General features: G+C 43.9%; 2 protein-coding genes across 7 annotated transcripts; one reads left to right on the plus strand and one right to left on the minus strand.

The window, feature by feature from the left end:
• The first annotated feature begins 119,351 nt into the window (after window positions 1–119,351).
• On the plus strand, window positions 119,352–227,708 carry LOC102463687 (putative tRNA methyltransferase 9B). Of its 6 annotated transcripts, none has more exons than XM_075919189.1 (5): window positions 119,699–119,967; window positions 174,396–174,592; window positions 179,251–179,424; window positions 220,864–221,028; window positions 227,373–227,708. In XM_075919189.1, the coding sequence occupies exons 2-4, from the start codon at window positions 174,439–174,441 to the stop codon at window positions 221,004–221,006; spliced, it is 471 nt and encodes a 156-aa protein (XP_075775304.1). In that variant the 5' UTR covers window positions 119,699–119,967; window positions 174,396–174,438; the 3' UTR covers window positions 221,007–221,028; window positions 227,373–227,708. The 6 variants fall into 6 exon arrangements, with proteins under 6 accessions (XP_025045992.2, XP_075775304.1, XP_075775303.1 ...); XM_014579092.3 differs by lacking the exons at window positions 220,864–221,028; window positions 227,373–227,708 and adding exons at window positions 168,657–168,736; window positions 199,868–201,280 and having other exon boundaries at window positions 119,706–119,967; XM_025190207.2 differs by lacking the exons at window positions 119,699–119,967; window positions 220,864–221,028; window positions 227,373–227,708 and adding exons at window positions 119,352–119,539; window positions 199,868–201,280.
• RFC3 (replication factor C subunit 3) lies at window positions 219,396–238,601 on the minus strand. The gene is made up of 9 exons (XM_075919187.1): window positions 238,330–238,601; window positions 234,741–234,878; window positions 231,321–231,388; window positions 227,702–227,799; window positions 226,103–226,284; window positions 225,556–225,692; window positions 225,370–225,468; window positions 222,719–222,788; window positions 219,396–219,714 (listed from the first exon to the last, which is right to left on the minus strand). Exons 1-9 carry the CDS (start codon window positions 238,414–238,416, stop codon window positions 219,523–219,525), a joined length of 1,071 nt encoding a protein of 356 aa, XP_075775302.1. The 5' UTR covers window positions 238,417–238,601; the 3' UTR covers window positions 219,396–219,522.
• Window positions 238,602–256,357: the final 17,756 nt, after the last annotated feature.

The following is a 256,357-nucleotide window of genomic DNA, read 5'->3' on the forward strand; positions in this document are numbered from 1 at the left end:
CTTCTTCAGCCCTTTGTTGCTGTATTCTCAGGCTGGCACCTCTCAGAACCATTCATTCATCGTCCAAGCACTCTCTCTCTTACACACATTCCCTAATTAATGTTTCCCATACAGTATTTCGTATAATAACAACTTTACATATTCAAGAGTTGTATTTACAAAAGTTTCTGGGTGGTATTGCTTAAAAGATTCTCTGAGTGCTGAGTAAAGTTACAATGTTTTAAAGAGAACAGGCGTCAATTATGTAACAATGCCCTTAGTCAATTACAGGGCTTGGCTCCCATAGCAGAGTTAGTGGCTTGACAATGCATTGTTACAATGTATCTCTGCAATGTCAATTTCAAGCAGCCCCTTGCACAAGCTTGAGCGTGCCCTGGGACACAGAGGGGGGGCTGTTTCTGGCTACATAGGATTATATTCTTAACAGTTCTAAGTTACATGACCTAATACATTATATTCTAAAGGGGCAATAATAATAATAAATCTAAACATTTAACAATCTTAACAAATAATAATAGTAATAATAAGAATTAATAATAAATCTAAACACTTTAAGTTGTGGGGAACAAATTATGGGGAGTCACTTCCATTTGGGGGAATCATTTTCAATACATTAATATGTTATCCCTACACCAGGATATCAGGAGAGGGAACCAGAACAGATGTGTCATCACTGCAGTCTCTAAAAAAAGAAGAATGAAAGCTATTAATCGGGAAAATAATTCCATTACTACTAAGAAGAAGAATGAAGATTGCAGGGGAAAAGCAATTGAAAGCAAACGTATTACTGTGCATTTTGAAATATTCATTTCAAGGAACTAAAGCTGCTGTTCATTTATATCGACTAAAGGTGCTTTCATTTAATAGTGGAAACATCTCTATGAAATTGTTTTAATTGTTTCTTGCCTTGCCTCATATATGAATGTTGTGATTACCCTTGAAAGGATATTACCATGGGTGAGTTATGCAAAACTTAGTCAGCTTTATGACTCTATCAGTTTCAGTTAAAACAAGCAATGCAGGAAGTATGCTGCTATCATGTAAGCTGTAGATCATCATTATTTTCAATAGTTAGTACGGTCAGTTTACTTAACACATTACTTTTAGTCAGTGTTCTGGAACGTTCCTTTCATGGAGCAACAAATCACTGAGGGAGAAAAAAATTAGAAATTTGGCACCATGGCCTTAGATTTAGGACTATAATAATGCCATAGAGTAATGTGTTTCATCTGCTCTGCTTTGTTTAGCTTCAGCATATTTTGGCCCATGCTTTTATAGTTTGACTGTTAATGGCTGAGCTGGCCAAGAAAGTGTATTTAGTAGATACAATTTTCTGATTGTGTTAAGCTCTGTATGGTCCATCTCCTGGAACTGAGGGCATTTGGATTTAATCATAAAGCATTTGTACTCAATGAAACCGAGTTAGTGAAGATCCTCAATAGGCTCATTTATCTCAATGACTTAAGATATCTGGAGGTCAGAGGTTTTTGTGGTGAATCCCAAGTATCCTGTTTCTCTAATTACTAATTTGGCTATGGTCATTTTAAATCTCATCTAGAGTTGGCAGCTCTTTCCTAAATCTAATCCAAAGCCTGTCAGAGTTTGCTTTCCTGGTCTGTGAGGAGCTGTTCTGTGATTTCCTGTACAATGAAAGGACAGGCATTAAAACCTGCTTTTATTGGCAGCTTCATTTTAACCCCTATTTAGAAAATTCTCAACTACAACATTCCCTTGCTACTTTGATGTCTTAAACCAGGGCCATCCAATCTTAGCTCAACCTTGATTAACCCGCTAGGAGTCGGTGGGTACCATTTAATCTGTGCAATGATGCAGAATACAGGAATCTTCTTTTATATGGTGGTGGAGGCAGCAGAGGCAACTGATCCTAGGAAATGACGCCTTATTTGGATGTCAAAGAATATCCACAACATGCTGGCCTCCACATTCCTAATGGTGGCTGGATGCTTTGTAGAACGCAATAGAAACAGTGCTGCATTGAGCCAACTGCAAGTGTTAGGATTATGCCTGGCTGTCAGAACTAGAGTTGAGGAAGAGGACGTGATGCGTTTTGGATGACATTTTATACCCTTTCATGTCGCTGATGTTTTTCTTAACTGTATCTCCCCTGCTGAATTTGGGCAAACAAGGTTGATCCAGAGGGTCAAACACAGTGGAACTATCCCGCATGCAGAGTCTAGTCCTTTCAAACTGCCCTCCATGGAGGAGTAGACAAAGGCCAGCACGAGTCCAGCTGATTGCTGTTGATAACTGTAAAGGGTCCACGTCAGCAGGAGGCCACGCTGACTCCCTCTACTGCCCCGTTAAAGGGCAATAGCAATGTTACAGTCTATAAACAATTTGTCTGGCACGTCTTGGGCCTAGCCACAGGCCGAACAACAAGCAGTTTATAAGGCCCAGCCTTGGCTCAGGGCAGAGCGGAAAGAGAACAGTTTACCAAAAGTGGTTTGATAATAGCTTAAAGCACCGGCCGGGTCCCAGCCAGGCGGAGGTCAGCTCTCCTCGCTGGTGGAGATCCAACAAGCGCAGGGGTTTTGCCCCCATAGGAGGAAGCCTGCCATCTGAGGAAAGGGGAGAAGGGGGGAAATCAAGCCCACCCTCCTCACTGCATCCCAGCTCAGGGCCCTGACAGTGGCAACGTGGCAGCCACTGGGTCAGAGGGGATCTATACCACAATGCACCGACCAGGTCTGTGGGTCAGCGGGGATCCAAGCCACAACATTTCCTCATCCACCCCAGGGTCAGCTGTCCCTGGGCCGCTTCCCAGTTACCCCTGGGGGCCTACCTGGCTCGGGTGCTGCTCCTCAGGGTCAGCTGCGGGCGGAGGTGCTGGCAGTGTGTCCATCAGTTCTGGCTTGGGCAGGGGTGCGGGTGGACCAGTCCAGTCATTGGGGTCCAGCAGGGAGCCTGGAGGCCTCTGTGAGTCTTCGGGCCATGGCAGTGGTCTCAGCAGCCCGGGCCAGTTGTCGGGGTCCAGCAGGGGTCCTGGCAGCCCAACCCAGTCCTCCATCAGGCACAGTGTTGTTGGGCCCTTCACTTCTGGGGCCAGGCATCTGGCCTGTTTGGCCATCCAGCTCCAACTGAGCTCTGAGCTCTTATACCCCTGGTTCTGCCTTCCTGCTTCCAGTGGGTCTTAGAGGGCCCATCCTCTTCCAGGTCAGAGGGAGGCCATGTTGCTGTCCTAGACTCCTTACAATAACCCTATACCCAGCAGTGGATCTCCCTCAAAATCTCTCCTTCTTTGGTTCCTCCTGGCAGCCATACTGAGTGTTGGCCTTTTATATTAGGTATTATAGGTACAGCTAACATGAGAGAGACTGCTCAAGCAGCTGTAAGGGCTAAGATAGGCATTGGGCAGGTAAGCATTTGGACCTTACTAAAAATAGAGAGATTGGAAGGGACACAATTTGGTGGTGCAGAAAGGAAGGAACCTGACTGAGAAATTAAGAGACAAGATCTGACCACAATAGGCTGCTTGAATTTAGCTGGAAGTCTGAGTAGGATGAGAGTCTGAGCATTTGCACACACATACTTCTCCCTCCCTCCATCCCTTTCTCTCTCTCTCTCTCTCTATTTCACCTGGAAGATAATGTTGGGCTGGGAGGACAGGTCTGTTTGTAGTGGAGACTGAGCTCCTGACATTTTGAGGGACCCAGTTTAGACCCTATTTTATCTTAAACTGCCTCTGCTTAAACAATATTCTTTAGAGAGATGCAATTTTTGGTTATGCTACTAGTGTGACTCAGTAAAAGATGGCTACTGACATATTTGTATTTTACATCTGTCTGTAATGTGTATTTCTGTGTAGCTGGTATTAGTGGCACAGAGCGAATCACTTTGCAGAAACATTTTCTTTCAATATGCCATGCAAAGTGAGGGGCATGTTGCGGTTGAGTCATGTAAATGGGATTGGAGTGGGGGGGTATCTTTGGCCAGGTACGAGAGATATGGGCAGGAAAGACAAAATGGAAATGTGCCCACTCTCCATTAATTTTCAGAGTGTCATCTTGAGTTAGAGACAGATCACTGGCCCTGTCATCCTTTTGACAATGTGTTCAAGGAGGCTGGAAGGGAGGAGGACTGCATGGGGCAAAGGAGAGAAGGAGGGGAAGACTCACTCCAAGCTCACATCCACCAAAAATGGCTACTGCCATTGGGCACCCATGATAGAAATGAGAACAGTTGTGCAGCATAACAATAAAGTGTCGACATAGATACTTATATTCCAAGTCCCCCTCAACAGAATCTACATCCTATGTCGTAGGCTGGGATTGAGGGTCAATTTCCTATATGGTTGCCCTCAGGATCTTGAGCAGAGACCACAACCTGACCATTTGGAACCATCTCCTCTTCAGTGATGTTCTTGTCCCCCAAGTCCTAATTGTCCTTGGGATGCACAGTTGTTGTTGGCAGTGGTGAGACCATTACCCAGAAGGGCTTTGGGGTTGGTAGAAGCAGAAAATGTTTTCCAACTCCTAAAAAAAATGGACAGGTTGCAGAGTTGTTTTTATCATCTTGGTGACCCTGTACATTTTTCTGACCCTGGTGCTTTTCACATGGCACTGAATAGCATCCCAGCTGTGCCACTTTAGGGCCATCTCTTAAGCAATGCTCTTGAATATAGTCTCATTGTGGAGGTTGCTGGTAAAAGCTTGCTGCAACATCATTTCTCCCTAGATGGCAAGGATAGCAAGGATCTCTGCCTGGCTCCAAATGGATGCACAAGGCATGGTGTAATGGTGCTGGAATTATTTTGCTGTGATGCTAATAGTCAAATTCAGGCACAAATAGGCTGAACCTGGCTCCAGACCTGATTCTGAAAGGGGGCATGAATATCGGGTCAATTTGACCCCAGATCATTAGTGTTTAACAGGCAGATAGGTCAGTCCTGGCTGTCCACAAAATAGTGTGAGAGAGCAGCTAGAGGATTACCAAAGCTGTATGAAGAAGAGCTGAGTGCATATAAACACTAGTTCACACTAAGGTTGTGGCAAACTTATTACGCTTTGAAACCGTGTACAGACTACACAGCCAGGAAGGAGTTAATGTGCTTTAAGAGTTTGCACTGTGTGTACACAGGCGTTTCCACTGTATGCTAGCCCAGGTCAGTATAGCCTAGCCCTCAGGCAGGAGGCGCCACTAAGCATTCACCATTGCTCTCCACCTTCCACTCATTTACAGTTGGATCCCAGTTTGATACCATTCCATTCTTGGTGAAGTTAAGTTCTGTTCCAGAACATTTCATCAGCACACAGAGACCCAAGTTACAGAGAGAACTGTTCAGAAATGCAGCGGTTGTTGCTAATAAAGCACCCATATTATACAAAAATAGAGACATTTAAGTGATCAAGATGAATAACAATTAAAATCAAGTTGGTCTGCTTCTTATTGGTCATAATTATGGGTTGATGAACCAGTTTGAGCAAATAAAAATAAAGTCGAGTTTTTATCAGTCCCTCTGCAAGGGACCTCTTGTTCCACTCAGTAAGTATTCTCATCCTTTCACTTACTTCTACTTCTATATCGGCATTAGCAACAGCTAGTAGCTTCTTTCCCACTTACAGCTCCCTTTTCATTGGTGGCAGGTACCCTCGAAGAGGTGTCTGAAAGAGTCTTATCTCATTCAGCATCAGGACAGCCACTGCCTCAGTATCCCCACATTGGTCAACTCTTCTGGTTCTTAGTGATTTAGCCAAATCACAGGTTCTATATCCTCTCAGGAAAGAGTATTAAAGAATCCCAGTAAAACAAAGAGAGACATGTAGAAATCTCACATAGGGTCTTCCCCTGTTCAGTCACCCAAAGGTCACATGAGGTTTTTACTCTCCGACTGTGTCTAGACTACAAAGAAAAGTTGGAAAAAGATACACAAATTGCGACTCACAATTTGCATATCTTTTTCAGCTTTTCTTCCGAAAGAGGCTTTTCCAACATTTGGCCTGCCTACACTGTCCCAAATGTCAGAGGAAAAAAGCCTCTTTCGGAAATCCCTTCTTCCTCGTAGAATGAGGTTTACAGGGATGCTGACATTTTTTTCGAAAAAGCAAACGCATTCCTTGGATGCAGCAGAACTTTTCTGGGATACTTCCTTTATTCCAGAAAAGCTCTGTATTCTAGATGTACCCTCACTAGACTATATAACTCTTCTCCTAATTTCCTTAATTCATTTGCCCTCTTGGGATAGAACACTAGAAGGACTTATCTCCCTCACTATAAGTCCTAGCTGGGACCTTTGAGCAAATGTGTCAACTCCCTCCAGCACTACACTGCATTATCTAGAAATACCTTTTTGTGGGATCTCTTCCCTATCAAGGCTACAAGTTCCTGGCTCTCTAGTTCCCTCTGAAAAAGAAAACTAAAGCTAGACACACACCAAATTCCAGGTCTCGCTGGAAATACATCCAAGGTTTTTTCCTACCCCAACATCTCCCATAAGAACCTACCTGCAGGATCCTCTTCAACTAAGCAGGCTCCCTGCTACAGAAGCACCATGTCATGCAATAATTATGATCACTACCCACCCACCAGCCTTGTAATGGACAGGAGTGCTGACTAATTGAGATAGAGGGTTGAAATTTGAATTGGATATAGATTTCTTGCCTGCTTTCTTTGACTACGTCTATGCTGCAGCCTTCTTCCACAAAAGCTTATGCAAATGAAGCACAGAGAAGAATATCGCTGCTCTTAATTTGCATAATTAATTAGCAGCCATTTTTGCGCAAGAGTCTTTTTCACAAAAAGGAGTTTTGTAGATGGCTCCTTTTTGCACAAAAACTGCCTCTTGTGCAAGAGCCGTTTGTCCTCATTTTTTAAGGAAGAATGGCTCTTGTGCAAGAGGAGGTTTTTTGCACAAAAAGGAGCCATCTACACAGCTCCTTTTTGCGCTAAAGCCTCTTGCACAAAAACGGCTGCTAATTAATCATGCAAATGAAGCGTGGCAATATTCTACTCCATGCTTCATTTGCATAAGCTTTTGCAGAAGAAGGCTGCAGTATAGACATAGCCTTTGTGTGGGAGAGAAAAGACCAGGAGTTGAGAGAAACAGGATGTTTTAAACCCAATCAGGACTACCATGCCTCCACGAAACTTAGGGCATGGGAGTGGTCTGGACAAAGAGAAAATTAGAAGTAAGTAAAAGGAAAAGTGAATCCAGTCATGTTCAGGGTATTTTTCTTTATTTTGTAGTTGCGTTTAAACTGCTCTATGTGATTCTGTGCCTCTCCTCCCCCATTACCATCTAAGTATTGTTCCTAGAGATTTTCTCTGTTTTTTAAATTTGTTTTCCTTAGTGCTCTGTACCATCTAGCAACCAAGTATGCTTTATCAAGTTTAGCTTTTGTTTTGTAATAAAAAATACTTTTTTAAAGGTGAGGATTTGATTCTTATGTCCTGGAAAGTCTGTCCGTGTGCATCTGCATGAGTCTGACTGAGGGGTCAGCTACCAGAGACTGCATCTTGTTTTTCTTTTTTCAAGCTCTTCTGCAGCAAAAAAACTGCATACCCTTGAGGATGATTTCAAGTGTTCACCCCCTGGTTTTTAGGGATAAAAAGCACTTGATGGTGGCAGCAATTCCCCAAAATCTGTGGATTATGATTCTGGGGGGAAGTTTTTGTAACCAGTGCCTGTAGAGGCAAGGTTTTGAAACTCTCTTGTGGGCCCTCATCTTCTGCACTTGGAGTGCCAGAATGGGGAGCACTCCTGACAAGCCTAAACACATCACTTGGGTGACAGATAACTAAGCACAGATAGGCTGGGCCCAACTCCTCTTAAAAGGTCAGCCCATCCTGAGATAAAGAGGAAGACCTCCAAAGGACTAGTATCTCCAACTGGGGTGCAGAATCCAATAGTTTTTCCACTGAGCCCTCATATTTTTCAAAGCTAGTGCTACTTCGAGTTTTTCAGAACTTGAAACTCAAAGGTCACTGCTCCAGTATGAGTAAAACATTTCCTCCTCCCTGCTCCAGAAAATGAGCAGGTCATGCAGAAAAGTATCTTCAAGTGTTTGGTGCACTTTCCAATGGCATGATAAGATTTTCCTCACAATTTATCAGAAAACCAAAATCCCCTTCCCAAACTGAGACTGCTCTTGGCAAATGTTAGCCAGAGTGATTTTTTTTTACAGCCAAGTACATAGACACCTCTGAAAACAAAGAGTGTATAGTGCCAGAGCCAGACAGACTTTGATAACAGCACTTAACAGTCTATTAATAACTGAGGCTGTGTCCAGACTCAGGGGTTTTTTCGAAAAAAGTAGCCTTTTTTCGAAAAAACTTCCCCTGCGTCCAGACTCAAGCCGCGTTCTTTCGAAATTAATTCAAAAGAACGCGGCTTTTCTTTCGATGGCGGTAAACCTCATTTCACGAGGAAGAACGCCTTCTTTCGAAAGTTCCTCTTTCGAAAGAAGGCGTTCTTCAATGTAAATAGGGCTTCTTCAAAAGAGAGCAACCAGACTCACTGGATGCTTTCTTTCGAAAAAGCAAGCTGCTTTTTCAAAATTTCTCCGTGCAGTCTAGACGCTCTCTTTCGAAAGAGGTTCTTTCGAAAGATGCTTTCGAAAGAGCCTCTTTCGAAAGAAGCCTGCAGTCTAGACATAGCCTAACTTAATGAAACCAATAGTAACATAGCAAGTCTCAGAGGGGCAGTTGTGTTACTCTGTATCTTCAAAAACAACAAGGAGTCTGTGTCACCTTAAAAACTGACATTTACTTGGGCATAAACTTTTGTGGTAAAAAACACTTCATCAGATGCAACATATAATATATAGCATAATGTATAATAATATAGAAGTAATGTTAAACATATGCAACCCACAGACACTGAGTTTACACAGTCCTACTAATTGAGCATATTTGTCTTTCACTTGGGCTTTGGTATCTTGCTTGCTAAGAGAATCCAGTTCATAGATTATATAATTCATTTCTGACCACTTCACTTGAAAACCTTTCCCCACATCTTTCTGAGGATGTATGCTGCCTTCCATGACCAAGCTGTCCATGTCTATAAATACATAAAAACCAACATTCAAGTGGTTGAACAGCAAACACTGTGGTTTTTTGAGGATGAGAGTCAGGCTGACACATTATATTCTGTAAAGCAAACAAAAGAATTAATTGAAGAGCTGGCAGCTATCAAAAGAGCTATTTAACAAATAAAACACAAGACTGAATGAGAACAGTACCATCAAGATTCTTAAAGGCAAATGCACCTCCACACAGCTTCACCACCCACACAGTTAGAAACCTTCTTTATACCAACAGCATGCCCAGTGGAAGCACATACTAATTCGCCAAGGCCCTAGAAAGAAGAGAGAGGCTACATTCATAAAAGGACTTAATGAGGCACCCAACTGTTTAGGAACCAAGATGTAAGTGCCATTGATATTAGAGATGTGAATGACTAGTCGAGAGTCTAGTCAACTAGTTGCTCCCCCACTCCCCCACCCCCTGCTCTCTTGCTGCCTCTATCAGAAAGAGACAGCAAGTGGGGAAGAAGTAGAGGTGCTTCAAAGCAGCAGCACTGAATGGAGCCTGGGGCCAGACCCTGGGCTCCACATGGCGCTGGTGCTTTAAAATGCTGCATGCAGCCTGGCAACGGCTGGGAGTCCCCTGCTGGCCTGGGTTGCACTCGGTGTTACAAAGCTGCAGTGCCACATGGAGCCTGGGGTCAGCGGGGGACTCCCCCGCTGACCCCAGGCTCCATACAGCCCATTTTGAAATGCTACAGGGAGCATGGGGCCAGCAGGGAACTGCTTAAGTCCCCCTCTGGCCCTGTACTCCCCGCAGTGCTTTTGCCTTTGAAGTATAGCAGCAGCCCTGGGACTGTCGCTACACTTCAAAGGCGGAAGCACCCTTTTCGACTAATCAAATAGTCGATGCAAATTCCATTGACTATTCGATTAGCCAAATAATAGAAATTTTACATCCCTAATTGATATTTACAAAGCCATCCTCTCTGCAAGTTTCTACAAGTGAGCATGTGCAAAGCCACTTAAGTTCTGACCCTGCTGTGTTGCTCAGCAGCCTCGCTCATGCCTAAGCCCCAGTGAGGTTCACAAAGTAGGCAATCCCCATGTATCTTCCTTGCAGGGCCTCATCTAGTAGGTGGCTCAGTGCACCAGCTCACTGCATAGAAGACAGCCAAGGCCAAGCAGTTTAGGAATTTTAGGGGGCACACAAGGTATGTATGTATTCAATAGTCCAGTGCTTAGGGCACTGACAATAATCCCCCCTTCTCTCAACGCCTGAGTTTTGGTAGTGAAAGTTTCACCTATGGGCCTGCCTTTGGCATGCAGCCTGCAGCCTCCTTTCAGGGGTCCAGATGTTTATCATTCTCCTAGCCCCCCACACAATATAAGGGAAAGACAGACAGCACTGCAACATTTTGGCTTCAAAGTGAATTCAAAGTCTTAGCTTTTGGGCCCATGGTTAGAGAGTTCATTGGGGATGGGGAGTTTCAATTTGCCCTTCCTCCTACTAGGCAGGGAGGAAGGATTTGAATGTGTCTTTTAGCTTATAGCAGGGCTACTCAACTTTGGAAGCCCTGGGGGCCACAATGATACTCACAGCACATACCGAGAGCCACAACTTATGGGTGGCTGCATATACATGCAAATATATATGCAAATATATGCAAATAGCTTCGTTCACACCGACGGGCATGAATACAAAGATTATGGCAAGACTACACAATACGCAGGCCCCATTTAAGTCAGTTCTGCTAATATTAATAAAATGCAGTATTTACCCGATTTCTACCCATGTGACAGCACTTTTAATGAGCAATGACAGTCCAGGAATTTAACTATTAAAACACATTTCAACAGAAGACCATTTATATTGACTACTTTTTTGTTTCAGCTCCCATCCTCAGGCCGTGTGTTGAGCTCTGCATAAACCCAAACCGCACCATGGGGCACAAACAAACGGGCGATGGGCCACATACAGACCGCGGGCTGCATGTTGAGTAGCTCTGGCTTATAGGCACCTCCCTGGCAGTACGTCTACACAGCAGGGATAAACTCAAAATTAGCTACGCAACTTGAGCTACATCAATTGCGTAGTTTAAGTCGAAATAGCTTATTTCGAATTTGGGCACATCTACATAGCACTTATTACAAAATAGAGCACTCTTCATCAACTTCCCTTACTCCTTGTACAATGAGGTTTACAGAAGTCAGAGTAAGAAGCTTGTTATTTTGCTTCTTTGATGCATAATGCTTTACTTAGGAATAACACCAGTGATTTCAAAAGAACACTGTTGTGTAAACGTACCCTCAGCCAGTAAGGTAGGGCTAGTCTGCCGGAGAATTGCCCCTCAGTCTCTCCTGTTGCATTTCTCTAATTTTGGATAAAGAGTGTCATTGAGCAGAGCACTGAATGCTGGGTCTCCCAAATAGATGCCCTAACCAGGCTAGAAAGTCTCTCGCTTGCTCTGGCCCAATGATTCAGTCGTTGTACACAGTAGAACAGCTTTGCCAAAGTGAAAGAGAACCACATGGTGACAACCTTTTGCTCGGTGGTTCAAATACTTACCCCAGAGATGTAGCTGAGCCCTGTTCCAAGTCTGTCTCCCCTCTTGGCGAAGGAGGAATTGAACATGGGTCTCTCTGGGAGTGCTCTCCCTGCAAGGCTAAAATTAATGCATTGGACACCACCTCCTTCTCCAGCCCTTTTTAGGTGGTGTGAGGCAGGCTCCTAACCCATTCTCCCAAGAAAAGACGTATGTGCATAAGATTTCTGACTCCTAGAAAACAGGCTGGCTTTTGTGGATTGCATTGTTAGGTGCCTGTTTCTCAGTTCACTGTACTGGAGCCCATGTACCCAACTCAGGCTCTGTAGATGGCCATGTTATTCCTCTGATTTTCTAGGTAGCTAACAGTAAAGTATTGCAAGGATGAGTGTCACAATGCCCAAATTCCTTTGTGGGTCCAAATCTAAATCTCTTTGGGGGGCAGGATTTAGACTACACCCTTCTCCTTGCCATTTCTCACTGGGAAGTTTTGGCAGCTCCCTGCTCAGCGTGCTGACTTTTCTGAATTCCATGGTTAGGGGCTTGAGTCTCCTTGCAGTGCATAGGGATCCTCATTTAGGTCTCTGGATTCCACTAGGCCCTAGAGCCCCTAAATGTCGAGCACTGCAATGCTGAGCCCAGTTCCCCTTTGTGGACCTAGCACTGGTGCATTGTCCCTTCCTAAGCAGCTAACTGGCCCTCCATGTGTAATAGATGCCAGTCTCTGTGTAAGCCCAGGACAAGCATCCTTGGGCATACACGAGGGCTCTCTGAGGGTGCATCTACACCGCACCTAGAGCTCGAAATAAGCTACACAATTTGAAGTACACAAATTGCGTAGCTTATTTTGAGTTAATTTCAAAATAGCTTATTTTTAAATCTGGCGCTGTCTGCACAGCACTTATTTCAAAATGAATTGCAACGTCCCTTACTCCTCATGGAATGAAGTTTATAGGGACATCAGAATAGCAAGCCTGTTATATTTTGAAATAATGGGCGTGCTCAAAAGACGCGAAATAGCTATTTTGGGATACCTTTGGTATCCAGAAATAGTGCTGCAGTGTAGACATAGCGTGAATGAATTGTGCCTGCCTCTAGAACTCACTCCCCTCCCCATGGATCTGAGCCAGGCAGCACTGCTTTGAGTTGGGCTCTTTTGTTGGGACGTGCATTTGGTGGATCGATTTTTGTTTTGTCTTGTCTTGTCTGTTTTATCTTCGAGAATGTATTTAATCAGTTACCATGGTTTAGTAGACACATTGTGGAAAATGTTATAAGGGTTGGGTCAAGATCATCCTTGGCACAATGTGGCTGAAATCCAGATACTTACAACAGGGATGAACTCAGCCAGGTGTGATTTTAATGTGTGTAAATGCCACTTGTCACGTTTAGTGCTTTAGCAACTCAAAATAAACATAGTGACAAAGTGGGGGAGGTAATATCTTTTACCAAACCAACTTCTCTTGATGAGAAAGACAAGGTGCTGGTCTTTCTCACCAATGGAAGTTGGTCTGGTAAAAAATATTACCTCATCCACCTTGTCTCTAATATCCTGAGAGGAACAAGGCTACACCTACACTGCAAATAAAAATCGGGATTCAGGGCCAGATCCTCGTGTGTTATGAATCAGCATAGCTCCACTGGCATGACATTGATTTACCCCAGTTGAGGATCTGGCCCACAATAGCTGGGTAGGATGGCAAGACACTAATTTTTGTCCGTTTGCCCAGTGTGCCCCCTTTAGTACTATCCACATCCTGGATTGTTCCTTCCTATGCCTTAAGGAAATTTTAAAATTGCTAGCAGCTCCCACTCTTGTCTTTCAGTACAAATGGGTACTTAACAGTTTGCAGGATCACACAGTATTAGAAAAGTGACATTTTCATTTTGCCTCAAGTTCCATAAAATGCTTATAAAATATGCCAATCATTGTTCTCTGGGTTGCTGATTGACAGATAATTTATACTAACTGAAAGGAAATGGTGCAGGTTAGATAACTATTTCTATAAAACCTTCTTTTTCCCCTGTAGCATTTTGTAGCAGAAGCTTGTCTTTTATTTATCATATCATTGGAAAGTTTGGGACCTTCACTCTTCTTTCACCCTTTGCATCACTAAAGGAGGAATGGCATCTAGATGGCAAACATACTTCTCTCTCTATATATAAAAAAATGTTTCCTGCAGGATGACAGAGTGACGTCATCACTCCATCTGTGCCCTCATGCCACCATCCACCTCTGCCTCCGTCCTCAGCCGTTTGCTGTGGCCAGCCTCAGTGCCATTCCCTCCAGGCATGGGCTGCTCCAGTTCTGGCTCCTGCTTCATGCCCCAGGGGGCTGTGCCGCCAGGAAGGAGCTGCTGCTGCTGGGTCTGGGTCCCCTCCACCATCTGAGCCTGACACCCCAGGCACCCTGTGTCCCTTGGGGGAGCCACACATGGGCAAGAGCCAAACACGGGTGCTCCAGGGAGGCAAGAGCTACACAGGCTCCTCCCTCTCTCCTCCCCATGCTCCAGGGGCCAGGAAGTGGGAGTTGCACAGCCTTCTATCTCCCCCCTCCCATGCAACCCCCTCCCATCTCTGCCAGTGAGTGGGATAGAGATGGGGGTGCAGGATCTGGGTGGGAGGTGGGGTGCAGGAAGGGGTAAGGGTGCAGGAGCAAGGTGGGAGTAGGATGTCTGGCCAAGGGAGAGGGTGCAGGAGCAGGCTGGTGGTAGGGCATAGCAGCCAGAGTGGGGGATTGGCACACGTAGCAGCCAGGAGGGTGTTGGTGCAAGTAGTGGCCAAGGGAGCGGGTTTGGTGTGAGTAGATACCGGGGGAGGAGAGAGGGTTGGTGCATGTAATTGCCAGAGGTGGGGTTGGCCCATATAGCGGCTAGGAGGTGGGGGTTAGCGAGCATAGCAAGCATGGGGCGCAGCCCCCTAGTAATTTTATAAAACAATAAACTTTCATGAGATTTGGCATAATAATTCTCATTTAACACCCGTGTCGCAATCCTGGCCTTTTGTGACTGTTCATCAGGCAGCTGTAATTGGACCAACACACTAGATTGGAGTGCTCCTGGACTCTCCAGATGTGGGCACTGTCTCCGGCCTTTAGGGCACACTTCCTGGGCACAGGTGGCCTGGTTTTTAGGAAATGGGGCCCTACTGTCCTGCTAACCTTTGTTCCAGGACCAGTGCTGAATGATGCTCTTCCCTGAGTCCCGCCAGTAGCTTAAGCACATCCTCCACAAAGATCTGCTTCCTGGGTATTCCAGTTTATAGTTTAACCCTTCAGGAACATGTGGTTGTTGAAGCAACTAAAAGATTTTTCAGAGGGAATTGCAAACTAAACAAACTATACTCAGACAAGTCACACGATAAGTCACCAATTTAATAAACAACCATGCAAAAAACCTGCCTCAGTTTCCTCATCGTTCTTGAGCATTCTTTGGGATTTGGTCTATGTCTTTTCAGGGTCCCAGGACCCTCCTCATTCCTGCCCAGTCTTGCATTTTTGTTCTGCATGGTGAAGGTGTGTGACTGAAATCAGATCTTGTCCTTATATAACCTCCAATTCCCTCAGTCATGTGCCCCCTCCTGGTCAGCCTCCAAGCCCCCATCAGGCAACCAAAGTCCCCTGACAGATGGTCAGTTGCTTGTTACTTGGTAAGGTAAGGTAAAGTAAGGGTAAGAAATGGTGTCCCTAGTCTCTGTTTGTCAGAGGCTGGAGATGGATGGCAGGAGAGAGATCGCTTGATCATTTCCTGTTAGGTTCACTCCCTCTGGGGCATCTGGGATTGGCCACCGTCGGCAGACAGGATACTGGGCTGGATGGACCTTTGGTCTGACCCAGTACAGCCATTCTTATGTTCTTATGTTACTGCTTACCAGAAGTCTTGACTGGAAAAACTGGTTTCTTGCCACACTGGCAACACTCTTTAGCATCTGGCAACATTCTTTAGCATTTGGCAACACTCTTCAGCATACCCATTATACTTCCAGGCTAACAACATTCAGTGATAATAAGCCTTCAGTGTTTCACTGCTCAGCATTGTTCATTCTGTATTAACACCCTTGGAATTTCGAGTCTAAGCTGTTGGCAAAAAGACAACAAGGAAGGTACAGTTTTGCAATCAGAAGTCTTGCGAAATAAAATGGAATTTGTCATTCAATATAGGTCCAGATAGACAAACTGAATTGTTGTAACTAGGGGTGTGTCTAAACTACATGGCTCCATCGATGGAGCCATGTGGATTTGTTTGTTTGGCAAAGAGAAATGAAGCCGCGATTTAAATAATCGCGGCTTCATTTAAATTTACATGGCTGCCGTGCTGAGCCGACAAACAGCTGATCAGCTGTTTGTCAGCTCAGCAAGCTAGTCTGGACGCTCCCACGCCGATCTGAAAGCCCTTTATCAACCTCTCCATTATGTCTCATAGGATGAGGTTTACCGGGGAGGTCAATAAAGGGCTTTCATGTTGGCAGGAGAGCATTCAGACTAGCGTGCTGAGCCGACAAACAGCTGATTAGCTGTTTGTCGGCTCAGCATGGCAGCCATGTAAATTTAAATGAAGCCGCGATTATTTAAATCGCGGCTTCATTTCCCTTTGCCGAACAAACAAATCTACATGGCTCCATCGACGGAGCCATGTAGTTTAGACGTACCCTAGTTTACTAGTTCAGCAGAATGAAAATAGCACCATCAACTTATCCACCTTATTTCTTCCTCCAAGCCCCAAGCCTCCAAAGTGTTGTGCAGCTCCCATCGGAGACGGAATATCTACATCTTCTAAGGCCACAACTCCATGTGGATCCCAGCAATATTTTCATAGAAGCCCCAATCCTTCCAAGAGGCACTCAGCACCACAGCACTGAGACAATGAATACTTTCTTTGTCAGAACCACAAATCACTTATCATCTACTATAAAGTAATCTTTTGGCTCGTTCTTCTCTCAACACCACCACCTCAGCTCTTTGTCTTCATCTAGGAAGATCCATTGGCCTCAAGATATTTTTTCTTGAGTGCACTGTGTTTTCCTGGCTTCCCTGGGATGTGGAAGTGCTTACCGTGTGGGAAGAAAAAAATACATTAAAATAAGGAGTAATAGGACAGGAATGTGTTTTGGAGAAGAATTAGGGGTAAGATTTTGCTGTGAGCTGTGGCATGCTATGATCTGAGCACTGCACCAATCACTGGAGTAAAAGAAGCAGTCAACCAAGTAAAAGAAGCAGTGACAGATAAAAAGACATCTTTTAAAAAGTGGAAGTCAAATCCTAGTGTGGAAAATAGAAAGGAACACAAAATTTGTCAAATTAAGTGTAAAAATATAATAAGAAAAGCCAAAAAGGAGTTTGAAGAACAGTTAGCTAAAAACTCAAAAAGTAATAGTAACATGTTTTTAAGTACATCAGTAGCAGGAAGCTGGCTAAACAATTAGTGGGGCCCTTGGACAATTGAGATGCTAAAGGAGCACTCAAAGATGATAAAGTCATTGTGGAGAAGCTAAATGAATTATTTGCTTCAGTCTTCATGGCTGAGGATATTGGGGAGATTCCCAAACCTGAGCCACTCTTTTTAGGTGACAAATCTGAGGAATTGTCCCAGATTGAGGTGTCATTAGAGGAGATTTTGGAACAAATTGATGAACTTAACAGTAACAAGTCACCGGGACCAAATGGTATTCACCCAAGGGTCCAGAAAGAACTCAAATGGGAAACTGCAGAACTATTAACTGTGGTTTGTAAACTATCCTTTAAATCAGCTTTCGTTCGTAATGATTAGAAGATAGCTAACATAACGCCAATATTTAAAAAGGGCTCTAGAGGTGATCCTGGCAATTACAGACTGGTAAATATAATGTCAGTACTGGGCAAATTAGTTGAAATTATATTGAAGGATAAAATTGTTGGACAAATAGATTAACATAATTTGTTGGGGGAAAGTCAGCATGGTCTCTGTAAAGGGAAATCATGGCTTACTAATCTACTAGAGTTCTTTATGGGGTCAACAAACACGTGGACAAGGGAGATCCAGTAGATATAGTATACTTAGATTTCCAGAAAGCCTTTGACAAGGTCCCTCACCAAAGACTGTTCAGTTAAGTAAGTTGTCATGGGATAAGAGGGAAGGTTCTTTCATGGATTGCCAACTGGTTAAAAGACAGGAAACAGAGAGTAGGAATAAATGGTCAGTTTTCTGAATGGAGAGAGGTAACTAGTAGGGTCTCCCAAGGGTCTGTCCTGGGACCAAGCCTATTCAACCTATTTGTAAATAATCTAGAGAAAGGGGTAAACAGTGAGGTGACAAAATTTAAAGATGATACCAAACTGTTCAAGATAGTTAAGACTAAAGCAGACTATGAAGAGCTTCAAAAAGATCTCACCAAACTAAGAGATTGGGCAACAAAATGGCAAATGAAATTTAATGTTGATAAATGCAAAGTAATGAGCATTGGAAAAAATAAACCCAACTATACGTACAATATGATGGGAATAATTTAGCTACAACTACTCGAGAGAGATCTTGGAGTCATATTGGATAGTTCTTTTAAAACAGCCACTCAATGTGCAGTGGTAGTGAAAAAGGCAAATAGAATGTTAGGAATCATTTAAAAAGGGATAGAGAATAAGACAGAAAATATCTTATTGCCACTATATAAAACCATGGTAGGCCTACATCTTGAATACTGCATACAGATGTGGTCACCTCATCTCAAAAAAGATATATTGGCATTAGATAAGGTTCAGAAAAGGGCAACAAAAATTATTAGGGTTTTGGAATGGGTCCCATATGAAGAGAGATTTAAAAGACTTGGACTTTTCAGCTTAGAAAAGAGGAGACTGAGGGGAGCTATGGTAAAGATCTATAAAATCATGACTGGTGTGGAAAAAGTGAATAAGGAAAAGTTATTTACTTGTTCCCATAACATAAGAACTAGGGGTCACCAAATGAAATTAAGAGGCAGCAGGTTTAAAACAAACAAAAGTAAGTTTTTCTTCAATCGATGCACAGTCAACCTGTGGAACTCCTTGCCAGAGGATATGGTGAAGGCTAGGACTTTAACAGGGTTCAAAAAAGAGCTAGGTAGATTCATGGAGGTGAGGGCCATCATTGGCTATTAGCCAGGATGGGTAGGAATGGTGTCCCTAGCCTCTGTTTCTCTGGAGGTGGGTGACAGGGGAAGGATCACATGAGGATTACCTGTTGTATTCCCTCCCTCAGGGGCATCTGGTATTGGCCACTGTCTGCAGACAGGATACTGGGCTGGATGGACCATTGGTCTGACCCAGTATGGCTGTTCTTTTGTTCTTATGAGTACATCCTTTGGAGCACCTATTTTTAGAACAGTAAGACACTGAAGCACAGAGGGATGAAAGTTTCTTTCTTAATGTAAGTCTTATTACTACCCAAAATATAATCTTACAAAATGTGGTTTATAATCACTCGTGTTTGTAAAATTTTCTTGAAATGTTAGCACACCAGTGATACAGTGCCTTAGTTACCTTACTTTTCAAAGAACGCACTTCAGGGAGAAATGCTCTTACTTCAGGAATTGGATCACAGTCCTTTTAGTTACTACAAACAGAATGTCCTAAATCACAAACTGAATGGTATTCTTTGTTCAGCTACAGCAGGCTGGTTGGTGAAACACCCACTCCAGAAGTTCTAGCAATAAGAACAGAGGGTGTGATACTGGATGGGCTACATATAGCCTTGTGATATTTTCAGAAAACTGTTTTTCTATGGCTAATTAAAAAATACACCCAGTTCTCCTTTCAAGAGTGACTCAAGATGTTACTTTATTCTTGTTAATTTTAATTTGCTCTCTGTTTTTATTTGTATTACAGTCACACGCAAAAGAAGAGGAAAATGTAACATTAGACAATGGCAACTTATGTTCCAGGAGTACTAATCTCTTTTAATCCTCACATATATTAAAAGATTTGGGTAAGAAACAACAATCACTCTCTTAGTAACCCTCTGCGTGTTGCTCATTTATTACAAATTATATTGTATTATTTCTCAAGAAGCTGCTGACATATTTATTAAATGAAGACTTTTTGCGTGTTAAAGGAAACCTGAGTTTTCTATTATGACCTTTTTCTATTTTAGGTCCAATTTTTTAACACAGGAAATGTTTTTCAATAAGATATCGTACTTTTGTTAGAACACTCAATAATAACTTTAATTATTGCCATTAAAATTAGCTGTTTGAAACACAAATGTTGCTTCCTCTTTGCAATAGAGGTTGTTAGTTAACTTTAAAAAATGCTTCAGTATAGTTTGATTTGTAGGAGTCATGCTTTATTAATTAAAGAGGAATAACAAGTTGATAAAATACCAGTTGGAGAAGAAGAAAAGTGTTTTTCATTAATGAAAGCAATTAGTGATTTATCCAGCTGTGTGACCAGTCTGATTCTTCTAGGAGAACCCCTGGCATGTAAATATAGCCTGCTAATTGAGATACTCAGCGCAGGAGACTAAACTCTATATTCTTTTAAATTGTTTTCTGTTCATAATTACATATCAATTTAAGGTACACTTTGAAAGAAAATAAAAGCTTGATTTATCCCGTGTCTGGATTTAAACATTTCTAAAAGACGATGTTAGGGAAAGCCTGGGAATGAAAACAGAGTGATGGGACAAAACTCTTCCTAGAATTTGTGTTTCTTTAGTTTCCAGTGTGAGCTCCCACCCCCTCTCAGCTTCAGCTTTTGTGAAGAGACAGACCGATGCTATCCTGTACATTAGCAGACTTCAGCAACTATTATAGCCACATGACCAGACTGTCAGGGTCAGATATTCAGTTCTGGTGTGTCCCTTTACAGCCAGATAAGCTACAGAATGAACTCCCACTCAGCTCTTATTCAGGAATTCTATTCCCATTGGTCCAAAAAGCCCAGCTAGAATTTGGTTCCGGCTTCACTATGAAACATTCAAATTCCCTGCTGCAAGCAGTTGTTGTTCCTTGGGTCACTATACATGGCCTATGTACCGTCTATTTTTAAGTATGGGTTGAAGCTCTCTTAACTGGGATTCTCTGGTCCGGCAACATTCATGGTCCAGCATACATGTTGCAGGACCAGAGAGTCCCAGTAGAGGGCCAGCAATAAGGATCCCTGAAGGGCCGGCAGGGCAGTGGGCTGCCCACAGGGAGCTGACGGTGGGGCCGCCCAGCACATGGCAAAGGGACTGTCCAGTGGGGATGGGAGACTCAGCATGTGGCTGCCCAGTAGGGCTTAGAGCACCAGCGCGCAGCACACAGGGCTGCCCAATGAGTCCTGGTGCACACGGCTGCATAGAGCCCCAGCACCATGCTGCCCGGTACAGCCACAGCAGTGATGGCTGCCCAGCGGGTTGGCAGAGCAGCGGGGTCAGAAGGAGGTGGGGAATTGGCTGGCAGGCCAGCAGCTGGGTGAGGGGGGCCGGGGCAGGGGTCCAAAAAAATGACTTACCCTGATCTAGCAAAGTCCCACATCCAAGACCAGTCAGGTCCTGAGAGTACTGGACCAGGGAGGTTCAACCTGTACAATATGGTTTGTCCTAGGCTAAAAATCGAGACCAGATAAAACAGTGAAACCTCTTGTGCTATAATGATGTGTTGATCCCCACAAGAATTTCTATCACATCATTCATTTGCACACTCATTTTGTTTTATGGAGTATTGCTGTCACTAAGTTGATCCCACTATATTAGACAGATAACATAGGTCCATTAAAATGTGTGTTAGATAATTGTTCTAAACAATCTGTTCCACTTTGTATTAGCTGTCATACTCTGATTAAGATTCCCAGACCTGAAAAGGAACTCTGTTTAAGCTCAAAAGCTTGTCTCTCAGTAAGGGCTAGTTGCAGGGCTAGAATAGCATGAAACCTCCACTTAGGAAGGAATAATCAGTTTCACACATACAAAATGGGAAATGACTGTCTAGGAAGAAGTACTGAAGAAAGGCATGTAGGGGTCACAGTGGACCATAAGCTAAATATGAGTCGATAGTGTGATACTTTTATTTTAAAAAAACATGTCATTCTGGCATGCATTAACAGGAGTATTGTAAGAGAGATACGAGAAGTAATTCTTCCCCTCTGCTCTGCACTGGGTTGAGTACTCCAGGCTCAACTGGAGTACTGTGTCCAGTTCTGGGCACCACATTTCAAGAAAGACGTGGACAAGTTGGAGAAAGTCCAGAGAAAAGCAATGGAAGTATAAAAAACATGACCTATGAAGAAAAAATGAAAGAATTGGGTTTGTTTGGTCTGGAAAAGAGAAGACTGAGAGGGGACATCATAACAGCTTTCAAATACCTAAAAGGTTGTACAAGGAGGAGGAGAAAAAATGTCCTCCTTACCTTCTGAGGATAGGACAAAAAGCAATGGGCTTAAATTGCAATGAAGGAGGTCTAGGTTGGACAATAGGAAAAAATTCTTGTCAGGGTAAACACTAGAATAAATTGCTTGCAGGGAGAGGGGGAGGTTGTGGAATCTCTATCACTGGAAAAAACAACAAGGAGTTTGGTGGCAGTGCCACCGGACTCCCTGTTGTTTATGCTGAAACAGACTGCCACGGCTACCCCTCTGACATCTATCATTGGAGATTTTTAAGAGCAGGTTAGACAAATGCCTGTTAAGGATGGTTTGAATGATGCTTGGTCCTGCCATGAGTGCAGGGGACTGAACTTGATTACTCTTGAGGATCCTTACAGTTCTATGATTCTATGTACTAGAAGAACTATGCTGGCACCACTGCACCATGTCTGGTGTAGACTTCAAAAGCAGGGGTGGCTGGGATGTTTTAGTTGGGATTGGTCCTGCTTTGGACTGGGGACTGGACTCCTGAGGTCTCTTTCAGCCCTATGATTCTAAGAGGCAGACCTTGGGTCTATTTGGACCACCAGATGCTTTTCGACAGACTCTGAATTTTTTTTATTTACTTATTACCATCATCATTATTGTTAACTCTGGAGTCTGGATCTTGACTATACCTTGACCAAGAAATTTGTACCTTGACAAAAAATAATTGACTACCCCTACTCTAAGCCAATTGGAGAGAGCTTTTCTGTGGACTTAATTCCTCCATTTCCTCAAGAGCTTGTATAGTGATGGAAGAAGCATTCTCACCAAAATAGAGGTGTCTACACTTGCCAGGTTGGCCACAGACTTTTCTGAGCCCTGGACAAGTGGGGAGGGCTTGGCTCTGGGCTCCCCTGTAAGGGGTGGGGCCTCTGGCAGAAGGGGCGGGGCTGGGGCAATCAGACCTTAGTGCTGGTCAGATTGTACCACACCTTCCCCAGCCAGTCCTCAGTGCCACCTGGACTGCACCTCCTGGGGTTCCAGCAGCAATTAAAATTGTTTGGGCCCCTGGACTCTTTTAAAATCACCAGAATCAGGGGCAGCTGCCCTCTTCCTCCTCACCCCGCTCCCATGTCAGCAGCCCAGGCACTGGTGTTTAGATTGGTGTAACATACATTGCTTGGGGTTAGTTTATTCACACTCCAAGCAACTTACATTTTACCAAAGTAAGCAGTAGTGTAGGTAAGCCCTGTGTTTCATAGTGGAATGCATGTAAACTAAAGAAGAGTGGCAGCATTTATTAGTACAGAACCCACAGTATATTTATGTTTTAATGCCCCTTCTTCAAGGAGCATTTGCAAATTACAGGCCACATTCTATGCTGATTTGTGGTAGGTGCATCCCCATCATAGTCTACTGCATGGGGTGCAAGTCATCACAGAATCTGGCTCTATACCTTTGACTCAGGCAGACTTCTCCTGAAAGTCACAACCTGTACTTCTGAATACCGGTCCTTCCTACCTGTATTATACTTAAAGCAGAGATATCTTCCAGCTCTAGGCCAGACAGCATTAATTTAATTAACATCTTCAGACAGTAGCTATACCAAATACTATACAAAGTTAGGCTCTATCACTATATATCTGTTAAATGTTCTTTTATATACAAATATCTTAGAAGAACAAGGTTAAAATGGAGGGCAGGAAATAAATTGATAAGAGCTATGTGTATATATATGAGAGAGAGAAAGAGAGACTAAATATTTTATAATACTTTTTACTGGTTTTTCTACTGGAGGAACTAAAAGAGCTTCTCAATAAATTCTCCCATTCATCCTTAACAAATGAAAGCTCAAAGGGCTAGATTTTAGTAGTAATTAAGCTCCTGGAGATGAAGGTATGTGCTTCTATTTGCAGGGGTAATTTTCTCATAGTCAATGGAGTTACAGTGGAGTTAGTGAGATGACAAACTAGTCCATAACATCAGCATTAATACCAATTTGTCAGTTCTCCTGATCTCATTTGGAAATTCTCTCTCTTACAGTGCTTCCCTCTTCACATTAGCCATCCCTTTCACTGGCAAAGAGGAATCAGCTTGAGGCAAACAGAGAAAACTCCCTATTTGATTAAATAATATTTTCTGAACCACACACCTGAGTAAACAGCAATGAGGAAAGTTATTTGTCATTACTAAACATATCGCAATCTAAACATTAGATATTGAATATAAAGATCCTTTGAATGCACCCTTGTAAATAACATTCTAACAAACGTAAAATATGTTTGTTTGCATATTACTTGTATGTGGAAATCATAATCAATGTGAAAATCATAATCAATCCATGCAGGTCATATATAGGCAAACATCAAAGCCATAAATCAAGTCTCAGACTGTAAATAGAGGGGAAATTGCCTTTCAAATTATATACTGTACAGCATCAAAATTGACTCTGGACAAGCAAGGAGGACTTCAAGACTGATCATTCATTAAGGATGTCCACATTACTTGTAGGATTTTTAAAGATTATATTTGGCATATTTTTCACCATGGTTAGGCCTCTATTTCAGGTCCCAAACTCTCTCCCTATGGTATTTTCCCTTAGCATGCATAACCTTGCATAACCTGCTTCTGCAACTCCTTCCTTAAACTAGTGAATATCTTTTATGCCATACTTCTCACTGTTCTGGAGTGTCTCTTTATTTTACTATAAAATCTATTATTCTCCAGCTGGTGAAATACATAGATTAATCTGAAATCACTAAAGGATTAGCTCTGACCTTCATAGATACAGGTCAAAACTACCCATGAAAGCAAACAACTTAAATGTCTGACGAAAAAAGCATAAACCCATTAAAGAATAAATTGAATGTGCCCAGACTGAGTATTTTAGAGCTCTCTTGCATCAAATTGGATTACAATCAGAGCAAAACATTTTAAAGCACTGCAGCTGCTGGGGAAAGAACAGTTGTGCTTTGGTTGTAGCGTGGGGCAGAAATGCTTATTATACTATTCCACAGTAAGACTATTTACTCACTTTCACCTACTGAACCACAACCTGGACAAAGATAACATTTGCCTATTGCGATGGTTTGGGTGACCTATGTACAACATATGAATCCCAGGATGATGTTAAGCCCTTTTACGTGTACGCCTTTATATTGGCATTACACTGCTTATGCTAAAAAGAGGGGGATTGGGGCCCATGTGTCTGCTTCTTAAAGGAAGACTTCTTAAGGACCATCAGTAAGGCAATGTCAACACAGCCCTATTATTTAGGAATAACTGATGTTATTTCAAAATAACGAAGTGTGCGTCTACACTGCAAGCCATTATTTTGAAATAATATCAAGATGGAAGCCTTTTTACTCTGTCTCCTGTAACCCTCATTTCACAAGGAGCAAGGGAAGTCGAAAGAAGACTGTTCTTCCTTCGACTTCTGGCTGTGTAGACAGCGCCAAAAGTCAGATTAAGCTATTTCGACTTCAGCTATGCAATTGACGTAGCTGAAGTTGCGTAGCTTAATTCGACTTTTGCCCTGCTGTGTAGACGTGTCCTAAATGAATATACCCTTGCTCAAGCAGAAAGCCACTTCTCGTGAGAAGAGTGGAAAATCCCTAAAACGGGAACAAAGAGCCAGAAGTGTCAGTGCAAGACTTTAAAATCAGAGAATGAAGTTCAAGAAAAGGAATACAAAGATGCCCACTTGCTGAAGGACAGGAAACTTTTGATTTCTGGGCCACCCAAAGTAGAAGGAAATTAGCTGTACGGGAGCATGTTCCGGAGGAGAATTCATAATGTGGAGGAGTGAAGTCCAGCAGACTTAACTGGAAACTCTGAAAGAACAATGACTCATATCTCATAGAACAGTCAAGCCTAAGGAGGAAACAGTCAGGAAATGGCATACAAATCTGTAGAAAAGAATATACATATGTATCTGTCGGGTGCTGTCTAAAGTAAATAGTGATTGTTTTACAAATCCTTCTGCAATGTCTGTGTGTCTATTTGCTTCTGCTGTCATGTGTCCAACAGGGTAGATCTCTGGCAAGAGTATGCTTAAGACACTGGGGAGTCTTGGGTAGGGAGGCCACACCCAAAAATAAACTAGACTCTCCTCTTTTTTAGAAGTGTGTCCCCCGATCTGATCCTGGGACCAGACAGGATATGGTTTTGTCTGGTATCAGATGGCGTATGCCACTCTGCCTCTTAAAAATGTCAAACACACTGCTGTGAGGCATGCTCTGGTATGCATCATGCATATGAGGTCATGCCACCAGGAGTGGCTCATGACATTTCCAAAATGTCAGTATTCCAGCAACATATTAGTGGCCACTTAAGTCTGGGGAGGGGACAAAATTATGGGAAGCTGGACTGTTGGGATGCAAATTCTAAAAGGGAGTCTAGAAAGAGAAACTATGGCCTGAGTGAACCTAAAGACCAAAGGAAGACAACCCAGACAAAAGGAGAATTTTTAAGCTAATGGATCCAGCATTGCGAACCAATCACAGCAGAGAGTATCCAGTGGGGTGAACTAAGCCAAGGGTTAATAGCTTATAAGATATCTCAGGCTATGTCTACACTACCAGGTTATTTTCAAACAAATTATTTTGAAATAACTCACAAAACAGTTATTTTGAAATAAGCTTATTCCTCTCACAAGCGGGAGTTGTTATTTCAAAATTACAAGCCCATTATTCTGAAATAACAGGCTTGGTAGTCTGGACACTCACCTTGTTATTTCAAAATAAGTTATTTTGAAATAATTTCCCAGTATAGACATGACCTTAGGGATCTACTATAGGCCAAAAAATATTGACGTTTGGCCCATAATATTTAGTGTGTATTTTCAGTCTGGCCTATGCTAGAAGATGAAGTGAACTCCTCTGGAAGCATAATCCTGCCTAAAATCTCTGATACTCAGTGAAATGAACTTACTGTACTAGTCTTTAGGGTGCCTTCTTGTGTACTCACAGCCAGTCAACTCTGAGGACTAGTGTGATAGAGAAATCTGAGACCATGCTGTCTCCTTCCCCAAAAACATCCTCTCTGTCTTTTAGAGACAATTTATGCTTCCCCGTAAATACAGAGGGCTCAGAATCTTTGATTTTCATAGTGCAGGTCCTGCAGTTGACACTTGCCTTTGTGCAAGCTGCATAGTCAGGCTCCTTGTGCTTCTTCTCTGATATGCAAGGGCTCATCTAGACTATGCGGAAGATTCAAAAGAGGATATGCAAATTCTACAAGAATTTGCATATCTTCTTCCGATCTCACTTTCGAGAGCGGATGATTCAGTTCTGTGGAGATGTGGAAGCCTATTTTTGCCACCTCCACCTACAGAAATATTTCCAACACATTGATGTACAGCATACTGACCTTGCTGCTTCCCCCTGCCAATCCCACAAGAGGAAGGCTTCTATGTGGACCCCCACTAATGGTCGTAACAAGAGTCTTGACTGCTACATTGACTGCTTCTGCAAACGTGCTCGAGCTGACATTGTCAACAAACAACATCATATAACATATAACCTCAGTCATGCAGAACGCAATGCTATACACAGCCTCAAAAACAATTCTAACACCATAATCAAAGAGGTTGACAAAGGGGCGCTGTAGTCATTGTGACTAGAACAGATTATGAACAGGAGGCAACCAGACAACTCACCAATACTAGATTCTACAAGCCTCTCTCCTGTGATTCCACTAAAGAATACAAAAAAAAAAAACCCCTTGAAACAACTGCTGAAGCTCCCTGATGCTACTCAGGACCAAATTTACACTAGCACCACCCTTAATCCCCAACCAGAAGTTTTCTATCTTCTACCCAAGATATCTTCTACCCAAGATACACAAAGCTGGAAATCTCAGATGACCCATCATCTCAAGCATTGGCACACTTACAACAAGATTTGGCTATATTGACTCTCTCCTCAGACCCTATGCTACCAGCACTCCTAGCTATTTTTGAGACACCACCGACTTCCTGATGAAACTACAAAACATCAGTCATCTTCCTGAAAACACCATCCTGGCCACTATGGACATAGAAGTTCTTTACATCAACATTCCACATGAAGATGGATTACAAGCTATCAGGAAAACCATCCCCAATGACAGCACTGCACATATGGTTACAGAGCTCTATGACTTTGTCCTCACCTACAACTACTTCCGATTCGGAGATAATTTGTTTCTTCAAATTAGCAGCACAGCTATGTGCACCTGCATGGCACCACAATATGACAATGTCTTTATGGTTGATCTTGAACAACACTTCCTCAGCTCTTGCCCCCTAGCACTGTTACTCTACTTTATGATACATTGATGACATCTTCATCATATGGACCCAGGGGAAAGAGACCCTTGAAGATTTTCATAGGGATTTCGACAACTTCCATCCCACCATCAACCTCAGCCTGGATCAGTCCACACAAGAGATCCACTTGATATATAGTACAATTAAATGATGGACAAATTTCCACCACCCTATACCGGAAACCTAATGACCACTACACTTACCTTCATGCCTCTAGCTTCCATCCCAGACACATTTCTCAATCTGGTGTATACAGCCAATCCCTAAGATACAACTCGATTTGCTCCAATCCCACAGAGACAAACAACTACAGGATCTATGTAGAGCATTTATAAAACTGAAATACCCATCCAGAGAAGTGAAAAAGCAGATTGACAAAGCAAAAAGGGTATCCAGACATGAAATGCTTCAAGATAGGCCCAAAAGAGAAAACAACAGAATTCTACCTGTCATCACCTACTAAGGTGTGTCTAAACTACATCCCTCTGCCGACAGAGGGATGTAGATTAGGCACATTGCTATTGCAAATGAAACAGGGATTTAAATATCCAGCACTTCATTTGAATAAAAATGGCCGCCGCTTTTTGCCGCTGCAGCAATTTGCTGGCAAAAAGCGGCAGTCTAGATGGGGATCGGTCGACAAGGAAAGCCTTTTCCGACCAATCCTGTAAACCTCGTTGCATGAGGCATAAGGGATCCAGCAGAAAAGGTTTTCCTTGTCTACCGATCCTCATCTAGATTGCCACGTTTTGCCAGCAAAGTGCCGCAGCGGCAAAAAGTGGTGGCCATTTTTATTCAAATGAACTGCGGGATATTTAAACCCCTGCTTCATTTGCAATAGCAATGTGCCTAATCTACATCCCTCTGTCAGCAGAGAGATGTAGTTTAGACACACCCTTACAGTCCATAACTTAAACCCCTTCAATGCATTATCCACAATCTAAAACCTATCCTAGAAAATTACCTCTCACTCTCAGAGGCCTTGGGGGAAAAGGCCTATTCTTGCTTACAGACAACCTCCTAACTTCAAACAAATTCTTTCCAATAACCACGCAACACGCCTCCATCATAAACATCCAGGAACCTAGCCCTGCAATCAGCCCCAGTGCCAACTCTGCCCACACATCTACACCAGTGATTTCATCACTGGACACAACCACATCAGCCACCAAATCAGAGGCGAATATAACTGCACATCCACTAATAAGATCCAGGCCATCAAATATCAACAATGCCCCACTGCCATGTATATTGGCCAAACTGGACAGTCTCTATGGGAAGGAATTAATGGACACAAATCAGATATCCGAAAAGGCATTATGCTAATGACTTAACCAACCAACCCAACAATGGAAGTGCTAATTGTTCTTATCAGCCTCTAGTAACTATTTGAACCATCTACTCGCTGTCTCGCTTTTTTCTTTCCCCCTCCTTTTTTCTCTTTTTCTCTTTTTTTCCTCTTCTCTCCTCACATCCCTTATTTATTCTTGGATCTGGACTTCTAACACTTCAGTCATCTGAAGAAGTGGATTGTGCCCACAAAAGCTACATGTTTTGTTAGCCTTTAAGGTGCTACTAGTCTATTTGTTGTTTAAGTTTTTCCTGTTACAGAGTAACTTGGCTACCCCTCTGAGTCTTTTTCTTATCGATTTAATAATGCATTCTATGTCATATTTATATCATTTCAATACTAAAGGGGAAAATGACGAATCAGCAGTTATTTTACAGCTGATAGACATCGATCATATATAATTAAAAACGTTTTCTCCAAATGAAATGGACCTGAAAGAAGTGCAAGAGGATGTTGGCATCTTTTCACATGAGGCAGTGTTATCATAATTTTGTTAAATTGCAATGCAAGTTACAGAATTAAATGTTAAAGTTACACAGACCAGTGGATAAAGCATTTACCACAAATATATCTGGCAAAGTGGACATGATTCATTTAAAACATTGTTTGAACAGACAGGATAAACAAAAAAGATTTATCTTCAACTTAACTTCAGTAATTTTTTCTCTCTTCTTAACTTTTCCTTTAGTGAAATTTAGTGCACAAAAAGAAATGGATTAGCAATCCTGTAGAATGAAATACTGTATATACTATGGCACACAGTACATTAAACACAGCAACACTTCAATTTTTGCTATGCTGTTACTCTAACATGATTCCAACCTTTCCCCCCTACCCCCCGACACACAGGGCCAGATTCTGAGTTTCTCATTTGGCAGGAATGAGGGGATCAAGGGGAATATGAATGGGACAGGCAAATATGACTTTAAGTTCCACTAATTCTAAGGCTGTTCTAGATGTTTTCTGATGTAAATAAGAGCCATATGAGGCTGGCCCTAAGTTCTGCTCATCTTCTGATAACCTAACATAGCCCAAGCAAGTAGAGAATAGCCTTAGTTTAGGGTCTGCTGGCCACACAGCTTTCCTGCCCTTAATCACCAACAGAGGTGATGTATTAAAGCAGGACTGGTGTAGAGCTCTTACCACAGCTGTAAGGAGCTCCCTCCCGCTCCATGTTCCCCCACCCCACCCCCATCCCCTCCTGGTGCAGTGGTTATTCTAAGGGGACTGGTTTTGGTCCCTTTAAGGCCTCTTATGTTGGCCAGAGTGGCATAAGCAGGTCTTATTATAAGAGAATCAAGCCCATAGACTAGAAAGGGAAAAGCTCTATTAGCTCTACTGTTCCCTAATGTCTGTAGTCCTTCTGCCAGCTCTTGTAGGCAGCAACAAAGATGAGTTTGGTATCTAAGAGCTCCTCTTTAACAACACAGGTCAGTTTAATTTCAGTACCCAGAAAGATAATGCAACTAATTTCAGTTTGCAAACACTTCGAAGATACAAAGTGATAAGCAACAGTGTAGATTTGTCAAGGACAGTGAAGCTGGAAGGTATATCAAGTGGGGCCCCACAGGGCAGTGTTCTCTTTAATTCTTCCCACACTTGAATGAAATGAATTTTGTTATATGCAGCATGTTACTTTCATATGGGCGTGCATAACAAAGTTCATATGGGGGGCCAAGAGGTTCTGAAGGCGAGTGGGGGGAGGTGTGTGAGGAGTCTGGCGGGGGTGGCGGTGCGAGCTGTGTGGTGGGGTCAGAGATGAGGGGCTCAGGGCTAGGACAGAAGGTTGAGGTACAAGGGTATGAGGACTCTACCCAGGGGTGCAGGTGGATGCTCTAGGTCTAGGCCTCCCCCCTTCTCTCTCTCCTCACTGCAGCACCTAGGCTGGGGGTGAGTGGGGGAAAATGCACCTCTCTCTGCAGTTCCAGAGCTAGGGCTCAAGGACAGGTGATCTTCCCCCCGGCCAGTTCCAACCAGGATTGGGCTGGAGCTGGGTGAGGGCTGCCCCAGCCACAGCAGATGCTGGCACTGTGGCAGGGGCCCTCCAGGCTGCAGCAGGTCTAAACCACCCTGGCCATGGCCGGGTTCAATCCAGGAAAGAGGAACCAGGCTTAGGGTATCCCTTACCCAACCACAGAAGGACCCCACCTTGGGCGGGCTCCTTGAGTGCCTACATGGTGCTAAATAAGAAGCTGTGTGGCCATGTGGATTACAGGGAACTTAGCTACAGGGATTCGTTTTGCACCCTATTCTGTCCAATCTTTTCATCGGTGATTTAGAGATTGGCATAGATATTACACTTTAAAGTTTAAAGACCATGTAAAGTTAGAGGAATACAAGTGCTTTAGCAGATAGGATTACAATTCAAAATGATCTGGAGAAATGACCTGAAGTAAACAGGATGGAATTCAATAAGGAGAAATGCAAAGTATGCTACTTCAAAAGGAACAATCAGTTGTATACATACGGAATGGGAAATGAGTGCCGCTGCTGAAACTGATGAGCAGCAGACTTGGGGAAGCAGCACGGAGCAGAGCAGCTGGGGTGCTGCCCGATTGGTCCTGCAGCCCTGCCCCTCACCCCCTTGCTCGGCACCCAGCAGCACCCCAGCTGCTCTGCTCCGCAGCTTCGCCAAGTCCGCCACAGGTCAGTTTCAGTAGCGGCAGCGACGGACTTGGGGAAGCGGCGCAGAGCAGCTCCAATTGTCCAGCTGGCCGGAGCACTTCTGGGTTCTAGTTGGTGCTGGATTATCGGGAGTGCCAGACCACTGGATGCTAGACAATTGGGCTATGTCTACACTGGCGTGATTTTCTGGAAATGCTTTTAACAGAAAAGTTTTCCGTTAAAAGCATTTTCGGAAAAGCGTGTCTGGATTGGCAGGATGCTTTTCCGCAAAAGCACTTTTGCGGAAAAGCATCTGTGGCCAATCTAGACGCGCTTTTCTGCAAAAAAGCCCCAATCGCCATTTTTGCGATCGGGGCTTTTTTGCGGAAAACAAATCTCTGCTGTCTACACTGGCCCTTTTGCGCAAAAGTTTTTCGGAAAAATACTTTTGCCCGAACGGGAGCAGCATAATATTTCCGCAAAAGCACTGACAATCTTACATGAGATCGTCAGTGCTTTTGCAGAAATTCAAGCAGCCAGTGTAGACAGCTGGCACATTTTTCCGGAAAAGCACCTGCTTTTCCGGAAAAAGTGGCCAGTCCAGACACAGCCTTGGTGTTTTACTGTATTATGTCCAGTTCTGGGTGCCATATTTCAGGAAATATGAGGACAAATTGGAGAGAGTCTAGAGGTAAGCAACCAAAATTAATAAAGGTTCATAAAACTCGACCTACAAGAGAACACTGAAAAAAATGAGTTTGTTTAATCTGGAGAAGAGAAAACTGAGAGGAGACATGTTAAGTTTTTAAGCACATAAAAGACTGTTACAAGCAGGAGGAAGAAAAATTGTTCTAGTTAACCTCTCAGGATAGGACAAGAACTAATGGGCATAAATTGTAACAAGGAATGTTTCGGTAGGACATTGAGAAAACCTTTCAATCTCACAGGATAGTTAAAGACTGGAATAAATTGCCTAAAAAGTTAGTGGAATCTCCATTACTGGAGATTTTTAAGACCCAAGTAGACAAACCTGTCAGGAATAGCCTAGATAATACTTAATCCTTCCTTGAATGCAGGGAACTGGATTAGATGGCCTCTTCAGATCCTTTCCAGTACAACACTTCTGTGAAAACAGAGCTGTCAACAGTCACTTCACACAACTCACAGAACAGCTTGTGATAGAAACAATTTGTAGTCACTACTGGCCTGAGTTGGATTTAAACAGATAATTGAGAATTAGAAGCCCCCATTTTCCATTGCAAAATTCTTCAGCCATCTAGTCCCCCAGTATATGCAAGTTCAGGTTAAATTATACAACTCAATAGGAACATTTCTGGTATCAAGTACAGACAGCAATCTGTTGATCATATGTACCCACCATGAAACTTAACTCTGAAATAGTGATAGACCCAATGCAACACCATTCACCAAATTCCTTCCCAAACTTCACAAGTTTGATTTATACCTATTCCAACCTTTTTGGTGTTGAGTTTTTCAGCTTTTAACAGAACACTTACCTGTGAGAGCACCTCTGAGCAGCAGGGTTGTCACAATCATTTTCTCACCTCTAGTGCCCACTGCAGGCCAGTCCTCTTGGGTCTTCGGTGGGTTGACCCTCTGGCCAAAGTCACAAAGTACAAATGAAGCCCTTCTGGGGGTATTAAATTAATACCCTAACTGCCTACTCACTAGGGTTTTCAGCTCCTGCTCTGGGCACTTTAAATTCAGCCCTCGGTTCAGGTTCCCAAACACACCCTGTTCCTTCTTGGGGTTTATGCATTTTCACCTGTGGCACTGTGAGAATTCAGACCCACCTACTTCTCTGGGTTCCAAACCCATGCACTGCTGTCTGGGCCATTAAAAGTCTGGTTGGTAGAGGTGGTAGGCTTCTTACCTGGCTCCACCTGGCTCCCAGAAACCATATCATGTCCCTCTGGCTCTTAGGTGCAGGGATATCTGTGTGTGTGGGAGGAGTGCACTCTGCTCTGCCCCTGCTCTGTGCGCCAGCTCTGCCAATCTCATTGGCTGGGAAGTACAGTGAATGGGAACTGTGGGCAGGGCATCTCCACACCAAGGCAGCACACACTGTGCAGTCGCCTGGCTGTGCCTCCACCTAAGAGCCAAGGGACATGTTGCTGCTTCCGGGGAGCCCCCTGAGGTAAGTGCTCTCCAGAGCATGCATCACACACCCTTCCCACACTCCACACCCTTCCCCAACCTGGAGCACCACCCCACACCCAAACTGCTTTCCAGATCCTGTACCCCACATACCCTACCATATTTCTGACCTAGCCCTGAGACCTCTCCCATGCCCAGCTCCCTCCTGGAGCCTGAACCCTACACCTCCTTCACACCTGAATGCCTGTTTTCTGGTTCCCCACCAGAGCCTGCATCCCCAGAGAAGCACCTCTCCTGCACCCTAACTCCCTGCCCCCAGCCCAGTAAAAATGATCAAGTGAGTAAGTGTGTGGGAGAGTGAGAGACAGAGAGAAGGAGGATGGAGTGATCATTATTCTACCCCTTTCCAAAATCAAAATGTTATCATGAAAATAATTTTTTTCTAGGCACCCACTGCTATATCACCACACTTCAGTGCATATCAGTACACAAATCTTATTAATGAAGAAAAATTTAGAACGGATTGGGTGTGTGGCCTACAATGCATAGCTATGAACTACAATTGCCTATATCTCTAAAAAGCCCAAACAATATATTTTCTCTGCCACATATACTTGATGAAGAGATCCCTAGAGAATAGTGTAAGATTTTTCTCTGCATCTCATTCTTATTATAAACAATTTCCCCTGGTGTTGATGGATGTTTGTAGTATACTACATTCCATGTCTCCATAACCAATAGATCTCTAGCAAATTTCTGGGTCAGTATTTTCCCTTCTCTTGTCTTTTCTTAAAGGAGCTAAAGCAAAATTAATCTTGCACGTTGTGGTGAAATGTACAGAAACATAAATATTCAAGACTCATTTGTTTTGAGGAAAAGGTCTCTCATACTCACAGTAAGATTCTGTTTTGAGGCAAAATATGAGAAGCACAAAACTGCTTGCAGATAAATATATATATTTGATCACACGCTTCATACAAAATTAGGGATTAAGCGTACATTCGCTGTAACTGTTAATTAAGAATGAAACACAGATGTCTTTCCAGGCATGAATTTCTATGTGAAAGGAATGTGTGAATCTAATATGCAAGCTATGGTCTTGTGCCTAACAAAAGCTAGTACAGACTTAATTAGCCTTGTTAAAAAACAGTTATATAAGATCCATTATTATTACTCATGATTATTCTGCTACTTATCAGGCCTATACTTAGATACAGAACTGTGTAATGGCATACAAATTTGTTTTCCTGCTCTATTTTGTGTGTATTCTGTGTACAGAATTCTGCAAAGTTACTGTGCAAGAGAATCATTGCCTAGAGTCAGACAAAGAGACAGACAGACAGACAGACAGAGAGGAATGGCAGAGTTGTTTATACCTTCTTCACAAGGTCAATCCCAAAGTCTTGTCTCCCCGTTGGGGATAGAGATAAGTTAAATGGAAGAAAAAAGTCAACAAGGAATAGAGAACTCTTTCACTGACAGCTAAAGCAATGTCACTGATCAACAATTCGGAACAATGATCTATGTTAACCATCAATTGATGTAATATAACTGAACAAATTGAGAGAGATTTCCAAAGGCACAGAGAGGAGCTAGCCAGCATGCAGGTCCCATGGGCTTTCACAAGAGGATCCCAAATTTCCTTTTGTACCTTTGAAAATTTCCCATTAAGTTCAGGGGGCAGTTTTCACTGCAGAATTTTAGGAAAAAAATTGCAAGAATTAAAGTTACGATTCAGACTCCTAAGATCTAGAAAGTGTATAATGTGCTATTAAAAAACAGGAAAGCAAAAAACCCTTCCACAACATATAAAATAATTTATCACCACATCTTAAGTTCCTCATTCTCCAGTCATTTAGAATGGAAGTACAGGTTGGACCTCCCTTGGGACCTGACAGGTCCTGAACAAGAGTATTTGCTGGACATGGGAAGGTTCCCTGTCACTGACCTCCAGCCCCCACCCTCCCACCCTCTTTACTGCCAGCTGCGTCCAGCCTATGCCTGGCCCCGCTCCCCAGGCTCAGGCTCCAGTCCTAGACCAACTGCCAATGGGTTCTAGCACCAGCCCCTTGCTGCTAGCCTGGCTGGGGCTCCCTGGAGCTGGAGCTCCCCACAGCTAGCCAGGGCTGGAGCTCCCCACTGTGTGGTTGGAGCCAGAGCTTCCTGGCAGCTGGAGCCGAAGCTCCCCACTGCACCGCCAGCTGCCTCTGGGGGCACAGCTCTCCAGAACCAGAGCCGGAGCTCCCCACTGTGCTGCCAGCCCCCCGGCCATGCTTCCAGCCTTTTCACCAGACCTCCCTAGCACAGGACTCTGTGGCCCATCAACACCCATGTTCCTGTCGGATCACAGATGTTGCTGGACCACAGAATTCCAGTTTAGGGAGGTACAACTTGTACCTAACAAAACCGACCAGCTGTTGTCTGATCCATTTGTGAAAGATGCATCTGAATGCCAGATAGTAGTGAACTGAAAACACAAGGCTTCACAACCGAAGGGAGAGGTAAGCCTCCTAAACAAAATGGAGTCCTCCATCAGTACAGTCATAAGGATGTCAGAGAACCAGATTCAGAACCCAGTGAAAATAAGACAGAGGCTCCCATTAATTTTAGGGGGGGTTGGATCAGGCCCTATTACTTAGAATCATAAATCCAGGTCATGATTGTGAAGACCAGGTGAAAAAATTCATAACTGACAGGGCTCAGTCAGAGAAACAATAGTGAAAAATTCATTGTCACTCATAACATTCTGAGCAGTCCCAGAAACAATTGTACTTGTTTCCAAACAAGCAACTGTTCCCACCCATTCACAGTTTACTTTCTTATCTCTATGTGACTGATAACTTTGTCAGTGTATAATATTCCTCGTTTACCTAATACTATTACTGTGTCCATTTAAGGGCTAAAGAATCCTTAAGTAATCAAATTATCTGTCTAGGCTGATGGTAACATACTATAGGTTGATTAATACATTCTCAAATTAATTTGGAAGTCTCTTAAACAGCCTAAAAATGTAAGCTTTTTGCAACCACTTAGTACCTTTTTGAGGCCCAGAGCTGTCAGAGGATTGAGTGTAATTGATACCTCATAAAGTTAATTGTTCCCATATGATTGGTGATCAACCACAACTTGAGTGCATAAGAGCATAGTAATGGATGTTTTGATGGATTTTTGTGCAAAGTGCAATTTGCGTTGAACAAGCCAACTCCTCTCTTTTGTCCGATAGTAAATACAGACTTCATCTCTCTCCTAAAGTTTCACCTAGAAAGGGAGAGAATGTTTTATATTCCATGTTTAGATAAAAACCTAGCTTTAACAAAATTCATATTGAAGTGCACAAATTATAACTAAATAATAGTACTTCTTCAAACTTAGATAACATTCTCCATATCAAAGAGCCGTACAAACCTTTCAGCCTTGGAACACTGCTTTGAGATAAGTAATTGCTACAGGATGAACCTCTGAAATCCAGGACTCTCTAGTCTGGCAACACCTGTGGTCCAGCAGGGAGTGTCTGGGAGTGGGAGTCGTCTAGAAGTTCAGCAGCAGGGTGGGGCTGGCCAGAGTCAGTAGTGCAGCCGGGCAGGTGACAGGGGCTGGCGGGTGGAAGCCCTTGATGAGCCAGGAGTCTAGCCACTTGGTCTAGCAGACTGGCTAAAGCCAGGAGTGTAGATGGGCCAGCTGCAGTGGGAACAATGGCTGGGAACCCTGGCTAGGACTGAAAGCACAGCTGGGCCAGTGGTGGGTGGCTGGCAGCTGGGAGTGGGGCCAGTGACTGGAAAAGACGTCCTGGAGTGGGGGTTGGCAGCCTGCAGTGGAGCATTGATCTTTCTTGGTCTAGCAAACTGCCTGGTTTGGACCCATTCAGGTCTCAAGGGTGTCAGACCAGTGGGAGGGGTCCAACCTGTATATACAATTGTACCATACCCAGGTGCTCAAAAATCAAGAGATTCACTTAGAAATATAGAGATATTTTGAAAAGACCTCAGCATTTAATATTTATTTGCCTTTTATTTAATCATCCTTTCTGATGAATTTGGGGCACATTTTCAAGCTTTACTTCACAACCATTAGAGCAAGAAACACACAAAGCACAATAATGCTCCCTTAGAAGTACAGTTCCAGGAACTGGGGCTTTAAGAAAAAACAAATATAATAAGACTCATAATAAAATTGTGAGGTTTGACAAAAGGAAGCCCGGAGAGGTTTAGGTCAAGATTTATATATTTATTTAGGCACCTAACTTCCATTGATTTCAACTATAGATAGGCACTAAGGCTGTGTCTAGACTGGCCAGTTTTTCCGGAAAATCAGCCGCTTTTCCGGAAAAACTTGCCAGCTATCTACACTGGCCACTTGAATTTCCGCAAAAGCACTGACTTCCTACTGTAAGAAGTCAGTGCTTCTTGTGGAAATACTATTTGCTCCCGTTCAGGCAAAAGTCCCTTTTGCGCAAAGCTTTTGCGCAAAAGGGCCAGTGTAGACAGCTCTGATTTGTTTTCTGCAAAAAAGCCCCAATCATGAAAATGGCCATCGGCGCTTTTTTGAGGAAAAGCGCGTCTAGATTGGCACGGACGCTTTTCCACAAAAAGCGCTTTTGCAGAAAAGCATCCATGCCAGTCTAGACGCTCTGTTCCGAAAATGCTTTTAACGGAAAACTTTTCCGTTAAAAGCATTTCCGGAAAATCATGCCAATCTAGACGCAGCCTAACAGTTTTAGAAATCTGGACCGACAAGACTTGCCTAAGTCATTCAGTCTATCTATAGGAAAGTGCAGAAGTTAGACCTCCCAGCTTCCAGATACAAGACCATCCTTCAGATAGCTTTTTGAAGATAGATTAGAACATAGATTGCTATCTACATCAGCCTCACAGTGCTTAATTTCTGAGGTTAAAAAACACTAACTTTTCAAATGTAAAATTCATCAAGCACATGTGATTACCTATTACAAAGTTATCAAATCTATGTCCTTTCTATGGGTACGTCTAGACTACCGGGTTTTGTCGACAGAAGTTTTGCCGACAGTATCTGTCGACAAAACTTCTGTCAACAAAGAGCGTCCAGACACACTGAGTTCTGTCGACAAAGCAAGCTGCTTTGTCGACAGAACCCTGTAGTCTAGACGCAACCCTAAAGGCAATAACACCTTCTGTCGACAGAACTCTGTCGACAGAAGGTGTTATGCCTCGTAAAATGAGGTATACCAGCGTTGACAAAACTGCTGAGTTCTGTCGACGTTATGTCGACAGAACTCAGCGGTAGTGTAGACGCTGGTATAGTTTTGTCGACAAAAGTCCACTTTTGTCGACAAAACTCAGTAGTCTAGACACACCCTGGCTACATCTACACTGGCCCCTTTTCCGGAAGGGGCATGTAAATTTCACCAGTCGTCGTAGGGAAATCCGCGGGGGATATTTAAATATCCCCCGCGGCATTTAAATAAAAATGTCTGCCGCTTTTTTCCGGCTTTTAAAAAAGCCGGAAAAGAGCGTCTACACTGGCCCCGATCCTCCGGAAAAAGTGCCCTTTTCCGGAGGGTCTTATTCCTACTTCAAAGGGCACTTTTTCCGGAGGATCGGGGCCAGTGTAGACGCTCTTTTCCGGCTTTTTTAAAAGCCGGAAAAAAGCGGCGGACATTTTTATTTAAATGCCGCGGGGGATATTTAAATCCCCCGCGGATTTCCCTACGACGACTGGTGAAATTTACATGCCCCTTCCGGAAAAGGGGCCAGTGTAGACGAGCCCCCTATGTCTTTACATAGGTCCTACTTCCAGCTCTAATTCTTTGTATTTAGACACTCATTAGTTTTACTGGGTCACATTGCTTTCAGGAGCTTTTTCAGGAGCTTCTTTGATGCCTGAGCTGTTGCTAGCAATTCTCAGAGGGTATATCTACACTTGCACTCTCTTTCGATAGAGGGATGCAAATGAAGATATTCGAAATTGCAAATGAAGCCAGGATTTAAATATCCCATGCTTTATTTGCATAATCGCATTATGGTGCTATTTTGAAATAGCGCTATTTCGAAATACAAAAGGCGGTGTAGATGCGGTTATTTTGGGAGAACACCCTTGTTCCGAAATAACTGTTAAATCTCATTTTATGAGGAATAAGGGTTATTTTGGAAAAAGGGTGTTCTCCCGAAATAACCGCTTCTACACCGCGTTTTGTATTTTGAAATAGTGCTATTTCGAAATAGCACCATAATGCGATTATGCAAATAAAGCATGGGATATTTAAATCCCGGCTTCATTTGCAATTTCAAATGTCTTCATTTGCATCCCTCTCTCGAAAGAGGGTGCAAGTGTAGACATACCCTATCCTATAGTGAATCTATCAGAGCTATTCAGGAATCAGAAGGCCACATAAGAAGGTGGCATTTGAATCAGGAATTGAACTCAGGTCTCTAACATGAAAAATACTGTCCATTAAGCCACCCTTCCCACATGCTTCCCCATTCCACTTGTAACCATTAGAGCTTTACTCTGAGCCTCCTCCCAAGTCTAGATAGCTTGGAAAAGGAATGGGGTACTTCAGAATGCAGAATTTTTCTGTCAATCCCTAAAATAGGAGGACAATAATCTTACTGCATAATAAAAGATAGAAATATTTGAAGGGCACTTCCTTATCTCTACCAGTATGCACTATGGGGCTGATTTCCACAGGCAGGGAACACTCACAACTCCGCTGATTCAGTAGGAGCTGCTAATATTGAGCACATCTGGATATCAGGCCCTAGTGTGTCCCTACTCCTTGATAAAGAATCTGCAGATTGTCAGTGCGGAGCAGGTCATTATATCACTTGTGGATTAGAATGCAGATATTCCTCAAAAAGCACTTAATCAAATCTATTGTCACAAATTAACCTTTAGAAAAGGAGTCGTTTTATTGTACAGAACAAAACCCTTCATGAAAGTGCGGAAGAAAGTCTGAACCATGACGTTCTAAATCTCAGGCTAAGATTGTGACCTTTAGGTTCTAATTACATGAGAACTTAATATGACGTATGGCATTTTTTAACCTTTGGGGTTTTATAAAAATAAAATTCCTGCAATATGTTACAGATACAGGATTTTACAGGTTAAAAAGCTTTACTGGGAAATTGTATATCCTGCATATAACTGTCTGCAAGCACCAAAGTATGGAATAGGGAATTACTTTAGAATCAGTCAGCCACATAACTATTACCTCTGGGTTATGCAATTTGAGATTGGAGTTTATTATTACCATAAAATTGTTCGGACATTTTTAGTTAAGACTGTACCTATCTTTTATAAAGCCTGTTTTTAAAGTCTGAATTATTTCATTTCATTGTAGCATGTTGGTTAAGGAGGGGAAATGGGCAGGTAAGGTCTTAACCTGAAAGATAATTTTTGTTTCAATATGTAACCCAGAAGATGACTGATTTATGACTGAATGTTGTATATGCAAACTTCAAAGACCTGGCTGAGGACTTCCTTTGGAGCCTGTCCACACAGTTCATCAATAAGACAGTTATCCTAGGAAATGAATTCTCCCACAGGTCATCATCAAACTGAGACAACCCGGGTTTTTAATGAACTACTTCTTGTAATATATTTAGAAATTCTGTGGAATTTAAAGATGTGGTTTTATGCCAAAATTAAGAGAATTCTATAGTATGTTTAAGTGTTCTGCAGAAATGAAAAGGTTCCATATTTTAGCAGAGCTCACTGTTAGCGGCAGAATGCTAGGATCCCTGGCTTTTCAAAGTTTCACGGCTCTTAAAAGATCCTATTAAATTTTTAACACCACAGCTGAAAGAGCTTCTTCCTTTCTGCCAAAAACATACTGATTAAAATAAACGGTGAGGGACTGTTCTTGAAAAAAAGTGTCTAAATTACGTAGCCAATACATTTTTGTACACTGTCATTTCATAGCTCTTTTCTGAAGGGCAGTTCCTTCCAGTACTCTCATGGCAGACACCTTTGAGGAATGAAGTCTGATCTTTAGAGAACTTTCAATTGTGTTATTAATAAATATGGCCATAAGACACAATGTGTATGTTAGTGATCCTTCAAATATGCTCCTTGGGAGAATTGCCAGGCTTCGGGACTAACTTTATCAAGAATGTCCTAGAGCATAAGAGGAATATGAATAAGGAGCCTTGTTCTCTATGAGATCAGTGCCTGGCACAATGGCACTCTTGTCTATTTTTCATCCTATAATTTGCGGAACACAGAGTATTTGTTCAGTTTCATCACTGCTTTCCTCCTGCTCCTGGGGCGGCCCTAAAACCACCTGGCAAAGATGCTAAATGAGCCTAACTCCACTGATGATGCTGATGTCTGGGAAAACAACCTAAAGCATACATAATAAAGCAGCCTCAACAGCACACTGCAAGCATGGGAAAAGTTGAAGTCAAGTAATTACCTCCAAACTAAACATTGCTTGCATCTGAAGTTCTATCCTATAGACAACTTCGTTTAATTAGAGAAATATTCCGATAGTCACCAATAGCTATGATGAGCGCTAGGATATTCTGCACAGACAGAAGTTTAAAAGTGAAAAGGCTGCAAGCAATTAGTAAAACTCATTATGATCCAGTCAGTCAAATTTCATTTAAACTGTCAAAGAACAAAGGAGAGGAGAAGAACAAATGGATCAGCAGCTCACAGGTAAGTATAAAAAATGGTTTCCTCAGCAAAGGGTTAGATGTTGGAGGTGAGGGGGACATGTAAATTACTATAGGGATCAAAGGAGCCACAAGAAGGAAGTTAGTGGGAGGGATCAGATCAACATTTTACAAGCCTGCCCACATTCACAAGGAGTGTGGGAAATAAATAGTAAGAACTAGAAGTATTTGAACATACACTAAAAAATATTATTTAACTGGCATCATAGAGACTTGCTGAGATAAATCTGAAGACTGGAATATTGGTATAGAGTGGTACAACTTGTTCAGAAAGGGTAGGCAAGATTAAAAAGGGAAGAGGAGTTACATTATACATAAAGGAAATACACACTTGTTTTCAGGTGCAGAAAAAAGTGGCAGACAGACTATTTGAGAGTCTCTGGATAAAGATAAAAGGGATAAAAATAGGGATAATGTCATGGTGGAGTCTACAATAGACCACCAAATCAGGAAAGGGGGCTAGATGAGGTATTTCTTTTTTTTAAAAAGTAACAGAAATATTCAAAATAGAGAACCTGGTAGTAAAAGGGGACTCTAACCAGACAGCTGTGGAAAATAATATAGCAAAATACAAAACTGACAGTGCCTTCTTGGAATCTATTGGGGACAACTTTTTGTTCCACAAAGCGAAAGACATCACCAGCGGGACAGCCATTTTAGACTTCATTCTGACTAACAGAAAAAATGTAATAGCAAATCTGAAAGTGAAAGGCAATTTGAGTGACAATGATCATAAAATGCTCTTACTCCTTCCTTTTTTAGGATCATGAAATGAAGGAAAGGAAGGAATGAGAGCAACAGAACAAGGAAAACAGACTTTTAAAAAAGCAAATTTTAACAATTTCAGAGAAGTGGAAGGTAAGGCCCCAGGAAAGAAAATCTAAGAAAAAGGGGAGTACAGAAGAGCTGGCAGTTCCTCTATAACACAATGTTAAAGGTACAACTGCAAACTCATAAATGATCTGGAGAAAGTGGTAAATAGTGAGGTGGCAAAATTCGTAGATGATACTAAACTGCTCGAGGTAGATAAGTCCAAAGCAGAGTGTGAAGAACTTCAAAAAGATCTCACAAAAATGGGTGACTGGGCAATAAAATGGCAAATAAATATTAATGATGATAAATGCAAAGTAATGCACATTGGAAAACATTATCCCACCTATACACACAAAACAACAGGGACTACATTACCTGCTACCACTCAAGAGTGAGATCTTGGAGTCATTGTGGATAGTTCTCTGAAAACATCCACTCAATATTATCAGAATGTTAGGAATCATTAACAAGCAGATAGAGAATAAGAATATCTTCTTGCATCTATATAAACTGATGGCATGCCCACATCTTGAATATTATATGAAGTTGTGGTTGCCTCATCTCAAAAAAAGATAACTTGGCATTTGAAAAAGTACAGAAAAAGGCAGCAAAAATTATTAGGGGCATGGAAAAATTGCCATATGAGGAGAGATTAATAATGTCGAAGCAAACGCCTCACTCAGTTTACGCGGCTAAACAGACAGTTTTATTGGCCAATAAAAGCAAAGTGAGCCAAACGTGGTCCCAGCAAAGCTGGGTCCAGTAAGGCTCACTTTGCTTTTATTGGCCAATAAAACTGTCTGTTTAGCCGCGTAAACTGAGTGAGGCGTTTGCTTCGACAATAAGACTGGGACTTTTCAGTTTAAAAAAGAGAAGACTAAGAAGGGATATGACAGAGGTCTATAAAATCATTGCTGGTGTGGAGAAAGTAAATAAAGAAAATTTTTTTACCTGCTCCCATAACACGAAAACTAGGAGTCATCAAATGAAATTAATAGGTAGCAGGTTTAAAAGAAACAAAAGGAAGTATTTCTTCATACAACACACAGTCAAATTGTGGAACTCCTTGCCAGAGGATGTTGTGAAGGTCAGGTCTTTAATGGGGTTAAAAAATAGAGCTAGATAAATTCATGGAAGATAGCCATTGATGGACCTATTAGCCAGGCTAGGAAGGAACGGTGTCCCTAGCCTCTGTCTGTCAGAAGCTGGAAATGGGCAACAGGGGATGAATTATTTGATGATTATTTGCTCTGTTCATTCCCTCTGGAGCACCTGGAAATGGCCATTGTTGGAAGGCAGGATACTGGACTAGGTTAAATAATGTTTAGATAAATTAGCAGTACTCAAGGAAACAGGACTTGATGAAATTAATCCTAGGATATTTAAGGAACTAGCTGAAACAATCTCATCACTGAAGATGGAAGAGGTTGCAGAAAACTGGAAAAGGGAAACACAGTACCTATCATTAAAAAGGGGAACAAGGAAGATGTGGCAAATTATAGACAAGTCAGTTTTGCTTCAATTCTTGGAAAGATACTGGAGCAAATGATTAAATGATAAATTTGTAAACACCTGGAGGATAATAAGGTTATAAGGAATAGGTAGCATGGATGTCAAGAACAAATTATGCAAAGCCAATTTAATTTCCCTTTTTGATAGGATTACTGACAGTGGGCTGGGAGGAAGCAATGGATGTGATATATCTTGATTTTAGTAACAGTTTTGACTCTAAGAGTTCAGTGGCACCTTAAAGACTAACCATTTTATTATGGCATAACTTTTCATGAGTTGCAACTCACTTAATCAGATGCATGAAGTGAAAGAAAAGAAACAGATAGGAGAGATACAGAGATGGGAGCGTTACATCAGACTAATTCAATCAGGGTAGATGTAGATAAGAAGACGAAAATTACCTAGAGTGAAAAATTACTTGTAATGAGAGAACCATTCCCAGTCCCTATTCAGACCCATTCTGATGGTGTCTAATTTGCATATGAATTCTAGCGCAGCAGTTTCACCTCACAGCCTGTTTTAATTTTTTTTTTCTTCAGGATGGCAACTTTTAAGTCTGTAAGGGTGTGCCTAGACTACACTTTAAAAAAAAAAAAAAAGGCCTTTTTTCGAAAAAACTTCCTGTGTCTAGACTGCCGCCGCGTTCTTTCTAAATTAATTCGAAAGAACGCAGCGGTTTTTTCGACTGTGGTAAACCTCATTTTACGAGGAAGAATGCCTTTTTTCAAAGTGCTCTTTGAAAAAAGGCATTCTTGAATGCAAACAGGGCTTTTTCGAAAGAGAGCATCCAGACTGCCTGGGTGCTTTCTTTCAAATAAGCATCTCGCTTTTTTGAAAGAAGTGGTTGCAATTTAGATGCTCTTTGAAAGAGGCTTGTAGTCTAGATGTAGCCTAACTGTGTCCAGGGAGGTTCTCCCACTGTTTTAATGTTGCCATTCTTGATGTATTATTTGCGTCCATTTATTCTGTTGCGTAGACACAATCTGGTTTGTACAATGTACATGGCAGAAGGGCATTGCTGAGCAAATGCTGAAAATTTCTATTGTAAATATGGCAAATATTGCAAAAAGGGAAACAAATGAAAGTGAGCAAGTTATATTCTATATATGGTGAAAATAACAAAGGATCAAATAAACACCACATGCTTATAGGTTTAAAAATAAAACTTGTGAATGTGCATTGCAACTTCATATCTGTTCCGTGAGCTCCTTAAAGTCAGATATTTAAAGTGATTAAAACAAACACCCTAGGTTAAATATGGCTCCACTGAAGTCAATGGCAAAATTTCCACTGATTTCAGTGTGAACAGGATTTCACCCAAGTGCTCCAAAAAACAAGCAGAGTTTGCACATTACGTTGGAAGTATATTATCTAGAAGCTCTACTGAATCAATCTATTATGACATTTATTCAGGTGCTGACTTCTTATTTGTGATATGTTCATATAACCAGCATCACATACTGCTTTGTGCTTAAATTGTGGACCACCCAGGACTCCTACAGTTGTCTTATCAACAGCCTGATGCCTAAACATCATTTTGTACTTGGTCCTGCATGATATACTGACAATGATTTACAGCAATAAATACTAATAATGAATAAGGCTACGTCTTAGTGACAGGTATTTTTAATAAAAATCATGGACAGGTCTGTTCACTGGTAGTAAACAAAAATTCACAGCCTGTGACCTGGCCCAGGACCCCTACTGATACCAGGGGGACTGGGTGGTGCATGGCCCAGGACCACTGCTGGTGCCTAAGGGGGCTGATGATGGCGCATAGACTGGTATTCCCAGAGGTGCTGTAGCAGGGAGGACTGGTAGAACTGGCTGGCTCCCTACTTGGCTCTGTGCAGCTCCATTAAAGTGACCAGAATGTCTCGATAGCTCCTAGGGGGAGAGATAGGAGGGGCTGGGGTGCTCCACTGCATGCTGCCCCTGCCACAAGCTCTGGCTCTGCAGCTCCCATTGGCGGGGATCTGCAGCCAATGGGAGCTGCAAGGGCCAAACTCATGGTGGGGTCAGCACAGCCTCCCTGGCCTTTCCTCCCCCTGTAAGCTGCAGGGACATGCCATTTGCTTCCAGGGAGTGCCCCCAAGATAAGTGATACCCTGCACCCCAGCTTTCTGACCCAGCCCTGATTCCCCTCCCACTTCCCAGCAGCAGCCAATGAAGCTCTCCCAGAGGCTGGCTGATCTTCTTGGGCAGCCCCAGAGTCAGCCACACCAGCTACTATAGAAGTCACAGGGGTCACAGAAAGTCACAGACTCTATGACCTCCATGACAGATATGCAGCCTTAATAGTAGTAGTTAATGAGATGTTATTATTATTATTATTTTATTAAAACACTGGGGGTCTCTGTGCTATGTAGATATGTTTCAGATCATTGACACTAGTAGCCTGGTAACAAGCATAAGGTCTCATCCTGGCTCTTGCTAGCTTACTTGCACTTTGTAGAGTGACAGACTTTCCAGTTCTGGCTCTCTCCAAATATGTCTTCCCTAAGTTCCTAATTAGCAGGTACTCAGACTGTTCACTGTTCACACTGTACCCCCCAAAGGTATGAAACGAATCCCCCAGCTATCAGATCACTTTGGCATGCACAACAGAGACCAGCTTGGGATAAAATTAAACAAAAAGTGCATTTAACAGAAAAATCTCAGATTCACATATGCAATAGTAAGAGAAAACAAATACATTCAAATTGCACAGAAAACAAACTTAAAGATGCAACCGCAAACTTTACATGTTCATATTAGATCAAATCTCTTTTCTCATAATAGTTTGCTATTATAATTATATTCCAGTTTACTCCTTATCTTTAGGAGGGATCCTGCATTCTCAGACAGCCTCCTGCCTGGAGATCATCCCCTCGAGTTCTTGATGCTTTTCAGTTCAAACACCTTTTATTTTAAAAGGGCTTGCTTTTTTCCCCCTCACTTACCATAATATTCAAAGTGGAGAAAGCTTCTTTCTTTGCTTAGTTTTAGAAGTCATAGTTCTTTTCAGTTTCAAGTTGTTCCCATTTTCTTTGATGGTTCCTCATTCTGTTTTCTTGGACTGTATAATAACTAGAAGCCAGTTTTGTCTGGTTGAAGAAATAGCTCCTATGGCCAGATTTAGGGGCAGATGACCTATGTTGCTGCCTGAGGAGCTGGGCATGGGGTGTACTGGGCTTGAGGTGCAGTTTTAAATTAGAGACAAAAGGGAAAATAGAATGTTTGAAGTAAAATGATTGAGTTATTTCATATATGTATTCATTTTCACTAAGCTCCTAGAATGTTCTGGACCTTTGTAGAATCGTGTGGAACATTCTAGACGGTCTGAGAACCACATTTTCCTCAAACCTTCTAGAATGTTGTCCGTCATGCCTTTGTATATAAGAGGCACTTACATATAAAGTCCAGTCTGCCGGAGGAGAGCAAGGCAGGGGCAGAGACCCAGCAGTCTCTTCAATCTTCCTGAGGTGGGCAGGGGGAAGTAAAGGGGCTCACTATATGGGGTAGGTGGGAGAAAAGGGGAATGATTGAGTGCTAGCATCTGTGCATTGAGGTAGAGTCGGAGGCAATTTGTTTGCGGGGGTCTTACTCACTGCAGTCCTCTGTTAGGCTATGTCTATACTATAGGGTTTTGTCGAAAAAACGGCCAGTTTTCTAATAAAACTCGTGAAGCGGCCAGATCCTGCACCCCCATCCCTATCACGATCACTGGCAACCCTGTTTCACACACTGAACCCCTCATTTTGTCCCCACCCCAGAGCCTAAGGGGGGCCAATAAAATCCACTAACTCTGGAACTCCAGAAAAGTAAATCTGGCTTATGGGAAGCTCTGAACCTCAGCCCTCCCTGTCCTTTTCCTTCCCCTCACTCTGTGGGGCCACATCAGTAAGGGTTGGGGGGTTTTGGAGGAGTTCTTTTACTTCTCACTTGTGTGGTTCCCAACTGATTTTTCTGTGTCAGTGACCCTCACACGAAAAAGTTTCCCCATACCTGCCATAAATAAAGAAAATATTGAAACCTTTTGTGTTGGACATAAATTAATATTTCATTTTATTTAAAATGAAGTTTGATTAACTAACACGAGAAAGTTAAAATGCTTAGTTTTAGTCTGTTTAATAATTTAAATTAAACCAGTCTCCCTAGCTCCAGTACATTTGCAAAATGGCTCCGGCATAATTATGTAATTAATGGTGAGTTTCCATTAGCAACTGGTGGTCCACGGAAAGTTTTCCATTGAGCCAGGTGGTCCACGGACCAAAAAGTTTGAGAATCACTGAATTAATCTCATAGAACTGCAAAATGGAGCTCATCTAGTTAAGTCTAAGCCTAAGGCCAAATAGGAGAAACTCAGTTGTTGAGGTCAAAAAAATTACTTGCAAGCCATATCTGAATTTTCAAGAGCCACCTGGACAACATACAGGCTGCTGGACCTGGTTTAAAATTATTGTCAATTTATTGAGCACCTCAGATTTGGTGTTACACAAAATGTAAAGGAAAACTATCCCTTCCCCAATGATCTTAGGACCTGCATTTTACTCCCACTTTTAGGCTCTTTACACTGGCTGCGTCTAGATTGGCATGATTTTCTGGAAATGCTTTTAATGGAAAAGTTTTCCGTTAAAAGCATTTTCGGAACAGTGTCTAGATTGGCACTGACGCTTTTCCGCAAAAAAGCCCCAATCGCCATTTTCATGATCGGGGCTTTTTGGAGGAAAACAAATCAGAACTGTCTACACTGGCCCTTTTGCGCAAAAGCTTTGCGCAAAAGGGACTTTTGCCTGAACGGGAGCATAATAGTATTTCCACAAGAAGCACTGATTTCTTACAGTAGGAAGTCAGTGCTTTTGCGGAAATTCAAGTGGCCAGTGTAGACAGCTGGCAAGTTTTTCCGGAAAAGCGGCTGATTTTCCAGAAAAACTGGCCAGTCTAGACACAGTCATGGATTGATGTAAAAAAGGCCTTAGTGTAAGTGAGAATCTGGCTGTAACATTTTAAATGAGACATAATATTTCAGCCAGGCAATAAAATGGATGACCATGGTGCTATAAGTGATGAGTATATTCAATATATTTGGGCACTATTCACTACAATGGAATTACACCATCATAAGTTTCCCATTGCAATCAGGCCCCTTATATTTGCATTTACTTGTTACTTATACTGGTACTACTGTAGAGTAACTCCACCAAAGTCAGTGAAATTATACCAGGATAAAACTGGAATGAGTGTAGCAGCATGGGACCAATAATTCTTCAGCAAATGTATAAATGAAACACTTTATTGCATAATACTTATTTTTACTATTCTGGTCAAGGAATTTTTAACCAAACATTTACTTAGAAATCTAACTTTAATATTGGGTTTATATTATAAGATTACAAAATGACATTAAGTGGAATCCTATCAAATAAATGGAGATAATGTACTCAAATTTCACACATTTAGGATTAAATACAGTACTAAATTTTCCAATATATAAATGCATATTGTGAGTCTCTCGTAAAAATTCTACAGTACAGTTATACAAAAGGAGAATTCTTTTGTGAGTTTATTCATAGCCTAAGAAACTAGTGCTACGTATAGACAACCTCCCTTTTTCATAAAAGAGATGTAAATTAGACGTATCACAATTGCTAATGAAGCAGGGATTTAAATCTCCCTTCATTAGCATAAAAATGGCTGCCGCTTTTTTTCAGCATGGAGCTTTGCCGGAAAAAAGCGCCAGTCTAGACGCTGATCTTGCGGAAAATAAAGTCTTTTCCGAAAGATCCCTTATCCCTTATTTCATAGAGGGATAAGGGATCTTTCGGAAAAGGCTTTATTTTCCTTATTTCATAGAGGGATAAGGGATCTTTCAGAAAAGGCTTTATCTTCCGCAAGATCAGCGTCTAGACTGGCGCTTTTTTCCGTCAAAGCTTTGTGCCGAAAAAAAGCAGCAGCCATTTTTATGCTAATGAAGCGGGGGAGATTTAAATCCCCGCTTCATTAGCAATTGCGATACGTCTAATTTATATCCCTTTTACGAAAAGGGGATGTAGTCTAGATGTAGCCTAGGAGTTTATATAAAACAGAATTAATGCAACCTTGTTACTTGGCTTTCCTATTCAAACTATGCAAATACTTTGGAGAAGTTAGGGTATCACTGTGATATTGATGAGCCTAGATGTGAGATGGGAACATATCCAAATGGAGTCAGAAGAGAAATAGAAAAAGATTGGTGAATTTCAACACGAGATAGGTGAAATTCATAATTTCCATCCCACAGGAAATTCTAATTTTGTAACATATGTTTTCAGTCAAAATCAGTACAAAAATCATAATGAAATTTTTCACAGAATGAAATATTGCCAAAAAATGTATTTAGAGTGAAATATTTCACAAAATGTTTCAATAGCCCCCAAATCAAAATATTTTGTTGTGTTCAGTTGACATAAAACACTGGTTTGAGTCCATTCAGCGTTAAATTATATTTGCCCATTAAGGTGCTTGGCCTCATGGAAGTTGTAGTTCAGGATCCTGAACTCCCCATTTTCTCCTATGGTTCCCTGGCCAATCTTCATCTCACACGAGTCATCCAGAGTTATGCAATGCTCCTAGTGCATCACACAGCCTAATCAGAGGGGAGTTGACATCACATTATGGGAAATGTTGTCTTCCAGGCATCCTAGCCTATAGCAGAGAACATAACTTATTGTTGAACTGATCGATGCTGCTCAATCCAACCTAAAACACTTCAGAAGATTGAAGCTCTCCAGTCTGTCACTCTTTGCTCCAGCAATATCTGTGGTCTGGCATGATTTTAGTTAGCACAATGTCCACTTATCATGGGTGCGGCCAAGTTTCCTGTCATGCCATGTAGTTTGTTAACAGCCACCAGTTCTTGCTCTCAGTTATGTGCTATTATTTAGCTCTAATCTACCCCTAAAAGTCTTCTAAGAGAACAGGAAGCAGTGGAAGTGTTGGTAATGCTGCTAGACAATATTGACCTCCTGTGATTCACCAAATTCTCTGGTTCAGTAGCAGTCAGGTCCTGAGGGAGCCAAACTAGAGGTTCAACCTGAATTTTATGTTAGAAGACCATAAGAATGGTAAATTTCCATCCAACTAATCAGAACTTGATTTGTTCCAGATAGGTGGTTCCCCCAATAAACAATCTCCTGACAAAGTTCATAAGTCATATGCAGCCATAAGTTTCTAATACTTTGAGCCAGATATATAGGGTACTGAGAGAAAGGGTGAAGCTTAGCCATTAATGCAAAAAAAAAAGGGAGAAATTCTGCAAGGATGCTATCAAAGTATTTGCCTTCCCTAATATTTTTTCTATGGACTTTTCTTGCAGGAGGACTTGATTTGGACCATGAAGGTAGAGTTTAATTGCACGTTTATGCAGCATACATCTTCTCTTTAAATAGAATAGTTTGCAGCCAATGCACTTATCCTTGTCTTGACATATCTTTTAAATATATTTTATGTAAGTGTTTAACTGTTATGTACAACCACTTTCAGAGTAGTTCACCCGAGTCAATATACAGGGCATACTTATAGGATAGGGTTCTCTATCCTGGGAAGCAATGACTCTGAAAAAGAGTTGAGTCATGGTTTATACTCAGAGCCATGCTGTGACTACATGGGCTAATATTAATTCCCAGGAGTATAAACAGGAGAATCTCAAGTATGAATAGAGAAGTTGCTGTGTGAGCAATTCAGCGAGGTTGTTGATAAATGGGAGAGGGTTTAGAGAAAGATGAAAGGATTAGAATCAGAAAACTCAATCTATTTAGTTTAACAAAGAAGGTTAAGGGGTGAGCTTGATCATATTCTATATGTATTTACAAGGGGAACAGAAATTTGATAATCAGCTCTTCTGACAGACAACGATCTAACAAGATCCACTGATGGGAAGCTGAAGCTAGACAAATTCTGATAAAAAATGAGGCATAACATTTTTAACTGCAAGAAGTGATTAACCACTGGAACAATCTACCAAGTATCATGGTGGATTGTCCATCATTAGCAATTTTTAAATCAAGATTGGATGTTTTTCTAAAAGATCTGTTCTAGTTCAAACATGAATCAATTTGGGAAAGTCCTATGGATTATGTTATACAGGATGTCAGACTACATGAACAGAGTAGTCCCTTTTGACCTTAGAATATCTGAATCTATAGCCTTTCACTCAGGAGATACAGGTTTGATTTCTTATTTTGCTACCAACTTCCTGTTTGACCAGGCTCAAGTTGTTTAGTCTTCTTATGCCTCAGTTCCCAGTTCGGACAATGGGAATGTCTGAAGATTAATGCATTATAGTTTGTGAAACTAAAGATATTCATATCTAAACAGGATTGGCTGCATGATTCCTGGGCTCAGGGACTGAACTCTATCCTATGCTAAATACCATTGTCTTCTCTAACGCACAACCCATTTATCGAAGTTGAGTGCTGGAGCTAGGATTTAGCTCATTGTAAACTGAAAGAAGATGGTATGAACTTCAGTAGTATCTCAGCTATGTGAGAAGAAGAAATCTTGTTATACAGCACTTCAAATATTTCAATCCATTGATGATAATCTAATTCATATTTTATTAAATGAGACAGCATTCTGAAAATGACAGCGTTTCAGCCAAAGATATAAACACACTTTCTCAAGACATAGTCCAGGAGCAACCCAGTGGTTTAAATCATGCTTCCTGTTTTTTTCAGAATTGTCATTCCCAGTTCCTAATAATCTATAATAGGGGGATTTACTGTTATACATTTACAATGATCTCCAAGTCACTTCCAGGTGTAAATTAGTTTCTTCAAATAACAAAGCTTTCATTTTCACTATCAATACTGATTTAGTATTTTAACCATGTAAACATAATACAAAGGTGAGATATTAAGTTAGACTTTTCAACTATCACATTCGGTCCTGAAGATGAAAGATCACAAACTAAAGCACCAAATTAATATAAAATGCTTTTTAATATTTACATTTCAAGTGTAAGTTATACTGGTAATAAAGATTTAAATAAATTGGTTTTCCTAATTCTTTAAGTGATTATTTAAGTTAATAGTTGAAGGAAGTAAATGTGTACTAGCCTGGCTCTAGGTTAGTTTGGGATACTAATTAAAAGGACTTGAGGAACCAGCCTATAGTAAAGTTTTCTTTGTATATAAAATGTGGGAATGAACACAAACTTTCTTTCAAAACAGGAAAGAAACTAAAGGGGGACATATTAATAGACTGAGTACTGAGAAAGGGGAGAAATAAATGTGTTTTAATCTCATCTAAGAAGTAGCAAACATACCAATTTTAAAAGAAACACATTAGCTTACATTTGAAACTAACAATATTGCAAGGACACCAAACATACATAACATCTATAGATACATGTTGAACCAGATATAAACATTTTTTAGAGTTACCCATGTTTATCTATATAAGCTCTGATCCTTCAATTAAGTATGCATGTGTAGCGATTCCTCACTCTCATCTGGGCAGGGAGGCCACTGTGCAGGTTGGAGCATCCAGCTCAGGCCCTACTGCTGTGGACAAGCAATAAGCAGTCTCTAGCTCTGTAGCCTCATAGCAGAGGTAAAAAATGATAAAAAGTCTGGTGCCCTAGCCCCCTTGGATAGGGCAGAGTAGTAAACAGTCTCTAGAGCAAAGTCTCCCACGTGGGCTGCTGCCAATCAAGAAGGTAGGGCTTTGGCCCTCTAAGGCTCTGTCTATAGTACAAAGAAAAGTCGGAAAAAGATAGTCAAATTGCAAACTGCAATTAGTATATCTCTTTCCGCTTTTCTTTCGAAAGAGGCTTTTCCAACATTTGGCCCGTTTACACAGGACCAAATGTCAGAAAAAAACCTCTTTAGGAACATCCCTTCTTCCTTGTAAAATGAGGTTTACAGGGCTGCTGAAAAAGAACATCTGCTTTTCTTAATTTTTTTTCAGAAAAGCAGACGCGTTCCTTGGATGCGGTAGAACTTTTCTGGGATACCTCCAGTGTTCCGGAAAAGCTCTGTAGTCTAGACATACTTGGGGGGAGTGGGAGGGAGAGGGGCAGAACATAAACTGTGTTTAGCCCACAGCCTCCTGGATGGGGCTGACAGCAATTAACAGTCCAAAACTCTGGCAGAACAGAGCAGAGAGTCGGCTTTAGCCTAAGGCTCCTAGCTAAAGCAGCCAGCAAATACACAATCTAAGGGTCACTGTCTTCTAATGAGGCAAGCCACACAGCAAGCACAGGCTCTCTGGCCTAGGGATGAATAGGCCACCATGCCATGGGTTGGCAGCAAGCAGGTAGGTGGACCCAAGCCTATCCAAGTTCACAGGGTCCCAGCCCAGGGCCCTAAGAGTGCCGAGAATATTCTGCCACTGGGTCAGTGGAGAATCCAGCCACAAGATGCTGACCCCTGCTCCGGCAATACAACTGGACTAAAGTCTGGTTTCCATACTATGGTCTGGAGAAAGGGTTCTGTAGTCCAAGGGTCCTTTCCCTCCTTAGGGTATATTGCGGACAGCAGTCCCTGGAAATCCTCCCCAGAGCCAGTCTCCTCTGGAGGCAGGGTTCTGTGCGGTGCTGCACAGTGTACGCTTGGCTGCAGCAATCTGGAATGGTCTCTCACCTTCCAGACTCCCACTCAGCTGAGTTCCAGGGAGCTCCCTTTATACTTCCTGTTCTGCCCCAGAACTTCTGGTGAAGTGAGCGGAGTGAATCTGGCTCCAACTACCAGGGGAAGCACAGTGGTCCCATGTTCCCAAGCCTGGAGGGAGGCCATTCTGGCTCACTGTGAGTAAAGTTACCCAAGTCTCCCTGCTTAGTCCTCATGTGAGAAAAGTTATGCTTAAATGTTTTCAGGATCAGAGCCATAGGCCCACACCCAGCAGAGCATATAAGCAGGATGATTAACTTAATCCTGTATGTTCACTTAAGCCTGAATTAAGTGCTTTGCTGAATGAGGAAGAACATAAGCATGCACTTGCAGAGTCAGATTCATAGGCTCTGACTCAGTGATACTCTGGGTCTAGAGAACCCACAGGGAAAAACAGTGGTTGCTTAGTACCCACCAGTGGCCCCACCAATCAGCTTCTTCCCCACCAGGCCTCCTGCCTACTGGCGATCAGCTGTTCAGCAGCATACAGGAGGCACTGGGGACTGGCAGAGGAGCAGGGGCAGGAAGAAGTGGAGCAAGGGCAAGTTGTGCTCAGGGGAGGGGGCAGAACATGGCAGGAAGAGGTCAAAGGCAAAGATAGTGGTCTCACGCTGTGGGCAGACTCCCCGCCTCCCCGCAGGCAGTCTCAGAGCCCCATTGCGGGGTCAGGGCGGGGTGAACAAACAAACAGTCACAGTTTATAGGCCCGGGCCCTGGTTCAGGGCAAGGCTGCAGGCAAGCAGTTTATGAGCCAGGCCCTAGGGTCAGGGCAAGGCGAGCAAACAAACAGTAAGTAATCCCAAAGGGTCCAAGGGCGCAGGCCTGTCTGCAGGCTGAACCAGGGGTCAGGTCTCTTTGCTGACAGGTGCAGGTGGTTTCTTCCTTCAGGGGGATACCTGTCACCCAAGGGAAAAGGATGGGGGAGGGGCACAAGCCCACGCACTCCACTGTGTCCTAGACCAGGGTCCTATCAGCGGCAGCGCTAGTTGTCTCTGATCCGCGAGGCTCTTGGCCGCAACACGCTGGTCCGGTGACTGGGCTAGCGGGGATCCGGGCTGCAACCCGCAGCCCAGCTGACCTCCATGTTCTCAGCCAGCGCTAGGTCGGGTCCCCCTGAGCTACTTTCCAATCCTCCCCTGGGGTCCTAGCTTGCTCCAGCTCTGGTCAGCAAGCTCTGCAGGGGTCAAAGGAGCTGGCAGGGTGTCCATAGGTTCCTCCTGAGTTGGCTCAAGCAGAGGTCCAGGGTAGGTTTGCCAGGTGTCTGGTATTGTATCGGACAGTCTGGTATTTTCGCTCTCTGTCCAGTAAAAAAAAATCAGAAAATACAGGACATGTGCAATGTCTGGTTGTGACGGACCCGGCGGGGTCCGCACTAGAGGAGGGAGCGGGACTCCCCCTCCCTCGGGAGAAACCGCACGCCGCAAGCGGCGCACCGACCGGCATTGCAGCCCCGGAGTTGGGGCAGCGGCAAGCCCAACCCGGGGCACCCCGCCGGGAGCGGGGGAGGGCGCGGACCGCGCGGAAGCAGCCAGCCCGCCCGCCCCGGCTTGCGGCTCTGAACGGGGCACGGGCCCACGCTGGGGCAAGGGCGGGGGCGGCGGCGGCGCACGGGCGTGGCGGAACGCCCAGACGTCACTCCCCGGCGCCCATAAAGGTGGCGACCGGGCAGACGGAAGAGGGGGCAGGAGCGAGGAGGTGGCGACCCTGGCTTCCAGGGGCACCAAGGGCTCGGCCCCCGGGGCGACCAGGAAGGACGGAGTCGGCAGCTGGCGGCTCGCACTGGGACGCACCCGGAGACTTCGACGTGGTGAGTGCACCCCGATCAGCCCCACCGCCGGGGCGGACAAGCAGGGAGTGGAAGGAGCCCGAGGCAGGGCCCTTTTGGCGCCCGTGGGCGGAGGAGTTGAGGGCTGCCGCCCCATCCGCCGTGGAGGGCGACGTTTAGACGCCAACTCCACTTAGGGCCTCGGGCTGGGACCCAGTGGTGAGGGAGGGCCCGGGTCCCCCACTCCCCACCCTCCCTGCAACCCTCAAGAACTGGGAGCTGGGTGAACTGCACCAGCCGCAGAACCTTCTAAGGGCCAGGACCCCAACCCCTTTTCCCCGGACACGCCACGACCAAACCCCCCCCTCTCCGGCCGGAGGAGGGGGCCTGAACTCGGGGTTCGCCGAGCCCTCTCGGCCACCCCTGGTCGGGAGGTGATCGCACCCCCCCCCCCCGCAATAGACCCTGCCAACAAACCCTGGGGTTAGGGACAAGGAGAGTAACGAAGGTGGTGGGTCCGCGGGGCCCCGCCCTGGCTCTGTTCGAAGCCAAGAAGAGGGGGCGCGAGGCGCTCGCACCCGTAAACCCGCCACACTGGTATTTTCTGATTTTTCTGGCTGTGGACTGGACGGAAGCCTGGCATGGGCAGGGAGAGCAGCTGGGAGTCCCAGCTGGGAGGTGGGGCCACGATTGCTGCCAGGAGCCCTCAATTGGTTGAGTGTGAGGAGGAGGGGAAACCTCCTCGCTCGTGCGTCGCCAGGAACCTGCATGGGACAGGCAGCAAGTGCCCAGGTCAGTCCCACTCCCCGCCGGCCAATTTGCTCTCCCCACCTTCCCGGCTGTCCGGTTCTCCCCCACTTCCCCTCCTGATTTTCCCCGGCCAGCCCCCTTGCACCACCCCCCAGCTCTGCTTCCTGCCGGCCCATTCCTCTTCCTGATCTCCCCGACCAGCGCCACTGCACCCCCCTGCCAGCTGTGCTTCCCACCCTCCCTTCCTACTGGACAGCGCCGCGGCCCCCGCTCCTCCCAACCAGTTCTGCTTCCTGCCCCCCCTTCCTCCCGGCCACCCTCCCAGCCCTCGATCCCCCCCAGCTGTTCTTCCCGCCCTCCCTTACTCCCGGCCAGCCCCACCCCCTCCCAGCCAGCCCCTCTTCCCCCGATATCCCACTGCCAGCCCCGTTCCACCCAACACCCTCCCCCCCACAACCAGCCCTGCTTCCTGTTGGCCCCCCCATCTCCCCCGGCCAGCCCGGTTGTCCCCCCCTCCCCCCGGTTAGCTGGGCAACTTTTTTTTGCTCAACAACTTTGGTCCCCCCCTCTTTTTTCCTTCAACAAAATTTTTTCCCGGTGTTTTTTTTTTTTTGGTGGTGGGGGGGGAGTGTTCGGTATTTTTGTTTCAGCCATCTGGCAACCCTAGTGCAGGGGGCCCAGCTCATTCTTTGGAGCCTGGTCTGGGGGTCCAGGGTAAGCCTCAGGCCTTAGCAGGGGTCTCTGCAGCCTTTTGTAGTTATGGTGCTCCCACAGGGGTTGCAGCGGCCTGGAACAGTCCCCGGGGCATGGCAGTGGTCCCTGCAGCCCAACCCAGTCATCCCGCTGGGGTTGGCGGAGTAAGGTCTCTGTTGCCTCTGGAGCTTCAGCCTAGCCTGCTCAGCTACTGGGCTCCAACTGAGCAGGGAGCTCCCTCTCTTATACTTCAGGCCTCCCGCTTCTGCTTCCTGGGGGTGGGGCTAGGGTGTTCTGGCACCGCCCACCAAGGGGTCTTGAGGTGAATTTCCTCCTCTGGGTCATCAGGAGGCTATGCTGCCTCCTTACACAAGGCATAGGGGCACAACTTGGGTGGAACAAGGGAAACCAGAAAGTAAGCACCTCTACTCAGATCTTAAGTACTTTGGGGCAAGGGCTTATATTTATGTATCTTCTGAGAAATGGATCTTAAAATGCCCATAAACTAACAGCATATTTTAATGTCTTAAAAGTAATTGTAGAATGTTTGGGGCACTTTTATTTCAAACAAACACCTTTGTCCTGGGAACAGGCATGGAAAATTTTAGTCCAAAAGGAATTTGTTAGAGGAAATTGGGAGCAATTAAACCAGGGAGGTTAGACTGGAAGCTGGAACTCAGCCTGCGCCTACAGCATGTGTTCAGCAAAGCGTGTTATAATCACCATTAAAATACTGAAGTCAGCATTGCCTCAACACCACCATAACACCCCATGTAAACTATCAATGCACAGTGATGCCAGAAGTCACTGAGTGAAGCAAAATACCTCAGCATGGGGTTGTTTTAATTAAACTTGTAAGCAGAAAAGATCATACTCAAGAGGCTCATTAAATGACAAGGAAGGTTCTAGACAGACAGATTTTTATGTCAAGATACTTTCATGTTTTGCTTGGCATTTTACATATCAAAACATTTTTCCCTTTCTAGGCTTTAAGCACTAATTCTGCCTATATTTCTATGAAGCTTGCAAAAAAGACAGGCCATTGTAGTTAAGGTGCAGTTTCAGGACTCTAATGTGCTGTGATGGGTAACACATTTCTGCTGTTTTACTGCAGGAGACATTTATTAATGGATGGGCTGATAGTGCTTATTATGTGCCTCAGATAATCTCAGAAGACCCAGAGAATACAACTCTAGTTGAACAACGTCTGTTCTTGTGAGGGTTTCTAGCTATAAATTGGATTTTTCAATGCAAAATATCTCATTTTATGGAGAAAAAGCAATCAACCCTTTGAGAGTCTACTAGCAGTAGGAAGAATTAGGAAAATAAGCAAAGACAGACAGCATGTTTTCAAAGTCAGAATCTCACTGAGCCACAGCCTTTTGTATCTTTCAGTTCTGCTTCATCTGAGGAGAGCTATGCTAGTTTTCTAGTATTAAGTGCTATGGTAACTGGGACTGAAAAAAATATATAGTAAAATCGTAGGTTAGGTACAGATGACATATTGCACTTTTATTTACCTCCGTACTAAGACATGTATTCCATTAAATACACTTAAGAATATTCTAGAATCTTGAGAATGAAAGTACCAGCTACCGTCTATGTTAAAACTCGTTAAGCTATATCTAAATGGATGCATGTAAAGAAAATTATACTTCAGGGCTTAGTTCTCAGATAACTACTATTTCTCCTGTATGAAAACTACTCCCTAAGGAGATGCAAATTATTTGGCGGTACTTGATGGCCTTCTGATAATCACTCTGCCATTTGAGTTCTCGAAATTACAATATCTAGTATATAGCTGTGGCATCAAAATTCCATATGGTTGCATCTGAAATAAGACGCTTAGACAGGGAGGTTGTAAAATGGCATAATTTGCTATATATAATTATAGCATGAATTCAGCTACAGGCCTTAGGCCACCATCAGTTCAATGAGGGATCAGACACAGGTCAGTTAGATGCTCTGAAAATTGTATTAGTAGAGAGCTACAAGTCTTCAGTTCAGTTTAGAGGAGTACTGATGCTCACTGTTATAAATAATGTACCAGTAATAAAGTGAAAATAATTTCTTAGCTCAGATAAAGACAAAAGGAAACAATTTAAACAAGGTAAAATCAGATGCTCTAAATCCTACTTATGCTGATAATATTTTATTTACAGGTAGTCCTGTAAGTAGAACCCTGCATGGATACAAAATTTGTATCGCTGTCCACATCCCAATCCACAAAAAATGAACCGTGGATATTAAGTGGGTAGCTGCAAATTTGCAGGGTTCTAGATACAAAATTTGTATCTGCAACTGCAGCTGCAAAAATGAGTTGTGGGTATCCACTGCTATGAATCAGATATCCACGGCTTTGAAGGGCTCTACCTATAAGGTCACTTATATGAGTAAATATCATTTGGTATGATTAAGTGATGTAGATTCTGGCCTTAAATAAAGAGGAAATAGAGATCAAACCAGTATACAGTAAAACTCCATTGGTCCGGCATCCAATGCTCCGGCACTCCTGATGGTTGGTCCTGCACCATTGGGAACCCGGAAGTGCTCCAGGCAGCCGGACAATTGGAGCTGCTTTGCGCCTGGCTTCCCCGATTCAGCTGCTGCTGAAACTGACCAGCAGCTGAATTAGGGAAGCCGGGGGCAAAGCAGCTGGGGTGCTGTCAGGTTGATCCTGTAGCGCTGCCCCTTGGGGCTGCAGGACCAACCTGGCAGCACCCCAGCTGCTCTTGGGGACGCCTGGGGCAGAGCAGCTGGAGTGCTGCCAGCAGCACCCCAGGTGCTCTGCCCCAGGCGTCCCCGATTCAGCCACTGCTGAAACTGACTAGTGGCTGATTGCCTGGGGCAGAGCCTAAAGGTGCCGGATTATCGGAAGTTTACTGTATATTACAGAGTTATTTTGACCAGTCCTTCATTCTGGCATGGATAAGGAGCAATCCAAAGACCTGATTCAACAAAACACATACTGAACTCTAAGCACTTGCTAAAGTCCTATTGACTTAAAATTTAAGCACAAGCCAAAGTGCTTTGCTGAATGAGGACCCAAATAGTCCAACTGTGTTTCTCGTTGCTGAATATAAAGTCCTGTTCCATCTCCCACTGAAGTCATTTAAGAGTTTTGCCATTGACCCCTGTGGGAGCAAGATTTGGCTCCTAATTCTTAACACTATATGTAAGTTTACCTGTATTTTACTACATCTGTAAGAATAAAAAAAATAGGGTTTACTCCTTGGATTATTCCAATGATATCTTAAAGGTGGTGGTGGGATATTAAGTTTCTTAAACTCCTCACACCAGCACTTTTAAGATAGCACTGGAAGGGGCCCAGCAAATATATTGATCCTCCTCAGCCATCTCTTCTCTAAACTAAATATAGCCAGTTCTTTCAGCTTTTCCTCATACGTCAGGTTTTCTAACTCTCTTATCAGGTTTTGCAATTGTGGCGGGGGCCATGCTCGGGCACTCCCATCAGTCTAAAGTAGAGCTAGTCTCAAGTAATGCAGGGACTCTGCAGGTCAAACAATCCTACAGTCTATGGATTCACATCCTCCTCGCTGTGGCAACAAAACAATCCAACAGTCCTGTGACCCTGTAGCCTACCCATGGGCCAGTCAATTGGACTGCGGAATTAGCCCTCTAGGTGGGGCAGTTTATCATCATTAGGCCTGTGGGTGGGGCAAACCTTCTGTGGCTCTGCAGCCTCCAGGCTGGGGCAAAGCAAACCAGTCTACTGACCCTACAGCCACCAAACTGGGGCTGATAATTGAACTGGGGAAATTAGCCCTCTGGGTAGGGCAAAATGTTAGTAAATCTTACTTCCTTACTGTCTTACTTCCCTCTGGGTGGGGCTGTGAAATATTCAGCAGCTTCCTCAGTGGTTGGTGGATTGGCTCCTCCAGCCTGCCATTCTGCCAGTCTGCCATTTGCACGTCACCTGAAGCATAATCCAGGCCCTCAGGCTCCACCGCCAGAAGTGTTCCAGAGATCAACAGGGTACATCCTTCCCCCTCTGGCACCTCTCTTAACTGAGCTGGGCTGCCTCCTTTTATCTATGTTCTGCACCTGGAGCATGAGCCTCAGGGAAAAGGGGACATGGCCTGCTGGGCCCACAATGATTGGTCTGCCACAAGTGACTCAGTGCAGGGTTGATACATCTCATCACAGTGCTCTCCTCCAGACTCTCTCCATTTCCCCCCACATTTATCTTAAAATATGGTGCTCAGAACTGGAAACCGTAGTGTAGCTGGGGCCCCACTAGTGCAGAGCTGTGCAGAACAGTTACCTGCTGTATCTTACATATGGCATTCCTATTAATGTATTCCACTATGATATTTACATTTTTTGCAACAGCACCACAGTGGTCTCGTATTCAATTTGTCCCCATTTTTTAATTGTACACTTGATCTTTTTTCCTTCCTGAGTGTAGCACTTTGCTTTTGTCTTTATTAAATTTCATCTTGTTGATTTCAGACCACTTTTCCAACGTATCAAGACCATTTTAAATTCTAAACCTGTCCTTCAAATTGTTTGCAACCCCACCCTGCTTGGTGTCATCAACAAATGTTATGGAATAGTACCAGAACTACAACAGACCCCTGCAGGACTCCACTTATGTGCTCACAATTTGACAACAAGCCATTAATAACTAGTGTTTGAAAATGGTCTTTCAACCAGTTATGCACCCTTCTTAAAATATAATCCATCTGCACTACATTTCCCTAGTTTGCATATAAGAATGTCATGTGGAACAGTCTCAAAAGCCTTACTAAAGTCCAGGTATATCATCTTCTACTGTTCCCTCTTATCCACTAAGCTAGTAGTTCTAGCAAGGAAAATTATGCAGCATTCGTGTTTTCCTTCCATCCCGTCTTTTCTTTTCTCCCATTTTTAGTGCTTTAAAAAGGAAATTCAATGAAAAGCCATAAAAAACCCACATTTCAGAACAAAATTAATGCAAATTGAGAATTAAAATTCACAAAAGCCAAGTTTATTATTTTTGAAAGCTCTTGAATGTGATAGGTGTCTCACAAAAGCAATTATGGACCTAGACCCTGAAGAATATACCGTCAAAATTATGGTTCCCCCCAGCAACAGTGGCTTAGCCACTCAGTCATTGTAGTCTTGCACACATAATATACAGTTCTTAGTATAAATAAGTCAGTTTTATCACCAACCACATTTCAGAGCTGAAAACCAGAAGTTTGGCTTTGCAGGAATAAAAAGAGTCTGATATCTCATCACTTGAAGTCTTATAATAGATTTTTATTTCTGCTCTTCGAAGGCGCAATGCTTTGCAGCTAGTGTTACTTCCCACTGTTGTAGAAGAGATAGAGGAAGGATTACTAAAATAAAATAAAACCAGCATTTTTGAAAGAGGACAAACTCAATTCATTCGTTAAGAAGATTTAAGGAAAGGAAGTCCTGAAAATAGGTCATGAGTTTTCTCAATTTGATCAGAGATATAGCATAGTCCAACACAGCACTACTGAAGCTTCTACATATACATGACTACTGGCTCCTGCCCTCAGGATTTTGAGCCATTTCATCCTGAAGATGTGAAGGAAGAGAACGTAAAAGGTCATCATGGCTGCAATCATCTCGCTGAATAAACAGGATCTGATGCACAAATTACAAAACAAACTATATATTAATAGGCCAAATTTTCAAATCTGATGCAATAGAGTGCTACCTCAGCTCCCTCGTGGTTCTTGCAATTATTTACTCACAGGCCAGAATACTTAAGTAAGGATCCCTTTTGTGGGACCATATTTACTAAGTATTTTTCAGAACAAGCACTTTGGTCCTTCAATCTCAAACCTTTCTTCTCTTTGGTTCAGGAGTCCCACAGCCTTCTTCCCTGAGACCCTCACTGGCAGCGTATTCTCTACAAACTATCCACTCTTGCTCCTGCTCTAAGGCTCTCAGCTGTCTCTCATATCTCCACCTCTTACCTTGATTTAGCCACATGACTTGCCTGCCAGGTGCCTGTGATATTTTTCTGCACATGAGGGAGAGAGATGTGTGAGTCACTGGTTGGGCTGGACCTACTACCTCTTAAAGGGGTCAGTCATCCTGTGATACCTGTGTGCTCAAAGTTAGGTTCTTAGAGTCTATATATTTATAGAGAATTAACAAATTATAAACATTTAGGGCTGGAAGGGACCTCCAAAGGTCATAAAGTCCAGTTGTCTGTAATGAGGCAGGACCAAATAAACCTAGACCATCCCATCAGTGGACATGTATAATAATCAGTCACCATCCTCTTTATCACACTTGAAGACATTTAGCAATTCCATGCTCAGTCATCTTTTCTCAAGACTAAACATTCCCAATTTTTAATCTTTCCTGATGGAAATTTTTTTTTAAATGTTAATTAAATCTGACCTTTCTCTCCTCTGGACTCTCTGCCCATTGCCAAATATTTCCCGGCAGTACGGCACCCCGAATTGAACACAGTATTCATAAGAACGGACATACTGAGTCAGACCAAAGTTTCATCTAGCCCAGTATCCTGACTTCCGACAGTGGCCAATGCCAGATGCCCCAGAGTGAGTGAACAGAACAGGTAATCATCATGTGATCCCCCTCCTGTCATCCATTTCCACCTTCTGACATACAGAGGTTAGGGATGCCATGTCTACCCATCCTGGCTAATAGCCATTGATGGACCAAACCTCCACAAATTTATCTAGTTATAGTCCTGGTCTTCACAACCTCCTCTGGCAAGGAGTTCCATAGGTTGACTGTGCACTGTGTGAAGAAAATCTTTATTTTGTTTGTTTTAAACCTGCTACCTATTAATTTCATTCGGTGACCCCTAATACTTATGTTACAAGAACAAGTAAATCACTTTTCCTTATTCACTTTTTCCACACCAGTCATGATTTCATAAACTTCTATCATATCCCCCCTTTAGTCTCCTCTTTTCTAAACTGAAAGGTCCCAATCTTTTTAATCTCTTTTCACACGGGACCTGTTTGTTGCCCTTTTCTGAACCTTTTCCAATGCTGATATATCTTTTTTGAGATGAAGTGACCACATCTGTACATATGGTTTTATATATAGGTGTCAGGCCCCCCTCCCCATTGAGGCAATAGGGGAAATACGGCCTCCTGGCCTAGTCCACAGCTCGCAGGCCCAGAGGCCTAATCCAAAGTTCTTTATCCCAGCCCCCACTCGCCGGGGTCTTGGGCAGCAGGGGTAGGGGGGCCCGGGCCCTCCCTCTCCACCGGGCCCCGACCCAGGGCCCTAGTAGTGGCGGGTGGTTCCCACCACTGGCTCGCCGGGGGCTCCTCCCCGCAACGCCCCGAGCCCTCTGGTGCTTCTACAGCTCCCTGCCCTGGGTCGCTTCCTACTCCCTGCCCCCGGCCCGTCGCGGTCCCACCTGTCAGCGTTGGTCGGGTGGCTGTACCGGTACTTCCCCAGTCACCGTCGGAGTTGGCAGGGTCCGATCCGGTGCTCGGGTGCCGGGGGGGTCGGTCGGCTGGGTAGAGAACTACCCACAATGACTCCAAGATCCCTCTCTTGAGTAGTTGTAGCTAAATTAGTTCCCATCAGATTGTATGTAATAGTTGGGATTATTTTTTCCAACGTGCATTACTTTACATTTATCAACATTAAATTTCATTTGCCATTTTGTTGCCCAATCACTTAGTTTGGTGAGATCTTTTTGAAGCTCTTCACAGTCTGCTTTGGTCTTAACTCTCTTGAACAGTTTGGTATCATTCCAGCTGAGGCCTCGTCAGTGTCAAGAAGAGCAGGATAATTACCTCTCATGTCTCACACACAACACTTCTGTTAATACATCCCAGAATGATATTAGCTTTTTTAGTTACTGCATCACATGTTGTCTCAGATTCAGACTATGATCAACTATGATCCCCAGATCCTGTCCTTCAGTACAAAGATCACGTATCTGGAACCTGATCCTGTATGGTACTGAGCACTTCCAGAGAGGATTTGAATGTCCTCAACTGCCATTAATTTGAGTGGGAGTTGACGGTACTCAGCATCTCAGGATGAAGCCCTAACACACTAGCTCTTAGTCAATCAAAGATTTCCGGTTGAATCTGTAACCTTATATACACTCAGGAATGTGGCATGCCAACCGCAAAAGGTATGTATACACAACAGAGTTTTTTTGGAAAAATGGCCATTTTTCCAAAAAAAACTTCAATTACGTCCACACAGCAATTGTGTTCTTCCAAAAAAAATCGAAAGAACAGAGGGGTTTTTCTGACATTGGTAAACCTCCTTCTATAAAGAAGAAGCCTGTTTCCAAAAGAGCTCTTTCAGAAAAAGGTGCATGTGGACAGGGAAGAGGGAGTTCTTTCGAAAGAAAAGGAAAGAGGAAAAAGCACAGGTGCCCTGGTGGCCACTCCATCCATAGTAATCATAGCTGAAATGCGAAATAGCATCCATTCAGTGTGGATGCTATCTTTCGAAAAAGCACATCGCTTTTTCAATGTGCTTTTGCAGTGTGAACACTGTCTTTTGGAAGACATTTTTCTGAAAGATCTCTTCCAGAAAAGCTTCTTCAGAAAGAAGTCTGCAGTCTAGACATAGCCAAACTTATTACACACCTCATATCCACATACAAAAATGTTTCCAGTGGAGCACTGGAATCACTACTAGACCTGTACAAGTCATTGCTTTTTGGTTTGCTGTCCAAATAGCCAGTAAAATAAAAAAAGAAATTAAAACAGAGAACAATAAGGGTTTAAGAACAATAAGGCTGAAAAAGAAAGAAAAAGAGAAAGCCATCAGTTGTAAGAAATGAAAGGCTGAATAAGGATGGAGTGGGAGACAATTAGAACAATCACAGAGAATTAATAATAAACCCCACCAACTTTTCATGTCAAAAGCCCATAACTAACAAGCTGATTAATATCTAACAGCTTTTCCAGAGTATTATAAAAAGAGCATTTGATGTTACCATCATGTATTATGCATTCAGTAATCACATTTTTAATTGGAAGTTGCATAATTTAATATGTACTAAGGTCTACTACTTTACCACTAGAGCCTAATTAGTAAATCTTGGAAAGGAAGGAATGCAAGTTGATGCTTTGCTCAACAAGCTTGTAACAGTTCTGGAAGAATATCCCTAGGATTAAATGCCAACTAAAACTAAAGCTTTATTAATTTTCAGTTAACTCTGCCACAACATATTAACCATGCAATTATTTTAAAAGCTGAATGGCATTAAACTCCCCATTAAACTCCCTCCATCACCACCTTTTTCCCTCTCCCCCACTTCTCCTCTCACTCAAAGTAATAGAGGGAACCTCATCCCATTAATCAACAACATCCTCTGTTCACAAATTCCTTGAGAAGGAGCTCTGCTTAAACTTAACAAAATAAATGAGATAAGTCTGAAATTAATAAAATAGGCCATACTAATTGTTTAGTGTTACAACCTGAATTCATCCCATCAAGGGAAGAATAAGAAATTCCCTTCTAGTTAAATTGACTGAAATGCTGTTCAACGCTGGAAAATAATAAAGCACAATTAAAAGTGAAAGTGACCTGGGGCTTTAAGTACCCATGTACTGTTTTAATGGAACATGAAGACCATTTAAAGGTCAACGCCTTGGGAACAATCTCTTCAGCACAATTTCTAAAAGGAAAATCTCTGATAGCTTTAAATAGACCTACTTTGTAGAGTATAGAAGACAAGCATTCACTTTTCTGAAGGAAATAAAGCAAATAAATGCAGTGCTGAATAGCCCAGTTTTCATAGGACACCCTCAGGAATTTGAGTTACAAGTCTTTAGTTCAAGAAGAGTAGCTAACTATTCTACATGCCATGACAGACAAGAGAGATCTAAGTGTACTGTGCCTGCCAGCTAACATAGTTTCCTTTTTCCTTTGTGGCAAATTGATGACTGGCCCAGTACAGATGGGCTACAGGGCACAAGGACCCTGTACTTCTCAGTACCCCTACACACAAGGCAGTAATTAGTTGGCTGGTTCCCCTCCCTATCTGTGAGGGGGAAGAAAACTATTGATGCTGGCAATATTCAGGGGGTATTTCTAGGTGAGACTAAGAAGTAGCCACTACCTGTTCCTTTTGTCCTCTCTGCCTCTGACAATACAAAGGAGCACTCATAGCCCTGGTCTTGATATAATAAATAAATAAATATAATAAATATTTCACTTATTATTTGAAATAATAAGTGAAGTGTCCACAGTATCAAGCTCCTGATTTCGAAATAACAGACTGGTTATTTTGAAATCTGTACTCTCTCTTTCCTCGGGGAATAGCACTTATTTTGAAATAGCGTTAGTGTGGACGTTCGGCTACTGCTATTTTGAAATAACTACTCCCCAGAGTAATTTGAGGTAATTACTCCCCAGTGTTTCCTAGAGTCTAAGTCAAAATAGGACATCCACAATAACAGAGCCTGCCTTGGATTAATTTCAAGGTTCCCCTGTTGTGGGAACACGTTATTTTCAATTTGTTAATTCGGGAGTTATTATTTCAAATGTAGTTATTTTGAAATCATTTCCTAGTAGAGGCATGCCCAGAGAGTGCAAGCTGCAGCTTTTCCAAGGAGTTGCAAAGGCTTCTGTGAGTGCACAATGCACAACGCATCTCAGGGTGTGATACCTGGTCCTGCCATCTCTAGGTAATAATGTCTCCAGCCATTGACCTCTTTTCCCCAGCAATGTGCACAGCACCAAGGCTAGAACTTTAATTTCATCCCTTCTCCAAAGAGACCAGTTGTCTTGAATATATTTGGGTTGGAACTTGTAAGACTAGGACTTTGGTGGTCAGAAGCACTGACACACAGCTATGAAAACGGAGTATTTCACTTGTATTTGCACTGCATGACTCTCCTGGAAATAATCCTTCTGCAGAAGAAACATTCTTATAGTCTCCAATCCAATCCAGTCCAATCCGATGCATCTCTGGACTGCTGTTCTGTGTTCTACATGCAGTTATCTCTGAAAATCACTTAGACATAACCATTGGTGGAGAATGTGGCTGCTCTCTGATTTTGTGTTCTTAACCAAGGGAGATATAATACACCAGCTGTTCTCTTTTCCAGTTTTGGCTCCCAAAGTAAACAACAGTTACTGGGAAAATAGCTAACATAGTGGACTGTGAAAGATGCAGGCTTCTCAAGCTAGAATCCAATCCTACAATGTTATGTTCACATGATTAGACCTGTCAAGAGCTATTTCTATGATGTATATATGGTTGCATTATTTTTTTCTTCATCACTTAGCTAGCACTCTGCAAACACATAGGGAGATGCAGCCTCTGCCCTCAAAGTTTATAATCTAGTTGACTACTAAGGAGAAGAAGGCCTGCTCTCTGGAATATCTATTCCCTATTTACTACATTCTTGATCTTCACAAACCTTGGTCCTGACCATTCAAATATGTGTGTCAAAAAAAGTCCTTTACCATACAAATATGCCTATTGACTATCTTATCATGAGCCTGCAGCCATGAGTAAGGAGCAGTGTTCCCTCTAGTTTTTCCCCACCCTGAGGGTATGTCTACACTACCCTCCTAGTTCGAACTACCTAGTTCGAGCCCCGTGTAGCCGCGCTACACGGGGTTCGAAGCAGCGGGGATTTAAAAATGGCGGCTCCCCGCTTATGCTAATGAAGCCCGGGAAATTCAAATCCCGGGCTTCATTAGCAAGTGCGGTATGCATACATTACCCCGCTAGTTCGAACTAGCGGGGTAGTGTAGACATACCCTGAGTGGAATGAATTTTCTTAGGTGAACCAGTGTGATGGTGACGTGTGACACATCATCTTCATATTGGTGCACATAACAAAATCCATGTGGCAGAAGTGGAGCCAAGGGCTACTGAGTATTGGAGGGGGCTCTGAGCTAGGGCAGAAGGTTGGGGTGCAGGAATGTTAGGACTCCGGCTGGGGGTGCAGGCTTTAGGGTGGAGCTGGGATTGAGGGGTTTGGGGCTGGGACAAAGGGTTGGGGTGCAGATGCATGAGGACTCTGGCTGGGGGTGCAAACTCTGGGGAGCGGCTGGGCATAAGAGGTTTGGGATACAGGAGGGGAAGGGCTCAGGGCTAGGGGTTGGTGTGCAAGAGGAGGTATAGGCTGTAGGCTGGGGTGTACACTTTGGGGTGGAACCAGGGATGAGGACTTTGGGGTACAGGAGGGTGCTCAGAGCTAGGGGGCTCATGGTGGGGCAGGGTTGGAGCCTGGGCTTACTTGGGCAGCTTCCTTGCCGGGGATGGTGAGTAGACCCCTCTTGAGGTCTTGAACAGAGATTTCTCTTTATGCTGGAGCCCTGAGCCCTAGTGTGGGGCTTAATAGCCCCTGCACAGTGCTTAATGGGAAGCTGTATAGCTGTGTGACTGCACAGCCTACGGGGACCTTAGGTAAGGGCTACTGGCGTGTGAAAAGTTTTGCAAGATCAAGTGAGTTGGGGTATGTCTACACTACAAAGTTAATTCAAACTAACAGATGTTAGTTCGAATTAACTTTGATAGGCGCTACACATACAAACTGCTAGTTCGAACTTAATTCGAACTAGCGGAGCACTTAATTCGAACTAGGTAAACCTCATTCTACGAGGACTAAGCCTAGTTCGAATTAAGCAGTTCGAATTAAGGGCTGTGTGGCCACTTAATTCGAACTAGTGGGAGGCTAGCCCTTCCCAGCTTTCCCTGGTGGCCACTCTGGGCACCACCAGGGAAACTCGTCTGCCCCCCTCTCGGCCCCGGAGCCCTTAAAGGGGCACGGGCTGGCTACGGTGCCCGTGCCAAGTGCAAGCCTGCCAGCACTCAGCCAGCAGACCTTGCACCTGGCACGGCACAAACCAGCCACCCGCTGCCACCCAGCCCTCCGCCTCTTCCCGGGACCAGGCTGACAGCTCCCGGGAGCCTGCCCGGGTCCTCAAGAGGCGGGCGCCCACCTGGTTTAGGGCGGACATTGTGGACTACGCACTAGGCACAGGACGTCCGCACTAGGCACAGGAAAGTGGCCATCTAGGGCAGGAGAGCTGCCAGCCTGGCCACCCAGGAGCAGGTTTGCATGAAAATCAGGGTGGTCCAGTGAGACCCCCGACCCTGAGCCTTGAGCTTAGAATGGCAGTACTTCGTCAGACCAAAGGTCCATCTAGCCCAATAGCCTGTCTGCCAACAGTGGCCAACCCTAGGGACCCTGGAGGGGATGGACCGAAGACAATGACCAAGCCATTTGTCTCGTGCCATCCATCTCCAGCCTTCCACAAACAGAGGCCAGGGACACCATTTCTACCCCCTGGCTAATACCACTCCATGGACCCAACCTCCATGACTTTATCTAACTTCTCTTTAAACTCTGTTCTAGTTGTAGCCTTCACAGCCTCCTGCAGCAAGGAGTTCCACAGGTTGACTATTTGCTTTGTGAAGAAGAACTTTCTGTTATTAGTTTGAAGCCTGCTACCCATTCATTTCATTTGGTGTCCTCTAGTCCTTCTATTATGGGAACTAATGAAGAACTTTTCTTTATGCACCCTCTCCACACCACTCATGCTTTTACAGACCTCTATCCTATCCCCCCCTCAGTCTCGTCTTTTCTAAACTGAGAAGTCCGAGTCTCTTTAGCCTCTCTTCATATGGGACCTGTTCCAAACCCCTGATCATTTTAGTTGCCCTCTCCTCTCCACCCTCTCTCTTCCCCTCTCCCACCTCCTTTTCCCAGTCTCCCCGAGTTTTGTTCAATAAAGAGAGTTTCTATTTTTGAACACACGTGTCCTTTATTTTGTACATCAGGAAGGGGGGCTAGGGAGAGGTAAGTGGAAGGAGGTGAGGGAGGAATGGGGTACGAGCCCCCGATGGGGAAGGACTGGGGTGGCTCTGTGGGCTCCTCGGGGTGGAAGCTCCCCTGCAGCCCCCCAATTAATCCCCCCCCCCGGATGGCAACCTGTGGCAAGTGCAGCCGGGCTGATGACCGAGTGCTGTGATGTGCCGAGTGTGGGCACTCAGGGCGCTCCAAGCCAGGACTGGTTTGCAAGCGGGGAACCCCTGAGAACTGTCTGTCCGGGGTGGGGGTCGGGACCCTTTAAGCGCAGCCCTCGGCTAGCCTGAGGCAGCAGCTCCACGCTCTAAGTCCTAACCTGATGCCCTGCCGGCACTGCTTCCGGCCATCCTTAACCTCGGTTCAGGGTCCACTCAGTGTGGACATGCTAGTTCGAATTAGCAAAACGCTAATTCGAACTAGTTTTTAAGTCTAGATGCGCTAATTCGAATTAGCTTAGTTCGAATTAACTATTTCGAACTAAGTTAGTTCGAATTAGTGCTGTAGTGTAGACATACCCTTGTTTCCTATTATTTAAATCTACATTGAATTTTAAAAGCTAGACTGGCACAAGTAGCCATGGGTAGAGTTGAAACATGTTACATAAGAGAGGGGCAGAAATTAGTAGCTTAACATAAGATGCCTTCTAAAAATGGTAGATCAGAACTGTACTCAATACATTTGGGGATGCTTTGTGGGTGGTTTTTTCATACTGGAGTTTGTCTAATAAAGTTGTCTTGTGCAGTACAGGTTTCAAAACTATCCTGCATTTACTATTTCATTATGTCTCTCTCTCTCTCTCTCTCTCTCTCTCTCTCTTTTTGTGTGTGTGCGCACGCGTGTGTGTGTGTGTCCATCCTGCTTTCACAGTCACTCTGTATTTGTTTTCATACTGTCTACTCTGTTCCATTTAATACACTCTGAGTTCATTGGATTGACTCCCTGCCCCTTCGCTGCTCCTTTTGCTCACAATCTCTCCCAAGCAGACCAGCACCTTGGCTTGAACATTAGACCCCACGGTGTTCAAATCAATCCAAAAATAGACAAAATTCTTTTGACAGTATTGTGAAGTGAGGTTCTTGATAAGCTAGTCCATGGCATTATTGATATTTTTAAGATAAAGAATCTCCTCTATGTTTTCTGCAAGTACAATTCATTCATGGTACATTGAGCATGCACTCTCTGCACAGATAGTTGAGTATCTGGCACAGCTGATCAAATATAACCAACAACTTAAATTCAACTCAGTGCTTTTCCCATTGCCAGTAAAGGAAATGAGATTTTTATAGATTTTATCTGAGTATTTCTGCTGAGCTACAAAGCGTAGAAATAAAACAAGAAGCTGGGTTGATTTACTTCCATCAAAAGTGTAAAACAGCTTGTAATAAGGCCCATCTCTGCCCCCCATCCTCTTCCCTACAGAAGCTGCACGGACTCCACCGGGTATGCTCTCAGTGAAACTTTATTTTGATTCCCCTTCACCAATCTAAGTACAGTCCCCGTGCTCCTGCCTATTTACAATATTTGTCAAGCTTTAGGCCTTCTCAGCAGGACCTAAGAAGAAGAGAGGTTTCCCCGCTCTGAGGCCTCTGCATGACTCAGCTAGCTTTGGTCCTCCCAACTACACTCACACTCACTCTCTACCTGCATTTCCTTCTAATGCCTCTTTTTATCAGCCCTGGGCTGATGGGGCCAATTGAGTTCTTACTCCACTAACCAATCACATAACTACCCCCAATCAGCTTCTCCTGGGGGACTAATTAGCACCCAGGTGATCAGAGTTCAGACTTACCTACTCACTTCCTGAACTCTGTCACACAGCTCAATAAACTTACTTCTGTAGCAAAACAAGTACCAGCCCTTAAAAGGAGAAAAAAACCTACTTTCACTTCCAATTATAAAACTCCCACTGACATCAATGGGGACAGGACTTGGCCCAGCATCTCCACTCAACTCCCCAATGACTAACAGTTCCAAAACTACTGCACTGAATATGCTATCTTATGACTCCATGTACAGGTTGAACCTCTCTAGTCCAGCACCCTCAGGACATGAACAGAGAATTTGTCAAACCATGGAAGGTCAAGCAGCATTACCAACACTGCTTACTGGGCTCTTGGAAGACATTTAGAGGTAAAGTTGAACTAAATAACAGCACAGAACACTGTGACACAGGACTGGTGGCTGTAAACAAACTTTATGGGACTGTGGGAAACTTGGCCACACCCAGGATAAGTGGATATCTAGCTAACTAAAATCATTCCAAACCATTGATGTTGCCAGACCAGAGAGTGCTTGACTAGAGAGGTTCAACTTGTAATACACAATTATAAATTATGCACTTTTCATCAGAAAAGTCCCCAAAACAATTGACTAACCCAAAACATACGAAATTGTTTCATTTGCCATTTAAATGACTAGAATTAAGAGTGCACAGCAACACTACACAGCAGTTTACGACAGGAAATTATGAAAAACAAATGGCTAGAATTGCCATATTTCTGCTGAAAGATGATGCACCTAGGAACATACTCTACACCACATAGTTTAGCAGTGACTCACGGAGGAGTATGACATTACCATCATAAATTCCTGCAGCACTTAATTTAGAAATACCTTTCTATTTTCTAGTGGGATGTGTGCTTGAGTTGATTAGTCTGTAACCAAATATATATTATAAACATCCAGAGAAGTATCTCTAAAACATTTGCAGGAAGATCCTAAGTTTTCCAATTACAGAAATGCCAGAGTAAGTGGATTTTGGAGAGAATGACATTCTGTATTCCCTTTACTTATTATCCATGTGCATGAATGTACCTGGGCTTAGAGTTTCATCTTTTATATTCATTGCAGCTGAGTCACCTTCTTGAGGTAACCCAGTAATGAGTCAAATGCCCACACAGATTAAGGTGACCAGATAACAAGGGTAAAAAGCAGGGGAAGGTAATATGCATCCATACAACACAAAGCCCTGAATATTGGGTCTGTCCTTATAAAACCAAGATATTTAGTCACCCTGAGGGTATGTCTACACTACCCCCCTAGTTCGAACTAGGGGGGGTAATGTAGTCATACGGAGTTGAAAATGAAGCCCGGGATTTGAATTTCCCGGGCTTCATTTGCATAAAGCCGGCTGGCGCCATTTTTAAATGCCGGCTAGTTCGGATCGCGTGCCGCGCGGCTACACGCGGCACGGACTAGCTAGTTCGGATTAGGCTTCCTAATCCGAACTAGTTGTACGCCTCGGAAACCTAATCTGAACTAGCTTGTTCGTGCCGCGTGTAGCCGCGCGGCACGCGGTCCGAACTAGCTGGCATTTAAAAATGGCGCCGGCCGGCTTTATGCAAATGAAGCCCGGGAAATTCAAATCCCGGGCTTCATTTGCAACTCCGTATGACTACATTACCCCCCCTAGTTCGAACTAGGGGGGTAGTGTAGACATACCCTAAGACAGATAGCTATACAGGCCAAGGCAATAATCACTTTGGCTATGTGTACACTGCACTGTAGTTCAAAATAGGATACGCAATTTGAGCTATGCAAATTGTGTATCTTATTTCAATCTTATTTCGAAATAGCTTATTTTGTAATTTGTCGCTGTCTACATAGCACCAAATTTTGAAATAACCCGCTCTTCTGCTACTTTAGAGAGACTCCTCTGGGTTTTTATAATATATATTTGGTTACATACTAATCGACTCAAGCACACATTCCACTAGAAAATGGAAAGGTATTTCTCGTGGAATGAGATTTATGGGGACGTCGGAATAGTGAGCCCAAAATTATGTGGGATAGCTATTTCAGGAAAAGAGAAATATCTTTTTACAGACAGGTGGCTGGAAGGATTTTCCATGAGTGCTGCTACATTTGGGCTCAGTGTTTCCAGAACAGGGATATATCACGTTGACTTCTCTACTGTTATCTGTAAGTCAACATTGGACATAACTAAGTAGAAGACAGGAGTACAGAGTAGCTGATTTTAGACATCATGTATAGGAATGATCACATAGGTTATATTTTCTCAGCGTCAAAGTACTCTGGGTGCAAAAAGAGTGGGAAGACCATCAGACAGCAAACTAAGGTTTTCTGATTCTCAAGCTACTATGGCCCTCACACCACTGACAGCTGGCTATTTCCCTCGAGACCGTACAGCAAATGAGAAATGCTTGTAGAAGCTCTGCTCTGGTTTCTTCTCCTACCTCCCACTAATTAAATTTCTTATGTTGGAATAGCACCAGCGATGGCAGCTTCTCAACTCCTAGATCAAGTCTCCTTTGCACTCCTCAGACATGCAAAGGGGACCGAACTGGGGCTGAAAATCAGGCCTGCAGAATACATTAGATTTCAATGCACTTTGCCACGGTGGCAAACTATTATTTTCCTTGTTTTGTGGATGGAGTAACTGAGACACTGAGTATGTCCCTACAGCGAGTAGCAGCCCATGGCAATGTCTCAGAAATTAAAAACCCGCAGCTGGCTCATGTCAACTTACTTGGACTCCTAGAAGTTAGGCCAGGGGTGGACAATAAGACAGAGGCACTTCACCAAGTTTAGCCCCTGGCAGGCTGCCACTGCTTTATCTACCTGCACCTCCACACGCATGAGCCCTTGCAACTCCCATTGGCTGCGGATTGCCATTCCCAGCCAATTGGAGCTATGGGAAGTAGCGCAGACTGGAACACTGCTTCCCGCAGCTCCTATTGGCTGGGAATGGTGATCCATGGCCAACGGAAGCTGAAAGTGCTAGTACCTGCAGAGGAGCCAGTAAATACACTGGCAGCAGTCCACCAGGGATTAACCCTGACTAACTGCTTTCAGCCTGTGGGCTGATTTTTGTCCACCACTGGCTTAATCTAAGGAAATAATAATTTATGTCCAGGTTCAGACTGGAGCCCAGACTCTAGAACACTGCTAGTTGGGAGGGCTAGTTGCCAGAGCTCAGAATACAGCCTGACCACAAACATCCACACTGCAGTTATACAGCCCCTTAGCCCAAGCCCCCAAAGCTGAGTCAGCAGGCCCAGGTCAGCTGTGGGTGTCTAATTTTTATGCAGACCTACCTTCAGCGACTGGATCCACAGACTCAGATATGCAGGATGCATGTTCCAGCTCTAAAGATAGCTGGATAAACATTGCAGCTTGAGCTGAAGCTTGGACTCTGAAGCCTACCTCCTCCCTAGGTTTGAAAGCCCGAGCCATAGCATCAACACAGCTGTATTTAGCACCATAGGGCAAGCCCTGGTCTGTCAACAAGACTCTGAGACTCACTGCTGAAGTGCGGATGTACCCAAAGAAAGAGAAGACTAAGTATGCAGAAATGGTTCTAGTGTGGGATGCCTTGAGGCTGGGTTCCAGACTTCAGAAACCCCAGATGTATTTAATATTAAGCTGTGAGAGGGCAGGCAAGGCCCTGGTCCAGAAAGAGCCATAGACAAGCCTCCAAGAGGTTGGAGAGGCATTAGAGGAACTGGCCAATCAGGGCCAGGGAGGCCTACAAAAGGAACTGCAAAGCTTAGTAGTGGTCAGTGTGGGGACAGAGCTTGAGGTGAGCAGACTGCCAGGATGACTGAGAAAATTACCTTAAGGAGGGGAAGCCCTGGAGTGGGGGAGGGGTGGAGGGAGACTGAGAGACAGCTGTGGAGACGCCTTCAAGAGGACATCAGGATGGGCCCTTAGGTGTGAACCCTGGAAGGGGGTTGAGTATCATACAGGATTGACTGAGCTAGAGGGCTGAGTACCAAAAGGCTTTTAAAGAGGCAGTGCAGGCAAATGCGCTTGGCCAGATGAAGGGTATTCATGGGAGGTAAGTGCCATGCTATTACATAAGCATACAAAAATGGGGACCCCCAAAATTAGAAAATCTGCACTGTGAAAATGCAAGGTTTGTTGAGTAAGTTAGAACCAAAGTGAGAAATAGAATTCAGACTTAGAGCTTGTTGGGAATTTCTATTGGATAGAAAAATGCCCTTTGTGGAAATTCAAATTTTTCAGACAGAAGAGTTCTATTTTGATTAAAAATTTTACCTTTTCAGGACTCTTCCTTAAAGGGCTTCCAGAAAACCTCCTCATTACCCATGGGGCATTTGGGATGAAAGGTAGAAGCTGGGCACAAGAAGGGAACTTCCAGCAAACACCCCTGGAAGCTGCAAAATTCATGGATCAGGAAGAGCAAAAAGTTTGTGAGCAGAGCTGTTTATTAATGATGGTATTAGGCAAGGAAATAATTCATAATCTTTGAGGACGTGCACATGACATTGCTTAAAACATTAATCTCAATTACTGCTCCAGTCCCCTCCTCCTTCTCTTGCTTCTCCACAAGGAGTAACGGTAGTTTGGAATAGGAAGCCTAATCCGAACTACCAAGTCCGTGCCGCGTGTAGCCGCGGGGCACGGAGTCCGCACTAGCGGACATTTAAAAATGGCGGCACCCGGCAATATGCAAATGAAGCCCCGGAAATTCAAATCCCGGGCTTCATTTGCAACTCCGGTTGCCTACATTACCACCCTAGTTCAAACTAGGGTGGTAGTGTAGACATACCCTCAATTATTTATACTCCTATGTAATCACCTAGCCTGACCTATATTCTGGCCCTTAAGAATTTTAGGATGACATTTGGTCACAGGTCTCTGTAGAAGGAGTTCAGTGTTCATTCACTCACTCACATCCCTAACTCCCACGGGCATCTGAAGATAATTCATTGCCTTGACCAAAAGCTTCCTTCCCACAAAACAACACCACAAGAGCTAACCCACATTTATAAATGACTGTACATACTTTACCGCATTCTCTGCTGAGCAAATATTTCATTTTGTCGGCTAATTTCTTTTTAATGTACTGGCTGCTATTATTCCTTGATAGTGATGAAAGACCTGAAGCAATTCAGAGAATTTGAGATGGAAAAAAAAATCTGTTAGATGGAAGAAGCATATTTAATGCATGGAGAAGGTGTTAATTAAAAATCCCTGCATCTGACATACATTCCTCAAATCACAAATACTTTGAGTCCTGAATGTCTCAGTTATTGTAGAATATATCTGCCATAGCATCCATGTCTTTTCTCTCAGGCAAAAGTGTAAAATTAAAAATACGCACTTGGAACTAGAATGTTTTGATCTAATTGAATTTGTTGCCGGATCAAACCCTAATGTACCCACAATTTGCTGATCTCATCTCTCCCTGCTGGCAAATGATACTAATGGACACTTTAACCTACTAAGAGATTAGCTATAAAGTAAGCTGCTTGTTCAGTGTATGACATTCATCATACTAGATCCAGCAAAAAATCAAATATGCATGTATTGTAAATGACACAGAAAGAAACAATACTATTAAAATTTGGTGGGTATGTTTGCCTCTGCATGTTTTTCATTTGCTGGTTGGTGCACACTGCACTGTCTAAAGCTGCAAATCAATTAATTTTGGAAATTATTTCTTTTTAATCCCTCTTCTCTGTGGATCCAATTTCTCTTCTGTTTGGAGAGTTCTTTTGGCATGAGAACAGTTTGCCAGTGAAGAAATGCTGAATATTGAGTCTGCAATCTAATAAAAACCAACACATATCTGGGTTATATTGAAAATATATATATACACATAAAATTTTTCAAAGCAGGAAAATTATGAAGCAAAAATTGTTATGTGGTTTTTTTATCCCTAAGATTTTTAGTAGGAAACAGTGAATTCTGCAAATGAAAATAGGCACTAGTCATTAGTGGAAGAAGTGTATAGAATTTGAAACAGCAAAACAAGAGAACATTAAAAGTTCAGTACAGAAAAGACGGGTAAGTAATTTAAGCCCACTCAGGAATAAGTGTAATTTGTTCATAAAACTGTTATAAAGAAATTGCTACAACTGTTCCTCTGGTAAATAAAAATTACCATAGCAACACCATCTTCAAATAAGATATGCATATATTTTAGCTGAGAAACATTTATCTACAACGTTTTTTTTTTCTTCTAATGCACTTCTCTACAATGTATTGCTCAAGAATGCAGGGGCGTTATCAGGAAGGCGAAAGCGCAATTGGAATTGCAGCTGGCAAGGAATGTGAAGGATAACAAGAAAGGTTTCTACAGGCATGTTAGCAATAAGAGGGTGATCAGAGAGTGTGGGGCCCTTACTGGATGAGGGAGGTAACCTAGTCACAGATGATGTGGGAAAAGCTGAAGTACTCAATGCTTTCTTTGCCTCTGTCTTCACGGACAAGGTTAGCTCCAAGACAAATGCACTAGGCAACACAGTATGGGAAGGAGGTGGACAGCCCTTAGTGGGGAAAGAACAAGTTAGGAACTATTTAGAAAAGCTAGACATACACAAATCCATGGGCCCAGATTTAATGCATCTGAGGTTACTGAGGGAGTTGGCAAATGTCATTGCAGAGCCTTTTGCCATTATCTTTGAAAACTCATGGAGATCGCGAGAAATCCTGGATGATTGGAAAAAGGCAAATGTAGTGCCCATCTTTAAAAGGGAAGAAGGACAATACAGGGAACTGCAGACCAGTCAGCTTTACCTCAGTCACCAGAAAAATCATGGAGGGGATCCTCAAGGAATCCATTTTGAAGCACATGGAAGAGGGGAAAATTATCAGGAATAGTCAATATGGATTCACGAAGGGCAAGTCGTGCCTGACCAATCTGATTAGCTTCTATGATGAGATAACTGGCTCTGTGGATATGGGAAAGTCAGTGGATGTGATATACTTTGACTTTAGCAAAGCTTTTGATACAGTCTCCCACAATATTCTTTCCAGCAAGTTAAGGGAGTATGGATTGGATAAATGGACTGTAAGATGGATAGAAAGCTGACTAGACTGTCAGGCCCAACGGGTAGTGATCAATGGCTCGATGTCAGGTTGGTGGTCAGTTTCTAGTGGAGTGCCTCAAGGATCTGTTCTTGGACCGGTTTTGTTCAACATCTTGGCTGTGTCTAGACTACATGCCTCTGTCGAGACACCTAAAAGTGAGTTAAAAGTTTCATTTTTTACAAAAAAAAAATTAAGGTCATCTGTAGGGTGATGTAGATGCTTGTCTCGGGTACATAAGGTGTAAATCCACTCCTGGGGTTGATAGAAAAGGAACTGAACATCATGGTTGAAAAGAATATCTTGGACAAGTATATAGTGGCAATGAAACAATATCAGCATGGTTTGTGATCAGATCTAGGGAAGCTTTTTCTACAAAGGAACAGGAACTGGTCCATTAAACTTGTTCGTTAAACTTTGAACCTGGTTCTCCCTGGGGATATACTGGTTTTATCTCTATGTAAATCCACTGAACTCAGCAGAATTTCACCCCATAAGATTGGTGGATGTAACGAAGTGGAGAATCAGACCATATCTTTTAAGTATATGTCCATATTTATCTTGATTAACTCTCCTTTATCATCCCAGTAGCTTCATATGTCAGTGGGTTTCTCATCCCTTAAACACTATTACCTGGAATGAGAGAAAAGAGTATCCAAAAGGCTCTTCAAGTATATAGAAGTGACCAGTGATCACTGCTACTGATAGCTCTCAAATTTGGCTCCACTTCTGCAGCTAATGGAACATATTTTGTGCCCCACATCCAGCTGTTGTCTCCATAAGGTTAATTTCAATCTGAAACTCTCTACCTAGTCTGTGCTTAGTTGATTCATATGTCCAAAATATCAGCAAGGTTAACCTACTTAGCACAGCAAAGGTCTGTGAGGAAAAAAATCAACAAAAATTGATTCCTTCAACTTGATGATTACCTCAAATTCATCTTTTACTTGATAACCTCTGCAAAAACCTTTTCTCAGTAAAGACATCCTGCTTCTATAAGTAAAAATAAGCACTGAAACCCTGCCCCATTTCTCCATATAATAAGACAAAGGTAAAGCGTGTGCTGATGCAGTTTCCCAATTTCCCATTTTGATTAATCTTTTTTTCCCCAGTTCCTAGGATATTGTTTTCACCAGAAGAGATCCTCTGTATCAATGCCCTAAGTTACCAAAATGAGCACTGAATAATCAAATTTGATTGCAAATGCTCCATCTGTGCAAACAGCAATATATCACTGATCTAGAGAAGAATTTGTTGCTTTTACACACAGGCATTTATCTCACAGGACTGGTTTGTTCTTGTTATTTCCTTTCGCAGCTCTTTCAATAAAAGAGGAAATTCTCATTCAAAAATCTTACAATCAGCAGAGTGTGGTCATTTATATCCAGTGACTCAATCAACTAAATTGTAAAATCTGTATCTGCTGTCACTTCCCTGCTACACAGAATTCTACAACATAAATTCCTAGGGTATGTCTACACTACAGAGTTTTGCTGGAAAAATGGCTGTTTTCCCAACAAAATTTGAGGAATATCCATACTGCAATCGCGTTCTTTTGAAAGTAAATCAAAAGAACAGAGGGGTTTTTCCAGCATTGGTAATCCTCATTCTATGAGGAAGAAGAGCTCTTTCAGAAAAAGGCGGGTGTGGACGGGGTAGAAAGGGTTTTTTTTTTTTTTTTTTCAAAAGAAGAGGCCTCCAGGAAATAGCACAGGTGCCCTGGTGACCATTCCATACAAAGTAATCACAACTCTAGGCTACGTCTAGACTGGCCACATAAGACGGAATAGGCATGCAAAGCAGGCAAGTCAGAATAGGGAAATCCGCGGGGGATTTAAATATCCCCCGCGGGATTTAAATAAACATGGCCGCCGCTTTTTTCCGGCTTGGGGAAAAGCCGGAAAAGAGCATCCAGACTGGCGCGATCCTCCGGAATAAAGCCCTTGCACAATGCACAATGGCATTTCCACATCCTGAATGGAAAGTTCATGGCAGGGGAAAAATGTGCTCGCCTACAGCTTGCGATACAGACTGGAGTTTCTGAAGACTCAGGCATCATCGTGTGCCCTGCCCGACCACCCAACAGAAATGTCTGTAAAGTGTTCCCGGTGGTTGACTAGAGCCTGCAGCACCATCAAAAAGTAGCCCTTCCTATTAATATACTGGACAGCTCAATGGTCCAGTGAGCGGATCAGAATGTGGGTCCCATCAATGGCTCCCCCACAGTTTGGGAACCCCAGGACAGCAAATCCAGCAATGGTCCCATCCAGGTCTCCCAGACAGACGATCCTCCACAGCATGATCAAGTTGATGGCCCTCAGCACCTACAGAAGGAGACAAAGAAACACACAAAACAGAGAATGAGAGAGGGGGTGCCTGAACCCTGGGGAGGTGCCTTCCCTGCTCCCCTCCCCAACCCCCCAACACCCAAGGACCCAGCCCCGATGAGCCTCCCTCAGCAGCAGGGCTGTGTAAGGGCAGGATGGCACAACCCCCTGGGGACAGACCTTCCTCCCACCCCCACTCTACCCCCCATAGCCTCCAACTGCCCTTTCCCGAGGGTTCCCCTTTTTCAGGACTTCCCCACCACCACCACCACCCATGCAGGGACTGCAGCTCTAGAGCGCCTTACCGCCATGAGGAGGGCCCTGATGGTGGATTTGCCTGTGCTGAACTGGTTGCCCACTGACCGGTAGCTGTCAGGGATGGTGAGCTTCCATATGGCAACGGTGACCCGTTTCTCCAAGGGGATGGTGGGCCATAGGTGGGTGTCGTGTCTCTGGAGGGCGGAGGCAAGCCAGGCACATAGCTCCGAAAAGGTCGCCTTCTGCATGCGGAAGTTTTGGAGTCACTGCTGGTCGTCCTACCACTCCAGGACCAGCCTGTCCCACCAGTTGGTCCCACATGGCCATGTGGTGACATCTCATGCCCAGGGGCAGCTCTGGCTCTATGGTTCTAAGGAAAAAGCTGTAGTGTCCAAAAACAAGAGAGCACCCACAGCAGGCACTGCAAGAGCTTTGGTGTCCCTTGAAGAGGTAGCAAGCACTCAGCAGAAGCAGAGAAAGGGCTGTCCAGGGGAGTCTCTTTAAGCACATGTCTCTGCAAGGCTCCGGCACCAGCACTCAGAAGAGACCTAAAGCCCTGGCTGAACTGGTTCCAGGTGGCCTTTTATGCAAGAAAGCATCCAGTCAGTCTGGATGCTATCTTCTGAAAAAGCGCATTGCTTTTTCGATGCACTTTTGTGTGTGAACGCACTCTTTTGGAAGAAGATTTTTTGGAAGAGCTCTTCCAAAAATGTTTCTTCCGAAAGAAGCCTGTAGTCTAGACGTAGCCTGAGAAGTGTAGCGCTGGAAGGGATATGGAGAAGTCATCAAGACCGGCTCTCTGCACAGAAACAGGGCCAATTAAACCTGGACCGGAGTGGGCAATAATTTTAGAGCAGGGGCCACCCTGGAAGGTGCAGGTCCTAGGATGGAAAGGGTGGGGCCTCAGATGGAAGGGGAGGAGCCATTAAATGGCAGTAGTTGAAAGGACTCGCTCCTCCCCTGAGGTTCCCAAGCATCACGTTAGCAGGGGATGGGAGCTGCAAGCCCTTTCAATTCCTGCTATGTAAAGGGCTCGCTGCTCCTAGCCTCGCTGCTCATGCATTGCCTGGGAGCTGGGGACACACGAGCCCTTTCAACTGCTTCTATTTAAAGGGCTCACATCTTCCCTGGCTCTGTTGCCTGCCAGCTATGGGGAAGCTGTTAGCCCTTTAAATAGAAGCAGTTGAAAGGGCTCCTGTGTCCCTGGGTCCCAGGCAATGCACTAGCATGGGGCTGGAGCCACGAGCCCTTTCAATTGCTTTTATTTAAAGGGCTTGTGCCTGCTGGGTGGCTGCCAGGCAAGGCAACTGCCTGGGAGGTGCAAGCCCTTTAAATAAAACAGTTAAAAGGGCTCACAGCTCGGGCACCACTAGCGCAATGCCTGCGAGCTGGAGCCGCACGCGCTCTTTCAACTGCTTCTATTTAAAGGGCTTGCGCCTTCCCCGCTCCTGTCAGGTAACGTGCTAGGAGGCGGGGCCTGGAACAGCCTGGTGGGCTGGATCAAAGCACTAGACGGGCTGGATCTGGACCACTAAGTGACTTTTGCCCACCCCTGACCTAGACCTTCTCTCATTGGTGTTTTTCCAAATGTTCTTATAAACCTCCCATGGTTAGGATCCTACAAATTTCCATGGAAGCCTATTCCAGAGCTTAGCAATACATGCAGTTAGAAAGTTTTTCCTGCTATCTAACGTAAACCTCCCTTGCTGTAAATTAAGCCCATCACTTTTTGTCCTACCTTCAACAGATATGGAGAATAGCTGATCATTGTCCTTTTTGTAACAGCCCTTACCACATTTTAAGATCCCCCTTAGTCTTCTTTTCTCAAGATTAAACTTCTCATCTGTTCTCGGGTCCTGAATTTCTCCAAGACAATGGCTTAAATTCCACATGGTCTTGTGACTGAAAACTTACATTTTATGGGATTTTATGGAATTAACAGATATGAACTGTTGGTAGTTGGGTCACCCAAGGAACAGTTCTTGGCCCAATGCTATTTAATTTTTTTTAATGCATGATTTAAACTAAGTTATAAAATCATTATGTGTAAAGTTGCAGATCAGACAAAGATTGGCAAAGTAGAAAATAACGAGGACAACTCACCCGGTCCTCATATTGTTACAGAGGGATCTAAGCACTTGGTTAAATGGTCATAATTCAACAATTAATAAAGCCACATGCAAGATAATACATCTGGTCAGAAGAATGCAGTTTATATATACAGAACAGGGAATTCTGTCTCAGAAAGCGGTCCTCAGTGAAGCATGTAGGGGGTCATTGTAAACAATTGTCTCCACGTGAGAACTGTGGCAAAAACGGTTCTTCTGATCTTTGGATTTATAAAAAGGGAAAATTAAGTACAGGCAGTCCCCGGGTTACGTACAAGATAGGGACTGTAGGTTTGTTCTTAAGTTGAATCTGTATGTAAGTCGGAACTGGCGTCCAGATTCAGCCGCTGCTGAAACTGACCGCCAGTTCTGACTTACATACAGATTCAACTTAAGAACCCCAAGTCAGCTGCTGCTGAAACTGATCAGCAGCTGATTCCAGGAAGCCCGGGGCAGAGCAACTGTGCCTCGGGCTTCCTGTAGTCAGCGCTGGTCAGTTTCAGCAACGGCTGACTTGGGGACGTCTGGGGCAGAGCAGCTGAGGTGCTGCTGGGTTGCTCCAGTAGCACCGCTCCTTGGCGCTACTGGACCAACCCAGCAGTACCCCAGCTGCTCTGCCCCAGGAGTCCTGATTCAGCCGCTGCTGAAACTGACCAGCAGCGGCTGAATCAGGACCCCTGAGGCAGAGCAGCTGGGGTGCTGCCGGGTTGGTCCAGTAGTGCCCAGAGCGGCGCTGCGGGACCAACCGGCAGCGCCCCAGCTGCTCTGCCCCAGGGTCCACAACAAAAGCCTGGTCTGCTGGGGGGGTACACTAGCTGCGCCCCCCCCCCCCCCTCAGCAGACCAGGGACACAGGGAGCAAAGCGGCAGCGGGGGGTGCCTCGCCTCTGAGGCTTTGCTCTGGCGCCGGACCGCTTTGCTCCCGGTGCCCCTGGTTTGCTGGAGACAGTCCCCAGCAGACCAGGGGCACCAGGAGCAAACCCGCAGCCGCAGCGGGGTCCCCGCGCTTCTGAGGCTTTGCCAGAGCAAAGCCTCAGAAGCGCAGGACCCCCCGCTGCTGCGGGTTTACTTGCGGTGTCCCTGGTCTGCTGGAAACAGTCCCCAGCAGACCAGGGGCACCTGGAGCAGCTTTTCTCGCCCCGGAGCTCGAGGTGGCTGACCGCTGCCTGTGAGCTCCGGGGCGAGAAAGCCCCGTTCGTAAGTCGGATCCGCGTAAGTCGGGGACTGCCTGTATAAAGAAGAAGTGATCTTGCCTCTGTGTACTGCACTAGTAAAACCATTACTAGAAAACTGTGATGTCCATACTTCCAGGAGGATGTGAAAATACTGAGAGAATTCAAAGGAGGGCCACAAAAATGGAGGCCCAGCCTTACAATATGAGGCTTATGGAGCTCAACTTATTCATTTCATTGAAGAGAAGACTGAAAAGTGATTGATCATTATGTGAGGAATTTACACATGGAAATATATCAGATAGTACCCACTTATGCTCACAAAGGCATAACAAGATCCAATGTCTGAAAGTTTAAATTAGGATTGTTTTCATGATTTAATTTATCTGTGACAGTAATTACACACTGGAAAATCTTACCAGGAGAGATACAGAATCCATTATCACTTGGAGTCTTTAAAATTAGATTAGCTATCTCTTTAGAAGATATATTTTAATCTAGCTTCTGGAAGAAGTTGTCCAGCCTATGTATGCAGGAGACTGGGGGTCAGAATGGGTGCTGGATGGTCACAGTGGTCCCTTCTGGTCTTGGAATTTGTAATTCCCCTATGTCACCGTGCCTCAATGGATCAGAACTGAGAATACTAGATTCAGGACAAATTGCTAAGGAATAGGGAGGGCTCATTCCCAAACTGGTAGTTACCCTATCGCAAGTTATACCAAGCCAGTAACAAAAGTAAATTTCTGTCTCACCACATTGGTTCACAAGATGTCAAAAATGAAGTCTCCTTAGGCATTCTAGCCCATGCTTCACCACCAAGACACTGGACTATTTAATGAGTGGTGCCAGGGGGTGGCTGGAGACCTGGACCTTTAAATCATTGCTAGAGTGCCACTGCATGCTCTGCGCGGCTCTGTGAGTGAGTGTGTGTGGCAGGGGGAGGAGTGCTGCACTTTGGGTGGTTCTGAGGGCTGGCTGCCCCAGCCCTACACCTACTGCCCAAGGTGGCCCCCACACACCTTGCTGGGGCCCATGGAAGCTGTTGGCCCCCCTGCATACAGGGTCATCTAATCCCCAGAGATCAGCCACATAGCCAGGTCAATATATAATTTGGGTCTTACCCAATAATCACACTGTTGCAAATCCTTTAGCAGCTAATATCTAAAGGTTTATTTATAACTAGAGAAAAGAAAGAGGAGAGAGTTAAAAGGTTAAAGAAGTCACATCTATACAATCACTGCAAAGTGCTTGGATCAGATTTGTAGCAGAGATTTTACAGACTGCTGGCTTGTGACATCTCAACTTCAAACACTTTGGAAGGTCTTCAGTGACTGGTTGGGAAGTACCTTTTAGTGTAAGTTCATAGTCCAGGATCAAAGCATTTCCATGGTTCTTTATACCTTCTCCCATGTGAAGAGAACGCTTTCCGTCTCAATTTGCGGAAAATTATAGACACAAGATGGAGTCCAGACTAGTCACATGAGTAAGTCACATGCCTTTGCATGTCTCATAGGAGCAGCCATTAGCCATATTTTGGCTGAGGCATCCACAAGAAGGCTGGGTAGGAGGGAGGAGCACAGGGAGGGCAAGCTTCTTCTCAGGCCCATTGCGAAAGTTAAGTGTTTTTTAATGAGCCATCAACTTGAATAGTTCAGTCACAGTGTGCTGGCCAGACTGAATGTAAATTACGTTTTGGGTGTTATCCCAGGAGCAAACATTTGAAATATAGCTCTTATGTTGCCTATATTTATAACTTTAGATTTAAAAAATGCATGCAAATAAGCAGGATAATCAGACTCAGCAAATCATAAATTTTCTATTGGCACCACACATTGTATACTTTGTAAATGATTTGGTGCAATTGGCTAACAGTGGCAATATTAATTATAAAAATGGTCATGCATCACAACCTGTTCATCCCCTTCTGTCATTGGTGTTGGGGGGAAGAGGATTGCCTGCAGTGTCTCAACATGCTCATAACTCTTACAGCTGTTCTTTAAGATAATGGCTATAATCAGATATCATGCATTAGAGTTTCAGCACCTGCCAGGGCCAGGTAGTAGTTTTTTCCTTAGGGCACAATTCATTAGGGCTACATCTAGACAGCGGTGCTATTTCAGGATACCGGAAGTATCCCAAAATAGCTATTCCCCAACTTTAAATGATCCCGTTATTTCGAAATAGATTTCAAAATAATGGGTGTGCTATTTTGGCGTCTCTGTAACCCTCTTCCATGAGGGTTAAGGGATATTTTGGAATAGCTCTTTATTTTGAAACCATATCGAACTATGATATGCAATTTGCATAGCTCAAATTGCGTATTTTATTTCGACCTACAGATGCAATGTAGATGCACCCTCGTGTATTATAGTTGGGGCAGGTGTTTACCTGCTTCTGAAGGAATAGAGATTTGCCACAAGTGGAAGTAGGATGCTAAATGAGGAAGGCATGCTCTGATGAGTTCTGAGCTGGTACAGAGAATCTTTTTTCTATATCTGGGGCAGGGAACCTTTTTGGGGTCAGGGGCCACTGACCCACAGACAAATCAGTCAGGGGCTGCACACAAGAGAAGAAAAAACACCACTACCACCAACAAAAAACCTTCACTGACATGCTCACCCCCAATTGAGGATAAAGACACTCCCCTCATTCCCCTGTGGAGGCCCAGGCTAGAAGATTTTATGTGCTCTCGTCCCACAGGGGGAATCAGGGCTGGAGCACCAGTATGGGCTCCCCAATGCTGAAGGGGAGCCCCGAGCTTCAGGGGCTGGATCCAGGCAAGCCAGGGGCCACATGCAGCCCCTGGGCCTTAGGTTCCCTGCCCCTGTTCTCAGGGCTGGATTAAGGGGGGGGCTAGCCGAGCAGTTGCCCGGGGCACCAACCTAGGGGGGTTGCCTGCTGGCAGCTGTAAGGGGCGCCGCGTGCCTACCCGCAGGTGCCCCTTAGAGCTGCAATCAGGCACCGCGCGCCTGGGGCTGGGGGCTGCACAGCGCCCCTTAGAGTTGCCATCAGGCACCGCGTGCCCGATTGTAGCTGTAAGGTGCGCAGCGTGCTGGGGGTTGGGGCCACGCATGCGCTGTGAGCGTAGGGCCGGAGCCGCGCATGAGTCGCGCGCCTGCTGCCTGGGGCGCAGAAATGGCTCAAGCCGGCCCTGCCTGTTCTATATGCATAACTGGTGAGATTATAAGATTACCAGATTTGGGGTTGAAAAGGAATTTTGTGCCAGGTCAGATAGTCAAGGACCTTACAGGACATTTACTTTCGTCCATAGGAAGGAGAATGGATTACCTGCTGGGATCATCTAAGCATATCTTACCTTAACAATTCCCTACTATGCAGGGGACTTGGATATTAGTGACACCTCAATCTTTCCAGTTTTCTGCCTGTGGCATACAGGTTAGTTTCCTGAGGAATTAAATGTTTTGATCTGACTAAAGTCTTTGGACTCAATAATGGGGTATATAGGTTAAATTTAATGGCTTGTGATATGTGGAAGTCAGCCTAGATGACTTGATGGTGGTCCCTTCTAGCCTTAAAACTCTATGAAATATCTTTTCCAACTCTTATATTTGTAACTCCATATAGTGTAGTTATTTAAATGGGAGTAAAATATGGCACTGTTTTATATAGTAGTTTTTTATATGAAAAAAAATCATAACACAAAATCACAATGTAAACAAAGAACTGTACTTTGCAAATAATATTTTTGAATGCATTTCTAGGATTCTAATTCTGTAAGGCACCTTACAAACATTGAGCCAAACTAAATAGAAGCTATTGAGATTCTTTTTAAATGCTAAGAATGACTTTGCTCTGCAGATTTTGTTTTATACTCGAATAACATGGCACTGTGTGGTTTTTTTTTTCTAATCACTCTATTGCTTTTGAGAATAATGGCACTCTATTATTGCCTGTGAGCTGCATTCATTTTGTTATATTATCTAAATTTGTGCAGATCATATAAGGCCTCGTGCAATGCATAAAGGGACAGAATGTTCCTATTTCTTTCAGTCACAAGAGTTTGAATATAGTATTCACAAACAAAGACATTTGCACTTTTCTTTTTTCTAATTAGAAAAATTACAATCAATTATGTGATTTCAAGTATGATGTATTTTGTTAACATACTTCTTTGATTTAATTAACAGCACCATAGGTTACTTTTTTCTATTCTATCATGCATTCAAAAGACAAATATATGACACACGCACACACAAACTCGTATAACTTCTGTTTTTTTATTTGTGGTTGCTAATTTAGATCCAGATTGTCACAGAAATACAAGTCTAATTGTAACCTCTAAAGCACCCTCAATTTTGATCAGGGGCAGATGACCGTTTGGCGGGGCCCAGGGTAGCATAATCTTGCGGGGCCCCCCTTTGCCACGACGCATGCGCGGTGACGCAACGCGCATGCGCGGGGCTTTTTAAAGTGTGGGGCCCGGGGCGGCCGCCCCGCTTGCCCTGCCGTATATCCGCCCCTGCTTTTGATAGTACTCTTCCTAGAGACCTGATCCAGAGACCACTCAATTTTTTTCTATTGATTTCAATGAGTATTGGATTAAGCTTTATGTTCAGAACCTCCCTCATGTGCCTGTGCAATTCAATGCTTCACAGCCTCATATTCTTGCAACTTTGACTTGCATGTGTGCATCCATTTTTTGCTTATACTGGGTATGTGCAGGAGTGTTGCAAGAGTGCTTTTTCATGGCATGAAGATTTGTTATGAACTTCTTACACATGGTAGGTTACAGGGTTACTGGTATCAGGTCTGACTCTGGTAACAAATATGGACTAATGCTACAAAGCTTTCTTTAGAAACAGATCTACCAGATGTGTCCTACTTAAGCTCCTTTAATGTACTATTGACTATAGCAAGTACCAGCTCAAGTAACATATGTTACACACAGCACCACCTAGAGACTGGATGTTATAGTACAGTTTTAGCATTCCATCACATTTCATCCTTTAAGTTTTAAATTTCTACCGTTTAAAAAATTTATACTATAGTGCTATCTTTAAAGTTTGGTACATCTCAGCCTGTTAAGAATCACAGAATCATGCTGGTTTTCTAATTACACATCCCAAATGTAAAACAACCTGATCACTTGACTGTCTATTAGTTATTATGACTGTCTTTGCTTGGTTTGGAATCTTTGAATCCTCTCCCTGCACTGCATCAACCATCTATAAAGTTTGCTCTGTTGATTATTCTTTCTGGGGAACAACCTGCAGATGCTGATGTTTCCTCTCTGCTCTCATTATTGATCACATGTGAGCTGAACAATAAATACTTTTCTGTAGGAGAGCCAGAGCTGGCCATCCTTTTTCTCCATTCACTTTGACCCAAAGACGGTCACCAGGTTTTGAAATAGACATCACTCAGTTAGGGTACGTCTAGACTACCACGTTTTGTCGACGGAAGTTTTGTCGACAGATACTGTCGACAAAACTTCCGTCGACAAGTTGCGTCCAGACACATGGAGTTCTGTCGACAAAGCAAGCCGCTTTGTCGACAGAACTCCATAGTCTGGACGCAACGTTACAGGCAATAACACCTTCTGTCGACAGAACTCTGTCGACAGAAGGTGTTTTGCCTCGTAAAATGAGGTATACAAGCGTCGACAAAACCGCGGAGTTCTGTCGACGTTATGTCGACAGAACTCCGCGGTAGTGTAGACGCTGGTATTGTTTTGTCGACAAAAGTCCACTTTTGTCGACAAAACTAGGTAGTCTAAACACACCCTTAGAGAACCACCAAGTTCTAGACCTGATGGTTTTTTAACTGAGCGATGTCTGTTTTAAAAAATTTTCTGAGCTCCTTTTGCCTTTGTATTCAGTATGTTTACTTTCTTCATGTCTGGACATTTTTGAAGTAGGTTCTTTTCTAAATTCAGTTTTTTGACAAAGTGAGAACAATAGCTCTGATTTGTTTTCCCGTCCTTGATGATCTTGGCCATCCCATTCTTAATGATCTTGGCCACCACATTGATGGGTTGGCTTGTTCACAGCATTTTGGTGGTACAGGCAGTCCCCGGGTTACGTACAAGATAGGGACTACAGGTTTGTTCTTAAGTTGAATTTGTATGTAAGTCGGAACTGGCTCCAGATTCAGCCGCTGCTGCTGAAACTGATCAGGGGCAGACTACAGGAAACTGGAGGCAGAATTGCTCTGCCCCCAGCTTCCTGGAATCAGCCACTGATCAGTTTCAACAGTGGCTGAATGTCGAGCCTGGGACAGAACAGCTGGGCTGCCAGGTAGGTCCCTGCAGGACCAACCCGGCAGCACCCCAGCTGCTCTACCGCAGGGTCCACAACAAAAACCTGGGCTGCTGGGGGGGGGAGGCGCACTAGCTTTGCTCGTGTCCCTGGTCTGCTGGAGACGGTCCCCAGCAGACCAGGGGCACCCGGAGCAGCTTTTCTCGCCCCGGAGGTCGAGGTGGTGGGACCGCTGCGCTCTGGGCGGTCCCGCTGCCTGCGAGCTCCAGGGCGAGAAAGCCCCGTTCGTAAGTGCGGATCCGACATAAGTCGGATCCGTGTAACTCGGGGACTGCCTGTACTTGATCTCCATTGTAGATGAGGTTTAGGATTTCTCCTCTCATTGCATTTGGAATTACAATGAAATCAACTTTTATCATGAGTCCATTTGACATACTTAATTGCTCACATATCACAAAGTAGACTCTTATTTTTTCCCTATTGTCCTTTAGATATTTTGGCTAGCCAGCACTAAGGTAATTTAGAACTTCTAGAAGAAGTGTCTGTCAAGGAAGCTTTGTGGAGTTGTTATAGTCTCTTTGTGGACTTTGTGGAGTCTCTTTCTGATACTGGTCTGTAGGCATCCACATCCACTTTTTCATCTTGCATTCACTGGTAGTTGAATGTGATGCTGGGCTTCACAAGAAAGTGTCCACGACCATCAGACTTTTCCCAGGGAAGTATTTAGCCATTTGGATTAATAGATGTTGGCATCTCAATGGTGTTTGTTATGTTCTTTCATTGAAAATCTATATATCAAAATATTTTTCATGAATACTACAACTCCATTTGTGTTTATTAACTGTTCTGCCATCTTTCTTTGGAAAATTTTAGGTGCACTGTTAATCTCAAAAAGTAATCTTCGAAAGCAAAATTTCCACAAGGTGTGATAAATGTAATCTGTTTAGCACTCTGTGGACGAGTCGTGGGGTGCGATCACTTCCTTCGTCCTATAACCCGGCCCCCAGCCAGGATTCCTGGTCGTACGTCCCGTAAGGTAGGTGCGATCACGCCCTCCCTGCAGGGCAGGAGAGGGGGGTTCAGCGGACCCCGTGTCTATACCCCGCCTTAGCGGGGGAGAGGGGGCTTGCGCCCCGAGTCTTGTCCCTCAGAGGGGCGATACCCTGTCCTGCCCTGCCTCAGTTTGCACCTCTATGTGCGTTCCGGTTCTGAAAGGGGTCAGGTGCTCAAGAGGGGTTGGGAGGGGGACCGGGGCCCAGCCCGGGGCCCTAAGTGCAGGGGCTCGCTGTCGCCCCTGCACGGCAGACGGGGGGTGTTTCCTCCCGTAACATGTCTGTCCACGGTCGCCAGAAGGCCCCTACCCCGGACTGCTTCCTCCCTTCTCCCAGTCCCCAGACGCCTACCGGGATTCTGGGGCCCAGGTCCGGGGTTGTTCCACAGGAGTCCCGTCGGTCCTTCGGTTCCCACGGATCTGGTCCCGGCCGAGTTGCTTTCTCTGTGGGCAGCGGGGTTTGTCCTGGTCGTCCTCCGATCTGGGACTGGCCGACCGCCGGCTGCGGGGGCTGTCCCGAGAGCCCCTGGGACGGGGATGGGCCGCTTGCTGGTCTCGGGCACTCACCCGGTCCATCCTGGGCTCCGGTCTATCCCTACCTCCCTGGGAGGAGGCTGCCCCCTCCCTCTCTGCTGGCGGACCTTTTTAAAATGGCCCGCCTGGCTGGATGCACTCTGGAGACCCCGCCCCTCCAGTGACGTGGCGGCTTCCCTGGCCACGTCCCAGCGGTCACTCTCTGCCACGGCCCCTCGCTGAGCACTCCCGTGGGAGGGGCCGATGATCTCCCGCTGGCGCAGGCACAGCAGCAGGTTCCAGCCCTGCCGCCATTCTCCAACGGCCCTGCGCCGTGAGGGCATTCTGCCCGTGGCCCCACTCAGCTCCCAGTGGCTCGGGCCGTCTGGCATGCAGGCCACTGGTGGCGCATCACATGCTCCCTTTGGCTAAAAGAATTTGCCTGAATTCACTTGAGGCATCCAGCTTGGAGAATTCTATATTTCCTTTGAGTGTGAGAAAGAAGCATCCAATGTTAAGATGGTTCATCATTGTCTCTTAAGGTCATGTGTACTCAATTGCCTTTCAAAAGTCCAATATCACCATCAAATTCTTCCTCCTGTCTCTCTATGACCATCATGGCTGCCACTCTGAGCCTGAAAAGGTTGGACTTTGATCCTTTGAACACATTCATTACAAATCCAATCCTTTGGGCTTTGTAGATTGTTGCTGCGGTGAACCGGCTCATGAAGTTCAGAACAGCTCTAGAGGTAACCAAGGCTGTGTCTGATGATTTCAGCTCTGGGAGAGGCTGAAGGTAATTGTACGTTCCTTCTGATCGAACTGTCACATCTGCTTCTGAGTCAATTTTAAAGTCAACATTCTTCCCATGAATATTCAGTTTCACGCTCCAGGCAGGCTGTGTCATTATATGTGAGACACCCCAAAAACAATAGTTGCCTGACTGTCTTAATGCAGCAAACAGCTGCAAAATGTCCAAATTTTATACATTTAGTACATCTTGCCCTTTGAGTTGGACATACCTCTCTTAAGCTATGAATTTTTCTACATCTTGTGCATTTAGTCTGACGGGCTTTGTAGCCAGCCTCAGATTTCTCTTTCCTTGCCTCAGGGGCTTTATAATATTGACATTTACCACTCGTGCTGTGTCTGATTTCTTTTATCCAGGTTTGCCACATTTGTCTTTGTACTTTACAAGTTTAGACTGCTTTGCTATTTCAGAAGCTGTCTGTAGATTTAAATCTGTTTTAATTGTAGCTGTTGTGACAGATTGTCTGTAAAGCCAATAACCAATCTCTGACAATTTCATGTTTTACAGTCTGACAGTCCCACAATCACATTTTTTCTGCCAATGCATATAAAGCACTGATAAATAGATTACCCTGCTTACTGAGATCTCTGGTGAAAGCACACCCTTTCATAAACCACTTTTCTTGCAATATAAAGTATGCCTCAGACATAGCCAGAACTCTGTCATAGTAATCTGGGTGACAGCCTTCAGCAAAAGAAATGGATTTAAAGATATTCACTGCCTTCTTTCCCAGAGCATAAATTAAAGACAATGACCTGAATGTCTCCAGTTTTCTTTATAGAGTTTAGTAGCAATGTGAAACCTTACAAAATGTTACTTTCAGTCTGTCCTTCCTGAAGCTGAAATTCTCTGGGGCTATAAATGGCATGCTGTCAGCATAGTGGCTCCTAGTGTGCCTAGCACAAAGGATCCTCAGGCTTCACTGGTACTTCTAGGCCCTACTGCATTACAATCAATAAACACCATTACCCTACATGGAAAGAGACCACTAAATGTTGCCAGTGTAAGCAGAGTCCTAATCATGCTTCCATTACAGCCAGTTGGAATGGGAAGGAAATCATGGGTGTGATTATGTAAATACTAGAAGCTTCAGGGGGTAGCCAAGTTAGTCTGTACAGGATAAACTTAAAAAACAACAAAAGGTCTGGTAGCACTTTAAAGACTAACAAAACATATAGATGGTATCATGAGCTTTTGTGGGCACAGCCCACTTCTTCAGATGACCGGAATTATGAGTTTAGGATGTGCAGACCCAAAATAAATAGGAGAGATGAGAGGGCAGGGGGAAGAAAAAGAGAAGGGGGTGGGAAACAAGGAACAGAGGGAATGAAAATATCAAAGGGAAAAACAAACAGACAGAACGGGTGCCTAACTTCAGTCATCTGAAGAAGTGGGCTGTGCCCACAAAAGCTCATGATATCATCTACATGTTTTGTTAGGATGTAAATACCATTCACTCAGTTTGCTTAGGCCTGCTAGATATTCAATGATTAGAAGGTGTTTGCCCATTGTAACCAATTTGGCCGTTGTGGGGTCACAAACGGTGTTAACACTAAATGCAAGAATTGTAAGATATGACCACCAGTGCAGTTATTGGGGGAATGCAGAAAAGTCAGACTGTGTTTAACTCAGTTCAAAGAAGAGACCCAGTCAGTGTAAATACACTTGGATGGACAGAGGCTCATCTTACTGAGCCCTATAGAATAAGCTGGGGAGGGAGGTGAGTAATCAGGCTGCATGCCCTCCAGGTGTAAGCTGTAAGACTGGTTCAAATTGTTTCTCCCCACTGTTTCAATAATAGAGTTAAAGAAAGACTCCAGTGGATGCTGGAATCTCTTGTGGCTGGACTGTGTTTTGGACTAAGAGCTGAAATCACTAGGTTTGGCCCAACCCAAATCCACCACAAGCCAGCAGAAGAGATGGAAAAATGTGAGAAGCAGCCAACAGAGCAGCAGCACCAGAAAGCAGCAAGCAGGTCGATGGCAAGTGACCAGCAGAGTGGGTGAGATGCCTCTTACTCACCCCCGGCCTCCTCCCAAACAAGACTCTGCAGATGACCTCTGAACTCTGGTCTGCCCTACCCAAGGACAGACTGTGAGTGGGATACAGAGAAAGGTTGGACATGTGAAGGGGATATTTACATTGCTGGACTTGAGAGCTTGAGAGGAAAAGGATACTGCCCAACCTATTTGAGATGGGACATTTACTCTTGTGGTTTTGGTTGTGAACGTTATTTGTGGTGTTTTCCCAAATTAATGTCACATTACTTCCTTCCCCTTTTGTTAAAAGTTTATTTTCCACACTCAGACTCTGTGCTTGCAAGTGGGGAAGCATTGCCTCTCAGAGGCGCCCATGGGGCGTTGTGTGAATTTTCCAAGTTAATGGATCAGGGCTTGATTGGTTCTGTGTTGGATGGCTGGAGAGAAACCCCTAAATATTGAACCCAGCCCTGGCTGCTGCTGGTGCTACCTGGCAGAAAGGTTACACAAGTTTAATCTTTTACTGAAATTTTAAACCTACTTTGCCCCCTGAGAAACTAGCATGAAAGAGAAATGCTAAGAGTTTCTAAACTTCAGCAGCACTGACCCTTAGACCATGAACAGGGCTCTGCCGTCTCTGTGATTCCTGAGCTACTCTTTGCATGGTCTCTCTACTGTTAAGTCATGTACGTTTTCCTTTAATGAGTAGTGTTCAATGGAGGAATTCTTTTGGTTGGCCCCTTTGGGTATGTCTACCCTGCAAAGGAAGTTCGAAACTGCTGCTCTCAATCTTCCAGGGTTCGAATGAGTGGTTTAGTTAAGACATCTAATTCGAAGTGAGAGGGGCAGTTCTATCGATGCTGGTAACCCTGCTTTCATAAGGAGTAACGGAAGTTGAAGGAAGAGTGTTCTTGCTTCTTCCTACAGTGTAGATAACACCAAAAGACGAGTTAAGCCACTTTGACTTCTGCTACACAATTAACGTGGCTGAATTTGCGTATCTTAATTTGACTTTGTCCTGTAGTATAGACATATCCTTTTGGTGTATTCTTCCTGCTGTCCACTGGCATGCCTCTGGCTTCATTCTTGACACATATCTCATTTAGTTACATCGTCTTTTCTGGATAACTTTAGAGAAAAGGAATTGTTGGACTCATGAATCTCAGAATTTGTTCCATTTAATAACTCATATTTTTCTAAGGAATTTTGTTTTCAAAGGCATTTTGATTTCTCTTTGTAACTTTGGTGGATTTCCAGCTTTTACATCCATATGTTAACATGGAAAGAACATTTTTGTTGAACAGTCATAATTTGGTCTTTCAGTTTTAGTTTTTTGGTGACTAAATGTTTTTGAAGCTGGTGAATGCAGCTGACGCCTTGCCAATTCATGGCATTATTTCCTTCTGGACATTCCTACTGGCTTGCATGTTACTAACAATTTATGTAAATTGACTCACTTCTCGTATTCCTTTGTCTTCTAAAGCTTGAGAGCTGCGGTTCTCCAGGGGCACTTTATCACTAGATTTCCCCAAATGAAAAAGCAGGCATCCCATATGCTGTACATTATGGACAAAATTTTGTTTGCCTCTGCACAGGAGCATTATATAACAAAAAAAGGTGCATGAAGCCAGACAAAAGTATGATCTAAGTGCTAGACTCTTGACTATGAAATCCCAGTATTACAGTCTTTATGTACTAAAAAATGCCTGACCCAATGGGAGTTTTGGATGCATAATGTCTACAAGATTAAAAGAGTAAAAGAAAAGTGTTGAAGATGAAATAAGATAATTTGCCTTAGCTTTGTGTACTCATTAATACTCCAGGCTATGTTGGAAGTACTATAAGAACAAAAAGTGTAATGCAGGCACACCTGAATTCATAGATGTTAAGACCAGAATGTAACATTGTGATCATTTCACCCAGTAATTCTTGCATTAAGACCATTAATTTGTTCTTGAAGTAGAGCATATTTTACCATACCGTGATTCTAAGGAAAGCAACAACAAAATATTAAAAAGGCATCAGGCTCCATCTCATCCACATTTTTCTATGCATGCTTGGAGAAAGTTTCCAGAAGGTTATAGTGCAGTAAGATTAGAATGAGGATAAATGAATAGTACCTATGCATTGTGCCCACGAAAATGAATTTCTTGCGTATCTAGAGGCTATAGAAAGAAAGTAATAAATTACCTTTGTGCAGCAAGCAAGAAATGCAAAGCTAAAATAAATATGAAGAAAACTAACGGTGACAAAAACATTCATGCATAAGACAAAATAATCTTGGCAAATGCAAAGAAATAAAATTTAGAGTGATGCCATCATGAGATAGAATGTCAGAAAATTAACAGTGATTATGAAACAACTATGCGTGCTAATTTTATTTCAAATAACTTATTAGCTTTACCTAAAATTACCACATAATCAGGGCCCTGTGCAGATACAAAATTTTATATCCACATCCACATCTGTATCCACAAAAATGAGCCGCAGATACTCACAGATATAAAGCAGATATCTGCAAATGTGCAGAGTTCTAGATATAAAATTTGTAACTGCACCCACTTCCATATCCACAAAAATAAGTTGTGGATATCTGCATCCATATATGCAGATTTCAGGGCTCTACACATAATCTTTTATTCTATGAGTACTAAGTAGATGCCATTAATAGCTCTGCTGCATTCTAACAAATAATAATTATTTTTTTCTATTTTCTTAAGACACTTAGCAATATCTATTGGAATAAATGTAAGACAGCAAATGTAAGACTGTATGGAAAATATATGTGCAGAATGTGGAAGGAAGGCAGGGCACTGTGAGTTATTTATCATTGTCATTTAATTTAACTTTCTAAAAAAACTGAGAGCCTCCAGAAATATGGGTATGATTCAATCCCCATTAAATCAATTGAGTTTTCTCACTGACTTTAATTGCAGAGAGATCAAGTTTTGTTTGCCATTATAATCATTGTTATCATGACAACAATACTATAAATTACGTATTATTACTTTATTTTTATTGTAGGGACATCATGAGTCCTCACTCTATTTGTGCTAGGCTTTGAACACACGGAGAACAAAAAGATGATCCCTGCCCCAAAGACCTTAAATTATAATATTTAAATAGACAAACACTTAAAATATGAAGTACACAGAAGCATATTTTCCACTGGTTTCTTTCAGTGTTTTTTGTCATTTGGCTTTCAAGCATCGTCCCTTCTTTCAGTGTTGGTGAGATGAAAAGCAATGGAAGATAGAGTTTATAACTAGAAGATCAACTATCTACTGGACAACAGTGTTCTAATTCCTTCCTGCTTCTAATGTTTTGTACCTCCCCCAGAAAAATCTTCTTCCAGCAAGAATGTCGTTTTTTGCCACTAGATGGTGGTAATAGGTAGCTGCTTGCCTTTCTTTCCCCCTCTCCCTCCGCCCCGCACCCCTTCCTCTTTGTTTACTGTCTCTGAGCAGTCATTGAGAACACTGATTTCATTTAGAATATTTGCTGCTTTTTATTCAATGATCAAATCAATATTCTGGATACTATAAATTTAATACCCATTGTTTGCAAAATACTCCTTACTATTCATTACGAATGTCCTTGTCTACATCCCTACACTATCACTTACTGAACATGTTTCTGTGAGGTGTTTTAGAGCAAAGACAAGGCCTGATTCTGCCACCATAACTCCTAGGAGTGGAGTAAGCTTTTCTTGTCTGTGTAATCTTATTGAAGATTTCCTCATGTGAGTAGATAAAGCAAATTGAGCTCCACAATGAGTAATGGCCATTTCAGCAGAGATGCATTGTTTTGGCAATGGTAGTCCTCACTTGATCCTTAGTCAAAGGCAATAAGATGCCTAACTTTGGGGTTTAGGCACCCAAGACAGAGTTTTAGGCTCAATGGAGATAAACTGCTGCTTCACCCGAGGCATTCAGATACCTGTCTCTCCTAAACCCCAGTGCAATGAAGGGGAAGACAGGCATTTTCTCACCTATCTTGGTGGGGGGCATCTGCTAGGCAAGCTTAGAAACCGCTTACCCGATTGGATTCCATTTAAAATCTGTCCAAAGGAGTAGCAGGAAGAAGAGGAGATTACATCTTGGAACTTGTAACAAAGTTGTTGGAGGACTCCCCTGGGAGACGGTAGATCCAGGATCAATTCCTGCCCTCTTTTTGAGGGGAAGAAAGGATTTGATTAGGGGTCTCCCTCTTAAGAAAGTGCTGATAATGGGCTATTTTGACACAGGGCTTCCTCAGTTTCCCCTGTTGCAGATGTTCCAATGTGGATAAATAATTAAAGAGTGTTTGGAGCAGGGGGCCTGACTCCTTGGTCTCCCATGTGGACACACTAGCCACCAGCCTACAGAGTCATTCTCGCTCTCTCCAGCTTAAGGAAATAACTGACAAGTATCTGTATAAATCACAACAGGAAAAATGCAATAAATGTAAGACCTTACCATATACCAAAACTCCCACAGACTACAACAGGCTTTGGAGAAGACTCTGATTGCACTAGCCTGGGCAAGCATGACCTTTGCACATGCAGCTAGGACACTGAACCAGCATTGTTGGGCTGTCTTTTAACCCATATTATGACTCATACCTTCATATATCCTACATCCAAAACTGTCAGTGATTTTTAGTGAGAGTTCAAATGTAAGGAATGCAGAACGGGATTCGAAGGCCCAAAGTCTACTTTGATATAAACTGGTACAATTCCATTGAAGCCAAAGGAGTTACTGCATCTAGCACCACGGCATAAATTCTAAGTAGTTTTAGTTTCTAAAGGTATATATAGAGACATTTCCGGTTCAATTTTCAGGTATGTCTCAGCTAAGCTTGATGCCTGTGAAGGCATGGGTGCTGCCACATCATCTTTCTACCTTCTGACATTCTATGGCCCACTACAAACCAACTAAACCAATAGTTTAAATTAGAGCAACTTCAGGAAACCAGCAACCTGAAAGAGCTTATGTCAATTACAACCCTCCAACTCTTACTTACACTGGTACCAGCTTGCTCAGGCTCTGAGAGCTGCAAATCATCTTTGTAACAGTCCCACCTTTCCTCTGCACTGTACCTGAATGGACCTCATGGAGGGTGGAAAATCTCTGCCTCTAAATATTCATCTTTAATTTCTGTATTTTCTGACTTCTGATTACTCATTTGTTCAACCAGAACACCACATTAACAATTGGTTTTAATGAACTACAAAATGTTGCTTATATATACCGTCACACAAATAGAATTGAATATCATTTCAGACCCTTATTTTCTGAGGACTCTGTCTCAAGTCCAGAGAAGAGCAACTAAAATGATTAAAGGTCTAAAAAACATGAGTTATGAGGGAAGGCTGAAGTAATTGGGATTGTTTAGTTTGGAAAAGAGAAGACTGAGAGGGCACAAGATAGTGGTTTTTAGGTATCTAAAGTGGTGTCACAGGGAGGAGGGAGAAAAATTGTTCTCCTTGGCCTCTGATTATAGGACAAGAAGCAATGGGCTTAAACTGAAGCAAGGGAGGTTTAGGTTGGACATTAGGAAAAAATTCCTAATGGTCAGGGTGGTTAAACACTGGAATAAATTGCCTAGGGAGGTTGTGGAATCTCCATCACTGGAGATATTTAAGAGCAAGTTAGACAGACATCTATCAGGGATGATGTAGACAATGTTTGGTCCTGCCATGAGGGCAGGGGACTGGACCTGATGATCTCTTGAGTTCCCTTCCATTTATAATATTATATGATTCTGTAAGTATAATATTGCTGCAAGAATAACAATTTTATTCCTAGTGCTGCCATGAATGTTGCTGAGAAGTGGAGGAAAAGAAATCATAAATGTTCAGTGGCTTCAAATCCAGAAGCAGATGCGTGATTTTTTTAATTATGTATGTTTTGCTTTGGAGGTAAAGCATTAATTAAACATTTTTTTAATTGTAAAATTTTCAACACCCTCACTAACAGTAGTTCATCAATGTATGTGGTACAGAATCTGTTTGACACAAAATACAGACAACTTCAGCTATCTCAACCCCAATATTATTCTTTACTTGTTCTAGTTCTTGTTCACAAAAATTATATATTGAAATGGTATTTTCATAATAATTTCTATAGTATAAACTGAATATATCAGATTATATAACATACTCTGTAATAAGCATGAAGTCTCCTCCAATCCTTCAAACATAATGGCTACGTCTACACTGGCATCCCTTCCGGAAAAGGGATGCTAATGTAGCATGTTGGAATAGGCAAATCCGTGGGGGATTTAAATATCCCCCGCGGTATTTACATTAACATGGCTGCCGCTTTTTTCCGGCTTGGGGAAAAGCCGGAGAAAAGCACCAGTCTAGACGTTATTCTCCGGAAAATAAAGCCTTTTCCGGAGGATTTCTTATTCCTACTTTCTTATTCCTACTTTTATTTTCCGGAGAATAACGTCTAGACTGCCGCTTTTCTCCGGCTTTTTCCCAAGCCGGAAAAAAGCAGCAGCCATGTTAATGTAAATACCACGGGGGATATTTAAATCCCCTGTGGATTTGCCTATTCCAAAGTCTACATTAGCATCCCTTTTCCGGAAAGGGGTTCCAATGTAGACACAGCCAATGTGCATACACAACTTCACTCCTGTGGGTAGTCCCAGTGACTAGAAGGGTATGTCTAAACTACAACCCTTTTTTGATAAGGGGATGTAAATTAGACATATTAAAATTGTAAATTAAGCTAGGATTTGAATTTCCCGCACTTCATTTTCATAATGGCGGCCATGGCTTTTTTTTTTCTTTCAAAAAGCTGCTTTTTGGAAAAAATACCACGGTCAGGACAGGGATCTTTTGACAGAAATGCCTCATTTCAAAAGATCCTGTAACCCTCAAAAAATGGGGCATTTCTGTCAAAAGATCCCCATCTTGACCACAGTTTTTTTCGAAAAGTGGCTTTTCAAAAAAAAGTCGCGGCTGCCATTATGCAAATAAAGCACGGGAAATTCAAATCCCGGCTTCATTTACAATTCGATATGTCTAATTTACATCCCTGTATCGAAAAAGGGAGATAGTTTAGACATACCCCAAGAGGCTACACGTGAATAAAATGTCATGTGCATTCTATGGGGTCTTAAATTACATATCCATGTAATTAATTAGCCATAATTAATATAATAATATGTAAAGAAGATCAATAATCTTTAATAGGAGATCAAATATTTTAATTCTATCAGTAAGACTAAATTTCATGCCATTTCTATTCATCAGAATATGACTGGATACTTAGATGGCCCAAAGCTGAATTCTGATTCACTGTTTGTGCTCTTTTGATTATGTCACGGGTATATACCAGATAGTAAATATATTCCTACATGCATTGTTGGTGAAAAGAAATTAAACCCTCGTCACCACTACTTCTGTGTTTTCAGTCAATGAAGTTATGCCAATATACACCCGACGTGGAGCTGAGCCCACCGGACTTCAGAGCTTCAGGTGACTAAACAGAAAATCAGAAGTGACAGGCAGCCCTTAAACAGATGTATAGTTTTAACTGAAAAAAGATTCTCTTTCAAATATTAATATTTTTGTAAACTTCTTGCCTCTGCACCATATGTACAGATGTTAACCATGTTGTAATTTACATACTTCACTACCACTTCCAAGAATATGCAGTAGATGGCAATTAGCAATGAAGTGTTCTATAATAATAATTTTAAAATCATTAAACTTTATTAAGAGAAATGTATGATCTCGTGTTTAAGGCATTTGCACTGGTATTCAAGAAATTTAGGCGTAATTGCTGGCTTTACCACAGACTTCCAGGGTGACCCTAGGCATAAAAATTTAGATTTGATCTTGTTCCCATTCAAACCAATGGGAAATCTGACATTCACTTTACTGGTGTAATATCAAGTCCTTAATACTGCCTTAGTTCTTCATGTATAAAACGGGAACAATATTTACTTTCTCCCACAATGTCTGTCTTGTCTATTTAGACTTGTACAGCACTTACCACAATGGGCACTGATCTCAGAGGAAGCCAGAACTGTTGTGATCATCAATATTCCAACAGAATGATTTTTGGTGGAAAATGCAGTTTCTTCAAAATGAAGATGTTCTGCAAAAAATTTAGTTTTTGCCAGAATGTTTCCATTTCCATTTTGGTGCTTCCTGGGAGTTAAATGTTTGGAGGCGAGTAGTGGGAGATGTTGTCCTGTCAGTGCACCTGCTCAGGTGGAAGAATGTGAGCATCGAGCAACCTGAAGCACAACATGAGGCTATGTGCTATCGTAAGAAAATGAAATTTAATGTTGAACTGACTTGAAACAAAATGTTTCCTATCAAATTTTGCTTTTTATTCATTTGAGGTGTTTAGATACAATTCTAGTACAAATAACGCTACATCAACATTTTACATAAATATAATAAAAATAATTTTAGCAGGCAATCTTAGTTAATTCCATTACCATTTATACAATAATACTTTTCATTAAAACCTCATTAAAATAAAGAATACAACCCCCCCCCCAAATTCTCACACTGAAAATAGCTAATTCTCCTCTGCTGACTGTTACATCTCTTTACATGTTACATTTTGTCTGCCTGATTCACAACAGGATTTCCAGTGTGAATTGTTCAGTATATTGTAAGCGTGAAGTCTGCTCAGTTACAGTAGTATAAACCCATTGAGTTCATTGTCAACCCAGGAGTCTTGAATTCCATTCCAGTGACTGAATATATGCACACACTGAAGTCAAACATGGTCTCTACTGCACTCCTTTGGGACATAATATCAGGAGTCAATCACAATGCCTAAAAAAGGGAAATTGCAGTTGTTGCTCAATATGGTTTACTCCAGACAATTGTCATCATTAATCAAGATTCTTGCTTTCACTGTCAGTGTGGTTACTTCCCTGAATTGTTATTTCAGCAAGATAAAAGACAAGGAAAAGAAAAGAGCATTTTTTAAAAATAAATTCCAGGAAAGGTTATTATACCATGTTGTGCTATTGCTTGGAGTGCTTTAAAATTGGCAACCAGCTGATGTTTTGGGTTCAGATTGCTGTTCTACCTCTTCAGAGGATAATGATTTCACAATATAGTAGCTATAGCCTGAAGACATAATAAAAGATAATGAACAAATTTGTTTTTACCAGCAACCAGGTCTTTTCCTTCACACTGATTATGAGAAGATGCATTTTCTAAAGGCGCACACTACTTACAGCTTTGTGATTTATTGTTCAAGTTCTAATCTAATATCCACCTATATGCAGTATTATTAATCATGATGGCAGATTTTTAAAAGCCATTTTTAAAAATCTTGTATTTGTTGAAGTTTTGGTCAGGGAACTGACTACAATACTAGCATACTACTAAAATAAAAATATCAACCAAAGTTTTTCACAAATAGTGTCTTTTCTTATTTATGCCTAGGGACTTCAGGGTATGAGATATCCTACCAGGCAATCAGGCTGGCTGTTAAAAAATCAGTGGATTTATCAAATGGTGGAAAATACAGTAAGAAGGTAATTGGAGATTTCTCCTGCCACTATGGTGTCAGTGGACTCTGTTATAACAGAAAACACTGAAAAACTCTACTGAGGAAAGGTATGTCCTGCTATTAAAATCCTGCTTTTGCTTTCTCATTTCACATTGCTAACTATCACACTGAAGGCAAATGACTAATAAATGGATAAAGTTTCCAGTCTCTCTGAATCTTATTTATTCACCTTTCAACTAATATTATAAATATTTTGATCTTATTTAATTGTGTATCAGGAAAAAAAAAGTATGTTAATGCGGTAACAACAGATTCTAATATAAAGATGAAAGTGTGTATATGTAACCCTTCCGCCGGGGAGGCCCAGCAGCAACCAGGGCCGGGTTCAATATCTAGGGGTCCATCTCTCACCGAACCGACTCGAGCCCCCACCCAGTAGCCTGGAAAATTCACACACCTCTGGGCGCCTCTGAGAGGCAATGCTTCCCCACTCGCAAACACAGAGTCTGAGTGTTGAAAAGAAACTTTTAATGAAAGAGAGAGAGAAGTCACATGGCATTATCTTGGGAAAATACCACAAACAGAGTTTGTAGACCCCTCCCCTACGAGTAACTGTCCCAGCTCAGAAGGATTGCGCAATGTCTTTTGCCTCTCAGGCTCCCCAGTCCAACAAGGTAAGGGTTCCGTTCACTTACCCAAACTTTCTCCATACCCCACGTCAAACACCCAACTTACAGCTCTGTCCAGTCAGTGCAGACCTTGACACATCTCCCTGATGACTCTACTCCTTGAGCCTGAGGCTATGCCACCTTTGTGCTGCTCCTACTGGCCTCCTGCTGGTCGTTCCCGCCAGCCACTCCGCTGGCCACCTGCCGCCGCTCCTACCGGCTACCCACCAGTCGTTTCCACCAGCCGCTCCGCTGGCCGCCCTCCACTGGCCGCCTCCCACCACTCCTACCAGCTGCCTGCCGGTCACTCCCACCAGCCGCTCTGCTGGCCGCCTGCCACCTGCCAATCGTTCCCGTCAGCTGCTCCACTGGCTGCAATGGTTCTGGTTTCCAGCCAAACCAGTGATTACAGCTCTTAATGATTTTAACTCTTTAGCCACCACCTAGTCTGGCCAAAGATTCTAGCTTCCACTGGACTAGCAAAAAGACTCCTCATGAAGTCTGCTTTAGGTCTGTCCTTAAAACCAGGGGGAAAGGGACAGGTTGAGCCAATCTTATAGCTCACACTTGGCAGGCATGAAGCAGGCTGACTCAAGCCCTTTCCCCCCCAACTCAGTTCAATCAACTCTGGCAGGAGGGAGGCTTGTTCCTCTGAGACTTCTTCCAATGATGGTGTCTTTCCTGCAAGCACTGGTGTCATATTTTACAGTTCCCACATTTAGAGGTAGCATGATTTGTGACCCCCACAACAGCCCCAAATTAGTTACAATACATCACATTCCATTCCAACACTGATCCTCCATCAGGCCTGGCTGCATTGGATTTACATAGCCACATCTTGGATTCCTTCCCCCTCCTGGCATGAGCTGTATTTACATATCAACAGTTAACAGTTAATTATCTTGCAGAGCTAAACAATTGGAGTGAGCACACCCACAGAAATTCAGCCCTGGCTTACATCTATATAAATCACAAGGTAGATCTAAGTGCTAAGACCTTTCTGAAGATGTTACAACAACCATTCCTGTATAGTTTTCTGGTGGAATTATACTCAGTGACAAAGATGTTCCCAAATCAATTTACTCATTTATTCATCCTCTGCAAATTTACAACTATTATACAGTGCTGTTGCTGATAAAGTCACTCTTGTTCACAAGGACACCTTTTCTAGGCACATTTTATGAATAAATCTAATCCAATGCATCAACAAACTTTGTATCTTGTCCATTGACAAGAATGAGTTTTGTTGCAATCAAGAGGATTTGAAATGTAAGAAAGATGCAAACACTGAACTTATGAATCAAATGAGGAAAACTTCACAGGATTTGGCTAGATACTTGCAAATTTTCAGTTTCTTTTTCTATCAAATTCCATACAAAAACTACATTAAAAGAATGTTACAATTGCAAGGTTAGGAATTTATTAAGTGAATGTAACCTGACAAAGGGACAAGAACCAGAAAACACTCTGCAAAGCCAGAGAAGACAAGATTCTATGAGGTGAGGTATGAGTGTCAAAAGCAACACAGAAGGCCATGTAGCCTGGGCCTGAGATTTAGCAAAGATAGGTTGTATGAGGCCTCAGTGAGAGCAGTGTGGTGGACTGAACAGGGAAGAAATCAAACTGAAGGGGAGCAACAATAGAGCTCCAGATGAGAACTCCAGACAATGACTGTGAACAGTATGTTTCACAAGTTTAGAAAAGAAGTGAGTTGAGGCAACAGGTCAGGTCAAAGGTGGTTTTGGAAGATTGGGAAGACCACAGGGAGACATGTGTAAGGGTAACAGGACAGTAGGGCTATGTCTACACTCACGGCTTCTTGCGCGAGTAATATGCAAATGAGGCTAAGTGTGGCCGAGCCTCATTTGCATACCTAATGTGCCACCATTTTTTTCAGAAGAGGCTCTTGTGCAAGAAGGAGCGTCTACACTGCCCTTTCTTGAGCAAGAAAAACCCTCTTGTGCAATGCCGTTCTTCCTGAAAAGTAATAGACTCTTCTGAAAAAAATGGTGGCTCATTAGGTATGCAAATGAGGCTCGGCGATATTCCATGCTTAGCCTCATTTGCATATTACTCGTACAAGAAGCCGCGAGTGTAGACCTAGCTTAGATCTTTCAATAAGAAGGAGGAAGACATGGGGGAAAGGGGCAGTAGATGAGTTTGCCAAAATTTGATGTGACAGGCAGAAAAATGGAGGCAGAGAACAAGAGAGAAACCTTTGCTTCAGTAACATGGGCAAATGATGAATTTATCCTCACCATTCTCCTGGGAGGAGATGTGGAAATGAGTCACAAAGAGATTTAACTCATCCAATGTCACTCTGAAAGGAAATGGCAGAATCAGGAATAAACCTCCAGATTTCTTGGGAGCTTGATAGTATCTTATGCACAAGACCATTGACTCTCTTCTGTTGAACCCCTGCCTCATTCATTACACACTACGCCATGGTGAATGAGACAGCAAATCCCTTGACACCAGCCTTACTAAAGAGATAACGTACAGTTACTAGTTTGGTGAATTGTTAACAATGATGCAGAAAAGTCAGAAGTGTTCAATAAATATATCTGCTCTGTATTTAGAAAACAGGATGATGTACTTATATCACATGACAACTGGCTACTTTTCAGGCCATTGGTAACTAAGGAGCACATTAAGCAGAATCTAATAGGGATAAACATTTCAACACCAGGTAAATTGCATCTAAAAGCGCGAAAGAATTTGCTGAGATTGGTGGCCTGGTAATAATATTTTTTTAAAAGATATTAGAACTCTAGGGAAATTCCAAAAGAGTGCTAATGTTGTGTTAATATTCAAGAAGAACAAGCAGGATCACATGGGTAATTTATAGGCCAGTTAACCTGATATCAATCCAGGACAAAATAATGATAAAATGTACATGGGATTTTAATCAATAAATGGTGTGGCTGGAATGATGCCCCCTTGTGGCTCTTCTGGACACACTGATGCAAGTTGGGATCTCCTGAGGATGGGACAAAAAGTCTCTATCTCTGGAGTCCACTCAAGTAAAATCCACCCCATTGGCTAATTGTCTCCTTAGTCAGATCCCCTTCTAGATAGGACTGAGGGTAAGGGACTGAGCTGCAAGAAGTTCTACAACACAAAAGCATGCATAACTCACCATTGGGCAGGGAGCAGGGAGCAGGGGCATTTCTGCCCTTTTCTTCAGTCTGGTTCCAAAACAGTATCTGCTGTTCCAAAACAGTTTCTTCTTTTCTTCAGTCTGGTTCCAAAACAGTAGACTCATTCTTTGGAGTCTCTTTGTTCTTCCCCAATGGCTGCTCCAGCTAGGAAGCCTATCTCTGCAATTCTGCAAGTGAAGCTCTAAGTGAATGCATAAGGAGAAAGTTGCAGGGACAGCTACCACCTTATACATTAGGGGTTGGTCTCATTCATGGCATGGAGCCAGTGCAATGGGGCATGGTCAGTGATTCAGGTAAAATGATTGCCAACTCTATTGCCCTCTTTACAGCCAACACTTTTTTGATTCCAGAGTGAACCTTCTTCTTTGGGAATGTTTTTCTAACCAGGTAGAGGATTGAGTGTTGTCTTCCACTACCTGAGATCAAGCGGTCCCTAATCTCACCACTCTGTAGCAGGAATTCTCTGGTGAAGCTGGAGCTATACAAAACTAATTCTAAGCAGAAGTGTGCTTTAAAAGGCCTTCACAAGCATTGGTCCACTAGATCTGTTTAGAGGAGAACTGTAGGAGGGACCACAATGATCAAAAAGTTTGGAATAAACATTTGGTTGTATCTGGAAAGTTCTAACAAGCAGCATAGCTGTTTCTTTCAGGCTGGCATGGGGCAAATCTGGCAAATCATGGGGCAAATCTTAGATCTTATGTTTTTTTAAATACATCAGAAGCAGGAAGCTTCTGCTAAATGGCTAAACAACAGTGGGGCCCTTGGATGATCGAGATGCTAAAGAAGCAATCAACAACAATAAAGTCATTGCAGAGTAACCAAATTAATTCTTTGCTTCAGTCTTCACAGCTGAGGATGCTAGAGAGATTCCCAAACCTGAACCATTCTTTTTAGGGGACAAATCTGAGGAATTGTCCCAGATTGAGGTGTCATTAGAGGACATTTTGGAACGAATTGATAAACTTAACAGTAACACGTAACCAGGACTAGATGGAATTCACCCAAGAGTTCTGAAAGAACTCAAATGTGAAATTGTGGAACTATGAAACTGTGGAACTGTGGTTTGTAACCTATCCGTTAAATCAGTTTCTGTACCTAATGACTGGAAGATAGCTAACGTGACGCCAATATATTAAAAGAGCTCTAGATGTGATCCTGGCTATTACAGACTGGTAAGTCTAAAGTCAGTGCTGGGCCAATTAGTCGAAACAATAAAAAATAAAACTGTCAGACAAATAGATGAACATAATTTGTTGGGGGATAGTCAACATGGTTTCTGTAAAGGGAAATAATGCCTACTAGAGCTCTTTGGGGAGGAGGGGGGTCAACAAACATGTGGACAAGGGGGATCCAGCGGATATAATATACTTAGATTTCCAGAAAGCCTTTTACAAGGTCCCTCACCAAAGGCTCTTAAGTACAGTAAGTTGTCATGGGATAAGAGGGAAGGTCCTTTCACAGACTGATGATTAGTTAAAAGACAGGAAACAAAGGGTAGGAATAAACGGTCAAAAAAGTAAACAGAATGTTGGAAATCATTAAAAAAGGGATAAAGACTAAGCAGAGAATATTTTATTGCCTCTATCTAAAACCATGGTATGCCCACATCTTGAATACTGCATATAGATGTGGTCACTTCATCTCAAAAAAGATCTATTGACACTGGAAAAGTTCAAAGAAGGGCAACAAAAATTATTAAGAATTCGGAACAGGTCCCATATGAAGACAGATTAAAAAGACTTGGACTTTCCAGTTTAGAAAAGAGGAGAGTAAGGACATGTCTACACAGCAAAGTTATTTCGGGATACCAGAGGTATCCTGAAATAGCTACCCTGCGTCTTTTGAACGTGTCCACTATTTCGAAATACAGTGGATGAGCTATTTCACCATCCCTGTAAACCTCATTCTATGAGGAGTAAGGGATGACTCGAAATAGCACTTTATTTCAAAATTTGGTGCTGTGTAGACAGCACCAAATTTCAATATAACCTACTTGAAAATAGACTGAAAATAAGCTATGTAATTTGTGTAGCACAAATTGCGTACCTTATTTCAAGTTTCAGGAATATGATAGAGGTCTATAAAATGATGACTGGCATGGAAAAAGTGAATAAGGAGAAGTTATTTACTTGTTCCCATAATATAAGAACTAGGGGACACCAAATGAAATTAATAGGTAGCAGATTTAAAACAAATAAAAGGAAGTTTTTCTTCATACAGCGCACGGTTGGCCTGTAGAATGCATTGCCGGAGGAGGTTGTGAAGACCAGGACTTTAACAGGGTTCAAGAAAGAACTACATAAATTCATGGAAATTAGGTCCATCAATGGCTATTAGCTAGGATGGGTGGGAATGGTGTCCCTAGCCTCTGTCAGAGGCTGGGAATGGGTTACAGGAAAGGGATCACTTGATGATACCCTCCTCTAGGGCATCTGGCATTGGCCACTCTCGGCAGACAGGATACTGGGCTAGATGGTTGACCCACAATGGCCATTCTTATATTCTTATCCACCAAAGGTCACATCTTGCCCCTCCTCACGATATATCTCCTGAGGCAGGTGATCTCATTTTTGCTCAGGTGGTATTTAGTGAGGCTTGTCATTAGGCTAGCTCCTTGAAGGACTGAAGCATGGTAGTTACGTGTTTAAATGGTCTTCCCATATTTGACTATTGGAAAAGGTGCCAAAGGCTGTTTTCTCTCAGAATGCGGGTGTGAGAGGGATCTTCCAATAACCCTTGTTTAGAGCTAGAGAGGTAACAGACTCTGCTTCACCTAGCTGGTGAAGGCATAGAGTGTGCATCAGACTTCAATATGGCAGTCTTCTTTCTATGGCTTGGGTAGGCAACAACAACTATACATTTATATCTAGGTTTGATAAGCCAGCACATTGCCTCAGCTATTAATTCATTAATATGCTTCAGCTTCCCTATCCCCAACAAAGCCTCCATTGTTTGTTCCTGGTGACCATAGTTGCACACAAGTGTTTGCCTCATTTTCTTCTAAAGAGAGTTGTCCACACCTCCCATGAGATTGATGTGATTCAATCTGCACCAGTCTTCCCCTCATAAATCAACCCCCCCCTGTTTCCTTGGCAGAATCAATAATGAGTTGTTTGTTTTCAATGGTCAAAAACTCTATGTGACTCTTCAATGAGCCTTAGCATCGAAGTAGAAATGAGGGTCTTAGGTGCAGTTCCCTTTTGAATTGCTGGGCCCCGTGGCAACTGCCACCTTTGCCCACCCCCCTTATCAGGAAGGGACTAGCATGTCTCATGTCATCCAAGAATCTAGGTCTGTATTTGAAATTATTATTCTACACACTGTGTTGTTGTTGTTATCTTCCTGCTTTCTGATCCCGACAACCATTAAGGCAATCTATTTCAGTCTGGTTTCTGGAAATCAAAATATGCATGTATTATTACACCATAAGCATGAACTTTCTTTCACATCACAGTTTATGCTGCAATGTGAGTACAAAAAGAGAGTTTGATATACCAGTGTTTCCCAACCTTTTTGATATTAGGGACCAGCAAACCCATTCACAAACTTTTGGCGGACTGGTAATATTTTATCTGCATATTCAACCCTAAATAAAACATTACCTGTCTGTCAAAAGTCCAGTCCCCAGAGCCCCCAGTGCCAGCCCTAACCCTGAGAGCTCCCCACCCCTCCACTGCCCCACCAGCACCAGCCCTAACCCCTAGACCTCCCCACCCCTCCATTACCCCCAGTGCCAGCCCTAACCCTGAGAGCTCCCCACCCCTCCACTGCCCCACCAGCACCAGCCCTAACCCCTAGACCTCCCCACCCCTCCATTACCCCCAGTGCCAGCCCTAACCCCTAGAGCTCCCCACCCCTCCACTACCCCCCAGCACCAGCCACTGATCCTCCACTACCCCCTGCACCCAACCCCCCCATGCCAGTCACCTGTCCCTTAGAGCCCCCCCACCATACCTGCCAGTGCCAGCCTCCTGTTTCCAGAGCCCCACTGCACCCAACCCTCCCAGAGCCTCCCCCAGTGCCAACCCCCCAATATTATCCCCATCCCCAGAGCCTCCAGTGGCAGCCCTGCCCTCATAGCCCTCCTCCCCACTACTAGCTCAGCCTACAGAGCCCCCCAGCACTAGCCCTACCCCTGGAGTCCCCAGTGCCTGCCCTGTCCCCCTCACCCAGCCCTGAGCTGCTGCCTGCATCACGGCGGCTCTGGGGGCTAGGTTTGGGGGTTCAGAGAAGTGCTCTTCTACATCTGGGAGGAGATCCTGTCCCTGCCCGGCACTGGTTGGCTGAGAAGCGGAGCAGAACACTCTTCTCCCAACATCTGTGGCAAGAATGGTGTACTCCAGGTCCAGCAGCCAGAGGTCCGCAGCCCGGCGGTTGGGAACTGATGACATATACAAGCTCAGTGCTTTCAGCTTTCACTGTTTTTGACTGCAGTGGGAGCTGAAGATTCTCAGCACTGCACACGAGAAATTACTGATGTCAAGATAGCATTCTATGTACAATACATACGTTCCTAATATGGTTAGATTCTTATTTTCTGATCCAAAGCTCAGTGAAATTAATGAGACCCCTTCAATTCACTACAATAAGCTTTGGATTGGGGCCTTACCATATAAGCAAATTCCTGCAATTATCCATCTATACATTTGATTGACTTCATATCTCATATATAATACTAAGAAATTAAATCCCCAGACCAGTAAAAATTAGGGTAAAAAATATGGTATTCTTTATTTTGATAATTTTTTCAATACCTCCTGTAAGATTTATAGGCATGTTTCAAACCAGTTTTACCAGCCAGGCAAGTTACACACCTCATTTTTCTAAATTGTGCTTTCAGCTACAAATCTATTGTTAATCATCTCTTTAGTCAAGGATTCATTCCTGGTAAATATATAGTGTGCTTTTCTACAGTAGATTGAACACATCTAACAATATACTTGCACTATAAAAGAAAGAGTGTAAGTTAACACTGAGTAGGCAGTATCTGTTGGGTGGGGTTATGAGTAATGGAGGATTATATGTCAGTGGGGAAGTGACTAGACATTCTAATGTTGTTTTTTTTAAGAATTTATGTGAAAAAAGTAATTGTGTTTTGGGGCATTCACTGCATTCCTTTGAAATATATGTTCTACCTTACTTGCTTTTATTTATGAATTTCCTAAGTTTTTGTATGAGTGCCAATAGCATCTGAAGTAAGTGGGCACACATTCTATTGACTTTAGTGTAGCTGCATCCATATCCTCTGAAGATGTGGCCCTCAAATTTTAAGATGGGTTGTCATATAAGGCAGGAATAGCTTCATCTGGAAGACCTTATGAGGCTCAGCAAAACAGAGCAGATTTGGTAAGTGCATGGGATGGAAGGGAAGGGAGTTATAATTGGGTTGGAGATGAGGAAAACACGCGGCCAAAGGGAGCAGAGAGTGATTTTATTTACATTCAGAGGGGTAGCCGTGTTAGTCTGAATCTGCAAAAGCGACGAGGAGTCTTGTGGCACCTTATAGACATGCATCTGACGAAGTGGGTCTTTGCCCACGAAAGCTTATGCTCCTACACTTCGGTTAGTCTATAAGGTGCCACAGGACTCCTCGTCGCTTTTATTTACATTGAAAATGTTAAGCTCTTAAGTTTTATATCTAAAAAATTAAGCATTTAAAATCATAAATAAGATCTAATATCTCCCAGGTCAGCAGCTATAAAACTTTATATTGCCCTCAGACACTAGCAGCACAGAAGCAAGGACTCAGACTTGGGACCTGATCCTGCATAGTTATACTCAGATGAGTTGCCCTTATTCATGCGGAGTCCCACTGCAAAGGTTAAATTGTGATGACTCTACATAAGCTAAAAACAGAGGGGGAAATAAAGAAAGTCAAGGATAAAAAGAAAGAACAAAGACAGAGAGAAATGAGAGAACAGGGAAAAAGAAAAAGACAAAAGAAGAGAAATATACAGAGAATGAAGGACAGACAAGAACAAGGATAGACAGGGGGAAATGAAGTCTACATGTGAGGTCAGGATAATTGGACTAAGTAAGGTTTTGTAGTCAACCCCTTTTAAATGCTATGAACTTACACAGAACCCCATGGAAGAAAAGGTGACATATATTTACAAGGCTGGGCCTTACTTTGTCATCTTTGGTACTGTAGTTGTTTGGTTTTTTTTTTGCAATGTCATCAAATTAAAATATCGAAGAACTGCTATTCCTTTTCCTATTCTGGTATATTTGCTTGGTTGTTCCATAAAGAGGATTATACAAAGGATTTACTTTAGGGTTTGTATATTTTATGCAAAAAGGTATTTCCCTAGACAATTGCTCAGTTTCTGCAGATGCTGTGTTTCTGCAGTTTGATCTTGCAGGTTGGTTTTAAAGATTTTTGATGCAAATGGACCATTGTTGGAGATAGTCTTCTAGATTCCTTTTTTTTTTAACTGCTGTTAGTCAAAGATAATTCTCTCTTTCTGCACTGGGTTCACGTGACTCAAACTGTTTAAAAATGTACAGTAATAACTCATGCTCATATGTAGCTCTTTTCTTCTATGGATCTCAAAGCACCTTACAAAGACAATGAGTCACCGGGAGAGGTGATATGACTTGCAGGCAGAGCTGTCCCAAGAAGGATACGGAGCCTGGAGCAAACCTCTCCCTCCCAGGTCCTCAGCTATGAGGCTCAGGGCAACCTCCCCCTGCCCCACTGCAGGCCCCCGCTCTGCTCCACCCGATTGCCCCATCCCCTGAGCAACTCAAGCCAGGCTATACTGAGGGATATGGTGGGGATCAGCAGCAGGGATTGTTCCCCCTCCGCACTCAACACAGTGGTGGGAGCCAGAGCAACCCAGCTTACCGTGGGACCCACCCCGCCATGCCACCCTCACCAGCCCGCTCTTCATTCTGCTTCACCGTGGTGGTGGGAAGTAGAGCACTTTGTGTCTAGGGTGCACTGCATCAGGGCCTCTGGTAATCCCCTAGATCCCTGCCCACAGAACAGTTGACATGGCTGCTGTGCCCCCTCCCCCCACCCCAAAGCACAGGGCCTGAGGCAGCCACCCTGAACCATCTTGTGGATTGGACAGCTCTGCTTGCAGGTCAGAGCAACACTGAGAAATGAACCCAGGTCTGGTGGACCATTCTGCCACCAGAAAAGTACCCCTGTCACCATAGCAAAGAATAACACAAAATAGTTATTTAGTCCAACTCTAGACAGGGAGATAGTTCTTCCTTAAGAATGCTCTAGCTCTCTGATCACTGTTAACCTGCACAAAGTCGCTGAACTATGTGCTGCTGTTGATGTGCCCATCCCTTTTACTCTGTGTAGCAATAAGGTCTGCAGTATTTTATTTTATGGTATTCTTTTGTTTTTCTACTTCTCCTGCATTGTACTGACTTTAACAACCTACTTCCTTTTATCTTTTTAAAGCATTAATTTAAATAATGATTGTGTTTTCACATCCTCTTTTTAATGCTCTAAAATAATAATTACAGCAGTTCCTTGCTATTCTACATTAACCCTCAAAAGCAGGTGCCACAACAATAACTGTTATTAATACAGCAGTCACTTTTATATTCATGACTATCCTTTACAGTTTTACAAAGAATTGTCCTAATGGATGAGGAGAATGCAACTAACACTAATGGAAATTACATATCAATATGGGATTATAGGCCTGATTCTCCATGGTCTTGCATCTTGTGTAGCCATTCACACACATCCAAAGATAGAGTTGGGGAGCTGATCATATGGGATGCCCTAGTTGTGGTGCCTTTGTCACACCTAGGACATCAGAACAGCTAGCACCAGCCTGTGTTGCACTAGGGAACAATGGTACAGAGCTGTCATTCTCCTCCCATTATCCTTCATCATGGGTGGGGATTTCTAAAGTTTTGTCTTCTCTGCCCACTGCCCCTGATTGGGTAATCTTGGTGGCTACCAGGAGGAAGGCAGATCCTGGAGCTACCTCAGCCAAAAATTATTTGCAGTTGCAGTGCTTTTTCCTTCCAGTCCCCTGGTGCATGAGGATCTGAAGGCAACAAGACAGTGCAGGGGAATTAGAGTGGAAAGAGGCCTGCTTTTCCCCTGCTACTCCCCGGGGGCAGGGGCAGGTAGCAATCTGGCCTCAAATCAGAGAGAGCCACCCTGGGGGGACTCAGTCCCAGCTCCTCAGAGGCATGTACTGTACTCGGTAAGCATGGCAGGATGCGGCCCCACGGATCCTAAAGGTAAATCTATGTGCTCAGGACATCAAAGGCAGGAATTCCACTTCGGGGCCTTCTCATGAACCCCCGCATCTGCCGAACCCTTCCCGGGGAGGAGCACGTGGAGGGACCCGCCCTCCGAGGTCCCCCATTCCCGGGTAATCCCTCCCGCCCTATAGACGAAGGCTGCGCCTGCGGCTCCGCTCCAGTGAGTCACAGGACAAAAGGCTCCAATAGGGACCCGAGCGAGCACGTAACCTAGGAGAGCGGCATTGTTTGGGGCGGAGGAAGGGCGCCGCGCCGGTCGGGCTGGCTGCGGCTCCAGGGAGACTGGCCCTGGGAGCGAGTCCCACGTGGCCACTGAAGCGCTCGCCGCCTCCAGGCAGCCCCCGGCCCCGGGAAGGGACTCGGGCCCCCGCTGGGCGGCGTGCGGGCTGCAGGAGGGAGCGGGGGTGAGTGGCCGCAGCGCCGCGGAGAGGGGGCCGGTCACGGCGCTGTGCGGGGGCGAGGAGCGGAGCATCACGGGGGGAGGGTGGGGAAAACGGCGCTGCCTGGCTGCTGTGCAGGGTCTACGAGGGGGTGGGGGTGGGTAGCCTGGTCCCACCTTCGCTCGGCTGCTGCGCGGGAAGCTGCTGCTGCAGTGATAGGGCCGGGGAATTGCACCAGCCCCACCCCCAGCAGGGTGGGAGAAGGGGGATGCGCCGCCGGCCCTGCGGCGCGGTGGGGACCGCACAGCGGGTGACATGAAGTTCGCCGGAGCAGACTTTTGCCCGGGGGGAGCTGGCCCGCCCCGCTTTCCGAGTATTTAATTGCACCGCGTTCCGCAGTGTGAACCGCGTCTCTTCTGCTCCCACCGCCGACTCCTGCCGGGAAGTTTCTGGGCCGCGCGTGCAGAGAACGGGCTGCCTTTGCCAACTTCAGTTTTGCTCAGAAGCAGCCCCCGGGCCTTGATTCTCGGTGGCTCGGCTCCTGCAGGGACACAAAGGTGCTTTGCAGCTGGGGTCCTCTAGCTCTTTTCCTGAACCTTCGTGTAAATTAGCGAGTGATTTGCTTCCTAGAGCGCCTCGTGGACGGGACAAGTAATAGAGCAGTGCCTTCCAGTCATGCCCTCTCTCTGCCCTTGTCCTCTTCCTGACATCCCATGGGAAAGTAGGTATAAGACTGCACAAGGGAGGGGACAGGGCAGTGGAGAATCAGTCCATGGCAGGTCATCGGAGGCAAATGTCATTCTAAATTGCAGAGTGTATTTATGTTTCAAGCTTGCTATAAAGTGTTTCATAATGCCTTAGTTTTCATTTCTTATCTGCCTTAAACATGGCTATGCCAATTTAAATAAAATACTGAACATTATTTGCATCTAGACTAGAAATCATAGACTAAATTTAAGAAATAAGCTTATCCCAGTAACCTTTAATATTAACTTTGCAGTATTACATAGAAATCAGCAAGGTCGGTGAGTTATCATGCTAGGTTTTCTAAAAATGTATATAATAAATGCAGTCCCTGACCTAAAGAGTTTACAGTCTAAAAGACAAGATGAAACAGTGTGAGACAAACAAGCAGGACAGGATGGGAGGAGACGAGTGACAAGAAGAAAAGACAACAAAAAAAATGCCATAATAGTAGGAGCGGGCAAGATACCGTATAAGCCTACCCCACCAGAACCCTTAGGCAGGGAGCAGCTGGCTTTCTTTGCACCATGTGAGGGTGCTGTGCGTGGTCCTGGACCACCCGCCAGTAGAAGCTGAGAGATTGTACTGGAGGTTGGGACAATACACAGCTCCCTCGCTGCAGTGCAGAGAGGAAACCAGCCAATGAGAGCTGAGAGATTGTGCTGGCCACGGGGGCCGTGCATGAAGCCTTCCCCACCCCAGCACACAATGCAGATAGGCACATGGATCAGCCAACTGCTCTGAGCGATCTGGAGCTGCGGCAGGCAGAGAGCCTGCATGAGGGTCCCACTGGGCTGCTGGCCGGGAACCGCCTAAGTAAGCATCTCCTGACCATAGCCTGCCTCTGGTACCCCTCCCACACCATGGCTCCCTGCCCCAGGTCGCCACCCAAACTCTCTGCACTCCCTCATTCCAGATCACAACTCCCTCCCAGACCCTGCACCTCTTCCTACATTCTTCCCCTAGGCCAGATTCCTTTCCTGCACCTATACCCCCTTGCAGATGCTGCAGCCACATCCTCTGCCCAGGTCACAGCCCCTACTTCACCCAAACTCCCTCTCAGACGCCACACCCTCTCCTGCACTCCACTCCCCTATCCCAAGCTCCCTTCTGCACTCAACCTCCATACCAAGTGGTCCCCCAATAAAAAATTATTGCCCACCCTACATAATAGCATGTGCACACATACATGCAACACACACAGTTAGGAGCAACACACACAGTTGTCCTCTCAAATGGGAGGTTCAACATTTAATGGAGTATGAATTGCAGGTTGGCAGGAGCAGAGTTTATGAGAGTGCTACCCACTGTGGTATGACACCTACCTCAATCCAGTGGTATTTACGTTTGTAAGATAGGGTGAAACCCCCTTACTCAAGATGTGGCTGGAAAGGTGGGGAAAAGGAAATGGCTTGTGGAATAGCTTATGGCCACTAGAGTAGTGCTGCCAAGGAACGGAAAGAACCAAGGGATTAGTGCTCTTATTTTAAAGGCACAGATAGGTTTTATTTAACTGCATTTTTAGTTAAACATTACATACCACAGCAATGAGGCTGCTGTAGGCTTCAGTCTGCGCTCCACCAAGTGGTTCAGAACTCAGCCTCCTAAAATGGGGTGGCCTTTGGCATCTGCCTCACATCTTTACACAATAAAAACTACTCCACAGGTTTTGGGATAGGTCCTAGGATGTAGGCACAGTGCTTCTGTATATATAATTTGGGCTCTGATAGATCTCTTGTGTAAAGCTTGGTTAGGCTGACCCACAGGATGCTTCCACAATCTTGTCCCCTCCTTAAGGAAGTTATGCTGGGGAAACTGAAAATGTTAACTCTTCCTATCCTGATCCCTTCATGTGAGTAGGGCAATGGAACTCAACATTTCCATACTACAGTATTCCTTTCAGGAGTCTGATTTGTCTTGTGTATCCCAAGGTTCACGTCTCTTAAAAACTACTTGCTTCTCACAGCATACTATCACTGAAAAATAGTTTACTTTCTCATTTTTACCATGTAATTGTAAAATAAATCAGATAAATATAAGTATTGTACTTACTTTTCAGTGTATCGTATATAGAACAAGTCTCTGTATGAAATTTTAGTTTGTACTGGTTTTGCTAGTGCTTTTTATGTAGCCTGTTGTAAAACTAGGCAATTTTTAGATGAGCTGATATGCCTCCTGGAAGATCTCCAACCATTGGAGTAGTCTTTGAGAGGATGATATGGCTCTTAGAAAATAAATCAGTACAGGCAAAAATCTGCCCTCCAAGTCATGTACCTAAATCCCACGGGCTTCAGAATGTAGCCTATTGGGTACAGCTTGGTTTTATTTCTGTGTCTACTAGAGCATCTTGAGGTTCCCAATGAATTTTAATTAAACAAGATACAAGTAAATGATTATTTGAAATTGGTCTCTTTGAGTAAGCTCATATAGACATAAATATTTGTATTGAATTAATTTTTTTAATCATGTGTAGCAGAAATATGAAAGCCAAAATGAAGAGGTTAGTGAAGCATGACATTTTAAATGGGGTATGATGACAGTTACCATTTGCCCAAAAGCTGAAGCAACTACATTGTTCAGAACATTGGGGTTGGAAAAATATTGCTATGGCAACAAATTACTTTTATACTCACATAAAGGAAAAATAGATCTCTCTCCCTCTGTGGGAAGCACATATTTTAAAGTGCTTGAAAGATTAAAGGTGATAGGCAGAAATAGTTGCATGAATATATTTTCATTTTTCTTCATTTGCTTTATACGTATATCTGTATGACTCTGAAATGCAGAAATAATTTAGAGCTAGAAGCATCTTACTGTCAAACAGTAGGAATTGCTTAGAAAAAGGAGGGGCGGGGAAGAGGACGAAAGTATAATTTAGTCAGGACTTCTATTCTGACTATAGTATAACAATGTTGGGCTTTAAATTATTAAAAAAATATTCCCAGCAGTCATAATATATAAAAAACTATATTTGACAAGACTAAAATTATTTCACTTCTCTTCTAATATGAAAGACCTCACCCAATTTTTTGATTCTACACCAGCTACTGTATATGTCAAACTAATGGATTTGCTGGCAGGGCAGAGATTAGTTCATTTAATCTTTTTTTTCTTTTTAAAAGGTGTGTCACTTTCATCGTTTTGAAAGTGAGTAACTAGCAGTGCTTTGTGCCTGTGTCTTGAATGGTGAGCCTGTGTGCAAGGGGACATACAATGTGTCTAAATAGGAAATGCTCAGTGTGCAAGAGGCCCCGTGCTGGAGCCACAGAGTTGGCTGTGCACCATACCCATCCCATTGAAAGACCTGGCAGAGGGGACATTTTGGGGAGAGCCAGGATAGGTAGGGGTGTATTGGATGCAGGAGGAGGAATGATGTTTTTATATCCTAGCTATTCTGCACCCCAACAATGTCTCAGACTCCGTTGCATCAGTTACCCTAGCCCTGATAGTCCCTGAATAGAAGAGGTACAGGTTGCCTCCTTTATGTCCTTCTCTAAATTTGGACCTTTGTTAGCTTGAGATTGAGGCTGCATCAAGTCTATATTGAGACTCAGTCTGAACGAAAGTTAATTGGGAAACAACTGGAAGGAATAGTAAAATACACAGCAATGGCTTTAATGGCTGCGGGTGAATCACATTTACAAGATACCTACTAGAATCGATTGCTGCAGTAGCAATCACATCAAAAATACTTTTTGCCATCTGTACATGTAAAGGTGAATGGGACCTTCCCTTTCATGCTAAGACTAGGTCATGTACATATGTGCCTATGTCATCTTGAGATTATACTACTGTAATGTGCCTTAATAGGGCCTAAACTATATGGAAGTACAACACTCATATGGCATGAATGGGCTATAAAGGCATCATCAGAAATATGCCTACATGACAATGCAGAATTCAAAAATCCTTATATAGCTGTATCAACTATATTTGCTTGATTTGCTGAAAAAGGAATCAGTTTCCTAGTGACACTCAATGGAACTCTTAGGAAGATCCAAGATAAGTATGTTGAGGTTTGCTCCCAGCAGAGTTAATTACAGGATTAGGGCCTTTGTCATGTTTATCCATACTGTGTGCCAAGCATATTCAAACAGAAGAGATGGAAAAAGAAACCCTCTAGCTTAGTAGAATAGTGATAGAAATGTAGCCGTGTTAGTCTGGTGTAGCTGAAACAAAATACAGGACTATGAAGCACTTTAAAGACTAACAAGATGGTTTATTAGATGATGAGCTTTCGTGGGCCAGACCCACTTCCTCAGATCAAATAGTAGAAGAAAATAGTCACAGCCATATATACCAAAGGATACAATTTAAAAAAATGAAGACATATGGAAAGGACAAATCACATTTCAGAACAGAAGGGAGATGCGGGGGGGGGGGGGGGGGGGGAGGGGGGGAGGAAGGAAGGTGAATGCCTGTGAGTTAATGATATTAGAGGTGGGGAAGGGTAGATGTCTGTGAGTTAATAGTATTAGAGGTGTGACAGTGGCCAATGCCAGGTGCCCTAGAGGGAGTGAATCGAACAGGTAATGATCAAGCGATCTCTCTCCTGCCATCCATCTCCACCCTCTGACAAACAGAGGCTAGGGACACCATTCCTTACCCATACTGGCTAATAGCCATTTATGGACCTAACCTCCATGAATTTATCTAGTTCTCTTTTAAACCCTGTTATAACTCCTAGCCTTCACAACCTCCTCAGGCAAGGAGTTCCACAGATTTACTATGCATTGTATGAAGAAGAACTTCCTTTTATTTGTTTTAAACCTGCTGCCCATCTGGTGGCCCCTAGTTCTTATATTATGGGTACAAGTAAATAACTTTTCCTTATTTACTTTCTCCACACCACTCATGATTTTATATACCTCTATCGTATCCTCCCTTAGTCTCCTCTTTTCCAAGCTGAAAAGTCCCAGTCTCTTTAATCTCTCCTTATATAGGACCCGTTCCTAATCGTTTTAGTTGCACTTCTCTGAGCCTTTTCTAATACCAGTATGTCTTTTTTGAGATGAGGAGACCACATCTGTATGCAGTATTCCAGATGTGGGCGTAACGTGGATTTATATAAAGGCAATAAGATATTCTCTATCTTATTCTCTATCCCTTTTTTAATGATTCGTAACATCCTGTTTACTTTTTTGACTGCCGCTGCACACTGTGTGGACGTCTTCAGAGAACTATCCACGATGACTCCAAGATCTCTTTCCTGATTAGTTGTAGCTAAATTAGCCCCCATCATAACATATGTATAGTTGGGGTTATTTTTTCCAATGTGCATTACTTTACATTTATTCACATTAAATTTCATTTGCCATTTTGTTGTCCAGTCACTTAGTTTGGTGAGATCTTTTTGAAGTTCTTCACAGTCTGCTTTCGTCTTAACTACCTTGAGCAGTTTATTATCGTCTGCAAACTTTGCCACCTCACTGTTTACCCCTTTCTCCAGATCATTTATGAATATGTTGAATAGGATTGGTCCTAGGACTGACCCTTGGGGGACACAACTAGTTACCCCTCTCCATTCTGAACATTTACCATTTATTCTTACCCTTTGTTTCCTGTCTTTTAACCAGTTCTCAGTCCATGAAATGGTCTTCCCTCTTATCCCATGACAACTTAATTTATGTAAGAACCTTTGGTGAGGGACCTTGTCAAAGGCTTTCTGGAAATCTAAGTACACTATATCTGCTGGATCCCCCTTGTCCACATGTTTTTTGACCCCTTCAAAGAACTCTAATAGATTAGTAAGACATGATTTCCCTTTACAGAAACCATGTTGACTTTTGCCCAACAAATTATGTTCTTCTATGTGGCTGACAATTTTATTCTTTACTACTGTTTCAACTAATTTGCCTGGTACTGACGTTAGACTTAACGGTCTGTAATTGCTGGGATCGCCTCTAGAACCCTTTTTAAATATTGGCGTTATATTAGCTATCTTCCAGTCATTGGGTACAGAAGCTGATTTAAAGGATAGGTTACAAACCATAGTTAATAGTTCCGCAATTTCACGTTTGAGTTCTTTCAGATGTCTTGGGTGAATGCCATCTGGTTCCGGTGACTTGTTACTGTTAAGTTTATCAATTAATTCCAAAACTTCCTCTAATGACACTTACAAAGGACGGGTCAGGTTTGGGAATCTTCCTAACATCCTCAGCCGTGAAGACTGAAGCAAAGAATTCATTTAGTTTCTCCGCAATGACTTTATCGTCTTTAAGTGCTCCTTTTGTATCTCAGTCGTCCAAAGGCCCCACTGGTTGTTTAGCAGGCTTCCTGCTTCTGATGTACTTAAAAAACATTTTATTATCTTTTGAGTTTTTGGCTTCAAACTCCTTTTTGGCTTTTCTTATTACATTTTTACACTTAATTTGGCAATGTTTCTGCTCCTTTCTATTTACCTCACTAGGATTTGACTTCCACTTTTTAAAAGATGTCTTTGTATCTCTCATTGCTTCTTTTACATGGTTAAGCCACGGTGGCTCTAAAAAAGGTGGTAGAAGAGGGTAGGTGAATTCTAATCAGCAGAACATGTACACAGATACCTTAAAGAATAGCTAGACCCCCTCGTCCCACTTCATAAAAAATAGGTGGGTCCAAATGAGTTATAGAACACTCTTCGTCTATTTTTAATAAATATCCAAGAAGCTTGTATTTACTAATTTCAGCCCACCCACACACCCTCCCATGAAGTTTTGAACAGTCCTTCAAATAACTGCTCAGCATTGCTTTTAAACATTTAAGATTATGGCATTATGCATAAATATAATTTCATGGGGCTATGCTGCACTTACAACATTTTCTCTCAGTGTGGGATCCAAAGGAGGATAAAATCAATGTGTTCTAGCTACAGTTATAGTGTTGGCTCCCAACAGTAATGGTTTGGTGGATACCTCTGCCTGTGAGAAATTAAATACACAAATAGTGAATTTTCCCATTGTTGTAAGTCCAAGTAATGTTATTTTATAATGTATAATATACATTATAAACTGTGTATTGACTCTACTTCCACCTTAATAATGCACCTATGTGTGACGAATCGTCTTCTGTATTAGACGTAGATCAGTTGCACTACCAAAACAAAAATAATATGGAAAGGTACCATTATGGACTGTTGCTGAGGTTATTTAATAGATTTGCTGCACAAAGTTTTTTTGTTTAAGCAGACTCATGAAGAATATGTATATCCCCAAATGCCTTCTTTCATTGTTCTACTAAAAATACAATGGCATTCTATGACCCTGTTTAGAGGAATAAGGCTTCTGTTTGTCTCCTGCTCATTCTGTCAGCATTCACACAGTAAGTTCAGTAGAAATCCCTGAGGTATTCTAGTGTCAAACCATGAAGCCATTTCTGCCTTTTAGAAAAATTATTATGTTTCAAGGAACAGAGACAGTGGGGAATATTCCTGTGAAGTAAAGACTTGATGTAGCAATGCAGATATAGGAGCTGAAAGGTTGGTGGGGGAAGGGTGAAATACTGAAACAGAAGCAAAGGAAAAGAAAAAAAATACTAAAATCAGAATGTTACTCTGGCGAAAATCCAGAGTAACTTCATGAAGTCAAAGAAATTCCCTGGGGTAGCACAGATCAGGATATGGCCTTGCATGAAGAAAAGAGACAGAAGAAACCCTAACCCATACTGATAGCAGAGTATTTTGGGAGGAAAAATAAATGGGGTCAGGAAGTGTTCCTTCCTTTTTCCCAAAGTATTAAAAATAATTTGGATCAAATTCAGACCTTCTGAAACAAATACAATTCCTCCTGATGTAGATGATTTATTATAAACATTGCAGTAACTTCTACAGACCTCCCCACTCCTAATGGATCAGGCCTTCCCTGTGGTAGCAGTTGTGCAAAGACAACAAAAAGGATGGTCCATGCTAGGGATGTCTGAGTGTAAACGGCTAACCGTTTAACCAATAAGCAGCTTCTCATTGGTTAATGGTATTGTTTACACTCAGCGAAGCTTCCTCCCCAGAAGCAGAGGAGGGCAAGGGCTGGTGGCCCTGCTCCCAGGAAGGCTTCGCTGTGGGCTCTGTAGTAGAAAGCTAAATGAATTAAGCAGCGCAGGTCACCATGTAACTGCTGAGACTTTCAGCAATTACACAGTTACCCAAATACACTATTTTTACCGTCCCTAGTCTATGTATAATCACAATACAAAATAAGAGATAAACAAAGAGATGTATGCCAGCTGCCTAATCTTTATCAAGCTTTTGTGACCATTTCTCAGAAGAGAAGGAGGGATTTGTGGTGGATAGAAGTTGTGCTTGCTTATAGCAGAGCTGACATTCTCTCTTTGGGTTTTCACTGGGCTCTATGAGGGGGCTGGGCTGCAAAGGAGTTGGCGCTAATACAGATTCAGGCAGCCTGGGGAGTGTAGTAATCTTTACTGGTTGGTTACGGGTCCCAAAAGAAATCTCTGCCAACTGGGGATTGCCACAGCACGACACATGCCAGCTACAGTCTCTCTCCCCACACCGCTGCTATTTACCATCCCTACAGACGCAGGAGCATTTTATAGTTCGTTTTAAAACTACTTGTTTCAGGCTGTTTTTATGATTAACACTTACTACCGGTAGGGGCTAGAGTGGGCAGAGGTTTGTTCCAGCCCTGTGGGGCCCACCAGAGGCAGGGGCTGCTCTGGTCAGTTGGCCAGAGAAGCCCCTGTCCAGGGCAGGCCAGTCCAGGCACAGCCTCCTCGCTGCAGGTTGCATGCTGGCTCCCTGGAAGCTGGCTTTGCTGCAGGTTCTGCAGCTTTATACTGCAGAGTCTGCAGCATGCATAACTGCTAAAGAAAAATCTGGTAGTTATATGGTTATATTATTAAACAACATTTTTACATCCCTACAAGTAATCTCATAACTGTAAGAAAATATTGGTATCCATTCTGCATGATTTTCTGCTTCTTTGCTTTAGTGGAGTTATTCCAGTTTACACTGGAGTGGGCAGAGAATCAGGCTTAGCTTGTCCAGCTCCTTTAAACAACTGTGAGTGTGAAAAAACCTGTTTTTTCTATAACAAAAAGGTATTTTAATTTTCCATGCTTTGCATTCCTGAAAGGTATATTGATGAACACTATTCTCTAATTGATTTAGCTTTTGGGAACCATTGCCTCTTGAAACTTAACATTCTTCATTGATTCTCTGTGACTTTTCAAAGGGGAAGGTCACTTTTAATGCATGAAGAAACCAATGATATGATCTCCTCAGGAGATGAAGGTGTTCAAAGTCCAGATTTCCAATCCCATTGCTACAGAATGTTTACTTGTCAGATTTCGTTTGTTGTCAGTGTTCAAATGCATGTAATTTCTTGCAAGGCAGCGTTTTGGAATGTGAGGCCCTGGCAGTAATGAAGGACTTTTGTACGGTGGTTGAGCAGATAGTATGCTTTTTAGAAATCGACTTAGTAAAATCAACACAATGCCAGCATTAGTATTCAGATGAAATTTAGGCTTCTATGAACAGGCGGTCATTGCAGTCAATTTCTTAAGTGAAAACCTCAGTGTTAGAATATGCCTCTAGTGTATCTGATATTTCATAAGAGGAGCATGAGGCAGTTTTCACTAGGTGAGGAATATTAACCTTAAACTGGGTGGAGGAACCTTTTTTGGGTCGGGGCCGGTGACCCACAGAAAAATCAGTCGTGGGCTGCACACAAGTGAGAAGCAAAGGGAGAAAACCCTGACTGAGAAGGAGAAAGACACTTCCCACATTCCCTTGTACAGGCAGTCCCCGGGTTACGTACAAGATAGGGACTGTAGGTTTGTTCTTAAGTTGAATCTGTATGTAAGTTGGAACTGGCGTCAGCCGCTGCTGAAACTGACCGCCAGTTCTGACTTACATACAGATTCAACTTAAGAACCCCAGGCGTCCCCAAGTCAGCTGCTGCTGAAACTGATCAGCAGCTGATCCAGGAAGCCCGGGGCAGAGCAACTCTGCCTGGGGCTTCCTGTAGTCAGCGCTGGTCAGTTTCAGCAGCGGCTAAATCAGGACGCCTGGGGCAGAGCAGCTGGGGTGCTGCTGGGTTGCTCCAGTAGCGCCGCTCCTTGGCACTACTGGACCAACCCAGCAGCACCCCAGCTGCTCTGCCCCAGGCGTCTTGATTCAGCCGCTGCTGAAACTGACCAGCAGCGGCTTAATCAGGACCAGAGCAGCTGGGGTGCTGCCGGGTTGGACCAGTAGCGCCCAGAGCGGCGCTGCGGGACCAACCGGCAGCACCCCAGCTGCTCTACCACAGGCGTCCGGAGAAAAGCCTAGTCTGCTGGGGGGGGGCGTACTAGCTGCGCGCCCCCCCCCCCCCCCAGCCCAGCAGACCAGGAAGACACGGGCGGCGGACCGAGACGCACCGCGGTCCCGCCGCCTGGGTCTTCCGCGGCTTTGCTCCCCGTCTCCCTGGTCTGCTGGAGACCAGCAGACCAGGGAGACGGGGAGCAAAGCCTCTGAGGACGCCGGCAGCGGGACAGCCGCGGGGCGTCTGGGCTGTCCCGCTGCCGGCTTCCCCCGCAGCTTTGCAAAGCCTCGGGGAAGCTGGCAGCGGAGCAGTCCAGGCGCACCTGGGCTGCCTCTCTGCCCGAGCCCCCCCGCAGCTTTCCAAAGCCGCGGGGAAGCCGGCAGCGGAGCAGTCCAGGCGCGCCTGGGCTGCCTCTCTGCCCGAGCCCCCCCGCAGCTTTCCAAAGCCGCGGGGAAGCCGGCAGCGGAGCAGTCCAGGCGCGCCTGGGCTGCCTCTCTGCCCGAGCCCCCCCGCAGCTTTCCAAAGCCGCGGGGAAGCCGGCAGCGGAGCAGTCCAGGCGCGCCTGGGCTGCCTTGCTGCACAAGCCCCCCCGCAGCTTTGCAAAGCCGCGGGGAAGCTGGCAGCGGAGCAGTCCAGGCGCGCCTGGGCTGCCTCGCTGCCTGAGCCCCCCCCCCCCCCCCCCCCCCGCCGCTTTGCAAAGCTGCGGGGTGGCTCGGGCAGCAAGGCAGCCCAGGTGCGCCTGGACCGCTCTGCTGCCGGCTTCCCCACGGCTTTGCAAAGCAGCGGGGGGGGGGGGGTCCTCGGGCAGCCCAGGCGCCCTGGGCTGCCCGAGCCCCTCCGCGGCTTTGCTCTGCGTCTTCCTGGTCTGCAGACCAGGGAGACGGGGAGAAAGCCCCAGAGTACACGGGCGGGAGGACCGCGAGGTCCCGCAGTCTGTGTACTCTGGGGCAGCCCCGTTCGTAACTGCGGATCCGACATAAGTCGGGGACTGCCTGTACACTAGAGCCTAGGGGGGCCCAGCCTAGTAGATTTTGTGTGTTCTGGCCCTGCAGGTGGGGGGTTGGAGCAACCAGCACAGGCTTCCCAATGCTGAGCCTGGGGCCTGGATACTGGCAAGCTGGGGACTGGATCCAGCCCCCAGAGCTGAGGTTCCCCACCCCTGCCTTAGACTGAGAACACTCCCTGAGTTGCTGCTATCATTTTATTCATTTAACTCTTATGTAATTGGTGTATACGTCAACTATTCTTATCTGACTGCTATGCATGTAGTTTCTCTAGGCCTTGTTGAAATCTGGATTAGGATATCATAGAATCATAGTACTGGAAGGGACCTCAATAGGTCATCGAGTCCAGTCCCCTGCCCTCATTGCAGGACCAATCACCATCTAGACAAGGGCTACTCTGCTTTAAAAGTCCCGGGGGCCACAATGATACTCAAGCACATGCCGAGGGTCACAACTTAAGTGTGGTTGGGTGTACATGCAAATATATGTGCAAATAGCTTCTTTCACACTGACAGGTGTGAATACAAAACACTTCCCACAATGCCCTGGTACTCCTGGTACCTCCTTCCTGGGGGCTAGAAACCCTGAACCCATTTGTTCCATCCAGCTCGTCCACTTGTGTCTTTCAGTACTCACCCCGCCTGGGACATGCTTTGCCTTTGTTTGTTCCCAGTAGATGCCATGTTCAAAGGATCCTACCCACATGTTGAGCCCCATGTCAACCCAAACCACACCGCAAACAGTCCATGGGCTGCATGAGGCCCATGAGCCAGGTGTTGAGTAGCCCTGGTCTAGACCATCCCTGGCAGGTGTCTAACCTGCTCTTAAATATCTCCATGTTGGAGATTCCACAACTCCCCTAGGAAATTTATTCCCATGTTTAACCACCCTAACAGGAAGTTTTTCCTAATGTCCAACCTAAACCTCCCTTGCTGCAATTTAAGACCAATGCTTCTTGTCCTATCCTCAGAGGACAAGGAGAACAATTTTTCTGCCTCTTCCTTATAACATACTTTTAAATACTTGAAAACTGCTATCGTGTTCCCTCTCAGTCTTCTCTTTTCTAAACTAAAGAAGCCCAGTTCTTTCACTCTTCCCTCATGCATTACTTAAGAACAGAACTTGAAACTAACAACTCTTAGGCTATGTCTACACTGCAAACAGAGGTAACTGCCACATATGGAGGTAGAAATGGCCGTGAAGCCATGGCAGCATGGGCTGGCCACTCAAATATGCATCCAGGGTCCTGAATAGGCTTGTACAGCCCATGTGCCGCATCTTCATGGCTATTACCATTCAAACTAGCTAGATCAAAGTTACCTAGAGTATATTTCCATCTGCTGTAGTCACACCTCTGCAGTGAGACATACCCATTGACTGCTATGGACCTTGGGTCAAATACAGAAGTCCTCACTCAGGTCCTCACTCAGGTTAGCTTGCAGCATATTTGCCCTGGCTTCCAAACCCAAGGAGTTATTCTGTAGGGTTCACGTCATAGGTTTTTAAACTTCTGCTTATTTCCCCCATGGCTTTGGCAAGAGGGAATCAGAAAGAAGCCAGATAACTTGCCAGCCCTATCCTTTCCTCATCATTTGAGGAAAGCATTGGCTTGCTAAGTCATCTCGCCTCCTTTAGATTCCCTGTTCCCCAAACCACAGGGAAAAATAGAAGAAGTTGCTAGACTATTGCTGTTTTTAAATCACATTTTTCCCCCTGTCCGTACTTTGGAACATCTCCTCATATAAAAAGACAAGAGATACCTGTGTGGTTGCCTCTGGCCTCCTGAACATTCCACAGGATCTTTGCATTTTCAGGGTTGTGTGTGGTTTAAGTGCTTGGAACACCTCACTACTTTGCCCACCCGGGAAAAATTCTTAGGAAATTAAATGTAACCGGTCAGCACTTCTGTTCCAAATGCATATTGAAAATTCCCAATTATCCTCCTTTCTGGAGGCAAGGAGACTTGGTAACACCTTAAAGGACCCTGCTAAGAGGAAAAAAGACTCCCTAAGTTTGGATTTTTAGTTTCCTCTTTATCATTCTTTTAGGGGGTGATGTTCCCCTGTGGAACTGAAATGGGGCTTGCTAGATCTTTGGAGGCAAGGACCATCTGCACAGAGGCTGGTGCCTCAGCACATATTCCTTCAATAGTGATGTCTCTTTTATGATTTGTGCTGCCAATGCCTCCCCCCTAGCCATCTGCTGGGTATACCAGTGAGCCTTCAGCATTGAAAAAAGTAGTTCAAAAAATCTTTGCTTGGTTACAAAACATAATAGAGAGAAAGCAGTACAGCTGCTATAAATTCTGCCTCTGTAAGGGTATGTCTACACTACCCCGCTAGTTCGAACTAGCGGGGTAAAGTAGGCATACCGCACTTGCAAATGAAGCCCGGGATTTGAATTTCCCGGGCTTCATTTGCATAAACCGGGCGCCGCCATTTTTAAATCCCGGCTAGTTCGAACCCTGTGCCGCGCGGCTACACGTGGCACGGAGTATCTAGTTCGGATTAGGCTTCCTAATCCGAACTAGCTGTACTCCTCATTCCACGAGGTGTACAGCTAGTTCGGATTAGAAGCCTAATCCGAACTAGCTACTCCGTGCCGCGTGTAGCCGCGCGGCACAGGGTTCGAACTAGCCGGGATTTAAAAATGGCGGTGCCCGGCTTATGCAAATGAAGCCTGGGAAATTCAAATCCCAGGCTTCATTTGCAAGTGCAGTATGCCTACATTACCCCGCTAGTTCGAATTAGGAGGGTAGTGTAGACATACCCTAACCTATTAGAATTCTTTGAAAATATCCACAAAATGTGCATAAAAGAACAAATGGATGTAATTTTAGCCTTTCAAAAGGCTTTTGATAACATTTCGCACAATGGGCTATTAACAAAACTAGTTAGCCATGGGGTGATAGGTGAAGTCCTATCATGGATTAAAAACAGATGGGCAATAATATGGATATAGGAATAAACAAAGTAGGAATTGACAAAGCCCTGGATTGGATGACTTAGTTGGGGTTGGTCCTGCATTGAGCAGGGGATTGGACTGAATGACCTCTTGAGGTCTCTTCCAACCCTAATCTTCTATGATTCTTTGAAACTTTCCATTATCAGCATGCAGTGATGGTAATACTGAAGTGCATCAGGAAGCTGTACTACCAATGGGAACAGTATTTAGTATATTCATGATCTGGAAATGGCTTTATGAAAGAGTGGATTTGCCATTAGAGTGGCTGGGTGTAGCATAATGGATCTCTGCTGATGCTCCCTGCTGATGGCCTCTCTGGTCCTTTTTCCATGACTTTGCCTTCCAGACAAGTTATGATTTAAGTACAACCTGTTACCCCTGGGGCCTGGATAACACTCAAATATGGCCTGATAGTGAAACCCCAGTCAAATAGATCCATCCCCTCCCTCAGGGGCTATCACCTGTGAATTAGGCTGATAAAGGAAACAGACTCCAAGTAAAGGTGAAAGCAAAAAGAAACTGTAATAGGGATATTATACAATATTAAGGGAAAAGCAGGGGAGAAATCCAACACAAACTAATGGCCTTTAACAGAACAGTGGAAGTGACCAGTAAAACCCCTAATGTCCCAACTGGACTGCATGAAAATAATTGGTAAGTTCTACCCCAAATGGTTACTTTCCTCCTCTGAACTGGAGTGGCTGAGCCAGAGGTGTGTTGGCCAGGACCTGCAACCTCTGGGCTGATTGAGAGTCCTCAGGGAGGAGCGCTGAGGAGTCCCTTGCTGGTGGTATAGGAATCCTGAAGAGGGCGGCAGGCAGATGACACCCGTGTAGATGGAAGACAGTGGATGGGGTGCCCTCTTCTATTCCTCTTACTGGCTTGCAGCTGGATCAGATCCCATGGTGGTCTCCGGAGAGAGAGCTGACCACCCGCGCAAACACTGCCACTCAGATGGACAGCACCCCCCATGGGCTGAGTCTGGACTTATAAAACCTTCAGGGCGGGAAACCCCGGAGGTGATTTTTACCACGTGACCCCTCAGTGGGGACCAGTTCTCAGGTAACTAAGAAAAGGTGGGAAATGCCAGTCTGTGCCAGTTCTTGTTTACCACTCTGAGGTGGAGGGCCCCACCCTGTCCTGAGGTCACCTGGTATACAGACTCCATGTTGTTTTTCACAAACAGCCTAGAAATATCATTTAACATTATCAACTACAGGCAGTCCCCGGGTTATGTACAAGATAGGGACTGTAGGTTTGTTCTTAAGTTGAATCTGTATGTAAGTCGGAACTGGCATCCAGATTCAGCCGCTGCTGAAACTGATCAGTTTCAACAGCAGCTGAATCTGGACGCCAGTTCTGACTTACATACAGATTCAACTTAAGAACCCCAGGCATCCCCAAGTCAGCTGCTGCTGAAACTGATCAGCGGCTGATTCCAGGAAGCCCGGGGCAGGGGCTTCCTGTAGTCAGCCACTGGTCAGTTTCAGCAGTGGCTGACTTGGGGACGCCTGGGGCAGAGCAGCTGGGGTGCTGCTGGGTTGGTCCAGTAGCGCCGCCGCTCCTCGGTGCTACTGGACCAACCCAGCAGCACCCAAGCTGCTCTGCACCAGGCGTCCTGATTCAGCCACTGCTGAAACTGACCAGCAGTGGCTGAATCAGGATGCCTGGGGCAGAGCAGCTGGGGTGCTGCCGGGTTGGTCCAGTAGCGCCCAGAGCGGCGCTATGGGACCAACCAGCAGCGCCCCAGCTGCTGTACCACAGGCATCCGGAACAAAGCCGCGGAGCACGGGGGCAGCATGACAGCCCAGACGCGCCATGGCTGTCCTGCTGCCCTCGGGCTCCGCTGCTTTGCTCCCCATCTCCCTGGTCTGCAGACCAGGGGGACGGGGAGCAAAGCAGAGCAAAGCGGCGGAACACGCAGGCAGCGGACAGCCCAGACGCATCTGGGCTGTCCGCTGCCCGCGTGCTCTGCCGCTTTGCTTCCTCTCCCTGGTCTGCTGGAGACCAGGGAGACGGGCCCCGTTCGTAACTGCGGATCCGACATAAGTTGGATCCGCGTAACTCTGGGACTTCCTGTAAACATACACATTTGTGTAATTAATATATATACATCATTGATTACCATCACCAGAAGGTCAGCCTACAAACCCTTCCTAGGTTAAAGCCTTTCAAAAATAAAAGTCCAGTATCCTTGTATCTCAATACCAGATCTGACTCTGAGCCCCATGATCCTTGCAGTCTTCTGGCAGGGCTCTCCATTGAGTCTTATCTCAGAGCTTCACACGGCTTTCTTCTGTGACTGGTAAGGGAACCCAGACTCTTTCAGTACACTAGGTTCTAGGCCAGGGACCCTATAACCAACAGGCAATGACTGTTCATCCAAGTCCTTGCTGCTGATTCCCTGGGTGTCTTTCTCAGCGCTTAGCCCCCAGAGCCTGTCACCCTTCCCAGGGCTGGGAGTCTCAAGCTCTTAGCAAGTTAGGTGGGTATATAGACTATATCAGGACTTCCCCCTGGAATCCCCTAACAAACCCAGGCCAAAGGCACAAACCAAACCAACTTCTGCCCTTCTCAAACTTAGTCTTTCACGCCTCTTAAATTTCCCTTGCTGCACCTCCGCTGAGCAACTCCCCGGGCTCTCTCCCTAGAAGGCTAGATCATGCCCTTTTATTAGAACTTAGCACTAGAACTTGCTCCAGCCACAGGGGCTGCCTCATTTCTGTCCTAGCCTCCTGTCCAACTTGCCTGTTCAGGAGAGGATTACAGGGCTTACACCCCCTGCTGTGTTTCTTCTTTGACCCTTCTATTATCTTTATCCTCTGTAGTCCCAGGCAGTGATTGCAGAATCTCTCTTTAGCTCCTTTCTTCATCTTCAGTTTTGTGGCATAGCTAACTTGCTTCCTATGTCTGTGATTGCCATGCACTGTATTTTGTATCTAGTTCACGACTTTTGAGTCTTACATTCTTTTTGCTATTCTTCAAGAATCGCAGAAGAGCTTTTTTTTATTGGGGACCCTCATTGTCCATTATTCTTGATAAATGTTGCAAGGAAAATTGTTACATTAAAGACCTGAATTTTATATATAAATACCTCCTTCATTGGTACTGTCTTTACAATTTCAAAGGATATGATCTGTTGCTTCCTGGGTTATGCATAATTCATCTTTAGGCTTGTTAATTAGAAATAAATTACTATTTAATCTGCAATGCCGTGTTAGAATTCTAAATAGAGCCACTGTGCTCTTCCTCTCAGGGCTTTGGATTACGTCAACATTTTCAACTATTAGGCATACTTATTGGAATTTTTTCCCCTTCATTTAATTTGCTCACAATTCTTGCCATTGCTTCATGAGCTCATTTTTATTATGTATTTAAATTCCAGTTTGCTTAAGGAGATTCCTAGGTCAACTTGTTCATTATCAGTAGCACTTTTTGCCTGTTTGTCAGCCAGTATATTGCCTAGTAACTCAAAAGGCCTGGTATCTATACACAGTAATTGGCCTAATTAGAGCTCTGTATAGTATTATACCAACATTTTTCTTATCTGCTCTTCATAATATTACAGCAATGCTTTTTAATTAATTCTACCTTTGCACTGATCTTTAATATATTCAGCTTGGTTTCTCTAAGTGAGCTTGCTATCAGATGTCACCTCTAAGAATTTGTAATTTTTCACTATATTTATCTGGGGGTTATATAGATACTGGAAGGTTTACCCAGTGTTGTTTGGATTCTTAACTCAGATAAGTTTTATTTTTCTTCGTTTAAATCATTATTCTGGGGTGGGGCTGGAGATGAGGGGACAACCCCAACCCTCTGTCACCGCAGCAGCTTGAGGCCAGGTAAGAAGTTGAATGTCCTCTGGTTGGGGAACAGACATATACACAGACAAGCTCTCTGAAATATATACAGATAGTCCCCGACTTACGAATGAGTTACATGCCAAACACTTGGTTGTAACTCGATCTGTTCGGAAGTTGGACTCCATTCATTTAAAGGTGACCGCGCTGTTCATAAGCGCGGCTCGCACATTCGTAACTCGGGGACCGGCTTAATGGGAGGTTAGTCGTAAGTACAAACAGTCGTAAGTCGATGCGTTCGTAACTCGGGAACCACCTGTAGTAGATAAATGTCTCTTTCTCCACCTCTTCCCCTGCTGGCCCAGTAGGATTATAACTGTCCCAGTCCCAATCTCTGACCCCTTGCTGCCACCCTGTGGTCATTCTGCAGTATAATTGTCCCTCCTACCAGATCCTCCCTTTCCATTTCATGAGAAATAATTAAATTGAACATTTTCCTGGCACAACCAAACCCTTACCTTGATTAAGTTATGGTCAGAAGAAGCTGCATATCAAATTTAGGAAGCATTCTTGAACAAAAGGACTCACGGATGGGGGGACAGTTTCTAAAATGTATAGTAGAGAACTTTTAAAATATTTTGGATTTTGCTTGTTGTGAAAATTATTCCCTTCATTTTATCTATGGAGAACTTGATGCCATACCTGTTTTCACATTCTGCACTCCTTTTAAATGCATCATTTTTTTTAAATGACTCTTTGAAGTTTTCTGGTTTTGGTCCATATGGCACAGACATCAGCAAATAATGTGATCCCTAGTCCTGTGCTCTTCTCCTTGGGGAAACCCATTCATCATGCTGTTAAAGAAGGTTGGGTTCATTAATGCTCCCCTGTGAAGTTGAATTTGTAATTGAATATATGGTTGGAAAAGTCTTTCCCTATTTAGACTTGTATAAAGTCTTTCCCTTTTGCTTAGGCCAGTCTGCACTACAGTTTGGTCAATGCAATGCAGCTTATGTCATCCTGATTACACCAACACATTACAGCCTTGCTCCTAACAATGCAAATGCTCCTTTATACCAACATCATAATTCCTCCTTCATGAGAGGCATAGGGCTTCTGTCAGTGTGTTTAGGGCAGAGATAATGTCCATATCCACTGTGTGTTACTTATATTGGCTGTCAGCTGTCATTCTTGCCATTTTGGAGCTGTGACATTGACAAGAAAGCCCAGTTTCACCAGTCCCAGCTGGCTCACTGCCCGGTTTTCCTGCTCCCGGCCAGGCTGCTGCCCACACTCCTGGGTTGGAGCCCAAGCTCCCTACTCCATGCAAAGAGTCCTGCTGGTCTGCTGTTTCCTGGCTGCTCAGTCCTGGGCTGCTGTCCATGCTTCCCACTCCCTGCTGGGCTTCGACTCGGGCTCCCAGCTCCCTGCCGGGCTGCCCCCTAGGCTCCTTATTAGGAGCTCTGCGAGCCTTGGCTCTTGGCCCCCTACTGCCCATCAGGACTATGGCAGCTGCCTGGGCTTCAGGTTTGGAGCTCCCCACTGGATGCAGCTCCCAGTGGGGAGCCTCAGTGTGGCCATGCTTCTGGGGGGGAACAGGGAGCCTGGGCTCTTAGAGGGGAGCCAAGAGCCCAGAGGCAGCTGGCAGCTGGCCCAGAGTCTCAGACTCCTTCACCTCCCGCCTTAAGTGCCTGGAAGCACTTCGGGGGGAACACCCACCACCAAGAGAAGGAGGGGAGTAGGGGATGTAAAATGCCATTTTAAAAGTTAATGTTTCACATGTTAAGTTTAACTCATTAACTGGGTTCCCGCAGCGCTCTGGGCCAGGCCGGGCAAGAGCGGCCCTCCACCTGCGTGCAGTGGGCCTGGGCGGGCTGGAGCGCCTCTAAGTTTGTAGTTTAGATGTACTCTTAAGAAGCGCATTATTCATCTGTGCATTCTTCCTATAATATTAATGGAAACTAGTTTATGTAGAACTGGCTGGACCTCCGTGGTCCAGCACTCTGGGGACCTGATGGGCCCTAAATGAGGGAGTTTGCCGGATCAGGGGAGGTCAATACTGGTCCCTCTGCTGCTGGCCTCCAGGTTTTCCCAGGGGGATGCCAGACTCCCCTCCTAGCCACCGACCCCACTGTCGGCCCCAGCCAGGCTCCTTGCCTCTGGGCTGCCGGCCCGGCTCCGCTCCGATCCCCGGTCAGACTCCTGCCCTCATTGCCTCCCAGCCACTGAACCGGCTCTGCTCCCTCTCTCCCCGCAACCTGGCTGCTGGACCTGCTCTACTCCCAGACCCAGGTTGGCTCTGGCCATCACCTCCCCTGCTGCTGGTCCCAAGCCCCGCTTCACTCCTGGCCACTGGACCAGCTCTTCTCCTGGCCCTGGCTGGGCTTTCACTGCCAGCCCCCCAGCATCCAGGACAGCTCCATTCCCAGCTGCTGATTTTCCCCTCTCTCCATCCTGGTCTCTAGGCTGGGTCTGCTCCCAAGTCCTGTTTGGATTCCCAACTGTGGAACTCCCAGGAGCCTCTGCTCCCGGCTGCTGGGGTTCTCTGGTCCAGGAGCTCTGTAGTCCAGTAACATCCATCCAGAGAGGTTCAACCTACAATCCCTCTCTATAACACATCATAGAAAATGCTCTGTAAACCATTACTGTAAAGAATTCTTTGATTCTCATGCTTTTTTGTGTGTCTGTCTCTTTCCCTACAATATGGTTAATCTCTCTGCTGCCTTTTCTGAACTCACTTTGGGTATATCTACACTACCCCGCTAGTTCGAACTAGCGGGGTAATGTAGGCATACCGCACTTGCAAATGAAGCCCGGGATTTGAATTTCCCAGGCTTCATTTGCATAAGCGGGGAGCCGCCATTTTTAAAACCCCGCTGGTTCGAACCTCATGAAATGAGGAGTAACGGTAGTTCGAACTAGGAAGCCTAGTTCGAGCTACCTAGTTCGTGCCCCGTGTAGCCCCGTGCAGCCCCTATTCCGGCCCCTCCAGAACCTCTTATTGAGGTTCTGGCTGCACTTCTCCCCTCACCTTTTCCTATATGCACACCCTATCCGTGGCCCCATGAAGTCGCGAGACCTCCTCGTCAACCTGCTCCTGGCCCTAGCAAAGACTACCATCTACAATACCAGGAGCAAGATGTTGGACGAGGGGGTTCTCGACTGTGGGGCCTATTTCCGTTCCTCCCTGGTTTCACGTATCCGGGCAGAGTTCCTCTGGGCGGTTTCCACTGGCTCCTTCGATAGCTTTGAGGAGCAGTGGGCGCTGTCCGGGGTTCTCTGCTCGGTGTCCCCATCCGGTTCCCTAGTTTTAAACCTTTAGCCTGCACCCCTTGTCCCCTTTTGTCATTATTTGTCCCAAGTAATTGATTGAGCACGGGTCCAGTCGTCCCTCCCGCAAGGCTGGGGGAGGGGCTTTTAGAAAGTGGGCGGGCAAAGCCCGCCCACTCTCCCGTGTCCTCAAATAGACCCTGGGCCGGCGCATTAGAGCCGCTCAGACTTCCCTGCGGCCATGTCCCGCGGCGCCCCTGGCGTGGGGCGTAGGGTTGGGGCTTGCAATCCCCGCCACCCTGCCCCCGTCTACGTCGGCGGCCACTGCCGAACAAGCGTGGCAGAGCTGCTCAGGCGTTTCAGCTCCTGTCCCCCGAGGCGCCCCAGTGCGGGGCGTGGGATTGGGGCTCGCGATCCCCGCCGCCCCGTCACAGTCTGTATGCCTCAGAATCTTGAGTGCAATTTACCTGATTTTGTAACTGGAAGAATAATCATGTGTTTTCAGTCCATAAGTATTTCACCTTTTTTACCAAATTTTCCTGGGGGAGGACAAAGTGATGTCATCACATCACAGGTCCACAGCTTGAGGGGTAGGTAAAGCCCTGCCCCCAACTCCATCCCTTCTGCCTCAGACCCTGTCCCTGGAGCCAGCCCTCACCCACTGCCAACTTGGCCCTTTCTGGTGGCCACATAAAGAACCAAGCTGGGGCACTGTGGCCCAGTCTTCCCCAGACTCTGGGGGCAGGGCCTGGCAAGGCCTCACCTGGGAGGAAGGGGTTAGGGTTAGGCCGGGGGAGAAGGAGGGGTGACCGGGGAGTGGGAGAAGGGTCCTCCAGCTTGCACAGCCAGGGCGGAAAGGGTGGGGGCAGGGAGGGAGAAGGGGCCCAGGCTGGCGCGGCTGCAGTCCAGCCCTCCCGTGGCTGGTAGGAGAGCTGTGGTTGCCTGCCTGCCGCGAGAGGGGCATTGGAGAGCATAGCGAGCAGGTGGTGCAGTCCTCTAATGTTATATAATTTTGGTATCTTCCTCAAGCTTCTTTCGCTTAAGTGTTTAAGCTTATTTTGTCCTTGTCTGTTATAGTGCATCTTCTCTTTATTACTTTTTGGAGCTCTCTCACATTAAAGTTTTTGTTTAAAATAATAACTGCTTCCTCATCATTGGTGAATGTTCTTTTCCGCTCTCTAATTTTTATCATCAGATCTTTGTCACTGCTGCTCTTTCTGCTTTTTCTTTGTTGGAGCTTATTACTGCATATACTGCAACTGCAAGGTTTTGTATTATTGGTTCCATTCATTTTCCTAATTTTGTTTATGTATTGGTATCTTGATTAATTTTCCTGCAGTATGTTCTCCAGCTTTCTCTTTTTGTCCTTTTTATAGCCCCTTTGTGCAACTGCCTTACTTTTTAATATTACATTAAGGCTTTTCTATTTAAAGATTTTTTGTAGTCTTACATGCTTTAATCCTTTCTTTAATTACCATTTCATACTTTTTGTTCCACCACCATGTATTTTTCTTATCTTTTAAGTATTGTTGGTATCCTAGGAATAGCTAGGCTGACTATCTTTATGATTCCCTTAGTAATAATCCTACAAAATTCCATAAATCTTAATGTATACATTCCTCACTTCTGTTTCAAATGCATTTCCAGTTTTCTTTTTGTAGGTTTCAGCTTGTGATATTATCTTCACGTGTCCTTTCCCTTGATCTGTAATTAATGTTCGGAAGTGGTCACTACCAATTCTCTCTTCTCTGTAAAATTCACGGATGCATTTACTTGGTATAGTGCAAGAAGCTATTTCCAGATCTAGGCATGAGGTGCTTCTGTCAGCTGTGTTAAACCTAGTCGGGGCTCCATCATTTAATATTACTAACCTATTCTCTTCAAAGAATTGCTCTAAACATTTTCCGTTTTTATCACTTTTCTTCCTTCCGAACAATCTGTTGTGACTGTACTGATCTCCATGGATAATAAATGGGCATGTGACATATGCAGTTCATTTTTTCAGGTCCATAGCCTCTAGTTTCCTGCTGTCAGATTTAAAGCCCTACAGCTGCACCTGCTCAGTATTCCTGACACCCTCATTAGCCAGCCAGGCTGCCTGATGGACCCACCCTGTCTGATTGGTTGAGGAAACTGATAGGCTGCTCCTTAAGGTCTGCAGCAGCAACAGCTTAACATCTACACTTGCAGACTTTTTGTGCTTGTCTCTTATCCTGCTCTTCCACAGCTCTAGTGAGCCTTTTTTCCATCCTTACTCCTGCCTTCTCTGGCATCTTGTAATCTTTGTCTGCCCCTTGACTTAGTCAGGAATCAATCTTGACCTTTGGCTCTGATAGCGGAACTTTTGACTGTGAGGGCATGACTGCCTACAATCCAGTCTCCTGAGACCTGCATGGATTATAAACATAAAGGCTGTATCTACACTGGGCCACTTATTCCGGAAAAGCAGCTGCTTTTCCGGAATAAGCTGCGAGTTGTCTACACTGGCCGCTTGCTTTTCCGGAAAAGCAACGACGATCTACTGTACAAAATCAGCCGCTATTCCGGAAAAACTGCTCCCGCTCGGGCATAAGTCCTTATTCCGGAACACTGTTCCGGAAAAGGGCCAGTGTAGACAGCCCAGTAATCTTTTCCGGAAAAAAGCCCCGATCGTGAAAATGACGCTCGGGGCTCTTTTCCGGAAAAGCGCGTCTACATTGGCCACAGATGCTTTTCCGGAAAAAGGGCTTTTCCGGAAAAGCAGCCTGCCAATGGAGACGCTCCTTTTCCGGAAAAACTGAAAACGGAATAGTATTCCGTTTTAAGCATTTCCGGAAAAAGGTGCCAGTGTAGACGTAGCCAAAGCCAGAGACATAGAATTGTTTTCTATCAGTAGCTCAGTAACATTATACTCAATAGTTAGCTTTTTAACCTCTACTTCAAGGTAGCTCAGGCTTTCTTTAACGAAGGTATAGACACCCCTACCCTTTCTTGTTTCACTACTATGTCTATATACACCATAGCTTGGGATTTTATTGTCTTGTATCTCGGTTTCCCAACATTTTTGTATGCATGTTATTATCAAGATTTGTTTTCATATCAATTATGTTTTTAATTTGTGCATGTGCACCACTACACTATGGACATTCTAGCTGAAAATAGTTGCCCACTTTTCTTTTAACCTTCAGTGTTTGTTTCACATAAGAAAATATGAATCTTTCCACTGATACATTGCAAGCCAGTAGGTACTTTTCAGCAACTTTAATTGTAATTCTAACTTTCTTTCCTTCTCTTTGTGAGCCATATAATTCATTATCTCAAACATAGAGTCAATGAATCTCTCTGTTTCTGTAAGTAATACGTCATTTTCTTTTACCTCATTGTCATTCGTTACTTCCACCCCCATTAACTTGTTGCTGGCTATTCCATTTCTCAATCAGAACCTCTCTTTTTCTTTTAAGTATCTTCTAGTACCGTAGTTTATTCAGATATTATTAATGATTTGGGGGGTTTGTACTTTCTTTGTTTCACTATAAGCCCCTCACATGCTTAAGTGAATCTTCTTCCACAGTTGCAACAGTTTTGTTCTGTCCCTTCTTAACAGTTTTCATATGAATGTTCACCTTCATGCTTACTGCAACACATTTTTCCTTTGAAGTGCTTTGTTCCATGACTGAACCTTTGGTATTTGTTGAGTCTCACAACAAAAAGAGTATAAGGCTTAGAGTAATTTTAGGGTATCATTTTTTTCTGGACTATCTGGTAGTGTTCTTCCCTTTAAATGTGAACAGTACATCTGTCCAGAGCTTTTCTTATATTAATTAGTATCTTGTATGCAGTGGTGTTATAGCCGTATCAATCTAGGGATATTAGGGAAACAAGATTGTAGAGATAATATCTTTTGACTATGAGGCTACGTCTAGCCTACAGGCTTCTTGTGCAAGAAGCTTTTTTCGGAAGAGATCTTCAGAAAAAAACTGCTTGCGGAAGAGTGCATCCACACTGCAAAAGCGCATCGAAAAAGCATATCGCTTTTTTGAAAGATAGCACCCAGACTGCCTGGAGACTATCTCGCATGTAAGCAGTGATTGCTATGGACAGAATGGCCAATAGTGCACTTTTGCTTTTTCCTCTTCCTTCTTCCTCTGAAAAAACTCCCTGTTCACCGTCCACACACGCCTTTTTGCGAAAGAGCTCTTCCGCAAAAAAACTTCTTCCTCATAGAATGAGGATTACCAATTACACAAAAATTTCACCCTCAGTGAAATCTAGATGTTTCTCTCAGGACCCAGTATATTAATTGGCCTTGCAAGCCTACATTAACACTTTCAGTCTTTATGAGTACATACTTCATTATGAGGCTTAATCAGCCTATTTTGCTATTTTACTATTGCATATTTATTTAGGTAAATAAAAACACTCTGAGTTTGTGAGGTGCTCCAAGTTCCTAACAAAACTAGATAAGTGAGCAACAAGATGGTAGATTAACACTTAGACTGTGTCCACATTATAATTTTAACCAAATTTGTAACTCATTAGTGGCATGCGTGACAGGCCTGGAGGTTAGGAACAATTTGTATAGTGGGGGTGCTGAGAGCCGTCGAACCAAACTGTAAATCCTGAACCTGTTGGAAACCACTTCAAGCCAAGGAGTGCAGCAGCACCCATAGTTCCGGCATGTGTGTGACTGACTCTGGCAGAGTTTATTGTCTGCACATAGTGGGCCAGATCCTCAAATGGCCTGCTCTTTCTGATTTCTATATTTTGTAACTTGAGGGTGTGTGTAAGAGGTGCCTGTGTGGGATCTAGGAGGTAAAGGGAGAGTAAGAAAGAAAATATGGCAAATAGAGTCGCCAACTATCTAATTATACAAACCCAAGTATACTTGTTGCCTCTTCTCCCCCCTCCCTCCCATCACTCACTCTTCCCCACTTTTACTCATTTTCACCAGGCTGGGGATGGGGGTTGGAGTTCAGGAGGGGATGCAGGCTCTGGGCTGGGCCGAGGGTTTTGGCATGTCGGAGGAGCCTCCTGGCTGAGGCTGGGGCAGAGGGTAGGAGTGCAGAATTCACTGCAGAGTGCAAACTCTGGGAGGGAGTTTTGGGTGCTGGAGACAGCGTGTGGCTGGGGTGCAGCAGAACCTGGCAGGGAGTTTGGATGTAGGAGGGGGCTCAGGGCGGTAGGGGGCAGTTGGGCTGTGGGAGGAGGTGAGGTGTGCAGGCTGCCCCATGGAGGCTAGCAGGGGCAGTGTGAGTCACACTGGCTGGCTGCCAGCAATTACTCCCCAGGGTCATCCATGGAGGCAGGGGCTGCGCTGGCTGGCCAGCTATTCCCCAGGGTTCCCCCAGGGCTTGTAGGGACAATGGGGGCTGCGCTGCCTGTCCAGGGTTCCTCCTCTTCCACCCATGTCCAGAACTGGGTCCAAGGGACAGAGAGGAGGAGAGTAGTTTGGGCTCTGGCTGCAGGGTAAAGGAGCCAGCACAGGAGCGGGTGGCAATTTTGCCATGCATCAGCATGGGAATATTACCCATGGACAGTGGCTGGCAATTTTCAAAGCCCAACTGGCCACTGTTTTATAGGTGCAGGCACCCTCCTGTGGTCATTCTGCGGTATAACTGTGGCTGCTTGCAGACACCTCCCTTAGCATTTTATGAGAAACAATCAGATTCCAAGCACATCCCGTTTTCCTGGCACCACCAAACCCTGATCTTGCTTTAAGTTTGGATAAGAGGAAGCAACATACAAAATGTACTGGTCCTAGCTCTTACTGTTTAGGAGGAGTTCTTGAAGAAATGGACTCATCACTGGCCAGCCAGTGCAGCCCTGTGGAGCCCTCCAGACTTCCCTGCCCCAAGCCTCCCACCCCCACAGTTCCCAGCCCCTGCCTTGACTCCTGTCCTCCCCCCACACCAACACCTTGCCCTGAGCCCCCAAAACCCTGCCCTAACTCCTGCTCCCCTAACCTCTGCATTGAGCCCCACAAAGACTTGAGCAATACTGCATGAATCCTTTAGTAGTAGTAGTAATACATAATAACAATAAATAATTAGGATTGTAAAATTCCAGTTTAACTGGTTAACCAACTAAGTGGGATCCTTTCCTCTTAAAAAAAGGAATAAGGGATCTTTCAGAAAAGGCTTTATTTTCCGAAATATCCCCATCTAGACTGGCGCTTTTTTCCGGCAAAGCCCCGAGCCAGAAAAAAGCGGCAGCCATGTTTATGCAAATGAAGCGGGGGGGATTTAAATCCCCGCTTCATTTGCAATTGCGATGTGTCTAATTTGCATCCCTTTTACGGAAAAAGGATGCAGTCTAGACACAGCCAATAAGTCTAGGCTTACTGGGTAGTCAAGTAGTTGCTTATATTCCTAGTTTTTAAATACAAATGTAAACATTTTTAAAAAGGAAGCTTAAGTTTACATATCTTAACTAGTTAAGCATAAACAATTACCAGTACTCATTATAAATAACAAAGAAACTACAATTAAATGCACACATACAGATGCTTTGTTCAGATTTTAGGAAAATAACAACTGTTCTGATTTATGCTAACTAGGATGGTTATGAAACTTATTATTCCCACTGATGATATTCTTCCTTTCTCGTCTCAGGGGATAGCAGTGCACAATTGTTGGGAAGTATCATGAGAGTTTAACCTAAGTTATCTGTTGAAAGCTGCAGTCAGAGACAGACTTCCAAACAAACTGGACTGTGATCTTTTTCATGTGTCAGTTGCTTTATTGCTAGAATAAAACATGCGTGCAGTAGTATTAGGAGCCATTTACTTCATTACGAGTTGATCATACAGTGTGATCTAAATTAATAATTTATACAGATGCCATTGTTGCCCAAGCCATGTCCTCTGCACAAGGGGCTGGAATGATTAAGTGCAGTGGCTCTGGGCCCTTCAGAGGTTCCTCTGTGCGGAAGGAAATTCTCTACCAACTTAGTTGCATTTGTGGTTGTTTTGTGTAGACTATGCAGGAGTCCCAGGCTCTGTAGAACTATTATTGTTTTATTTATTAAGTACAGTATCTTAAAGTACTTTAAACAAAAATAAGATGCCTTTGGATGTCTCCTAGATCTGAAAAATAACTTAAGTTCTATTAATCCAAAAATAGTTGGGTTTGGAGTTTTAATTTTTTTTCTCCTTGTACAGGCAGTCCCCGAGTTACGCGGATCCGACTTATGTCGGATCCGCAGTTACGAACGGGGCCCGTCTCCCTGGTCTCCAGCAGACCAGGGAGAGGAAGCAAAGCGGCAGAGCACGCGGGCAGCGGACAGCCCAGACGTGTCTGGGCTGCCCGCGTGCTCCGCAGCTTTGCTCCGGACGCCTGTGGTACAGCAGCTGGGGTGCTGCCGGTTGGTCCCGTAGTGCCGCTCTGGGCGCTACTGGACCAACCCGGCAGCACCCCAGCTGCTCTGCCCCAGGCGTCCTGATTCAGCCACTGCTGGTCAGTTTCAGCAGCGGCTGAATAAGGACGCCTGGGGCAGAGCAGCTTGGGTGCTGCTGGGTTGGTCCATTAGCACCGAGGAGTGGCGGCACTACTGGACCAACCCAGCAGCACCCCAGCTGCTCTGCCCCAGGCGTCCCCAAGTCAGCCGCTGCTGAAACTGACCAGTGGCTGACTACAGGAAGCCCCTGCCCCGGGCTTCCTGGAATCAGCCGCTGATCAGTTTCAGCAGCAGCTGACTTGGGGATGCCTGGGGTTCTTAAGTTGAATCTGTATGTAAGTCAGAACTGGCATCCAGATTCAGCTGCTGTTGAAACTGATCAGTTTCAGCAGCGGCTGAATCTGGACGCCAGTTCCGACTTACATACAGATTCAACTTAAGAACAAACCTACAGTCCCTATCTTGTACGTAACCCGGGGACTGCCTGTAACACTGTGTTCCATCTGGAACTTTTGTACTGAATGGAATGTGAAAGTTATACATACTTATCCAGCTCGTATTGGGTTATGAAATCAAAAATACCTCCCTTTCATATCATCAAAAGCCATTTTCAGTTGCCATGGTTTTATCTAATCTTTACTGTACGCAATAACTCCATAAAGCAGGGAATGAGTGTTTTAGTGGAGGAAATATATTTCAGATACCAGGAGGTCTCAAAGGTTGGGTTTTTTTCCCTGAGAACGCTGGATTTGATAGCGTCTTCAAACAGTTCTGAGTATGTCACTAAACAAGAATATAATAAGTTCCCTTTTCCTATAGCTTGTAATTATTTTACTGTCCTTCTTTACTCCAGTAAATAAAAAATGTAAAGGAAAAATAAGGTTTTCTTTTGCCAAAATTTGTTCTAACTTCAGCACATCATTTTACTGAATTTCTGGCTCTGTGCCTTCCATCTTCCCCTGTGAGGGAGGGCAAGGTTGTAGATTTTAGAATGTAGGAAAGATTGCACAGGCAGAAGAATTAGCATTCTTAGCACAGCAGCTGTAGCCTTGTATACATGGAATCTTTCCTTTCCCGTTAGAAGAATCTCCTTTATTTTGAATTAAAAAAATCTTTATTCCCAAATGCTTTCATTATGGTATATTTATTTAATGTAAGGGGCATAGAAGCAAACCAGTAAATACACACTGAAGAAATAAATACATTTTCTGATAAATTCTTCGTCCATTCCATTAGTGAGACTTCATTTGGTTAGTGATTCTTTTATTAAAACCGATTTCAGGAGTTCACGTGTCTTGCAGCCCTAACAATGATGCCAGATACAAATGAGTATAGTAAAATGTAACATGTAATTCTTTATACCCACACCTCAACTGAATCTCCAAACTTTATTTACAGGAATTTACAAGATCATACCATGGTTCCTGTTTATAAGGACAGTTTTTTGTGTTATATATCAATACATATATCTGACTTTTTTCATTCCTTTATACTTGAATAAAACTAGTGTAACTTCACTGATTTACACTTGATAGATTGATTTACTCTTGTGTGGGAGTGCCTGCCAGTGTTTTTATTGTTTTTACACAATTTCAAAGCTGTTGGCTTGCCTGTTACTAACAGAAATTAAAAAAAATTGGATATTAATTTGCTTTTACAATGTGACTTTGAAAATGCTTATTGGCATTTCTGTTTGTGTATAGAAGATGTGTGAATGTCTAAAAAGCCCTTTTTTTAATGATACTTCAGAGATAATTTGGGAGCAAATTCTGCTCTGTGGTATAAATATAGAATACATGTTTAGAATTGACTACATACTTGAGTGGATATGTTTCAAATTTGCCCCAATGTAACTAAGCTGATTTTTGCGCCTGTGTCTTGAATGTGTGAATATCTCTTTTTAAAGATACATTCTTTGTGTATATATATATATATAATATAAACACATAAAGAATTTAGCATATGTATAATGGAATGGATTTGTGTGCATTCTCGGCAGAATGGGCCAGATACATAGGTTTTTGCACTATTCCACTTAGAGACATAAGCAACCAGTTGACTATCTGATAAGCCTATCAGATAGTCGACTTGACTAGTTGCTTCCCTCTTCCCTCCTGCCCCCGTCCCTCCCCAGCTGCCTCTATCAAAGAGAGGCAACAAGGCGGGGAGGACAGGAACCGGTGCTGGGGGGGAAGCCGACTTGAAAGTCAGTTCCCCCACCGTCTCAATGGGTGGGGGCAGGGTGCAGCAGGGGACTGGTGTGCTTCTGCTTTTGAAATGTAGCAAGAGAAGAGCTCTTGCTACATTTCAAAAGCAGAAGTGCCACGGGAGCAGGGGGCGAGCAGGAGACTGAAGCAGTCTCCCCCACTGACCCCATGCTCCCTGCTTTTGAAATGTATAAGAGCCCCGCTGGGGACTCTTGTACATTTCAAAAGCAAAGCGAACATGGGGAGCACGGGGCCAGCAAGGAACTGCTTGATTCCCCCACTGGCCCTGTGCTCCCCACGGCACTTCCGCCTTTGAAATGTAACAAGCTCTTGCTACATTTCAAAGGCGAAGGTGCCCTTATTGACTAATCGAATAGTTGATGCAAATTGCATCGACTATTCAATTAGTTGATTAATCTAAATTTACCATCCTTAATTCTGGTAATGCAAAGGTTCTGTAAACCCAGTTTAACTGGCCTAGAACAGCACACAGCAGCCAGAGGATAGTAGTTAATATTGCACAACACTGGCAAAATCTTACCAAGTAACCTTGCTGGCTGGCTGGGCTGAAGAAGCTGTGGATTACTTCTGCATTGTGAAGTCTTTCCATAGCCTTTCTGACAGATATTTGGAGTAATCAAATTTTTGAATTGCTCCACTCCAGCTCCGCTCCGGCACCAATAGTGACTGCTCCAGCTCCGCTCCGACTCTGCTCCGTGCTCCAACTCAAATTAATTTTTATCTATAAATTTTTAATTTTTAATATACATAATTAATATAAATTTTATTTATAATTTGCAAGTTAGTTTTTCTTATAAAATTTTGTGGTAAAAATATTCGAAATATTTTCCAAGATTTTAATCAGTATCTCAAAAATGCTTTAATATAGATATATCAATAAAATTTGGTATGTGCCACAGCGTTAGTACATGATATCGCTGTTCTACAACATTAATTGTTGGGAAGTAACGAGGCTACACGTTACAAGGTTGAAAATAAACACATACTAGACTAACTATCTAACTAATCTACATGAGTACGTACTCACTTAACCTTGGCACAAGGATGGGAGCAGTCTGTAGTGTTGCCGGATGTCTGATAATTATCTGATTCTTTAATAAAACATATCTCCAAAAAACTTTGTAATTTTGTATCTGCACATTAAATCTTGATTTCGGCCAAAGTGAAAATAACTGTGACATATTTCGTAAAGTGTTAAAGTAGACATTAATATCAATTGTTATACAATCTGAAACATTTTGGCACCTTTAGGACTTTCTTGCTAAAATATCATTCATTTTTTATTGAAAATGAAAAAAAAAACCTGGAGCAGTGGAACAGTCAAGATGTTCTGTGCTCCGGCTCCGCTCCAGCTCTGGGCAAAAACCTGCTTTCAGAGAAGGGGTTTCCGTAGCTGCCTACAGGACCTGAATGTTCAGTTTCCTGTGGGATTGTGAATCTGTATCTTTTTAGGTAGCTTTGAAAATCTAATAGATAGGTAGCCATGTTAGTCTGATCTTGCTAAAACAAAAGGAAAAACTATGTAGCACTTTAAAGACTATCAAGATAGTTTTATAGGTGATGAACTTTCGTGGGCCAGACCCACTACCTCAGATCATATTCTGGAAGATAATTGGCATGACCATATATACCAGCGGAATACGATGAAAAAAGTGAACACATTATTAAACTGATAAATCAGATTTGGTACAGAAGGCTTTCTGGCCCATGAAAGCTCATCACCTATTAAAACATCTTGTTAGTCTGTAAAGTGCTACATAGTTTTTCCTTTTGAAAATCTAAGTTCATGAACCTAATGCTCCCGTCTTTGAAATGAAAGGCTTGGAACATAGTTAAGTGGTGAATTCCCCCTCCTCAAGCTTTCTCTGATCCAGGGGTGGGAGTCACTGACCCATAGAAGAAAAATCAGTTGGGAGATACACATAAGCGAGAAGCAAAATAAATGAAAAACAAACACCCCTCCCCCAACAAATCCTCATTGACATGGTCCCTGAGTGAGAAGGGGAAAGACACTTCCCACATTCCCCACACACCCAAGCGTAGGGAGGCCCAGGCTAGTAGATTTTTGTGTGCTCCAACCCTTCTGGGAGGCAGTGGGGAGAGGGGGAGAGCTAGAACACCAGCACTGGCTCCCCAATGCTGTGGGGAGCCCTGAGTCTCAGGGGCTGGATCCAAGCAAGCCCGGGGCCACATCTGGCCCCCCAGGCCCAAGGTTCCCAACCATTGCTCTGTTCTGTCCTATCTCTGTCTTTCTCTAACCGTGTCCCTCACTTCTCCACAACAACACTCAGGGTACGTCTACACTACAACGTTAATTCGAACTAACTTAGTTCGAATTAGTTAATTCGAACTAAGCTAATTCGAACTAACGGATCCAGACTAAAAAACTAGTTCGAATTAGCGTTTTGCTAATTCGAACTAGCATGTCCACATTAAGTGGACCCTGAACCGGGCTTAAGGATGGCCGGAAGCAGTGCCGGCAGGGCATCAGAGGAGGACTTAGAGCGTGGAGATGCTGTCTCAGGCTAGCCGAGGGCTGTGCTTAAAGGGTCCCGACCCCCACCCAGGACAGACAGTTCTCAGGGGTGCCCCGCTTGCAAAGCAGTCCTAGCTTGGAGTACCCGGAGTGCCCACACTCGGCACATCACAGCACTCGGCCATCAGACCGGCTGCACTTGCCGCAGGCTGCCATCTGGGGAGAGGGGTCAATCGGGGGGCTGCAGGAGAGCTTCCACCCCAAAAGCCCGCAGAGCCATCCCAGTCCTCCCCATCGGGGGCTCGTACCCCATTCCTCCCTCTCCTCCTTCCACTTACCCTTCCCTAGCCCCTTTTCTTGATGTACAAAATAAAGGACAATTGTGTTCAAAAATGGAATCTGTCTTTATTGAACAAAACTGGGGGAGACTGGGAAAAGGAGGTGGGAGAGGGGAGGGCAACTACAATGATCAGGGGTTGGGAACAGGTCCCATATGAAGAGAAGCTAAAGAGACTGGGACTTCTCATCTTAGAAAAGAGGAGACAGAGGGGGGACAGGATAGAGGTCTCTAAAAGCATGAGTGGGGTGGAGAGGGTGCATACAGAAAAGTTCTTCATTAGTTCCCATAAAGAAGGACTACAGGACACCAAAGGAAAGGAATGGGTAACAGGCTTCAAACTAGTAACAGAAAGTTGTTCTTCACAAAGCACAGAGTCAGCCTGTGGAACTCCTTGCTGCATGAGGCTGTGAAGGCTAGAATTAGAACAGAGTTTAAAGGGAAGTGAGATCAAGTCATGGAGGTTGGGTCCATGGAGTGCTATTAGCCAGGGGGTAGGAGTGGTGTCCCTGCCCAAGGTTTCTGGAAGGCTGGAGAGGGATGGCACGAGACAAATGGCTTGGTCACTGTCTTCGGTCCATCCCCTCCAGGGTCCCTGGTGTTGGCCGCTGTCGGCAGACAGGCTACTGGGCTAGATGGACCTTTGGTCTGACCCAGGACGGCCATTGTAAGCTCAGGGCTCAGGGTCGGGGGTCTCAGTGGACCACCTTGATTTTCATGCACTCCTGCTCCTGGGTGGCCAGGCTGGCAGCTCTCCTGCCCTAGCCGGCCACGTTCCTGTGCCTAGTGCGGAGGTCATGGATGAGGTCCACGATGTCCGCACTAGCCCAGGCGGGTGCCCGCCTCTTGCGGTCCCGGGCAAGCTCCCGGGAGCCGCCAGCCCGGGAAGAGGGGGAGGGCTGGGGGGCATCGGGTGGGTGGCTCGAGCCGTGCCAGGTGCAGGGTCTGCTGGCTGGGTGCCGGCAGGCTTGCACCTGGCACGGGCACCGTAGCCAGCCCGTGCCCCTTTAAGGGGTCCGGGGCCGGGAGGGGGGCAGACGAGTTTCCCTGGTGTTGGCCAGAGTGGCCACCAAGGAAACCTGGGGAGGGCTAGCCTCCCACTAGTTTGAATTAAGGGTCTACACAGCCCTTAATTCGAACTAGTAAATTCGAACTAGGCTTAATCTTCGTGGAATGAGGATTACCTAGTTCGAACTAAGCGCTCCGTTAGTTCGAATTAAATTCGAACTAACGGAGCGCTAGTGTAGCGCCTATGAAAGTTAGTTCGAACTAATGTCCGTTAGTTCGAACTAACTTTGTAGTGTAGACATACCCTCAGGGAGCTGCAACGGACTGGGGTTCATTGCTGTGGGGAAGAGGTACATTGCTTTTATACAGCTGTCTCCAATATTAGCGCTTGTCACAGGCTGGTTGCAACAGCTCCCCTGCCTATGTGGCCCTCCAACTCCAAACCTACAGAGAGGAGAACGGGATTTTTCCCATCCTCACAGCTTGAAAATTTTGAGGCACAAGTAACCACTTTTTTATTTGAATTACTTTGACATTTGTTTTGACTGGTTTTATTGTATTGAATAATAGCATCCTGGTCAGGGCAGCTAAATGTTTTACAAAACTGTTGGGTGAAATAATATATGTCGATGGGACAATAGCTTTAGCTGGTGTAAATCAGTTTAACTCTACTGAAGTCAGTTTATGCCCCCTGAAGACCTGGCTCATAACTTTGTGGCAGATATCTATCTGGCATAATATCCACGTGTTAGTAATTTTTAGGAGCTCACTTATAGATTTACCATACCTGTAAAATAGAGGAGTGTTATGAAAATGCAGACAGGCTCCTATAAAACATGTACAGTGCCAAATTCCTCACTCAGTCATATTGGAAAGAAGCCAGACTAACTGTTGATGTTTGTTGAGCTACACTGTCAAGATCAGAAACTAGCCCACAAATGACTGATGACCCTTAAATCCTAAATATTGGTTTCGAAGTCTTCATGGATTTCCCTTTGAGAGTCTCTCTTTCTCTCTCCCTTTGCATTGTGACACTTGGCTCATTGCAGTAATTCAGGATTTATTTGTGGCTCTTCACTGTTTTTTATTTTTGTCTGAGGATAGGTCTAGAAAATTTTTGTTTAGTTTCTCTCAAGGTGAAATGTTGCTATACTTTCCTTTGTGTGATAGAAAACAGTGGAGAAGAGCTTCCTTTCCCTCGAGGTTTCTAGGGGTTTTTTAAGTTCTCCTCTTTGTCTGTTTTCATCCCAACAAGAAGGACCTTGAGGCTATTCAAGCGAATATTTGCAGACAGGTTAAATGTTGTATTCTTGATGCCTACAACGCTAGAGCCTTGTGACTCAGCTGCCAGAAATAATTTTTGCCAGGAATATGGCAGCTTTGTAGTCAACATCTCTACAGCAGCCACTTGGAATTGGCTGTCAGTAGAGGACAAAACAATAGGCACGGAGGCTGTATTATCAAAGGCAAGCTGCAAGACAGGAATCCTGCAGGCTATGGTTTTTAGCATCTCCTGTCTCAAACATTTTGGTGCTACAGTTCAAGTTCTGATGAACATTTCTGAGTGCATGTAGACTACTTTGCATCCTCTTTCATCTTCTCTGTGCTAGTCTTCCCTCGAGCCCATGTGTTGGTTGTATATTAAATCTGTTGTGAAACCAGTTCTGGATGCAAATATTTGAAGTCCTGTTCTGCTCCCATTGATGTCAAATGGAGAGTATGATTGGTTCCTAAATTTATCAACTTGGGTCACACTGTATATCTTGTCATGTAAGTAAAGGTGTTGATATTGAATGCAAATTCCTCTCACTTTTCCTATATGCTCATGTATGGCAGGAGTAGGGATGTAAAATCCCATTTAATTAGTTAACTGGTTAAACATTCTGTTTAACTGGTGAATTGAATGAACAGGAGTGGGTGGGGAGGAGGGGCTGCTCCAGCCCAGCTGGGCTAGAGTGGCCCACCTTCCATGGGTCAGTGCTGTTCCGGCTAAGCTGATGTACCCAGCCTGCGATGTGCTCAGGCTGGGCTCACTGCAGACAGAGGTTCCTCCAGCTGGGCTGGGGGCTGCTCCAGCCCCTCCTAGTTAACTGGTTAATAATTCACATCCCTAGTCAGGAGATATTCATTGTCTATTTTTCTTTAAAGTTTCATACGTAGAAGCTTGTGTTTTTTCACAAATGTGAAGTAATATCAAATAAAACAAAAAACAACCTATAAAGTGGGGATGGGAATGAAGCTCCTGCAGCTTCCAGTACCTGGGAGCTGGATCCAGCTTTTCACTCCCAGTAGTTGGACCAGAGAGCTTGTCTGCACCTACTCCAGGCTGACATGGAGCAAAATTTTAAGTGAATGGTGGTGTGTCCTGGCTAAGGATGTAAAGGGTTAATTGGTTACCTGGTAAACATTGCCTTACTGGCTTGGTCTCAGCAGTCTCACCCTAGGTCGTGGGGCTGCTCCACCACCCCCGCCCATATACAGGCAGTCCCCGAGTTACGCGGATCCGACTTATGTCGGATCCGCAGTTACGAACGGGGCCCTCTCCCTGGTCTCCAGCAGACCAGGGAGAGGAAGCAAAGCCGCGGAGCACACGGGCAGCGGACAGCCCAGACACGTCTGGGCTGTCCACTGCCCGCGTGTTCCGCCACTTTGCTCCCCATCCCCCTGGTCTGCAGACCAGGGAGACGGGGAGCAAAGCAGAGCAAAGCCATGGAGCTCGAGGGCAGCGGACAGCCCAGACGCGTCTGGGCTGTCCGCTGCCCGCATGTTCCGCCGCTTTGCTCCCCGTCCCCCTGGTCTGCAGACCTGGAATCAGCCGCTGATCAGTTTCAGCAGCAGCTGACTTGGGGATGCCTGGGGTTCTTAAGTTGAATCTGTATGTAAGTCAGAACTGGCGTCCAGATTCAGCCGCTGTTGAAACTGATACAGATTCAACTTAAGAACAAACCTACAGTCCCTATCTTGTACGTAACCCGGGGACTGCCTGTAGTTTAAGTGGTTAACATTTTAAGTGGTATTTTACATTCCTAATCCTGGCACATAAGTGGGCATGCTCTTAAACCCACCCTGCCTCTCATGCTCCCATAGTCCCCGTACTTACTCTCAGAGCAGTACCTGACAGCTTTTCCATCTGGGCCTCCTGCAATAGAAAAAATCAAACAAAATTTCTCCTGAATAAAATGAGAAAAGATACATATAAAAATAATTTTACAGAGCGCTGTCAGTAAGCTTATTCAATGAGCAGTGCAACTGTGTTCTCTGTTTACTTTTGATTTTCAAATCCTGAAGAAAGCTGTTCATGCTGAGTCCATCTTTGATCATTTTGTCTTTGCTTATTTTTCACCAGTTTTTCCTGTGTATTTGATACCCCCATTTTGGCCTACATTCTGCAAATACACCTTCAAGTAGTTCAGTTGAAAGCAATGGGATCACTTCATGCTTTCATTATTTTCACATTTGAAACCCATGTTTGTATGCTGAGATACCTGGATATAGATCCTAGTTTTATATAACTTTGGTTTATTATGTACATTGTCCCAGATGCTGTTGTGAGGTAGGTGTTTTTATAAACCAGTTGAGGATCTAATTCTGCCACCCTTACATTAGATTAGGGGTAGGGAACCTTTTTTTGAGTCAGGGACTGCTGACCCACAGAAAAATCAGTCGGGGCCACAGACAAGTGAAAAGCAAAAAAACCCCAAAAAACGAAACCCTCAACTGAGAAGGGGGCCAGGCTAGTAGATTTTGTGTGCTCCAGCCCCAGGCTGGATCCAGGCAAGTCAGAGGCTACATCCAGCTCCTGGGCCTTATGTTCCCCACCCCTGCATTAGATCAATGATACTCAGATTGCGATGCATGAGCTTCAAATGGTTTTTTAATGTGTCTCCTGCTGCTCTTTGTGGCACATTGTTAAAACATTGTGATTTAATTATTAAACAATAAAGATGTATTTGTTAGATTATTAACCAAGTTATTAGCTTATTTGCTCTGAGATTTTATTTATATATATATATACACACATACACATTAAATACTTCCCATGTCATACTGTTAAAATATGAATTGTAATTTAGTAAATTCATTCTGCTGTGCCTCTTTTTGCGTAGTGTGGATTACTAATTTTCTCCTGAACCTCTGAGGCCTGAATATTACCGTGTTAGTCATTTATTCTAGAAATAGTCCCATTATTACTGGGAATCAAGAAAGGTAGTAGAATCAAGCCCTAAATGTGATGAAACCCTGTTCCCATTGAAGTTAATGGGCATTTTTCAATTGACTTTAATGGGACCAGGATTTCACCTCAGATTTATTTTATTCTAAGCTTCTAAACTTTCTCTTTTCAGTTCTTACAGATATTAAATTTCTCATCTTTCATCTTCCAGGCATTTTCCTGTTCATCTTGTTCATATATTTCTTCATATGGTTTCCTTTTTTCCCTCTCCCTCCTATCTCCTGTCAGCGAGGCACACTGATCTTTGCTGCCTCTTGGCTATCTGTTTAACTTTATTGTTAGTGTGTATGCTATAAATCAATATTCTAGCAAATAGAGAGCAGAGGTGATGAGAGAACCTTCTGTTATGGAGCTGTTTTACAAAGGATATGCTAAGATGGGCAGTGGTTTCATTTCTAGACTAGTTTGTTTTTTATGATAAAACATAATTTAGATGTTGATTTCTGTTTCATGACTGCTAATCTTAACTGCTGTTTTGTACCTGCTTTGAATTTCCATTTACCATGTGCTTTTGGAAGTCATGTAGTCAAATTTCAAAAGCAAACAAATGAGCTGTTTGCATTATAAAAGTAGTAACTGTCACAAATGAAATAAAATGCAGCACTCGGTTTGTCTACAATTGTGCAAACCTTTTTATTATAGAGGTGGCCTTTTTAAGCTGTCTGTAGGTTTAGTGAAGAAATCCATCCTGGGACCATTTCCTTTTTGCTTACCTGCTCAGATGGGAGAATATCAGGCAAAGAGCCCCCTGTCATCCATATATGGCTAAAACCACAGGAAGCTAGCTAGAGAATGGGCATCTTATTTTCCCTTACTCCTGTATGGTTTGGTAAGAGACATACTTCAATTATTGCATTAAATAGACTGATTTTGGTTCTGCACTAAGTATGATCTCAGTGCAGCCTTCACTTTCCAGTTGCTACTGCCACCTTCAGAGTAACAGCTGTGATCAAACAGATATCAGAAAACACAGGTGAGATTGGGGATGATCCAATAGTATTATAAATCTGTTGTATCCAGAAGACACAGCTAATTTTGTAGGAAGTGCCAGATTACATGTATGGGGTAGATTAACAAAAACAGTAAACAGTGTTTGTTCATAATAGTAGAACAAGAGCATAGCTGTAGAACTGTGGTCTCCAGCCTTTTTAACCACAAGATCACTTTTTCAATTTAAGTGCAATGTAAGATCTACCTCATACCCAAATACCCTTGCCTCACTTCTGTCCCACCCCTTCTCTGAGGCCCCGCCCGGCTCCACCCCTTCTCCGCAGCCTCACCCTGCTCACTCCATCCCCCTTTGTCCCCCATCTTCATTCACTTTCACCAGGCTGTGTTAGGGGTTTGGGGTGCAGGCTCTGGTCTTGGGCCAAGGAGTTTGGACTGTGGGAGGGGCTCCAGGCTTAGCCCAGGGTGTGGGGTTGTGATTGAGGAAGGTTTTCAGGGTGCAAGCTCTGGGAAGGAGTTTGGGTGCAGGGGGACTCACATATGGGATAGGAGGTTGGGTGTGGAAGTAGGTTCATGACTGGTACAGGGGTTCAGGATGCAGGCTCTGGCTGGGCACTGATTAACTGAGACAGCTTCCAGGTTAAGGTAGGCTTGCTCCTGCCCTGGCTCTGCACTACTCCTGAAAGCAGCTGCCATATGCAGCAATGGCTCCATGGTGCCATGTGCTGCCCCTCATCTACAGGCACTATGCCCACAGCTTCTATTGACTTTGGTTCCCCATTACTGATAAATGGGAGCTATAGGAGTGGTGTCTGCAGGCAAGGACAACATGTGGAGACCCCCTGCTCTGCCTCTCTGAGTGGCTGCAGGGACATGCCAGCCACTTCCAGGAGCAGCAATTACCATAGGGATAATGACTCCAGCCATGATAGGTTAGGCATTTTAGAGCTCACTACTCAAATAATTAAATTTAAGTGTGAGAGAGAAATGAAAATTATGAAATGCACAGACCGGTCCAAAACCAAAAATAACCCAATTCGCAAGCAGTATGAGAACTAACAACAACCCCCCATGTATATGTTGGGTTGGGAGATGAGAGTGAAGGACAGTGTGTGTTTGTGAGCTAGCTGAAATTCCATTTGCGTTTTGGCCTTCCTGATAACACCCCTGCATTCTCGAGCAATATATTTATACCCCTCCCTAGTCATCTATTCAAGTTTCCACTTCTTGTAAGCTTCCTTTTTGTGTTTAAACTCACCAGGGATTTCACTGCTAAGCCAAGCTGGTCACCTACCATATTTGCTTTTCTTCCTGGATGTGATGGAAGTCACAGGATGTCAGGATCAGGACTCAGCTAGGTTTTACATAATATCTCAAAGTTCCCATCCATGTCACATAAGATAGGGCAGGAGGAGATTGTATCAACACCCCTCTTTGTGGTTTAAAAACTGTCATCTGTGTATGAGCTTTTTTTGTCTTAAAAAATGATAATTATAAAAGAGCATTGCTGGTACAGGTACAAGATATTAAGAAAATTTAAACAGTCCCCAAAATCCTCAATGTAATAATACATATTTAATGGGGCACTAAAAAAACTGTCACCTTCTTTCACAAGATAATAAAATAGCAAAATCAGAGAGATGGTGGGCCAGTTTCCTAATTACATTAGGCCAGCTTTGCACCAGTCTGCTGGAATAGAGCTACCCAAAAGACAAATTCACCTACTGCTGGAAATTTCCTCTGTGTATCTGACAAGCAGCTGCTCTTATGCTACCTCTCTGCCAATCTGTTCCAAATTGCTCTTGGAAGAGGAGGGACCAGTGCAAAGCAGCCATAGGTAAAGTATAATGGTGGTAAAGTATAATGATGGCCTATGGGGTAATACAGTAATTATTTTTTTTGCCAAGGTCCATGTTTCTTAGTCAAGGTCCAGACTCAGGAGAAAATAATAATTATAAAAAATCATCATGATAATAAGTAAGTAAAGTCAGGGTCCATTCAAAAGCATCTGCCAGTCCAGATTTGGCCCATAGTCTACCTATGGACAACTGCTTTAGTCTGTCTTTGTAATTCCCCATTCTGAGTTGTACAAAGTGCTCTTGAGCTGTAGTTCAGGATCGTGCCTAATAGTTCATTCCTGGAACTATTTCCATAACCACAAGCATTCAAGTAGTGATACAAATTTCAATTAACTAATCAGTTTACAATCTGGAGGGGGCAGAGAGAATGCACATCTGAGGCAAATAAGATGGCATTTGATAAAATGCCAAGTTACTCATTACATTTGGAAGATCTCTGATAGAAATGTAAAATGTTTCTCTAAAAGATGCTCAGTATCAAAAGGAAGCTCTCCCTTCCATTAACAATCCCCACCTTTACAACTCAAATTAAGTCATAGTGTAACTGAATCAAACTGATGTCATTGGCCTCTACCCAATGGGGAGTTTTTCCTGATTAAGATGGAGAAGGAAAAAATCTAACCTTTTTATTTAAAAATAAAGAAAACTTTCAAAAAACAAAACGGAAGTGCAGCACACAGAGGAACAAATTCTGCTTTCAGTCCAAAAGTCCAACTAACTCCCCCCAATGGGATGGGACAAGACTGCGTTCTCACTGAGCATATTGGTGAGCTGGTAAATTGATTATTCTGTCATTGTTCCCCAAACAAAGTGAAGTCGGTTAAGCTTTGTGGGGACTTGCATAAAATGTAGAAAGGACAGTTGTGGATTTCATAACATACAGAAAGTAATAAAAAATCATTTATCAAGACAGCAGCTTATAATGAATCTTAAGATGCTTGATAAGCACACATTTAATCTAATTTTCAATCAGATTGTTCCAAATTTAGCTAAACATTTTTTTTTTATAAATAATCATGATGAACTGGTCTTGTACACCTCTTAATTTTGCTTTTCACCCAACCCTTCAGAAGAGCAGATTCTATTTTGTGTGAAGTAATCATTTGAGTTTGTGTATTAAATAAAGTATTTACATTCCCCAAAGCCCTCCTTATAAACAAGCATACAGTCCTGCACTGTCTTCTCACAACACTCCTGTTAATGCATCCCAGAATCATGTTTTCTTTTTTTGCAACAGTGTCACATTGTTGACTCATGTTTAACTTGTTGTCCACTATGACCCCTAAATCTCTTTCAGCAATACTCCTTCCTAGACAATCACTTCCCATTCTGTAAGGGTATGTCTAGACTGCATCCCTCTGTCGGCAGAGGGATGCAGATTAGGCAGGTCGACATTGCAAACGAAGCGGGGATTTAAATATCCTGCACTTAATTTGCAAAAAAATGGTTGCTGCTTTTTGCCGACTCAGCATTTTGTTGGCAAAAAGCAGCAGTCTAGAGGGGGATCTGTCGAGAAAGAAAGCCTTTTTCAACAGATCCCTTATTCCACTTTATAGTAGCCCCATCTAGGTTGTATTTCCCTAGTTTATTGATAACAAGGTCATGCGAGACTGTGTCAAATGCCTTACTAAAATCTAAGTATACAACGCCTACTTCTCCCTTTTCCACAAGACTTGTTATCCTATCATAACCATTTTCTTACATTGTTAAATATTTGTTTCAATGTGTCTCTAAAAGGAAACAAATTTTAGGACGTAAAGTGTGGTTAGCAGGTACAAACTTGAAAACTTAAATTCCTTCTTTTAAGCATAACATACAGGCAGTCTTACATACTGCCATACTTGTCATAACATACATAACATACTTACGTCGGATCCGCAGTTACGAACAGGGATTTTCTTGCCCCGGAGGACTGGAGCAGCGGGACGCCTGGTCCCGCCGCCTGCCTCCTCCGGGGCGAGAAAAGCTGCTCCCGGTCTTCCTGGTCTGCTGGGGGAGCCAGCAGACCAGGGAGACGCTGAGCAAAGCCGCGGAGGACCCGGGCCGGACCGCGGCGCTGATCTGGAAGCGCTGCGGTCCGGCCTGGGTCCTCCACCGCTTTGCTCCGCGTCTCCCTGGTCTGCTGGGGGTGGGGCGCAGCAAGTGCCCCACCCCAGCAGACCAGGGAGACGTGGAGCAAAGCCCGGGGCCTGTGGTAGAGCAGGTGGGGCGCTGCCGGTTGGTCCCGCAGCACCGCTCCTTGGCGCTACTGGACCAACCCGGCAGCACCCCAGCTGCTCTGCCCCAGGAGTCCTGATTCAGCCGCTGCTGATCAGTTTCAGCAGCGGCTGAATCAGGACAGCTGGGGCAGAGCAGCTGGGGGGCTGCTGGGTTGGTTCAGTAGCGCCGAGGAGCGGCCGCACTACTGGCCCAACTCAGCAGCACCCGAGCTGCTCTGCCCCAGGCGTCCCCAAGTCAGCCGCTGCTGAAACTGACCAGCGGCTGACTACAGGAAGCCCGAGGCAGAGTTGCTCTGCCCCCGGCTTCCTGGAATCAGCTGCTGATCAGTTTCAGTAGCAGCTGACTTGTGGACTCCTGGGGTTCTTAAGTTGAATCTGTATGTAAGTCAGAACTGGCATCCAGATTCAGCCGCTGTTGAAACTGATCAGTTTCAGCAGCGGCTGAATCTGGATGCCAGTTCCGACTTACATACAGATTCAACTTAAGAACAAACCTACAGTCCCTATCTTGTACGTAACCTGGGGACTGCCTGTACATACCTTTCCGCCACTCCATTCAGCTGATATCAGCCTACAAGTTATTTCTTCCTGTATAATGAAACATAGCAGATCTTTGAAATGATGTTGCAAGTTCTTCAGAGAGTTTCCCTTTTTATTTTCTCTCTCCCCAATATATCTGACATTACATCATCTTCATTACAATTATTTCAGCCTGCATTTTTTTGAAGGCATTTTTTCCCAACAAGCTCCTATAGCAATTTGGCTATTATTAATCATAGGATTGGAAGAGACCTTTAGAGGTCATCAAGTCCAGTCCCCTGACTCATGGCAGGACCAAGCACCATCTGTCCCTGCCAGATGTTTGTCTAACCTGCTCTTAAAAAATCTCTAGTGACACAATCTCCATAGGCAATTTACTCCAGTGCTTGATCACCATGATAGGAAATTTTTCTTAATGTCAACTTGCACCTCTCTTGCTGCTATTTAAGCCCATTGCTTCTCCTATCCTCAGAGATTGAGGAAAAAAAATCCTCCCTTCTCCTTATAGCAACCTTTTATGTCAGGGAGGAGGGGAACCTTTTTTTGGGTTCAGAGCCACTGACCCACAGAAAAAATCAGTCGGGGGCCACACACAAAAAAATCCACACCCTTACTCACGTGGTCCCTGATTGAGAAGAGAAAGACACTCCACCCATTCGCCTTACACCAGAGCCTAGGGCCAAAGGGGACAGAGGCTAGGATTTTGTGTGTTTCAGCCCTGTGATGAGACGGTCGGGGTGAGGGATCCAGGCAAACCGGGGGCCATCTCCAGGCCTGAAGTTCCCCACTCCTGTTTTATGTACTTGAAAACTATTACCATGCTGCCTCTCAGTCTTCTCTTTTCCAGACTAAACAAACATATTTTTTCAGCTTTTCCTCATAGATCATGTTTCCAGGGCCCCTTTCTGCAGTACTCCTTCCTAGGCAGTCTTTTCCTATTTTGTAAATGTAGAACTGATCGTTCCTTCCTAAGTGGAGTACTTTGCATTTGTCTTTGTTGAATTTCATCCTATTTACTTCAGGCCATTTCTCCAATTTGTCCAGATCATTTTGAATGTTAATCCTGTTTTCCAAAGTACTTGCATACCCTCCTTGCTTGGTGTCATCCACAAACTTTATAAGTGCACTTTCCATCCTGTTATCTAAATAATTGACAAAGATATTGAACAGAACTGGATCCAGAACTGAGGCCTACAGAACCCCACTCCATTATGCCCTTCCAGCATGATACTAACTACAGGCAGTCCCCGGGTTACGTACAAGATAGGGACTGTAGGTTTGTTCTTAAGTTGAATCTGTATGTAAGTCGGAATTGGCGTCCAGATTCAGACACTGCTGAAACTGACCGCCAGTTCTGACTTACATACAGAATCAACTTAAGAACCCCAGGCGTCCCCAAGTCAGCTGCTGCTGAAACTGATCAGCAGCTGATTCCAGGAAGCCCGGGGCAGAGTAACTCTGCCTGGGGCTTCCTGTAGTCAGCGCTGGTCAGTTTCAGCAGAAGCTGACTTGGGGACGCCTGGGGCAGAGCAGCTGGGGTGCTGCTGGGTTGCTCCAGTAGCGCCGCTCCTGGGTGCTACTGGACCAACCCAGCAGCACCCCATCTGCTCTGCCCCAGGCGTCCTGATTCAGCCGCTGCTGAAACTGACCAGCAGCGGCTGAATCAGGACCTGGGGCAGAGCAGCTGGGGTGCTGCCGGGTTGGTCCAGTAGTGCCCAGAGCGGCGCTGCAGGACCAATCGGCAGCGCCCCAGCTGCTCTGCCCCAGAGTCCAAAACAAAAGCCTGGTCTGCTGGGGGGGGAGGGAGAGCACACTAGCTGCCCCCCCCCAGCAGACCAGGGACACGGGGAGCAGAGCCTCTGAGGCTTTGCTCTGGCAAAGCCTCAGAGGCGCGGGACCCCCCCGCGGCTGCGGCTTCAGTCCGGGAGCCTGTGGTCTGCTGGGGACGGTCCCCAGCAGACCACAGGCACCCAGATTGAAGCGGCAGCAGCGGCGGTTCCCCGCGCCTCTGAGGCTTTACTCTGGCAAAGCCTCAGAAGCGCGGGAACCCGCCCGGTGCCCCTGGTCTGCTGGAGACGATCTCCAGCAGACCAGGGGCACCGGAGCAGCTTACGAACGGGGCTTTCTCGCCCCGACTTCCGGGGCGAGAAAGCCCCGTTCGTAAGTGCGGATCCGACGTAAGTCGGATCCGCGTAAGTCGGGGACTGCCTGTACTGTTTGCTAATTGTTTCCCAACCAGTTTTGCACCCATCTTATAGTGGTTCCATTTAGGTTGCATTTCCCTAGTTTGTTGATGAAAAGATCATGCAAGACACTATCAAAAGCTTTATTGAAGTCAGGATATACCATGTCTACTGCTTCTCTCCGCCCCGCCCCCTACCCCATCCACAAGACTTGTTGCCCTGTCAAAGAAAGCTCTCAAATTGGTTTGACACAATTTGTCTTTGACAAATCCACAATAACTGTAACATTTCACCTTATTATCTTGTAGATGGTTGCAAAGTGATTGATTGCTTAATTATTTACTCCTTTATCTTTCCAGGTATGAGAGTTAGGCTGACTGGTCTTTAATTCCCTGGGTTGTCCTTATTTCCCTTTTTATAAATTGGCACTATATTTTTTCCTTTTTCCAGCCTTCTAGAATCTCTCCTGTCTTCCATGACTTTTCAAAGGTAATAACTAATGGCTCAGATGTCTCCTCTGTCAGCTTCTTGAGTATTCTAGGATTCATTTAATCAGGTCCTGATGACTTGAAGACCTCTGTTTGTGTTATTTTCCCAATATATATTTTGGTAATTGAAGTCTCCCATCATCACCAGCTCCTGTGTTTTGGATGATTTTGTTTTAAAAAAGCCCCATCCCCCTCTTATTTATGGTTAGGTGGTCTGTAGTAGATGTCCTACCATAAAATCAACCTTGTTTTTACCCGTTTTATCCTTATCCAGGGACTTTCAACAAGTCTCTCTGCTATTTCCATGTCACTCTAAGTCCAAGTGTATACATCTTTCATATATAAGGCAACACCTCCACCTTTTTTCCCTTGCCTGTCCTTCCTGAGCAAACTGTACCCTCCAGTCCTAATATTCCAGTCATGCTTATTATCCAAGCAAGTCACTGTTATGCCAACTATGTCATAATTGTTTATTTACTAGTATTTCAAGTTCTTCTGGCTTATTCCCCATACTTCTCGCATTAGTACACAGACATTGAAGATACTGATTTGATCCTCTCCCTCTTGTTCTGTCTTGTCTCTCTTTTATCCCTGCTATAATAGTTCATGCTCCCTTCCATGTTTTTTAAAGAGTAATGATATAAAGAACAATACAAATAATTTAAAAAACTTTCTCCTCCAAATCTCCTTGCATACAGTAATGTGTGTGATTAATTTTAGGTCCATGAATAGTCTCATTCAATTAATATTCAGCAAGATTACTCACACATGTAGTGTTAAGCACCTGTATATGTGCTTGCAGGATTGGTCACGTTACACCTCTCTAAAAGCAAAAGGAGAACATATTGCTGTGCAAGAAAGGCTAAAGGAAGACATCTAAAGGTCATTGCTATTTCTCTATTTCTTATTATATGCATTCCTTAGGTAGTCATCATTGTATTGTCTAGATACCAACACTTACATTTAAAAGAATAACTAGTCTTCCAGGATGAGAAACCAGTTCTCCACCCCACTCCTATGCTTTGGGAACATAAGAATGGCCATACTGGATCAACCAATGGTCCATCTAGCCTAGTCCAATAGTGGCCAATGCCTAATGTTTGAGAGAATGAACGAACCAAGTGATACACTCCAGCATCTGGAAGTTGGAGGTAAAGGGACACCTAGAGCACATGTTGCATCCCTATCTTGGCTAATAGCCATTAATGGGACTATCCTCCATGAACTTACCTAGGTTTTTTTTTGGAACCAGGTTATACTTTTGTCCTTTACAAAAGTCCCTAGGCAACAAATCCCAGAAGTCAACTGCGCATTGTGAAGAACAACATCCTTTGATTTGTTTTAAACCTGCCACCTGAGGTGTAACTGGTAATTCAAACTAAGGACTTAGTTCAAATTACTTTTTAACTGCTGCGTGTAGCAGTTAGTCCAGACTAGTGGCATTTAAAAATGGCGACCGGACAGGAACATGCAAATAAAGCCCGGGATATTTAAATCCCGGGCTCATTTGCAAGTTAGAATCCCTACATTAGCCTCCTTAGTTCGAACTAGGGGGCTAGTGTAGACATACCCTAAAGGGACCTTCCATTTTATCAAATGGCATATTTGCTTAAGAGTCTTTGGTTAGTTGCTATACCCCTAAAGACCTCTGCATACCCCCAGGGTATGCGTACCGTTGGTTGACAACCATTGTTCTAGGTCAAAGCATCATAATCCAATCTAAAGGTGATGAAAGAACGATTTCTGGTGCAGAGCATACCAGAATTGACTGTGGGTGTTTCCTCTAGCGACTTCCACCAGCACAGGAGGCTCATAGGGTGTGTCTAGACTACAGGGTTTTGTCAACAAAATTAAACCTGCGTCTACACTACCGCTGCATTCTGTCAACAGTAAGTAGACAGAACATGGCAGTTTTGTCGACGGCGGTAAACCTCATTTTATGAGTAATAATGCCTTTGTCAAAAGAGTTCTGTCAACAAAGGAAAACCCCTGCTGGACAGTCCTTCTTCAGGGAAAACCTCTCTTGTTCCTGTCTGTAGCCATGTTTTAAAGGCACAGACACCCCTGGCAGCCATTCTGACAGGAAGCTGGCCACAGAGCAAGCCTGTCAGCACGCGGCTCTCCCTGCCTCCCTGTCACGTGGTTATGTGCGAAGCACAAGATCCCCGAGGCCCCCAAGGACCTTCGAGGGAGCAAGTTCTGGTGCCCTCAGCTGAAAAAAAGAGAGCCCCAGCCTGGTCAGGGCCTGACAATACTCCAACTGTGGGGGGAGGAGTAAGAAGTCCAGGCCCTGCACACCCAGTGCAGGAATGCCAATACCTACAGCCGCATAGCTCGGGCTGGCAGATAAAGGACACCACCTCTGGACATACCAGCAGGTATGGGCCAAAGTGAAGGCGCTTAGGCAGGGCTATGTGAAGGCCCGAGAGCACAGCTCCACGTCAGGTGCAGCCCCGTTGCACTGTGCCTATTATAATGAGCTTGACCGCATCCTGGGAGGTCAGGAACCTATGTCTGCACCGGTGCTCATGCAGACAGGGTTGCACACACCGGTGCAGCAATGCCAGCAGGAGGTTCCCAGGGAAGATGTGGAGGAGGAGAAGCACATGGCAGACACCCTGACCCTGACCTTGACCCTGCAGCCTGTCCCTGAGACCCAGGAGGCCTCACATGCATCCTTCGACGCTGGTGAGGGAACATCAGGTGAGTGCAGTCAGGGTCACAGACACAGAACGGGGGAGGTGGGAGCAGAGAGGATGCAGAACAATGTGTACGTCTTGGTTCTCCTGGACAGCTTGCATCTCTCTGGGCATGTGCAAGCAGGCAGGCAGGCAGTGGGTATGTGGGTGGGAGCCATGGGAGACCCAAGGTGCTGCAGGCCCCTGTCCCATTGTGGCTGCACAATTCCCTGGACTGTATGGCCATGGTGGAGGGGGGAAGATGTAGGGGCTGGAAGCGGACATTGCCGTAGCCATAACGGGGCCCCTATGCAGCTGAGGCAGCTGGCAGGGCCAGATGTGGCTTTGCAGTAACAACATTCCCATCTCTTGTAAGGACTTGTGTGTGAATTCCTAACACTTATTGGTTCTCCCTCTTCTCCTCCACAGCCGGACCTGCTGCTGCTGATCACCGGGCAACACCTGTGCCACCTCCCACCCGGTCCCACAGCACCCGCAGATATTGGAGGGCCTATAACGACCTCCTGAGGAGGCATGTGGAGGCCATGGAAAAAACTGAGGGCACCATGGCAAGAATGCAGGAGACCATGGCCAAAAGGACCAGGGAAGAGGCTCACTGGGATAATCGGCTCCTGGACGATTTCCTCCCCCAGTGGAGCGCAATGTGTGCCAGTGTCCGGGAGGCCCTGGCTGTGCCAGGTCCCCTCCCCCGGGGACTCCTCCTGCCCATCCGGCTCCAGCCCCCTCTGACATCCCTTCCTCTCCTCAGCCCCTGCCACCCCTCCAGCACTGCCCCCCTCCTCCCCTCCGCTAGAGCAGAGCCATCTGCAGCCCCCTCCACCGGCACAGCCCCGACTCGAGCCCGAGGACGGCAGGGTCCATAGACCATAGGTGGCAAAGCCTTGCGGCCCAGGCAATACCGCCATTACCCTTAAGCTGCCTGCCCTCCCTCCCTCGCTCCTCCCTCCAGGTTGACATGCCCCCTCCCTCCTCCGTCCAGGTTGACATCCCCCCTCCTACCCCAGTTTTAAACACAGGTTTACAGTTCAAAAAACAGGGTTTTTTTTAACACTTGTTGAGCAGTTCTATTTTTTAAAACACAGTTCTTTATTTTAACGTTAATTGTTAATAAACATTATATTTCTGATATTTAACATTGTGTGTGTCTTAACTGTCCGGAGGGATGGATTGTAGGAGGGAAGGTTTTGGGACGAGGGGGCCCAGGCCCACAGCCCCATTGGGGAGACCTTGGGGAGTCATTGGGCTCCAGCTGAGAAGCACTCACGCAGAGCCTCCCGGATACGGACCCCCACCTGATGGGCTTGGCAAATGGCAGCTGTCTGAGGCTGTGCAAACCTCCTCCCCTCCACTTCAGCCATTGACCCCCAGTCTGGGAGGAAGGCCTCCCCTTTGCTCTCCACCAGGTTGTGGAGGATGCAACATGCTGCCACCACCTCTGGGATACTGTGTTCCCCCATGTCGAGGTGAGTGAGCAGGCACCTAAACCTTCCCCTTCAGCTGGCCAAATGCGCATTCCACCTGTAAACGTGCACGTATCAGGGGCGCGTTAAAGACTTCCCTGCTTGGGTGCAGATGCCTTGTGAATGGCTTCATGAGCCAGGGCATGAGGGGGTACGCTGCATCAGCCACAATGCAGACCGGCATCTCCATGTCCCCAACAGCAAAGTTTCGCTGGGGGAAGAAGGTTCCAGCCTGCAGCCTTTCGTAAAGGTGCAAATTGCAGAAGATCTGAGCATCATGTGCCCGGCCCAACCACCCCACACAAATGTCCGTGAATAGTTCACGGTGGTCAACCAGGGCTTGCAGCACAATGGAGAAGTACCCTTGTCGGTTAATATAACGGGCTGCTCGATGGGGCGGTGCATGGATGGGAATGTGAGTTCCATTGAGCGCTCCTCCGCAGTTCGGGAATCCCAGCCCAACAAAACCGGCCATGATGGTGTCTAGGTCTCAGAGGTCGACGATCCTGTTCAGTATCAGAGGGGTAGCCGTGTTAGTCTGAATCTGCAAAAGCGGCGAGGAGTCCTGTGGCACCTTATAGACCACAAAGTGTTGGAGCATAAGCTTTCATGGGCAAAGACCCACTTGGTCAGATGCATGTGTTCAGCAGCTCTGAGTTGATGGCCCTCACCACCTGCAGAAATAGACACATACAAACACACGCAATAGGAAGTTAGAGGGGTTGCCCAAGTCCTTGGGAGGTTCCCCCTTCCTTCCCCGCCAAGACCCCAGGAGTCTGCCCCCCCCCCCCCCCGGGATTGCTCCCAGCAGTATGTTGGAGTGAGGTCAGGAGCCCTCCATCACCTCCCCTCCATTGCACCGCCCCCCACCCTCTCCTGTTACAGTCCCTCTACCCCTCATGGACTGCTCCTACCCCCCCCCCCCCCGAGGGACTTACCTCCATCAACAAGGCGCCAACAGTAGATCTCCCCACACCAATCTTGTGTCCCTCTGACCGGTAGCTGTCAGGAGTGGCCAGCTTCCAGAGGGCAATAGCTACGCTCTTCTCCAGGGGGATGGCAGGGCGCAGGTGGATGTCCTGTCATAGCAGGGCAGGGGCAAGTCAGGCACAGAGCTCCTGGAAGGTGGACTTTCGCATCTGGAAATTTCAGAGCCAAGCCTGGTCATCCCACTGCTCCATTACGAGCCAGTCCCACCAGTCCATATTTGTCTCCAGCCTCCAAAATCACCTCTCCTGGAAAAAGTTCGGTGGCAAGAACAGTGCTGCTGCATTCTGGAGGAGAGGCTCTATCCTGGGTACAGGATCCGGACCAGGCATTAAGAGCATGAAAGTCTCATGCAGTTGCAGCAGCACTTGAAGCACTGTGGAGTGGGGCCATTGCCTGCCCAGGGGCAGCTCTGGCTCCATGGCAAAAAAAAGGGATCAGAAAAACCTTCCAAAAAAACCCAAACTGCTGTGCTGTGCTGTCCCAGGAAGCAGGGCACTCACAGCAAGCACCGCAAAACCTTTGCTGTCCCTCTAGTAGGTAAGCAAGACAGCTGCAGCAGTAGAGCAAGGGTTGGTCAGCGGGGTCCCTTTCAGCACGCATACCTGCAAAGGGCAGGCAGCAGCACCAGGAAGTACATGCTGCCCCTGTGACCTGCCAGAAGCGGTTCCGGGTGCCTTCTTTTCTCGACAGAGCGTCCGGCAGTCTGGGCGCTCTTTGTCGACAAAGCGGATTGCTTTGTCTAGTCGCTTAATGCAGTCTAGACGCTCTTTGTTGCCAGAGGCTTTGTCGACAATATCTGTAGTCTAGACATACCCATAGTGTAGCAATGATGCTATTAACAGATTTTCATAGTGATGATGGGCCGGATTTTGCCACTGTTTCTGACCTTAAAATTTACAGGATTATCAAGCATAAAGTGTTGCTTACTCCATGTCAGTAAGGGCTGCTGAATTGGAGGCAAAAATAGCAATGCTTATCATAAGGAAAGGTCTTGGGTGTGAAATAGTTATTTACAGGGCTCGACAAATCCACTTATCTACTCGCCCGTGGTGAGTAGATTTCAGCTGGTCACCCCGTTCACCAGTGGTTTGCGCATGCGCAGTGCGGGTCTTGCGCATGCGCAGTGCGGGGCTGGCAAGTGGTTTTCACCGCGATCATTGAGCCCTGCTTATTTATATAACACAATGTTGTGCAATGTCATACAGCAACGTAGGCTAAACAATTTTTTTTTATTTAAAAATCTCAGTTGTTTCTCTTTGTTTATGATAACCTATCCCAAGAAACTAATTGCACAATGTACTTACATTTTATGGTTGTGTTTTGGAAAAAGAGACCACCCCAGTTTCTGAGACTTTCTTTCTGTTTTTGTTATTCTGCTCTCTGCTTCTTTAGGAGTATTGCACTGGGTTCGGTGAGTTAGTGCAGCCTTTTTGTGATGGAGAAGGAGGCAAGCCAGTTGGAGAAGGACCACGTCCATAGTGTGTATGAGAAAATTGCTCCTCATTTCCATGATGCACGCTACAAGGCTTGGCCAAAGGTACAACAATTCCTTTCAGATCAGGAACCAGGCAGTCTGATTGCTGATATTGGTAAGTTGGATCCTTGAATATAACAACTGTTTAAAAACATTAAATTAGTTTTAATTATCTTTATAGTGGTCAAAGCAAGGGTTGCCTGTTCTGTATTTAGCGGTACTTTTGGGGATGGTCAAAGTCACATTGCCATAGAATACAGAATCTGAAATGAGTGTTCATCTGCAAAATGAGTGTGTTTTGGAGCTGGTAGATAATCTTTTAATCATTATAGTCTGGCTGCCTGTCAAATTTTCCTCCAGCTGCCTTCTCTCCATCTCTCTTCTATAATGTATCTGCTTCCAGAGCCATCCACAGATACATAGAAGCCATGCAGCTGTGCAACTTTTCCCATAACCTACTTGTGGTGGAACTTACAAGGCCTTTGTGGTCCCCTGGCAGGGAGACCATGGTCCTACCACACCCCAAGAAAGGAGCAGCAAAGAAGTGTCCTCCTGGCACAGAAGCAGTCAATCCAAGCCCAGCAGGGTAAGCTAAAAAGAGCTGCAGCATCTGAGCAGATCACCAGAAGAGCAAGGAAAGGGGCTTCTTCCTGGTCATAAGAGCTTGAGAGAGAACCAGAAGATGGGTACTGATGTCATTTGCATTTGGTGAGAATGAAGAAGATCTGAGGCCTTCAGCTCGTAAGTAAGAGTGAAGAAAAAGGGGCTACTTGGGAAAAGGCTCCGGCTCCTTCTGTTGATAGGTTATCTAAATCCCAAGAAGGGGACAAGACTTAGAATCCCAAATGAAGGGTAGTGTTTAAAGGGCTCAGAGGTAGGGCCGAAGACCTTGCTGAGGAGAGGCAGCATGTTGAACTCTTTGCTACCCTGAAAGGGGTTTATCCATTTGACTGTGTGCGTTGGCCGGAGAGCTGAGCCATTGAAGACCTACAAAACAAGGTTGGCAAACTACTGAGGGCACCAGACTGGAAAGGTCTGCAGTAACACAGTGAGCTATTAGGGCACTGACCTCCCAAGAGCCTCCTATCATCTCACTATTTAAGTATTTTGTCACCTCACTATTTAAGTATGAAAGGACCAAATAGCTGAATAATGTTGTGAATAATTTTCTCTCTGTTATTTAAGATGCTGTTTGTGGATATGCAAGGTTTAATATACAGGAAAAACCTAGAATTTGAAAGCTTTCTATTTTACTAAAATTAAAACATGGACCATGCCATGGCAAGCTTCCCTGTACTGTCATGCCAGTGTGCTTTAGTATGTGTGTGGAGAACAGATGCTGGCCAGCTGGTAGATTTAATAGAATACTAGATCTGGAAGGGACCTCGAGAGATCATCAAGTCCAGTCCTCTGCCCTCATGACAGGACCAAGCACCATCATCTCTGATACATGTCTATCCAACTTGCTCTTAAAATATCTTGAGTAATGGAAATTCCACAACCTCCCTAAGCAACTTATTCCAGTGTTTAAGCACCCTGACAGTTAGGAAGTTTTTCCTCATATCCAACCTAAACCTTCCTTGCTGCAGTTTAAGCCCTTGGCTTCTTGTCTTATCATCAGAGACCAAGGAAAACAATTTCCCCCCCTTCTCCCTGTAACACCCTTTTAGATACCTGAAAACCGCTATCATGTCCCCTCTCAGTCTTCTCTTTTCCAAACTAAACAAGCCCAGTTCCTTCAGCCTTGCCTCATAGCTCCTATTTTCTAGACCTTTAATCATTTTTGTTGCTCTTCTCTGGACCTTCTCCAATTTCTCCACATCTTTCTTGAAATGTGGTACCCAGAACTGGACACAATACTCCAATTGAAGCCTAAACTGCACAGAGTAGAGCAAAAGAATGACTTCTTGTGTCTTCTCACAACACTCCTGATAATGCATCCCAGAATCATGTTTGCTTTTTTTGCAACAGTGTCACACTGTTGACTCATATTTAGCTTGTGGTCCACTATGACCCCTAGTTCCGTTTCTGCACTGTCACTTCCCATTCTGTATGTGTGAAATTGATTGTTCCTTCCTAAGTGGAGTACTTTGCATTTATCCTTATTAAACTTCATCCTGTTTATCTCAGACCATTTCTGTGGTTTGTCCAGATAATTTTGAATTTTGACCCTGTCCTCCAAAGCAGTTGCAACCTCTCCCAGCTTGGTATCATCTGCAAACTTAATAATCATACTCTTTATGCTATCAGTGATGAAAACATTGAACGGAACCAGCCCCAAAACAGAATCCCACTTGTTATGCCCTTCCAGAATGATTGTGAACCATTAATAATTACTCTCTGAGAACGGTTATCCAGCCAGTTATGCACCCACCTTGTAGTAGCCCCATCCAGGTTGTATTTGTCTAGTTTATTGATAAGGAGGTCATGCGAGACCGTATCAAATACCTTACTAAAGGCTAGGTATACCATGTTCACCGCTTCCCCCTTATCCACAAGACTTGTTATCTTATCAATGAAAGCTGTCAGGTTGGCTTGACATGATTTGTTCTTTACAAATCCATGTTGGCTGTTACCTATCACCTTATTTTCTTCCACATATGTGCAGATGAATTCCTTAATTACCTGCTCCATTATCTTTCCTGGCACAGAAGTTAAACTGACCGGTCTGTAGTTTCCTGAGTTGTTCTTATTTCCCTTTTTATAGATAGGCACTATAGTTGCCCTTTTCCAGTCTTCTGGAATTTCTTGTAACTTCCATGAGTTTTCAAAGATAATGGCTCAAATAACTCCTCTATCAGCTCCTTGAGTATTCTGGGATGCATTTCATCATTCATGAAATGTCCTCATTCATTCATTGACATTGCTTACAGGGATGCTATTTGTGATACAGATATGTCCTTACTAGAAACTAAAGTAAGATCACAAAAGGAATTCACATTGACCACCAATCAGATGTCTGATATGGCCAACTCAGGACTGCTACAAACCTGTGCTAGATTCAGGCTTAAAATAAATGTCTTCTCTACTCCTTTTTCAATTTGCTAAAATCATCTCTCCATCCCCTTTCTTTTTTTCTTTCAATTCTTAAGGTGTTGATGAAAGTGAAGTATCTATTACAGTGGCGTGGGCCAAATATGTAATGTCACATATTACACAGACTTACCTACATTGCGCTGTGTGTGTACACTGGGCTTTGTGTTTTACATCTGTTTTATCTCTGGGTCTTCTCACGAATGGTTGTGAGGCTGATTTCATAGCAGTTTTTAGTGTATTGTGAACTGTGCAAAATATAAGTGATGCCATTCCTCGGGGATCAGAGGTCTGCATTTGACTGACTGATGAGCCCTGCCTGCTACACCTGAGAGAGAGTTGGAACTTAATTAATTGAGTCTTGGAAAAAGAGGGCAGAAGGAAATGGAAGAGGGGATTGTAACAACCTCCAGAAAGCTGAGCGATCAAGGTCTATACCCAAGTGGTCTGCCATGGGAGCTTGCACAGAGAAGAATTACTCCAGGAACCATAGGGATGGAAGGAAGACACTGTGTAGTCCTTCTTTGCTGAGCTTCTGAGGTAAGAACCAGGAAATGTGGGTTACTGAAATTACTGGTGTGTGGGACAGACTTTGGGAAAGAACTACTTGGCCTGCACAGTCTTGAAAGAAGAGTCTTCAGAGTTTATTGTTTGTTTGTTAAGAACACTTAAATCAACTCATCCTGCTGGAAATGGCTTCTTTGGATTCTTTGAGGGAGCCAAGACAAAATTTACTGGGGAGTGATCTGACTCAGCAAAAGTAAAGCCTCGCCTGATAGGCAAAAGGCACTGTAAAATAAGCCTCAGTCCTTTTATATGAACAAACAAATATGAATTATGAACCATCAAACTGATTATTGCCTGTGACATACAAAGGATTTGAACTGAGGTCTCTAGAAGCAAAAGGCTATTGTACTAGCCCACTGCACTTCCCTTCCTTTTTCTTAATTTGATCTTTTGTTCCAGTGACAGACAAAATCACATCTGGTAACTTCTTAGTTTGAAAAACAGTTTTTACAATTTGAAAATCTATCAGAATTGGTAGTATAAGGATTCAGATACTTGAATCCCAGATGAAAATGCTGGCAATAAAATAGTTCTAGCCTAAAATTATGTTACATTATTTCAACACAGAATTATTTTAGTGTGGGCAGGCTATACATCTCCACATCAGGCACATACAATATGAAGAAGAAACTGCACAAAGATATCAAAGAAAGTTCCAGTTGTCATGGTAACAACAATTAGCAGCAGATAACATCAAAACAATGGGTTTAACAGCTTGGTTTAATAGTGATTTAATTACTGAGCTTTCTCATTTGTCTATCTGAGTTTAAATACACAGGGATAATTCAAGGCTGTACTGCTGCTATATGATGCTTCAATACCCACATTTTTGGTCTCTTACATGGAGGAGTGCAGTAATGTCATTGACATAAATATTATTGGTTCTTTATGCCAAGATAAATGCTCTTTAGCAATCCCATCTCAGTGCTTAACGTCACACAGCAAAGAGCCCACTGATTGACAAATAGGAACAGTCTGTGTGCTCATTGTGCTAAAATGATCACAAAACACACAAAATGCCACTATCATATCATCTTGCTTTTTAAATGGGCAGAGAATTTCAAATTACCGAGGTCAGAGCCCGGCACCTCGCGTTGCTCATCTCAGGAGAACATTCACTTGCATGCAGAAATTGAATGACATGTCTTTCTCCTACTTTTTTTGCAACTTCAGGCTGTGGAAATGGCAAATATCTTCATATCAATTCTCAAACCTATAAGCTGGGCTGTGATTACTGCTTTCCTTTGGTGGAGTCGGCACGAAATGTTGGCCATGAAGTAATGGTGTGTCATAGTCTGTACCTGCCATATCGGAATGAGTGCTTTGATACAGTCTTATCCATTGCTGGTAAGTTTTTTTACATTGGCAATTTCTCTTTGCCAAAATTTCAAAGCATAATCAGGTTTAGGGCTTGTAAGGTGATTTCACAGGTTCTACCAAGTATTTTGGCAGAGGACAACATAAGACTTGAGTAGACCAAGGAAATTTGCACCAGTCTAGTTACATCACTACAAACCCCTCCCCACTTTGCATTGGCAAAACGGGGCTTGCAGTAAATTTCTAGGATAAGGTACACGGGATACAAGCATTGCCTATACCAGGATAGGGATGTAAGTGACTAGTTGAGTGACTACTCAACTACTTGCTCCTCCCACCCTACCCTGCTGCCTCTGTATCAGAGACAGCAAAGGGGGAGGGGAGCTGGTGATGCGAGGGCTGGCTTAAAAGCCAGTTCCCCCCAGCACCATCTCCAGGGTGAGGGGAGGAAGCAGGTAAGGTAGGGCCACAGTGGTTCCGGAGCTGGTGCAAGCCAGGACGTTCAGTCCCGGCTCATGCTGTCCCCACTAGTTAACCCCGCTGCAGCTCTGCACTTTAAATGTAGTAAAAGCCCCGGGGCTCTTACTACATTTAAAATGCAGAGCCGCAGTGGTGGTAGCAAGCGCCTCTTCTTATCAAGTAGTTGATAGAAATTCCATTGACTACTCGATTAGCTAATTAACCATGACTTAACATCCCTACACCAGGATGCTGCAAAAACCCAAATTTAGAAGTCCTATTTGGGTTTTTTGCAGTAAAAAAAAATGTAAATGCTGACCATCTGCCAGCAGGAAAATATAACAAAAAGCCACTCAGGAGCCAGCAAACGACTCTCTGGTAAAAGAGATTTATGTGGAGAGGAGTAGATTGGGCCCCAACTTGCAGGACCAGCATTGATTTAGCTACAGTAATGAGAGCTGCTGCCACACTTCTAGCCAATGAAGGATTGACCCCCCAAAACTTACTATTTTTTCCTGTAGTTGGAACTTTTAAAACGTTGGCAGCACTTGGTAAGGAGTCAGGGTCAGAGTTGTCTTGCATTTCGGTTTGTCAGAACATGGCAGCTTTTTCTTTTGGACATGTGGAAACCCCATATTTGCACATTCAGATCAGGTAATTATAAGTTAATGTGCTTGTTTCTATATGCAGGAAGGTGCACGTGATAAAGGAAACATGGCACTGCTGGCTTTGTATGCTTATCCAGGGTTTGGGGTGAAGTTGTGATGACATTCATTCCAGTTGAATGTGTAAATTCTTCATGAAATATCCAGCTGTTCATATATCAATCAGTCACTACAGTAGACTGCGCGGTTTTAAAATCATCACCAGTGTTCCATCTTTTCATAACCTGCTTTGATCATCTGCATCACTACCAGCTCCTGTCTTCTCTGTATTCTTACGGCTTCTTTCCTTTTGTTCATTTACCCTGTGCTGCTTCCCTTAATGGGAGAGGACATCTGTCCTTGCAAATGTAATTGAGACCTCAAGTAAGAGTGAGATTGTAGGAACTTCATATCCTTCACTGCTTCTGATTAGTAGCTGAGGGACTGTCCTCTTTGTGGGGCAGTCTTCATGAAATTACATGTCCACAAGTCAAATACTCCGATTAAAAACAGAGTTGATTAAAAATAGAGAAATAGTGGAAATAAAACAAATTGTTTGCTTAACAGAGGAAGATTTACTTTTTTTATAAGTTAAACAAGATGAGACACTCCTAGCTTTGTTAAAGCAAAATTAAACATGAATATCTTACATCTTGAAATTGGTCACTGATTAGCCTGACACAGCCTCTTCTCCCTGTCTCAGTCTTTCAGCCACGTGGGACTCTTGTTTTTCAAATCTCAAATCCATGTAAAGTCCTGTGATGATTATGAATTCTGGAAGCCCAGCGTTTATAACCATCAATCATGCCAGATATAGTGTTCTGTTCTATTCTATTTAAGTATTCAGGCCGTGCTCATCACTGTAGTATTTGAGTGTCCGATGGAACATATTTCTTCTCTCATCCTTTCCCCAGGTGTAGAAGTGTGTGCAGTGGGGCATTTTTCTTTGGACATTTTTTATTTGTGTGTGTATGTATGTAATGTTAACATCCCCTTTACACATGTTTGTTAGAGAAGGCAAGGTCACAGACATGTGACTTACACTAAGAGCAGCAGGTCCTGAGATTGTTAATGGTCATTAGTTCCCATGGAAGTTTATTCCACAATCTAGAGGCAACTTTGTCTTTTACACAGATGAGCTTTACCCTTAGGCTGTGTCTACATTGGCACCCTTTTCCGGAAAAGGGATGCTAATGAGACAAGTCGGAATTGCAAATGCCGCGGGGATTTAAATATCCCCTGCGGCATTTGCATGAACATGGCTGCTGCTTTTTTCTGGCTCGGGGCTTTGCCGGAGAAAAGCGCCAGTCTAGACTGGATCTTTCAGAAAATAAAGCCTTTTCCGAAAGGTCCCTTATTCCTGATTTTAAGAGGAATAAGGGATCTTACAGAAAAGGCTTTATTTTCCGAAAGATCCCGTCTAGACTGGCGCTTTTCTCCGGCAAAGCCCCGAGCCGGAAAAAAGCGGCAGCCATGTTCATGCAAATGCCGCAGGGGATATTTAAATCCCCGCAGCATTTGCAATTCCGAATTGTCTCATTAGCATCCCTTTTCCAGAAAAGGGTGCCAATGTAGACACAGCCTTATTGTAAAGTATTCCATTGCACTGGAGGAGCGTAGTTGTTGACAAGTCCTCATCCTAGAGCTATAGGTTGTCTTTTATAAATTGTGGGTCCAGGACATGGATTGTCTTGAAGATATGAACTGAGCCCTTGAACTTGCGCTGATATTCTGTGGGAACCCAGCATAGAGAGCAGAGAACAGGGCTGTAATGATTGCAGTAGCCAGTGTTGCTGAGGAGATACACTGCAGCATAGGGCACATCTAGACTACGTTTTAATTTTGAAGGAGGATATGCAGATTCCCACGGAATTTGCATATCTTTCGATTGCTTTTTCGAAAGAGGGTCTTTCAAAAGTGAAAGTAGTCTGGACGCATTTTTTTCAGGAAAAATAAACCCTTTTTCGAAAAACCGCTCTTCCTAAAAAAGGAGGTTTATGCTGGTTTTTTAAAGGGGTTTTTTTTCCCCAGAAACCCCCCACATCCAGACTACTTTAACTTTCAAAAAAGCGATTGGAAGAATTTGCATATCCTCTTTCAAAATTAAAACATAGTCTAGATGTGCTCAAACTATACTAATTTTAGTTTCCAAGGGGCGATGGCTCCATGCTAAGGTGTACTGCTCTCATGCAACCCAGAAGTAGTGATGGTGTGAATAACGGAGGCCAGGTCATCATCTGCCAGGATGTGACTGAAATGATAGAAAGCATTGCCTGCAGGTGCAGCTGTGTGAACTCTTAGAATCAGCAAGGTATCCAAGATTAGTCCTAGACTACAGACTGAATTGACCAACTGCTGGTATGTGCTTTCATCAACAGGTGACTTCATGGCTGCAAACTCTTCATAGTGTTTTCCTTTGCCTACTAGTACAACCTGTCTTGCTCAGGTTCAGCTGTTAATGTCTGAGCTGGTCTTTTTGAAACACAGGAGCATCTCAGTGGTAGTAAGCAGCGTGGCCATATGTGGTAGCAGTTAATATTGCCAACTCATGATTTTTGTATCATGCATCTCATGATATTTAGAGTTTTCTTAAAAGCACAAGCTCTTGGAGTAATAGGGATTATGTGAGAATCTCAGATTCTTCCTGTAATTTTTTAATGAAGCTTATAGACCATCTTGGTTACTGATAAAAGTTTAAAAATATTACTCAGGTGCCCTTTCAAGGATCAAAATGCAAATAAAAGGTATCCAAACTTCTTATTTAAATGTCACGATTTCTAAGCCTATCGTATGGGCTTTAGTCCTGACTTTGTGAGTTTGTGTGTGTGTTTGCTCTAGAGCAGTGTTTCTCAAAGTGGCAGTGTTTCTCAAAGTGGCCCGCAGATCCATTTTGAGAAACATTAGTTAGAATGATGGGTTTTCGCAGTACTGCAGAAAGCCCTCCATCTCTGAGTCCATTTTGTTCCCACATATTCTTCTGAATGTCAGTACAAACCAGAGGCTGATGGTAAACATTTTCATTCCCAATTTTTCAGGAGATTGTCTAACAACCGGAAACATCCTTCAGCAGTGCTAAGCCCAGGACTAGACTAGAAACTTTTGCGAGCATAGCTATGTTGATTAGAAGTAACTTCACAATTTTTGCGATATTTCTATGACTATAAAAGTTGTAATATAAATGCAGATACATTGACATAAAAATGCTTTGGACACTATAGCTTATTTTGCTCAGGTAACTAGTATAAGCTATAGCAGCAAATCACCATAGTTCTTTGCCTGTTATACACAACATAATTTTACTTCAGTTTAAATTTCTCTCACTGACAAACCAGTCTCTTGATCACACATATATACTGATAGTTTTGTTGTGGTGGCTGTATGCATCACAGGGCCAGCCTGCCCCATTGAAATCACATGGAGGTTTGCTGTTGACTTCAATGGCAGTAGGATTGGGGCCCATGTATCTTACTTTCTGTGTTAAGATAGAAATGTAGCCGTGTTAGTCTGGTGTAGCTAGAACAAAAAACAGGACTATGTAGCACTTTAAAGACTAACAAGACGGTTTATTAGGTGATGAGCTTTTGTGGGCCAGACCCAAGGCTGTCTGAATCCAGTTGGCACATCTATAGATCTTCTAAAATGGCTTTTTCTCTATCTCAGTGTGATTATGCTCTTTAGGAACATAGAATGGCCACACTGGGTCAGACCAGTGGACCGTAGTGACATTACCCAGGACATAATCTGTACTTCAGAATAGCTGTGTCCCATCAGTTCTCCAGTCTGGGGTGTGAAAGCTGTGAAAATAACTGCTCCTGGTCTCATTCACACACAGCCCCTAACATGTAAATTACTCCCAGCTACACTGCAAGTGTTTCAGCTAATCATTTCTGAATTCTATTGCAGAGTGACACCAGAAAATTCTCCGTCCCAGACTTGTCCCCAGAAATTGTCCCAGACTTGTCCCCAGCTCTTTCCTTCTGTGCAGTACAGAAAGTATATCATCTCATTAATAGAGAAAGGGCACAAGAATATCCAGAGTGAGCCAGACCAAAGGTCCATATAGTCCAGCATCCTGTTTTCCAACCGTGACCGATGCCAGGTACTCCAGAGAGGAATGAATAGAACAGGTGATCATCAAGTGATCCATTCCCTGTCATCCATTCCCACCTTCTGGTAGAGATTAAGGTCACCATCCCTGTCCATCCTGGCTCATAGCCATTGATGGACCTATCCATGAACTTTTCTAGGTGTTTTTTTTACCCTGTTATAGTCTTGGTCTTCACAACATCCTCTGGCAAAGAGTTCCAAAAGTTGACTGTGGTTATGTGAAAAATACTACTTGTGTATTTTTCCAGAACAACCATGTGCAACACTTTGAGTTTTCAAATGATATCTCTCAAGGCATACATGTACAAAATACATTACTGTTTTGTAAAAGTGGAGAACGTAGGGGTACAATCTGTCACAACCATCTAATATAATATCGTGCCTTCTGAGGCCGTGTCCACACTCAGGGGTTCTTTCGAAAAAAGTACCCTTTTTTCGAAAGAACTTCCCCTGCATCCAGACTCAAGCCGCGTTCTTTCGAAATTATTTCGAAAGAACGCGGCTTTTCTTTCGATGGCGGTAAACCTCGTTTCACGAGGAAGAACGCCTTCCTTCGAAAGTTCCTCTTTCGAAGGAAGGCGTTCTTCAATGTAAAGAGGCCGTCTTCAAAAGAGAGCATCCAGACTCGCTGGGTGCTCTCTTTCGAAAAAGCGGATTTCCTCTATCGAAAGATCCGCCTGCAGTCTAGACGCGATCTTTCGAAAGAGGCTCTTTCGAAAGATGCTTTCGAAAGAGCCTCTTTCGAAAGAAGCCTGCAGTCTAGACACAGCCTGAGTGGCCAATGCCAGGTGCTTCAGAGGGAATGAACAGAACAGGCAATCACTGAGTGATCCATTCTGTTGTCTACTCCCAGCTTCTATCAGTCAGACTTAAAGAACACCCAGAGCATGGGGTTGTATCCTTGACCATCTTGGTTTTAGCCATTGAAGGATCTGTCCTGTAGGAGCTTATCTAATTCATTTTGAAGCCAGTTATACTTTTGGCTTTTACAGCATCCCTTGGTAATGAATTCCACAGGTTGACTGTGCGTTGTGTCAAAAAGTACTTCCTTATGTTAGTTTTATACCTGCTACCTGCTCTTTGGATGACCCCTCATTCTTGTCTTATGTGAAGCAGTAAATAACACATCCTCATTCACTTTTGCTATACCATTCATGATTGTACAGACCTCTGTCATATCCTACTTTTTAGTTTGTAAAACAAATGACTAAGTTCCATTTTTTTAAATCGCTCATCAAAGGGAAGCTGTTCCATACCCTTAATCATTTTTGTTGCCCTTCTCAATGCCTCTTCCAAATCTAATTTATATTTTTTAAGGTGGGTGACCGTAATACCATAGAGTATTCAGGATCTGAGTGTACAATAGATTTATATATGGATAAAACCTTGTTAGACTCTCCTATGCAGTGAGTTCCTGGTCTACTTGAGATGGGGGCAGCAGTGAGACAAAGCTCATTCTTTTAATTAAGATATGCATTTTTTTCCTTTCTCTATAAAGGCAAAACCATCATGTGTTGCTTCTTTCTCGAAGCCAGATACTCTGCTAATTTGGCAATAAAAAGAAATTACCATCTGAACGCTTCCCTTGTTCCACTTGGAGGAAAGAAACTGCTGGAATGAATAAAAGTTTTATTTAAAGTTAATGTCATTGTATGAAAGATAACCTCAGTTCAATGTGTCATGTTCTTGTCAGTACAGCAAACTGAATACAGTAGAGAGAGTTTGATCCCGTACTGGGGTAAATCTGCCTATGCTGCCTGAAATTAATGGAACTATGCCAGTCTGCACCAGTTGAAGACTTGGTAGAGTGTTGCTAGGAAAACTCTTCTGCCTGCATTGCTTTCTTAGAGAAAGATTTAAAGTGTGAGATGAGAATAATTAGCCTCTCTTTGACAGAGAAATCAGAAGTGTATCAGTTGTGACTCATCAGGGATATTATCTTGCAAGCCATGACACTTCTTTTCAGAATGGAAAAGATTTTCTTTAGAAAAAGGTTCACTTTTATAAAGGGCAAAATTCTCCTGTCATATCCGCATTGCGTACACCTGTTGCCTAGAAAACTCCAGTAAAAAGTGTAAGTTGCCAATATAATATATAATATAATATAGAAATCTGTACTGAGAAGTGCTGCATTAATGGAATTCCATTCTCACGTTTTATCACAATGAGGAATTTGAAGATGAAAGGCCTAAAATTAGCTCCACTAGGCAGTCTGTGCACACATTATATTCTCCCCTTTGCTCTACCTGTTATTCTGTATTTGTGAGCTATAGAGAACAGGATTCATTCATCACTCTGTCTCTTCATAAGATCTAAACGAAGTGCAGCATGCCACCTTTTGTGTCAGGTGCTTGTGTTTGTGCTCATACAGAGACCTGCTGCCCTGATCAGTGGTTGTAAAAATTTCCAAGAGAGATCTCAGTTGTCATTGTTGCAGCCCAGGCTGCAATGGCAGGTCACAAAATGCAAAATTATTTGAAGTACTGTGTATACTATAATATAGGTCAAAGGTTATTTCTTTCAAGAGTCCTTTTAATTTCTTCAGTGTTCTTAGGGTGTGTCTACACAGCACCTTAACTTGAAATAAAATTATTAATTTATTAATAACAATGATAATGCTAAATGTTTAAATGCCCAATCCTGCACATACTTATTTTTTACTCGTGTGAGTAGGTTCATTTGAAGGCAGTGCTTCACCCAAAGTCAATGGGAATACTTTACTGTATTCAGCTGGGCATTCCCATTGCCTTCAGGTGAGTAACTGTCTTCAAATAGCATATTTCCTATTAAAACATGTTTCTTGGAGTTACTTGTGACATTTGTGTGAAAACCTGATCCTTGTTTCTAAGAGTTCATCTGCTCCTACTGCATTTTCTCCTTCTGAAGTCATAATCCTCCAGCTGGAAATTATAACTGTTGCCACAGCAACTTATTTTTATATTGTAAATAGGATTAAGGTTTTGGGTAATAGATACGACAGAAGCAGATGAATTTCTAAACTGTAACATCGCATTTTTATACAAGTCTATCTTCCATTGTCTCCTTCCCCCAGTTTCCATTGTGATGCACTTAACATGATGTTTGTAAGTGCAGGAATTCTACTGGGAGCTCACAGTCTGAACTAATGAACGTCTGTGCTTACTCCTTTGCAGCCAACATCTTGTAAAGGAGAAATCCAGAATCCTATTAACTATTATGGTAAAACCCAAAGAAGCGGTCAGGACTAGGGTCCTATGGGAACAGACACAAAATAAACACAGAAACAGATTGGTACCTACCCCAAAGATCTTGCAGCCTAATTGGAAACAATATGCAAATAAGTGAATGTAGCAACCAAAGAAGTGAAGATGTTAAAAAAAAATGGAATGGAGGAAAGTAATGCCAGAAGAGCATGTGGTTACATAGACTGGCTGTGGGAGCCGCTTCATGGTTCTTGGTGCTACTGAAACATCTAAAGAATGTATTTTGATTTATTTTTAAAATAAATCAAAGTCAGCTATCTGTAAACCAGCAAATCCTTTGAAACAGAGAAAATTCAACATGGCGGCTACAGTGTTTGGTGAGCCTCACAAGACATCTCTGCCATTTGTCACTGAGGATTGTTTTCCTAATCATCTGACACCACTGCCCCCATTATGAGTGGAATTCTTGCTAAATGTTATGAGTCTGGTTCTTAGCCTAGTTATGCTGGTGTAAATCAGGAGTAACTCCATTGAACTTTTATATTCTAGTGTCCCTGACCCTGAGAGATGTTTAAAAAGAGGCAAGCTGTAATAGATTTATGAAGCAAATTATAAACCTACTTCTAGTGGATATTACACAAGCAGCTGTGCCTGATGCACTATTCACTAGAGTTGCTGCCTCCTGCCTTCTTCTAGGAATTTATATCACATGAGGAACAACCATATCACTGAGGTCACCTATACTGTGATAAATTATAGCATTATAAAACTGGTGTGAGCCTTGAATAAGCTCTTATGTTTTCCATGTTTCCTTTGGACTGTCAGTATCCTGTTAAACTTTTTTCAATCTAATTATTCATTTTGGATTCTAATTGGTCATCAGTGGTCTTATTACTGCTGTCATGTTGACAATATATCTTTGTTTCAGATCTTAGCCACATGCACTTAACAATCTGTTACCTGGTTACTAGGGCTTGGCTATCTGTTCCATGTCATTGAACTAAGTGACAGCTTGTCACTGACTGAGCAACTTGTAAATATGACTCTTCTCCTCCAGTTGCTCACTGGATAGAACAACACAGTTATGACTTTGGAATAAGGAAACAGTTTTTAGGATTAAACAACCATCACAAGATTTCTTCTCAAGTTCATATTGTCAGTTTAAAGCTCTAATAAACCAAAGCACAGAATTTTCATTATATAAATCAATGAAATCACTGCCCTGCTGCATAAGACACTAAAAAAGCTGTAGTCTTGAGCAAAACTCCCATTGACATTGATAGAAGTTGTATCTGAGAAAATGTGGTGAGACTGGGGTAGGCAATGCTGACTGTAAGGTGAGGCAGAGGCAACCAAGACAAAAAGGATGATTTTAAATTTTTAGAAGCTTCAGGGGGGTAGACAACTTAGTCTGTACAGGATAAACTTAAAAAATAACAAATGATCTGATAACACTTTATAGACTAACAAAACATGTAGATGGTATCATGAGGTTTTGTGGACATATCCCACTTCTTCAGATGACCGGAGTTTTGAGTTTAGGATGTGCAGACCCAAAATAAATAGGGGAGAACGGAGAGGGGGGAAGGAAAGTCTTATATAAGGGAAAATCCCAAAATTGTACCAGGAGCATAAATTAATATAGAACATTACCAAAGACTTACTACTTATAATAATAAAAAACTATAGGTTACAAACATATGCATTTTTGTAAGCTTGTATACGCTGTGCAGTCAGTACTGAGTGCATTGTTATTAACGAGAAATTACTACAGAGAAGAATCAGCATTTCCTCTCGTTGGCTGTAAATCGAACTATCCTGTCCTTTTGCTTCTCTTTGGCTTGATGTTCAGTGTCTGTATTTCTTTTCACCAGTATTATTCACAAGTGGTGTTTCTTCACCTTGTTGGTCCTCACTTGTCCACTAGGTACCTTTGAACTGTTTTCAATCAGTTGATGTTCAGTCATTCTCTCTTTTATAAACTTTAAATCCTTTGCAGATGCACTTCTTGTTTACTGCTTCCAAGATCTGTTTTCACCCAACTCTGCTTTTTGATCAATTATCTTTTTCTCCAATTATATTTCCTTTGTTCCTTTTGAGAAATAGAACTATCAGGATCTTGTTTGGGGGATAAGGCAATATGCTGCGTATATTGCGAATGCAGAGTTCATTTAAAGCGACGAGGAGTCCTGTGGCACCTTATAGACTAACTGAAGTGTAGGAGCATAAGCTTTCGTGGGCAAAGACCCACTTCGTCAGATGCATGTTCATTTAGTGTCCCTCGTTACCAACATTATCCACCACACACACACAGTTCTATGGATGAGAGATAATTACCAGCCTCAATTGCTCATGCTAATCCCCTGGCTAGGTGAGCTAGCCACAAAGAGGAGAGCCAGGTAGAGTTGGTGCATACTTATGCTTCTGGAGGATGATTGTAGAACCAGAAGACCCAACCCTATCGTTTTGCACCCATCTTTTTATATGTTTTAGTCCAAAGATCCTGTCCTGTCTCACTGCCCTATGGCACTGTATGACCATGAGTCATGGCAGATGAAACTTAGTTCATTTTCTTGATGGGGCTTTTATCTCTATTTCTTTTGTGGGTTCTTTAGCAGGACTCACCTGCATTGTTCTTCAACCATCAAGACAGTGGTGGCAGCTGATTACTGAGATGGGCTCCAGGACTGATCTCATTACACACACACTCACACACACACTTTTAAATGAGATTATACACACACTTAACTTTGAACTGAGTTAAGGTAATACAAAATTTAAAATGAGGTTTCAGTTACAATAACAGATTTCTTCAAAGGCAACTCTTAGTGGGCTACTAGCAGAATTCATCCAAAAGTGGTTAACGCTGTTTCATTTATAAAATCCCACACCGGTAAAAATTGTTCCTCAATTCATGAGGTTTCATAACATCATATTGTTAGATATAATTCACTAAGAGGGTGATTTCATCCATCAGCACTACACCTTTCAGTTATTTTCCCATAATACTCTTTCTGATACAGCTGTAGATTTTATTTCCCTTTACTTCTCTTCTCTGTTAGTGTCTGCTAACATACCCAGGTCTATTTTTCTTTCTGCTTCTCATGACGTGAAACCTTTCCTCTTTTCCTTCTCACTTCATAGTCCCCTGCTTTTATTGCTCTGTTCTTCTGTTTCATCACCACCCCCCTTTAGCCCAGTCCTCCAGTCCTGACTGAGATAAAATTCTAGCTGATCTCAGTGTAAATTTAGGATGATTAAAGATTATGGGAGCAAATCCAATCTAAGTTCTTTGATAGAATAAAGTAGAGAGAGAGTTAGAGGCTCCAAGAGGATTCCCTCTACCCCAGGGGTTTGCAAAATACAGCCCACAGGCTGGATACAGCTTGTCAAGCCCTTTGATCCAGCCTGTGCCCCGTTCTGCCCCTCCCTGCCCCCTAGCCAATCAAGACCAGGAGCAGGAGAGTTTGCAAAGTCATTCACTGTTTACTGTTCAAAGCAGCTGGCAGCTCCCTCCCCGCATCAGGGAACCTAGAGAGAACCGCCTCTCCTGCCTGAGGTCCCACCTCTTTCAGGGGCAGAGGTGGCCTGTGACCATGAACCAAAGTTCATGAAGTGGCCCCCCTGCAAAAATTATTGCCCACCTCTGTTCTACCCCATTGTCCTGCATTGTTAAAGCTAACTTGCTGGTATTGTACAGTGGCTAACTCTACCTGTCTGTGACCAGTCCCTTAGTGATACTGACTTCACCTATTTATAATTGTGCTTAACTTTAAACACAAAGTAATCCCTTTGTAGCCAGATTCTTACAAGTTAGGCACTTAAGTAAGTACTTTGCTGAATAAGGGCCTTAGTAAACGGACAGTTTAAAATTGTTTATATTAAAATTGCATCCACATGTGTTCAATGTTGTCCACAAATACTGTATAGGAAAAATCTAAGACAGCAGGAATTTCACCATCTAAGAAATCTGTAAGTTGGTATTTGGGGTGGGAGGAGATATCATTCACAGGAAAATGAGGAATTTTAGCTAGTAAATTCTCTACAGTAAGTCATTTGCATTTTGGTTTTTTTTATTATTTTCCACTGACATTCTTTTAATATCATCGTAAGGAGAAAACTAAAATTGCATTTTACTTGGAATCATACATTCTGTATCTATTCTGAGTGTTCCTATTACTGGAAATGTCAAAGATAAAGTGACATCTAAAGCATATATGCAGTTTGTTTTAAAAAAGATAAGGATTCTGTGATCCTTGAATACTTTTCAAATGCCTCCTAAAGGGATTTCACTTTAGTATAAACTTTTGACATAATAATTTCTGAATACAACATTTTCCTAACAGTTTAACAGGGTTAAAATTAAATCACTGACCTAAAATGCTCATTTTGAAAATTACCTCTTAAAAAAATCACGCTAAGTTGTTGATGCTTTCAGTTTTCTTCTTTGAAAGACAGCTGAATGGCCTAAAAGTGTATCTTACATTGTCGGCCTGTTCTAAATAATCTCTTTTAGAAGGATTAGTCACTGTATTAAATTAACAGAAGAAGCAATTAATTATATTCTTATGAAGTGAAGAAGAGGAGAACCTTTGAAATGCTGTTCTTCCCTCCACTCTCTACATTTCGTATCAGAATTACATTATGCATTTTTCAGATGTAGGAAATCTTTTAGGCTTCAGTTTAAATGAAAGTGCTGGGAACAGCACTCAGTATAAAATTAATTTGGAATGACTTTTAGATTTTCTGGGGAGAGTTGATACCTGGCTGAAATTAAAAGGAATGTTTAATTTAGAACAACTGTTAGTCTGTAAAGTCAGGTGCTATTTCAGTTGTGAATTGTAAAATCCAGTTGATGTCAACTAAGTTTTTATTAGGGAAGTAAAATTCTGTTTAATTAGTTAACCAGTCAAACATTTTGTTTAACCGGTTAGCCGATTAAACAGGAGTGGGTGGGCCAGGCTGTAGCAGTCCCCTGCCCGGAGTGGGCAATGGGGTGTTCAAGTCCCTAATGGTTAACCATAACCAGTAAGCATCATCCAGTAAGGATGATGCTAACTGGTTAACCATTCATATCCCTAGTTTCTATTTGGCCATAGAAATGCTACAACATATCCTCCTTTAATGGCGTGCCTCATAGGTGCAGGCTAAGGATGTTAAAATGAGATTATCAGGCTAATCGCATCGTGGATACAATTTGTATCAACTATATGAGTAGTCCATAAGCGCTGCCGTGTAGAGCCGCAGCGCAGGTAGCTCCAGGAGCCGCCTCCAGAGCCACCCGCGCTGCTGCTCTTCATTTTAAATGTAGCAAGAGCTTCTGGGTTCTTACTGCATTTAAAATGCAGTGGCGCAGCGATCAGTGTGCACTAGGACTGCTCTATCCCAGCTTGTGCTGAGTCCAGCAGCCCCTGTTTGCAGTGGACAGTCCTGTCTGCTGCGAACATGGGCTGCTTGGTGGCAACAGCCTCTGACCGTGGGGGCCCAGTTCCCTGCTGGGACCCCTGCGGACAGAGGCTGCTTCCGAGCAGCATTCCCTATCCCCCCCTGTGATAGAGGCGGGGGGGGGCAGGCGGCACGCCGAAGCCAGTGTTGGGGGGAACCAGCTTCTGAGGGAGGCGCCACAATGAGCACAGGGTGAGCAGGGATTGCTTGAGTCCCCGCTCACCCCCGTGCTCCCTGCAGCACTTCTACTTTTGAGGATTGCGCTTGTATATTTCAAAAGCAGAAGGGCCAGCAGTGGGAACTGGTGCCAGCGGGAACTGAAGCCGTCCCTGCTCATGCCGTTTCTCCGCTGTGACTCTGCCTCCCTTACCCACCATGGAGACAGTGCCGGGGAGAACTGTCTTAAAGCTGGTTCCCCCCCCACCCAGCACTAGTTCCTCACCTCTCCCTTGCTGCCTCTCTCTGATAAAGGCAGCAAAGGAGGGAAGCGACTAATCGAGTGTGTACTTGACTATCCAATAAGCATTTGCTTATCACTAATCCACTAGTCGCTAACATCCCTCGTGCAGGCATCCAAACAGTTGCTATTGTTTGTAGGAGGATCAAGACTTAAGTCAGGACAGAATACCCTGATCCAAAAATGACAACGACCGAAAAGCTAGGAAACTTTACCTCTCCTAAATTAAATAGTTGTGGTTTGGACCCCCAGAAGTGTTTAGTGCCTAATTCCAGCCCCACAGTAACCCCCAAACTCCTGCTCAGCTGCTGTCTAATTCTGTAGGTGACTAAACTCATTCAGTTCCTAAAGCTTTTGCAGTCAAAATTCTGTCAGTGCCTGTGTTCCTGCCTCTGAGCATGTGCACTAATGCATCCCACTAGGCATCCAGAAGCCCATCTCTCACTTAAGCACTAGAGTGATTACTGAACCAGTGGAGGACAGGTGTTTCTCTGTCTGTCTTGCAGAGAAAGATTGAGGAGGGACATGATAGCAGTTTTCAGGTATCTAAAAGGGTGTCTAAGGGTATGTCTACACTACCCCGCTAGTTCGAACTAGCGGGGGTAATGTAGTCATCCACAGTTGCAAATGAAGCCCGGGATTTGAATTTCCCGGGCTTCATTTGCATGAAGCCGGCCGGCGCCATTTTTAAATGCCGGCTAGTTCGAACTCCGTGCCGTGTGTAGCCGCGCGGCATGGGGTTCGAACTAGCCGGCATTTAAAAATGGCGCCGGCCGGCTTCATGCAAATGAAACCCGGGAAATTCAAATCCCGGGCTTCATTTGCAACTGCGGATGACTACATTACCCCCGCTAGTTCGAACTAGCGGGGTAGTGTAGACATACCCATAAGGAGGAAGGAGAAAACTTGTTCATCTTGGCCTCTGAGGATAGAACAAGAAGCAATGGAATTAAACTGCAGCAAGGGAGGTTTAGGTTGGACATTAGGAAAAAGTTCCTAACTGTCAGGGTAGTCAAACACGGGAATAAATTGCCCAGGGAGGTTGGGGAATCTCCATCTCTGGAGATATTTAAGAGTAGGTTAGATAACTGTCTATCAGGGATGGTCTAGTCTGTCTCCCTCTTCCAGAAATATATGTGCACAAAATGCTGGCAGCATAGCTATACGTTCTTATATATTGGTTGACATTGTCCAAACAGATCTGCTTTTCCTCAAAGGAAAGAGATCTACAATTAAAAGAATAACTGCATGGAATTAAGCTAAAATGGGGAAATACTCTGCCTGAAATGAATGATGAATTCACCTTTTCTTCAGTGAAGATCAAAAGCTAATCTTTAAAGAAACAGGCTCTTTCAACATCTAGTTATTTGGCTACTCTGCCTGTATGTTTCACCGGTTCTAGAAGAACATAAATCAATTTAAAAAGTGCTCAATTCTATAGCAAAAGCTGAATCTGACATTGAAACATTCTGGTTATTTTAATTGAAAAGACTTCCAGTAGCATATAAAGAGCTACAGTTTATTAATAATCCCTTCAGATGCTTAGCGAAAGTTTAGTATTGGTGCAATGCATTTATGTGGAATGAGTAAGTTTCCAATTCCCTGAGTGATGCTTTACATTTTAAAAGGCATAACCTGAGAAAACAAAGAGAAAGTGTTTTCTAAGGATAATGTTGACCTTAATATCAAATTCTTATGAGATATATGTGCATTTTTCTGTTGAACCAAAGCTACTCTTCTCAGGGACCACAATTAGAATACAGTCCTACTTATCTAATGCAGGCTGCTTATAGGAAAAGTAATTTCATTTTTAATTCATACATTCAACTCTTAGGCTATGTGTTTTGTCCGAAGAGGCAATTCAAATGAAGGACTGATTAGTATTTTCTCATACTTAATTTGCATAATCTATTCCTATCTGTTTTTGCACAAGAGGTTTTTGCACTAAAGCATGGAGTGTGGACATGTGGAGGCAAAAGGATCTTGCGCAAAAAGGGGTTTTTGCACAAAACGAACATGTCCACGCTGCATGTTTTTGTGCCAAAATGGATCGGGATAAGTTATGTAAATGAAGCATGAGAAAATGCTAATCAGCGCTTCATTTGCATTGCCTCTTGCAACAAAACACATAGTGTAGACATAGCCCTAGAGGGACCAAGTCTGACTCATATTCAGCTTGTGGTCCACTATAACCCCTAGATCTCTTTCTGCCATACTCCTTCCTAGACAGTCACTTCCCATTCTGTATGTGTGAAACTGATTGTTCCTTCCTAAGTGGAGCACTTTGCATTTGTCTTTATTAAACTTCATCCTGTTTACCTCTGACCATTTCTCCAATTTGTCCAGATCATTTTGAATTATGACCCTCTCCTCCAGAGCAGTCACAACCCCTCCTAGCTTGGTATCATCTGCAAACTTAATAAGCGTACTTTCTATGCCAATATCTAAATCGTTGATGAAGATATTGAACAGAGCCAGTCCCAAAACAAACCCCTGCGGAACCCCACTTGTTATACCTTTAATATATAGGATTGTGAACCATTAATAACTACTCTCTGAGTACGGTTATCCAGCTAGTTATGCACCCATCCAGAATGGGGTAGTAGTCAGAGGGCCGGATAATCCTCGACAATGCCTCCGTAACATCTTGGATACGGGCCCCCGGCAGACAGCATACCTCCCGAGATGAAATGTTAGGGCGACAGATGGGCGCCTCTGTCCCCCTCAGAAGAGTCTCCGACCACCACTACCCTACGTTTCCTATTCGCAGTGGTGGCAGCAGACCTCCCAGCCTTGGGGGGTACAAGGCTTCTCCTCTTCTGTTGTAGGGGGTGATTCCTTATCTCCTGTATAAAGAAGTACCACGGCGGGAAGGTTCAGAGCAGGGGTGGAGCAGTGCCTGCTGCCATAAGTAACCAGCTACCGGTGTCCACCCTGAGCCGTCTCCTCCTCCATCAGTGGTGTCATATTGATATCAGAGGCAAATCCTTAACTCAGTTCTGATTCAAGCAAAGCTTTTCCAAGTAAAGTATTTGGGAGATTTGCCCAAGTTTGACTTAAGAATTTGGCTCATACAGTAACAACTGTTTATTGCAACATTCTGTAAATAACTTATCTACCCAGACGCAGCATTAAAGGGAGCCTTGTAGACATGGGAATATGTCTACTGTGCATGCTCAGTATGCAGTCTTGAAATTGGTCACATCTTTATTTAATCAAAATTCATTTCTTTTCACAATTGTCAAAGGTTCTGTGTCTGTCTCCCATCTGGGGGACATGCACCCCCTTCCTCTAGCTATGCCCACTGCAGCAGCCATGGACAGGTGCTTCTCACCCCAAGTCTGGTGACAAAGGGGCTATGTCTACACTACAGACTTTTTTCGGAAAAACAGCTGTTTTTCAAAAAAACCTTCACTTACGACCACACTACAATCGCATTCTTTGGAGGAAAAAATTGAAAGAACAGAGGGTTTTTTCCGACATTGGTAAACCTCTTTCTACAAAGAAGTCTTTTTCTGAAAGACCTCTTTCGGAAAAAGGCGTGTGTGGACGGGGAAAAGGGAGTTCCTTCTCAAGAAGAGGAAAGAGGAAAAAGCACAGGTACCCTGGTGGCCACTCCATCCATAGTAATCACAGCGTACATGTGAGATAGCGTTCATTCAGTGTAGACGCTATGTTTTGAAAAAGCAGATCGCTTTTTCAATGCGCTTTTGCAGTGTGGATGCTATCTTTCAGAAGAAATTTTTTTGGAAGATCTCTTCCAGAAAAGCTTCTTCCAAAAGAAGCCTGAAGTCTAGACATAGCCAGGGCTATGGTTGGCCTCTCTCCCCGAGGCAGCCTGCATACTGAACTGCTCGTCCCCAGCCCCACTCCAGAACAATGATTTAAATGAAGGAAAACTTCAGCGCAATGCCAAGTAAATCTTCTAGTAATAGCATACATAGCTATATTCTTATTTTACTATTTCCAGTTATCTTTCATCCTGTGAACTAACAACACTAGGTGACTGGTAATAGGTTATGTTATGGATTCTTTCAATGCTATGTCAATGATTTAAGTACATCTAGAACTAGTACTGACAGGTAACATTATTGTATTAGTTGTTTGGTGGCTGTTCAATTATGTAAGTAAAATGAGTAGGTGATTTCAGTCCAGTTTCTATTTAACAGGTGTCCAAGTCACACTAATTGGCATCTGATAAATGCTTATCGGATAGTCAGTCGACTAGTCGATTTCCACCCCCCTCTATCAGATAGAGGCAGCAAAGGGGGAAGAAGAAGAGGTACTTCAAAGTGGCAGTGCCTCACAGGTGAGCCAGGGATCAGATGTGCAGTGCTGCCGCTTTGAAATCCCAAGTAGTGTTTCAAAGGGGCAGCCGCCACACAGCTGATCCCTGGCTCAGCTGTGCGGTGCTGCCCCTTTAAAATGCAGCCTCGGTGTTTCAAAGGGTCAGCACTCCACAGCTGAGCCCGGGATCAGCTGTGTGGTGCTGCCCCTTTGAAATGCGGAAGTGGCATTCAAAGAGGCAATGCTGTGGAGCCCGTGATCAACTGGGGAGTCCCCAACTGACCCTGGGCTCCAAGAGGGTGCTGTGGCTTTGAAATGCACAAGAGCCCCCACTGGGGACTCTTGTGCATTTCAAAGAAGGTCCGCTCACGTGCAGCCCGGAGTCAGCGGGACTTCCCGCTGGCCCTGGGCTGCACGTGGAGTTCTGCATTTTTCCTTTGAAATGTACGAGAGCCCCAGCGAGGGCTCTCGTACATTTCAAAGGAGGAATACAGAAGTGCCTATCGACTAGTAAATTAACCACAATTTAACATCCTTACTTCAGACCTACACTAACTATGCTAACAGGGTAAAGTATAGGTAAGCTTGCTGTGTTATACCAAATAGAAGCAAGCAGGATCTTATGAGGGGGATAAGGCAAAAACCCACATTTATTGTAAAGATAATAATAAAAAAATAAAGAAAAGATAGAAGCAAATAACGTTGTTTAACTACTTAACCCTTATACATATAAACATTCATTCATCCATTCATTCAGGTTCTGTGTATTTGTTATAGTTACCAGCCTGGAAGTTGCTTGTGACAGAATACTGGCCAGGTATTCTGTACACAAGTGATGGTAGTGGGGAGCGAAGTCCTGATCAGATGCGCATCTGAAGCTCCTGGTAGGCTGGCAGCAGAACCTTGGACTCTGATTCCATAGTTTTTTAGTCCAGTTCTTATAGGAATTTTTTCCTATGCCAGTCTATGGAAATTGCTGCATCATGCTGATGTCTCCAGGGTGGCTGCCAGGTGCTCATCAGTGATCTCATCGGGTGGACCTCCAGTACTTGGTTTTCTCCACTTGACACCTTTTGGTCCAAGCACTCTCTCATACATTCATACAGTATTTTGTATAATAATAAAAGTTGTTACAAAAGTTTCTGGGTGGTATGGCTTAAAACATTCTCTGAGTGCTAAGTAAAGTTACAATGTTTTAAAGAGAACAGGCGTTAAGTAAGTAATAATGCCCTTAGTCAATTACAGGGCTTGGCTCCCATAGCAGAGTTAGTGCCTTGACAATGCATTGTTACAATGTATCTCTGCAATGTCAATTTCAAGCAGCCCCTTGCACAAGCTTGAGCATGCCCTGGGGCAGAGGGGGGGCTGTTTCTGGCTACATAGGACTATATTCTTAACAGTTCTAAGTTACATGACCTAATACATTATATTCTAAAGGGGCAATAATAATAATAAATCTAAACATTTAACAATCTTAACAAATAATAATAATAAGAAGAAGAATTAATAATAAATCTAAACACTTTAAGTTGTGGGGAACAAATTATGGGGAGTCACTTCCATTTGGAGGAATCATTTTCCATACATTAATATGTTATCCCTACAGCTGTGCCACTACCAGGTGTTATACTTACTTTGTGAGTAAGAGGAACTGCAGTTGCTGTCAATCTGGATCTTGTCTGTAACACCAATACATGCATTTTATTGTATTTATAAATTAAATCTGCTCTGAATACCTTCCCATATGGAAAGGCTGTAGTATTGTGTAGTACAGTAGAAGACAGATGATCCTTGTGGGGGGTTCAAGCCAATGTGTCAGAAACAGTATTCTTCCACATTCTATTCATTAGTGACTTCAGGGATATTTATTCATCTTATATGTTCTGTTCCAGTGATCCATCATTTTTCAACAAAGGAACGGCGTGTGCGAGCAATAAAGGAGATGGCTCGCATCTTGAGAGTAAGAGGCCAGATAATGATATATGTGTGGGCAATGGAGCAGAAACGGCGAAAATTTGAGAAGCAGGATGTCTTTGTTCCTTGGAATCCTTCACCACCTTCCTGGACCTTGGGTAATACTTGTTCACGTGGAATACAGAAATCAATTAATCAGAAGGACAAAAGGCTGGCTTTGGACCCACACTCCACGAAGTTAGCTGGTGTTTTGCAAGCACACAGGAAAGCAAGAAGCTCATCCTTTGTGTGGATGAAGGAAAGCACTTACAACTCATCTGAAAAATCCCTGAGATGGTCTCTCTTTTCAAGATCACTTGATTCACTCTTACACTTGCATAATCATTGGCACCAAAGAGAGCTTTGCACATTTTCCAATTGCAATATTCAGTTGGATGAATTAAAGAGGGAAAAGCTTTTTGAACAAATCCAGCAAGGGGGCTTCATGAAGCATATTTGCAACTTGTCTTTTCCGTGCAGGCAGAATTCTGAAGATAATGCATCTGAAATAGCTGTAAAACCAGGGTCACCTGTGATATTTCACCCCGTGCCTTTCAAAAAATATTATTCGGAATTAGACCAGGATAATAAGCAATCCCCAGTGTCTGCAGCTATAATTAATGAATGCAGCAGAGTGTGTTTACCTGACCTGGTTTCCCATCAAAAAGCTGTCAAACAGCAACTTGAAATAGATTATCACCCAAAACAAGCATCTTTCCACAAACTCCAAAACAGAACCAAAACAGACAGTTCTCTACAGGGTGTCAACAGTGATTGTTCTGTGTCCACATGGAACAAACAACTGCAAAGGAGCCCTAATGGGGCTTGTCTTAGGTACTACCATGTTTTTAAAGAAGGGGAGTTGGTGGAACTGATAGAAAATCATATACCTGAGCTACATGTTATTCATTCATACTTTGACCACGCAAATTGGTGTGTGATTGCAGAAAAGATTCAAGTGCAGAAGATCTAGGGGAAGATTATCAAAGGCACAGGTGCCTAACTGCCTTTGAAAGTCAATGGGAGTTCATTGCTTGGTGCTTGTGAAACTGTCCCCCAAGCTTTTTATCCCCATCTTGTGCTTGATTCTCTCTGTGACTTTGCTTCTTTTGTCCTATATGTGACTGTCATGGTCATATAGCTTTTTAAAATCATTTTATAGAAACATTTCTTTCTGTAATTGTAATTTCAGGTAGAATGCATTTTCAGGGACTTTTCCATGGCTTTTTAACAATAGCTGTCGGTTTTGATTTTTGGTGTTTGAGTGGTTAAAATACATTTAAATGTTTTCCCTGTTGGGATGTTTTTATATGAATATTAAAGATGTTTGTTATTCACTTCTCATAATAATTTATTCTTTAGTATCTTCTTGTATTTAAAATGTATTGTGCATTGGGAATTGGAGTAATATAAGGCTGATGGTACTTGAGAAGGATTCATTATTTTATTACAGTCTGCCATCATTCTATATGATACCTCAAGATACAGTAGAGAGACAGTCCTTTTAAAAGTAGTACCGGGTGTATATATAACCCAAGTATTAGAGACAATAGCTGGAATAGACATACTGTCAAATAAGTTTAACATAGCTCATCTGTTGCCCCTGTTACAGTCAAAAATACAGTGGACCTATTCAAGGGTATATCACAACATAACTTCCTCTCCCCAATAAATCTTAAAGCTGTGTATTTCTCTGAGGTTGACATATATATTCAAACTGAAAATCAGAACATAAGAATGGCCGTATTGGGTCAGACCAAAGGTCCATCTAGCCCAGTAGCCTGTCTGCCGACAGTGGCCAGCACCAGGTGCCTCAGAGGGGGTGGACCGAAGACAATGATCAAGCGATTTGTCTCGTGCCATCCATCTCCAGCCTCTGACAAACAGAGGCTAGGGACACCAATTCTATCCCCTGGCTAATAGCCTTTTATGGACCTAACCTCCATGAAATTATCTAACTTCTCTTCAAACTCTGTTATAGTCCTAGCCTTCACAGCCTCCTCTGGCAAGGAGTTCCACAGGTTGACTATGCATGTGTGAAGAAGAACTTTCTTTTATTAGTTTTAAACCTGCTACCCATTAATTTCATTTGGTGTCCTCTAGTTCTTCTATTATGGGAACTAATAAATAACTTTTCTTTATTCACCCTCTCCACACCGCTCATGATTTTATATACCTCTATTATATCCCCCGTCAGTCTTCTCTTTTCTAAACTGAAAAGTCCCAGTCTCTTTAGCCTCTCTTCATATGGGACCCGTTACAAACCCCTAATCATTTTAGTTGCCCTTTTCTGAACCCTTTCCAAGGCCAAAATATCTTTTTTGAAGTGAGGAGACCACATCTTGAATACTGTGTACAGATGTGGGCGTACCATAGTTTTATACAGGGGCAGTAAGATATTCTGCGTCTTATTTTCTATCCCTTTCTTAATAATTCCTAACATCCTATTTGCCTTTTTGACTGCCGCTGCACACTGTGTGGAAGTTTTCAGAGAACTATCCATGATAACTCCAAAATCTCTTTCCTGATTTGTTGTAGCCAACTTAGCCCCCATCATACTGTACGTATAGTTGGGGTTATTTTTCCCGATGTGCATTACTTTACACTTATCCACATTAAATTTCATTTGCTATTTTGTTGCCCAGACACTCAGTTTGATGAGATCTTTTTGAAGTTCTTCTCAGTCTGCTTCTGTCTTGACTGTCTTAAATAGTTTAGTATCATCTGCAAACTTTACCACCTCACTGCTTATCCCTTTCTCCAGATCATTTATGAATAAGTTGAACAGGATTGGTCCCAAGACTGACCCTTGGGGGACACCACTAGTTACTCCTCTCCATTCTGAACATTTACCATTTATTCCTACCCTTTGTTTCCTGTCTTTTAACCAGTTCTCAATCCATGAAAGGACCTTCCCTCTTATCCCATGACAATGTAATTTACACAAGAGCCTTTGGTGAGGGACCTTGTCAAAGGCTTTCTGAAAATCTTTTTATACTATATCTACTGGATCTCCCTTGTCTGCATGTTAACCCTGTTGCCCTAGGGACGTGGACAAGCAATTTAGAATAAAGTGGCCAATGGGGTGGATATAAAACGGGGAGAAGGAGTCCCTACACAGAAGAAAGATCCGACCTGAGAGCCGTATCTAATCACCGGTAGATCTCTAGCCACAAATCAGGCATACACAATTTAGGGCCAAACCATGTATTTGAGTAGAATAGTGGAACATATATCCAGTTAACAGCAAGTTTCAATAAACCAACCCTCCCTAACCCAAAGAAAGGAGATAGAACAGTTCCCTAGATACATAAGGTATATACAAAGCCTGAGGCGATCGATGCCTGCGACCTTCAACCCTCGGGCTATTTGTAAGCCTCTGGGGAGGACAAGCAGGGAGATCCCACGGTAGTGAGTCCTCTGTGAAGAGACGATCCCGATATGGATCCTCGATGTGGAAAGGAATCCCCTCTGGACACAGTCTGATCCGTCCTTCGACAACACCGTCTGATCCAGTAGGCGGGTAATCCAATGAAGATGATAGGAAAAGAGAGTCCCGGTTCCAGTGACCAATGCAAACAGGAAAACCTTGTGGGTATTTACCACACAAGGGTAGCACAGTTCAAAAGTCCAGGCCTCTGATTACATAGATAGTATCCAAGCTTCAGGCAAACAATACAGAGGAGCAACAATGAGTAGATCCAAGGCTGGGGAATATCCAAGGACCCGAGCCCTTGATACCTCAGGGTTTTTATTGGCCCAGAGGCGGGAAAAGTATGCTAATGAACCTAGGTGTTGAGTGCAGCTTCCTAGGGGCTGTGTGCAGCGGTTCTGGTGCTGAGTGCACCTCTTTTGGTGCTGAGTGCACCAGATAGTAACGGGTGCACAGCCTGTTTGAGAGGGGTGCACAAGGTAGTACCGTGTGCAAATTAACAGTTTGAGTGGGAAAACCTCCATCATGTGGAGAAAAGGAACTGTCTCTTTCAAAATGGAACCCACTGAACCAAACTATAATATAGCCCCCTTTTCTAGGGTAACAACCCCTTCAAAGAACTCTGGGGGTATGTCTACACTACCCTCCTAGTTCGAACTAGGAGGGTAATGTATGCATACCGCACTTGCTAATGAAGCCCGGGATTTGAATTTCCCGGGCTTCATTAGCATAAGCGGGGAGCCGCCATTTTTAAATCCCCGCTGCTTCGAACCCCGTGTAGCGCGGCTACACGGGGCTCGAACTAGGTAGTTCGGACTAGGGTGCCTATTCCGAACTACCGGTACACCTCGTTTCACGAGGAGTAACGGTAGTTCGGAATAGGACCCTAGTCCGAACTACCTAGTTCGAGCCCCGTGTAGCCGCGCTACACGGGGTTCGAAGCAGCGGGGATTTAAAAATGGCGGCTCCCCGCTTATGCTAATGAAGCCCGGGAAATTCAAATCCCGGGCTTCATTAGCAAGTGCGGTATGCATACATTACCCCGCTAGTTCGAACTAGCGGGGTAGTGTAGACATACCCTAATAGATTAGTAAGACATGATTTCCCTTTACAGAAACCATGTTGACTTTTGTCCAACAAATTATGTTCTTCTACGTGCCTGACAATTTATTCTTTACTATTGTTTCAACTAAACAACTGAAGTTAGACTTACCAGTCTGTAATTGCCAGGATCGTCTCTAGAGTCTGTGTCAAAAGCTGGGAGAGGAATCAAAGGGAGTTTTAATAAGTCATTTAAATCTCTAAAATGAATGATGATACTGAACACTGCTTGGATGAAAACTGATGAATGCAAGGAAATAGTAGTTATCGACACCTGTATGCAATAATAATGCAGATCAGTGGCAAAAATACTGCATTACTGCTTTCTGGAATGATCAGTTTGTATTCTTGTCCACAGGTTTTTGCTAGTTTATTTTCTTTGGGTTCCGGAAACACCAAACCAAAGAATAATCCTATTTTCTGGGGAAAGACATTGTTCTGTCCAGTGCATTTTCAAATTCTCATTGTGTCTCACTAAGAACTTAGCCTGATACATATTGTATCTTCAAGATTAATAAGGAACTGTACAGTAACCTGAAATGTTGTTAATGGAATTTCAATTCAGTTAGTATCTCTAATGACATTTTCTTTACTTCCCGAAATAGAATTTATGTAATCCACGGAGTACTGTGCTATATTTTATATTTGCAGGGAAACAGACTGCTTGAGCTAACTGGTCTCTTCCATCTATAGTGTCTACTTCTGCAACACTGAGCTTTTTCCAGTGATGTTAGTAATTTTGTGCAAAATGAACAAAAAATCATTCTATCCAGCTACAACATTTGGTTAGCTTCAAAATACAGATACACAATTATAATTATTTTACATCATTGTTTGTCAGTGGAAAGGTTTTCATATTGTGACCTTTTAATGTATTAAGTGGTAGTGATGTCATTATTGGTTACAGACTTTCATGAATGTGTCATCCGTTTTCCCATTGTTTAGCCCATTGATGTCCTTGACCTCTGTTTGTCAGAGGCTGGACAGGGATGGCAGGAGACAAATCGCTTGATCATTGTCTTCGGTCCACCCTCTCTGGGGCACCTGGTGCTGGCCACTGTTGGCAGGCAGACAGGATACTGGGCTAGAAGGACCTTTGGTCTGACCCAGTACAGCCGTTCTTATGTTCTTATGTTCAGATTATTAACCTGCAGGAAAGCTAGGGATAAGTATGTTGTCTGGAACAGCCAATTCTTCCCCTCAAACTTTGGTATCTCTAGAGCAATCTGATCCATTATTTTCTCAACAGTTGTTCAATCCTGCCAGGCACCAATTGAAGTATCTCAGCTTGACTTTCTTCTCCCAGTTACAAAGTTGCACCCTGGTGCTCCTTTACAAATGGTACCATTCACCCCAATTGCCAGTTGTTTTTGCTCCAAAACATAATATACCATCTTTTGATTTCTACTACTTCTGGTCCTGCTGATGTTCTTCCTTCCCCATACAAGTGCCTGAACAGGACCCATATGACAGATCCACTGGATCTTAAAGGAATTTTACCTTCTGTAGAAATTCTTAGGGTTATAGAAACTTTTGTTCTTTGTGTGTTTCACAGAGAAATTAAAGCTTGAGCTAGAGCCTACCTTCATGTACATGGTGCTACTAAGAACATTGTTTAGTCAGCCTGAGAAGAACAAATAGTGGCCTTTGAGCCAATCCTGAAAAGTGGTAAATGTCTTTCCTTTCTGTGAAATCCAGAGAGCATTGATAGCACTCAGTTCATCACAGATGATGCTTAGTAGCTTGTAGGATAGGGCCCTAATTATGTGAGCTTTGAAGGAGAGAAAATAAAAACAGCATTAATAGGGATAGAGGAAAATGAATATTATAATCAAATATTGCCTAACATTGATGCATGTTTAGAAACTTTAGTAAGCCAAAACTGCCATTTAAAAAGGATTGTTTTCCGAAGTTACTGTTGACAAATCAGTTATCTGAAGTTACTGTTAACAAGAATCAGTTATCTCAAAATTTACCACTTTCTCTGTCCTCACCACAATGCACTGATTATCTGGAATTCTTAGGAACTGGTTACAGGAGCGGAAGGATGAGGTATTTGGGAAATGCTGGCCCAGTATTTGGTGTGAAGTGTTAAGTTTTTCTGAATGGGGGGAAGAGGTATGTATGTGTGTGTGTGAAGTGTTAAGTTCTTCTGAATGGAGGGGAGGGGTGTGTGTGTGTGTGTGTCCTTTTGATAGGACCTCAAACCTTTGCTTTTCGGAACTGAATTTTAGAATCTAATTATTATTCAAATTCTTACTTCAGTTTTTGAGACCAAATTAGTAGAATTAATGGCGAGTAACCAATATATTGTTTGACTTTATTCACTGTCATCCGACAGAACTACAATGCATCATTACTTTGCTATATCAGTTGAAATATGGGATTTCAATATAAACCAAAACCTAAGGGAAATATAAAAGGTAACCCAGATCTGTCCTCCTCTCTGGGGGTATGTCTACACAGCAGGGCAAAAGTCGAATTAAGGCTACACAACTTGAGCTACATCAATTGCGTAGCTGAAGTTAAAATAGCTTAATTTGGCTTTTGGTGCTGTCTACACAGCAGGAAGTTGAAGGAAGAACACTCTCCCTTCGACTTCCCTTACTCCTTATAAAATGAGGGTTACAAAAGTCAGAGTAAGAAGCCCTCCAGCTCACCATTATTTCTAAATAATTGCTTGCTGTATAGACACGCTCTCTGTTATTTTGGAATAATGCCAGTTATTCCAAAATAACGTTGCTGTCTAGACATATCCCAGCTGGACTATCCCAAAGGGAAAGGTCATTTATAGCCACTGAAATCTTGTTCATACCAAGGACATATCCCAGTGTAGCTAAACGCTGTTTCTGTTCCAATTGTGATAACAGGGGCTCTAGCACAGGCAGACTACTACCTGTCCCTACCATTTTTAATAAATGTTCTGAGTTCATTTCCAAACAGATTCATGATTTTCTGTGTGTAATCCATTTCACGTGCACATGTGGGCCCTCACATTTTGAACAAGATACCTAGCTTGCCTATGGCTGAATCTCTCACTGCAAACCCATAGAGGGAGTCTTATTTAATTCAGTGGGACTGTGTCTATATACTCTGTCAATGTTCCACTGGAGTGGCTATAGGCTCACTTCAGCAGCTGCATAGCTGTAATCTTAAGAAAAAAAATCCTCCTTGAAATGAGATCTCTGCATGTGCTAGGACAGCTGATCTAAGACCCTAGTTCATGACTTCTGAAGGTCCATACAGGCAGACTCTTCCCTTCCTCTTGCCACCTGTTATCTATCACATTACAAGAAAATAAAAATCTTATATTTCCATCATTTCTTACATAGAAAATGCATAGTGTTATTCCAGAGCTGTTGGATAGCACTCACACCAAGGGAAATGTTCAGGAGAGAAGATGTTCAGAGTTAAGATGTGTGAGGTCTCATAGGCTAAAAAGTCAGGTTTTTTTTCTTTTACATTATTCCCTGTTGGATCAGGAGCACTCCCAACAACTTGGCTACAGCACTAATGGGAAATGGATTTTATTGCATAATGGCACGAGTTTCATGAACAAACTTTGATGTGCACAGTGAACAGCAGCCTACTGAGTGTCAGCATTTGCTGCAAAGCAGTGGTTCCTTGCCTTTTGGAGTTGGAACCTCCCACTAATTACAATGAATTGCCCCTCCAAACATGTTACTATCTCTGCTTCTGTTTCTTCCTTCCTGCTTGGTGCTTGCTCTATGTGAAACTATCTGCTCCTGCCACCCACTCCCATTTACTGACAATCAATTAAAACATTTAGGCTACGTCTAGACTGGCATGATTTTCCGCAACTGCTTTTAACGGAAAATTTTTCCGTTAAAAGCATTTGTGGAAAAGAGAGTCTAGATTGGTATGGATGCTTTTCCGCAAAAGCACTTTTTTGCGGAAAAGCGTCTGTGCCCATCTAGATGCGCTTTTGTGCAAAAAAGCCCCGATCGCCATTTTCGTGATTGGGCCTTTTTGCACAAAACAAATCTGAGCTGTCTACACTGGCCCTTTTGCCCGAACGGGAGCAGCATATTACTTCCGCAAGAAGCCCTGATTTCTTACATGAGATTGTCAGTGTTCTTGTGGAAATTCAAGCGGCCAGTGTAGACAGCTGGCAAGTTTTTCTGGAAAAGCAGCTGCTTTTATGGAAAAACTTGCCAGTCTAGACGTAGCCTTAAAGTTCAGTTGTAAAGCCTTTGGGGTTCATGCTCTCCTGCAGCTAGCTAGACACTAGAGTCAGGTGCCACAGAGACTATTTGAAGTGACCCTCAATAAAGCCCAGTATACATAGTAAGATTCCAATATTGGTGCTAGAAACTAATATCAGAGCAATTATAGTCACAGTGGGAATTTCATAAATGACATGGCAAAGGTGATAAATATAATACAATTCATTGAATTAAGTCTTAGTTTTAAGTGCCACTGTGAGTTGTCATTGAGCCAAAGAGTGAGAAGAGACTGACCCTATAGTGTGGTGCTTAAAGCCCTCACTTGGACGTTGGAAAAATTAGAATACACTCGGTTAGTTCCAATCACTCTTGAATCATTTATCAAAATTGGAACAGCTTCAGTAAGAGAGATTGAGGGAGCCTTGCATCAGACCAGCCCATAGCTTAGAACTGGCTCCTCAGTGATAGGAGATCCCTTTTCAGATTGGCTTTTCCCCAGTCGAGCAGAAGGGAGAATTGAACTATGATCATCCACATCCTGAGGGAACTTACAAAACACTGGGCTAAAAGGTATAAGGTACCCAGCAGGCTATTTAGTATGGAGTGAGGCAGAAATAAGAAATGCCTTAAGTGCCTAAGTAACCTGACACTAGGACAGGGATTCCCAGTTGTGGCTTGCTAGCAGAGACAGGCACCTAAATGTGAAAGCTCACATGCTAGAGGGGAGCACCTCTCAGTGGCTAATTTAGATGGCTCCCCTCTAGCATGTGAGCTTCTGTGACCTGCGTTCATTGGCACCTACTTCTCCCCAATTGGGACACATTAATCTAGTGATTTTTCTAGGCACCTGAACATCAGATGGCACAAAGCCCAAGTCCCTGAGTGGATCCAAGCCTAAGTGCTTACAGTGGTCCCCAACCTTTTGGGGATGCCGAGCCCCTGGGGGCGGGGCCACTCACATGCCAGGCACCCGGGGGCAGGACTGTGCATGGAGGCGGGGCCACCCATACGCCGCATGCCCGGTGCCGGCGCCACCCATGCACCGCACTGCCGGGGCCAGCGCAGCTCCTGAGCCACATGCCCAGGGGTGGGGCTGCCCATATGCCATGCGCCCGGGGCCGGCGCTGATCCTGTGCCGCGCGCCCAGTGCTGGCACAGCCCTTGCACCGTGCACCCGGGGACTGGGCCGCCCATACTCTGCATGCCCAGGGGCCGGCACCGCCCATGCACCATGCGCACGGGGGCGGGGCCAGCCCTGATCACTCAGTGGTCACACAGAAATGGCCCGGCGGGCACTATGGCGCCCGCGGGCACTGCATTAGGGATCACTGGCTTACAGCTACTAAAATGAGGAACTACAACACAGTCGATTAAGCTTCTGTCTGATGTCTCGGGGCAGAAGTTCCCCTAATGAGGAAGAATGGAGACACTTCTCTGAGCTGCAAGTGGCCTTTTGTAAGTTTAGACAACTGTAGATGCAGCCTACTGGACCCAGAGTGAGCCTGATCTTGCCAGTGTGATTGGAACAATGACTTTAACAACAGCTCAGAGCTACAGGATTCAGTTGGTTGTGGTAGGAAATACCACCCCACAGCAGCTGCAAAAAGAAGAGACAGGGATACATTGGTACTGAATGCTTTGGAACAAGGAACTTGGAAGTAAAGCCTTGCAGCAGCATTGGAATCCCGAAAAGCACATAGAACCTGCTGCTGTGATAGCTGGTGAGGGGTTAAAGGCTCTACTTGAAAGTTTTGCAAATGTTTTCCTGTATCGGAGTGACCAGCACAGTTACAACAACACTCTCTACAGCTTTGCACCCCCTGCCTTGTGTCCTCCTCAGGCGCTTGATCCTGCAAGATGTTAAGCACCCTTAACTTTCATTGCAATCAATGAGCATTGAGAGTACTGGGCACCATACACGAGTCTTGAGCATTTTCAACATCTACTCTGCAAGTAAATGTGGCACGAGCAAATCTGATGAAGGCCTGTCTTATTGCAAATAAACTAATTCTTCACCCAGGGAAAGCAAAGTGCTAAAAAAATGCTGATTGGCTTAGGGCCTTGAGTATTGTGACTACATTTGAGAGAAAACCCTTTCAAATGTTATCCCAGGACAGAAAACTCTCAGCAACATTTCGGAGCCCTTTGAAGTAAATGGCAAACCTCATTGATATTGGCCTTTTGGGAGATGTATGACCAAATTATCAAATGGAACACTTGGTAAATACATACAGTATATTGCTGATAATCCTATGGGACATACCCAATAGTGACAGGTTAATTCTTTGCTGCGTGCTAATAGGTTTCTACCCACATTAACAAAATATTCAAAAATCAAGAGTGAAATGTTTAGACTTTGACATTTGCCATCTTAGTTTTTATTTTGTGAACTGCAACTTTAAGCTCTAATGTAGGGGTGGCCATGATATGTCTCACAGGCCAAATCCAGCCTGCCAAGCCATTGGATCCGGCCCACAGATCATCCTGCCAGGACCCTCAGGCACACAGCTGCCACTTTTTTAAGTGCAGGGCTGCTCTCTGCTCTGGAGGGAGGGGAAGACTTCATGTGATTCCCCACTCCAGCCCAATCCTGAGCTCCTATTGGCCAGAAACAACCAGCCAGTAGGAGCTGAGAGGCTGGTCTGGGGGGCAGTGTAAGCCTCGTCTCTCTCCCAGAGTTGAGAGCCACATGGAAGGAGCAGCCTGAAATTTTAAGTGATCTGGAGCTGCAGCAGGCAGGGAGCCCAGCCTGCCTTGAGGGTGCTGCAGGGCTGCTGGCCAGGAGATGCTTAGCTGAGCACCTCCCTTCCAGAACCTACTTCTAGCACCCCCGCCTCTCCTGCACCCCAACTCCCTCCCCCAGGTCACCACCCAAACCCTCTGCACCCCCACCCCAGGTCATAACTCCTTCTCAGACTCTGTACCCCCTCCGATACCCCTACCCCAGGCCAGAATCCTCTCCTGCACCCATACTCCCTCTCTGACCCTACATCCCAATCTCCTGACTCAGGTCATAACCCCCTACTTCAGACCTCACACATCTCCTGCACCCCCAATCCTTACCCCGTGCACCCTTCTGTACCCAACTTCCATCCTAGACCCTGCACAGAAAAGTGCAACCCTTGACCACTTTCCAAAATCTTGGAGTGGCCCGCCACAAAAAATTATTGCCCACCCCTGCTTTAATGGGTCTTTGACAAAGTTGGTGCAATAATTTTGTGCAGCACTAATTGCTAGTGCAGGCAAGAAACTGTTAAGCACAAAGCATTAAGGATTGTTCAAGCATACTGGAGTGCTTTCCAACAAGATGAATTACTCCTATTACTTTGTCAATGAACTGTAATAATCTTGAATTCCCTGCTCTGGAAAGAAAATTTGTGATAATGAACTCTTCTCTTATCCACCTGGCCTTCTAACCTATAATAATTAGGCTGCTGCTTTTTATAAAGAGGACATATCTCACATCAGTCTTGATGCATTATTTAATAAAATACATTTTAAAATCAAAGTCTTCCTGCTGATTAGTGTCCTGTATTATAGAATCATAATACTGAAGAGACCTCAAGAGGTCATCTAGTTCAGTCCCCTGCCCACAAGACAAAACTAAATATTACCTAGATTACCTCTGACAGGTATTTTTGTAACCTGGTATTAAAAATCTCCAATGATGGACATTCCTCAACCTCCTTAGGCAATTTATTCCATTGCTAATGACCCTGGGTACAGCTAGACTGCGGGGTATCCCGAAAAAATTCTACCGCATCCAGGGTATGCATTTGCTCTTCTGCTTTTTTTTTGCGGAAGAGCAAACGTGCTCTTTTGGAAGCCCCTGTATTCTACAAGGAAGAAGGGGGCTTTTGAAAGAGGGTTTGTCTCCAACATTTGGCCCAGTTTAGACAGGCCTATTCCGACAAAAGAATCAGAAAAAGGTATGCAAAGTGCAGAGCGCATTTTGCGTACCTTTTTCTTACAAAAACTTGTAGTCTAGCTGCACCTCCTGACAAGAAGATATTCCTGATGTCCAGCCTAACTCTCCCTTGCTGCAATTTAAGCCCATTGTTTCTTCTCCTATCCTCAGCGTTTAACAGCAATGGGAGAGATTAATAATACTAATGTATTTCCTTCCTCCTTATAATAACATTTTATATACCCAGTGACCCTCTCCCCAGTCCTCTCTTCTAAACAAAACCAGTTTTTTCAGTCTTCCTTCATGTTTTCTAGATCTTCCATTATTTTTATGCCTCTTCTCTGGACCTTCTCTGTTTGTCCACATTTTTCTTGAAATGTGGCACCCAGCACTTGAGATCAGTGCAGAGTGAGGATGTTAAGTAGCGAGTAAATGACTATCATGTACTCAATACAATGTGTATCGAGTACATGGTTATAAGGCACCACTATGGCTCCGCAGTTTTAAATATACTAGGAGCTAGGCATACAGGCCTCTACCTTTTAAATGTAATAAGAGCCGGACAGCTCTTACTACATTTAAAAGGCAGAGATGCAGCAACACTGTGCATCTGCCTTCTATATCCTCCCCTCTCCGCACCGTGGAGACGGTGCTGGGGAGAACAAGCTTTTAAGCTGGCTCCCCGCAGCACCAGCTCCTGCTTCCCACCTTTGCTGTCTATGATATAGAGCCAGTAAGGGGGGGGGGGGGGGGGAATGCGAGTAGTCAGCTCGACTACTCTTTTACATCCCTAGTGCAGAGTATAGAAGATTTACTTCTTGCTTACAACATTCTCGCTAATACATCCCAGAATGTTTTCTGCCCTTTTTTTTGGGGGGGGGGGCACGTGGGGCAATGATGTTACATTGTTGACTCTCATTCAGCTTATGATTCAGTATGACGCCACCTCCCCCACTCTCAATGCCCTTCTGCAGTTCTCCTTCCTAGGCAGTCATATCCCATTGTATATGTGTGCAACTGATTTGTTCCTTGCCAAATAGAGGACTTTACATTTATCCTTATTGACTTGCATCCTGTTTACTTCAGACAAGGGAAGTTAAATTTAATAAACTAGTTGATGGATTTCCAGCAACTGGTCTATTAGTCAATAAGCAGGGGAGCCTGTTGGATCTTAAATACATTTAAAAGGCTGGTGCGCAGTGAGGGGGCCTCTGCGTGAGCAGGGAATCAGCTGTCCAGCCTCATGCTGGGTCCCTCCTGCTGTGCTTCAGCCTTTTAAATGTATTTAAGGGCCAGTAGGCTCATAATACATTTAAAAAGCAGAGGTGCAGCATCTGGGACTGGGTGCAAGCTGGGACTCTGCTGATTCTCGGCTCACACCTGGTCCCCGCTACCCCCCTGCCTCCTCTGCTCCCAGTGGAGACGGTGCTGGGGTGAACCGGATTTTATGCTCGCTCCCCTCAGCACTGGCTCCTGTTCCCCTCCCTTGCAGCTTCTGATGGAGGCAGCAAGGGTGGGGGGGAAACAACTAGTTGACATTCCAATAAGCAAAAGCTTATCGGATAGTCGGATAGTCGCTTACATCAGACCATTTCTTCAGTTTGGCCAGATAATTTTGAATTTTAATTCTGCAAAGTACTTATAACCCCTTTCAACTTGATATTACCCACAAACTTTATTAGTGTTTTCTCTATGCCATTATTTAAATCATTATGAAGATATTGAACAGAACCAGACCCAGAACTGATCCTCATGAGACCCCATTTGATATATCCTTCCTTCTTGACTGTGAAGCAGTGGTAACTACTCTTTGGGAACAGTTTTTTGACCAGTTATGTGCCCCCTTATAGTAATCCATGTAGGTCATATATCCTAGTTTGTTTATGAGAATATCATACAAGACAGTACTTTAAAAGCAGCAAACAGAGGAGAGATTCCTTATTGTTTGTACAACTTTTATTTTCTACCTAGCCCCATTTTGCAGACAGAATGATGCTCCCACTAAATTACATTTCCTGGCAGCAGACATTTATTTTACTATTTTTATCAATTCCAAGCTTTGTGGCAGGATGCTCTTGAGCAGCAATTCTTTTGTGAGGACACTAGATATAGTCCCAGTACCAGTAATGTGATTTAAAAAAAAAAACTTAAGTGGACAGGTTTTTAGGGCTCCCTTTAAACCTTGTTAGCAAGGAGAGATTTTTTTAAGCAGAGATAATTTTGCTTGAAAATGATAGTACCCCTGAATGGAATTATGTTGAGAGACTGGCAGTAGTGCTCAGCATCTTGACTGCCGCCGTTCATGAAGGTCACCAAATTAATCAGTGCACAGTACAACTTCGTACAGAACAAGTTTGAGCATGAACCCCGTATGAGTTTGGAAATTGCAAAACCATGCACTCGCCATTCATTTCCTACATTATAGCACATTATTGCCTCTTCAAAAAACAAAAGCGGCAGACGCAATGAGGCACCCAAAAAAAAGCTCATGACAGTAGGAGTAACGTCCAGCTCATGACAGTAGGAGCAGCGTTCCCTGTAGCTATACTGTGCAATGTAGGATGACATATTGACATGTACATATATCTACACTGCAATTAAAACTACAGCTAGCCTGGGCTGGCTGACTCAGGCTAAGGGGCTGCTTAATTGTCCTGTGAGATGTTTGGACTCAGGCTGGAGCCTTGGCTCTTGGATTCTGCGAAGTAGGAGGGTCTCTGAGCTTGGGCTACAGCTCAAGCCCAAACCAACATCAATACTGCACTTAATTAGCCTCTCAGCCTGCACACGCAACCTCAAATCAGCTGGTATGGGCCTGCCATGGCTGTCCAATGGCTTTGTAAAGCTACCCTAAGGCTTCGTTTGAGCCTGGCAATGCTAGATCTCTGCTAACTCAGGTGCAGGGGCAGGTGCAAGTTGTGCAGTACACGGCAGCCCTTGTCCTCTGACAGAGAAGTGCTTCTTTTAAATGGAGAGGTTCTGGACCCAGCCTTTGATACTGATTAAAAAGCAGCTATAGGGAAATTAAAATGTGAAGGGCAAATGGACAGAACCTCAATTCTAGGACTGGAAGAAAGTGTAAGGGACCTGCTTTAAAGAACAAGTAGCAGCAGTCATCTCTACCAAAAGCTGAGAAGAGGCTCAACATCAAGCTCCACACAAGGGCTACATCTACATTACACTCTCTTGCACAATAACATATGCAAATGAGGCGTGGCGATGAATATTGCTGCACCTCATTTGCATACTTAATGAGCTGCCGTTTTGCGCAAAGGATTTTTGCGCTAGAAGGAGCTGTCTACATTTCTCCTTCTTGCGCAAAACCCCCCTCTTGCGCAAGAGCCGTTCTGCCTGAAAATAAGCGACAGAACGGCTCTTGCACGAAAGGGTTTTTGAGCAAGAAGGAGCAGTGTAGACTGCTCCTTCTTGTGCAAAAGCCCCTTGTGCAAAATGGCAGCTCATTAAGTATGCAAATGAGGTATGGCGATATTCATCACAATAGAGTGCAATGTAGACATAGCCAAGAGGTTTTTGGTTCCATCAACATTAAAATTGCTGCCTACATTTTTTTAAACTGTTTTTCTCGTGACAGCAATAATGCTAAAGGAATACACTTAGCAAGGGTCAGCCTTCAACTTTCATTATAGCTCCCTTCCTCATCACCATACTTGGGGCATTGCCCAGCATAACAAAACTAATTGAAATATAGCAATCAAGGGCAACAGTGACCACAATGACCCTGTGACTGGTTCAGTCAGAGATCCTTTTGATGTGCTGAAAATACCACTGAGCCCACCAACCTGCCATCTGAGGCACTCCACCATCCTGTCCTGGTGCCAGGCCCTCTGGCCCCTCCCAGCACTAGCACAGAAATAAGTTAACAGCCAGTGTTCCCTGTAAGCTGAGCACCTGAGCAGCCATCCAGGAGAGATTCAGGTGCTTCCCATCTGATTAGCAGAGCTCCTACAACCGGCAGCATGTGTTTCTATTGGTGGTGCATATCCGCACCAGCATCAACACACACGTTTATTCCACACAGATATGGAAAAGATAGGAGCCTTGGTTACAGTCCACAGCAGAGATACAAATCAGCACCGGGGAGGCTCAGTCAAAAAGGACTTGCCACAGTTTTAATGGGACTTAAATCCCAGATAACTCCATCTTACTGTGTATTAAGCTTCTACAGGTTAGCTTAGAACTTGTTCTCCCCCTTTATCAATGAAAGAGAGATATGCATAGCTGTTGTCCCTTCCAGCTACATCCTCCTCGTTAACAATTCCACTGCTCATGAGATACATAACCTGTTGGAGCAGCCCTGGTCAGAGAGGGTATGTCTACACTACCACGCTAGTTTGAACTAGGGTGGTTAATGTAGGCAACCGGAGTTGCAAATGAAGCCCGGGATTTGAATTTCCCAGGCTTCATTTGCATATTGCTGGGCGCCGCCATTTTTAAATGTCCGCTAGTTCGGACTCGGTGCCCGTGGCTACACGCGGCACGAACTAGGTAGTTTGGATTAGGCTTCCTATTCCGAACTACCAGTACACCTCGTTCCATGAGGAGTAACGGTAGTTCGGAATAGGAAGCCTAATCCGAACTACCTATTCGTTCCGCGTGTAGCCCCGGGCACGGAGTCTGAACTAGCGGACATTTAAAAATGGCGGCGCCCGGCAATATGCAAATGAAGCCCGGGAAATTCAAATCTCGGGCTTCATTTGCAACTCCAGTTGCCTACATTAACCACCCTAGTTCGAACTAGGGTGGTAGTGTAGACATACCCAGAGAAAGAAGCCCACATGCAACCTGGGCCCAGCTTCTTGCAAGCCTTGAAAATTTGGACTAGCCACTGGAATTTGATGTGGTATACAATGAGGAGATAGTGGCATCTAGGATAATAGATTCGTATCATCTTGTGTTGCTTAGCAGGTCCACCACTGTATTTGCAATCAGCCAGCTCTTTCCATGGCTTAGGTGTGCTCCAGTCGTGAACAGAGGCCAGGAATGCATAGCTTGCTGTGACCAACTTGGCATCTTATAAAGTAAACTACTGTACAGCTTTCTTGCAAAAGAGGGATGAAAGATAGTGCTGTAACTGCTGGTTTTTTAACCATCCTATCTCTGGCAGCTGTTGGGAAATGCTGGGGCAGTTAAGAGTCTATGAAGAACCAAATGCTGCAAATAACCATGGCCATGTCTACACTACACTGAATATAAACGCTGCCGCGGTTCATCTTCTGGAGTTTGATTTAGCAGGTCTAGTGAAAACACACTAATTCGAAATGAGAAGTGCCCTGTTGACACTAGTAGCTCTGCTTCTCATGGGGAGTAAAGGAAGCCAACAGCAGTGTTTGTTCCTGTTACAGCTACCTCCAAACAGTAGGAGGTTAAGAGACATCAACTCCAGCTATATAATTAACACAGCTGGAATTGCGTATCTTAAGTTGATCTTCCCCTTTAGATTCAGAGGGGTAGCAGAGGTAGTCTGTAATTGGAAAAACTTAAAAAACAACTAATGGTATAGCAGCACCTTAAAGTCTAACAAAACGTGTAGATGTTTAAGTGTAGACCAGACCTAAGAGACAAGAAACCCTTCTCAGCTTAGTGTGGTGCAATTTTGGGGTAGGAGGATTGTATTGTGATACTGAAGATTTCCTTTGAGACCATGTTATTTCATAACTGTGGCCTGTTTGCTGCACCTTTCTCTCAAGCAGCTTCAATGTCCATGACTAGAGTAGACACAGAACTAGGTAAAAATGCTGAACTGACCCAATATGTGATTAAATCAGTTTCACTGTGCATGTTTAGAATAAAAAAAATAAAACCTTTATCTTCAGCACAGAATAGGGTGTATGTAGTATAACATCAATTTTAACTTGCTTTATTCTGTGCAGAAGTTAAAAGGATTTTTTTTAAATCTAAACATGCACAGTGAAACTGATTTCTCAAGAAGCCCTGCATTAGCATCACTATTAATTATCATACTGTTTTCATCATGCTCTATTTGTCCCTGGAGTAGAAAACAGTTGAAATGTTCATTTTCACAGTATCTGCTCTGTTGGATTAATTTAATTCAGCATTGACAACAGTGATAAAATTACATTTCAGCATCTACTGCAATCATCCTACAAGAAATTAAACACCTTGCACTATGACAATTTGCTTGTGCTGTAAACTGGCGAAAATATTTCCACCTCCAAAATTTATTTACAGCAAAAGTAACTGAAATAAAATAGCCATCTGAAGGGGTTCTAAAGCCTGGTCCACACTGGAAATTTAGGTTGAACATACTCTCATTAGGTCAATTTTTTTAAACAACGAGTCCACACTACCAAGCCTGTTCTGATGACTTTAAAGGGCCACTAAAGTTTATTTTTGTGCTCTTGTTTTCATGAGGAGTAACACTAAATTCAACCTCACAGGGTCAACTTTAGAGTAGTTTATGGGAACTGTAATCTTAATTTTAAAAAGTAAAAATGACAGTTTAAACCAGTACAGTGAAATTAGCACAAATTATATTGTTCTTGCCCCTTCTGGCCTAACGGGTACTGCTAAGGGAAAAATTTCCGACGAGGCATGCACACACCTACATGGAATGGACACGAGCAACACATCTCAAAGAACAACAGTTAAAAGGTAAATAACTGTTCTTTTCTCTCTGAAAGCCAGGCACTGGCTAGACTGAACACTGTTGAGGTTAGAATGCGATCTTGCCAGATATCCAACATTTAATAGTATCTTTCTGGAAAGTTTATATATACTGGAGAGAGGACTAGACTGCCTCGAAGACTTAGCGTTAACAATAAATAAAGTTCTTATTTGGCTACTTTTACCAAACGCAATGAAGAAAAGAAGAATTTATTTGACTTTGACCTTTGGCTTGTACAACATAAGTCACACAAAAGTAGACTTATTAGCAGAACTGTGAATGTTGCATCATATATATTTTATATTAAGTTCAGTGATATCTTAGAACATCATGTCTTCTAGTCCATCCTCCATAAACTTTTTATAAAGTGCCATAAACTTTGCCACAAATGCTTCCAGATGATAAATGGCTTTGTTGCCCAGTTGCAGTCGGTGTTCATAGAAAGCTGCCATGTGTGCAACCTCGCCTTTCAGCTGCCCATCACAGTTATTTAGAAGTTCTAACAAAAGGCCCTAAAAAAACAGGAAAATATTGCAGTTTTTAAAAAGAACAAAATATTTCAAAAGTAGGGTAGCAAGGCAGATACTGTTGTTAGGCATAATATACACTGCGTTCACTGGCATTACACTGTGTACATATAGGTATTGGAAAGTTATGTTAACTGGATGCATTGTGCTCTTCCCACAATTCTGTTCACCGAGGTCAAGTATCCTACAACACTTTACAGAACTGAGGTCAGCAGTGACATTAGAAAATAGGAAACTTACCCTAGATTAGATACATTAGTGATCTACTGTAGGTACAAGTTCAGGAAGTGCCTTCATTTCTAATAAGCTGCAAGCTGTAGCATTGGAAAACAAGTCGAAATTTATGGATGGAATCTTAGATAAGGGCCTTATCAAATTTGCTGTCATGAAAAATGTATCACTGACCATGAAATCTGGTCTCACCCATGAAATCTAGCTAGTTTAGGGCAGGGGCAGAGCTGGGAGCTCTTATTATGCACTGGTCTCCCCAGATGTTAGTCCTAACTGGTCTGGGGAGAGACAAGGCTTCCCCTTCCCCTACAGGGCTGCTCCCAGGGTCAGGTCAGAACCATCTCTAAGAACCTCCCCCAGTTGCAAGTAGCTCCAGGACTGCTGGCTGGGAGCCCAGCTCTGAAGGCAGCTGTACAGAAGAAAGGGAGTCAATACTGCAACCCCTATACAATAACCATGGGATATCCCTACCACCGCCTTTAGAACTGTAGATTTAAATACCTAAAATTGTGACATTTATGATTTTTTAAATTCTATGACTGAAATTGACAAAAATGGACCATGAATTTGGTAAGACTCTATAAATGATGCACAGAGGGTTTTAGCTTGAGAACAGCCTCATTATAACCAAAGTAGTATGGGGTGTATTTTGGAAGTATGCCCTCCTTATAAGATTAACTAAACATGCTGTGAGAACGTGATTCTATGCTTCTCTAACACAATTCAAAAACCTATTTCGCAGAAAGGCTGGCGGTGTATTAACTCCTTCTTTTTGGTTTCACATTGTTTTGATAACAGACAAATGTATCCGCACTTGGTTATTTGACCTTGAATATTTTTAATATCACAATTGTAACCAAAATCAATTGGCTATACTATTAATCAACACTGTCATTTCCCTAGAAATAGCTGAGCAAGGAGCATCATCAACTCACTCAATGATCCAGCACAGCAAAAGTTTTCAAGAGCTATCACATCATCTGTCCAATAGAACTAACTTGGAACTTGAGGAATATTGTCTTTCAAAAACTTCTCTCTCGGGATGAATTCCACATCCTGCTAAATCAGGTAACAATGGTGCAAGTGAACAATTTCTGCCTCACTACAGGTTGGACCTCCCTCCTCTGGCACTCTTGGAACCTTACTGGTCCCAAACAAGGGGGTTTGCCGAATGAGGGGAGGTCCTTCCCAACATGGCCTGTGCTGCCCCTGGCTAGGACTCTAGCCGATCCCCGCTGCTGCCTGCCTGGCAGTGGCTCCCCAGACTGGAGCTCCACACCTGCCGGGGCTCTGTGGCCATCAGGGCTGCAGGGGCTTCACGGCTGCCGGGACTTTGCAGCTGCTGGGGCTGGGGCTGGGGCTCTGTGGCTACAGAGATGGCTGGGCTCTGCAGCTGCTGGGGCAGCTGGGGCTCTGCGGTTGCTGTGGCTTCTGGGGCTCTGCTGCCACTACTGGCCCATGCTACTGCTCGGCTCCAGGGGCCAGAACTCCCTGCTGCGCCATCCACCCTTCCCTGACATGGGGCCCCTGGCTCAGTCGCACCCTCCCCGCTGTTCCTGCTCTGTGGCCTTACCTCCTTATATTTGGACTCTGTGGTCCAGAAACATCCATGGTCTTGGTGGACCACAGACATTGCCAGACCAAAGAGTCCTGGTTAAAGGAGGTACAACCTGTACAGGCTTCACAAAATTGACTGCACACAACCCCTACTGATGTCATTGGGAACTTAGCCTTGAGGATTCTTCATTTGACAAGGGGAGTGCAATCTCAATAACATTTATCAGAAATGGATGTAAATAAGTCATTCTGTTGAGCTTACTTTAAAACACACAAGAGAGACCAGTGCAATATTTTACCACAAAAAACAACAAAATTATTGATATTTAAATGTTTTATATTTGAGAAGAAAGGGAATAAAGCCATTGCAGAAATAACTCAAAGTGAGTGAGCACCAAATCAGCACAACTATACTGCACAGAAAAAGTGCAAGTTAGCTAAGGGTATGTCTACACTACCCCCCTAGTTCGAACTAGGATGGTAATGTAGTCATACGGAGTTGCAAATGAAGCCCGGGATTTGAATTTCCCGGGATTCATTTGCATAAAGCCGGCTGGCGCCATTTTTAAATGCCGGCTAGGTCGGACCCCGTGCCGCGCGGCTACACGCGGCACGGACTAGCTAGTTCGGATTAGGCTTCCACGAGGCATACAGCTAGTTCAGATAGGAAGCCTAATCCGAACTAGCTAGTCCGTGCCGCGTGTAGCCATGCGGCACGGGGTCCGACCTAGCCAGCATTTAAAAATGGCACTGGCCGGCTTTATGCAAATGAAGCCCGGGAAATTCAAATCCCGGGCTTCATTTGCAACTCCGTATGACTACATTACCCCCCCTAGTTCGAACTAGGGGGGTAGTGTAGCCATACCCTGAGTGTTTAAGGATACTTGCATAGAAAGTGGACCTTATGGTTAATGTCACATAACAGTTGAACCTTGCCAAATGCAAAGCTTTTCCAAAAACAGAAGAAAACAAATTGTCTTCTCTCAGCTCTGATCTTGCAAATACTTCTGCACAGGCTTATCTTTGAACATGTAAACAATCCCTTTGAAGATCCTGAAATCTAAATGTTAAGCATGTGCTGGATTGGTTTGTTGTTTTTTTTTTTAAAGGAAAAACAAAACTGAATCTTTTTTTCCTCAAGTTTGGATTCTCCTTGCTCTAAGTTGATATAAAAACAGTAAGTGCTAACGAGTTAGATTACCTTCATTATTATATCAGGAGGAATACAGTGGGTTAAGAGTTCATAAAGCCGTCCACGAACTTCAAGTAACCTGTTGGAATGAAATCATGAAATGTTCTATGATTCTACAGTCATGTCCACAAAGCCTGTTTTCTCTATGTATAATTTTTTTCCCCTGCAGGACGACAGAGTGACATGATCATGTCACAGCCTCCATAGGCTGGGAGGGTAAAGCCCAGCCCTGCCCCTTCCACTTAAGGCCCCACTTCTGGAGCCAAGCCCCACCCACTACTAGCCCAGCCTTCCCCAGCCGCTGGGGGCAGAGATGCGGCTGCCATGCCATGGCCTTGGCCTTCCCCAGCCACCAAGGACAGAGCCAGGGACTTAGGGATAGTCCTTGGTGGGGAGAGGGGAAGGAAGAGGAGGAGAGAGCTAGGGCTAACGCAGATTTGAGTAGGGGGATGGTGGTGGGGGGTGGGGAAATGAGAAAGAGAACCAGGGTTGCTCTATTTTTAAACAACCTCAGATTTGGAATGCCAAGCATAATTAAGTTCCCTTAGCCTGAAGCCTTCCTCTAACATTAAGCAATGTGCCGTATTTCCAATATATACGGTCAGCCTCAACATACACATTACATAAACTGAAAGATGGGACAGGGGTTAATAAAGTTTTGGGCTGTAGCTATGACATTCTCAGCTGAATATGGAAAATACAAAACTCCAGAACATGCTGATCTGTATACTAGAAGCTGTCATGTAACAGATTAGTGCCAGATTACCCAAATCATAGTTTCCACCATTTATATGGTTTCAGTTCTTTAACTTAACACAATGGCATGAAGAAAGAAAAAGAACTGGATCATTATAGCAACATACAAGTTTAAATCTTCTAGATAACTTTACACAAACACTCAGTCAGAGTGGAAAGAGAGCATACTATGTATCAACGAATACATCTAAAATTTCACATCAGTATCAAATCCACAATAGTACTGTATACGTATAGGATACGTACAAACCTTTTAGCTACCAGGCCTTCCAGCCTCACAATGCAGTTAATGGAAATTTCTTTGTTGTCCTACAACACTGCAGTGGTAGAACGTGGGTTTTACCTAAACTTAATTAAAACAAGCCTGAACTTTATACAGGTGTCAATGGCCCAAATGAAGATGTTTTCTGGCTCCATTATGATATTATCTATTGACCTGAAGGGAGACTTGAAACAAAAGATGTATGTAATATCATAAAGTGCTACATTGTCCTGCATTTTGCTTCAACTACCCCAGACTAACACGGCTACATTTCTATCACTATGTAATATCAGGCAGCACTAGATGTTTTCAGACTGGTGGTGGTAGAGACATTTGATGCATACTAAGCAGAGAACAAACTGAATGGAGCATTAAGACCAAGCAAGAGTCAGAACAAAATGAAACACTGGCACAATAATCCAAAACAGAATAAGGACAATGTGAGACAATCACAATAGCAACAATGTTTTATTTCACTTTAAGAAATAAGACCATAGCCAGAAATTGGGACTTTATTGTTTAACTCAATTTGAAATTGTGAAAGTAGACTGAATTATATTGTAAAAGTAGAATGAATTAAAGAAATGTTTGTTTCTTTAGCAGGAAGAGAGATGTTAAGGTAAAGTTGTTTGTGTGTAAGCAGGAAGGAGGATGTTAAGGCAGAGGACAATGGTTCCACTTAAGGGTGATAGTGAGACATTAACAGGAGATTGGTAAGAGTTAATAAGGAAATGAGATACTTGACTGACCCCAGGTAACCTTGTCAGTTCACATCCTTTTTCAATCCTTTTATCTGTATAAATAAGGTGGCTTGGATTTGGGAGGGGGTCTCACTTTTCTGGATGTATTAGCGAAGCACTTTGCGAATGAAACAGAGTGGTCAACAAAATTGAGAGTCCTGAGTCTAAGGGTACGTCTAGACTACATGCCTCTGTCGCCAGAGGCATGTAGATTAGGCTACCAGACATAGGAAGCGGCGATTTAAATAATCGCCTGTTTGTCGGCTCAGCGCGATAGTCTGGACGCGCGGGTGTCGACATCAAAGGTATTTGTCAACCACCCAGGTAAACCTCATCCCAGGAGGCATACCTGGGTGGTCGACAAATACCTTTGATGTCGCCACCCGCACGTCCAGACTATCGTGCTGAGCCATGTAAATTTAAATGAAGCGGCGATTATTTAAATCGACGCTTCATTTTCCTATGTCTGGTAGCCTAATCTACATGCCTCTGGCAACAAGAGGCATGTACTCTAGACGTACCCTAACTTACCATCAGGTAAACTTTTAGCATGTTTACCACTTTTATCATTTAGAGCAAAACAGACCAGATCTGGGTTCAAATTCAAACTAGTGCTACAGAACTCCAGGCTACTGGTCTGTGTTTATAACAGATATATAAATTTAGGTCAATCACATACTGACAGCGTGTCCTCTTTATTTAGTAATTTTGTGACAGAGGTTAACTTTCACTAGTTTCTAAAATCCAATCTAGCCATCTCCTGTTGATTATAAACCCATTTCCTTTGGATGCAAAGCACAGACATTCTAGTACAAAGCTATTAAAATGTCACAAAACACATAATATAAAGCACTTCTTAAGCTCATAAGTATGAAAGATCATAACCAAATAGCTCCACTTACCTCTGGGGAGTCTGCTGACTGACAATGGCATTTGCAGTCTCTCTCAGATATACCTCCCAGTCCGTCTCAGGGATGTCCTGATCAGAAGTGAAAGGATACCTGCACAACAAGCAATCCCTCATATTTTAGCAACAAACTTAGAGTGGATACAAAAAGTAACCTACATTAGTTTCTCTAATGACTTACTGCTGGACTCTACAAGCCTCACACATGAGCAACGCCTTCCGAAGATTTCTGCCAGACTTTTCTGCTAGTCTACGAGCCAGATCCTGAGGAAGAGTCAGCCCCTCCTTCTTGCACACACCAGACAATACATGACAGATCTAAATAGGAAAAAGGTAATATGTCAATATAGTTAATATACGCATTGTAGCTGTGGCTATGGATATTAGAGAGACAAGGTGGATGAGAGTCTAAGAATATTACTTCATCATCTTGTCTCATTAATAGTGAATATATGACAGACTTCTCTTTTAATGAAACATTCATAGCCCAATGACAGTTTTCAAACTTAAGCATCTCTAGAACAGCCACCTCTTTTTTGCAATGATCAGCCAGGTATAAAGAAGCAGCTCCAGTCTGCTCAGTGAATGGATACTGTGCATACTGATCAAAGGAAAGTCATGGATGACAGGCAGAGACAGGGCATTTTCTGTAACATACTTTATAAACACAGAGTAAAAACTTGGTTGAGAACATTTATACTGGAGGCTCATTTTGCTTCCAAACCTACATCTTCAATACTGGGAGCAGGCACTCGCACTGCCAGACATCTGCTTTGAATAGGTGCAATGATTTTTGAAATGGAATTGCAACATAGGATCAATCTGCAGGTGGCCATATATTTCTCCATGGTCCTTCGCAATGCATGCTGAGCATCTTTAGTAAGTTTATCAACTTCTGTCAGCAGCACCACTGCCAGGGGGAATACAAAAAAAGAAGAAAAGAGAAGCTTAAATTATTTTGATTAGAAGAGTTTTGATGTAAACTTAAAATTATTTACAAAAATGAACTTTAAGTCAGTTTAGAAAGATAACGAAGCAAGGCGCACAGCAAGCAAGGTGCAACATGGTCCTATGGACCACTGTGCTGGGACCCAGAAGACCCCGGGTTCTATTTTCAATTGTCACAGAGATGAGACATTCTGATCAAGCCATTTCACCTTCTACATCTGTTTCTCTCTCACAGTTCTTCAGTCTTACCTATTTAAAATGTACTCTCTTCAAGGCATGGACTATAGGTGTTACTGTGATGTAAATAATCAAATTGGATGTTTAAGGCCAAGACAGTCACTGCTTGTACTATGGCTAATACAATAGCTATCAATGTTTTCTCAAGAATTATAAGAAAGGATTGCATCTGAATTTCCTGAGAACCTCTGGTGTAAGGAAGTTTCAAAGCAAAGAATTTATCAGGACACTCCTCTGATGACAAACTCATCTTTAATTTTGATAGATGAAGACAGAAGAAAACCCATTGGGCTGATGACTGGAGGCCCTTCCATGCACATTGCTCTCCAAGGTTATATAGTTTCAAAGCAGTTAGTGAGCATGGCATATTTTATTGGATTGTAGCAGATTGCTAAAATTTGGTAATAGCTCAAATTTAATGTTGCCCTGAGAACTGTGAAGAAAATGGTATGGTATATCAAAGCTAGGACTACTACAACAATATTTCTACTCTAGTCCCTCATTTTTCTTGGGGTTGTCTCATTTTTCATTTTGTATCTCTCTCTGGTTTGGAGGTTTCTTGGTTTCTGCAAGGAAAACAGTTGTAGCAATTTCTATATGGAAACAGTGAAGAGAATAACTGGTTCTAGATTAGCAGCCCCTTTCTCTGTCTGTAGTTGTTCCAGGTATGAAATACTTCTGCACTGAACACTTCATACATAGTGGGACTGCTTAAAGAAATTGAAAATTACAAATATATGTGAAGTAAGTAATATCTTCATAGCCTCAGTTTAATCCATTCAACTATACTTAGTCCTCCTTTGTTTCCTTCAGCTACCAATGCTACATGAGGCAGACTGATACTGATGGGCTATCACCTATAATACATCCATCCATAATGGATACCTGTCTCTGACAAAGAAGAATGAAAGGTGACCAAGTTTTGGGAAAGCCGATATATAGCTCACAGTAACAATAAACAAATCAAGATCTGCATCTATACAACTTCAACATCTTTTGGGACAATCACAGAGAGAAACCAATGCCATAAAAAGATAAACATCTAAGGCAACTGGTCGAGATACAAGTTGGAAAAAAGACGTGTTTACATCTCACATACATCTTCTGACCTAGGCAAAACATTCACAGAGGCTCTTACTAACCTTTAAAATCTCTTTGAGTACTTGTCTCAAGCTGTTGGGATTGTGCTACTGTCTTCAATAACTCCTGAATTACTACACGGTCACTGTTTCCTGCATCACTATACAAAGAATTCAGATAACAATTGATATTGTTATAACACTTCTTTATTTTGAAAGTGCCCATATAGTACATTCTTCTAACTCCAGTATTTTTTAAAAGCACAAAATATAGCTTTTAAAATAAAGGAAACAAGATGGACTCAATTTAGAATTCATTTAATCTTTAAAAATTGTACAAAAAATGACTACTGGCAAGCTATTGTCCTAACATTTTAAAAACTCATACCCTACATGAATTTGCATTTTATATGTACTTCGGGCCACTGACCCACAGAAAAATCAGTCGGGGACCACACAAGTGAGGTGCAAAAAAACAAACCTTCCAAAAACTCCCAAGCCTCAATGATGAGGCCCCAACTGAGATACCTCACTCCTCTAGCACTCCAGCTCCATGGGGGAGAACGGTAGACAGGACTGAAGTTTAAGGCCATATTAACTCTTCTGGGGTTCCAGGGTTAGTGGATTTTGTGGGCCCCTCTACGCTCTGAGGTGGGGCCAAGAATGAGGGATCCGGTGTGTGGGACAGGGCTGCCAGTGAGTGGGATAGGGATGGGGGTGCACAATCTGGGTGGAAAGTAGGGTACAGGAGCAAGCTGGGGGTAGTCTTGCCAAGAGGGAGGGGACCAAGCCAGGAGGTGTCTGGTCAGGAGGAGCAGGGTGGGGGTGGGTGTCTGGCCAGGAAGCAGGAGCAGGATGCTGGTGGGGGTCTGGCCAGGAAGGAGCAGCAGGGTCCTGATGGGGGTCTGGCCAAGGGGAGGGGCAGGGTGCAGTTGGGGGTCTGGACAGGGTGCAGCAGCAGGTTCCTGGTGGGGGTCTGGCCAGGAACCAGGGTGCTGATGGGGGTCTGGCCGTGGGAGAGGAGCAGCTCGGCCAGTACCTGGGGGTCTCCAGGGACAAGGATCTCTGGGGCAAGATCTGCAGGCAGTGCTGGAAGAAGTGCAGTGTGGCTCCTTTAAGAAATCCAGCTGCTCCAGATCCTATGCCACCATCTTAACTACCTCGCCTCCACCACCTTCCCGGAGCACAGGGATGGAAGGGAAAACAAGAAAGCACGTGCACTGTTGTGGGCAGGGGAGGAGCACGTGCTTTCTTGTCTCTCCTTCCTTCCCCAGTACTGCCTTCCTACCTTCCTTCCTGTGGCGTTGGGGGGGGGGGGGAGTTCCGAAGCTCCCCCCACACCGCAGGAAACCAGAGCTAGCTCTATTTTTGCAGGAGGCTGTATTGCCAGAACTGCTCCTCATTAGGGGTGGGGGGAGCAAGGAGGGGCTGGGAATCTCGTTGTGGTGGAGGGGAACTGGGGAGTGGGGGGACTGGCAATGCTCCCACGATCGACCAATCGATCGCAGCTGACTGGTTGGTGATCACAGCCTTAGGGTATAAGTAATAAATGGATCCTCCACCAGTGGGGAATTCAGCAGTCAGCACTGTCAAGGATGGCTACTTCAGGTATAGGACTGAAGCCAACTCTCCTCCCACACAAAAAACAATATGCTCACAAAACAATACCATGCATTTTCTGCAATGTTGTTTTGGATGCTTCTGACTCCATAACTAAGAAGCTGATCCAAATGCCATGCAACATTTAGTGTTTAGTTCAAAGGCGGTACAGATTCTCAGCTTGAATACCAAACAAGAAGTAACAGAACTGATACCAAGAAGCAGCAAGATGGAGTAGAGAGGCTTCCCTGTGTCGTACATTTTCAATGACTGACAAATGCATTATATTATGAAGCCTACATCTGTGACTATAATCAGTACAAAAATGATTTTCGTTTTAAAATGAGCTTTTGCCATGGAGCTGGGACATGGGAAGCTTTTCATCACTTAATATGCAAGTTAGGAACCAAATAAGACTCCATGCAGAATCTCAAAATCACACTTAAATGACAAAACATGCAAATTGAGATAATAGTGTTGTCACTCCTTGAAATGCTATATGTTGTGCATCATCACACATATATTGGTGGTTTGACCTATGACAGAATGATCAGTTGGCACAAGGAGCACCCAGGGAGTGGGGTCAGGGTGCAGGACCTCGCTCTGCTAACCTGGCGCTTCAGCCAGGGAGTAGGATTCGGGGCTTGCCTGTTCCCTGGCTGGAGTGCCAGGTCGGTGGAATGGGATAAACTTCTGACCCTGCTCCCCGGCTGGAGTGTAGCAAGCTTCTGACCCTGCTCTGTGGCTGGAGGACCAGGCAGGCCGAGTGGGGAAAGCCCCCACGTCCCAACACCATTCACTGAACGTGTACCTGGAATCAGAGGGGACCCTGGTCCATGTCCATTGTCCTATGCAAGGACGTCAGGGAGGTGGTTCCAATTCCTTCTGCCCTATCCCTCCCCCTGCCATTGCTCCCCTACCTGAAGTAAGGACCCAAGCAAGTGTCCAGTCATAACTGTGCCACTGATCTGCACATTGTGGTGACAGCAATGCACATTATAAGTGAATTCATGCCATATATAAAAGTAAAAGGCAATAATTTATTGACTGTGCATAGCTAAAACCAGGGCCCCCCTAAAAGTGTAAATCAAAGCCTGAGTGTATTTGGGACAAAAAGCACTTTCAATGGAAAGAATCTTATGTTCTAATGTGTCTTCCCAGAAGGATTAATCAATATCTCTCTCAGAAAGTTTAGTGCAGGAATATAAAATATAATTCATGATTCAGTTTTCTAAGATACTTACATATAAAAATTACAGAATTATTTTTATATAGGCACCTCTCTGCTATAAAAGTCTGGTTAAATATTCATGGCTGAAGAGGTAAGTTAAGCTTGATGTTATTTTTCTGTTTCAAACATTTCAATTAGGGATGTTAATTAGCTGATTAAACACAGTTTGAGTAGTCAATGGAACTTTTAAATGTATTAAGAGCCATTAGTTTTTCCATCCTCCAGAATAGGGATATTAAATTTCGATTAATCAACTAATTGAGTGGTCGATGGAATGTCCATCAACTACTCAATTAGCTGATGGAGAGGAAGAGTGCTCACTAACCTGGATGTGCCTCTGCCTTTGAAATGTAGCAAGAGCCCCATGTTTCAAAGACAGAAGCGCAGCAGTCAAGACCCAGTACGACAGGGGACTGCCTGAGTCCCCGCTTGCACCGTTTCCCCCGCTGCACTTCTGCCTCCCATGCCCCTCCACAGAGATGGTTTGGGGGGGAACTGGCTTTTAAGCCAGCTCTCCCCAGCACTGGCTCCTATTCCCCCTTTTGCTGCCTCTGATACAGAAGCAGCAAGTTTGGGGAGAGAGGGGGGACGACTAGCCAAGTAGTGACTTGACTACCCGATAAACCCAGGTTTATCAAGTAGTCGACTAGTCGCTTACATCCCTAACCCAAAATCCTGTATTTAAAAAACCTGGTCTGTACACTTAGGGCCTAAACTTGCAAAAAAAATAATTTCTTCAAAGGAACTACGGTACTTGCTTGAGAAAAAGTTGCATCCTGAGAAGTCAAGACTTTTAGAAAAATCTGATGATTCAAGTATATATCTTAATATTCCTTTTTATTATGAATTTACCTTGGGTTAACTTCAAGATGATAATTGCTTGCAATGGTGCTCATTTCAATTTTCTTTTTAGAGGGTGTCTGTGTAAAAAACAAAAAGGAGTTAGATTTCAAAGCATCTTACTCTTAAAAAAAAAAAAAGTCAGCTTTTAGATTTGAAGTATCATTGGCAGGTCTGGTAGCTTGGCAGCAGCATTATGACAGAAAACCTGAATTTAGGATAAGGCTCATGCCTCTTTCTCTCCATGTGACTGGAGGTCAGGAGTAGGGATGTTAAGGACTAGTCGACTATCCGATAAGCATTTGCTTATCGGATAGTCTGTTGACTAATCGAGTCCATCCCCCCCCTCCGCCCCCACCACCACCTTGCTGCCTCTATGAGACAAAGACATCAAAGGGGGAGGGGAAAAGAGTATTTCAAAGCAGCAGTACCACACAGCTGAGCCAGGGATTAGCTGTGTGGCACTGCCGCTTTGAAACCCCAAGGCTGCATTTCCCCAGAACCTGGGGTCAGCTGAGGAGTCCCCAGCTGACCCCGGGTTCCACACAGCATGAAGCGCAGCACAGAGTCTGAAGTCAGTAGGGGACTCTGAGTCCCCTGTTGACAATGGGCTCCATGGCTTTGAAATGCACAAGAACCCCTTCTGGAGACTCTTGTAGATTTGAAAGCAGGCACCCGCATGCAGCCTGGAGTCAGTGGGACTTCCAGCAGGGGCTCTTCCGCATTTCAAAGGAGGAATGCGGAAGTGCCTATCAACTAATCGAGTAGTCGATGGAAATTCCATCGACTACTTGACTAGTCAATTAACCACAATTTAACATCCCTAGTCAAGAGTATTGGGATGTGATTAAACCCCTAAAATGAGGATGCGGAACCTTTTTTGGGTCAGGGGCTGCTGACCCACAGAAAAAAATCAGCCAGGGGCCAAACACAAGTGAGAAGCAAAAGAAAAAAACGCCACCCTCATTGATGTGGCCCCCAACTGAGAAGGAGAAAGATACTCCCCACATACCCCATGCACACCAGAGCCTGCGGGGGGCAGCCTAATAGATTTTGTGTGTTCCAGCCCCACATGAGAGAGCAGAGGGCTGGAGTGCCTGTGTGAGCTCCCCAATGCTAGTGGGAGTGGGGTGCTGAGCCTCAAGGGACAGTTCCAGGCAAGCCAGGTGCCACATCCAGCCCCAGGCCTGAGATTCCTTACCTCTGCTCTAAAACATTAATGATGGTTGTTTACTATGAGAGTTGATTCTACTATCAGAATGAATACATTATGGACATTATTTAATAGATGTGTGTCATCTTTCAAACAGTCATATTAAAATAGTTTACAGAACTCACGAAGGTTTCTTCTCCATGAATTTTTGGAGGGAAGTGGGAAGACATGGAAGCGAATTCCTTTCTCTCAGTATGTAACTACAAATCTGTGACTGGTATAATTAACATGAACATTTATTTTGCCTCTGAATTTGGATCCAAACTGATGTATTTTTACCACTAACAGGATACATTCTCACTATGTAGAGAACAGTCTTTAAATGTATTTCTTCCAGTTATCATGACTATGAATCACCTCCAATTCAAGTGACTTTATTAGAACATTTTTTCTAGGACCAATTAGATGGGCATTTCCCCTATAAACATCACACTCTGTTTCTTTATTCTAACTAAAAATTACAAGAAAAATAGTACAGTTGGCATGCCTATCCTGACACCAATATCCAGAACAGTCTACTATTTTGTTTCCACTATCATTTGCCTGTTCCCCATACTAACAAAGAAGGAAATGAGTAGTATACCAAAATCAGTGGTTCTCAATATTTTATATTGGTGACCCTATCAAACAGCAAGCCTCCGAGTGCAGCTCCAGTTATACATTAAAAAACACGTTTTTATATTTAATATTATTATACATGCTTAAGATGAAGAGGGGCTTTGGGTGGAGGATGACACCTCATGTAATAATCTTGTTGCCCGTGAGGGGTCACAACCCTCAGTTTAAGAACACTTGCTATAGATGCAATAGTTACTAAATTATTTCTGTTAAGTAACAGCAAGGAATAAAAACAATAATTTTTAATAAGATGAGTCAGATTCAGCAGTAATGCTGTACCTTCATATGATATTTAGACCACTGAAGGAATTATAAAGTAATAATAGAATTCTATATACCATAATATGAAATTTTAGTGTTCTTCTGTCGATTTTGCTGATTCAAAGATTCATAATTATGCAGCCAGAAGGACTATTGTGATTTTCTAGTCTGACCTCCTGTGTAACAAAGATCTCTGAATTAATGCCTGTTGGAATGTTTTTCTAGAAGACATGCTCTGGGGTTTACTCTTGATTTAAAGACTGCCAATGGTGAAGAATCCACACTGACCCTTATTAAGTTGTTCTCATGGTTAATTACCCTTATTGTTAAACAGTTGTGCCTTATTTTTAGCCTGAACCTTTCTAGCCTCAATTTCCTGCTACCGGACCTTGTTATATCTTTATTTGCTACATTAATAATAAAGATCTTGTCTGTTTCCAAATGGCTGGGAATTTCCGCCACTGTCTTTACCTGCACCTCTGCAGGTACGAGCGCCTGAAGCTCCCATTGGCTACAGATCATCATTCACAGCCAATGAGAGCTTTGGGAAGAGGTGTGTCAGGCTGTACCACTTCTCCCAGCTCCCATTGGCTAGGAATAGCAATCCACGGCCAATGGGAGCTTAAAGCGCCCGTCCCCGCGGAGATGTAGGTAAAGACAGTGGTGACGACCTGCCAACGGCTAATTCTGGCAAACCACTGCTTATTGCCCATCCTGACTTGGACTGATCCAGTTACCCCTTAAAACTCCCTCTTTTCCAATAGGACTTTCATTGATAACAGCATCTTAAACAACAGATTTTCAGTGGCTGCCTTGTTCCCCGAGCACTAACTACCGAAACAGTTCTTTCTTCCTGTTGAAACTGTCACTATGGCAATTATGTTTGTCAGAATTTGTTATATTATAAATAGGAGAAAGGTAACATAGGTTTATAAAGGCCACAACATAGACAAAAGTGAATTCCATCAATTGAGAATTAGTTAACTTGAATTACCATTAAGCAAAAGTTCAAATATTGGGCCCAATTATGATCTGAAGTATATGAGTAAATTCTAAGCAATGCGAATAAAAACAATATGAAATAAATCAGTATCAGAATCTAGTCCACAATACTTAATGCTAAGGATATATCCTGCAGTGCAGCCTAGTCACAAAGTGCAAGTGTGATGGAAACTAACAAACTAAAATTACTTTGTAAGAGAAAAATGTTCAAGTGACCAATTTTATATGTGAGCTTGAAATTTCTACTAAGGTGAAGAAATCTGAACATCATATAGAAGAAAAGATGTATATATACATAATTACTTTCTTTAAAAAAATCCACATAATATATTTCTTACTGTTATGCTCTGATGTTCAATTCTCAGTTTTTCCACTCCTGCACCATACAGCTCCCTTAACAAACACATTATCCTCGTCTTTTTTCCAGCTCCAGATGGTCCATACACTAACAGATGAGGGAAGTCACCACATTGAACCTGCAAACAAGGGCAGTAAAACTAATTTTAGCAATGTTTCCCCTATGCTAGGAAATTTACACATTGTATCAGATGAAAACTTCCCTTATGACATTACTATTAAATACTTTTTCCTCGCATAATTCTACAGTACATCAATTTAAAATACAGCAAAGAATGAGTGGCTCCTTGAATGTCTTTTTTCCAGATATACATCCATCACATATGCTGTGTGCCTCTGAAAATTAACAAAACAAACCATCATCTTTATTTTGAAAAAAACTGAAGTACTTTCAGGTATTACATTTGCTCCTGAGACACTTGCCAATTTTTGTGGTTACACAATCATTTCCATCTTTTTAAAAAGATGTTTCTGTCGTGCTTGTTGCCATGTGAACAGCTCTCACAAATGGAGACTGAAACAATGAAGCTACCCACAGAATAACTAAAAACAGAGAAAACTACAGTAATTACTCGTTTAACACATGCTCGCTTAACACATTTTTCGCAATAGCATGATTTTTCTTAGGGAATGTTTTTCAAATAACACAACCATCCCCGAAATAACATGAAAATAATCAAGTGGCGGAGTACTTCGTGTGCGGTATAAGTTGGTGAAAACAGTGGTAATACACATGAGCGGATGAATACACATGGTCACAGCACTCCTCCTCTCACTCACGTGTTTATCTTTATGTTTTAACAAACTGGCGACTTGGTGTTGCTAGATATCTTGTGTTGCTAGATATCTAATGTTGATGACCCAGCACCAACAAAAAATTGACTTTGCCACTACCACTTGAAACGCAACCCCCACCTTTTCCATTATTTTTAATGGGAAAATTGAACCCACATAGCACATTTTCGCTTAGCACAAACATTTTCAGAAATGCATCTATAATGTTAAATGAGGAATTACTGTATATCTCTGCTCTCTTTCAGCTACAGTATTACTTGTAACACTATAGTCATACAAAATCATAACTTTAAGATAGTGTCTCTAAAATAAAACCAATTTTTGTTTCTCAAAGGGGTAGTAGCTGGTTTAAAAACATATTTCACTAAGACCTAACTTCAAAGTTAGTTTTATAGTTAGTTATACCAAGAATTGCAGAATGCAAAGAGAAGATCTTCTAGTCCTTAGACAATCTAGATAAGACCCAGGACAACTGGGGGCTTGAACGAATATTCAGTTTTGTGCCCATGGGTTTTATTCCCATATTTGACTTTAAACCCTGGACCAAATCATTTATGATCTGATAGTTTCAGAAATGCTAAACACCAACAGCTTCCATAAAAATCAGTGGATGAGGTGGATGCTCTGTGTTTCTGAAAATCATGCTAATAAATCTACCCTTTCCTCTTTTCCCACCGTCTGCTTAATGGTAATAGTGATGGTGTGAGGCTTAATTCAGCAATGTATATCAAATACTTGCAAACCTTTGCATGGAGTGTATTCTACAGAAGGGAGAAGTTTTGGTTTTCCCCTTGACTTGTCTTCACTGCAAATTAGCTTGAATTACTACATGAGTTGTTAGCCTAGCTCAAGTGACGGTATGTATTTACTACAGAGCCTATGTTAGCATGTCAGATGCAGACGCAGCCTATACCAACAGAAGGAGGTCAATGTAAGAACATAAGTTCCATGAACAGTGTTATGCATGTTGACAGAACCCTCTTCCATTGACATAGGTACACTGGAGGTTTTGTTGGCAAAGCTACTGTAGTAATATGAGGGCCTAAAACAAAAGCCCATGTAGCACAGGCCTAGTGTGAGGCCTGAGGTCTAGCTAAACAATGGACAAAACATGGCTAACATAAAGCAAAGCTAAGTTGTGAGCAAGAGGCAGACCCCTGCTCGTAGAACTTGGTACAAACAGGGCTGAAAGTGCAAAACACTAATTGGTGATAGGCCCAAGTGTAGAGGCCAGGTGTAGAACAGTAATTGGTATTGGTTATAAATTGAAAGCACATGGTACCACTAGCTCATTAAAAAATACCTTAGTGCCCACACTCCCCACAGATACTGACCCAGGTTCAGGAAAGGGTCTAAAATGACAGCATGATGGATGGAGATGGTCATATCTTTGACCAATGTAGCTATGCTGACATAACTTAAGTGTAGCCCAAGCCTGAGAGTGACCATACTGTGAAAGAACATTCAGACTACCAGAGCAATCTGATCGGAATGGTGACCCGAGGTGCAGCTTCATTGGCTAAACACCTGATGAGTTGTAACTGGCTGCTCATCCCCCCTGCGCTACTAGAGAAACATGAAACACCCACTCCCTTTCCATGCCACCCACACCAGACAAGCCAGTTAAAACTCAAGCTAAAGATGATGGTGTAGAAAGTAGGGATGTGACAGTATAGACCTGTAAACAGTTAACTGATGAGCCTGGCCTCATCCATTATTCATGGTTACAAGCAGCCCCTGCCTTGCTACCTCTGTATCAGAGGCAACAGTGTGGGGCGGGGGACAAGTGGGAGCTGGTGCTCAAAGGGAGCCGGCTGCCACCGGCCCCCTCCCCCGCATGCTGCCTCTGGCCAGGGGCTGTATCAGGGGGGGGGGGGAAGCAGGCGGCTCCGCGGGAGCTGGCATGCACCGGTGTATAGGCAAAAAGTGAAACCTCTCCGTTTTTGTGACCGTCACAGTTTCTGTCATACATACATGACATTTGGTACAACTGCTCAGGAATTGCTACCTTTGCTGGCTGGTTGCAAATTCAGAGAAACTGTGTTTTTTGGTAGAAAAATCTCTCAATTTGCTACCTCCTGTCTAACGGACTCAGGGGATGCTGGTGTTTTGCCTTGGGCGGGGGCCTTTTGCTCCTGGTCCATGGGTCCCTAAACGGGGGTTTTGTCGGCGCACAGGGTCTGGCAGTGTCCCCCAGCCTGGGCTTAACCAAGGCTACCACCCCCCACCCCCCTGATTTTTCAAATTTCGCCCCTCTTCTGCAGCTAAAAAAAGAAGATGGATGCCTCCAGACGGTACATTTCTGCCCCATGATCAGAACCTGACACACACACCCCTGCAATTTGCCCCCCTTCATCATTGTAAACACCTCCAAAGAAGAGGAAGCCAATCTGAGGGGGCAGTGAGGGCAGAGAGAGGGCAGCGGCTACAGCGAGGGACACGGAGTTTGCTCAGTTCGGGTGCGCATGCTCAGTGCACCCAAAGTAGCAAATCCTGAGAAGTTAGTGTTTCGGTCGCTGCACCGGCCTGTGAACACTGAACATTTCCCGCGCGGCCCGGGGGAGGGGCTGGGGAACGGGGGGGGGGGGGGGGACACGAGGAGGTTCCCGCGCGGCCCGGGGGAGGGGCTGGGGAACGGGGGGGGGGGGACACGAGGAGGTTCCCGCGCGGCTCGGGGGAGGGGCGAACACACAAGGACCCGGGGAAAGGGGGAGGGGAGAGAAGGGGGAGGGGAGCGGGGGGGGGGGACACGAGGACCCGGGGCCGGTCTCTCACCAGGTTGCGGAGCTGGGCCGCCTGCTCGCGGTGATAGTCCACCTTGCCGAGGGCGCAGGGCCGGTACTTGTCCGCCCAGAGGCTCATGGCTGCGGGGCCCAGGCAGAGCGGGGTTGAAAGGCGCGCGCCGCCCCAGCTCACGCTCAAGCCCCGCCGAGAGCAGCCCCTACTACGGAGGCCGCCTCGGGCCAGACCTGTCGGACTCGCGGAGCTGGCAGAACGCGCCCGGGCGGGGTAGGAGGCGCGCGGGGCTCGGAACCGCCCCGCCCAGGCTCGGGAAGGGCCGCTCGCGCACAACTGAAGCCTGGCTTGGGGGCTGGGGGGAGCAGCTGGAAAGCAGGGAGTCCGATCTGGGAACTGGGTTGAGATCACTGCTCTGGTAGGCAGCTTCACCATAGTGCCCCACAAGCACCACAGCATAATGTCTCACCAAACATAGTACCCCTTTGTACTTCAACCTGGTGCAGCACAGCAATAAAACCTCATGCATCATAATAATCTATAGTCCCACAACATGACAAATTGCAGCACTTCAGCACGTCCCAGTATTATGATATCACAGCACCTCAGCATGGCACTGTGCACCACTGTAAAACATGTTGCGGTGCCTCCACATCGCAACTGCAAAACACCTGCAAACCAGTGCCCTGGCCCACTACCATAGCAGCTATTCCTAGAGCTAACACTATACAAGTATCTGGAAATTGTCTCACTGTTCCATAAAGCCTTCAGTTAATCTCTTACCATTATTCACAACTGGTTTCTGTCTCAGGATAAAAAATTAACAGCACAACATCCATGTGATAGCACCAAATACTGAGAATACTTGTGCACATACCATCTTTGGAATTAAGTACTTCTCTATGGTAGGAATGGCATCACAATTTCATATGTGACTGTTATTCCCATTAGTTGTATGCTGTGTGGTTCTAGTTATGCCTGTCCCAGGATATTAGAAAGTCAAGGTAGGTTAGCTGATATATTTTATGTGACCAATATTCTCTCACCCACCTTGTCTCTCTAATTTTCATTCGTTTGAAGTTTAAGGTCCTGACCAAAGCCTACTGAAGTTAATATCAACTGACAAAACTTAATATTCCCCGTAAACAAATTTGTCTCATATTCTTACATGACTCCTGGGACTTGTTACCTAACAGCTCTATGTTCTTGGGGAACCAGGGCATAGTATTCAGCCTGTCTGACTCTTGAAAGACCTTCTCCCACCCAAGCCCCTGCTTGAACCAAAGCAGATCAGAAGAAAGACTTAAAAAAGGCAATGAAAAGTCAGGAGAAGACACTCCTAGACCCCTTAGGGTGGACAGAAAGGTATTGCCCCTCTTCTCCCCCACATCTCGCTTAGTGAATTAATTTTAGTTGAGGGTGACAGTCTCAATCAGGACAAGCTAAGCACAGTTCTTTTGCCCTTTACTCATACAAAAAGGAGAACAACATTTTATTACCACTGCATTCACTATTAAAGTGATTTGTAATCCAACACCAGCCAAAATTGATCCCTTGGGCAATACCGCTCTGTCTATTGATGCCCAGGCAGAGTGTGTGTGTTCGTGTAAATACAGTCTCAACCTGAAGCCTTTTCCCTTCCTCAGCTAGCCCTCCCCAAACCTCTACTTTTATTTATTTTTGGATTTGGACTTTTAATACTGCAATCATCTGAAGAAGTGGGTTGTACTCATAAAAGCTCATGATACCATCTGCAGGTTTTGTTAGTCTTTAAGGTGCTGCTAGACTATCAGTTGTTTTTCAAGTTTTTCCATTATGGGAGAGTTCATTCAAACCCCGCTTACAGAAATATCACACGATTGTAAGCTAATCTTACGATTTTGGGAGGCTGAGGGGGGGGGGACATGCACCATGGTTGGACAACACTGAGGGGCTGGATGTCAACCCAAGGTCCTGCCCCTTCCAGAAGCACAGAGCCCCCACACACACCTTGCTCATGAGCCTAGAGAGACTGTCGTCTTCTGTGGCCCTCCTCATCTCAGTGGGCCACAAAATTGTCATAACCAAGACAGTCTTCCAGGATAAGGTAGTTTTGCTAATTGTTTACATACCTAGAATTTGCAGGCTCAGCCAATTGAGCCTTAGCAGCACTTTAATTGGATGCAGAAGGAGCACATGGCTTTTACAATCAATGTTGTGTGTAATCAGCAGGCACCTTACATCATGTGCCCTTGCTTTATGAGAGCTTAACTTCGTTAATACTGGTAGGAAAAAAAATTGCATGATGCAAACCAGTGGAATCTGTTAACCTTCCTTATGGGCAACAGCAAACAAAATGTGTCACAGACCACACATAGAACCCTGATGAGCCACATGCAGCTCTCAGACTACAGGTTGTCCACCACTGCACTAGATGTATGAGCAGGGACAGCCTGATAGATCCTGTGCCCCTACCACTGCTCTGACCTGGCTCTTCCCACTCCTTCTCTGCCCCACTTCTCCTTCACTCTATCCTTTCCACCAAACCACATCCCTGCTCTGCTCCCTATCTCTTCCTGCCACTGCTCTACCCTATCTCTTCCTGCCACTGCTCTGCCCTGTCCCACACCATTGTGTCCATTGCTCCAGGCCCCCTCTTCCCAAGGAACATGGCCCAGGAGATTACTTGGGGGGAGGGGGAGGCTTGTGCCAGCAGCAGAGGCTGGGCCCACCCCAAACTCACTGAGATGTTGGGAAGTAGAGAAACCTGGCCCCAGCCTGCTGTTCTCCCCTGAGCCCGGTTCCTAGTTGCTCAAGGGAGCGGAGCAGAGCAGGCTAGGGCTGGGCCACTCCGCTTCCCTCAGCTCCCTCCACCACTGGGAGTGTGATGGGTGGTCCCAACCTCTGCTTCTGGCTCCAGATTCCCCAGTAGTCCCTCAGGCTACAGTAGGGAAAACTGGGGAGGGGTAAAATAGAAAAAGGAGTGTTCTTACTTCTTCCTGCCAGTGACCAGACTGATAAGAATGCATGCACTCTCATGAGCCCTGCAGATGGCCAGCAGGAAAGAAATTTTATTTTCAATGGAAAGGGAACATATGGTCCTTGGGTTCTTTGTTTCAGTCCAGGCTCAGTGTTGCAGAACAATTATGAGTCAATGAGATTCTTATAATCCCAATATCACACAGTGAATCTGTAAGCCCAGTCTTTTGTGTGCCCACATCTGTAACAAAACTAATAGAGAAATTTGTATTATTAATCACTTTTGGCAATTGCCCATAAGGTAACCAGATGTCCCCATTTTATAGGGATATATCCTATACACAGGGCTATGTTGTATATAGGCTTCTATTACCCTTCAACCCCATCCCAGTTTTTCACATTTGCTGTCTAGTCACCCTAATTATATCACACTTTATACCACAACACTTATAAATAGAGCTTTGTGAATGACAATTAAATCATTTGGTGATAATATTTTTAAAGTAATAAAATTTGTAGAAAATTGTGAATATCTCCAAATTATTCATTCAGTTCTATTAATTGGGTGAATAATGAAAAAATAAAATAAATTATGTGAAAAATAACAGTCTCTAATGTGCCACAGGACTACTTGTTGGTACAAAATTAGTTTGGCCATTTTACCAGATCCACTTACCTAGTACATTACATCTTCACGCTGCTGCAATTTACACAACTACTTAAATCATTACCTTAGTTACCTTAGCTTTCCTTCAAGGCTATCTAGACAAAGTAGAGACAGGGATTGTTTGGATTGGTCACTGCTCCCGTTTTATCTATCTAAAATACTACATCTATCATACTTCCTGAATCTGTTTTAAATGTATAGTTTGCTATAAATTAGTAAATTCACCCTGCTCTAATTTTCTGCATTGTCACTACACAATGCTGAGCTTGTGGAGAATTATAGAATACTAGAAAACTAGAACTGGAAGCCACCTCAAGACGCCGTCAAGTCTGGCCCCCTACACCCATGGCAGGACCAAAGTACCATCTAGGCCAGGGTTTCCCAACTTATGGGTCTAGACCCAAATATGGGTCACCATTACATTTCAAAAGGGTCACCAAGTGTCTCCCCAGGTGGCTCTGCCCCCCCCCTTTTTTGACTTGCCTTGGGTCACCAAGTCTTCCTGAATTGTCAAAATGGGTCCCCATCTGGAAAAGGTTAGGAACCACTGATCTAGGCCATCCTTGATATATGTTTGTCTAATTTGCTCTTAAAAATTTCCAACAATGGAGATTCCACAACCTCCCTAAGCAATTTATTCCTGTGCTTAACCACCTTCACACTTAGAAAGTTATATGTTTGTTTTGCTTGTGCATTTTTCTTGGATAGCAGAGCCCTTTAATCTGTTACCTGACTAATAATTTCTAAGTGGTGTGCCGTTTTTCTTGCATCTGTCAATATCATGTCAGACTCAATTGTAGATTCTGTAATGATTCCTCATCGGAAATGCCAGATAGTGTTGTCACAAGTCTATTCACTCTTCCCATCACAAAGATAGCTGCTTGTTAATAACTCATGCCAGTTTCTCATATGTGCTGTGACAGATTCCCCAGGCTTCAGAAAGTACTAATGAAAACAAAACCTTTATGAGTGAGGTTAGTCTTACGAATTTAAGGCTCAGTCCTGGGAGATTCTGGGTCCTTCCCTTTGAGGTTATGTATGCACCTGATGGCCACTGAAATGAAGGGGAAGTAAGGAAATTCAGCAGCTCTCAGCAACTTGCAGGATCAGATCATTATCAATTTTTTTTAGGACCATATTAAAGTATTTCCTAAGAAGAAGAATGAATGGTGGCATTCATACCCTGATTCAGCAAAGCACTTCAAAACATAAGAACATAAGAATGGCCATACTGAGTCAGACCAAAGATCCATCCAGCCCAGTACCCTGTCTGCCGACAGTGGCCAATGCTAGGTCTCCCAGAGGGAGTGAATCGAACAGGTAATAATCAAGCTATCTCTCTCCTGCCATCCATCTCCACCCTCTGACAAACAGAGGCTAGGGACACCATTCCTTACCCATACTGGCTAATAGCCATTTATGGACTTAACTTCCATGAATTTATCTAGTTCTCTTTTAAACCCTGTTATAGTCCTAGCCTTCACAACCTCCTCAGGCAAGGAGTTCCACAGATTGACTACGCACTGTGTGAAGAAGAACTTCCTTTTATTTGTTTTAAACCTGCTGCCCATTAGTTTCATCTGGTGGCCCCTAGTTCTTATATTATAGGAACAAGTAAATAACTTTTCCTTATTCACTTTCTCCACACCACCCATAATTTTATAGACCTCTATCATATCCCCCCCTTAGTCTCCTCTTTTTCAAGCTGAAAAGTCCCAGTCTCTTTAATCTCTCCTCATATGGGACTCATTCCAAACCCCTAATAATTTTAGTTGCACTTGTCTGAACCTTTTCTAATTCTAGTATATCTTTTTTGAGATGATGATGTACTTAATTTTAAGCATGTGCTTATGTCTATGATGGACTACCCACAAACCCCCCACTGGTATGGAATGAGTTAAAGGACTATACCGGGCCTAGCCAGTCCTGCCCCTCCAACCCTGTCAAATATGCTCTCTAGCAGAGGTAGGAAAGCAGCAGTGGCAAACAACATAAGAAAACTAGCTCAGAGGCCTCCCAACCCCATGGACAAAAGCTACTGACCCTCCTAAGGCACTGGGGAAGAGCCTGGTGAAGTGGATAGACCTCAGCTCCCCTATCACTGCCCCATGAACGAGTGGATGCTAGCCACTAGGCCCCTTAGTCCACTGAGGACCTTATTACAAAGTCCATTATTGTTTTGCAAAGCAGTTAAGTACATACTTGAAGTTGCAGATCTTGGATAAACATTGGATAAACAATGCAAGGAGAAGTTCAGAACATAAATCTAAACACATCTTTTTATAATGTTTAAAGTTGCAAAGCTTTTTTCAGATGGACTGCAGCTATGCTGAATAAGTGCTTATTTTCTACTTCAGGTTTTGAGGAAAACCATAGGATATTTTGATTCTTAATTTAGATTGTTCCCTCAGAGATCTTTAAGGTCACTGACTAAAAGATATAGTTGTGTTATTTTTTATTTCTTTGCAGCCTGTACTTCAGGTGTGGGGAACCTTTTTTGTATCAGGGTTTGCTGATTCACAGAAAAATCAGTTGGGAGGCAAACGCACAAGGGGGAAGCAAACAAACAAACAACAAACAAACCCTCACTGATATGGTCCCCGACTAAGATGGAGAAAGACACTTCCCATGTTCCCCTGGAATTCTAGAGCCTAGGGGGCTCCAGACTAATAGATTTAGTATGCTCCGGGCGGGTGGGGGGGGGAGGGAGTCGGAGCACCAGCACTGGCTCCCCATTGCTGGGAGGGAGGAGCCCCAAACCTTCGGGGGCAGGTCCAGGCAAGCCAGGGGAAGCATCTGGCTCTCAGGCCTTAGGACCTCCAACCCTGCTGTACTTGATAGTAACAGAAGGACAAAAGAATCTGTCTCTACTCAGAAAGATTGAAGAATGGAAAATACAGGTATTCTCCATAATTGTTCTGCCCTCTTTTCTACCACACCCCTTGCATCCCAAATAAGAGGCACAGGTTCTGTAAGGAAATTAATCAGAAGCCCCTTTGGGAGAATTCAGTAACTGATACAGAATTATGTGATATTTTGAATGATATCGTTCAGATAATAGGATTTTTCTGGATTTGTAGAAAGTATGTGATATTTTAATCCTTTTCTGTCCTAGGTGAATTATCCAATTTGTTTAAAAGTAGAGATTAACAACTGACACTTGAAGATTGAAATGCAAATACTTGTTTAAATTGCATCTTGGTATATTTCCAAAGATTAAAGTATAACGTTTAACTTAAAAATGAATCCTCTCTTCCATTCTTAAGAAGCTGTGCTGTAGAGTCCTGAAGCTTCAGAGGGCGCCTGAGTTAGTTTGTACAGGATAAACTTAAAAAACCAACAAATTGTTTTGTAGATTCCTGGTTTTCCTTCAAGTTTCATCCATACAGCGTGGCTGGCAGAACACTGATACTCCCTGATCATAATCGCAATACTCAAATTTGAATGTTTTGTTTGTGTCTAATACTTTTTATAGACCCACCAATAATTCACTGATTAGCAACCTTAATTCAATTTTCCTATAAAATTTTCTATTCCTAGTTCATACCAATAATATTGCAGAGTCTTTTCTCTTTGCACCATGATACTTGTTAAAGTTTCCTACTTTGTCTTTTCCCTTGAGGAGTGATTATATTTTTGTTAGATCAACTGCTATATAGACACTTTTGAATTTCCACAATTTCTCCTGAAATACTTCTACATACATAAGAGATTCATTTTCAGAAAGAGGCTTCATCTCAAAAGTCAGTGTTAGTTTCAGAAGAGTTTACTTTTCTTTCAAGTTCTAACATTTTATTCAGTGTGCTTGCTGGTATAGGCTCCAGTCCTGCTTGTATTAAAGTCAGTGGCAAACTCCAATAGACTTAAGCGTTATGCAAGGTGTTACGCTAATCATTAATTTCTTTTTTTTTGTTAGAAGATGTAAAACCTCAAGTCTTTAATAAAAATGCATTTATTTGTATTGTAAATATATGCAAAACATAATGTGTAGATTATACTTGCTATCACATATGTCATGCATATTCTTTGTTCATAATTGTAATGGAAATCTAGTATATCATAAAAAACTGAATTAAAATAATTTTGGAAAATATTTATTAGAGACATACCTCCCTTTGAACTTCAGTAACCAAAATAGGTCAGTACACAGCATTAACATGTAGTTGTTTGGAAATTATTACACGATAACAGCATGAAGAGTAATTGTAACAATACATCAGTCCTAATATGACTTTTCTTACCGTTATTATTTTTGTTTGTATTCCTTTAATTCCTTAACCACCTGGCAAGGGAACTGATACCTTGAGCAGCTCATATGGATAGCTGTGTGCTAGACTCAGACAACAGAAATGCCCTCCATCTCTCCAAAAGGGCACTAGGAAGATATAACCTACTACCAAGAGTATAAGTGAGGGAATTTTCTTCACTCCTCTGTCTCATGCTATGGACTAGCTATAGAATCTATTGTGGCATCTCAAAGAGAAATATAAGGATATTTCAGGAAGAGATCCTCCAGCACTTCTGCCTCTTTATAGTTGCCAGACTATGCATGGTTACATCACCACCAGTCTGGGCAATCTTTACATGCACCCCTGGAATCCTTAAAATCCACATGCCTTGCCTTTGCCCAGTTGGACTACCCTAATTCCAGAATCAAGGAAAACTTTGCATCATGGGAGGAAGAGGCAAAATTTAGCCATATGAAAATTATGATATAACAGTTTATACTGCAGTTTTGAAAAACTGCTGATACTTACAGTTTTGGGACAAATTAAAATCTCAGCAGGAGTAATGCAATGTTGTGTGAATAGATTGTAACTAATGCTGCTATTTTTCTCATTGTCAGCATTTGAGAGCCAGGAGAATACATACCTGACATTTAAGCAAAGTTTATTGGAAACCCTATAGATATGTTCTATAAACTGATGGTTGCAGTGTCTCTGATTTTAAAGAGGGGAAATTACACTACATGTGGCTTTAAAACAAGTAAGGGTATATTTAATGTAACCCTTCTTTCAGGTGGAGTCAACAGCAATCATGGTGAGGTTCAATATCTTGGAGTTTCTTTCCATCCATACAACACAGAACTGGCTCAAACCCCTAACTCAGTGTTTCTCAAACTGTGGGTCGCAAGCCCCAGGGGGGTCGCGAGCAACTTAGAGGGAGGTTGCAGCTGAATTCGGTTTTTCACTTGCGACCCCCTCCTCTGGGCCGCGAAGAGTGGTAGGATGGCGGAAGACAGCCGCACAGCATGGCCAGGACCGTGGGACTCCAGGAGCGTGGCTCAGCTGAAGGAGGAGGCAAGGCAGCAGGAGAATGAGACAAGCACCGGCGCAGGAGCAGACACGCGAGGGGCCGGCCGAGGCATGGTTGCCGGGCAACCAAACACTTCCCCAGCTGGGAGAGGGCGGGGTCCTTCAGGCAGCGGGCTGGGGGATTAGGTCAGGGCAGAGGACCCGGAGGTAAATAAGTGGAGTCAGAGGAGGAGGCAGAGGAGAGGAGAGAAACAAACAAACAAAAAAACAAAAGGGACGCAGAGCAGAAAAAAGGCACAGAGGAGAAAGAGATGGGGGGAAGGAGCCTGCAGGGGAGAAGGGCGTTGAGGACTGCAAAGGGGGCAAGGAGTCTCTTGAGATGGGGGGAGGAAGTGACCCAGGGCAGTGAGGGGGGGGGGTCACACAAATTCACTGAGCATTTTAGGGGGTCGTGGTATCACAAAGTTTGAGAACCCTTGCCCTAATAACCTAGAAAATTTACACATCACCCCTTGATGCCTGAGGCAATATTTCCCCACTCCAAGCACACAGTCTGAAGTGTAGAAAAGAAACTTTTATTAAAAGGAGGGGAGTAATGTGGTGTTAATTTGGGAAAACACTACCAACAGGGATCATAAGCATAAGTCATAAGTAAAAGACCCACCCCAGTAGGTTGGGGCGTGTCCTTTTCCCTTCAGGTTCATAAGTCCAGCAGCCCAAAAGTCCCATACACATGCCCAACCCTTCTCTGCACCCCACTCACAGTTCCTGTCCTTCGCAGTGCAGACTCAAATTTCAGAGGTGCATTTACAGAGGTCACCTGCCACTCAGAATGGAGGGGAGTAAAGAGGCACCTTACTCACCACTACATGGCCTGCTGATCACCTGCTCACTGTATCTCTCTACCTCATTAGCTACACATTTGCCAGCTGACTAAGTCACCTTCTGCTGCTACCTGCCTCTCTGTTGTGACTGCTGCCATGCAATCTCTTAGTGATTTTCAAGCAGGGCAGAAACACAGTCCTACCACAACTGATTTTAGTTCTGATTGAACATATAATATAACAAAGAGGCTCTCAATGAAGCCTATTTAGCTCTTTCTTTGAACAGTGCGGAGAAACAGGATAACCCAGTCCAGAGGACCCTTAGAGTTGGTTCATAACCTCCTGGCTAGAACACCTGTCCCTACCCCTCTTACTTTCACAGGGTTCTGACATTCAAGCCCCTGGCTTCATGAGGTTCTTTCAACTGAGGATAAACTCATTTGGGACAGGTTAAGCACATTTCTGCTTCCCTGTATGCCTACAGCAATTGCAACATTGGTAATCATACAGTAATTCCTCATTTAACACTATAGATGCATTTCTGAAAATGTTCATGCTAAGCAAAACATGCTATGCGGGGTCAATTTTCCCATTAAAAATAATGGAAAAGGTGGGGGTTGTGTTTCAGATGGTGGTGGCAAAGTCAATTTTTTGTTGGTGCTGGGGCATCAACATCAACATTAGACATCTAGCAACACAAGATAACTAGCAACACAAGTTATGTGATTTGTTGAAACACAAAGATAAATGTGAGTGAGCGGCGGAGTGCTGTGACAATGTGTATTCATCCGCTCATGCATATTACCACTGTTTTCACCAACTTATACCACCGTGCAAAGTAGTCCGCCACTTGATTATTTTTGTGTTATTTCGGGGATGGTCATGTTATTCGAAAAACATTCCCTAAAAAAAAATCATGCTATTGCAAAAATGTGTTAAGTGGGCACCTTTTAAATGAGTAATTACTGTATTTTACTATCACTGCAATCAGTATTAAAGTAATTTGTAATATGGGCCTTGTAATAAGGTTATAAGGCCAATAAACAGTTTAACTTTATGCCTCGTGGGACGAGGTTTACCGGGGCGGTCGGCAAAGGCTTTTGATGTCGACAGCCGAGCGTCCAGACTACCGCACTGTGCCGACAAACAGCTGATCGGCACGGCGCGGCAGCCATTTTGATGTAAATGAAGCGGCGATTATTTAAATTGCTGCTTCATTTTGCTATGTCTACAAAGCTCATCTACATGCCTCCATAGACTGAGCCATGTAGTGTAGACATACCCCTAGTGTAATTCTGTGGCAAAAGGCCTACGAGCTGTGTGTGGACAGATGGGGGGTGGCTCTGGGTGCAGGGAAGAGATATCTAGGGGCTGTGCACCAGGAGGGCTTCCTGGTGGTCACTGCTGCCCATGGGCTGTGCAGGCCACAGTGCCTGATCCCCCTGCCTAGGCTGCTCTTACTGGCTATATGAACTGAGAAGCAGTCACAACCCAGGGCACCAGCAGCAGGAGGTGGAATGCTGAAATTGCCTGTTCCATGGCACCAGCCAGAGCAGAAGCCTGACTCTGACCTGGCCAAAGGGCGGGGCCGCAGGGCAGGGAGAGGGGGTGTGTGTGGAGATGCTCATAGGGCAGCTTCTGTCTGGCACTGGGGAAGGGAACCAGTGCTTGGGGCTTTAGCTCCAGATCAAGGGGCCCTAGTGCTCCCGGCTTCAGCCCCGAGGTAGGAGGTGCCTGCCAAAGCTTGGTCTCTCGATTCTGATTGCAGCCTCCTGAAAGGGCCCTAAGGTACCCTGGGGACCCTGGAGCCCCCGTTGAGAACCACTGACCTAGGAGCAATCAGGATGGGACTGTGCTTTTGATGCATAGGCTTTGCCTACATTTAACAGTTTAAAGCACAGCCACAGCCGCGCTGCCGTGGCAGCACTTTCAACTGAAATGGAAAGTGTGGTCATGTGACAAGCGCTCTCCCAGTGCTCGATGTAAACCACCTCTGTGAGGGAAGTAGCTAACAATTCTGGAAGCACAGCTCCCAGCGCTGAAGCCTGGTTCACACCAGTGCTTTACACTGATGTTACTTTCTGCACTTAGCGAAGGAGGTGTGTGTGTCTTCACACCCCTAAGCCAGAAAGTTACAGAAAGTGCCAGAATAGACTTGGCCACAGTCTCTCCTCAGTTCCCACTGGTACAGTGTATGTTCTGTTTATGTTCTATGCAGAGCTATAGCCTAAGGCTCCCACAGATATAACTTTAATTTAACTGATGTCCTAGAGATGAAAGCATCTGTACCACATTACCTAAGGTTCAACTGGCCATAATGTCACTGGCTGTGTCCAGACTCAGGGTTTTTTTTCGAAAAAAGTAGCCTTTTTTCAAAAAAACCTCACCTGCGTCTAGACTGCAGCCGCGTTCTTTCGAAATTAAATCGAAAGAACGCGGCTTTTCTTTCGATGGCGGTAAACCTCATTTCACGAGGAAGAACGCCTTCTTTCGAAAGTTCCTCTTTCGAAAGAAGGCGTTCTTCAATGTAAATAGGGCTTCTTCGAAAGAGAGCATCCAGACTCACTGGATGCTTTCTTTCGAAAAAGCAAGCCGCTTTTTCGAAAGTTCAACGTGCAGTCTAGACACTCTCTTTCGAAAGAGGCTTGCAGTCTAGGCATAGCCACTGTGAACAAGTGGAGGACTAGGCAGAAGAAACCATACCAGTGCATTCTGTTCAGTAGTAAAGAACCTTTATAGATACAAATCAGACATAAACAAAGAGTGACCTCTATAAACCAAGGAACATAAACAAAAAGAAGAACAAATGTAAACTTCCTTAGCATGGGGGCCAACCCAGCCCACAGAGCTCTGCTCGGATGTCTGGGGAAAGCACCGACAGCACTTCTTATCGCTATCTCTTTGTTATTGGGCATCTATATTAAACAATGAAGATGTAATGATAGGGGATCTGTTCATTTACAAAAAGTGCTATAGCTTCAAATACATGCATATTTTGACTATGTAAAATCAATACAAATTGAGAGACAACAGAATGTATTTGGATTATTAGGGCATTTTATTAATAGTTCCCAAAGCTACAGGATATTTTGAAGAAAAGAACTGTTTTGTTAATGCATTAAAATACAGATATGATAAAACCCTAATTCCTGCAATGTTTTTCTCCACAATATGCTTTTCCCCTTGGCTATGTCTAGACTGCAAGCCTCTTTCGAAAGAGGCTTTTTCGAAAGTATCTAAACTAGAGTGTCTAGACTGCAAGCAGTACTTTCGAAAAAGCAAGCCGCTTTTTTGAAAGAAAGCAGCGAGTGAGTCTGGATGCTCTCTTTCTAAAAAGCCCTGTTGGCATTCAAGAACGCCTTTTTTCGGAAGAGCACTTTTGAAAAAAGGCATTCTTCCTTGTGAAATGAGGTTTATCGCTGTCGAAAGAAAAGCCGCGTTCTTTCGATTTAATTTCGAAAGAACGCGGCTGCAGTCTAGACGCAGGTGAAGTTTTTTCAAAAAAAGGCTACTTTTTTCGAAAAAAACCCTGAGTCTGGACACAGCCCTAGAGAAGACTCATTTTTCTCCCAATCAGGTCAGCAGCCATTTTGAACTTCCCAGGGACTACTAGTACAGTCTATTAAAGACCATCAGTGGTAGTAGTAAGTAATAATTATAATATATTCTGCCTTACCAGCCTTAGGAAATAAAATGGAGCCACCCTCTTCAGAGTTTTCCTTTCCCTTTATGACAGGGTTACAAACTACAATAATTGCTTTGTCAGTTACTAAAGAAGATCTTTAACTTTCTGTCATATCACCTCAGAGAACTCTACTCTGCCTGCCATAAAGGCAGTGTTAAATAATAGTTTGGTATCTTTGATTTGTGATACTGCATTGGTATTTTTCCTGCACCTCCAAACCAATTGTCTCACAGCTCATATATATAATAGGGTATGTCTGCACTACCACCCTAGTTCGAACTAGGGTGGTAATGTAGGCAACCGGAGTTGCAAATGAAGCCCGGGATTTGAATTTCCCGGGCTTCACTTGCATAAAGCCAGGCGCCTCCATTTTTAAATGTCCGCTAGTGCGGACTCCGTGCCACGCGGCTACACGCGGCACGGACTAAGTAGTTCGGACTAGGCTTCCTATTCCGAACTACCGTTACTCCTCGTGAAACGTGATACTCACAGTGCCCACTGGGGGCAGCAAGCACAGGGGAGAGCTATACTGCAGAGTGACAACTGGGGGCAGTCACACCACCACAACAGAATGACAAGCTGCGGCTTGCCATCTTGCCTGCCACCAGATCAGGTAAGTAGCTGGCCTTTCCCTAAACCCTTTCCCGCTAGCCCTTGGCTGCAGCGTGGGAGTGGGGGGAGGGAGAAAGCCCTGACAGATGGGTGCGAAAAACCCTTGCCAGCCACAGGACTGGGGATGTGGCGGAGGCGGGGGGGGGGGAGAGAAACAGCTTCTGCTGGCCAGGAGGCTGAGGGAAGAGAAAGTCCCCTGCTGGCTGAGGGAAGAGAGAAGGCCCCTGCAGTGCAGGAGATCTGGGGGGCTGGAGAGAGAAGACCCCTGCCAAGTTGGGGGATAGGGGGATACAGAGAAGGCCCCTGCCGGGTGAGGGGACTGGGGGAATGGAGAGAGAAGACCCCTGCCAGGTGGGGGAACTGGGTGGGAGCAGAGAGAGGAGGCCTCTTCTGGGCTGGGGGGACTAGAGGTGATGAGAAAGAATTCCCCTGCTAGGCAGTAGGGTTGCCTGGTATCCGGTTTTGAACCGGACAGTCCAGTATTTGAGCTTTCTGTTTGGGAAACAAATTGAGAAAATATAAATGTCCAGTATTTTCTAAATAAGATGTAATGTCAATTGTGATGTAATGTCAAATGTGTCCAGTATTTTTTTTGAAACCATCTAGCAACCCTACGCAGTGGGCAGAGGGATGGGGGGGAGGGACATGGAGAGAGAAGACTCCTTCCTGGCAGGAGGTCTGGGGGGCAGATAGAGAAGGCCCCTCTGGCCAGGGGAGACAGAAAGCCCTGCCGGTTGGTGCCTCCCACCCTGAGCCCTGCCTCACCCCCCAAACCTTTCTCTCATACTCTCCACATCCCCAGACCCCTGCCTGAGCCCCTCCTCAACCCCTGCTTTGACTCCTGTCCACCCCCCATGTTCCCATGCTTGCCCTGCTTCTCTCCACAATCGCAAGGCCCTGCCCTGACTTCTGCACCCACCACACCTCCAGCCCCCTGCCCTGATGTACCCGGGCAGTGCTAGGTAAGTCTTCTAGTTTTAAATAAACATTTTGATAACTGGAAAAGTTTTGAGCATGGATAAAGGAAGCAGTAGCTTTAAATACTCTTTGATGGTATTTGAATTTAACTCTTGCCCTTCTGGAACATTGGTCCTGAGGGAAATAGCAGCTTTCTCTGGACCTTTGACCCAGTACATAAGTTGTGTCATTGGTTTTGTTCTGCCTTCTTTCACTAGATAGAGATAGCATTGTCTTTATAACAATCAGCAAACAACCCAGATCTCACAACCAATTCAATTTAACTTAAGCAGCAGAATACAGTGGCATTTTTACAGAACAGAAAGCAGACAGAAATTTAGGATGATTCAGCAAACCTCTTCAGCCCATGCTTAAATCCATCACTGTTCAGCAAAGCACTTGAGCACATTTTACCATGTGCTTGAAGTTACTCATGTGCGTGAGTATTTTATTGCACAGTGGCCTACAGTATTTTCAGAATATTCTAAGCTTTAAATTACACACACATGCAAAATTACGTAGTTTTATCAAAATATAGAAATCTCTATGGCCTTTGGCTCTTGTCAGAAAAACTGCAGGTTAACATGCTTCTGAGATGATGTGCTGGTTTAGCAAAAAATCTCCTCAGTTACAGAGAATGGAGATTGTTGATCTCTGCAGGGACACATTACTACAAGAGGTGAGAGAACAGCATATAATTACATCAATTTTTGGACCACAGACAATTAGAATTACACTTGCTTTACCTTCCTATCTGTCTTAGTGATTCATACTATTACCCATTAACTGTAGTTTTCTGAGCATCTTCTACATAAAATCAATAGTAATAGCAAAATCCCCAGTGGATTTCATGGAGTCTCTGGCACATCTCCCTTTTCAATATACTTGTTTAAAGGTATCTTCTGAAATCATTCCCCAATAAAAATACAAGTCCTTGATCCTGGAACATAATATAAAATATATTTCAACTAGAAGATTTACCTGGCATTGCTTGGGTCCTACAGGGCATGGGTCTTGTGTATGTTGGGCTATGTCTAGACTGCAATCCTTTTTCAAAAGAGGCTCTTTCGAAAGATACTTTTGAAAGAGCCTCTTTCGAAAGAGAGCGTCTAGACTGCACGTTGAACTTTCGAAAAAGCAGCTTGCTTTTTCGAAAGAAAGCATCCAGTGAGTCTGGATGCTCTCTTTCGAAGAAGCCCTATTTACATTGAAGAACGCCTTCTTTCGAAAGAGGAACTTTCGAAAGAAGGCGTTCTTCCTCGTAAATTGAGGTTTACCGCCATCGAAAGAAAAGCCGCATTCTTTCGATTTAATTTCGAAAGAACGCGGCTGCAGTCTAGACGCAGGTGAGGTTTTTCGAAAAAAGGCTACTTTTTTCGAAAAAACCCCTGAGTCTGGACACAAGGGGTTCAGGGCATGGGGCTGGCAGTTTGGAGCAGTGCAGGGAGGCTGTGGGATAGTTCAAGTAAGATTCCATTCCCTGACACAGGAGTGCCCCCTGCCCTCTTCCCTGGTGCCTGTGTTCAACCTTTCCCACTATGCTGAGCCCAAACACAAAAAAGAGACAATCTCTGCTTTAGAAGACTGTGTCTCTCATCTTTATAGAGTGTAAACTCTTTGGGAGCCTATACAAGATAAGTCAGTGTATGTAAGTTGCTTTTGCAAGAGGCATGAATGATTATATAGCTTGTTTTCTTTGTGACAAAGGAGTCACCTTTACTACATCTTATTATGGTGTGGGAGGGCAAGATGAGTCGTAGTTAGGGGTATATAGTGCACATTTCAGTGGAAAATATCACCGCCTTTAATATATCTGAAGCAAAATGCAGGACAATGTAGCACTTTAAAGACTAATAAACCATCTTGTTAGTCTTTAAAGTGCTACATTGTCCTGCATTTTGCTTCAACTACCCCAGACTAACACGGCTACATTTCTATCACTATTTAATATATCTGTTATTATCACAGTAGCAATTGTGATATGGACACAGAATTACAGCTATATTTAAGATCTGTGGCTTCATATGATTATGTTAAAGAAAATGCTTCCATAGATATAAGGGATCCAACATTTATTACATTAGTTTTACTGATTTTTACTCCTTTTTAAATTTTCTTTGTTTTCCCTAACACATCATTCCTCCATTCTCATCTGCGAGAAGGCAGCTGACCACAAGATGGCACCGTTCACCTTAGTGTATTTGTTTTGCTGCAAAACCACTGTTTCTCAAGCACAGAGCTACCTTCCTCCCAAGTCTTCCGGTTACTGATTAATTCAAAAGTGCAGCTTCCTCTTTTGCACGTTACTCAGAGTTTCCTTAAACTAACAAAGGAAAATATTTGGACAAATATAGGGCTGGAGACATGTTTTGATACAAACTCTATTTCAAAGACATTTCTTTAAACAAAATAGAATTTGTGTATAATTTTAAGTGTTTACCTCATCATAATTTTCAAACTGGTTAAACAAACTAGATTTTTTTAACCCCAGTTAGCATTTGCATGAAAACTATTCAGTCCCAATAGCACCAATAAATGCAAAACTTGTCAAACTGTTCAGCTTTTAGAAACCATACAGTGGTTTTCTGGAAATATTTTATGAAGTAGAACTATTAGTCATTTACCATTATTGCATTTTCCCCTGCTCATCATGCAAAGGCTGTATCTGTGGCCCAGTAAATCTAATTTGAGGAGTACAAAGGTAACAGAATATGCCTGAATTTGAATGTTCCCTTCTGTATTTACAACTCAGAGGCACTTTGGGTTATCAGTTTACAGATTTGATTAAAATGATTTTAAATTAGTCAAAGAATGTTATTATAAGAGGAGTGCAATATACATGCTCTGTAGATCCCTATAAGAAGGCTGAGCAGGAGAGTTATTTAGAGACATTAAATGATGTGGAAAAAAGCCTCTGAAAGCTATAATTGAAAGTGACAGAAACATTAGTGTAGAAACAAGTAACATTTAATCACACAGATTATACAGAAGCATAATTTTGTATGTTGCTTTCTTCAGTAGGAATTTACATTTTAATCTGTTGAGACAGCTCATCACTTTTGGCTGCCTAATTTCACCAGTCTGCAGAATACGGGTACATAACTGAAAC

This window comes from Pelodiscus sinensis, chromosome 1 (assembly GCF_049634645.1).
Source record: "Pelodiscus sinensis isolate JC-2024 chromosome 1, ASM4963464v1, whole genome shotgun sequence".
Lineage (NCBI taxonomy): Eukaryota > Metazoa > Chordata > Testudines > Trionychidae > Pelodiscus > Pelodiscus sinensis.

Bases quoted from the DNA above. Each gene is read 5' to 3' on its own strand.
- LOC102463687 (XM_025190207.2), top strand. From the start codon at position 174,439: ATGGAGAAGGAGGCAAGCCAGTTGGAGAAGGACCACGTCCATAGTGTG. The intron at 174,593-179,250 runs GTAAGTTGGATC...TTGCAACTTCAG, and splicing joins CAGTCTGATTGCTGATATTG to GCTGTGGAAATGGCAAATAT. The intron at 179,425-199,867 runs GTAAGTTTTTTT...GTTCTGTTCCAG, and splicing joins TACAGTCTTATCCATTGCTG to TGATCCATCATTTTTCAACA.
- RFC3 (XM_075919187.1), bottom strand. From the start codon at position 238,416: ATGAGCCTCTGGGCGGACAAGTACCGGCCCTGCGCCCTCGGCAAGGTG. The intron at 231,389-234,740 runs GTAAGAAATATA...TTTTTTACACAG, and splicing joins TTGAACATCAGAGCATAACA to ACACCCTCTAAAAAGAAAAT. The intron at 222,789-225,369 runs GTAAGTGGAGCT...TCATTCCAACAG, and splicing joins AGTCAGCAGACTCCCCAGAG to GTTACTTGAAGTTCGTGGAC.